Raw genomic sequence first — 249,322 nt, 5'->3', positions numbered from 1 at the left:
AATGACTGTGCTGGGCCAGAGTTTGACACTTGGATATGTGATTTTTGTAAGTAAATTGTGTGATTTCTTCCATCTACCAAAGTAATTTGATCTCTTATAAGGTAAATATTTATAATTGTTATTTTCGTAGAAGACATATTAAGTTTCTATTAGTAGCCCATATTTAAGTACCTGTTCCATATTTAGAATCTATTTTGATATTTTGTTTAATGCTCAAGATAATAATATATAATAATATTAAGAACATATGATTGTTACTTAGCTCTTTAAAAATGTATGTGTGATTATTTTGACCACAATAAATGGTTAATTTTTTAATAGTTTTTTATTTTTGAGGCAAATACAAAATGGTAGCCAATATTTGGTTACTTTCCTCTACTACTCTACAATCACGGTTAGTTCCCGAGTGTTACGGGTATATTACACTGGGACGCCTGAATATTTTAGGAATATATCCTGCTTAATTTATTGAAAGTTAAATTTTGACGTCTGGCTTTTGTTTGATAAAAAAATTACGTTTCAAAGAAGAACTGGGAATCACTCAAAGTGAGCAATAATACGCTCAAGAAAATTATCTATATCACTTTAATCTTAGCTTGTTCCCAGTTCCATTCCGCCCTCCGTCACTATAATTCGGAGCCTCGGTTTAGCTTTCCAACTTTTCTTTTTCAACTTTGAATGGTCTGCAGCCGCTTCAGTTTAAAGGGTTTCATTATATAAAAAAATAAATCGGCATTTTAATCTGAATCTGCTTAAAAGTTCGAAAATTATTTAAGTTGATGATATGAGGGACGATTTATCGGCTTACGATAGCATCTAGTTTTAATACAACACAAGCATGAGAGAATCCCAGTGCGAAATGACCGCAACCCTTTTCTAAAGGCAAAAGATCGTTGCCTACGAATTTGTAGGGATCGCTCAAGAAGATGACGGGCATAAAACCTTCTCATATTTCACTAATCCTTTTGTTATTATTATATTATTACATTTAAATATCGTGTTTATTAATATATATATATATATATATTAATTGCTTTGTGTGTACTTGAAGTAGGTAAAATTACAGAGTAATAACTTAACACATATCTGTAATTTATCCTTAATATGCTTTATTTATGTTTTTCATTAGCAAAAAGCTTCTTGTTGATCAAAATCAGGTGCCGGTCAAATAACAATTAAAATATTACTCTAATACTATACCTATCCTATACTTTTAAGCAGTTCAGTTAATATCTCTTTTTAGACTTCACATGAGTCAATTATTGCACAAAAACATTAAAATAAATACGACTGTACTGTTTCAAAAACCCTGAACATAATTTGAGGCAAATTCTTAACATTTAAGCAGTATTGCTTTTTTTTATTAATTTATATACATATAATCACGTATTTGATTATTACCGTAGACAGAGCCAGTACAATCTCGGAAAGAACGAGAGGCGTCACCTGTACGAATTATTAATGGAATTTAGATTCAAATTGTAACAGTTTTATTATATTTCAAAGAGATATGACAAAGTTATAAGATAAATTATTATAAAGAAACATTTTGAGAAAAGACAGGGAGGCCCTTGTACTTCGCTCGGATAGGGCACCCCCGTGCCCCCAGTTTAAAGAACAAACGTGTAAAATATCACTTACATATTGTCACAACTCAACCCCCAAGCGATCAGCTGTGAATATCATCAGACTAAACAGTTCCTATTTGTTTTGTGTGTTATCAAAATCGTATCCTTATCTAGAGAAGATTCTTTGAAATAGAGAAACAATCTTGGGCTTATGTAAGTAACGGAATTGAATGGAGTGCTCTCCTATCTTTAAACCACAGACAATTTCGAGTTAATTGAAAACAGGAAATCCTGGAAATCAACCGTCGAGTTGCCAGGGCCCGTGTGGAACTCAATTACAAAAATTCTATTTTAGATTAGATTTCGGTTGTAATAATAAAACTTAACAGTCCATGCTGGAATGGACACTGCAATTTGTTAGTGAATACCTGAGACGAAAGATATTAAAATGTTAGACCACTTTTTGTTAAAAAAAGGGTCTAATTGCAATAAAAATCGATTAGATGTTATTTCCTATATATAGATAAATTTGATGATATATTTGCATAGGCAAATATTGATATAATGGCACTTACTATGTTTAACTACGCTAATAGACTATGCTACAGACAGATGTATTGAACAATTAATATGTGCCATAAAGTATCAAAATGGTACAAAAAAGGTATCAAAAGATTAATCGTCCGTCGAGGCTCGACGCTGGGTAATCAAAAAGCAATCAGCTGGCAGATGTTTTACCTGTAACTAGCTCTGTAACACCTTATATATAATACTCTATATTAGGCTTTGGCAATTATCTTTCATCCGATATACCAGCTAACTCCATTCAGTGATTTTAACATGTGTACCCTTTAATTATTATCAATACAATTAAATAATCGTACGTACTAAATTAAACCATTAAATACAGTAGAAATATTCCTAAAAGAACAAATGACTTCTGCCTTATCTCCGATATATAACAATGGTACTCGTATTACTAAATCATAGATCAGAGGTCATAAAAATATGCCAGGCCGACTCAAAAAAGTCATCTACCTTTCAAAACATCGGGGACATCTGCACTCCTTCATCCAATCCCTAATAAAAGTGGATTGCCCTCATAAATTTAGGAAGACGTCCTTATACCGCAGGAGTCTGCGTCCTCCGCAGCAATCAAATTGTGATCAACGCTTCGTGAGGAGAATTTTTATGCGAACCCTACAAAGCCTATGAGATAAACGTGATTCCAGCAAAAAAACTGATCGGGAAAGTTATCCCGATAGGCTGATTGATATTGCCTAAAGATACGCTGAATTGAGTAAGTGGAACAACAATTTTATGTTTAACAGGAAAAAATAATATTTTATTTTGTATTGGTGTATTTCTCCAGATTATTTCGTAAGATAAGAACTAACGATGAGGGTAAATGTCATGGAGAAATTACCACGCTTTGTTGATGAGAGCCGAGATTTCCAGATATTCTTCTTCCTCGAAGTTTTAGTTACGATTTCATCTTTACTATTCTGGAGAGGAGCCATGGATATGCATTTGACCATGAATCCTGGGTTGGATGAATCAGATTTTTATACGAAGCTACTCCCATCTGACCTCTTTAACCTTTGCAGAGATGGATCATGGTTACACATCCAAGTACCTGAACGTGCAGATTCCCTCACGATGTTATCCCTTAAGAGCATCGGTTGGTATTCTTATTGAAATAACTTCGAAAATAGTCATTGGTAGAAGGCCGAGGTGGGATTGGGTGGGGAATCTGTGCCTTTTATGAGCATGACACATTTAATCGAGCTCGTTTCCGATTCCACCACCGTCTGTAATAAATCTAGAAAATTTGTCAGATCTATCCATGAAGAAATATTGCAGCATGTAAGCTTCATAAACTCCATTCAATCAGAATGAAACGAATCGTCGGATTGCGCTAAATTACAATAGTCAAACTGTAGGATGGGACGATTAAAGCGGCGCACAAGAGAACAAAGTGCCGCTTTGATGAGTTGGCTATCGATGTGTGATGCATTCGGTTTGAAATTGGAACATTCGAATATTCTTTTTAATTTCATCCGGGAAAATAGGAATTCTCGTCAAAAAATTGTCTACTACGGTTCTATTTAAAAAGTTGTACGCCTGGTGTATAACTAAACATATGCAATCACGTCTCTTTCCCGAAGAAGTAGGCAGAGTCTACTTCTTCAGACTTCATCTAAAAATTACTTTACCGAAACATTACTGTTAACAGGGATCTGTTTGTTCCTTTTTAGAAGTATATGTACTTAATCTAAGTTTATACAGATATTTTTATATCTTATTCAAAACTTCGTTTTAGCGAACAAAAACATAGTATGAGCCAACTGCTTCTCTTTTGGAGCAGAATGTGATATACATACCAGTAACTTGCTTCATTCTTTAAACCTCAACCAAGCCGTGAACGTGGCCTTCAAGTCTTTCAGAGGTTATAGACCCAGTCTACGTAAGAGATAAATACGTGATATATATTACATGTAAATATAATTAAATATTAAAGTTAATTAAGTTTTACCGATATCGGTGAAAAGAGAAATAGCAAAGATAAACCTTGAAGATGAGATAAAATGATATACATATGGATAAAAAAATCCACTAAACAGATATATAAAGAGATTAGAATTATTTTTATAAAAATCTTGGGCGAGATATCGAAATATTGTTTTTGGGATCGTTTCAGTAATGGGTAAGTAGAAGAAATCTGAATATACCTACATATAAAAAAAAACCTGACTGATATTTCAACGCGCAGCCTTCTGTAGGTTCCTTGTGAGGTCTACAATGCATTTGCTTTTCACCATAGGAAACTTTGCAACTTCTTCTAAAGAACCACTGTAACAAAATGCGTCTCAATGTTGCCAGATCTGAGTTTCTATTTAAATTACATCCACGCCGCAAGTTGAACTCGAGTTTGACCGTGGATGTGAATGGCGAAGTTTCTTGTAACTCACTCTTTAAGAAACCATTCCAATTCGAAAATACTGAGAGTTACTCAGTATAGTAGAACTTAACTTTGAAGTGTAGAGTTTTTCTTTTGAATTTCTTATGAATGTTAGAAAAAGGGGGAAGGTGAAGTGTGCAAGGACACAATTAATGTCTTACATGCAATCCACTTAAACTCAGTATATTGAGAAGATTGTTGAGAACTCATGATATTCTTATTATTAAGATCACATGCCTATTTCTCCTTAAATCTATAACACGCATACAATATATAATCACGTCGTTACTCTTGCGAAGAAGACAGGGTCAATAGCCTTGAAAAAACTATAAGGCCACGTTCAGCTGCATAATTTTTACATGTAAAACACCTTGTATAATCGATCTTAGAATAGTTGTACTTTAACCAACTTTGTTTTATTTTACACTCCGTATAATATTATAAAATTACAAAGAGCGTAGTATAGCGTAGCTTTGATGTTGGAGGTTCGGATTTACACTGCCATGAACAAGTTACTATCGGCATGAAACCGCATCGCAGAAAGTATAAACAGCTTAAACTTTTATAAAGGATTGTTTCATCTTTTCTGTATTTATTATTGGCATATTTTATTCTATAATGTTATGAATATTTATCAAAAAACATGTAAGTACATTCATTCAGGCAACTGGATGTGTCACCATGATCTAATATGGGTTAGGTTAAGTTACCTTTGTGTTCATTTGTACATTTATTCATGTCAGACATAAGTACTTATGTAATGCTACTTTCGTACATGCCAGACAGTAGCTTCGTGTACAAACCTGTCTTACCTAATCTAGGATAATATTAATATTGGAGTTATTTTCAATTGACGCGATTTAGAATGAAATTGACATCGTTAGCAAAAATGCAATAATGTAAGTAGTTTGTCCTGCTGTTTATACTAAAATGCACAACTATAACATAATCTAAGATTTGAAATCTCTTAGAGATTTATCTATCAAAGAGATTTATAGGTCTATTAGATTTTTGTTGACGTCTTTGAAAAAATGATATAATTGAATGAGAGGATTCTAATAATAATCTTTTGACACGGAGAGTACCATACTGTCCCAGTACAAGATGGGCCCGCCTCATAACTCACGGCCGCATTACAAACTGCGAGCGCTTCTAACCAACCCTAGCGATTAATCAAACTTGCTTTTGGTATGTTTTCACTCTTACTGTTATGGAATAAAACGGTATTTAGCAACTGTTCGCGACGCGCTAACTTAAGTTGTGAGTAAAACGAAAAGTCGATATGTTTTCAGGAGGTCGAAGAACCTATTGTGCTTAGAAACACTGATGTGTGGTGGCGAAATGGAAATTATATAATTTTAATCGCATTATTTTATTGGTTATTATTATTATATTAATCAACTAATCGAGCGATATAAACTGAAAAACAATATCATTAATATTTATGTCTATAACATAAGACAGTTCATCATTAGGCAACAAATCCACGTTTGTCAAATAGTTAAGTATCTCAACCGATATAACGTTCTCAAGTCGAACTGAATAAAACTTGAGTGACTTGAGGAGTCTTCAAGCACATCAATATTTTTCCCCTAAATTTATGAACGGTTTGGGCTGCCGACAGTTGTATTACGGAAATGACCGATCCCGAGAAACCCTTAAACTTCTTGATGAGGATCGTGATAAGGACCTCTACCTACCTTCCTATGCGTGCTGTAGTGATGAGTATTATATGTACTGTAATATCAATATCGGCAATGAGTCGCAACAGAAACTATAGATATAGTAAAAATCCCAAAACAAACAATACCTATTTATATAGTATTTTCTCGCATGATTAGTTTTTAGGGTACTTAAGTACACAATTTTAGTTAGCACTTATACTAAGGCAAGTAACTCTTGGAAATTAGAACTCACTATTCGAGATCCCCTAATCCGCTTAAACGATACTCCAATGAGAAAATACGCCTAAAATTAATTAAGTACTTAGATTGACATGGACATTCAAGGGATTCTGTTGGTAAGAGATAAGTACAACTTTGTAGTTAAACGCTTTGGAACTAAGTTTACAAGATCCAACAAAAGTACACTAGGTACCATAAAATAAAAGAATACTTATTTTTTGAAAACTAAATCAAAATTGTCAAAAATTAAGATGACTCAAAAGTAATCAATGAAATTGAAGTAGGAGCATGCAAAGATGTATGCAAGATATTTATAATCCATATTGTGACTCATCAGTGAAATTTAGCGACGACAATGAGTGATTCATGAGATATAAATAATGTGGGCTGGGTTTTTTTATGTAATTGAATACAAACAAAACATGTTATTCGGAACAATCATGTTAATCGGATTTTCTTAAATTTCTAAATGTAGGCCTCCTCTAGTACCGTCCAAAATCACCGGTCTTGGAACTAATTAATAATATAGTACGCAAAGCTAAAGGCACAGAGAGCACTGAATATGACTGCTACATGTTTAATATGTTTACTCCCTAATTTGTATAATTAACATGTATGTTTTAACAAAAATCAACACATAATGTTGATTTTCATTCATTCGTAATCATTGACTCCAAAAGTTCCCTAGCAATCAAATTATTACACACATATAAAAATGTCGTTATTGTTACGTCTTGTAATTATTTAACCAAGGTTAAAATAAACATTACTAACAAACAAATCCAATATGTCATAATATGAAATAATATAAGTGTGGGTAATATCCGCAAACTAATCAATAACCGGCTAGCTGATAAGATATGATACAAGCCACTACCTTTGCTAGTTTTCGCAGTCATACGATAAAAGAGTGTCATAATGTGTTCATGTTTAACCTATCTCATAATCTTGTAAGCCGATACAATGGCAAGTGAAAAATATTTCAATGGAGCGAAAACCAAACATTTCGCTAAACTTCATGAGAGAATACAAAACAAATATAATGAAATGCAGAAAAAACTTGAGAAGTCTAAGTCGGTTGACTCTTTGACAATACTCAGTGATGATCATTTATATCAAGAAAATCTTAAATATGCAAGTACCAATGATCTTAGTGTTAAGGATGTCTTTAATGAGAATGAAAGTAGAAATTATCCTTTAATGCACTCGGTTATAGTCGAAGATATTAATAAACGTGAAATAATATACACCGATATTAACTACGAAGAAGTAAGTGTTCCTGAGTATGAATTAAATGTATCTGAAGTGCATAAATCAGCGACTTCAGAAAATAATGAATATGACCATTTTTCATTTAATGATTGGACAGTAGTAAGTAATGAATCGTAAGTATACTTTTGTTGCATCATGCATTTTCTTATAACGATCAAAATTCAAATTCTTGTGAACTGTAAAAATAATTAAATAATTCGTCTTATAGTACGTCTTTTTTGAAGCATCTAATAATAATTTTGGAGCATGTAATGTTCTTAGGGTTTTTTTGTTTGTCAGATATTTTTCCGAAAACCTTCCGAAGCAAACGATAATACTCGTACAAAAGAAATTTGGAGAGCAATTCAACTTGAAAAATTTTAGTAACATACATATAATCACGTCTATATCTCTTGCGGGGTAGACAGAGCCAACAGTCTTGTAAAGACTGATAGGCCACGTTCAGCTGTTTGGCTTTAAGATAGAATTGAGATTCAAATAGTGACAGGTTGCTAGCCCATCGCCTAAAAAAGAATCCCAAGTATGTAAGCCTCTCCCTTAGTCACCTTTTACGACATCCATGGGAAAGAGATGGAGTGGTCCTATTCTTTTTTGTATTGGTGCCGGGAACCACACGGCAGTTAGTAACATAATTTTGAATAGAAAAGAAAATACAAAATAAACAATAATAAAAGTTTTAATACGATAACGTTAGATAATAAGTAATTTACAATGTTAAGGAAAAAATAATTATGTATTAATATAGAATTATTATCTTCTTAATCAGGCCAAACATTAATTTTCACAGATTAAACGAGCCAGAAAAGAAGTGGGATGAAAGTTCATGCTCACCGCCACCAACACCTAAGATATCTATAAGGGATAAAATTGGTTCGCGAATATCAGCTGTAAGAGAAAAACGCCGCGAGAGTAAGGAGAAGAATTTGAAGAATAAGAAAAAGGAAACGCCTGATACCGGGATAAAAGTGGATAAGGTTGAAAAGGTAATTTTATAATTTTGAACGAGTTTTAAAACCTCACGTCAAATTTATTTACTTGAAGTAATCTGACGTTATGTGTCAAAATACCTATTCCGTAATCCTTGTATTTGGATGTATTTGGATAAAATCCCTGAAATCCTAAATGGTTCGATATACTTTTAATCGAAAAACGGAAAAATATCGGAAAAGGAAGCTTAGAAACAATTTAAGTTGGTACATTAGAATCGGTACTTCGCCTCTGCAGAGCCCTGCATTTGATATTAGTGTTTATATTATTCCCCTCTTTACTGGTATTACATTCTTTATAAATACAGGGAAGCTTAATCAACGACATTTATCGTAAGATTATTAATATGATTTTTAATGTTCAAAGAATGGTATATCAATGTGTATTTCAGTATAGCTTTGATTTCTAACCATCTGGTTAACCTCACTTTACCAATTAGAATTCATACTTGGTCAATGTTCATGTAAGTATTGGTAATTATTAAATTCAAATTATAAGGCAGAATGAATTTCCTTACGAGTAAAAATAGGCAAGTTTTAACAACTAACACAAAGATAGGTTTTAAATATTCTAACGCAAATTTATGCACTCTTATAACGGATATTGTTAAGATCCTTTTGTAATAAAGTTAAAATCTAATGGTTGAATAGTGCGATTTCTTTAAAAGAAACCTAAGTGAAGACCATAAATATTATATGTACTTAACATGCAAACCTTTTTCACTAAGCATTGTAGTAAAAAAATAATGTAATCGAGAAACAACAAAGTCTTTGATCACCAAGGTGAAAAATCTGGGTAAAAAATTCAACATTTTTGTGACCTGAAATCGCCTGGGTGATCAAAATCATTTTCTTTGTTGTGATCACGAAGAGGTTAATACAACTTTAAGCCATCTCCTAAATAGTCTCCTAGTCCTCCATAAAATAAACCTGGCTAATTATTAAATAAATAACCAAGATATCTATAGTTAATTTTCAGTTCCTCCACAAAGTCGGATCTCCGGCTAAAAGACAAGAGGTTTAAGTTGGGCACAGTCACAATTGCTCTCATTGAAGTCACAGGATTGGATGCTGATACAAACGAAGAAAAGCAAAGGAACTTGCAATGCCGTTTCAAGTAAATTAGAGTTTTATTATATTGGATTTATATCGATAGGCGCGAAAGTTCACGATGACGAAGACCAGAATCGAATAATGAAAAGTAATCCCCTACATTCAAACTGAGCTGAGAATTCTACTGACAAATACGAGTATGAGTCCTCTCATACTCGAAGACGAGATACTCCTGTATCTCGTTGCTTTATGACTTTCTGAAAACATTCTTAACAGCTTGATTATTATATTAGAGAATGGTCACAAAATCATTAATTGACTAAAATTTTACTTCCAACCGCCAGTAAGAATATAATTTTAAACGTGTATGAAATTCCTATTTTCCGCGTTCCTGTGATATAAGTAGTCGCACAGTACATAAAAGATACATCCATATTTTTTGCAGATTGGGTTTAGAAAAGTGTAAGTCGAAGGTTATTAAAAATGTAGTATCATCGAGCGCAAAGTGGCAAGAAATTTTCAACCTGAACATATATGACGAAAATAGCAATCTGCTTGAACTGTCTCTGTGTGACACGGAAAGAAAAGATATAACTATTGGCAAGTATGTAATAACTTCATCTTTCGATAATTTTTATTACTTCTACTTTTCCTTGATCACGCACAGACCTTTTTTAATTTAAAAAAACATCATCTCTTCATGGTTTTATTGATAACTAGCGACCCGCCCCGGCTTCGCACGGGTGCAAAATTCGGAAAAAATTATACATAAAAACCTTCCTCTTGAATCACTCTACCTGTTACAAAAAAAACGCATCAAAATCCGTTGCGTAATTTTAAATATTTAAGCATACAGACAAAGAGACTAAAATAGCGACTTTGTTTTATACTATGTAGTGATGTCATAAAAGGCGACTAAGAGATAGGCTTATAAACTTGGGATTCTTTTTTTAGGTCATGGCAACCTGTCGATATTAATCACCTTAAATCTCAATTCTATCATTAAGCCAAACAGCTGAACGTGGCCTTTGGGACTGTTAGCTCTATCTACCACGCAACGGATAAAGCCGTGATTATATGTATGTATGTATGTTGTTTTTAAACTCTTAATTGCACTTAAAAAAACGTTCTACAATGCAGTTATTAGCACCGTTTCTTAGTGGTCATACTGGCATTAAGTACATACTAATATGAGCAGTGAGATCGCTTGTATTGGTGGTCATATTATTTTAATAAACATCCAATATGCATATTTGCTACATACGTATTAATAAAGTATAATTCGCTCAAAGTTTAAAACAATGGTTTTATTTAATCTAACGACGGTTTAAAAAAAAAAGCGGCGCTTACCTACGAGTATTATCATTAAATTTAAAAATATCCCATTTCTTTTTATATATTTCAGACACACTATAGATTTATTAGAGCTACAAAAGGAAAAAACTCATGCCATGAAAATACCCATAGACGGTTCTATGCCAAACGCTGAAATATTTTTACTGCTCACTATTACAGGAAGTTCATATGACGATCTTCTTGTAGACATCGATAATTATAACGAAACTCGAAATAGAGCGGCATCAGAAAGAAGAAATTTTGTAAGTAAAAATCAATAATTTATTATAACTAGCGTTTACCCGCAGATTCGCTCCCGCATATTTAGTGCTACTTACAATAAATCAACAAATTCAGTGTCACCTATAAAAAGCAACGAATAAAGCACAACCTACAAAAGAACACAGGTTTTTTGCAAATCCCACGGGAACTTTAGTTTTTACCTGGATAAAAAGTATGGTATGTCCTTCTCCTGACTCATTTCAAGAAAATTGGTTTAGTAGTTAACGCGTGAAGAGACAACAAACAAATAAACTTACTTTCGTATTTATAATATTAGTTGGGATTGGGATGAGTATCGAATCATAATTTTTTTTAAACACGACTGAGTGAACTGTAAAAGTAAATACATCACTTTTACGTGCCACACCTTTATCTTTGACGTCATCATTTACACACATTATCTCACACATACACATATCACACCTTTATCTCTCAAGAAGCAGATTGAGCTTAAAGATTCCTATTTTTATAGTATTATACTGATTAATATCCCACAATACAAGTCTTATGACTTACTTTGGGCCTAAATCAATCTGTGTGATTTGTGCACTATACATTTATTTATTTATAATTTCAGGTATTTTATAATCTAAATGATTTCAATAAAGTTGGTCGTCTGTCCGTCATAGTTTACGGAGCCCAGGGTTTGGCAGCTTCAGACTGCTACTGCTCATTAAAATTGATCAACGAAACAAGACATACGCACACGGAATACAAAACTAATGATCCTAATTGGATGAAATTATTTACTTTGTAAGTATGTTTGCTATGAATTATGTTGAATACAACATAAGGCTCGTTTCACCTATTCATCCCGAAAGGATCTCTCACTATCTCTAACTGTCAAAGACCACGGTCAGCTGGCTTAATGTTGGAGTTGAGATTCTGATAGTGACAACTTGCTAGGCCTTAATCACTTTCATTAAGAAGAGCAAACAACTCAATCTCTTTACTAGTAAACAAGTAGACAAGGATTTTACTTCGTTCTGATGATTGCCTTTGAAATGCAAATAAAAATGATTTCTTTTCCGTAAATTCGTATTGCTTTTTGTCCGAGTGATGACGGTATCAATTAAATCAAAAAAATCATGAAATAGGTTTCTATCTATTTCATGGAGGACCTTTTTTAAGCCAACAAAAGATTAAAGATTAAAACATACTAATACATAAATATGAAATATTTTTTCAGTGACGTTTCAGATATAACATCAGTGCTGGAAGTGTTTGTTAAAGATGAAAGAAAAGATGATAATGTTGGCCGAGTAGTCATCCCTTTACTCAATATAAATAATGGTGCTAAAGTTTGGTATCCACTTAAAGATGATACATTGAGAGAACGAGCCAAAGGAAATAATCCTAAAATTCTTTTAGAAATGATAATTTCTTGGAATATAGTAAGTTTACATTGTATTTTCTATTCAAATGAAGTATAAATTAATGCCCTTATAGTAAACAGAATCTTGAGTCTTGAGGACTCGTTCGCTAAGCTGAATGATGATGAAATTGAGATTTAGATAAAGAGTATTTGATCTTATAAAAAATATACCCAAGCTTATAAACCTTTCTTTAGATTGAGTTTTACACACATCAAAAAAAAAAAGATGTCTTCTAAATTTAATATTTGGTTTCGAGCATTTCTGATCTCTGCACGTTTTATTTTTTACAGGTTAAAGCTTCTGCCCGCGTGATAAAACCTAAAGAAATTGATTTCCTAGAAACTGAAATGAAATTTGACAGGAAATTATTTTTCAAACATATAGCCAGGGCGAAAGTTGTGGTTTTATGGACAATGAACTTTTTAAAGCAACTTAAGTAAGTTTATTTACGCAGAATTTGATTAGATATTAACCAAGATTTAACATACAGCTAAATAGTATTAGACACATCGAGCCAGACCGATAAACAACTTCAAGAACCCTTAAATTTTCTATAAGACGATTCAACAAAAACAAACTCTCCAAGAGATAATTTTATCTTTACAAAAAAAACATGTTTTAACAAAGAGTTCTTAAATAGAAGCTTCGTGAACCTATCCTTCCATAGTTTTTTTATTAACTTGTGAATTTATTGAAATTTCACAAAATATTTTTTGGGACAAAATTAAAATTCTAGGAATATTGAATTTAATTTGCTCCTAATATTTTCAGAGCGTGCTTTGAATGGGAATCTAGGAAATGGAACAGCATTGGACTGATAGTTTGGTTGTTGTTCATTTGGTTCTTTAGCCCATGGATGGTGCCTTTACTATTTTTGATACCATTCGTTTGGTACAGACCGCCGAGATACTTTATTGTTAACTGTAAGTTCTGTTCGATTTCAATCTCCCAGTAGCATAAATATCATAAAAATTGAGAAAATCTTTTTTTTATTTTAAATTATTTCGTTACAGGGAAGTCTTACCTTATCCATGGTAAATCAGAAACAGAAGAAGTATTAGACAAGGTATTTTACCACCTTTCATGAACTGAACATTATTCTATTTTAACTACCGATTATATATATATTACATCTGTTCTTATTATAATAATTATTGTAGCTTTTGCATGTGATTTTGACAGCGTGGATATTTTTATAAATCCTTTTCTACCAAATGGCTTCAGTATGGGAACTATGCTTGATAGATTTATATGTAAAAATATCTACATTGTACAGAATATCCGAAAGGTCATTAGTTTTATTCCCAGCGCGGGCTAAATTATGACAACACTGTTTTTTTTAAAGTAGAAATATATTTGTGATTCTTTTTAACTTCTATTTAAATTTTTTAGGAGGGAAGAACAACGTTTAGACAAAAAATAAATAATTTACAAGAGTTAATCTACACCGTTCAGAATTTTATAGGCAAACTTGCTTCATTTGGAGAACGTGTTAAAAAGTGAGTACTTATCCATCAACATAGATTAAACTTTTTTGTTCATGTGTTCATAAGTACTAAGTGAGAAAGAGTATAAAAAGTTCCTCAGATAATAATTTTTTTAATAGTCAAAGAAAAAATACTTAAAAACTTTAACGCGGTTGGGGGAGTGTGGTTACTGTGATCCAAAAAGGGGAGGATGTATACTTGAATAACGCCAGGAGAAAGAAGGACACACTATACTTCTTACTACATTATTTCAAGTATACTGTCAAGAATCATTCTTATGTCGTTGAAGTTATATTATCCAAATCTGTTCAATATTTAAGGATGTTTAGTTATATTAAACTGATATATATTTTTTCTATTTGCAGCTTGTGTAACTTCACAGTACCTTATTTGAGTTTGTTATCCATATTTTTTCTAATTGCCATATCAACCTTTGTATACATAATTCCGGTCAGATATATTTTAATGGGATGGGGTAAGTAGAAATCTCATAATACTATGAAATATGAAACCTATTAAATCGTACACCGGTTACCGTAAATTGGAATAATTTGAATAACTTTGAAATCAATAATTGCACGATGATAAGGCATAATACGTTTAACATACATATAATCGCGCCTATATACCTTGCGGGGACGACAGAGCCAACAATCTTGACAAGATTGATAGGCCACGTTCAGCTGTTTGGCTTAATGATAGCATAGAATTCAGATTCAAATAAGGAACAGGTTGCTAGCTCTTCGCCTCGTTTAATCGCCATAAAATAATGATAGCTTAACATACTACGAATTTCTGGATGCGTAACTGGTTCACTAAACCGTGTTTATTATTATTACCTTAAAATCTTAAAATATTTTTTAGATTTTTATTGTACGCCTGGTTAAACCCTATTTAATACAATTTTCATGATATTTTACATCTAATGAAATACATTATTATTATCAATTTCAGCTATCAAAAAGTATGTAAGGAAGATTATCAAACCAGACAGAGTGCCTCACAGTGAAGTGATGGATTTGATCTCCCGAGTGCCAGACGATGAGGATTTGGTAAGAGAAGTCTTATAAATATTAAAAGGGATTCCGAATAAAAACGATTGTTCATAAATTTTATCAATCCGCACAAACGCGCTAAATATAATTAAACATGCGTTCTTCGGCTAAGTAGAAAAAGACACTCTTAGTCTACATATCTTAGTGAACAATAAACCAACAGTAAGATTAGCTCAATGCTGTAGGCTTTGGGTTATAGAGGTCAGAAACAGTCGCTTTTCATATTAAAAGTTAAAACAGCAATGAAAATGATATAATTTACATATAAAATAGTACCGTGTGGTTCCTGGCCCCAATAGAAAAAAGAATATGACCACTCCATCTCTTTCCCATGGATGTCGTAAAAGGCGACTAAGGGATAGACTTAAAAACTGGGAATTCTCCTTTTAGGCCACTAGCAACCTGTCACTACACGAATCTTAATTCATTAAGCCAAACAGCTGAACGTGGCCTGTCTGTCTTTTCAAGACTGATAGTTCGGTCTAACCCGCAAGGGATATAGACGTGATTATATGTTTTAATGAATATTACAACAACATTTACTTTTTTTCCTAAATTCGTATGGATTTGTTACAGAATGATCATGAAATACTGGCAATGGAGGCGACCGACAAAGATCGAAAGGAGCACATAGTACAGAATTGATCACTTTTTTATTAGATATACATAAGTATTTAGTTTTTTACTGTAAATTAGAATTAGCTTGTAGTTATTATCGTGATCTGAAACACTTAAGTAAGCAGCTTTATATACCTACATTAGTTTCTAAGCAATTATTCTTTTAAAATATAAATAAAACATATTTAAGGCAAAATTACACATATTAAGCTAGCCCCAAAGTTAGTTTGATACATGTGTTACTTAAACTTTATTGTACATAGTCGACTTATTCATCTATCTGTGTACTAAATCTCATGAAAATTTGTTCATGCTTACGGTTTATGAAAATTTGTTCATGCTTACGTACGTAAGTTATCGTTTGTATAAATCTAGTAGAAATATTTTTTTTGTACTTATATGTATGTGCTAAGTAGTTTGATGTATGTCGTGTAAACACATATAATGACTTAATCTGAAGTAAATTAGCTCATATTTTACTGATTCGTTCTAACAAAGTATTTTTCCTGTTTTAAGAATGATGAAGAGATTTTCGAAAATTATTTCCTCAGAGAAGTGGAAAGTGAAAAGCAAATAAACTGATGAATTCAGATTGTGAACAATATCTGAAATAAACGGTGCTGTTAATGTTAAATGCATTTTATTGATTTTTTTATTTCTTGTGTTTTTTCGTAGTTAAACACGTACAGTTAGCTCCAGGCATAAATTTTCATATATAAAATAAAAATTGTGCTTTTTAACGATACACCCATAGAACGGATACGACATAATGTTTAAGGCTAAATAGAGATTTCTAGCAGATCCGGAGGCCCTAATGGTTTATACCTATGTATTTTTGAACTTTTACTTGTCAATGCTTATTGAAATAATAAAAAAAATATAAAGGTGCTTTAAAATATAGTATATTGTGCTTATTTCCTGTGCGGAAGGAAGGAACATTCACTTATTTATGTGAAAGATACATTTACACATACAATAACAGTGTTTCATGGTCAAATTTAATTTAAATGGACACGGTAGTAGATAATTTAACGTGGCTACTCTGATAACAAATTATAACATTAATATTTAATCCAGATTTAATTGGCCTCGATAAGTTGACGGAAATTAAATTTGAAATAGCTTTTTACTTTGTCGTAATACCATCATGTTTTTTCACTTCAATAGTAAATAGATCAAGACTTTCGGAAAAAATGTATAAAATAATCATAGTCTTCTACAGAAGTCCCTTCTTGTATTCCGGGAATATTTTCTGCAATTATTTTAGAAGAAAACATATCTTTGAAACTACGTAAGGAAAATGTCAAATATAACATGAATCTTTTGCTGGTACAAAATTCTTCGATTAAACAAAACAAAATTTCAACTTATATCAGGTACATCTTTATTAAAATAATTACCTACTAAAATACATCGGTAATACTTAACGCATCGTATTTTATGTAGGTATTCGAATAATATTGTAGTACAGAGGGAGTAGAAGTCTTTTCACGAAACTTGATAAGGCACTTTTGTTATCTATTCTCTCATTCTATCTTTTTGGTTTTCCATAATGATAGAAAGAGAGATATGATAAGACATATACCTAGTCAACGTTCGTGAATAAGGGAAATGGTCGTGGAATGCTCTTTACGAAACATTTTGAATTTAAAAGTTCCTAATATTTTCCCCTATAGAACAGGGCATTCAATAATGGTAACTATAGAAACTAGATTCACAGATTATTCTTATTTTAATACTATAATATTACGTAATTATTCAATATAATAAAATAATTGCTTAAATTAAAAAATCTTCCATAACAAATTCGTTCGTTTACAATTTCATTTCCAAATGCTTAAATTTTTTATTTGAACATATCGCATAGAATAATTAAAAAAAAAATTCAGTCAGTATACTCTAGTTACCTAGTGTTACAATAATTATCTCACTAAAGTGAAATACACAGGAATATTTTAAATATTTTTTAGATAGGGTTTTCCAAGTAAGTGAATGTATTTAAAATACTCATACTCTTAATAACCTAAGTATTAATAAACCTAAAATACTCCAGCACAATGTCACAGGTAAACCTCAAGAAGTATAAATTAATTAAAAATATAATCACAGGCTAATGATGTAATATTTGTACATTTCGCGTAATGTGTTTAAACTTTAATGTTTTTTCCGAGCCTTTCAAGTTCATTGGCAAAGTAGACCATATCCTTGTGTTCTAAAGCTGAATTTTGGAACACGATGCGGAAGAAATTTGGTAGGTCACCTTGCGGTTGGTACGTGACCATCATACTTCCTTCCTTTATCATTTTTTCTTTTATTTTCGGCGCTACCTTGTCCAGCCTTTCTCTATAGTCTGGTTCATTTTCAAGTCCGCGCAGACAATTTGGAACATACCAGAACATGATATTGGTGCATTCGGGTTCGTTGATAACTAACTTGAATCCCTCGCGTTGTCGGATGTGTTCCAAGAAGAATTTGGCGTTATCGAATAGTGTGTCAATATGTTTTTCAAAGCCTTCCGTCCCTTTGGCTTTCCACATGAACCAGAATTTGAGTACGTCGGCTCGGCGACCGCACTGTATGTGTTTGTCGCCGGTGTCGAGCGAAGTGTCGTAAAATTTGTCTTTCTGGAAGAGGTACTTGGCGTCGGACGAGTGTCCCTGTTTGAGGATGTTCTTGTGTCTAATTAGGAAGGTCGAGCATTGTTGCGGAGCTGCCAAGAGCTTGTGAGGGTTCCACACCACCGAGTCGGCCCTGAAACGTAATTCAATTGTAGAAACAAATTGGTTAATTATTTGACCTTTGGGTTTAGGTTCTTCAAAAAATATTGGATATAAATTTGATAATTTAATATAGCGTCAGTATTCGACCTATAGGTACTTTTTAAAAGAAATTTTTATTATAATACTTTTTTCCTTTTATATAAATATAAGTTCTTATATTTATTTTATATTATTTTATATACATACATTTCTATTCCATTCAAGAGATGCCTGTGTTTCCTCGACATCAGGGCTCCACCTCCCCAAGCCGCGTCCACGTGGAACCACAAATTATACTTCTGACACAAGCCTGCAATGGCGACCAAAGGATCAAAAGCACCATACACAGTCGTCCCCGCCGTAGCCGTGACTAAAAATGGCGTAGCACCATCTTCTATTGCCTCGTTTATTTTAAATTCTAAATCATCCACGTCCATTTTCCCGTTTTTGTCAGTTTTTACTTGAATGCAGTTATCGTCACCGATGCCCATGAAAGCAGCCATTTTTCTGGTGGAATAATGGGCGAGTTCTGATGTAAATAGGACCAGTCTAGGCACTGCATATACACCTTTGGTCTGCAACAAAAATGAATGGAATCAAGCAACCAATACCAACATACAATACAACCAACACCGCTCTTAGTCTTATGTCATAATATTTTTGTTTATTCTTATAAAAATTAAAATTTTATCTTAGATTCTGCATTCACTGTACCATGGTACATTGTACATAAACACTTATATAAAAAAATGTACACACTTATATAAAACAAAATTGGGAAAAACAAATACATATCCTGAATGAATTTGCACCTAAAACCTAAACAAACAAAAACCAAAATAATAAATATAATTAAAAATAAATGCGATCTAAAATTTCGCATTTGGTATAAAGTCAACGAACTAATTGCATTGGACCTTGATGAAAGACCTCGTAGCATTTTAAACCATTAATTGGGTTACAAATTATAACTTGGTAATTGTAGCCGATTCCCGTAATAATTACTGTCACGTAATTCATTGCAAGTTTAATTATTGTGTTGAATAACTAACTGCGTTTTCACAAAGAAATGCATTAGCTCGATTACATTAACAATTAATCTTGGCGTTGATTAATTTTTGGGTTAGGTTCCCCTGATTCGATGGAAGTGTCAAACAGGAGTCGCTTAAAAACCTGGATTAACTCATTCAGGATCGCAGTCAGAAGTGGACCCCGCGCTTCACTACAGAGGGAAAGGACGCGTCTGGGAGTAACGCAAGCACCAAGAGAACGACAATAAAACAAAGCGATATTATATCGAATACCGCATCGTATGTAACCTAGGAGAAATCTCTGGAGGTTGCATGCTCAAGTACCATATAGAGCATAGTAACTTTAACCAGTAATTTCTAATTCGAATAGGAAATTTATTTCTTTACAAATAAAAAGTGTCCACGTACAAAGTTTCTCCTTAGTCTAAGCGCTACTTGTCTTTTTTCTTGGTGTACATAAATATATAAATAAAAATAGGTAAATTAGTAATCTAGCAACAATTTGACCTTAAGTCATATTTATAATTCATCTTATTTAGTTTTTCTTTTTAGGTCAAGGTCAATTCAACTCGGCAAATGACTATAATAAATTTAGATTTAAACGGTAACAAATATGATAATTTTATCATTGAAATCTAAATAGTTGGGGTCACATTTAAAAAAAGAGGTGTGAAACCACAATGAACTTGTATCATCATCATACAACACGACTTACACGTTGTATGTGGTGTCGGATGTGCACTGAAGCGGTGTTAACGTAATAATAAAGTTTTTTTTGCAAAATGCCAAAGAGTCGGGTCATAAGATTCTGCTTTATATGATACTTATCGGATACAAGTAGGCACAAAGAACCTAAGGTACCTGGCTTAGAAACCCCTCCATTTGAACATTTCAATAATCGTCAAACATTTTTGATTTCATATAATGTCAACTTAATTCTTGTTTACTAAGTGCATTGTAAGTGCACTAAGATGTGCAATTTCCGGAAACATAATCCACATTAACTGGGTTCTGAGATATAAAGGTAATTGCATCGGGCTGCAAGGTTTGACCGCGTCAAAAACACGCGATTCGAGTAATGATTGCCGGAACGGGGTTAAGGCGCTCGCACACCGTATTTCCTACTAATACGAGTAATATTTTATCCTTATATATGAATGATGTTTTTCATATACGGTTTTTCCCAAGAAATATATTTGCAATAAATGCGCTAAAAAATGTACACTATGAAAGTTTTTAATTTGACCTATGAACCAAGTTTTTTTTTCTTTTTATTATGATACTTACAAAACGTAACAAATAGAATACGTCTCGAAAATTTTAAATTTATTAAATTTGTATATATATATATATATAAATTTAATTCTATTTTATAAGTTTTGTCCAAAACGCGGCGCCTCTCACATTTCTCTTTTATATTCAACTCGTATCATGAATATTGGTTCATGATACAAAAAATATATTTCTAAGGTTAAAATATTTAACCAAGATTTAAACCGATTCATTAAATAGCTATTTTTTATTTCTATAATTAGAATTGAGATTGAATTGCTCAAGTAATTTAATGACATAATTTTGCACTTTGATAATAATGTAAACACTGACCTTAATTTCAGGATAATAGTAGAACCGAGCGCAGCTAATAGCGTAGCCATTAGCTAGAGAACCGCCTGGGCAAAAAATGCCGTCGCCTTGGCCATCAGGCCAGCCGACTATAGTCCTCATCTCTTTGAGAACATCTTCTTCCATAAGAATGAACACGGGTGCTACTTCATAGGTGTAAACACTAGGGTTAAGTGCGTCCGTCAACCATTGACCAACCAAGCCGTATGGGTCGACCGAAGAAAATAATTGGTTGACGAAGTATGGGTGTCCTGTGTTCACGGAGTATCGTGTAACCTGGAAGTGATAAAGATGTGATTAAATAGATAAAAAATATAGAACATATTAATTGTCAATTATTTCAGATTGCCTTTACTCCATGCAAAATTCACGATAAACATGTTGAGATCTTCTTTGTGGACACCTAAAGTGTTTCACCTTTTTGAACCTTTCAATGAATTATTCTATATTTATCATTTTACATTACGGTACCGCCTTCCTTCCTTGTTTTATTTTAGCAGGTGCGATTAAATTAATATTCTAATAAAACACCGTTACGAACAACGTTCGGCCTTGTAGCAAAATATATTTGACTAAACTTACATCAGCCATTAGTTTCAACAGTTCATCATGAGAAACCGGCTCTCTTCTGGGCTTCAAATCAATAGCAGTTTTGATGTCTTCCGGCGATGCCCATTCCACCACCTTTGAGGACCGCGCCGATCTTCCAAACACAACTCTTTCGACCAACAAGTCCACTGCCCGCCTGATGAAATCCTCATGCTTTTTTCTCTCCGGCAACGTTTTAAAGAGGTCTTTGTCGACTTCTTCGTTGACGGACAAAATAAGGTCTGAATCAGCTGGCATTTGGACTTTTTTATTTAAACTTTTTTTTAAATAAATTTCATTGGCGCTCTCGTCCAGTCACAGCACGCTTGCGCGTGATTTGGCCTACTCCTGTTTGAGTAGCCTTCTTAAATACTCAGTGTTGTGCGTCAATTCACTTTGTAAGGTTACATATAACCGTTCTACTAGCGCAGACGATTAGGCGGCAGATATCTATATAAACAACGTAAATACTGTGTGCAATTGACTATTAAGCAGTTTAATTTACAGTTTAATATTGAGCCTATATTGGAGCCTTCAAACTGATTAAAAATATCTGCCCATTACAAGCGTTGAAATGAAAGATTCCTGGAAAGAGAGAAATACCTAAAATATATATTTTTGTTTAAGTAAGAGAAAAAATAAGATAAACCAAAGTACAAGCAAATAAAAAATATTAGATATCTTAAAAAAACAAATAGGAGAAGAAAGTAAAAACCGCATCTAATACTCATGTATGAAACGTAGCGGAAATCTAGGAGTAGGTACCTACGACAGAAAATAACATGCGAAAATGTAGATTATGCGTTTTGTTATTAGTTCTATCCTTACAAGAACGCTTTATTTTCCCTAAAGATAAAACTCGTAAAAAGGAAGTATTTACTTGTAAATACAAAAAAAATACAGTTTATAAAATTAAATGAAGTATAAAAAACATTGGCGCTGAAACTTAAAGTTACTTTGCTTACACATATTTGTTGTCAATATAATATGCATATATCACCATTATTATGTGTTTTATTTCCTGTTTAACCAGGTCAATTTCCACCGGCATTTCCTTTTAACGCAGGCGCCGGTCTAATACCGAAGGGCAGTTTTTGTTCACCCGCGCTGATTAACGCCCGAGGTCACCTGACCTTTGTTACTTGGTTAATCAACTGCAAACTAAGTGCAAAAAAACTATCCCTACTTAGGATACCTACTTATTTTTCCTGTGTTATACCAAAGGGAACAATTTTCTGGAAGATATTTTATTCATTTTGAAATAAATACCTACCTACTGGACATAACATTACATTTTCCTATATCTTCCTATGAAGGAACCCCGGCCTAGACCAGGAGCATACCTAATTCAGTACTTACATACATACATCACATCTTTATACTTGACGGGCAGACAGAGACAATAGTCTCGAAAAGACACGAGGCCATGATCAGCTGGGTGGTTCAATGATTGTATTGAAATTCAGTTAATAGGTTCCTTGGATAAGAATCCTAAGTTTCAAATCTTTCCTTTGATTAAATCTTACGATCTACGTTTTTCTTCGCTCCTAGACCATGAAAGATGACCAAAATGAAAGTTTCAAAACTAACATAGGTACCTATTTAATTATTTTTATCCTCCAATTTTTGTATCGTAAAAAAAATACTTTTCACACAAACAATGTTAGTCTAAAAATTTTTCCCGTGGTTAGGTCTCAGACAGGTAAAACCTCACGGTAAGTACCTATTTCAGCCAAATCACTTAATTTATGAATGAGTAACAAGAGGAAAATGGTAGGTTAACATATAACTGGAGAAGATTGCCATTACAGTCACTGCATCAGTAGGTATCACATTTTCGTGAACTGAATACCTTAAAATATTTCCTTATTCGTATTACTTTTGAGTGGTCACTGATAGATAAATGATGTGATTGGAGATTGATCGATTCCGACAATCACTCAACCACATTAATATCTATTACACGCCAAAAGAGTAAGTTTACTACACGAAAAAATTATACAAAAGTTAATTAAGGTTGAAATAAAAGGTATTTTATCAAGCCAAATAGCTGAACGTGGCTATTCAGTCTTTTCAAGACTGTTGGCTCTGTCTACCCCGCAAAGGATATAGACGTGAGGAAGGAGAGGCTGTGTGCAATAAAAGGTTCATTCATTTCTTCATATAATAACGTCAATCCCTTGCGGGGTAGAGAGAGCCAGCAGTCTTGATAGACTGAAAGGCCACGTTCAGCTGATAGGCTAAATAATAGAATTGAAATTCAAATAGTGACAGGTTGCTAGCCCATCGCCTAAAAGAAGAATTCCGAGTTTATAAGCCTGTCCCTTAGTTTATGACTAGCAAGAAAATTTTATGTAATTGCACTATACCGCAGGATATCATACCTACTTAGTACTAGGGTCTACATATCGCTTTGTATTTCTGATATTTTTTGGAAGTTCTTTGGTTTGAAAAGTAGGTGAACTAGGTAGACCCTCGTTTTGTATATGCTGAGTCAACTCAACTTAACTTTTATTCATCCTCTCAACATAACCTAAGCTAAGCAATCCCCTTTTTTATCCAAGACCTAGTGGCCATTTATATCCCGTGTATCCTACTAGTCATGAAGACAATTATAAATCATTGCGACAGAAACTTGATACGTGTCCTGGATGTGACGTCATCAGTGTCGTACTAGATGACGTAGGATCATGTCACATGTGCGTGACGCGAGGCGCTGCGTTGTCTTGTGATACGATATTAGGGAGAGGGAAAGTACTAAAAACACTCACAAGTAATAACCAAGACTTTAATCTCGGAGTAGTCACGTAAGAAAGCAAGTGACAGATTTCTTCAAAATTATTAAATACTTAATAATTTAATTGCTTAGGTACGTTTCTTTTAATTTATCACTAATAAAGTCGAAATTGTTTGTAGAAGTTAATTTAGGTATTTTTTACTTTTTTGTTTCTGTTTTTTTTTTTGGGAATCTCACCTTACCATGTTTTGTTACAGTATAACCTATTTTTATGTCTATATATTAAATCCCTATATATTATATATATCCCTATATATCCCAATATATAGGGTAGGGTAATTACTACTTTGACAATTACTTACATCATACCTAGATAGGTATTAAATAATGGATAAATCCGTATCAGAAATTCATGTTTTTACTTGGAATTTCATTATATTTGTTAAAACTCTGTAACCACACTTACTATTAGTATTATCAGCCAATTTTGAAAATGGATTAGTTCCATACTTATTCTTTCAACACTTTGAGGAAGAAAGGCATGAAACAAAACTGCTTAAAGTAAAATAACAGGTTTTCTACTTACTACTTCAAAGCAATATTAATAAAACGTGAGCATTTCTTTCATCAGGTAAACAAATCAAAACAATCGCCGTTTTTTCAATTAACATTGAATTGAACGATTTCTCAATCAAGTCGCCCCTTTATTATTTCCTACATTTATCTCAATGCAATTATGTTGGGAACCATTTAAACACAAATTCATTCACAGATAGGTATTCAATAATTATTAATTCAAATCGTTGAAAAGGTATCAATTTAAATACCTCACTAGGTTTAGTCTAGGTAGGTACCTACCAAGTTGAGATCCAAAAACGCAAAATCGCTTTACTTACTTATTTATCAATATCATTTGGATCACCGCCCATCCCGCCAAAATTAAAACATAGGGAAGTACATGCATTTTTATCCCTTGCTAGGTAGACGTTTTTATCCCTTGCTGGGTAGACAAACTCAACAGTCTTGCAAACACAAATTTTTTTGGATGGAAAATTGAGATTCAATTAGTGGCAGTTTGCTAGCCCATCGACATAAAGAAGAATCCTAAGTTTTTCCTTAGTCGCATTTTACGGCATCAATGGGAGAGAGTTGGATTGGTCCTAATTTAGGGACCTGATAGCACCTGAAATTGAAAGTGTAAATATAATAAATTAAAAAATATTGGCCTTTTGTTCCTCCTATACCAAACGCCAATTTCTTATGTATTGTATCTACGTAATAATTTGCTAAGCGAAGTGATAGAAAGCAAGTGAAATTAATTTAATATTATTAGCCACAAATATCTTATATATATGTGGCGACATCTCTACGCCACACGTCACAACATCCAATCATCGCGAAAAAATTGACGGGATCAGCCAATAGCAGCGAAGAATCTAAATCGCGCTTACAAAGATTTCACGGATTAGAGCATAAATACCTACAACCTTCGACACAACATCGTCGGATCGCGCCACTCCACGCCCGCCCTCCGGACCGTCGCGTGAAGCCCTCACCTCGCTGCCTTGCGGCAGACGTCGTCGCCCAGTGTTGACGCTGCCGCCGATGGGAACTCCCAGAAGACAGAAGAAGAAGAAGATCCAGGCCGCCACGGCCGCTCCACTGACCTGCCTACAGCTGTAGGCAGCGATGAAGCCAACGAAGAGGGTCAAAAACCCTGACCGTTCGCTCCAACTCCGACACAAGGAGTTTGGGAAGACTACACGACCGACATCGTCGGAGCCGCGGTTTCACAGGCATAACACCTAGCCTGGCGGAAGATTTTCCCTTTGGTGGCGGTCGAGTCCGAATCATCGTTCACGCTATATTGGTGACCCCGACGATGTGAAGGTCACATCGTCGGGTCATCATCAACTCCAATCCTCACCATCATCACACCCCCTCACCCTGCAGATTCTCGTGTCACAATGTACCCGTACTCCTTCTCTCCAAAACGGCTTGACTGATTCTTATGAAATTTGTAAAACATCTTATTTTTCTTACCCCTTAAATGGTAAGGGTTGTCCACCTGTAATTTAATTTTTTTAACAAGAAATTACTTTAAAATGATTTATATGGTAAAACAACGTTTGCTGGGACATACATACATATGGTCACGTCTAAATCCCTTGCGCGGTAGACAGAGCCAACAGTCTTGAAAAGACTGAATGGCAGCATTCAGCTATTTGGCCTAATGATAGAATTGAGATTCAAATAGTGACAGGTTGCTAGCCCATCGCCTAAAAAGAATCCCAAGTTGGTAAGCTTATCCCTTAGTCGCCTTTTACGACATCCATGGGAAAGAAATGTAGTAGTCCTATTCTTTTTTGTATTGGTGCCGGGAACCACACGGCACAGCTAGTTAATATATAATTATAGCCCTCGTTTTCATGTTGTCTTCGTCTCGACATTAATGTAAGAAGAAATTTGTCTATGTCACTACATCAATGTCATGAAGCTGCCAATGTCATGGTCTTAAAAAACAAACAACACTGAAAAACTGCTTTAAGCGAATGAAAGTCCGGTTGAAGACATAATAAAGAAGAGAAAGAACTAGTACTTCTACTACTTTAATACGACGTTAAATTCAATGAATGAAAAATAAAAACAAACAACATACTGTCCGGTCACAGATAAGCGTACTACCGCTGCGCCACAGAAGCCATCAAAACTTATAAATGCCTTAATTAATTTATTATATTCATGTAAAATATACTACTGGTTGCTAGTCGAACCTTTGGACCAACCTAAGATAGATAGATTTATATTAAAATCGGTTAAGATATGATAAAACCTGGCGTTGCATCATGTCCAAGTTAGCGCCTTTTCGTCAGAGACAGTTGGCAACAGTGGACAGTGCTGTCTCGCTGCTCATTGCGCTGCTCTGAGCTGAAGTCCTCTCGCTTCAGACTTCACTCTTTAGACCAGTGTTGCCAACTTGGCAACTTTGTAGCTAGAATTGGCAACTTTTTTAAGTCAGGCAGCTACATTAACTTGTAGCTAAACTTTTTAGCTACTTTTTCTGGTTAAACATATCAAATTTTTATATGCTTATAGCAGTAAAAAAAATATTCCCGAAATAAAATACTAGAAGCTAAAAACAACTACCAGAGTAACTCTTAATTCTATCCTCTGTGTAAGACACTCATTAGCGAAAAGGGCCAATGCTGTCACAACAATGTGTTACCCAAAATCGGTACTACAAAAATTCGGTACTAAGTAAAAAATAATATTCAAGATCAAACGCAGGTACCTACCATAGATGAAACCTCCCAACCAAACTGATTAAATAAAAAAATGTGTTTAATTTCGTGAATTAACATCTTAAAATTTATTGAGAAATTTAGCTACTTCTAGCTACTTTTTAAATTGAAAAAAAAATCCCAATCTAGCAACTTTCTGTTATATGTCTAGCTACAAGCCTTAGATGGGAGTTAGCAACACTGCTTTAGACATTTCAAATTATTATCTGTGACTGTGAGACTTCACCTGTCACCATCCAATCCATGTGCTTGTTGTTGCTGTCGGTCGGTTATAGGTATTATTTGTGTTGTCGTATTGTTCAGTTAAAGTAAAAATACATCCTACCTTTGGTAACTACTAAACTGTTAAATTGGAAAACCGAGACGCTTTTACAATGTCTGACGGTTCGGATGGTCAATTTAGCGATTACGAAGAAGATTTATCAGCTAAGGTTAAGTCAGTGCGAGTAAGTTACCCACCTAATTTTTCATAATCATACATTCACATTCATATATTTACTACATAAATGTGAATGAAGATCCTATCTAATTCAGACTTTTTTTATCCTTTAAAATACCACATGGTTCATTATTTTTTATTTTCAACATCATACGTAATTTACCATATTCCAAAGTACCCTCTACCCTCCTTCAGAAAAAAAATATTTCCACCCTGGATTGGTTGCAACGTTTTTTTCATATCATCTCACCTAGATGTTATTAATCCGTTAGCAACCTGTCCCTGTCACTATTTCAATCTCAATTTTAATCATGAAGCCATAGAGCTGTACCTAGCCTTTCAGTGTTATCGACACTGTTGACTATCTACCCCGCCAGGGATATAGACGTAACTACATATATATATCTTAACTGGAGGTAATACAGTACCTCCTACAGTATTTAGCTGTTGAAAATGTTTAATTTTTATTTATTAGAATTCTTAATTTATAGATCTTGAAATAATTATTTAAGTAGGTATGTACTATGCAGTGTAACAGTGCAACAGTGCGGCAGAGAGGAGCAGATTTTCAGATAAAATGAAAGGGTGTGCGAGTTTCTGAGTAAATGAATGATGGCCTGTTTAATCCCAACAGAGTGGGGCTGGGCAGGGTGTACCACAGAATACAGCATCTCAATTCAATTCAATATTATTTATGTTTCTCCACAAAAACATTAGAGGTAGATGCTGTAATTAAGCTCTATATTCTGTGAGCACATACACTATGTAGCTGAGCCAGAAATGAACTGATATCCACTGGTTTACTCTCCTCTGTTACAATGTGCTCACCACTCTCCCCTTCACTATACTCTATAACATTCACTTTTGGTATATTTTACTTGTTAGGCACAAGTCAAATATACTAAAAGTGAACAAAACTTTTTCACCATCTTTGTGAACTCGTGCATCTATTGTCATCTGTATCATGTTATTTGATTTGTACCTAACTGAAGCTCTAGTAATATATTTATATATTTATATTTCAGTTTGGTGACTTGCCATCTTATAGAGAAGAAAAGTTAGCCAACAAAAATGAAGAAAATAGTGATGTTGAGTATGAAGATGAGTATGACATTGATTCAGATGAATACTTTTTCGACTATGATGATGATGGCTTTAGTATACAAAAAAGAGACAGTGCCAATCCTCAACCCCCTTCCAGTAAAATCAACACATACCAACCTTCAGAAAAATTATTCAAGAAATATGTCAACAAGATTAATATTGATAAATATGAACCAAAAGCACAAATTGTTCTTGATCATAGTGAAAGGAAGGCTGAAAATGACAGAATTAAAATTCGGGATAAAGAAGACAGAGCAACTGTGGAACAGGTTTTGGATCCTCGTACAAGGATGATCCTTTTCAAACTTCTTAGTCAAGGGTATATAGAAGAAATTAATGGCAGCATATCAATGGGTAAAGAAGCAAATGTTTTTCGAGCAACTACTAAAGATGGTAGTCTTTGTGCCTTAAAGATTTTCATGACTTCCATTCTTCCGTTCAAAGACCGAGACATATATGTTGATGGAGAGTTTCGTTATAGACATGGGTACTGTAAAAATAATAATTATAAAATGGTCTGTAATTGGGCCCATAAAGAAATGAGGAACCTACAAAGAATGCACAAAGCCGAATTGAGTGTCCCAGAACCCATTGTATTAAGACGACATGTGATATTGATGAGTTTTATAGGGACCGAAGGACAATGTGCTCCTAAGTTAAGAGATATAGATATTCCTCAATCAGTTGCAAGAGTTTTGTACAGAGACTGTGTTATAATGATGTGGAAGATGTTCAACATTTGTAAATTGGTGCATGCTGATTTGTCAGAATTCAATCTGCTATATCACCTTGGTAATCTTGTTGTTATTGATGTGTCGCAGTCGGTTGAACATGACCATCCTCATGCATATGACTTTTTAAAAAGAGATTGTACAAATATATCTAAATTCTTCAGAAAAAAAGGGGTGGCTACATTAACTGTAAGGGAATTGTTTGACTTCATTACGGATATTACAATAACTGAAGATAATATGGAAGATTATCTTGAGAAATTATCAGAAAAAGCATCATTAAGGAACATAAATGACATGTCTGCTCAGGAAATGATTGAGGAAGAAGTGTTTAAGAATATGTATATTCCAAAGAGGCTTAATGAGGTAAGATTCTGGATGCATTTAAAATATATACTATACATACATACATGTATGTATACATAAAATCACGCCTCTTTCCCGGAGGGGTAGGCAGAGACTACATTTTTCCACTTGCCAGGATCTCTACATACTTCTTTCGTGTCATCCACATTCATAACTCTATTCATGACCCTTAACATACTATAGGTATTGCTTATTGAATTGAATTAATTATTACAGACCTGATTATTTTCATGCTGTGAAAAGATTTACCACCCTGACCTGAAAGTTTTTATTTTTAAATATAAGGTCCTTACATATATATCGGGATGTACAGAGTCAATGGTTATGTCTGGCGTAGATAATGAGGAAATAGAAAATATTGTTAATGGTCTTAAAGAAAAGAGTTCGACTGGCTGGGATGGGATATCTACATTAGTGGTAAAATCATGTAAATATGTACTTATTCCTATTTTGAATCACATATTTAATCTAGCACTTGGTTCAGGTGTTTTCCCCAGTGTATTCAAGAAAGCCATTGTTCATCCCATATTCAAGAGCGGCGACAAAAACAATATTTCTAATTATAGACCTATATGTGTTTTATCAATCTTATCCAAAATTTTCGAAAAAATTATTAATAGAAGGCTAATTGACTTTTTAGATAAAAACAACATCCTATCACCAAATCAATACGGTTTCAGACGTGGGAGATCTACAGAGGATGCTATTTTGGAAATGTCGGATACAATTATTAAAAACTTTGATAATAAACTGAAAACTGTTGGTGTATATCTAGATTTTACTAAGGCTTTTGATACTGTAGCTGTACCCATCCTAATTAATAAACTTTAGTGTATGGGTATAAGAGGGGTTGTACTGAACTTGTTTCGAAATTATCTCAATAACCGATCCCAGTATGTCATTATAAACGGAACCACAAGCAGGGAAGAGTCTGTAAATTATGGGGTTCCCCAAGGTAGTGTGCTAGGACCTACCTTATTTCTCATATATGTGAACGATCTCTGCGAAATGTCCTTGCCTAACTGTAAAATTATAACCTATGCTGATGACACTGCATTACTCGTTAATGGCCGTGAATGGAACGATGTAAAAGAGCATGCCGAAACCGCCCTACAAGTTATTTCCTCCTGGTTAAAGTCTAATTATCTAGCACTCAATCTATCCAAAACCAAGTTTATTCCCTTTGCACCCCATGTTCCCTCTCAATCAGCGCTATCCTTCTCAATAATCCTACATACATGCTCTGAGCATCCCAATTTTTTGTCAGATTGTAATTGTACTCCAATCGAGCGTGTCTCCTCTATTAAATATCTAGGTGTAATTATAGATAGTGAAATTAACTGGAAACTGCACATTGATTCTGTCACTTCTCGAATCAGAAAGCTCATGTTTGTCTTTAAAAGACTCAGGTCAATCTCTGATTTCCATACAATGAAAATTGTCTATTATGCCCTTGCTCAGTCTATTCTGTCGTATGGAATTATAGCCTGGGGCAGTTCTGCGAAAACCCACATGTTCAGGCTGGAGAGAGCTCAGAGAGCTCTTCTTAAAGTAATTACGAATAATCCAGTTCGCTTCCCTACAAATGAATTGTATTCATTATGCAGAGTACTTACAGTTCGACAGCTTTACGTTCTACAGACTGTTCTATATAAACATTCACAACTAGCCTATGACCCCACAATCTGTCATAATAAGCGTAGATCAGACAAAGTCTGCCGAATCGAAATACGACGTACTACCTTAGCTGCTCAACATTTTTACTACATTAGCTCTACTTTGTATAATAGAATAAATAAACTACTTAATATATATCCGCTTACATCTTACAAATGCAGGGTTACATGCACTGAATGGCTCGTGCAACTATCTTACGATGATACGGAAAGTCTTATAAAAGTCGGCGAATAACAATAATTTATTTTACGTTAAATATTCTCATGATTGAATATCCTCTAGACGTTTCAAATCGCAATACAGCCTTACATACTTCCTCTCTATACCTACACCAACATAAACACGTTTTCCACACAACACACTAACAAAACACATTTGCACCCAATACATATATTAAACATCAAATCTTTTTTTTTTTCCTTCTCTTTTGTTGTAATAAATGGATTGGGTGCTAAGATTAAGATTAAGGAAACACATTATATAAATGTTTTCTGGAGGTGGGCGTTGAGATCTGCGACACAGTTTCATAACTTCTGCAGATGTCATCGTTATCCTATGTTTACTTAAATTGTACTTGTTTTTGTTTCCAAATAAAATATTTTTCATTTTAATTTTCATTTACATATATATATACAATTGGCGTTTAGTATCGGCGCAACGAAATGTCGTATATTTTTTAATATATATTTATTAAATCAAAGTAAGAATCATTATTATTTATACACTTTTGCCATCACATAGATAGTTCATTGATCCCTTTCCTAAAAAAACCATTTGGACGGGAACCAATAAAATCTTTGACGGCGATTTGAACTGCCCTATAGGATTTGAATTATTCCCTTGGAAGAAGTTATCCAAATTTCGAAAAAAATAATAATCTGTGGAACAAAGTCCGTGGAGTATGGTGGATGTTTTAGACAATCCAATTAAAGCTCCTCTAATATGCTTGCCGTCTGTTGAGCTGTTTGCGTTGTCGTGAAGCAGCGGTGGCGTGAAGCGATTGACCATCCTCGGTTGTTCAGCAGCTAGCTTTTCCATCATAGTTTGCAATTGCTGACAATAGACGTCTGCCGTAATCGTCTGGCCAGATTTGAGAAAACTGTAATGGATGACACCGGCACTAGTCCACCAAACGCTTACAAGTAACTTTTTTTGGGTCAATTTACGCTTGGAGCAGAATTTGGCTGGCTGGCCAGTGGCTAGCCATTGCGATGAGCGTTTCTGATTATCGGTTGAATTAATAATCAGAAACGCAAAACGTTGAATATCATAATGCACTGTGTTTTCTTTTGCGATACGACCGCCATACACATCATTAAACCGTTTACGAAACCGTCATTTGAAAGTGTGTAAATAGCTGTATAAATTTGAATTTGGAATTCCCAACCAAAGGGGAGATAATTGTGATTAAAGTGGCCAGTACAAGAAAACACCAATTACACACGTAAAGACCTTATATTCCTCTGTGTCAGGAAGCAATATTGATACCAAGAAGCCTTCTGTTTTAACAAGTTTTTTTTTTTTAATTAGGTAACCTAAAAAAATTTTTGAACTACTTGATATCCAAAAATACTTTCCATACCCAGGTTATAAATTACGAACGTGACATCAAAAAGGCTAAGGATGGTGAGGCCGATGACCTCATGTACAAGAAGATAGTCGGTTTCAATGAAAAACTTGGAACGGTAGACACGCCAGAAATATTACAAGACAATAGCGTGTCTGACAGCGAGTCTGATAGTGAAGAGGAGGAGGAAAATAAAGAAAGTAAGATTTATATTAGTTACCTTTTATGTATCCTACTACTATTATAAAGGCGAAAGTTTGTATGGATGTATGGATGTTTGTTACTCTTTCACGCAAAAACTACTGAACCGATTACCATGAAATTTGGTATGTAGGTAGCTGAAGACCCAGAATAACACATAGGCTACTTTTTATCCCAGAGTTCCCGCGGGATTGATAGGGTTTCCATGCGGTCGAAGTCGCGGGCGGCCTCTAGTATACTTATAAAAAGATGTCATTGACTAACATATCAATGTATGGGCCAAACCAATTTCCCGAAATTCCCACGCGAATAGATATTAGCGGCATTTTCCGAATAATGCATATAATAAAAACGGAACAACGAGCATAATATAGGATGAAATAAGGTTTATATCTGCTTTTGTAAATAATGATATTTTATTATCCACTATATTGTATAAGTCCTTTTTAAAAGAGTACTTATAAATGTCCATAGTCTTCATTCTATTGCGCCTTTACCTCTAGTCTAGTAAAACGCAAGTTAAATCTTAAGACTGCCCTGTCAGCCGCCACTTCGTCTGCATGGACTGAAAAACATTATAATCCTGCAGTTTGTCCTGCGGGGTTGGCAGGGCAAGCGCCGGCGCCGTTTTTATCGCGCGATAAACTTGTTTCGATTTTCATATGACGTGAAACGGGCCAGCGACAGTTTATCGTATGATGAAAACGTGGTCGCGCGTGCCATTTTAGCCCCGCTGTTTAGTAGCCCTGAGTCCACCTAAATCTTGGATAAATTCAGAGATTCTTAAATTTTTTCTGCTTTCAGCAAGCAAATTTAAAAACAACGCCAGACCTCGCGACGAATCACCAAACAGTAAGAAGGCTAGAAAGAAAGCCGTCAAAGAAGAAAAAGCAGAGAAAAGGAAAACTAAAACTAAGAAACATATTAAAAAGAAGAGGGACAAAGGATTTAATAGGAAATGATTTTTTTAATAATTGGCAAAGAATTTTATGAAATTAATTTTTTTCTGAAAGTAGAACTATATTTCAACGCGCCCTAGTTTTTTTGTGTTTTGTGAAGATTTTCATTCTTTAAATCAATCTTGTGATGCTGAGCATGACGTTATATTCTTGGAAGGTCATTACAATATATATTTTATTACATTATGTATTTTATTAGGTTTTTGCTCAATTTTACTTCTTATTAGTAGTTGTACAGTTACCTAGAGTTGCTCGGAATATGATGTCACGCGGACGACGATACTTATTATATATTTATTATAAAAAATCTTCCCAAAACACTGAAGAAGTTTCTAACAAGATCATTTATATTTTTATTTTAGGAAAAATATAAAAAGCCATAGATTGATAAGGGTGTTACAGTACCCACTATTTTATATCAACTATCAAATATAATAATCATTATTTATATCTATCCTCTATGGTGCTCTATATGGTTTATGTTTTAGACTATATTGTAGAATAAGAAATATAAAACATATTGACATGATAAACGCCAGTAAAGTTGATAAATATATTATTATAATTCATAATGACTATAAATTCGTCCTATATAATTATTAAGATTACATGTGTATGATTAAATAAAACTAGTTTTATATTTTAAAATTTTTATATTTTATTTCCATGCCTTTTATTACAAAAAGTAAAAAAAATCAAGTACGCTAAACAAGTTACATATGACAAAATACTGAAACGATTTTTTAATATTAACTTTCTAAATGTTATGTTTACCATATTTTGATTGTTTTTGTGTTTTTATCTTACACAGCAATTTTTATTTATTTTATAGAAATCGTTTGAGTATTTGGTCGTAAGTCAAGTTTAAAATCATTCCTAAAAACTATCAGAATTATCTAGTAGTTAAAAAATTCCTTCAAAATAGTAGATAGTGTTACTGACTTAATTTAAAGGCCGAATCAAAGGCTTACGTTTTATGTCTAGTGGCACTAACTTAGTTGTTATTTCAATTGACTTGAACAAAGGCAACTTTTGGGTTACAATAGTTTGGTTATATGTAGATCAAAAAATCATACATTAATACGCCAACATCCGCATAAATGTCATTCACCACACCCAATGGGCTATATATTTCTGCCGTCTTGGGTAATTGCAGCGTTCAAGCCTTATGGCTTGAACGCTGCTTTTTTTTATATAAAAAAAAATACTATCAATGAGCTAATAACATCCCAATAGGGGATTGAATATTTAAATTATAACGGAACGAATCTTTGAAGTGCAGTGGATTTCGTCCAGATAAGAGAAAGAGAGTAATGAGTCTGTGACGGTTGTGTGGCGTTTGAATAGTTCGACGAAAATAATTTTCAACATCGAGAGATTAGGCGATTAAAACACTTGTCATCTTTTAAACGATTCGTCGTCAGAAAAGTAGGAGTCCATTCTCTCGATTAATGGCGCAAAGATGAAAAGTTCTGCCGGTTAAACGCCCGAGGACGAAAATTATGTTGTGGAACTGTTCGTAGGCCAAACGACAATCGAAACTCGAGAGAGATACCTATTAGAAAAAGACAGCAATAAAAGCAAAATTTTTCTTCACTGTATTAAAAATGATGACTCGATGGCCTACTACTACTAGGTATATATTTTTGTTTATATCTTTTTTTACGCAACAATCAAGTGACCCAGCACTACAAAATCCCTAACATGTAGGTAGGTAACCTTAAATGTTATAAGTTCAATCAATCCCGCCGTATATCATTCCAAATTAAGTCATTTTGTGATGTTTTGTATCACTATCCTTGTTTTTCTGCTGGCTTTGGTGTGGAATGGCGATATAAAAATAATCATTTGAAATGACTTTTGATTTGACATTGTGATTAAAACTTCGTGTCATTGTATCATCGTGATACTTTTGTATTTATTTTACATTTACAGATCTAATTACAACTTTAAATCTTGCAAAAACATAAGTACAAAAATTTTTCAAAGACAACACGACTAACGTTAAAATCATCTAAAGAACACTAACTTAAATCTACAACTTATGATATAACTACTGCGTTAAATAATAACTTGATTAGGCACTTAAGAATTTTACATACGTTCATATCAAAAAAGTCAGTCGCAAAGTTACTTGAGATTCTTTGGCCGGTATGTATTTGTATTATAAACAATATATAACCTATTATGTTACATTAAGTAAATACAAGTCAAGAACGGAGAAAAGACCGTAAGCACTTTTACTGCATATTTTAAGTAAGTAAGTAAGTAAGTTTTGTAGTTTGAATAATGCCATGAAATTTGGATTATATTATGGCATATCACATTATAGGTACCTACGTACGTAAATTCTTTAAAAACTTTTTATTTGTTAAAAAACAAATAAAACTGAAATTGTCTACCAGAAAATAAAACAGTTACCGTATGCAGCTAATGTTAGCCTCAGGTTCGTAAAAAGTAAATCATTATGACCTATTTCTATCCATTACCTGGGTCTGCTGTGATTGTGTTCTACACTTTTAATACCTATACCTACTTGACAAACATCTACTTAATCTAAATAAATAAATAACCTACATGTCAATAACAACGCTGTAAACTATTTACAAAAAATATTATCACATGCTATTACAAAAGTTTGTACCTGCCTGTAAAAGTCCATATGCAACTTTTAGGACAATTCCTTTGAAATATTATGTACGGTCGCGTTCATAATTGCAGTCATAGTTCGCAAAACTTTATAGCTTACAGTCACCGCTGTCACTCACACATTCACACAAATAACACAATAAACAACAAGCGGTTAAGCGTTGGGTAACGCGCCATCAAGAAGAGGGTAGTGTAAAAAGTCGACCGCGCAGCGGCTGTCGTCCGCTAATCAACACAGCGACACGCCACACAGCGGAGATCCATGGTGGAACAGTACGAAAATAATGGCTTCATACCGACCAGAACATGTGCGGAACAGTTCGACACATCAGTGGTTACTGTTCGTCGAGTTTGCACCGTGAGGGACTATTCCACAGACAGCCAGCAAGAAAGCCGTATTTATCCGAAATAAATAAGCAAAAACATTTAGAATTTGCTTGGCAGTATTTGGATTTTGACTGGAACAAGGCGATATTTACGGAAAAAAAGTTCGTTTACGTCATCGCAACACGGTAGGCTTCATTTATGGCGAAGAAATGCAACTCGGTATGAAGAAAAAAATATTGTGCCAAATATGGAGTCTGGACACATATCTGTAAATATGTGGGGCTGGATGAGTGCTGCTGGACCTGGGGAACAGATGTGGATAGCAGGATGCGCTACAGCTGCTCATTATGTGCAAGTGCTGGAAGAAACCATGTTACCAACTGTGCGGTGTATTTATCCGATTGATGATATGCAATATCATTTGTGCAAGACAACTACCCTGTGTATCGAGTCCATATAGTGCGTGAAAGGTTCTGCCAGTTTATATTAAAACTACTACTTAGATAGTATTTTAAGGACAGCTTCAATATCTTTTCTTTATGAAAACGAATAATTAAGCTGTAACCTTAATAACAGGAGATAGGTAAATTAGTATAATATGCTGTATGTATACCTTTATATAATAATCAATATGTAAACAAAACTATAGGTAAACTGTTTCAATAAAATTTACTAATTTTAATTATTGAATGTTTTATTTTGCTCCCTCTTGTTTAATATTTCTTGCTGATTTCCGTGTTTGAAGACACGGGTATTGTAATTCTTAGATATCAGTTAGTTAGTTAGTCAGTCAGTTACTTAGTTCAAATGGCACCTTGAAACATTAAAAATTATCAGTAACAATATATATTTTTTTTAATAGACAGAAATTCCTTGAATAACTTCGGAATCCGCTAGTAACTAGAACAAGCGAGTGTGAGCAAGCGAGATTATCTAATATATCTTAGATCTCACTTGCACAAACGAAGTAATAAAATTGCTACCCAATAACTTTCAAAGGAACCACTACCTATGTTAGGGTCGTGTGCAGACAAACTTTAAACTTTATTGAAATGACATAAGTCTGGTAGTCGCAGGCTTCCCTCTATAGGCAAATCTTATGCAAATAATGAGAGACGACGATATCTCGATCGACAATTATCGGGCCCAGTTCGGCCATCGTTGATTACCCTCTCTTTCTGTTTTGTTATGTTATATGTCATAGAATAATAAACTGTTTTACTTAGTAATCATTGGTATTAAAGACCGTATTCATTTGAAGGAATATTTATTCTTTTTAAATATGCATGTGTGTGTGTATCTAGTGGAACCACAGTGCACGCTATTTTAACCCGTAAGAATTTTAAAACTATGACTGCAGATATGAACGCGATCGTACCTATAGAGTTTTTCAGGTATCTATGAATGAAATGAATTTAACAAATGAAGACTAAATTAGATCATATAGCGAACATGTCCATACAAATACAACTACATATACCTACAACATAACTAGAGTATGAAAAATGATGTAATGGACTTTTGCAGGTACATACCTATATCACAAATTAAGTTTAAATTCGATCACGTCGCGAACCTCCACCTTAGACCTATAAAGCATAAAGATCTAAAGACGAACATGATACCCAGCATTGTGATGATTTCGAGCCAGACAGAGGTTCTTTCTATGTCGAGGTATTTGAGAAGTACGTCTGGTTTGGCGAAGTGGCAGTAGACGTCGTTGCAATCGAGGGGTTCCCGGCCGAAGCCGAATATGGTGAGAACCATGGCGACGACTCCACACCTGATGAAGGAAGTCTTCATGAGGATGTTCATCATGAGGGGAATGCGGTGAGCGAAGTCGAAGCCGTAGATGGCGAGACCGAGGAATGGCGCGATGGAGGACGGCCCGATGGCGCAACCGTTCTGGAAATTAATGCAAATATTTGAGTATTTTACAAAATGCTTTATTAAAGCTAGTGGCTATTGTCTCTGTCTTCTCTATAAGGTATTATGATAACGTGACTGTTTGTCTATCAAAGGAGGCCTAATAATCCGTGGCCAAATAAAAAAAAATATTTTTAAGAAAATAGGCCTTTGCAGGCACTTTTTCACGTCGTTTTACATTTCATTAAATTAAATTTAAGTTTTCTGATCTAATATCTAAGAGAAATCATTATTTTAAAGTGAAGTAATTCCTTTATGTCACACACCTTTGTTTTAATTGACATGTGAAGGCACTCTCACCGATCCCAACAGTCTTCGAACAAAAGAAATAAAGTACCTACTAAAGGTGATTACTCACTCTCACATTGAAGACGGACCCGATCGCTAGTCCCATTCCTTCGGCGACCAAAGACACCACGTTGCCTATAAGGCAGAATGCGATGAACCGCGCCATACCAAACGGAACTCCGACCATGAAGTACACTATAGTACAGAAGAGTACGTTCAGGGAAACCTGCACTGGGAGCTTGGAGACTGTGAGTGCGGCGTAGTATGGCGTGAGGCTGTACCACCGGTTGAAGTGTTCCTTCTTCACCAGTTTCACTTCTTGAGGGTCTGAAAGTGAGAAAATAAAAAAATCATATTATTATTTATTTGACGGCCCCTGTGGCGCAGCGGTAGTACGCTTGTCTGTGACACCGGAGGTCCCGCGTTCTTTTTTAGGCGATGGATTAGCAACCTGTCACTATTTGAATCTCAATTCTATCATTAAGCCAAATAGCTGAACGTGGCCTTCAGTCTTTGCAAGACTGTTGGCTCTGTCAACCCCGCAAGGGATATAGACGTGATCATATGAATGAATGAAAGTATCGTTGAGTTAGTATCTCGTAACTTACTTCGAGGCTAACTCAATCTGTGTAATTTGTCCCGTATATATTTATATTTAGCCAAAAATGCCGTGTGGTTCCCGGCACCAATAAAAAGAATAGGACCGCTCCATCTCTTTCCCATGGATGTCGTAAAAGGCAACTAATGGATAGGCTTATAAACATGGGTTTCTTCTTTAAGACGATGGGCTAGTAACCTGTCACTATTTGAATTTCAATTCCATTATTAAGCCAAACAGCTGGACGTAGCCTCAGTATGTACATTAATAAAATTCCAAACTCTGCTCTTACTTACAATAGCACCAAGAGGCCTTTTGAAGTACAATTATATATATTTTAGTAGTAGGGAATCTTATGGAAATAGCCTCAAACCTTTTTTTGCTCAATTTAATAACGGACAGATAGACGATTTTTTTTACTACCTTTCAAATTAAACAAATACCTACAACAATTTTTGGTCGTATAAAAAAATTAATATTTAAGTAACAAACGTGATGATTGCACGAAACACGCTCAAGTCCGACTCGCACTTTTTAGTTTTTCATTTTGACGTGAAACGGGACAGCGATAGTTTTTCGCGCGATGAAAACGACGTACTACGTTAAATGTCTCTTTCTCTCTTTTAATATAAAAGTTATACTTATCAAAACAATGGATTAATACTTACAAACAAGCACTGGGACCATAATTTGAGTGTAGGCGAAGAATATGACGAGCCCAACACACAACTTCAAGTGGTTGAACATCTGAGTTCCATCGTTCGCCATGTTGAAGAAGCAGATGCCTATGAGAACACCGCACATGATGTGATGAATCAACTGGATCCACAGACCTGAGAAGTTTATAAATTTCTTAATTAATAATAGGTACCTAATTTCTACTGTTTAAAGTTTCTTATTCATCAATACTTCAAATTTAGAGAGAAATTTGAAGGATAGATATCCTTTATGGGATCTCTCTTCACTATTTTTCAAGGCTCGAAAACGTGTGTAGAAAATGAATACATGAAAAATCCATATAAATATCTTAGGAAGCCTCTTTGAAATCTTGATCGTATTGAGGTCTTGATGGTATGGTGTGCACAAATTGCTAATAACCTTATCAACATCTACAGAAGGAAATGTATATAATCCATTAGGTGGCTAAACAATTAATTTATGACAATAAGTCCCTTGAAAAATTAGTACCTTGCCGATTCCTGAAGATTTGTAACACCATCCTGCACAGCAATATGGAGAACTGTTGGCAGTATGTCGTCGCGTATGACCCTGAGTCTTCTGTTTTATGGATCTTCATCCACGCCAAAGAAGAGTTCCCTTGGGAGATCTGACTCGACGATGAACTGAGAGACCCATTTCCCTGGTATTCCGGTACTTTATAAGTGCAGTTTTCATTTGTCAGCATAATCTCTTTCTCAGCGCTGTCGACTTCAGATTGATAGCAAATTTTGAGGCCCATCGCGCTTGTAACTTGGCTCGTCTCGGCTACAGCCAAGGGGGCGTCCAACTTGGCCGATTTGTACAACTTTCCATTCATCATTTCTTCGCATAGAACATCGATGATTGCTGGGTTTTCAGTCAATTCGATTACTGAAACCAAATATATATAATATTTTTGATATTGTAAATATGTTATTACTACTTTAAGACTTTACTAAATTTGGTTTTTTGTCAATTCGATTTGTGAAACCAAAAAAGATTATGAGTTTTTGATATTGTAAATATTTATGTATACTATTGAGTTGGTTCTGTGGAATATTTTTTTTTTTATGTTATTACTACTAATAATTTTATGTTTAATCTTAAGACTTCGGTTTATTAAAATAGCATTTTTTGTTTATTTTACTTACTAAAATCAGCAGGATTGTGATGTCTGGGGCAGGGTAAACCCACGCTTTGTAAGTACGGGACCATTGCTGCTGTGTCGCCCTGGTATATACAGCGACCATCTGCGATCACATATACCTGGAAAAAAATATACATTTCCGTTTCATATATTGCTAGATAACGTCCGAAGTGCTACCTGCTTATTTTTCTCGTGGGAATTTTCGGGATATCCTGTCTTCGCGCTCCCATGCTCTGTTCAAAGAACAGCTTACAGACCAATTTTCGCTATTTATTCCTATGCCCAGCAGTTTCGGCGGTACATTGTCATGAGTTACTCGATTACACAAGTTTATTTTATATTAATTGTTTGATGATGATTCATAATAAAAATGTAAATAGGTATCGTGCTGAACAGTTGTATTAACAGTGAACTTTGTTGAACAAAATTTAACCAATATCGGTACTCGGTATTTTCAGCAGCAGCATAATTAAATTTGAATTAAAACGACAGTATATGTCCGAATGTGTTGTAAACCAAAAAGAGATCCTAGTTTTCTCATCCATACATATAATCACGTCTTTATCCCTTACGGGGTAGACAGAACCAACAGTCTCACAAAGACGTGAAAGTTCACGTTTCGCTGAATTGAGATTCAAATAGTGACAGTTTGCTAGCCCATCGCCTTAAATAAATTTTCTCAAATAATTACAATTCCTTTCACTAGCAGTAAGCATAGGATCAAAGGCTCGTCGTATTCTATTATACAGGCTTCTTCGTAAGGAAACCTTTCAATGTACTTATGTGGTGCGGTCAAAAGTACTTAGGTTAACACAATTATATTAAAATTCTTGGCCCTAGTCATCAATATTACTCACATTGAAATAACAATTGAATAACGTTCAAGTAAACCACAAGGCGTTATGCAACGGATACTGATTATTTATGCGAAATGTTATCTTCAAACAATGGATCTCTAACACGACACTGTCATGGTGGTCACGACCAGCCTCGCTTTACCTGATTTAATATTGTGTGGAGGGCTTTAATAACTATTGTTTACGTTAATTGGTCAGCTAGGTGAATAGTCTGAGTAATTGTTTAGAAAAACCTTTTATTCGGATAGGAACGAAAATGACTTAGACAGTTTATTGCTAGTTTTACGCTTTACAAACTTATTCCCTTACAAATTTACCACCTCTTTTAGAACTTTTGGAGTTTGAAAAGATTTTTAGTACAATCCTATTCATAGTTACGTAACTCTACGAAGTCAATGTCCAGCGTAAAACCATATCAAGTCATCATTTTCAGCGGATAATAGCTTATTCCGTGTAACCTATTCGTTTCTGTAAACTTCTGCATTCTGTAAAATAGGCCTCATCCGAAAAGGAGCATCTTGAAAATGTCCACAATAATTCTATCTAATATATTAAGTATTCTTTTCTGTAATATATCTTACTGTTCTAATACATACATACATATAATCACGTCTATATCCCTTGCGGGGTAGACAGAGCCAACAGTCTTGTAAAGACTGATAGGCCACCTTCAGCTATTTGGCTTTAAGATAGAATTGAGATTCAAATAGTGACAGGTTGCTAGCCCATCGCCTAAAAGAGGAATCCCAAGTTTATAAGCCTATCCCTTAAGTCGCCTTTTACGACATCCGTGGGAAAGAGATGGAGTGGTCCTATTCTTTTTTGTAATGGTGCCGGGAACCACACGGCACTGTTCTAATACATTAATTTTATGGACTGCATGTCTGAAAATACAAGTTTTTTTTTTAGAAAACCTAGCTTGCGTTTCATTCTTATTTGATCAAGTATCGTTTAGAAAACCAAGCATTGCAAGACTCTCTTACTTGATCGAACAACTCCAAGAGCGACGCGGCCGGCTGGTGTATGGTGCACACCACGGTCCTCCCCTGTCTCGCCAACTGTTTCAGAAGCTTCACACACTGCACCGTCGTGACTGTGTCCAACCCGCTCGTTGGCTCGTCCAGGAAGAAAACTGGTGGATTGTTTAGCAGTTCCAGGGCAATTGACAGCCTGCAATTGGTATTACGACGTTGTTATAAAAGGGAAGAATGAGTCATTGGAATAAACCTGACTTACACCATCTGGAATCGTAGTCCGGGTTCCTCTCCAGAGAGTTGCATGAGGATGAAATCGGGACTAACGCTAGAAATTATGATGATGAAGAAGTCATTTTTCAAAAATAGGCGTCGCGCTTTGGTTTTTGAATAAAAAATACTTGTCAGAGGTTAGTATTTCTATTTAAAACTATGACTATAACTAAGATGCTAGATGATTCTATAGTTCTTGACATATCGACCGGAACTTACATCTCGAGGATGATGATTTTGGGAACACTATAGCAGTATTGTATTATTAAGTACGCACAGATCGTGGCAAGTGAAAAATTGTAGTCTCTGCCTACCCCACCGGGAAAAAGGTGTAATTTTATGTATGTGTAGCAGTATTGCCCTCACCTTTTCTTCTGTCCACCAGACAATCGATCAGTCTTCGTATGCTGATGTTCCAGCAAACCCAGCTCTTGCAGAATCTCCTCTGCGTGACCCTTGGATCCTTTGGGGAGTTTCAATTTCGCGGCCACGTCCATAGCCTCCCGGACAGTCAAAAGAGGTTGCAGCAAGTCTTCCTGAGTTATGTAACATGATGACCTTTGGAACTGATGCTCGTTTCTTGGCTGCCCATTGACTAGTAACTCCCCAGTCACTCCAGCAGATCTGTCAGAAAGATTCATATTGTCATTACTTGCACAAGGAGGTGATTCACTATGTAGCGGGAAGGTAGAGGGAACGATTATTCAGGGTCGACCGCCTCTAAAGGGAAAATCTTCCGCCAGACTAGTGTTGTATTTGGGGAACTGCAGCTCCAACGATTTTGAGTCGAAGGTTATATTTTTATGCTCCAATCCGTAGAAACGCTTCCGCGATTGGATCACAGTTATATGTTACTCAGTAAGTAGGTACCTATAATTAAGGAACTCATTTTCATAAATTATAAAACTTTTTGTAAGCCAGTAGTACTTATGTACTTACGGAGATTTATTTTATTCGAGTATTAGGTGTTAATTATGGGAAAACCGGTCGAGCTTGAGTCTCGTGCTAACAGGAAGGAATACTAATTGTATGGTATTTTATAATTAGGCATATAAACTACATGTTGATGTGAGCGGAATTTTGATTAAATATATGTTTTATGAGGATGCAGTGAAAGAATGATCATTTATTTACATTGTATTAATTACTAGCTGTGCCCGCGACTTCGTCCGCGTGGAATAGTTATTTTTGGCATCATATTTATTTTTGCAAACATCCTCCTCGGCCTTATCAATTATAGCTGCTAATTGTTTGACTTTGACTTGGCGACGACTTGGCCCACATCATTACCCGCGACAGAACGGAGACCGTATAGTGAGATGAGAGGCCTTTGCCCAGTAGTGGGATCTTACAGGCTGATACTTTACTTTACTTTAAAATAGATATATAAATATAAATATCTTACTTAATAGGCGGTCACGCGTATTAGAAAGAACGCTGGTTCGCCGTATTAAATGTTTCGCTGCGAATTGCTTATAACGTCTATATCTCAAAACCTATTCGTCTGATTTATATACTGTAAATGGCATTTTAGTCTACATGAAAAGCTGAAAGTAATAAACGTATTTATTTGGATAAGGATTAATACTGAATTAAAGAAAATTGGTTTCAAAATAACTTATGTTTATAATGAAAAAAATAATCTTAAAAATGAACATAAAAGTGGTTATTGTAAGTAAACCTTAAGAGATAGATATATGCTCTCGCGGACTTTTTTGTGGCAAAAAATGAGTACTTCACATCTTTAGTACATTGTTTTACTATATCTTTGTTGGTTTGCGCAGCGTTCGCGTGGAAAGCTCGCAGATGGCCGACTCATTCAACTTTCACCTGCATTGTTGACGTTTCCCGTAGGAAATCCGGGATAAAATGTAGCCTATAGCCTTCCTCGATAAATAGACTATCTAACAGTGAAAGAATTATTCAAATCGGTTCAGTAGTTTCTGAGATTAGCGCGTTTAAACAAACAAACAAACAAACAAACAAAACAAACTCTTCAGCTTTATAATATTAGTATAGATACCTATAAGTAGCAGTATCATATCAATTTGATTAGGCAATTTAGCCGTTCGTCGCTTTATAATTTGGCAATTTCATTAGGTATATAGTTTGTATTCAAATTTAATGCAAATAAATCATATGTACTAAATTGGCTACAAATGGTTACAGAATACACTATAAGGGCCGTGAGACGGTTTGTATGTTTCTAACTTACCTACATATTAAAACGATATAACATTAATTACAATATCAAACCCATAAAATACCAAAAATATATGTTTTATAATGAAATTAGGAAAGATTGCTTAAAAAATAATAAACGGACCTGTAACCGGAAATGGCGTTGAGCAACGAACTCTTGCCGGCTCCTGACGGTCCCATGATAGCAACCAGTTGCCCTGATGAGAATCTGCCGTCCACACCTTTCACTACATCTCTGCGGGTACCTGAAACAAGAAATAAATCCAAATTAAAAAAAGAATGTGTATGAAGCGAAAGAAGTATGGTATTTTATAAGAAGATGCAGAGATCGTGCCAAGTGGAAAGATGTAGTCTCTGACTACCCTTCCGGGAAAAAGGCGTGATTTTATGTATGTTGTGTGAATGTTAAAAAAATAGCAATTTTATGGTCAACGAGGTAATTTTTTATCGTGTATCATTTGGTTCCGGACATTTAGGGAAAGACAACTCCATGAATGTCGTAAAAGGCGACTAGGAATAGGCACATTCATCTACCAGGCTTTTCACCACGATCTTATAGAACATATAGGAACGTGGTGAAAAGCTGAAGCTGAAACTGCAATGGCTAAAGCTTAGATTGCATCGAATGCATAGAAATTGCAATGATATATTTCATTGCGCGGCGCGATATTCCATTGTTTTAGATGAAGTCTGATTAAGTTTTTTAAAAGGCCATGTAAAAGGTTTTGTGGTATCATTTATTACAGTTTCTTCGTGTTTCTTTTTCTCGTTTTCTTTGTATCTAACGTAGCCCGGCACGCACGCTGTAGAGTTGTAAGTAGTTTTTTTTGCAATTCCAAATCACTTTCGCGGCATATATTTGGCACAATAACCCAATTGACAGTGACAGATGGCAGTTTATTTACAGCCAGCATCAACTGGCACACATGAATGGTCACTGCCAAGGGAGTTCAGTGAACCGACAACGGTATTACGAGGTCAGGCTGCATTATAACTGTTTATACTTTGCATTGCTTACACTTATCGTAATCTATCGTACTATATATACATAAAAATCAAAACATCAATTATTTCAAATTTTTTTTTTTAATTTTCAATCACTCTTAACTAGAATACGCTTAAATATTTGGTACAGATGTTATGCATATTTTTTAAGAATATACTGTCCTATTTCCGAGGTCAATAAAGTTTAATAGTTTTAAATATTTGCCCATAAGGTTAAAATCTTGAAGTTCCATCATAAACTGTATGGAGCACATATAGGTATTGTTTGATTGACCATATTTATTGCATGAACGTTAATATAAAATATACAGTTATATATTCTTTGTATTATAAATTATAACTAACAAACGTGTGATTTATAAAATAGAACTACCTTATTAATCTTTGATAATTACATGGGTACTTACGGTACCCACATAATAAAATTGCAACTTCAGTGAATAATGCTCTCACGTGTTTCTATGAAACTTAATGACAAATTAATTTCCACTCTGAGATAATAAACTTATGATAAAAATCTCCAACAAAGTAGTTTACTACCCATAATGATTCTATATTTATGCAAAATTAAAGGCTTCCGCGAACTATCAAATTTAGCTATATTTATTGTTAGAAATTGATTTGCATTGCCGACTCATTTGATAAAATAATAAAACCTTGCAAATTTTTTAGGCGATTGGTGTAGATAATGAAGGCAAATGACCATAAAATTTTTACCAAATATTTTCACAGCTTAGAAATTAACACTGACCTACTTTCACGTTGTCTTTAATAAAATCTAGTTTTAACAATAGCAATCATGTAATTGATAATGTGAGTAGAATGAGCCAAACTACGCGAAGTAGAATAGTAAGGAATCTGCTAAAAATAATGTAGGTAATTAAATACCATTTTTTCTAGTCAAAATACAGCTACACAGAAAAATAAAACTGGAAAAATATCCAATTATTTTCCCAAAATCATGACAACTAGTTCAGCCAACTCTTTATCAAGTTTGAAATTTAACCATGCTCTTATTGTGTAAGTATAAACTAATCTGGGTTGTGGTACATTTTTGAAACATCAAATGATATTTACGACACATGCATTAACGCACACAATTTTCATTTTAATAATTAGTTTTACATGGAGAATGAAACTATTTGAAAACTTTTGATAAGTAGGTAAGTAGTTGATATTTCTTACTAACTGTAGGTAATTTGATATTCATTAATTCACGTGAGAATAATTAACAATAATATAAATGACGGGCTTCTGTTGTCATCCTGAAGTGTAGGTCGGGCCCGTTTGATGAGTTAACAAATGAGTGTCATTCTCATTAGTTGACAAGAGTACGAATTTAATTCGCCTTAAGGGCGAGTACTATGAACATATAAGTCTTAACAGTTAAGTCCCGAGTACACATCAGAAGCAGCGCAGCTTAAAATCGGGCCCGCACTAAGTTGTAAATTTGTAATACATAACACTGGAGAGTTTGTTGTACTGAGTTCGGAAGAAATGCTTTTGATGTGCTCATAATTTAGCGATTTAATCTTGGTGAACGTGAATCAGCCTTGAAGCTGTCTAACTGCATATTAGGTTCGATTTCGGGTACTTTGCTATTGACAATGATTTGTTTTGTAATTTAACTCTTGTTGTATGTAGTTTGACTACGAAGCACAAAAAAACAATAGTGAATATGACGTTAAGAGTCTTTCGATAACTATAAGTGCCCGTAAGGTACAAATACGTGATACATATGTATACCTACCCACGTTTGCCTGTTCCCAAAAAAAAAAAAATATGCTAATTTATATATATTTTTTTAAATTTGCGACTTGAAATTATTTTAATAACCATAGAAATTAAACACTATCATCCGGGCATAGGTCAATGATTATATAGCAGCTGTATGATTATATGGGTGAGTCAAATAATATACACGTGAGCTAAACGTACTACATTGTTTGTATGACGATGATTTCCAATTTAACTTAAATAAAAAATAAAAGGAGTACGTATGTATAGTAGGATTTCTACCAGTATAAATTAAATTTCATGCCCAGTATTGCCAATATGGAGTAAAACTATAATACTAAGAAGCTTACTAAGCTAAGATCTTTATCGAAAACTATTTTGGTCACCCCCTGGTGTTCTATAAAATTCTTCGTTGAACGAGCTTTATTTTCAAAACCAAATGAATAAGGAATCATCAATCATTATCTTAATTTATATGGCAGTATGATTTTGTAGACTACCAATAATCCAAGCTAAGAATCTAGAGAACTTGGCTTAAACCATCAAGGCAAGCATATAAACATCTCTATATCTCTTGCGGGCTTGACAGTACCAACAGTCTTGTTGTCATTCAGTTGTCATCTGGCGACAGGTTACTAGCCCATCAGCTAGCAAACTCTTACTCTAGCAAACAACATGGTTTCCACTGTTAAAAACTATAAATCGTCTACTAGCTTATCATAGGTTGAAGTAGGTACAATTTGATGGCCATGCCATTCCGCGACCATGAGTGATGCTACCTAATATTGTATCATCAAGGTTATATGTAAGGTTATAACAATCTGTCTCTAAATACATTAATTTTATTACCTTGCCGAAATTATAAATGCTAAGTTCTCGGCAAGTATATTTATTCGTATTATCTTCTTGGCCTAGTTCTAGTATAATACTTTACGGGGTAGACAGAGCCAAAAAGACCATGGAATCGGAATTCAAATAGAGGCAGGTTGCTAGTACATAGCCTAATCCCAATTTTAATTAAATAACAAAGTAAATTTAAATGATACAAACATTTTCGAATAAGACGCCTCTGCATTGCGCTTTCCACCACTTAGGTACTACACGACTAAATACACGCAAGCGGAGCTGCAGCCGGATAATTTAAAATAAAGTCTAGAAAATAAGCCTACTTATAAAAAGACTATATAGTTGACACATAGCTATATAATATGACTAATCAAATACCGATAAAACGTTTGTAATTCTAATACATTCGCAAAGAAGTCATTGTTTTAGCGGAAACGCATATATGTATAACAAATGGTGACAATGGCAGTACTTTGGAGCTTGTTTAAATGCACATAATCTACTTACATGAATATATTTTTAAACACAGGAATATGATTTGATTTATGTTTGTATGCAGTTGACAAAACAGGATAACAAAGCTACAATCTTAAGTTATAGAGATCGAAAATATATGCTAAACTTTTTTAACATTTGAAATTCTCGATTGAACTATTAATCGTGTAGTTTGTAAGTATTAGTTACGTGGTGGGAATTGCACAGTAAAGATGTAAAGTTAGATAATGGTGCGTAAGACCAATTTTGGAGAAATTTAGAAATATATCTGACCAATTATTACGGGTTCAAAACATAACAAAGTATAATTACAAGTAACATGGTAAACCTAAACTTTTCTATGCCAATCTGCCGGAAAACACAGCTAATATTATGGTTATATTGGTCCTTAATAATTTTATTCAGTGCCCTTTGTACGCGAAGTTCCACTCCATTGTAATATGTATTCAAATAAATAATGAATGCCAAGGTTTGTTTAGTTTTCTTCCTAATTTTAACTGACTGGTAAATCAACTTATTGACTGAAGGTTAATTTTCTGAATAGACAATAGCCTGTCACAACAAAAGTAATATTGACACACAGACATACCACGTCTCAATCCCCTCCGGACTCCTGGGTAGACAGAACTAGTCGCGAAAAGACTGAATTGTAATTTAAATATTTTAACAGGTTGCTAGCCCGTCGCCTAAAAGAAGAATCCCAAGCTTATTAACCTTTCCCTTGATTGACTTCAACAATCTGCACGGCGCGCGGCGGCGGGAAAAGCAGCCAGCACACACTATTTTTTTTATTCGAAATTTTTTAGTTTTTTTGTTAAACCAGTTTAAAAAAAAATAGATAATTTATAACTTAAGGTATAAATCGTAGTATGTAAGAAGCTTTACATTTGGCTTTGTAAGCGCTTCCCGAGAAACGTACTAGTGAAATTTCAGCTCAATTTTGTATGTATGTACTTGGTATTGATTAATTAAAATTCAACACTCATTCAGGTATACTGGAAGAGAAATAAATTATTTGTTTTATGACTAAGTAGTGAGAGTAATTTATTATTCTTAGAAGGAAAAATTAAATAAAATTCTGTAAATAAACTGTTAAATATTACCTACACTTTAGATCGGATAATTAATTATCGCGATTCGGTTTGTTAAATTTTTGTAACCAATTTTTTTCTTGAGAATAACGTTACCTTCTTGTTTTACTTTTTAGTATTTTTACTGATATCCACATCCACACTAATAATAAAGAGGAATGATTTGTATTTTTGTATGTTTGTGTGGAATAAACTCAAAAACTACTGGTCCGATTTTGATAAAATTTGGCACAGATATAGAATAGACCTTCAAAAGTGACATAGGCATAAATTTGTTTTTACTCTTTATTTATTTCAAAATATAAAACACAAAAATATGTCCACCCGTGCGAAGCCGGGGCGGGCCGCTAGTTTATAATATTTGTAAAAATTAAAAGTCAATTAAAGTAAACTTTGGATTCTTCTTTCAGGAGATGGGCTTGCAATCTGTTTCTTTCTTATTCTCAATCCTATCATTAAGCCACCCAACAATGTTGTTTGAATTGTTTAAACTAATAACTCTGACCTGTTAAGGATAGCATTTGAAATAAATTCATTATGATTTATAACTTTAAGATTTACGATTGTGGAACAAAACGAGAAATTGAGGAATTATAAACGGAAGTTAAAACAAGTTAACCTATTGAATCGTAAGCAAACTTGACAGGTCATATGTAATCTGTCTAATTGAAACACGGATTCGCGATAAGGATGACTGTGACCCACATTTCTATCAATGCGCAGATCACAGTATCAACATTAATGGCATGATCTCGCAGTTTAGAAGGTTATTTGGTGTCTTGGATCAACTTTACTAGCTTCTTACCGTGGTTTTGTATAAAATCTTAGACAAAAGCGCGTGAATCATAAAACGTTCGTAATATGATTTTTAACCTAATACTTAGAGGAGAAGGTGGTATTGTGGCCCCCTACTTTGTTTTTGAGGCTTTATAAAAAAAGTGAAGTACCTAAAAACTTGAAACATACTTTATAGGGTTCTTTAATCATTTGTTTATGCATATTTAACTATGGAATAAATAAAACTCGCACCAGATAATCAGAAATAATATTTATTCTTAAGTAATCAAATTTGGCATAATGAGATCAAGTGATGGTTATGTGGCACCCTGGGGGGTCATATTAAAAGTATTGCACAATTGAAACCTAACGGCAAAAATCACAAATATAATAGTCGCCTTCTGGACCTGCACAGGCTGTATGAGCCCATAATTCGCAACTCTGACACTGTATCCATTGCTCTCCAGGTCTGTCATTTGAATAGTTGGTTTCGCAGAACACGCAGAGAACATCTGTATTTTCAGGAACTCTATTCAAATGTGAGCTGTCATCACCGGAATCGGTATTTTTTGCTTCACTGTCAGAGCTACTGCTGGATGTAACATCTCTCTGGCGCCGACCAGCTTGGCTAGTGCCTCCTCCACCGCGATCACGCTGACACCATCTCCACGAGGACGTCCTCGTCCTCGTCCACGCGCTCGTCCTCGAGTCTCTGCTAAGCGCAAAGATTCAGTCAGTTGATTTTTGTAAGGCGATAATGTAATTACTTTTGCTGTTGTCGTCTTTCTACCGCGATTAGAAGTCCTAGTCTTGGCCCGAGGTATTGGCTGAATGTCCTCTGGAAGAATCAAACTATTCTGCGGTTCTTGTGGCTCTGTATTTATGCCTGGTGGACATTGGCCAGCATCAAGACTTGTATCATCATTATCAGGCATAGAAGATGTTTGACCACTGCTAGATGCTTCCGCTATAAAATCGACGTCTGTGAATACTTGAGGATTGAAAGTATAGATGCCAGTTGCACGAAAACCATTAACTGCAATTTCTCCCGTCGTACTCCTAATATATGCCCGGCCAAGAAGCTCAGCAATGTCGAAAGGTTTCAGCAATCTTTCAGAATGCAAATGAAACTTCCGAATCTCCTCACTGTAATAGCATTTTACGGCGTCCATGAAGGTTTTGTCCAAAGGTAGGACCTTGTGCGTGTAACTCTATTATTTTTACGTTCCGAGAATGGCTGTAATGGCCGTCAAAGATAAGTAATATAGGAGATTCCACATTTGGGTTTGTTTTATCAATGAAATGCCTGAACCATTCAGTGAACAAATTCGATTGGATCCAACCAGATGGATGGACTTTACCAATCGATCCAGGTGGAGCACCTTTCTTGGTCTTACATGTAATGTGACCCCCGGGACCACAATACAACCAATGTGAGGGGGTCGCATTATAAATATTGATATTATCAAAACAAACATACCTAACATATTTATAAAATGCTTAAATTTCATAATTCCGATGAAATCCCGCAGAAGAATGTTCAATGAATATAACGTGCAAACACAAAAATACAAGTTCAATAGTTTTCAATTTTTACGCAATTAAATTCACAGCAGTTAAAAAGTTTTCTCACAAACGTGTTTCGACTGATTCAAATGACGGATAAACGAAGCGACTTCTGACGGATTTGATGGGTGCTAAATATTGCTGTCACAACCAGCATTTAGTTCCACCAAAAATATGCGATATGGCGTTATTAGAAAGTATTAATATCAATGGGGGCCAAAATACATGCGGGGGCCACAATTGCACCTTTTCCTCTACCTTTTGAATCCCTAATTGCGACAAGATTTTTATAATTGCATTATATTTTTGGGCAATTAATTTTGCCTATAGCAATGTACTAACTATACGGATAAACATCTCAAAAAAGATCCATAAAAAATGAAGTAATATCCGAGCTAGACCACTATTATACTTTTCCGATTCCGAAATGTTACGCTTAGTAGCCACATTAACTAGGAATAAAATCGTAAATTACAAAATATCTGCCTAGAGCCGAGAACAATGTAATGATTCTACGGTCTACTGAATAATTACAGCTATCAGCAGCACTAGGTCATAAAGATCATCTTATTCGGCTCAAATTTGCAAAATAGCAGATTCTTGTTTTAAATTTTATTTCGCCTTCAAAAGTCTTTTGCCCATCCTAGTTTAATGCATTTTCTACAATTAAGTTAATTGTCTAACTCATAAGGGACATTGAAGTAATATGCGAGTGCAAAAACATCACGCCTTTGGTCAACCAAAGATTTCACCCCCATTGCGAAGTATTGATTAGATGCCTTATCGAATTAATCGGACGTGTGAGTTTCCATTCTCTGTACATAAGTAATATTTATTTCAAAATATAGTACGGTAAGAATGCCAGTCTAGTTATATTGAAACTTTTAACATACTCGTATTAATACGTGTATGCGCACAACAAAAATCTATATTGAAATCTCAATGATTACTTTTATTGTACATAAACGTTCGCGAAAACAAGATGGTTGAAACAAATAACTTGTAATTATTCAATATCAATCAATCGTCAATCAAGGATTAACCTTCGATGATGGTTCAAGTTTGCATACTACTGCGTCTGCGTTTGTTCTTTCTAATAAATACACAACAAAGCATTTATGACGGTACCTATCTCATTGATGTGAAATAGACAAACTAGTAAATTATAAATTTAATATTACTTGTACTTTGTACTTGTAATATATCAATCTTACAAACACGTGGGGATGGATTTATGATACACATGGATTTATCTCTTACAGGACGAATACAGGATTAATTTAAATTTTGATTGTGACAGATTGCTTGACTAAAAAGAGAATCTGAATAATAATTATTAAAATTACTGTGTCGTTAACGCAGATCGAAGGCAGATTTCTTTTTCAAATCTTGAAGGCTTCAGGTAAAAAAGCAATCTAAAAACCATAAAATGCGAAAGATATTAAATTAATGATCAGTGTGGACTGAGCAAAAAAAATTTAATTATAGCGGAAATTGGAAAGATCCTGAAAAGCCTCTGCTTGTCCTTCCGCCAAAGAAGCATGTCTATCCACATCTAGGTATATTAATAATAAAGAGAAAAGATTTGTATTTTTGTAACGATTGAACTCAAAAACTACGAGGCTAATCCAGCCTCGTAGTTTATGAGTTTTGTTGTTTTGTTTCACGAATTTTGGCACAGATACATAATAGACCTTCCAACAGTGACATCTACTTTATTCTGGAATTTCCCACGTTAGCAAAACCCCGTGAAAAAGCTAGTATAAAGTAAGTTCGATGAGTCAAATAAAACGACCACAGAATGTGTTGCAAATGAATTACGTGGGTTGCATTGAAAAGCAAAGTCCACTCGCATTGTCCGATAGATAAACTATTGTAAAACAATAACTACGGATTTAAATAGACTGAAAATGTCTGCCTTATCGCAAACTGGAAACCACAGCTGTAACATCGATATTTAATTTTATTGCGGTACTGGCTTTTACACACTGACCACATCGTGATGCAGAAACAAACAGACAGAGTTACTTTCGAGTTAACTATAAAGTTAGGAGTACAATTTACCAACTTCGCCTGTGGGAATGACCGAAATAAAGTTAAAAAATCGCAGTCAAAGGCTAGTACAATATACTTACCTAATATTGTACTAGCATTTGCCCGCGATTTTGTCCGCGTGGTTTCCTTTTCCCCCATAAGTTAAAAAATAAAGCCTTTGTTCTTCCTCAGGGTCAATTATTTTTACAAAATTCATCAAAATCTTTGTATGTATCTATATATCTACATCTTATGACTGTCATGTTGGTTCTGTCTGCCCGGAAATAAAAAAAGACGTCAATAATTTGTGTTAATAAAAAAGGGAACAAGTATATTGTAATTGTTTTCGAAACAACTGAATTACTTTGTTCGGCATTCTCCGCACGATGCCAACAAAAATGACGACAATTTCACGTGTCGAGACTGAAGAGGAATTGGCTTCATAAATCTTCATGGCGTTTAATTTTAGCCGATTGTCGCTTACTTCTGCGTTAATTAAGGAATAAAAGCCACTTTAACGATAATGGTATTGTTCCAATCTGATAGGTCAAAGTTCAATTTATGTTTTCCTTGAAGAAAAGCTCGTTTCTTCAGACATAATATTTTAAAACACAACATAAAATAACACTCAATTTTATTTGTTTGATCTATTTTATGATTATTTCTTGTAATTAAATAGTAAGAACATAATATATGTTCTATCTATTGTTTAGTTATTGACAATTTCCTACTAACACTTAACGAAAATCTATTCAAAAGTGATACAAATAGAATTACTAAAAGTCTTCAATTTCTAAAGCTTGCGGCCTTGACACACGAAGCCCCAATTAGGTACAGCTTGAAATATGGTCAGTTCAGGCCATTAACACAAATTTTATTCACAAACTGATGATTAACGTACGTAAAACTTACATAAGATAATATATTGAGTATAGATGTACATATTTCTATAAATAACCATGAAATTGCCATTTCCTCATAAAAGAACTGGAACCACCAGTTGCGTAGTCATATTAACCGGTTCAAAGTTCCCATTTTTTGCGCCGTTATAATATTAATAATCTGATCCTAAAATATGTACATGTACATACTTATAATACAAGCTATAAATAACCACGGAAAATTTCCTGTTACTAATACTTTTCACAAAAAATGCATAAAAATATTTTAGTATGAATACCCTGATTATAATTACTTCTTATGCGTCATTGTGGTTAACGAATAAAAATACGGTTGAATTAACTCGACTTTGAACTTCCCAATAGCCTTTATGCCCAGGCAAGAGATATGCCTTAGTGAACTAAGACATATCTTTTGCTGCGTCATATGACTTGAAACTTAAACGGGCGCAGAACTAAATCAATCAGTAGAAAGTCTCATTATCTTTTTAGTCGTACATAAACCGCTAACCATCCTATCCCAATTCCAATCCCAACTAGGTCTTGTTATGCGAAAATATTTTATTACATTTTCACAGTTAAAGCTCTGAAACGATTTTGATATAACTTTGTACTTATATTTATTATTATATACTCGTATAGATTTATTTAACATTGTTTACAAAAGTACGCATAATCAAAATGAGTCTAGCTTTATTTTTGTAAGGAACGATCGATTTTAGACTTCCCGAAACGACCGAGCTTGTATGAAGAGAGTTATGAATGTGGATGAAGCAAAAGAAGTATACAAAGTCTTAATAAGGAGTACTGAAAAAATATACATTTCGTAGCACTCCTGTGTCATCATAAAAAATACAAATACGTATTCGTACCAAAATGCAGATTTTTGTGTTAATTGTCTCTGAGCTAGCCTGCGGATAGCCAGATAGACATACCTAGTTATACCATAAAACCTTCGAAATATTAAAATTAAAATAAAAATGGCAAAAATGCAGTGAAAGTTATCCTTTACTGTCACTTAGTTGTGAAAGTTATCTTTCATACAGTCAGTACCTATAACTTCAACCAATTTAATTTGATACTTCTCAACGAAACATACTTGGCTCGATATTTTACCGATAACTACATTAAGATGGTGAGTGTTAATTTATTGTAACGTATTTATTGCATAAAAATTTATTTTTAAATCTTGATGGCGGAATGACAGGAATTAAGATACAGGCCTAAATACAGCCTAGTCATTATATTTTCAACTTCCGTTTAAAATTGTCATTTGACCTGAAGATTCATTTCGGAAAGAAATTTCTTTCCTATAACACGCTATTGTTTGTTTTGATAGGTACTGATGAAAATTGTCTTTTTTAAATGATTTCTTTTTCTTGTCAGTATCAGATCAGTATCAGAGTAGTAATAGATCAGTATCAGAGTTAAATACACGGAACATATTGCGGGCAGAATATCTTCTTCTTAGTCGTGTCACTCTTGACAGAGTGGTCGTGGTCATCATGTAGGTATGTTGGAGGCGGGCGCCAATGTGCGCCCTACGATGTCTCGCCATTTCTCCCTGCTGGAAGTCATCCTGCTGCACTCGTTAAGTGAACCGCCAATCACAGACTTTATTTGGTCGGTCCATCGCATGAATATAGCACATATGATATAAATATATACGAGAGATTACACAGATTGAGTTAGCATCGAAGTAAGTCCGAGACGTTACAAGAAGAATCTCGCATATATCTCAACGATACTATATACTATATTTTATAATTAATACTTATTGAATTAAAAATCTATGACCCAGGCCAATCAGAAAAAGTTAGTTTCTGATCATTGTCCTGGCCGGGACACGAACCCGGGACCTCCTTATCATACGATACTTTTGGTTTATGACCTACTTTACCTTAGAACCATATTTTTATAACGTGAGTGCCGATCGTGACTTCTTCGAGGTGTGCAGATAGGTAGTAACAAAAAATTAATAAGACAGCGTAAACTTGTTTTCAGCTAAAAAAATAAGAACCTGGTCTATTTAGATCGGTTCGATGACATCAAAGCTAGCTTGACGATGCTCTTTGAAAGTGAAATCTGTTTGTTCGCAGAGTTGACACGAATATCTACTAACACACATAGGGACGAGTGAATTTTTTGTCTTGTCATAGCAGAAGAGTAATCTCGACCTTATATGACTTCGACCTATTCTTATCTATAAATTCGAACCGCAGTTAAGAGGGGACCCCAGGTGAATTAAAAAACGATGGAAAATAGCCTGAATGAACAAGGTTCCTCGAGATGTTTGTACTCATCATTAAATCAATTCAGCTAAATTAACCAACATTTATAAAAAAAAATTCATAAGGTATAAGTCAAATTGACTTAGACAACCCACGGAAGTATGTTCTTGGTTTTATTCTTTTCTCGAGATTTGAAGTCAATAGCTGAAAATGCAATGGTATACCAAAATAAAACTGTATCATAAAATTGAAACTAATATATTTCTAATCATATGACTGTAACATAATTTCCATATAGGTACCTATATGGTATTCATTCATTGCATAATAAAAACCATGAGGAAATTGATTCGATTTCCCAAAGCGCTTACAACAATTTTGTTATAAAAACTATGCCGGTCGTTAAGCAACTTTCTGGCTCCGATAAAACATTTCTAATCGTTCAAATTAAACAAATACGTCTGTAGGAATTTTTGGGAAAAAGGTGTGTTTAAAAACCACTTACCCTTTTTTAGGGGACTCTTCACCGTATATTTCAGATTTCGAAACTCCAAATCCATATTTGAATTTGTCTGAAACAAAAAAAAGTCCGTTATGTTATACGTAACTAAAAATCAAAAATCTTTAAATAATGTTTTGGTTCAATGTTTTTTTACCAATTTTTTATTGATAACAAAAACCACAATGATAGGAAACGTTCACTTAGCATTAGACTAACGTAATTAATAACTATACTTCATATAAAACCTGTGATGTACTTGATTATTTAAGAGTACTATTAAATGGTCTTGGACTAAACAATAAACAACAAAAACAAAACAATACTTTGTTATGGCAGTATTATAATTTTTATGCAAGTATTGTAAATAACGTAATTCTAGAAATTCATTAGAAAGAAAAATGTAAAAATAACATTTTTATCACTTGCAATGTGTTGATCCTAACACTAATCGTGAACCTAAGTAAGTTTATTTTATCGTCGTAAAACATTGTAATGACTAAACAGATAGAAACTACAGAGTCGTTAAGAAGCATGTACGGTCAACCGCATATCAACCCTGTAATTAACTACTTATAGTTATAACGCGGTATTAGAGACGAATTTACAGATTGCAGATTTGAAGTAAATGTTGATAGGTTGATGTACTGTTAACTGTACATAAAAAAGTGTAAAATGCTAATTAGGAAGATAAACTTTTATCTTAGTACTATCCGTTCCATTCGCTTCAGGTCAAAGCAGATGATGTAAAATTTGATAGACATAATATAGATAGGAAAATAAAGAAAAATAAAGCAACATACAACATTGACATAATCTTTCTGTAAGTATCGGTACCTGTGGCACGCTTGCCGTAAATCTGAATAATCCCCAAGTTGTTCTGGTACAAAATGCATTTTCATTCTATACTACATTAAAATTATGTACATTAAATTTAAATAAAAAATATAATAAAAACAAAAGCATTTGGTATGCAAATCATTCCTGAGTGGGAAATCCGCATCGTCCATTACGATCGAGACAATTTCCTCTTGCGTCGTGATATTTAAACCAATTATTTCTGCCGAAGAATTACAATTACATGGAAATGATTCCAGCGGGTCGTGTCCGTATATGTAAGAGTTCAAGGCGGTACAACGAACCGTGCACCGATTTAATCGATATTTCGACGATATGATTCTCGATACACTTCCTAGACAAAATGTCCCAGTAAGTTCATGCGTCATACATAAAATCGCGATTCTTTCCTGGGTAGGCGGAGTCTAAATTCATCCAAATTTACCATTCCCTACATGCTATTTTATTTTTTTTTATCTTCTTTACTATGCAGATCCTGGGTTAAGAAAATGTTAAAGTCGAAATCCATACAATTTCATTTGCAAGTCTTTTCTTCTTCGTCAAGTGCTAAGTGGTGTCGTAGTTTTGAAATGATGACCGGACCAATCACAAATTTCGAATTCCAGAACCATGGTTCGATCAGAGTTTCAGGTGGCAATCGGAATCGTGCAATAGCATATTGCACAGCAGACTAACGTAGCTATCAGACATGGTTCTGGTGGACCTAAACCAAATTCGAATCGCAGTTAATTAAAAAGACAGGCACACCAAGCTATTGCAAGGTATTCATGAACAATCTTCTTCCTATAGTCCCGGTTGTATCCTCACCACTCTGGAGAGGAGCCCGGAGTATGCCTTTGCCACCACACGAATTTTAACCGGCACCTTACCGATTCGACCACCGACGCTCTCTAAATTCGCATTCATGAACAATGACAAGATAAAATCTTATCAAGATTTTCCATCGGAACTACATCGGGGTCTCACAATGAAAACACTTTATAGTTCTATGATCAACTAAAAATAGGGAGAGGAGATAAGGCAGATATTAGCTTTATCAAAGATCGTGAATAGCCCCACGGGTCACCAGAGGACGTGAAAACCTGGTCACAGTCACAGGTCGTGTTTCTAAATCTAACCAATTGAGTAACCACGACCTTCGAGTCATTAGGCAAACGCCGTAATTCCTTCACCACGAGGCAGTTACAGTTGGTGACATAATACTAGGCTAGCAAAATAAATAAACCTTATCTCATCCAAAGTTAAAAAAAAACAGACTTCATACTTGGAATTACAAATTCCAAGACAGACGTTGTGTCCCAAAGATATGACTGTACTCGAGGGATTTGCCATAAACTACTACTGTATCGAATATAGAAAATGTAAGCAGATTGTAAATTCTGAAATCTCTCTGTTTTGATTTTATCATCCTCTTTCCTCCTTGCGTTTGTCCCGGCTGCATCATCGCCGTAGAGGAACCACATCTGACTACGATCCAAGATTGACAAATTTTACACAAAGTGACTCTCGTCTCACTTTCGCAAACTTGCAGGCGTACTAAACCAATATTATTAGATCATGGTTACATATCCAGTTGCCCAAATATGAAATTTTGTCCTTACGATTTTTTAACTAATTCATACCCTTATTGACAAGACGACATTCAACACTAACTTGACATGCTGTTATTGCCTACATAATGAAATTCAGATACCACCTCCATGACTGATAGTACAATAGTTACCGTTTCACATTATGCTGTCATATTTCTAAGGTGTTTGTAAATTATATGACTAATTAAACTATCTTTGTTGTTACTAGCACCTCGTGTTGTTTTTTTTTTCTTTTTAAAAAAACCAGTGTGATCCAAGTCTGTCAAGATGAGAACGTGAAAAAGGGAACGACCTCATCATCATCCTTCAGTATTTACAAAATGATTGACGGAACGCCTCTTACAATCACTAAATATTAAATTCGACGCTAAAAACGGACAGCCGAGACATACAAGTACAAAATAAAAACAAACACTGAACATGCATTTTTTAAACTGCATGTTCATTCGTCAGTGGCAAGTGCTGCACCTTTAAAAGTTAATCCGGTTTACCAGCTTTTACTTATGGTCAAGTACTTCCTACTACATACATACCAGCCACTAGACCTATTAAATCCTTCTTAGGGCCAGTGCCTACGCTTAAATTAATGATCTTTCGTGCTTGGATGTCCAACCGCAGTTTATCTTTAACATAAGAATGTAAAGTTTTAATTTTAATCTGGTAACAAGACTAACAAAGAACAACTAGTATGCCAGCTGCTTCTTTTTCCGCGCTTTATTCGCGTTATAACAGGTAATTAAGGGAAAGGGTTTTAAAATAAGGTCCCTTGTTTTAGATGATATGCTAGCTGCCCAGTAGAATATTGTATTTTTTAATTTTCATTCATTCTTGCATTCGATCCTTTCGAAACTTTATCCCGTAAAGAAGGAATGCGTTATATGTACCTACATATATGTGTTAGAATTACCATATAATCAAAAGTGTATAACAAGTTGGTAATTGCTGTGTTAATAGGGGCTCCTGATGTGATGACTCTGAAATTGTAGGTTCAACTTACACGGTAAGCTTAATTTTATGGGTCGTTATCCGGTTTGATTCACCTGATGATTAGATAAAACCAACGATTTAATGCTTTGGAAGGCATTTTAGGCCGTATTCTCGAACTTACATTGATTACTTTAATACCAACAAGGAACTCTCGATAAGAAAGGATCAAGGATGATCTACGAGATAATAACAAGCAGTAGACTGCTTGTTTTTTTAGCAATTAGATTGCTAAACCTATATGTAACCTTATTCTCTGCCATCCCATTGAAGAAGAACATGGAAACAACATTTCTACGGTAATCATGGTCAACTATAAGTATACAGTGGAAATATTTCATCAGTGTCATTTGATGAAATAACTATTTATAATATCTTCCGTCGATTTTGAAATACACAATTTGGGTTGTTTGCAATCGATTATACAACTATTTTAATCAGAGTTCTATCAACTTTTTCTCTATGTCGTATGATAGTTCGCCAAGATAATTTCACTTGCCAGTTCTAAAGTGGGGTAATGTCTCTTTAATTGTTTTAAAGTCTATTAGAAAATATACATTACTGACATAACTAATGCGGATTGCTGGGAGTCGAGGCCGTATGACAAAATTATTTTTTTATCATGGGGCTTATGCACGAAAGTTGTAAGACATTATCTACTATCTCCGCTCTTTCCAAAGTTCTAAAAAGAGAGACAATATAAGACATAATGCCTTATCAACGTTAACGATTGAGGAGATAGATCTCTTTCAAGTTTGCTCTTGAGGGAAAACATCGTGCTGTAATCTGCCCGGTCAGGCAACTGGGTCTGTAACAAAGGTGGGTTGCAATGTTACAGATGTAAGGTTGACTAATTAAAATTGAAAACTAACTAAAAAAAAGAGTTGCTAATTAAAATTATAAACATACAAAGTCACATACGGACGATATAGGACGAGAGATGACTTAACCGTGTTTACGGTTACTCACTCATCTTTATGAGTGCAAATCCAAAAGAGTGCAAAAGAGTGAGTAAAAATTCTAAACTCGACAATCAAGAAAGTCAAATAAATTCCCTATGTATGTTGATATACTATGTAAACATAAAACTAGAGTAATATCTAAGGGATTTAAGATAACAAACCCGACCTGCAACATATAAACAAGTCCAGTTACCATCGACGAATAAAATACAATGAAAGCAGAAATTAACACTTTATATTAACCGTACAATCTTAATAAAATATTAAATCCAGTTACTTTCCAAAATTCTAAATATTACAGCATGTATTAATGTGTTAACATTTAGTCTTAAAGCGACCCGGAACAGATGCCCGTCTTATCTCTACCTATCCATATTTTAATCCGTAGTGCAGCTTATTATTTTTACTTCAATTCAAATAACTTGCTGATAATCGCCAAACGACAAAAACGTAGGTACCGACGGCCCTATTAAGAAAGTTGCACTAATAAGACTTCTGAGACCGCTTCCAATGGGTCAATGTGAAGATCTAAAAGGCCTATGTCCTAAATTGGATTTATTGCTGAAACGAATTTCGACATAAGTAGTTATCGCATCTGTTTCTACTTCTAATTTGTGTCGTAGTGATCGTACGCAGTAAAAGCCAGTACGGATCTTTCTAGAAGACACGCTTTCACAAACTGGGTATCTACTTGTATAGGCCAGTGCCGGTAGAGTCGATGTCTTGCCAAACTGTGTGGCTTGGGAATTACAACAGCTGTATTAATTGAATATCTGTAGCAAACACTCGGAAATATATCGGTATATTAAGTCTTGGTGCTTTGTATGTCAAAGCATCAATTAAGTTTTAGAAGTATATCACTTTAAGTTTTGCACTTACTTCATCCGAAGGTACCCAAAAAATTTATATTGTGATAACAGTATGCCCATTCTTGTACCGCGATTTACAAGCGATTTAATTTTCTATAGACTTCAATTTTTAAACGGTTTTATTTAGCTCACCCCGTTTGTTTTATTAATAGGAGTAGCATTTAAAATTAAGACATTTTTGCGCATTCATTAAACTTTATCAGTTTAGTAATTTAAAGAGTTTTTTATTCAAAAATAAAATAAGGACGTAGATGAAAAATGTAAACAAACAATAAATACTATATTTTACCTCTTATCACTCGCGAAAGACAACGTAAAGGCCTTGACCACGATATCAGCTGAGATCCAAATATACGAAATAAAAAGATTTATAGCAACGTACAGTGTGCGTGATATGAATTTTAGAATAATAATTTATGTTGTTGATTGTTAGATACGATTGCGAGTAGAGCCATAAGTAGATTAACATTTTGAGGCTTCTAAAACCAGAAAGGTGTAAGTGTAACAAGGTGTAAAATTATACGATGAAACCTAAATGTTTACACATTTTAAGGGTACGTGTGAGATAAAATAACAATAAAGTCTCATAAAATTTAAATTTTAGTTATGGGCACATACCTAATAAATTATGTTATCTTTATAAATCTTATGGTCTCATTAATTCATCACAATTCTATACTTTAGCAAAAGCAATTTTCACTTTCAGTAAAAACCGGTTATACGATTTCTATTTATACAGCCGAAAATAAATCATTTATATAATGGAAACATTTACCGCTACATACTGAGTTGATTTTAATTTTATTTGCCGTTGAACAATGTGAAGAAAAGATTTGGCAAAGCTTTTAGGATCGGGTAGGATTGGTCATTTTTGATGACTTATAGAAGAAGTAAACAAATATTTTTGTGATCATGTGAACTAGGCATGATTGGCACCCTACCAGTTTCCAACTATACAGGAAGTATTTTTTTATTCGATTGTTACTTTGTGCGTTCCGTATTTTTTATTGCTACCTATCTACTTATCACGATGAAGATACAGTCAAGAGAAAAAGGCGATGCAAAACTTTTAATAAGAATACAAGACAAAACAAGCAATGAAAATCATACAGCGCGAAATGCAAACATAAATGTCGTTGAAAAATGACGCAAAGTAGGTACCTTAACGTAGGACATAGGCCAATTTTTTCTCCCTATCTATTAAGTATCCCTCAATCTACCTGTTAACGGTATTGTGTGAAATAAGGGGTTTATGAAGGTCAGACTGTCAGACAGAGCGCTGATTCTTTATGAGATGTTATAAGAAAATGATGAATGAATGTGCTTTTGTACTTGACAGTACCTAACCAACCTATCACCTAACTGTCGAGGTCGTTCTTAAGAATCGGGCACACATATACTTACCGTAGTCTCCCAATATATTTACGTTACATTTATAAAATTAGTGATGATATTTGATGACTTGACCTTGCTAACAAGCATAATAGAATTATTTTAAAATTCTACTTACCACATTTTTACGAGTATTTATGCATGAAAGAACTTTCAATTGCCCTCGACTCGAACCGTGTGAAACATAAATTAATATTTTTCCTATTCACGTTATCGCGTTTGGTCAGTGTTTCGTGTGTACAAGCCTTTACACAGCTGTGTTCAACAACATGCCAATCTTCAGAGGTGTCATAATTAAGATTAATATTAAAAAACCCTATTCTTGTTTTCGCCATACTACAATATGGGCGTTGCTATGATAAATTTAGAACCTGTATTGTATAATATATCGCCTTTGAGATGTTTTATAGTTGTGGTCAACATATACTCATCGCAAGTAGTTTTTGGGCAACACGACAAACATTGGGCAATTTTTACTGGTTTCGAGTTCACTTTATTACGAAAACTATCATCAACTATTAGCTTTGAAGTATGATATTATTGATCATGATCGCCCATAACAGATAGAACTAGCAACCATTAAGCTGTGTGTTACACAGGTTCAATTCCTAACACTACTGACTTAATTGCTAAACGATGCTCAGGCGGTGTAACCATTGTGCAATTTGGGTTGCCCTTTGAAGCTTTGAAGCTTGTAGAGGTCAGACGGGAGTCACCACGTCTTTGGAGTACCAGGCCCCTGTGGTACTCCAAAGACGTCAGGACTAACGCTTGTTTAGACACCTATTTCATAAGTAAATGAAAAATGTAAAAAAAACTACTGTTTCCAAAAAAAATTGCTACGGCTATTTCACGGTAGCTAAATAATGTGTGCCTCAACTTAACCTTGCCACAAAAATTACAACCACTGTTGGTACATTTTGAAACCGAGAGTACCTCAATTTGAAACCTTGCTAGTAGTGTTTGCCATGATTAGCAAATGTGAATTGACAAACACAGAGCATTGCAATCTATGGCCTTCTTCATAGCTCTGTGCTGGCAAACTTTAAGATGAGTCAATGCTATCATTACTTATCGAGTAGTAGGTATTTGCGTTCAGCAATGTTTACTCGGATTATTGGTCATTATAATTATTCTAGCTGATACCCGCGACTTCGCCTGCGTGATCTTCATGAAATTATCAACAATTTTAAAAAAATGTTTTTATTGTATGAATGAGTAAGTAAGTATAAAAGACAGATGAGCTTAAATTTGCGTAAATGATCAGAAAAATATAATTTCTCACCATGACATCTTTTTATGAAGTCTTTTTTTAATTCTTGGCAAATCATTTAAGGATCTGCTTAAAATAAACTAATAATAATTTCTGGGTCAAGTTTATTGAGAACTAAATTTAATGTGGTAAAATCAGCAACAAATTTAATAAGAGGTCACCGATAATATTTGAAGAAGACCAGTTTATTTCATTGTCATTAAACATACAAGGACATGATAAAAGTGAATTTATAATGGATTAGGAAGCGGAATGAAATAGCGACGATTATAAAGAATACCTAATATTAAATTTAAATAAATTATAGTAAATTGATAATGTACTATTCATAACTAGCTGTGACCGCAACTTCGTCCGCGGAATAGTTATTTTGGGCATTAATGAAGCCCACAAGGATGAATAATTTTCCCCGTTTTTTTCACATTTTCCATTATTTCTTTGCTCCTTAAAGTTGCAGCGTGATGTTATATAGCCTTAAGCCTTCCTCGATAAATGGTCTATACAACGGAAAAAGATTTTTTCAATTCGAACCAGTAGTTACTGTGATTAGAGCGTTCAAACAAACAAACTCTTCAGATTTATAATAATATCTAGTATAGATAATAAGTTGCTTATGAATTAGTTGACACAAATATTTAAATGCTGTGAATAAAAGACTAAGTACATATTTAAGAACCTATCTCTAACTGTCATTTTAACATTTTTTTAGTTGACAAACAACCGGAAGTCTTGTTTATCCGCCAATTTGTAAAACGATTTAGAGATCCGCCCTCAAACTGCTAAATAATTATGTAAGTAATATAAACAATCAATTTGTAAAATGTGTTAATTGGAAAATAATTTCTATTGATTTCATACGTACTAATATCTCACTAAAACCAGAAGCAATTTGGGGATTTAAATCTTACTAATTCAGGAATCATTTCTGTTGATTTAAATCATAAAGGACATCTATTAACTTTTAACAAATTTGGCGAAGCGAATGAAAATTTTGGAATGAAAACCATATCTACTTATTTAAATTGTCTTTACTTATTAACCTTAGTGATCTTAAATCTTTAAGTGTTGTCCAACGTATGTATGCCATTTTCAATTTCACAAAATGAAAAAGTGTTACGGACGACGACCGAAGCGTAAAGAAACAAAGGACTATTTCGAAATATCGGTCACACTGAGGAAGTCCAGAATCCAACAATATACTCATGCATATGCATTTAAAAGTCACACACAGTCACACCCGGTCAGTGTAGCCAACCCCAATGTAGAAAAGTGTAGAAACTGTAGCAATCGTTTTTTTGAGACAGTGTTTTTAGGGGTGTCCTCGACGAAACGACCTGTTTTTGGTCGCGTATTTCAGTAAATTTTTTGTATTTGGATGGCAATATAGCATGAATTTTTTCCCCCTGGACTGTTAGAGAAGAAAAAACAGTGAGAACCGGCTGCTCGTGTCACTTCCCGTGCAGATTGTATAAGTTTTGGAAATCTTTGTATTCTTTTTTAGGCGATAGACTGTCATTATTAGACAATCAATTTAATCATTAAGCGAAACAGCTGAACGTGGCTTTTCAGTCTTTCGAGGCTGTCGGCTCTGTTTACCAATGACAATAGATATATAAAAAAAACAACATTATACATATGTATGTATATTTGTAGAATGCTAAAATTGGAAACTAAAGACATCGCGAAAACCGTAGATCTAAGTCTAAAACTGAGGAGTTGGCCACACTGCAGCCGGTAATAATCAGCGACAATACTTCGCATTTAGCATGACCTATTTACAATACGCATTGAAATCATTTGCGTCGAAAAATTCTCACATGCCTACGCCTTATTGCGAGCACATAAATATCAAAATGGAATGACGCGTGTCATAAATATTTAAGTGCATTCATATGTAGATCGCACTATCATGTTATTTTACGTTTTATAAAGTGTCAACTAAAATATTTGAATACCCTATATTCCCAGTGATTTCGTTACCTACTTCCCAGTCATTTTAGATACACTATTATACTTTTATACATTTAGTACACTTTCATTAACTTATCAAATTGTAGACTAGATACCTTTTCAGATAGGTAATTACTTGTATGATACTGACAGTAATATTTTCATAGAAGACACTTTATTAAGACTACGACAATCGTCCGTGTGAATAAGCTTAATGAATAAAAATTAAAAATATGAATAATATTTAATCTGAAACTTTCCACCTTTAAACGAACAATAAGATTAATATTCATTACGTTATTATATTGATTGAGAAATTATACTAATACGACGTAATAATTAATCCGAATAATTGTACATATTATAAGTGGTATAAGATGCAGATCTTGAATGACAGGTGCGGTGGTGCAAAGCCTATGTGCGTCATAGGCTTTTGTTTACATAATACTAGGTTTCTTAGATTATTCGGAAAAACAAACGAACAATAATCTTTTCCAAGCGGACCTTAGTCCCTTAAACATAGTGGGGTACAACTGAGAACACGCAAAGATGAGAGAAAGTGTACTTATTTAATTATACACTCTGAAATAACTGACCAAAATAAGCATTAACATGTTTAGTCTGAATCTTAAAGTCTGAATCTTATGTCACTGCACACCTTAGAGTAAAATTTAACGTTTCCATATTTTAATATGCGAATGCTGATCAAACTCCCCTTATCGTATTCCACCAGTCTTATGTAGTAGGTACAAGGTGGTATTGTTTAAAAGAAGAGAAAAAAAATACTTATCAAATTCAATTTAGGATGTCGAAGAAAAAATGGAAAGAGATACTTAAATCGAAAGCATTAGAAAACACACAAACATGTCAAAGGTCTTTTTTTTTGTAAAAAAAAAATCTGTGCCAATTCAACAAAAAGCACAACTTTGTACTCAGGTCAAGTCAATCATTCACGATGATTTCGACGTTGTAATTTAAGGTCGATCTGGTTCTTAGGTTTTCTTTTCGCAGCGCAAAAGATCTTACCGATCTTTGACCTTTGTCTGCCAATCATCGTGTTTTTTAGTCGATCGACAACCTCGATCGATATTAACAGATTTCTCACTTTCTATCAAATTTCTAAAACATAGATTGAATAAATTATCTCTGCTATTCCCTAAAATATATGATAAGAAAAATTTAAACCAATCATTTTAATATGTCAGGAAAATCGAGATTTGATTTTGTTTATCAATGATGTACTTTATTTGTTTATAAATATTACATACAATTGTTTATAATTAATCAGAAAAGTACTAATAATAAATATACCTAATTAAATAATTTAAACTAATATTAATTATTTTATAATAATAAAAAAAAAACTATTCTAAATTACAAGCCAAAAACATTCATTTTAATGCAAACTAGTTTCAGTAAGTAATTAAGTAGTCTTCTGCGCTGCGCTATAACAGTTAACTAGTAATTCATAAAGAAACTAGTTTTGTCTTTAGTAAAGAAGATAAACAAGTAGTACGGGTAATATTATCAAACATTGTTTTTAATACAAGACCCTGACAATGGAACTCTTCAACGGAAGAAACCATTGAAGTTTTTTATATAAAAACAGAGGCTGAGGAAGAGTTTGTGTCTATAGATAAAACTTGACGACCCTCATAAAGCTTAAGTTTTACGTATCGTAGGTCAGGATAAAAATGTTAATGTTCCCGTAATAGTAGATAGTCTAACGGTAAGTAATCACACTTTACATTATAGTACAACACTTTTACTTTAAACGCTACTGAATCAAACTTTATATTATTATGAAGTTCGAACAATTTCTTTTATTATTTAGTAATTTAGTTTATTATTAGATATCTACTATTTATTTATTATGTTTGTGCGAGCTTTTTTTTTAATAGATTTGATGACGATTTTACACAAATAACAAAACTGAGTGCAAAATAAATGAAAACGTTCACATTTTTTAGACCTTTACCCATGAAATGTCTTAGTCGTGACTTCGGAAACGTTAGGGAATAGTATAGTTCGGATAAAATCGCTTCAGACAGTGCAAAGCCTCCCGGCGATTATCACCGCGGAGGCAATGAACTTTCACAAGCACTGCGGTTAACACTGCTCATAAACTTTGCACATTTAAAAACATACGTTAAATAAATAAAAATACGGTTTAAATTTGACTGGACAAGAGTGCTAATTGAAAATGTTGGTACGAATGCGGCAACCAACTAGAAATTCTCTATTGACAGCAAATTTTTAGTTCCATTATTGCGAGTCATTGCGAAACTAAAAAAAGAGTAATTGTTATCTATTGTTTAATAGTCAAACTTAGGGCACATTAAGTTGCTTCCTATTTGTCATCAAATTCTTTAATTTCATTCTTATTTAAGGTAGGTCTTTTACTATTTCGAATATTCAAAACTTTGGTAATGACGAATTGAATTCACCGGGAAAGCCTTGATTTCCAGTGTTATTAATTCTATAAATGCCGAGTAGTTCCCGACACTTTTGAATAGGACCAGTCCATCTTTCCCGTGGATGTCGTTAAAGGCGACTAAGGTTTATTTAAAATATTTAATTTTATTTACGTATAGCTATTGCAACAGCTCAGGAATGCTGCCTGCGTGATGGGACCAAGGGGTCCAAGCTTAAATAATATTTATTTAGTTTGTAGTTTAAGAATTTAACTTTGTTTTAATTAGATAGATTTGTTATTAGTATAGTTAAGAAATTGCAATGATCTTCATTTTGTTAACTTTATGATGATGCGTAACCTTCATATTAAATAATTATTAAGTGATAATTAATAAAAGTTTTGAATTAGTTAAAGTCATTTACCATTGAAGTGAAGATTCAACGTCTTATAATGGATCTTACTTCTATAATTCCTAAAGCATGAAGACAAGAGCTTGTAAATTCTGGGAATATTATTATACACCACTTAAAATAGAATGAAGTCAGTCAAGAAGCCTTTACGCTTGTAGTCTTTTTGATTTTCTTCTACAAAAGGTTCAAGTATTAAAAGTTAAGTTACTAAAAAAATATAATTTTTATTCCATTTCCATGTACTCCTAAAAATATTGTAAGTATTACTTAATAAACACAAACGTCATATGGATATACCTAACCATTAAAAAGTTGTAACACTAATTTGTTTTGAACTTTTACGTCAAATTAATTGCATTTAAATTGAGAAAGAATAATTAATTTGCCTTGTTTTGTATAAATAGAAAATGCAATATTTAATGAGGTCACCTACTTAATTAATATCTACCTGTAATTATGAAATAATGGATTTTAACACGCCTTCGTGATTACTAACGGTTGCCCGCGGCTTGGGCCTAATAGTTCATGTGCTTTTGGTCATCGTAATTATTTTTCGTTTTTTTTTTTAATTTTTCCTTGTGAATCCGGCTATTGGCAGAGATAGTTACATTACGATCAACAGCAGCAGTAACATAGCAGACAAAATGCAGGAAAGCCTATAGCTAGCCGCCTACGCTGCTACGGCCATGTTTTGCTGAAAACGGCAGACTACGTGTGGAACAGATGTCTGGCCATGACCTACCGCCGGGCCCAAGTAGAAGGGGCAGGCCGAAAAAATCATGGCTGGACGTCGCTAAAGATGAATATGCGAGCCGCTTAAAACCCGAGGACGACGAAAACCAGACCAAGTGGAGCGAGAAAAGTCGGAAGACGAACCCCGGGCCCCGATACACTTCTGTGGAGGGTGCAACCGGGAAAACGCATGAGAGAGAGTTACGTTACGATCAACGTGGTTCATTGGTAAATATGTAGCTTCGATCATATATTAGCAAGCCTTTGCGCGTGCAAAGGCTTCGGCCACCTTTATTTTTGTTTAATAGAAACAGAAGCTCTTAAAATACTATTCCAGCCCTTTGCCCTTCACAATACTCTCAACTATGTATGTACGAAATTCTGTGAAAATTGGTCGAGTCAAAAAATCTTCAACAGGTGACAAACAAACGCTCTTTGAAATTTATAAAAGGCTTGAGCATAGCTAGTTCTGGATAAACGCGAAACAAAAAAAAAATACTTACCTACTTATTTCTGTAACTCAGGGCCATTTTGAACCGACCTAAACTTTTTCGAAGATCCTATTTTAAATTTTAATACCTATGTGCGTGCAATACGGAACACAATAAAAGGGTTTATAGCATTCTTATCTGGATGTGATTCATGTAGTATATGGTAGCTATGGTGGAATACAATGAGATCATTATACTTATAGTATGTTAGTAGATGTACTTACTGGTTAACCACATATCAAGGTACCCAGCATGGTAGCCTATGGCGCGGTAATAGAGCCCTATTTGCAGTAATATTGGGCAGGTTGTTATGCTATTGACCGTACATGTTGATTGAAATAAATACGAGGACCTTATTTATATGTTGGTACCTTTTTCCTTATTCGGTTCATAATTTTAGGCAACACTGAAACTAGTTTTAACAGTATTTTTATACTCATTGATGGCTTAGATTGAGGGTTCAATAATTATCCTACTATTAATGTGAATGTAAATTATAAGCCAAATAGCTGAACGTGGCCATTCAGTCTTTTCAAGACTGTTGGCTCTGTCTACCCCGCAAGGGATATAGACGTGACCATATGTATGTATGTATTTACCGAAAATATATAAAATTTTTAAGTAATGTAACATCGTTTATAAACCTGACTTCCCCGATCCAGGATCGTAATCAAAACCCCGGGCTCGCCTCCATAAAGGTGAGAACACAACCGGGATTAACACCAGAAAATAAAAATAAGTCTTATATTTACGCAAACGGCGTCGCAGGCTAGAGATGACTTTATCCTAACCACTTTCTTAATAATAACTTTCATCTAACCAGTTTGTGTGTCAACACGATAAACATTTTAGACCAAACAAGGTGCGAAAATTAATGCGTGACTTTTCGGCGTCATTTGAATATTCACGATAACTTTCTATTCAACAACAATACATGTGTTAATATTTATGTTTAACGTTAAACCTAATGAAACTAGTACCTTATAACTATAATAAAATAGCTGATGGCCTAGCCACGCATCGCTGTGACATACCTACTAAGTATTTTTAAACGGTAAATTTGACGATCGTTAGTATTACACATACACACACACACACACAATCACGTCTATATCCCTTGCGGGGTAGACAGAGCCAACAGTCTTGTAAAGACTGATAGGCCACGTTCAGCTATTTGGCTTTAAGATAGAATTGAGATTCAAATAGTGACAGGTTGCTAGCCCATCGCCTAAAATAGGAATCCCAAGTATTAGTATTTATTATTATAAATGCGAAAGTAAGGTTATTTATCTGTTGGTGGGTTAGGTGGCGATAAATTCATCGTTTTTTTTTTCGGCCCTTTTTGTAGGTGTCGCTTTTTTGTTACATTGCGTAAATTTAATGTAGGTAGTCGCTTTTTACAGATGGCGCTAAATTCACGCGGGCGAAGTTGCGGTTAAAAGCTAGTAAACAATAACCTACCTAATTGAAATAAAAACTGTCTGTGAAATTGGTTCCAAATCGGTCCAGTAGTTTGTTGTTTATCAATGACATACCTGCAGTGCATCGAGTCGAGACACGAGATTTTTGCATATTCTTCTGGGCAAAATTTTAATTTATATATATTAATATATATTAAATATAGGAATTTTAAATTATCATGAAAAAACATTAAAATATAGATACATAATTTCACATAATTTTCTACATTAATATAATATTATGTTAACAATTTATATCTTTTGCTACCCAGTGAATATAGCTCATTAATATCTCAGATCATCAGATACTCGTAAGGATCTCAGATACAGTCATGTAAAAAGCATGTCCCATACAGTTTTTCCTAGCATCTGCCATACTAAAATGCAAATCTAATCCGCATATTTAAAACCGAATGCAGTAAATGTTGACGCAAATGTTCACATTATGCAAGTGATGCGATGCAGAATAATGCATCCTCGCACGGTCATTGCCATTCGAGACGCATCTATGGAGTTTTATTGTCTAGCTGTTGCCTGCAGTTTTGCCTCCTAGGGATTGAAAGAACTTCCTGAGAGTTTCCTCATATAAGGGTATAGTATTTGTTATATTAATAACGGTCTGACGAAACTATCACTACTTTACACTTTTTTCAATGATATTATAAAATAAATAATAAGCAATGCCACTAAATGCAACAGGGATGTAGGGAACAGTTAAAAGCTCTCCTTTTTGAGTGCTCCTAATTGCATCTTCAGCTGCTATATTACTTACGGAGCCTGAGGACCTTAGAAATAAAAATAAAATAAAGTCCTTAGCAATCAAATAAACCTTATCTACTTATACTCTAGTTGAGCCGGTTACACGGTGCAGTTGCAGTACAGTAAAAGACACAGATTTTGCTCTTACTCTTTAATGTGTACTCTTTTATATTCATAATAACAATGAAATAGAAACTCAACAAACACAGATTTCATGCTCAACAATATGTACTTAAACTAAAATACTTAGGTACTTAATTTTGAAAAGAATTTTAAAACATCAATAAAGAAAACTGGACAAATGCGGGTTTACCTCGAAGTTATCTCTTTCAGCTCACCTTTAATATAAAGTACCTATCTACCTAACGAAATAAATGAACCCAATACCCCAAGTAATGTTTACGAGCTTCGCCTAACTACCATATAAGTAAGCGCTTAGAAAAGCGGTTATTATCCAATAGATTTAATTACACAACGCGCAATAAAAATACGTAATAGGCTATGATTTGGTCCATAACAAAATACCTAGATTTTAACAATACACAATAATAAGGTGCCAGCAAAGTAAGTTTCATTAAAAAACTTAAAAAGCTTTTATTTTTTTCCTAAACGAACACTGAAATGATTAAAATATAAATAAACAAGTAAAACTTAATCTTTACTGATATGATATTATGATAAACAAAACTGTTTAATATTTTTATTTATTTTACTTTAATTTTAATCGCATAATTTTTTTTTAGTAAGCTCAATCGATTGAATAATAACATTCTTTTTTTAAATTATTAAATTATCCTACTGAGAAGGTAGATAAAAAAAACAAATAAAACCAATTTTCATTAAGGTTAGAAATGTAACAATAACAATTTCACTTGCATGCACAACACGCTCCCCTTTACAAATCTACTTCCGGTAAACAAAAAAGCTCTTACCTTTCGTTCCGTCTAAAAATAAGTCGCAACAAAAACGCAGCGTTTCATAGACAGTGTTGCACTGCGAACTATTTGTAAAACAGTCACAAAACAACACTAATTAAGGCACTTTAATTTCGGCGTACAAACAGCGTTACATACGAAAAAATTAAAAAAAAATTAAATTTTGAATTTGTTTAGCGCGTTCGAATCGAATGCCGGTTTAGACAGACGATATCGCGCATACGCGCTGTTTGCCGCGCAGTGGAACACTGGCGTTGAACGGCTGATGGACTGCAAGCAAGCTTCGGAACGGTCCCGTCTCGTCAGCTGGCTGTCGTGACGGACTGAATCATCTCGGACATGCGCGCCAGTGAAGCACGCAGGGCGCATGCGCTAGCCTGGAATAGGAGGACAATAAAACCACATGCTAAGAGCAAATGAACTTAAACCTGATGTTTGGGTTCATTTCGTTCCAAAGAGGCTTAGGGTACGGCCACCAGTAGTCAGCCCCGCACCAGTGGTCAGCCTTTTCCGGCTAATATCCTATAAGAATAGCGTTCTATTGCAAATAATCCAATCAGGTCACTTTTGAAAAAGGCCTTGGCTTCTTGTTGGTCAGTTCGGAAGATCAGAATGACGCCACGCGGTTGCAAGAAATAGTATTCGGGTTCCATTTCAACGTTGTCACTTGGCGAGTGAAGAGGCGGCGTGCGCGCCAAAATTTTCTTAGTGGGAGGTGTCCGAGAAGAAGGTGAGTTATTGTGATTTCTTATTAACTTTTATATCATGTCTTATAAAAATATACTCGATGTACATTTTTCACGTCAAAATCAAATAAGTAATATAACAGTTTCTTTATAGTTATTTAAATAATGAGGTGGCTGACTACTGGGTATACGTTTCTTTTACCTTATCCAGTGTTCAGCCACCCCCGGCTGAGTACTGGAATTTACGCATATTTTTAAATTAAAGTCTTATTGGTATCATTTTAAAGTCTGAAATTCACATTTTAATTTAGTATAAACATGCCATTCAACATTTCATCAAAAATCCAGTAGTCGGCCGCCTAACTAGTTTTGTTTAAACCACGGCGGAGTACTGGGAAGGGTGAATCGAGTGTTCAGCCATTCGTAACTCACGCTGCTTAATTTATCGATTTATTTAATAAGCCCTTAAATACTAAGTATTTCCTTAATTTGTTGGTATTGTTTATTTTTTGCAGTTCCATATGTCTCTTTCGAGACCCATATTACAATACCCCGAAGAGAAAGTTACTCAAGCTTTAGACGCTATTAGAAATGGCATGTCTATTAGAGAAGCTAGTAGAAACTATGGGGTTCCTCGAGGCACAATTCAAGATAGACTTCATCTACGATAACAACCCTCCGATGTCAAGAAGTGAACCGACGTATTACCAAAAACCTAAGACTTATTCTGTGATACTCATTCGATCACCGAAAGTATCACCTTTTGTTCGAAAGCATCTCATTATTCCGTCACCTATAAAGAAAACCGCATCTCCTAGAGTAATGAACAGAATTGGAGCAATATCGTCTGAAGAATGGAGGCAATTTGAAATTATGAAAGAGGCTGAGAAACAAAAAAAAAAAGAAACATGCCATTGAAGAAAGAAAGTTACAGAGAAAGAAAAATAAAGAAGAAAAGCAAAAGCAGAAAAATGAAACCAAGAAAAATAAAGCTGTGAATTCTATCATACGTAAAGTGAAAGGACTTAATACAAAAAAGAAAATTGATGACTCTGATCCAGAATTCATTATGAAAAGTATTAAAAAAAGAAAATTAAACGATATGAAAGAAAGAAAAGGAGAAGAAGCAGAGCAGACTAACTGTGATCCAGAGAAAGCTAAACCAAATAAGATTAAAATCCTCAGTGATGTAGTCATAACACCTGGAACTCCTGTGAAAGAAACTAATAAAGAAAATTTAGTTCTGAAAAAAATGGTTAATCGTAGAGAAACCTTTAGAAATGAAGAAGAACTTCAGAATTTTTTAAATAGTGATTTTAATGATGAATAAGTTGATAATGGTTCTTGTGATATTAGAGTACCTACTCAGGCCTTATTATTTAATTAATTTGATTAAGTTCCTACATAATTAAGCTTAAAACAATCGATCTCAGGAGAGGCTGACTACTGGTAGCTACATGGCCGAGTGCTGGCTTGTGCCGGCTGAGTACTGGGGAAAAGTGCCTTATTTTGATAAATATTTTATTTTCCATACTTATTAAGCAAAATTATGTTATTTGTTAATTGCTTATCAAAGTTTAATAAATGATTAAGTATATAAGTACAAAAGGTTTTTTATTACTATTTTCAATAATTTTCTATACATATTTAAATTTACACTTTTCGCTAAAAGGCTGACTACTGGTACCCGTACCCCTTATTCTGAGACTTAATAGCTTACATACACATTGAAGATTCCTCCCAAGGTCTTGTTTTCTATGAGTTCAGGGTAGTTTTATATGAGTAATCTAAGATATGACTATCCATTGGTTTTTAAGTAAGTATTTGGTTTTTGTAATATGCAGTGGGCTACGTTGCGTACTTAGTATATCTTACAATCATCGTTACATATCACAATGGTATAAATATTTTATATGTGTATGACCCAGTGTGCATAACATTGATCATTACTAATTGGCATACACATTGTGTTTACTATCACAAGTGGGTGATACAACACTTAATATAAGGCACAACATAAACAAATATCTCGTCTTTTATCCTTACGGGGAAGTCAAAGACAATAGTAGTCACACTATACACTACTCGTAGATACTCACAGATTACTACACAACATAAAACAAGTAGGTATGAAAAGTCTATAAAACTTTCTCATTATTGACTTTTAACTTATTATTAATAAATTTGATCTGTTTTTTCTCCCCTGATTTTCTTTTTATTTGTTTTTTTAGGACAGAATATTTCATGGTACAAAGAAAATGTTCAAAAAAGTTCTGAAATATAAATTATTAAAATGGCTTTTGACCTTAACTAGTTAGGTACGAACGTTTACTCGAAACTGGACGTAAAACTAAAAGTTGTCTCGGCAATGCTTACCTCTTTTCCGTATTTATGATAAAAGACAATGATTTTTATAAAACGAAACAGAGAGGAGAGTAGGTACATTTATAAATCAGGAATCTACTTTCAAAAAACCTCAATTTCCAAGGTAAAGATTTTTCAATTATTAAATTTTAAAAGCATTCCGGCATGGCTTTTAGTTTGGCATATCTGTAAAACATATGTATAAAAGGCAAAGCAAAGGAGACTGATAAATCTATCAATGCACAACCGAAAAAAAGGAAGGTATTTAAAATTATTCTCTAGAACGGATTTATTCAATGGAGTGAAATAATGAAGAGCTAGCTATTCACGGACGTTGACAAACAAAATCGGACAGATTTTTCAAATCGGACTGGGTTAGTTTCAGTTTTTAAAAGGTTCACGGAAATCAGACGGTTAGCGTTTCATTCAATTAATTACCTGTTTGCCATTGCCGCTTTATATTCCTCCTACAAGTACATAGCGGTCATAGGCCGACCACTGACTCCTCAGGGAGTACGCAGTCGGGACAAAAGGAAGATGATGATGACATGACCGTGTGCCAAGTATGTCGATATTATAAATAAACACCACGAAAATATATTCAGAATTAATTTATCGAAACAACTTCCGGTTACCAAAGTTGTTTGACCATATTTAATGTATGTATGAATTTTCATAGTAATCTGGCTTCTGACTACTTGTCCTAATTTGCTAATCTAATGCTTAGCACTTTTAATGGATTCCAGTTATTTGGTAAACATTTTAAACTTTGGATAAATATTTGAGGCCATGTTTGATCAATCTACAAACCGGTACGCTTGTATACACTTTGATTAGTGTTTATTTGTAATGACTTAAATCACCTCTCGCCGAAAACTAGGCATACGTTAGCAGTATTGAAGCATTTGAATGGCTGTGGGAATCTTTGAATAAAACACGATGTGGAAAATACTCTTTCTAATTCCCAATTCTTAAAATAGGTACTCTATTGGTACCTACCTACTTCATTAGGTAAAAGAAAACTAGATGTTTTAAAATAACACTTCGCATTTTGTAATAAATCGACACTACACTAGTATTGTTCAATAGATAGACATTCGATTCCAGCTTGATTGGTTAGTAAAAACTATCAAGGTCTTGTGGCTCTGAATACAGCTATTGTTCTCCATTGGTTACACAAAATGTTCCCAACTGCCTCGTTAATTAATAGTGGAAACATTATAGGTATTGAGAGTGGAAATAGCTAGTTAAAAATAAAAATGAAACTCGTGACGATTTTTAGAGTAAATACGAGTACGTTTTGAGTTCCTTACTAAAAATCTGAAATTTAAATGATAACCGATTCACATACGATGTTTAAAGATCTACACGCTAAATGTATTAGGTATAGCTCCTGGATTTAAGGGATAAACCGAGCCGTTAAAAGGCTTACCGCTCAATTAATAAAACACAGGGAAAACATCGTGTGTCAACCTGTAGATTAAGACGTTACCTGTACCTAACATACATACATACAATCACATCTTTATCATTTATGGCGAGTAGACAGAGCCAACGGTTTTGCAAAGTCTGAAAAGCCCCGTCCAGCTGTATAGAATTGAGGTTCAAATAGAGGCAGGTTGCTCGCCCATCGCGCCCATAAAAAAAGTGTATGAACTGTGTCACTATAGTCTCATTGGGCAGAATTCCTCTTAAACAGCGTCACGTACCTCAGATAGCAGTTGCTTCAAGTAACCCTGACCTTCCCATTCCCAGTCATAGATAAATTCCTGAACACATTTTAGGCGCTACCGAAAACACGATGACGTGAAGAGAATTTTTCCCATCTTATACATACTCGTCTATATCCCTTGCGGTGTAGACAGTACCAACAGTCTTGAAAAGACTGATAGGCCACTTTCAGCTTTTTCGCTTAAGAAAGAATTGAGATTCTAATAGTGACAGCTTGCTAGCCCATCGCCTAAAAGAAGAATCTCAAGTTTATAAGCCTATCCCTTAGTCGCCTTACGACATCCATGGGAAAGAGATGGAGTGGTCCTATTCTTTTTTCTATTGGTGCCGGGAACCACACGTTTCCATCTTATAACACCCCACAATTGACGTCTGTCGATCGTCGACACGGCGTCGACGTAGCGGTAATGTGCATCATACAGGCAGAAGCACGCTGCGAAGGCGCTAGCAAGATAACGCTCATAAGACGCCAAGTAATAAGGCCCCACTTATCATGATATACAAAGTTCTGCTGGGAACTTACCTTATAAGAAAAAAAATACTTATTAAGACGTCAAGTGTGGAGCCTTATCATGAAATACAAAGTTCTTCTGGGAACTTACCTTGTAAGAAAAAAAATACCTAAGTACTTATGGTCGGCCAGAGATTTCACTTTCTTTGACTAAGTATTAATTCTTAAAATTCGTTGTACACTAGAGTAGTGTCAGTACGCCAGTAACAATTTTCAATCATAAACAATCAGCAACGAACAAGAGTTTTTCAAACTTTTAGCCGCAATGAAACTATTTTAAGTCTATTAATTTTGTGCTGTAGAAGCATACACACTGATTAATCGTAATTAAAAAGGTCATATCAACCCAATGAAAGCTGATGTTCATTAATATTTCATACCTACTATGATCAAATTCTTCTTGGTTCGAATCTTACATCAGTTAATTACGTAGAACCGTCATTATCTTATCCTTACGGTATTCGCGGTTATATCCTCACCTTCCAGGAGAGGAGTTTGCAGTAAACTTTTGACCACGATTTTGGATTGTGTAAGTCAGATTTTAACACTCACGTCTAACCTCTGCTATCTTCGCTGGGAAACCTAACCCAAATTGGTTTATGGTTACTCATCCAAGTACCTACCTGAATGTGCAGGTTTCGTCATAATGATTTCCCTCCCTAATCAAAAAGGCATCAGTTTGAATATCAAGGGTAGTAAAACACAGATGATGTTTTTAAAGATCCACACGTAGCTCTAGTGATTCATAAAAAATGTCACTGTAATCATTATGCACTTTACACCCATGTTTATCTTCAGCAAGAATCTGTTTATTTGTAAATTAATCAAGAGCATTGCTGTTATTAAAATTAAGATAATAATTGTAACAACAGGTCGACACGCATCAGTAAGATGAGCCATTACAAAACGAAAACATTATGAACAAACTTACTTGTGGCAATGTTGTGATGAAAATACCTAGTTTTATTTTGAGAAATCAATACTTCTAAATGTCAAACTATCATATAACAATAAATATTAAACAAATAAGAGCTTCCCGTCTAGTAGCCGTGATACGGTATGTAGTATTTTAGTATTTTTGAGGCTTTGGATATCTCGTAAGGATAAAGACGTGATGTTGGGGTACCGTCATGTTACGTTACCTATGTAACGGGTTAAAGAAATTAAAAAAAAAAAACAAATACTTAGTATTTTTTTAATTAAAGCTAAAGAAAATAAAACACTCCGAATTCAACACGTCGTATGACGGATATTATGTACCTTACTCGTAAAGTCCCACGGCAATTAACGCAGACTTAAACTTAAGAATCTGTTAAAAAATGCATTTCCATACGGCACGACGTAAACGGTAGTTTTCAATGACTAAAGGAAATACAACATCACTCATTCATAATTTTTGATATCAAGCTGGTATCTATTAACATGGATATTCTAGTTCCTGCAAATCTCAGCTCAAAACCCTTTAGCCGGCTAAGTCCATATTTCCATACCGATATTATAAATAGATAAATGGAGATGTTTTCTTTAATCTTATCTTGACCAATCGTTATAAATTTAGCTTACACATAATGAAAAGTTATATATCAAGGACTTGCAGTAGGTACATATTTACCCCTACGTTAACAAAGCCGCAGGAAAAATGTAAGTAAAACATTTCCATTTGTATTAAAGTTGATCCAAAATAACATCCAATCTCCAATTTGATAATAGCACTTTGTTTCGTGGAAAATGTGAATCATAGGTGGACGATGACAAAACAGTGATGCCTAACCGATATTAATATTCATAAGCTAGTTAAATTTTCTAGTGTTTTAAGTACCGTTCTTGTTACAAGTTCTATACAAGACATGAACAAAACTTTCAAATCAAATATTAATTTGTTAGTTTGCTTCTTGAAATGACATTTTGAGGATCGAACTTAGGACAATCTGAACACAAAAACACAACAATACATTAAATAATCATTTTTTTCTGTCAGAGAATTAAACCAGTCTAAATTGATCTCAGGGATCAAATTTATCTTCCTCCTAGCATTAGTAAGGACTAATGCTTGTTACATTCTCAGTCCTCTGGAGAGGAGCCCGGACTAGTTTATGATTCTGGATCGGGCAAGTCAGGTTTCTACACAAAGCGACTCCCGTTTGACATCTGCAGCATTTGCAGGGGAACCTATGTAAGTCTTTACCATATTAGAAATAAAATAGCGATGCTCTTCCATGAGAACTTAGTAATATAACTACAAAGTATGGAGCAGTCGTGTAAAAACTAAAATTTATGATGTCCCAATAATTATTACCATGCTCAGTGACATCAATGCTAACGCGCGCAGAAAATTATCAGTAGCTTTCGATTCCCCGATGTCACTGCTTCCTATAGAATTAATTTGCCTTCATGGACGATTTATTCTTTTTATTCGACGGTACGACCAGGTACTGGTAATTTAGACTTTTGTCTTATAACCAAAATGGCGTTGCTTCAAACTCGGCAAACAAACTTTTTCTAACCAACAAAAAGCCAAATTTTTCTTAAAAAAAAATTATATGTAAAGTTAGGCCCACACAAAAAAAAATTGTATGAAAATAAGTCATTTGTTTTTTAAAGCCAGAACAAAATTTAATTTTTTTGCAAAATTTGATTCCACTGTATATCTTTGCACTCATCAGTAAGATAAAGTAAGTATTAGACAATTTTTATTACTTCCACCGTCCTATTATCTAAAACACAAACAATCTACAAGTCTGAATTATTGTACGCATTGTTGCTATCAACGCCTTAGAATTTGTACCATGCAATATTTTTAAGGCGCTTTCTCGCGACAATAAGCGGAAATGTAAAGGGGTAACCCCTGATATTATGTTGCCAAAACAGTCTGAGCAAAAATAACGGTGCTTCTTATATTGCGGATCGCGTACTAATGAGAAACAGGCTCCGTAGAATTTCATGAATGAAGCTAACAATAAAGGTCATTTAATTAAGTAAGTAAAATATGTGCCCCAACTTAAAAAAAATCTAAACAATGCAAGGTTTCCGGGCTTTTTAACCCCCAAAAAAAGAGGGGTGTTATAAGTTTGACGTGTCTGTCTGTCTGTGGCATCATAGCATCATAGCATAAAGGTGATTTCCGTCCGAGTGTTCTTAGACATGTTTGATCAAAATCGATTAAGCCGTTTCAAAGTATCAATGTCGGCGAATATACTCGAGTGAAAGCGCACTGATAGAGAATATTGATGATTTAATCGAGTGTTCTTAGCTTGTGCAAAAAAAATTATTTCGGTTTTTTATTTTATTGCCCAAATGTTAGGCCTAACTAGCAACCATACTAACAAGGGACTAGGCCATGTGGGAAATATATATTTTTTAAACCTTTCCCAGGACGTTACCCGACAAGAGAAGTCTAATGGCAGAAATTAACTTCAATGTAAAGGTCTTTATAAATTTGGCAAACGCATTTTATTCAATCTGTTCAGGAATTTTTCACGAAGGTTAGATCAATGTTAGATATGCTACAAATTTGGTCAAAAAGATATAACCGGATTCTTAAATTTCATTAACGAACTGTTTACATCATTATATGAAAATTGATAATAGTAAGTATATCGTGGTACCAATTGCCATATTGCATGAGGTCGAATCCCGCGGAGCAAGGGAAAATTACTTACTTTCATTTAGATAACATTCCATGGATGCGAGTGATTCCTCGTGTTCATTTTATCAATGTTTCCCGTTGACACTTCCTTATTTCTTTGAAAATACACTTTACTACATCACTTTACAAAAAAAACATTCAATGTCTGAAAGGCTACGTTCAATGATGGAATTGAGATTCAAACAGTGATAGGTTGCTAAACCCATCGCCTAAAAGATTTCCCAGTTAAATTGCTTATTTCTTGATTGACTTTAACAATCTAACTATCGCTACCATGCGCCTTTGTTTCTGATTTTATTCTTTAAAACTTCGCAAATGATTTAGCATTCAAATTTTACTGTTATTTAGGCAACACGTTTTCGCGAAAGTTTTTACATACAAAACAGTCTTCTTAGAATAAATAACATACGAAGTTGAGCCGGGTTGCTAGTATATAATAAATAATTTTAATTAGAAATCGTTGTGCAACTTTGTAATACGAATATTACATTTGAACGTGTTGACCAGACACACGTGAATAATGATAATGACGAGGTGAGTTCACCCAGAATGAAATCTTGAGAAATGCAGCCATCGTAGAATAGAATAGAATAGATTTATTTTCAAAATTGGATACAAGGTATCACTTATTGACGTCACATAAATAAATGAATACCATGGTAACATTTCTTATTACGTAGATACGTTTTTAACTAATTAAGTAAATATTTTTTGTAAAATATTAATTTACTAACAAACGATTCGAACAAATAAATTTACATATTATGTATTTATGGAAGTAAAATAATTTGCTTTTTATCAATGCTCGCTGAAAAATCAACATAAAGCCGTCTGCAGACTGATGAATGACCAAAACAAACTCCGCAATTGTGTCACAGTTACCCTAAGCGAGCCATTCGCAACCCAAATGTCTGTTTGTCCGCACTTTTTATAGAGCAGTTCATACAGATAAGCTGCCCGATAGTATCGCCCTGGTTATTAATAACATGTTTACACTTTTTAGAATGAGATCCTCATTCAAGTTTGTGCGCGTACGAAGCCGCCCGCTGAATATCCACATTATACAAAACATAATTAAGTTTGCAAACTTCTTATAATTCTGTCAAAGCCGTCGAAAGTTTTATTATAATTTGGAATAAACAAGGAGGGTATAAAATCGTAGGAATCTCGGTTTCTGGAGCATTACGTTCAAGTGTGTCGCTGTGGTAGCCATTGAAAGGGGTAAGAACATTAGCATATTTTTTTTAAACTTGCCAATTTAATACTTTGTACTATAATTGCACTAGTCTAAATCTACAGATTTTTCTTAATGGGATAACAAACCAATTATTCATCATTACACCAATTCAACAAAATTATGTTATCGTCCTGTGGCCCTGTTTACCTTGTTAAAAATTAAAACGTTTCAAAGATTTAGGTACCTTTATGTGAGAGCAGGTATACCGCTTTCCATATTTATCTTACGGTGTGCCTAACAAATAAATTTTCAGTCAATGTGATTACCACAGCCACCGTCATAACACGTAGCTCACCACAGTTGAAAATGCCCTCTCATGGTTTGCCACAAATGCATTACATTTGTCATGATCAATTTTGGTTCTACTGGGAACTAATTCACAAACGTTGAAAGGCAATAAGTCTTATTTTCTCTTTATTTGTAGATTTTAGGCTAACTAGACTGTTAGAGAAAGAGGGATAAACATTTCAAATTTCATGAATAAGGGGCTTGTCTAAGTCTTGGTTCATCGTGATTCTTCTATCTGGGGTTTGTTGACCCAATCCATCAAATTCACAAAACTGACTAATGTTCATAATTCAGCTGCCCAGAAAAGACTGCTATAGACCGGAGCATTTCCCGAAATCACCGCAGTGACAATAATGAACGGTATTTTTCTTCTCTCTTCAATTTTCTACAGGAAGATTTTATGTCCTATGTAATAAAATTAAAAAGGGCATTAGTTTATGTTACGTCTACTAACCCTGGCAACGCGTGTGAATCATAAAATGGCCCATTACAGATACACGTGAATTCGTGTTTTATGTTGCAGATAACATATCAAAATGAACAGCAAGGTTTACATTATCGTACTGGTGGTTTATAGCGTCGCGGTGTCATCACACATACTAACAAACAACTATGTGGGATTCTCCAAAACTGTCTGCAAGAGGGCACTAGCACAAGCCGTGTTTCATTTGTGTAATGGAGGCTTCTACGGAGATTCTTCTGGTAAGTTTTGAAATCAGTGTATGATTTCGTTATAAATTCACCCATGTTTTCCGCATGGACCAACTGATGTGCACAATTTTCACCAGCATATGGTCCACTGTTATTTATATGCATATGGTACATTGCAAAGGATCATAATACAGCATCGAAAATATAAAGTCATCCAACCAATTGTCAATTTCTCCTTAATGATTTTCTCTTAAACTGAGTAATAACTTAACTGAATAATTAACTTTAAACTTTGTTCAGCTGTTTGACATATTACGGGATTGTATTGTAATTATAAAGCACGACTTCGATGAAACAACAAATTTTGCAATCTATCAACGTCGTCCCAAACATTGTAACTTCATAAATTACCAATCGCTGTAAGGCGCTTGTTACACTGCACCGTGCACACAAACAGCCTGGACTTACGGTACTGATAATGCGGTTTTTGTTTCTTCATATCAAAACACACCCCAGACATATATAATTTTGCCAGATAACTTTGCCATTCAACCAATCCAAAATTATACCTAAGTGGGTGCGTGCATATATCTGTTAACAAATTTGGTAAAATATTCTTCGTTTACCGTGCATGTGATTTTGTGTGTGTTAAAAATAATGCTAAACATCAACGATATACGGTACAGTGTGATATCGGCCTATTTTGTTTTCCTCTAAATCAATTCACCCACTGCAGGAAACAAAGTTCTAAAAGATGAATTTTTTACAGAGATGTCCTACGACAGCGATGATGCATTGATGCCCCCGGCGTTCCTTGATCTCATAGACCAATGTTGCATAAGACCGTGCCCATTGGTCGAACTGATGTCATTATGCTAAAGAGGATACTAACATAATTTTAATTACGGGTATTAGTTTTGCCTAATTAGATTTTATTGTGACGACGGGTTATTGGCTTTATATTTTTAGTTTAAGTTTAAAATTTTATAATTTAAATTAATTAAAAATTGTTTAGTACAACAGTGTATTTTTTTTTATTACAAGATATAATATTCTGAAAAAATAACATACATAATGATGCAATAGTCTCAAAAAGGCGAAGCCACGTTCAGCTGAAGATTTCAAATGAAGATTCAAATATTGATAGGTTGCTAGCCCATCACCTAAAAGAGAAAATACAAATTAATTAGCTGACTTTGATTGACTTTTATGATCTGCACGTAAAAACAAACACTATGTATTTTTTCTAAATTTCCGTTCCCGCGGGAATTTCGGCAAATCCACACTTAGTCTCCCCTAGACCACATAAGTCCGTAAATTAACGTAAGTAAATTAACCGTGTGGTTCCCGGCACCAATACAAAAAAGAATAGGACCACTCCATCTCTTTCCCATGGATGTCGTAAAAGGCGACTAAGGGATAGGCTTACAAACTTGGGATTCTTTTTTAGGCGATGGGCTAGCAACCTGTCACTAGTTGAATCTCAATTCTATCGTTAAGCCAAATAGCTGAACGTGGCCATTCAGTCTTTTCAAGACTGTTGGCTCTGTCTACCCCGCAAGGGATATAGACGTGACGGTATGTATGTATGTATGTATGTGTAGACCACATAAGGCACCTACATGCAAAATTTCAAGTTTCTAGACCAAGCGGTTTGGCTGTGAGTTGATTTGATATGTCACTCAATCAGTACCCTCTTTTTATTTAGAATTTCTTAAACCGCTGTGTGGCTTATACTTTGTACTGAAATACGCATTAAGATATCTTGTTTTCGAGCAATTATCAACATCAGCATTTGTTTACATGGTATTATACACCTTATTATCTCAGGAAAACCTCGTGTTCGAACCTATGGCCTATTGACATTTACTACACGAGACCTTGAATAGATAACTAAATAGGGACTGCTGATCGGTTGTAAGTTCGGCAAGTATTGGTAAACATATTGTACGAACAATTCAGCGTGATTTTACCTGGGAGAACTGTTATACAGGTTGGCTTTTAAGCATTCTTTTTATAATCACTTTAGAACATGAATCACACATTAAATTTAAAAATTATTTCTATAAAAAGCGTACAGCTCGTTCAATTTGCATGGGATGATAATATTCTTTTTTTTTATTTAATCGGTTGCTTAAAGTTCACTTGCAGAGAAAAATAGGTTTCCGTTTTTTTTTTTTCAAATACAATCATAAAAAATAATAAAGCGCATTTTTATTCTGAGCACTAACCGTCAACTACATACCTAAATGTCCATTGTACAAAATTTTCCTTTCTTTTTTCTTTTTACTAAGCCAAAATTTTTTTGTTAAACAAACTACGGACACAGACTTACCAAAATTAAAAACTTAGAAGTCTCCCAGAAGATTTTATCTTCGAACACATGGATTTAAAAATGATAATCAACAATTTGAGTGAACTTACTTTATTGATTACACTATAACAAGCCTTCCATTTCCTTCATGAACTGCATGTACGCGTCGTCTTTGCTCGGGGCTTGTTTCGGTATGTCTGCTGCCCTGTGTACAGTGGTCTTCAAGCCTGGTTTCGCTTTCTTGTCTTCCCGCTTGACTCGTAAAGCGGACGGGACGAAGCGAGTGACGTCAGCGGATAGATTCCTGATTTGGGGCTTGGCGCTGATAGTTGCACCTGTAATAATATTTATTTTTGTTTTACCAATAGTTATAACTGAGCCTTAGTGAAAATACATGTGGCGACATCTTTACCAAATCTTCTTTTTTATTGTTATATTGTTATTATTACTTGTAGCAAAAACAAAATAACAATAAAAATTTGGATTGTATATACACCTACGACTCAAACATTGAGGGAACCGCGGTTCCCAAGACAGAACAACCTAGCCTTGTGGAATATCTTCCCTTTGGTAGCGGTCGGGTCTATAATCGTTCCCTTCCCTGTTTTTGGGATTCTGTTTTTGCAGCCAAGTATACTAGCCATCTTCAAATTGTTAGTTCTCGCAACATTTTTATCAACAATCGTAATCGTAATCAACCTTGACTAGAATTCTAAATTCGAATACCTAAAACTTCCATAGAGGTCATAGTTGGTGTGCCTTTTATTGGGTAAAATTAAATTTCATTCATAAAATTAGAAACTAGCCAAATAACAATGTTTAAGTGCAGATAATAAAAAATAGGTCTTTGACCACAGTTAGATAGCCTTTCCTGTTTTTGTTAAACTGAACTCTTTCAAGTTTATCTTTATCAAATGTTTGGCTTTTTATAGTTTTGATTACAAACATTATGAAAGGTAAAGAAAATATTTAGAGTCGGCACAGCGCATCAAATCTCTTGTACCTATTACTTTCTTTTAGACCTCGGTCACAATACTTATTTAAATTGTGACTATATGGACATTTGCGCCCTATTCTTGTTCTATAAGCCGTGGCACCGCAGACAAAACCGCAAGATGTAGCAATGGCTCCGACGGTCCAACACCCAGCGACCGCCGACAACATAGACAGATGTGGTAATGGCTTACGCGGGAATGATCATTGTAGGGGCGTAGTAGTACGCTCATTTAGAAGAATCATACCATTACTACTTGGAAGGCTCCGAGGAGGTGGGTAGATCTACCTAAGCTGTTGCTATGTCTATGATTTCATACATAAAAATATAGCTAACCTAGCGCTCCATTCTTCTCCGATACAAATTGTGTCGCCGTAGACAAAACAGATAGGCAGCGGTTTCTGGCGGTGGTGGGCGATTGTAACGACCGCAGTAACAACAGTGGGGCTTCGGGGGATAGGCGGATGTAACCTTAATCTGTTACTATTTTAATAAAATTTTACACTTGAAAATACATACCTTGCACCCCATCCTTCTTCGATATAAGCTGTGGCGCGGCGGACAGCACAGACAACTGTGGCAGTGGTTTCGGCGGTGGCGGGGGCTGTAGCGGCCGTAGCAACCGCGGGGGGGCTCCGGGGGGCGGGCCGGGGGGGCGGAGCAGCGCGCGCGGGGGCAGCCCCGGCGGGGGGCCCGGGGGGCCGGGGGGACGCGGCGGCAGCCCCGGGGGAGGGCCCAGTGGCGCGCGTAGTGGTGGACGGAGCCCTGGAAAGATAGTATAGTATTAAAACACGAATGCTTTTGGTTAGAGTACAATCAACAGGACATAAACATATACAAATTCACTGCAGAATCGCTTCTTTTATCTCGTGAAAGAGTTATTGGCAAAGTCTTGTATAATTTCCCTGATGTTGACTGAACTAACTCTTTTAGATTAATAAAAAAAAAACAAATGATTTAACTATAATTCACAATAATCAAGAAACTCATCGAAACAAAACTACGAGTATAATGCGGCCGGTGGCTACATCTATCGACCATTGTTTGTGCTTTGAAGCTGTCAGAATAACATAGAGTATTGTTCTTGACTATGATAGAGTATTACATCTTCTACAATGAGCTCCCTAAAATGTAATTACCCGGTACTATGAGCTATGATAAAGATACCCTATATTACCATTAGATGGCATCGTCTTCATCTCGAGTCCGGACGATATTAAAACTGTCACTAGCAATCTAGTTGCGACGTTTTACGCATCTTCTACTATGATAAAATGACCTAGTAGTATGACCTAAGTATAACTAAGTCACGATAAAGTTACCTGGTATTAGAGGCGGGGGCATCGCCCTCATCTCAAGTCCGGGCGGTTCCAACAAATCGAGTTGCGGCGGCTGTGGCTGGGGCGGCTCGCCGTCGCTGTCCGAGTCGCTGTCTCGAGACGATACTCCGTTGCGTTTTAGGGCGCTCAGTCTAGACAAAATAAATACAATAGTATAGTTGTTTAGTGTAGTATAGTAGTAGTAGTGGTAGTAGTAGTATTGTAAATACATACTATTGTGAATTATATCGTAATTATATGTCGTATAAAAGTCTGTTACATGCTTACTTGACTGATATGTAGAAATTTGTGTTTCTGATGCTTTTAACAACAAACGTTTTCATAATTAATTTTGACAGCTTGACAACGTTGCCGAAAACAGCGTATCATGCAAGATCATAGAAGAGACATCATTCTTCAAGATTCAAGTATTTAGTGTCATGACAATACAAATATTTTTTATTACAAAAACTTACCTAGCATTCAAATCAGCAGCTCTGTCCCTTTCTCTCTTCTTATGCACCTCTTCCATCTCTTTCATAAAATCATCTATGTTCTGCCCAGAAAGCGCCAACATCCTTTGCTGTAGCGAAGTAGGTTTTGGAGCTGGTGCAGCCACGGGTACCACTGGCGGAGTGACAGGACGCTCGGGCGGTTCAATTTCTTCTCCATCATAATTTGGCACGTGCGGTACTACTGCCGGTATGATCGGATTGGGCACAGGTACGTCCATGTGACAGGATGTCTGTAAAAAAATATATAAAACGGTATATAAAAACCCTTCAGGTGTGATAAGTATACTGATCCTTTATAAACGGACGTGTAAGAATTGTTACGAGGTGTTACTATTTATTAAGAACTTAGTATCTAGTGTTGTAACTTGATTGATATCTTTCCGATCAGCCCAAAAGTTCAGTGAAGCAAAATTTACTCGGTTAAAATTATTGTCTCAATGTTTTAATAAATTTCTCATATTTTACACACCAAAGCTTAACACGCCTCATTTTGAGATTCTAACGTGCGGCGTTTATTCCAAGGATTTTTTTACTATTCAAAAATTTTGAAATTGGCTTTTTTGATTTCACCTTACAAATACCCACCATGCATTCACCAGGCGGTCCTTCATCGGGCATATCCAAGAACCTTAACTGCTTCTTCTCTTTGACTGGTTCTTTGATCTTCGCAACGCTCTCGAGCTTGGTGGCCTCCAGGAGGATGTTCACGAAGTCTGGCGGGGGCCCGGGGGGCACGCCCGGCGGGTCCACGCCTGCTGGCCGACATTCCTGTATAATACATAGAATAATAGAATAGAATAGATTTATTTTCAAAATTGTATACAAGGTATCACTTATCGACGTCACATAACTTAAATCTAATTATAACTACTACCGCTTCCAAAGCGCATGTGTAGAAGAAGCGGCGGAACAAACTACACTGCAGCATTTTCATCGGACGTCAATTTACAAAAATAGATCTCTTAAATCCAAATCGTGGGCGAATGCATATTGTCTACATTAAAAAAACATGAATGAATGTAGAACTAATAATAATATAATAAAAAAATAATAGTTTAAAAAAAACTAAAAAACTACGCTTTTATTGCTAATCAAACTAAAAAATAGAAAATAAAAATTAATGACAAAGGAATTCAGTAGTAGCAAGTCGAACAATCAGTTATAGTCAGTTGTAGTAGTAATTACCTCGGATTAAAATTATAACAAAATTAAATTTATTAACAAAACAATTTAAATCTGAGTAAAAAGCGTGGGGTGCCTGATGTAGTAAATATTAAAATCATTCTATTAGCATATATTTATGACAAGAGAGTTATGAAAATGAAGTAAAATGCACCCCACGCTTTTTACTCCGATTTAAATTGTTTTGTTAATAACTTTAATTTTGTTATAATTTTAATCCGAGGTAATTACTACTACAACTGACTATAACTGATTGTTCGACTTGCTACTACTGAATTCCTTTGTCATTAATTTTTATTTTCTATTTTTTAGTTTGATTAGCAATAAAAGCGTAGTTTTTTAGTTTTTTTTAAACTATTATTTATTTTCTATTTTTTAGTTCGATTAGCAATAAAAAGTGCAGTTTTTTAGTTTTTTTATACAATTATTTTTTGGAAGTTAACACTTCTAGTATAACTATCTTACTAGAAAAGACTTTCGCAACCATGCGCCCATCGCCGGCGGTTTTCACAACTAACTTTCTTAAAGTTATATGTGGCCTGATTGGATTAAATCTCATAATATTCTCATCATTATGATTCTTTTTTAGGTGATGGGCTAGCAACCTGTCACTATTTGAATCTCAATTCTATCTTAAAGCCAAATAGCTGAAGGTGGCCTATCAGTCTTTACAAGACTGTTGGCTCTGTCTACCCCGCAAGGGATATAGACGTGATTATATGTATGTATGTATGTATGATGATTGTTAAACCCAGTTGAAAAGAATTTTATAGTGATAAATCACTGTTAATAATATTTTTGACTATCCAGCAAACATAATAATTTTCGATTGTGGCCTTGTCAGGAATCAAACCACAAGATTAAGAGGCAGATTGATACAGGAACAAAAATATTTCAAACATACCTCCACTGCCTTTACAACCAGGAACGCAACAATGTTTATCTGAAGACATCGTGGCACTTTCGTTGTAAAACTGTCTTTCACAAAAACAAACACAAACTTGGGACTCCTATCTCAAATAATCAGGTACTTTTTACAGGAGTCCTATCTAAAAAATATCTGCACAACACAGTGAACACAGTCAGAGTCCAATCTCAGATGATAAAATCACACGAATATCCGGAACAAAGCTCGACTCAACGGAAGATTCCAAACTACAAATAACGACAAGTTATCAGCACAAAACAAAGTGCAAATAGGTAAATACACAGGCACCGGTATAAACAAACAGAAAGAAAGTTTACAGGTTTACTAATCGAATTCAAAACAAACTTACTTACTGCAAAAATTATTTGACATAAAATAAACTGTCACTCATTTCTTAAACGAGTATTACAGTGTTGCTATTATAAATAGGCAAAAGATACCTAATGTTAATTCAAGAATTGCATTAATATGTTAAATACGTATTAAATATCGCAAAGTTCTGTAGGTAGTAACTTTATTCTTGTATTGTTGTAAATTTAGTTGTTCAATTTTCATTTATTACTTTTGTTTTATTACTTATATATTTTTTATTGTTTTAAAATATTCTACTAATTCTACTATTGTTTCTAATGGTAATTCTAAATGGAGCGATGCGATGAAATAAAAAAGCCTCAGGTTAATAGTAACATTATATGGAAATATATTACATCTCTTTTTGGACTCCTTATACGTCAGAACTTCTTGGTTTCTTGTATGGAGATTACTGGCACTGGTGCTATCTCTGTCTCTCTTACTCTCATACGAAGGATCTAAAAATGAATTTATTAATCCTGGCAGTTTTAATAAGGATAATGAGAAACTCTTATCAAAATATTGCATTGTCATCGGTCCTTGATACGTGTGCAAAGTTTCAAGTTTATCAGACGTTTAGAAATCAGTGAAAATTAAGCTCAAAGGTTCCGTTACATACATACATACATACATACATACATACCTACATACATACATACATACATACAACCCAAGCTAATAAAAGCGTAGTAAAAATATCTACTTAACCCAATGGTTGAATATTTATCATTTTATAGTGCATTTCTTATAAAGTTTGTTTTATATACAGTTTTAATGTGGATGAATTACGTAGGCATATTATTATTTTTATTTATAAGTACATTGTTGTTGATAAAATTTGCAATACACGCTGAGTTGCTATGATAAGAAAAATTGTACATAACACCTGTATTGTACTTATCAAATAATCATTGTCGGCAAATAAATGTTTGAATCTCTGAATCTATTTAAATTTAGCCCGCCATAATCCCTTACATATAAATGAACTATACTTATAATATTTTAACAATACCTGAAAAATATGTAAAAGTGAAACAGTTAACGTTCTAAAAGAACACAATGGATTTTAGCTGGATTTTTTGCATTTTTTAGAGTGAAGTCACTTTTTAAGAATGCAAAATACCGTAAAAAGGTTTATTAAACCTGCCAACCTGCACAGACGACACTGCGACACTGTTTATCGCGCAAAAAAATGTCGCTTTCCCGTTTCATGTCATAATAAAATCGAAACGAAGTTTTGCCGAACATGTGAATGTATTTTCTAAATGTCGTACAAAAACAGATGAAGGAAACGCAACCACAAAAAACGAATATGTACTCACCTTAGGGTAGTGTTTCAATATAGGCTTCGGAGTTGGCTGAGTTATGTCCATTGGAAGGGGTATTTGTGATGGCAAATTGCCGTAAAGCACATTTTCTGGAACCTAAAAAATTATTTATAATGTAATGACTAATACGTAATAGTTTCTCGTATTAAGGCGAGAGATATAATCGTATAAAACTGCACATAGGCAACTGGTTACCATAATGGATAATATAGTATTTTATATTAGTTTAATTAAGGTTACCCAAGGTTAGGTTAGGTTGTTAGAAGGATTATGAAGTTCAAACGGCAATCGCTTTGAGTTATTTTGCTTGACCTGACTTTCCTTAAGTATATGAGACAATAGAAGAACGATAATTTTATAGTTGTACATAGTGAGACACGGCTTATGTCGCACTAGCTTTTGCGCAGGGCTTCGCTTCCGTGGGGGATTCCAGAAAAAAGTGTAGGCCACTTTTGTCATGAAGGTGAGTTTATTCCTTTCAAACATGAAAATACAAATCTTTTCTCTATATTAATAGTTTGAATAAAGACTTTCTTACTGTGGATGTAATAAAATACTCACTTGTATAGTCGGCAAAGGGATATCATCAACTTGTACCGACTGGGCGTGTTTCACTGACTCGTAGTAAGAGATCAGATGCGCCCTCCGTTTCTCATACTCCATCTCTTGCCGCTTCAGCTCCACCCACTTCTCTGGTTCGTCTTTGTCCTGAAATAAAAAATAATGTAAGAGTTTACACAATTAATAAAATAAATTATTGATTGCAATAAACGTATGAAACGTAACTTGTAAGAAACACATCTAGTAATTTAGTTTCGAAAATTTGATCAAATTACTTTTAACATTTAGCTTTTAACTATTTGAGTAAAGGCAGAAATCTCTTAAATAATTGTTTTTCTATATTGATTTTAGAAACCACACGTATTATTACCCGTAAACATCTCTTATCTCATGTACGGGCCACGTAAAATAATTATACCAGTTTGAACATAAAGGCTAGCTGCAAAGTAAGTTCGAGACTGCGCTATGGCTACTAATTTCTACGTTACATCCTTAGTATATTTTATAAATACTTAAATAGATAAACATCAACGACGTGCCAATCGGAAAAGATTCGTTGATCGTTTATCTTATAACCTGACCGGAAATCGAACCCGCTTCAGTGTGACTTAGATGCAGAAACATATACATATCCCTCGCGGGGTAGACAAAGCCAAGTTTTAAAAAGACTAAAAGGCCACGTACAGCTGTTTGGCTAACTGATGTTATTGAGATTCAAACAGTGACAGATTACGAGCCCATCGCCTACAAGAATACCAAGCTAATTTAGCTCCTCCCTTAGTCGCCTTTTACGACATCCATGGGAAAGACTTGGAGTGGTCCTATTCTTAAGTAACCACACGGCACGGTAGAAAGTAGGTAACAACTAGTAAACAATGGAATCGTTATCATTATCATAAACATTTTTGTTCAGCTTTACCATGCGACGTAGTGGTGTAGCACGAAATCTTATCACACCTCGCTATGATCCATCGCCCGCTTGACATGCCATCATCGTAATCATTCAGAAAGCTGGCAATCACCACCATCAGAATGACTAAACAGTTTTGACGTCTTTGATAAAGTTTGTCAAAATAAAATCATATACATTCTCAAAGATTGTAATAATTAATCTAGGACTAATTATAACTTGAAGCAGTTGGCACACGCTATGTTTTTTTCCTTTGCTACAAGACCAACGTGGAAGCCAGCCGTGTGGTTCCCAGCACCAATATAAAAAAGAATAGTACCACTCCATGGCTTTCCCATGAATGTTGTAAAAGGCCACTATGGAATAGGCTTATAAACTTCGGATTCTTCTTTTAGGCGACGGGCTAGCAACCTGTCATTATTTGAATCTCAATTCTATCATTTTTAAGGATTTCTGGCTCTGTCTACCCCGCAAGGGTTGTAGACTTAATTATATAAATGAACATTATCTCAGGTCCTGACCATGTGCATTATGTATTTGATTTTATAAACTTGTTTGTTTTGAGTCCAATGGTCTGGATTTAAACTTACTGTAGCACATTGCCATAAAACTGTTTATTTTATATACTTAATGCATACTTACCAAAACATTAAACTGAATGATACTTACATACATTTTGAGAACTCTATCAAATGTTTCTCTAAGTTTTTTTCTTTTTTCTTTTAAAACTTTTTCATTGAGCGGCGATGGTTGCAGCACATTATATTCTAAAAACCAAAATCGAAAAGTTTGCATCTTATTTAAATAAAAATTTAAATAAGATTAGGGTTGCCATCCGTCCGGGTTTCCCCGAATTTGTCCTAGTTTAGAGGGCATCCGGGGAGCGTCCGGGGAAGGTTTTATTTTTAGAATTAAAATATTAATAAATAAAAAAAAAATAATAAATAAAAAAACCTTGCTGTAGGTCTAATCTTTAAAAATGTTCTGATTTGTTGTTTAATATTCAAATGTCTTTTATTGCATTGTATATGTTTAAAAGATCTTGTTAACATGTCCGGCTTTCGGACTCTAAAATCCGGGGTTTTCACGCGTCTTGTCCGGTTTTCCAAATTTTAGAGATGGGAACCCTAAATAAGATGCATGTCATTTCTGTTTGCAGAAGATATAGAAATTTAAAAACAGCACTATTAAATTCAGAATAATAAAAGACTGTAGTTGCAGTAAGGAATCTAACATGCAAATGATAGTAAAGCTATGTTACTCAGCACAGCAATTATAATTTATACAAACGCAACCAGAATTTATGAACAGAAGAAAAATAATTAATGGTAGCTATAATTGAAGTAAGGTAGACAACAAAACACTTACCCATTTCATCAATTTTTTGTAGTTCCTCAAGTATCTGTGTGGGATCTTTCATTTTGAGTACCGCCGCCCGAACCATTTGCCTTTGCCTTTTATTTTTCTTCAATTCTTTCTTTCTGGCTTCTTTTCCTGTAAAACAAAAGTAAATATTGTAAGTAAAAATTAAACTTAATACTCTAAGTAAAAATTAAAGTCAATAGTTATTTTAAAAAAATATACTTAAATAATGATAAAAAATTATTTAAGTATATTTTTTTATTCACAACGTTATAATTAAGTCATGCTCTGTCTAGAGGTGTACAGACACCACATATTTCTACTTGCCTAACCGACTTGGGGCTTCCTCCAGACAAGTACCATTAAAACTCTGAATGAAGCAAAATGCTTTATGCAAGTTACCTTGGTTTTTGTATGTAACCATGCACATAAAGATCAACTAAAGTAAATAAATAAATACGGGATAAATCATACATATTAGGTAAGTCTTGAAGTGCAAACATGAAGTGCAAATACAAATTTCAAGATTTGTATTAGGGATGCTGTGGATACTAACTCAATGATAATAATACATTTTATAGTAAATTCTTAAGTAGATAAATTTGCAATACCCAGTCCTAAAAGTAAAAATCTTTTTCCAGACCTGAACGGGGATCAAACCTCAGAGCTATTGGAACTTTTTTCAAAGGAAAGAATCAGACATCTGAGCCAAACAGGTCATCAAGAGTACCAGATACATTTTTAAGACATATGGCTACAAATCACAATCATCATTACTTTTCAACAGTCATCACCATCTCACTTATTAGCTCTGACCCAACGAAAAAGCAACCATTCAAACATACTACCATATAATCATTGCTCCATGCCTCATGGGCTAGATAGAGCCAACAATCTTAAACAGACTCAAAGGCCACATTCAACTGAATGGCTGAATGTAGAATTGGAACATAGTTGCAAGCCCATCGCCTCAAGGATGAATTCTAAGTTTATGAGCTTTTTCCATGGTTGACTTTTGCAATCTGTACAGGAAGCTGGCACACACTTTTTTTGTTACAACACCAGCATGGAAGCTTGCAATTTATAAACGTCGAGAATCATATGGCTGTCTAAATATAGAACCATTATAAGAAATCCATGGAATGTAGATTGCCAAGTAGCTTGGTTTGTTATTCATTTCACAACATTGTGCAATATCAAAAATATTTCATAACATATTATGATAATACAAAGTACCCAACATATGTTATACATAATCCAAAGTATTATTTTAAACTCCAGAATCATTGATCAAAAGTTGTATAAGTTGTTATAAGTTAAAATTAAAAATTACATTTATTTACTTTATTGTTTTATGTACACAAAAACATACAGGAGCATTAATTAAAAAATCCTACATTCTTGAAATAAGTGAACTCTTGCTATCCCTTTTCACCGTACAGGTATTGCCTCCATTCGCCATTATGGCTGTTAGGCTCTGGAATTCACTTCCTAAGTCCATCAGGACATCCCTAAGTCGTTCTACTTTCAAATAGGGTTTACGGGTTTTTCTTGAGTCCTGAGGGTATTTAATACCTATAAGCCTTTTCACTCATTTCGGTAATCTCTGCACCCATTTATTTATGTATATTGTATATCTATTGTAGTTTTTATGTATGTAAATTATAATTATTTTATTTTATATTTTGTGTAGAAAATATATTTATTTAGTTTAACCCCACATAAAGTTCCCTGTCTGACCCAATTGTTGACTGGTAGATAATGCTTTCAGCATTAAGTCTGCCAATTGTGCTATACATTTCACTCCTTCAGTGCAACAAAGTCACAAGTAGCTAAAATTGTAAAAACAAACTAAGTATACCAAATTGTTTTTTAATCATACCTTTACTTGGGGCAACAAAAACATCCGCAAAAGAAAACAATTTAATTGCAAAGATGTTAAACCTACTATAAATAGTAATCCAGAAATAATCTAATACATGAGAAAAAAAAATTAAGTCTTCTCTCCTGTAAAATTTAAAAAAGTTGTTGTGACTTTGTTGCACTGAAGGTGCAATTTGTATTTTGTGCAATAAAGTTTAAATAAATAAATAAATAATATAGAACAGTATAAAGGTGCTACTATCTCTCTTTGGTTAAATAGAAACTGAAGGAATTATATTCATTGCACTTTTATTTACTTATAAAATATTAATTGGTGATTGCAAAAAAATACAGTATGTATAGTAAAATTTCATTTTAAATATTATTCCCCAATATCCAACTTATGAAGTATATGGGTGTTTATTTTATAAGGAGTATATTTCTATAATCTTATGTTATGTGTTTAAATTATTGTATGTATGTAAGTGGAACCTTTTATTCATATTTTTATTTCTTTTACAGATATCGCACCACCCGTACATCCCTCTCAGTTTGGTACAAAGGTTCAACTGGCAGAGATGCCTTGTGACATTATGTTCACATATTGTACATTTTACGAGAATAAAGTTTAAATATATATCCATCCTCACCACTCTGGACCAAAGGCCCAGTTGAAGTCGCACTAACCCTACTGGTCTATCTATGCACATATTGATTAAGTCAGGTTTACAGTGTTGTTCACTCCAAAAAGACAAAGATGCTTCTGTCTGAGGATCCTTTGTTTGCCAGTAAAATGAAATCCTGTTTTTGACCAAACATTATCAACTAAAGTGTATTTTTTTTATACATGCTGAAATTCTCCAATATAATATGTATAATACAATGTGATTTTCTTTTTAATTCAAAAGAGAAGTGTCTTATTGGTCGATTTCAAACTGTATAGCAGTTGGCTATGTCTAGCAAGGGATATAAACGTGATTATTTATGTAATGTTCGGTTCACTAGCTGCGAGATCAAATTACCTGTTTGGAAGGATGATTGTGCGTGTATTTTTAAATTGTTTTCTACATGAAAATTGTCCATTGTTTTTTAATTACAGACAAATTGGTAAAATTTAATATAGCAAATATATCAACAATATTTACTTACTAGCTTGATCCGTGGGGTTCATATATTTACCACTTTTAGTGGTATTAATAGATCGGCGACCCATCTTTATAGTTTTTTCTTTCTAGTTCTTCATATATAAGAGAAAATCTTGTGTGTTTCGATTAATTCCCAATAACCACTTCACATACTACCACAACGCCAAGGAAATGTTCTTGCTTGCTTGATAGACAGATAGACATTTCAAATTGACAATTTCTTCTTGTGACATTGACAGATATAGTGTTGTAGATTCTATGAATCGTATCTGAATCACTTAAATCGGAATCGGAAGGTTAGTGATAAGTAATAGTTCAAATTCAAATTCAAACTTTTATTTGCATAATATGAGTACAACAAAATATTTATAAATGTAATATATGTACCTAGTAAAAAAAAAAGATATTACAAGCAAAGGTATTTCTGTTAATTAACGATTCACCACTGAACTGATATCGATAAAATTTGTAACAAAGTAGTAATACTTTGATATAAGTTGAAAAAAGAAAAATTTTGGACATCAAAGCGTAAGAGTCTTAATTTAATTATTTATTGTATCCATGATCGTAGGAAAGTTCTTACAAAGTAAATACAAAACATGGAACGCTGGTAGACCACTACAATCATAACATATGATACAATTTACTAATTAATATTTTTTTTATATTATCAAATTTACTTATTAATATTTTTTAAATAATAATAATAAAAAGCATATCTACAAAATTAATAAGTCAGATTTTGATAACTAAAAAGATAATTTGTAACTAGGTTTTACACTTATTTATTTAGATTTTAAGGTAGTGATAATATCACAGGACAAGCATCACTGAATGATTTCTTCAGATTGTATACCGTCCATTTTTATAACTTCGTGTCTCTTCAAACCATGACATTGGCAGAATCACCGAAAGTCCGGTGGAAGCCATAATATAGAAAAGAAAGAAAGAAAGAAAGAAAGAATGATTTCTTCTTCGACCTTGTTTAAAAACTTCGTGTTCTTATTCTATTTAATACTAGAAGGTTTGTAGTTTATTAAATATTTTTAGATACAATACAAATGAACTAGAATCGTAAATAAATATTAATAAGTCATATTAATAATTTTGTTGAGAGTCGGTGGTCAAATCGGTAATGTGCGCGATTAAAATGCGTGATGCGCATAAAGGCACGGTTTGAATCCCACCTCGGCCATGTACCAATGACTATTTTCGAAGTTTATGTACATTAGTTTGAATACTAAAGCTGTTACGGTGACAGAAAACATCGTGAGAAAACCTACAAATTCAGGCAATTGATCCTATACGGGTTAGGTTTACCTGCAAAGGTTGCGGAGGTCAGATGGAAGTCGCTTCATGTAAAAACCTGACTCACCCAATCCAGGATCCATGTTCAAAGGCATACCCTAGGACTCACTTCTGAGTGATTCGAATGCAACCAGGACTAAAGCCAGGAGTAAGATTAATAATATCCTTTCATTCAACATATCAGATCTACATTTGTCGTTTGTAGGATCTACCTACCTACGTGGTAAATTAGTCTCAAAAAAAAAACATATCAAATACATATTTGTATTATCAATGTATGTATCAAATACATATTGATTAAAAAATTGTTAAATACAAAAGTATTGATAAAAATATTTGGTACTCGTATGACTCTTGCAAATTATTCCTACATATAACATTGACAAATGTTTTGAATTTCATCACATTCACATTCATATTCATATTTTAAATATACCTACCAACTTTCCGAACTCTCGTGGTATACTAGGAATTGAATCTCGAATTCTCGATTTGCTCCATCGTTACTATTATAATCATAATCTTTAATTTTAGATAATTTTAGATACTCACGGTCGATTGACATTTATCTTTGCATCACTACGAACAATCTTTTTTTATTACTGACTGTCGCACATGGATTAGGCTAAGATCAAAAACCATGCTGCCTCGTCTTGTAAGTATACGCACAAAACTCTGCATAAAATCCATTCATATAGTCACATCTATATACCTTGAGGGATTAACAGAGCCAACAGTCTCAAAAATACTGAAAGGTTACGTTAGCTTTATAAAAATTTAATCTCATTTATCCAGCGACTCGCACTAACTTCGCTCGTAGCATTTATTTATATAAACCTTCCTCTTAAATCAATCAATTAATTTAAAAAAATGCTTGTAAATCCGTTGTGTAATTCCGAAAATTAGCGTGTACAAACAGATTTTTTTTTCAAATTCATGCTCGGTATATTATATAGGTACTAATATTATATAGCTGAAGTTTGTTTGTTTGTTTGAACGCGCTAATCTCGGGAACTACTGGTTGGAATTGAAAAATTATTTTTGTGTTGAATAGATCATTTATCGAGGAAGGCTATATAACATCGCGCTACAACTAATTAGGAGCGAAGAAATAATGGAAAATGTGAAAAAAAACGGGGCAAATTATTCAATTTTGAGGACTTCAGTGATGCCCAAAATAACTATTCCACGCGGACGAAGTCTCAAGCACAGCTAGTTTTAAATATACTTAATGTACCTACAGACAATATTTTACTGTCTTGTCAAATGTACATATTGTTGATAATAAGCGTCTGTTTAAAAGAGGAAACTGACTGACTGTGCTCCGTTGTACTCATAGTCAAAACACAGAGGTACCTCTGACTAGGTTTTAAATTTGGCTTAGGTGGCCTAGGGATGCATTAAGAAAGAATTTTCCAAAATCCTACGAAAAGATAATTTATGGTGTTTATAGTTTTAAATGTGCGTACACCTACTGTGTGATAAAAACAAAAAAAAATTTTTCGGAATCTGGAACAGCTGATGTAGAACCTATAGGAAATATCGAAAAAACGTCTTAACATAAGTCGTTCAACCTGACGAGCATTTTCTGTTACCGAAAAAAATGGAAGATCTGGATCATGAGATGTGGAAGCCAAAGGGACCAGCTAGTCTGTAATATGTACGGAAATTACGTCTTACGAAAAGTTCTTCAACCTGATGATAGTTTTTGAGTTTATTCGTTACAAACAAAAGTATGAATCTCTTTTTCTCTGCATAATGATAGTACGGATTATTAAATAGTTGCTGTCGTCAACTGTATGTGCACTAGGGCTTCGCTGCCGTGAGAATTTTGGGCTATAAAGTATTTTTCGTTAATCCAATTTATGTCCTACGTAATGCCAAATTTCGTAGAAATTTATTTTGGGGAATTTGGTTAAATTTAATTACCTTAAAGTGCCGTGTGGTTCCTGGCACCAGCACAAAAGAGAATAGGACCACTCCATCTCTTTCCTATGGATGTCGTGAAAGGCGACTAAGGGATAGGCTTACAAACTTGGGATTGTGTCTTTAAGCGATGGGCTAGCAACCTGTCACTATTTGAATCTCAATTCTATCATTAAGCCAAATAGCTGAGCGTAGCCTTTCACTCTTTTCAAGACTGTTGGCTCTGTCTACCCCACCAGGGATATAGACGTGACCATATGTATGTAAGTATGTATGTAATTACCTTAACCTTCGTATTTCCAATAACACGCAAACGGAGTTGCTGGTTACTGCCAGCACGAAATAAGACAGTAAAAAGTGTCTGTACAGTAATGTATGTATTTTTAATTTTTCTCACAATTTCTTTTATCTGTATCAATAAAGACACACTACAATCTATTGTAGTTTAATGAAGCAATGTAATTAATACCAGTATGTAATAATGGTTAGCTAGGTAAGTATTTAAAATAGTCACGTGAATAGGGTACTACTTATAGAATTAACTGTAAGTCTATCAAAGATATGTATAATTGTAGTTTGTACAGGTTACTGGAAAAGCAACCTATCCGCGGAGGGAGTCGCGGGCATCAGCTAGTTGATACATAAGATTAATTGGGTAGTTAGGTTATTATACTATAGGTATTAACCTAGGTGGGTGAGCGTCGGTGGTCGAAACGATAAGGTCCGGTCAAAATGCATGTGGCGCAAAAAGGCACAGGTTCGAATCCCGCCTCCAGAGTGGTGAAGATGCAACTGGCACTTAAGCCAAAAGGAAGAACTTAGGTATCCAATTAAGGTTATTTCTATGTAGAAGGACAGACAAAATTAAAACAATACTTAGTAGGTAGGTAGGTAGTAGGTAGCTTTGTATTATTTTTAAAATGGCACTAAACCGTCCTAGCGTCAGTCTGAATTACACTTGGTCGATGTCTTAAATTAGATATCTTCCATAAACTTTTCTACGATTTTACATTTATAGGTATAAGTAATACCTAAGTAATATACGGAACCCTATTAATAGATCTACGGTAGTACACACATACATATAGTCATATCTATATCCCATGCGGGGTAGACAGTCCCAACAGTCTTTAAATATTTACAATATTTATTCAACGAACACCATACAAAAAAAACAAACAAAAATACAAGTAAGCACAGGAGTTCCTGAAATGGTACCTCCTCAGCCACTCCTCCTCCTCAGGTGTGCCACTCATTCAAGGGACACAAAGAAATGATGGAATTGAGATTCAAATAGTGATCGGTTGCCACCCCATCGCCTACAAGGAATCTCAAGTTTATAAGAATATTCCTGAGTCGCCTTTTACGACATCCATGGGCAAAATATGTAATAGTTCTAGTGCCGGAAACCACACGGCGCGGTAGAAAGTAGTAACCAACGACGTCCGACTTGCATAGCATTGGAGCAATGGGTAGGTAGATATAGTACCTACCTAACCTAACCCACCGCTACCTACGTACAAATGCATGTGGATTTTTATGGACATTCGCAGCGTGACTCACAGACCGACCATAGCGCTTCTTACATTCACTACTCGAAAGGAATGTTAAAAGAGACTTTAAGATCGTAGGTATAAATTTAAGCTTTTGTTATTTCTGCTGCTTAATGGTTGGTAGTGGCGTAGGCTAGGTTTGGTGTTAAATAGATCCTACCCATAGATAGTTAGCCATACGTATATTTACGCGAGACAGCGCTAGTATGCGCGCCATCCCGTAAACACGTACTACGCTACACCCACACAAATATAATTTTACGAGACGGCCACTACTCACTCGTTTCATTCATCTACCGAACTAGACCTCTCTTTCTATCCCATTCACACAAATTGAATGAGCGTATGTAAGAGTGCGACAGAAAATTCCCACTACGTAATGGCGTTTGTTGAACCGATTCGCAGCGGCGCGTCGTCTCGTCGGTCGAAGTCTCGTACTCGCTCCCTCGCTCGCGCAGTGTTGGAGCGCGCGTCCGAGGCGTTCGACTTTCGAGTGGCGACGTGACGTACGCCAGCATACCGTGTATGTCTTCATTATTGATGCAAAAGTTCCACGATGGTAGATCATAACGAGAAATTGTTAAAAGTGTTACAGAAGAAAAGTGGAAATAATATTTGTGCAGATTGTGGAAGCGATGGTACGTTTAAAACTTGTGATTCCTTCTAATTTAGTCGCAATGTTTTCCTTGTGAAGCGTGGTATTTCCATGGGGTGAATAGGCGGGGGGCGTAAGTGTCCATGCTTTGGAGTTCAGTGACCTTCGTAAAATGCATTCAATGAAAACAAATTATCGACTATCCGAGCTTGCGAGGATGATTCAAGAATACATTTAACATAATACGTCAACCTATTTTGTTCCGGTTGTGATAGTCTCTTCTACCTACTTACGCTACATTAATTTGAAAATTGATTTTGTGCAACCAATAGCAGAAGAGTAGGACGACGATGATAATGTTTTGTTTATAAGTGTTTGTTGTTGCACGATTTGTGACGTGGTACCTTCTTACTATCATAAATATTATGAATGGTTGGATTGGATACTTGTTTGGTATTACTAACTAGTTGACGTCCTGTTCTTTACAAATGATATACGACTGCAGAGCTCTCACTTCCTTGTTTCTCGCATTGCTGCGTCATACTGAGTAGCCTACGCTAAATATCAGTATAGTTGTTTGTTTACCTATTTGCACTGCATTGCTCCATTGATTTTCCCCCTACTAGCTTTGCTGTTGTAAGTTACCTTCACGTTACCATGCTACCCTACATAATCTACGTCGTACATATTACGCAGTCAACGCAGAAGGTACCTACTAGTGTGCGTGCAATCGTGCAACGCAATGCACAATGTAAACATCACGTTTTACTGGTGAAACGGTAATATTGCATAAGGCATTGGTTCGGTATTAGATTAAGCATAACAAACCACTCAAAATAAGTAATACTTATTAAAAAACGATCAGTTGGGGAAATACCATTCGCTTGGTGAGAGTGTCATAACTGACCATGCTCGCTACGACGGTACAAAGAAACTACCTGGGTTGGGTAGGCAGGTAGGTACCTATCTACTTACGAGTAATGAATTATTGTGAAATTGGTAAAAATATGAAGTGAAAAAATATGTAGGTACACGTTGCACACGCATTTACTTGCATCAGGGTTTTTGAATTTAAATCTTTGTGATAAGTCTCTAGGTTTCAAATATTTTGATAGGTTGATAGGTACCTACTCGCTATTGAAATGTATTGTTATATACAATAAATTGTATTTTCCATGAAACGTGTCGTTCGTATTTTTTAAATTTTCGAATATTCCCCGAAAATGGATCCCTGACTTGTGCGAAGTTGATGATTTATTTGATTTACAATTGCAACTCGACATCGCTTTGTCTTCTTTCTTTACAATCACAACACAATGTGTGGCTGTTCTGTACGGAATCAGTATGGCATTCATTAGGCGCCTTAGGGCTCGTGCAGTGTGCCGCCGACTTCGTTTCTACGACCTCGGTCGTACGTACCGACGTGACAGACATCAAACTATCAAAAACCAGTGCATTACGGTCGACCAATGATCAGAGAATAAATGTCAGTGTTGCCAGCCGTATGATTCAAAGGCTGTCAAACACCTAGCTATTCTAGCGGTTCGCCGCGAACACTTTTGGTTTATATTGCGAAATTTAGAAATTCTATTGAAAGATTAATAAATATAAATTGACTAGCTGTTGCCAGCGGCTACGCCAACCAACCTTTCGACTAACGGGTTCGAAAGATTTACAAATATAGTATTTTCACTTTGGTATTACAAATATATATGTTTGTGAAGTCACCAAGCTAAACTGTAATATATATTACTAAAGTTGTAACAAACCATATGCTATTTGTTACAACCGCTGAGTAACGGTTGCGCCATGGTTGCGCCCAATAATACCTACTAGTCGTTTGCTAGTATTGTTGGGTGCTTAATAATAATACCTCGCAAACACTTAAATTTTTTATAAAATTGTAATTGTGTCAAAAAATACATACACAAGTTTGTACAAGGTGCCTTAAATCGCTAAATCGGCAACACTGGCGGTCGCTCAGACTGGTCGTCGGTCGCGGGCGCACTGCACTGCGCCGTTATTACACACGTTTAAGCCAGTCGGCAAGAGTCGATACGACCGAAAGCCCTTAGCATCCACCACTAGCATTGCCTCAGGCTATTCCGTTCCCGCCAAAATAATAAAAATGCAATGGCTGTTTAAATTCTCGATAACAATTTTAAAAATTTATTTTTACAACAAAGTGCTTATATACATACATACATACATATGATCACGTCTATATCCCTTGCGGGGTAGACAAAGCCAACAGTCTTGAAAAGACTGAATGGCCAAGTTCAGCTATTTGGCTTAATGATAGAACCGAGATTCAAATAGTGACAGGTGCTTATATTTGTGCCAGTAATGCCAAAATCATTCGAGAAATATTTAATTATTTTCATTAAATTGTACCTGCTACAAAACGATTAAAAATAGGTCGTAAATGCCCCAGACAGACCATTCAAACTCAGACAGATCTCAGCCTTGTGAGCGTGACCTAATTCACATTTGAGATCACGTTTTACGAACTCTACCGCACACATACAAACATTCGTTCTTAAAACGCTTACAGGTTCTTCCACTGTTATTCCGTGCAAGACATGAATAACCAAAGTTTAAACGCCTTTGATCATATTTCGCATGATAAAAAAAAATACATACGAAAATAAATTCGGGATTGGTGGCAAGCAAAAATAAGCTTTTTTATTGTTACAAATGAAGAATTTTTTGCTTTGCCAAGGCTTTGCTCTTTTAATCATTTAATTTCCAAAGAATATTGTCTTACTAACATCGTTTTTGGATTACAAAATGCCTTTATCCTATTTATTTTATTGCATGCTCGACAACATACAAGAAAGTAATAGAATACAAAAAATTTAGAAAGCTGTAAAATATTGAAACCAAGTTAATTGTTACGTATAGTAAGTACATTTACTCTACTCCCCATTTCACTGATATGAACACAATAACAATAGTTTTTAAAGCTGCATTTTGAGTAGGTAACTGGGTCTTTTGAATTAAATTATTGGCAGGAGTGGTATTAACATTATTCTCCGCCCTCTCATTGCCTCATCAGTGTATTGTGTTTTAAAGTATCCCATGGGAATAAAGACAGATGCGTTTCTCAATAGACTTTGTCACCTGCTCTGCTTTGTACAAATTTCGAGATCATTGGGTTTCGAAATAGTTACATTTTCAAATGTGGCGAGTCAACTTTCGTGAATCATTTGGAGGCTAGAAAAGAATGACGTCACTGATTTTAGATGCTATGAACCATGAACCATCTTCATCCAAAATTGTTTTGAGGAGTTGAGTTCAAACTCAACCTTAGAATAACAAAGAAAGAAAACTTGAGGATTTCAAAGACCGAAACAAAATGGAGAAAAGAATGTTAGAAGGAGGCCATTGGTGCAACTAGGAACACGCGAAAATGTGATAGTTACAAAAGTAAAGATTAAAATTTTAAATTTATCTAATATTGATGACTTACATATTTAAAGTAAGTAAGGGATCTTTCTAAAATCAGATGCTGTGTGTTACGAGATGTCCTCGAAGTGCAATCAAAACATTGTTATTACTCAGGTATAGGCATTGAGCCAGTAGTTTGTATTAGGTATCAAAACATACAAACAAATGGCTTACGTTTAGTCTGCGTAGCGTTGCGCAGCTTGAATTTCTCTTCGGCATCTAGCCATCTAGGATATTCGGTCTACGACTTCTATTACATGTCGATAGTACATAATTATAATATTATAAGAATATACTCAATAGGATATAGGTTGATCATTTAATAATTTAATACATAAAGATAATTGTAAATACATCAACCCACAGTTTACGTTTTCTTTAACTGTTAACTTTTGTGTTAATAATTTGTTAAATAAGTGTAAAAACAAAATTATATAAATCCCAACTAATATTTTAATGCGAAAGTAAGTTTGTTTATTTGTTACCTCTTCTCGCGTTATCTATTGAACCCATCTTGAAGTTTCGCATATATATGTATATGTCACCGGAAAATAATAATAACCGCAAATTTATAATTTAATTCTCGTTTTCAAAATTTTTTTGTTTTAGTAGTTGTAAAACTTAAATTATAAAACACCAAAACAAAAAATTGTCTCAAGTGTATTATTTGCCAATTGTCACTTGTTGTACTACAAACCTGCTCTAATTAACATGCCAATCAAAGTGTTATTATTTTAATAGACTTTTTCGGCATAATTTACTACGTTTAGTAGTTAGGTATGACACGAAAGCAGTTCGGAAAACCTTATGCATTATAGAAAAACAACCGTATAAAAAAACCGTATGTTTTGTGAAAATTGCTCACTCAATATTATCCAGATACAGGTATTGATTTACGTCATGTTATTTGGACACCTGGGTTTGACATTGGCAATGTTATGTTCGTAATTGAAAACGAAATGATCCAACAGCACCATGAAAACAGCAAATATATTTTAAAGTAAACATGCGTCGCGGGAACTTCTATTTTAAGTCGACCAAAGCGGAGTCCTACCTACACTTTTAGTAGTGGGGACAGTGGAATCGCAGCACACAATAAATTGTGGTGTGTAATGGAACCACTGCCCTCTATGTTGTTCTCCGACTCCGGAATTTATACTCGTATTGACGATGTTTAAATGACTTACGATCTTCAATGATTAATTACTCTAGTATCGCACTGACGTTGGCGTGAGCTACCTTGGAACGACTTGTGGAAAGTTATTCCGCTTGCTGTTTCGATCAAAATAACAACAGGAATCAACAGGAAAATGGACAAAGTGTGTTTTTCATAATTGACACATTAAAATAACAGCTTATCGCTGCGGCCATTTAGTCATAAAATGACATATTTTGTCCCGAAGACATTCGGTGAGGGCCAACATTTTTTTGTAATTTTGTATTAGAATAGTCCATCCAGCATACTTGTATTATCTACGTCAATGAACGCAATTCATTCATATCGTAGTCATAGACACGCACGCACACAGATTAGACTAGGTACGTATATCGCGCGCGTTAACGTACGCGCCATATTATCAAAGTGTGCTGTTTAACAAAAAAAATTGTAACTAGGTAGGTATCAATAACAAGATCATTTGCCAGACAAACTGAAATAAATCTTGACAGTTCGCATCGGAACAACATTTAAACGGTTGAACCGATTTTTATTGGTCATTTGCTAATAAACCCTTTAAAATTAACTAAACACTCAAACTCAAGCAAACACAGATTAAAGTATTAATTATTATGATTCGTTTATAATATGTACATATTAATTCGGAATATTATAATATAAGAAGCTAGACGAGGTAAGTACTGGTAATTATACTTAGTGGTCTGGTGGTAATTTCTCTGTATTATGGTAATGGTAATGGTTATCACCATCAATCAATAAGCACAAGGCTTTTTCATCTCATTTGATAACTTTACAACTGTGCAGAAAAATACGTGCGTTCCCGGACGGCGACATAAATTTAATGCTTAGTTTTAAATACTTACGTATTTTTTTTGTTTTATATTATTTCGATCATTATGATATCGAACCATAATTCTGAATAACATTACCTAAGATAAATTTCGATAGTACCTAACCGTTATGTTTCGTACGTACAACACCATCATGGGAAAAACAGTAAATTTGATAAATCTATTGCATGAAGGCGATAAGTGATAGACTTATGATAATTAAAGTGTTTGTCACAAACAAAGTTGTTACTCGAGTATCGTTTTATTGATATTTACGAATAACAAATTATTGTTTAATTACCTAACAAAAAACAACGATAAGTCTGTAGATAGTGTAGATAGCTGCCCTTACTGGAATAACGTCATTTTTACAGGATTCGTGTAGAAATGGACTGTCATTACATATTTACACGTAACAACAACATGCCTATAATAATCCAAAATGCGCTAGGTTCCCTAAGTTTGCGGTGATCGGGCAGAAGTCGCTTTGTCTAAAAGCCTGACTTAACCTATCCAGGATCATGGTCAAAAGGCGCACCTGGACTCCTCTCCTGAGAGGTGAGAATGTAACCGGGGTTAACGCCAGTAGGAAAAATATTCATGCAACTGCGCCCGGGTAAAATCGAAGCTCTTATTATATTTCTTCTACCCATGGATATCTGGACGTGTCTGTTGGTCAGTCACTAAGTACGCGAGAACCAATATACCTATAGGACTATAGGTATATTGACCTATAGCCTATAGGTATATTGACTCGTTCGAGAACTTGAAATCTTTGGACCTTCCGTTAGAAACGCGAGATCACCTGATTCATCAATGATCAGATAAGTATATTAATTTACTTTTGTAATCATTGATCAGTTAGGTGACCACACGTTTTTTTGTTATTGACCCAAAGCATGCCACCACTAACATGCGCAAGTACTGGTTCCTAAAAGAGTTTACTCATGTTATCGCCAAAGGGCATAATTAAGAAAGCGATGATACTTTGTTTGTTTATTTTATCGATCACCCATAATGACTCAATGTGGAAATTTGTTTGATTGCTAACTGATGTTATAACGGTGAGGAAAAACATTGTGAGGAAATCTGCACATTCAAATAACAGGATGTATTTCAAAGGACTACGATGACGGACGTGTAAAAACCTGACTTACCCAATGCAGGGTCGTAGGCGCAACCTGGGTTCCTGCCCAAAGCGGTGAGGACGCAACCAGGATAAATGCCCGGATAATGACTCGATACCTTACCTTGACTTAAAAATATATAATTATATGCTCCTTATATCATATTCTTTCTCTTTTAATCTCCAGACCCAGACTGGGCGTCATATAACCTCGGAATATTCATCTGTATGCGATGTGCCAGCATACACCGAGGGATGGGTGCCCACATCAGCAAGGTTAAGCACCTGAACCTTGATAGATGGGAGGATTCGCAGGTGAAGAGGATGGAAGAGGTGGGGAACCTTGTGGCTAAGAACAAGTATGAAGAGAGGGTGCCACCTTGCTACAGAAGACCGAATAAATATGATCCACAGTTAGTATTATAATCATTTTTCTGTTTACGTGCAGTTACTGTAAGTAGCTCAGCTTAGTTTACAGCGAGTTAAAAAAAGATGTTTTTTACCTGTGGATATCGTAAGATGCGATTAGAGGTCACTTACTAGTATAATTTTGCAACAACCAGCTTAAGCTTCAGAGGATAACATCGAGACTTTGAGAACATGCTATTATGAGAGAGAAAAATGAAAAGTTGTTCAGTTGTTCTGTAAATATTAATGAGTAAGTAATCGTTTTTAGAAAGTAATTAATAACAATATTTTAAAAGGATTTTCTTAAATTTCTATTCCGTCAAAAATTCAAGAAAATCCCAACCGGGTGGTATTCTACCACAAAGAGGATAATTATTATTATCCTTGTATTGGAAGCAAAACAAAATTACATGCTATATCTTACCTACTTCGTAATAAAACTAATATGTATAATGCTACAATGATAATTACTAGAAGTATTTATATACTCTTTAGTAGTTGAGGTATGTAGTACAGAATTGTGCTCATAAAAATGGTAAATCCCTTTAAGTGTAAAATTTAAAAAAGCAAGAATACCCCAAATTATTTTTTTTAATATATCTACACTAATATTATAAAGCTGAAGAGTTTGTTTGTTTGTCTCAGGAAGTACTGGTTCGGATTGAAAAATTATATTTGTGTTGAATAGACCATTTATCGAGGAAGGCTTTAGGCTATATAACATCACGCTGCAACTATAAGGAACGAAGAAATAATGGAAAATGTGAAAAAACGGGGGAAATTATTCACCCTTGGGCTTCAATGATGCCCAAAATAACTATTCTACACGGACGAATTCGCGAGCACAGCTACTTTTTTTATTTATTTTTTATATATATTGGTAATGTTCTCATAATTTAAAAAAATGAACGATTTGTATCGTAGGGCTTGCATTCAAAGAAACCACTACTGTATGTACTGCGATAGTGATTTGTTTGTTTGTTTGTAATATTGTTACTGTACCGAAATTTACACTATACAACACAATAGTACACAGTTATAAAATAAATAATTTGTTTATTGTCATACGTAGACTTTGCACATAATAATAAATTGATTGATAATTTTGATTGTATACTTACGAAATTGACCATTAAACCCGGTAGTTTCAATTTTCTTTTCGAATAACATTCAAACATACCTACATACAATCACGTCCTTATCTCTTACTGGGAAGCTAGAGCCAACAGTCTTGAAAAGACTGAAAGGCCACGTTCAGCTGTATAGCTTTTGGAAATAAGATACTTTATCATGTTAAAAAAAAAAGTTGAAATAAACTGGTTAACTTTCTATTCAAACATTTTTTTATTGATTATGGTATTTATTTCAACTTTTAGAATTCGCCCAAAAATATTATTGTGAAGTTTTGGTTTGATTTTGTACTACAAAAGAACCCTTTCGCATGTTTTACGTACTGTTACTGATAGATTCGATGTATTGATTACAGAGTGCTCATCGAACAATGGATTCGTGCAAAATATGAGCGCGAAGAATTCTGCCATCCAGAGCGCCAGAGTTACCTTTCTGGTACCATGGAGGGCTTCCTCATGAAACGAGGCAAGGAAGACAGTCGTTATCAGCTCAGGAAATTTGTACTAAGTGAAACTGAGGACACCTTGAAGTAAGATATTCGCAATCTAATAAATTCATTTTCGTTATTACGCTGCTCAATGAAAATCTATTTTACAAGTAATAGTTGACAAAAATAGTACTTTATTGAAACTTTATTGAACCCTAAAGCTACAGCAGAATAACAACTGAGTGCAATAATATCTACAATTCGATTTTCTTAAAATTCATAAATTACTCATATCCGTATAAATGCATTAACGTTACAATTATTATTCTTGTGAAATAGAAGTTTTAGCGATGCAGAGTACTCAGTTAACTCTCGTTCCCATAACATTCTTCCATTCATGAACCATTCAATACTCTTTGCCATTTGCTATCGTGCTTATGTTTATGCTTTGTTATTTTTTATGAATTTTGCTTGCTTTTTCTTTCGAAAATATTGAATGTTGCTCAAGCGGAGAAATTGATTTTATTCGGAGTTAAAAATATTCCTAGAATAATTTGAAAAGAACTAATACGGTTATTACTTCTAAAACAGAGAAGCTTGTAATAGGTAGTTTCTATCAGACTTATTTCATTAATTTATCCAAGAAGATTTTTACTGTTAGTTATCAAGAAAACAAACATAAAATTGAGTGTCATTTGGGAGTAAGGTCCATGTCAACATAAGGACATAAAATTTAAATCTAATGTTATAACCTTTGAAAAACATTAAATTTCCATATTACTCAATCATTACCTAGATCAAATAGTATTATCAAATTTAAAACTATGATAAGATATATACCTACTTAGTCATCGTTCAAAAACCTTATTTGCTTCTAGCGTGGAAAACAAGATGACGAAATAAGTTATCGCTTGACGTAAATGTTAGGCAGTATTTACTAGGTTTCGTCATTTTAGTAAAATGTCAGTGTGTGATAGTGTCACTAGGGAAAATCGAATGCGAAGCCAAAAACAAATATTTGGACTAGGTATACGCTGATTGACGCTGATAGGAGGTAGATACGATTTTGTAGGTGGGTTAGTGCTTCGTAGGACAACAATGGCGATGGCGTGACGACACACGAAAACTTCCACGCCTTTGCGTACGTCGAAACCTAAACAAACATTGACGTAGATAGTAGGTATACAGGTGTTAATGAACTCTGCCTCAGTAATAAATAACATGTTTGCATTTCTATTAGATACCTACCTACCTACATTTAGTAAATTTGCGTGTAAACTAATTGTAATTTTGATGCTGAATTGTGAAATCCTATTTTGGGACGTTGTTAAAATAAAAAATCTAATATTGTTTGCTCACGATGTCAAAGTCCAAACATAAATTTGCCTTAAAAATCGGTAGGCCGATCTAACGAAATACCTACTTACCTATCTATTGCTAATTTTAAATAAATGACGTCATACCTACCGCGTAGCATAAGCAAATCCAATTCCATAATCAAATTAAAATAATATTTCACGTTTTAGATTTTATTCATTACTTAAATCAAATTATTAAATGCAGATGTAAAAACTGGATTTATAAACAAAGCTACTGTCAAAACAGGAAAATAGCACCATTGTTCCCTGACGGTCTTTTGCTTACTGTTATTGTGTGAATGCAACAAATTGTTAATTAAAATTTAGCCATAAACATATCCGGACTGGTTCTTAGGTACCATCACGCGTCAGACGGCTGCGGCCGTGCCGCCAGTTGTCTCGATCGATTATTCGACCGACTTCGGATCAAAAAAATCGGTCGATGGAGGTAAGAACGGACGATGCGTTATTTATGGATATGAACGGTTTTGTATGAGCGCGATAATAGCATGAGGAAAAATTACAAGTCACTCTCGGGCCTCTATATTATTTATACAATTATTATGCTATGGAACATCTATGTTGTCACTTCGTCACATTTCATTACATTCCATTTTCATTTACCTATTTTTATTGCTTACTAATATTATCAAGCGCTCCACTCTGTGTTTCTAACACTTTTAGATTTTAAGATTTTAAAAACAATTTCCAGCTAGGTTTACTTAATGTTTTATTAAATAAGTACCTATTTGGAAAATGTTTATAAAATGTACTTATAGTATGTATTTCTGCATGTTATATATTAAGTTTCTATATGATTTAAGTTCAGTTTAATTACACGAATTGGCCAAGTGGATATCGTAAAAGCTGCGCGCAACACAGGCTTTCGTAGTTGCCCATCAGAAAAATAAATTATGCTTAGGTCCACTAATGATTGCGACATTTTACGTAAATTTAATGGTTTTTTATAATTTCCCTTAATTAAGACACGGCGACTTTTTATAACAACTTAAAAGAATAAATACATTTATAAATTTCATATAAAAGATTACAATTGTGTAACTAGGTTATAATATAACACCTGGGTTTTAACCCGAATATGAACTGTGGAAACAGAAGCAATTAAAATAATTTTTAAGATAAGAAATATTATGCAGTTTGCTCTACTTTACTAATTAAGACAATTACATATTGACAGATTGTAGGGGAATTAATACATTTTAAATTTGAAACACGACTTAGTCACACTAGTTTGGGAAATTAGTGTGAAAAGTGTGCGTTCTGAATGTTACTTTTTGTATGACGAGAAGTCCATTAACAGCAGCACTTAATTGAGATTTAAATGTATGCATATACGAGTATGCATCGACTGTTTGACAATAGGGCAATATTATTTGCTAACAATGCGTGTTTTGTATTTTGTTATTATATCGTAATTATTTTATTATGCCATAAAATATCGTGAATAACTGCAGATGTAAAGTGGGCAATAATAAAGTATTGCTCAAACTAAATCGTCATGACTAGCATGCATGACGGTCTTTCAAGGTAAAGTTGATCGTAAAATCGTACTTATTTAGATACTGTATCTGGTACCAACCAATATTATTGCTAGTACTTCAAGGCATACAGTTATTACACTAAATTCGTTGCATATCATTTATTTACTATAAGAAAAGAGAACAAATTATAAAATCACAAAAAATATATTGTGAACTCTGCTATGGCAGAATCTTGAAAAGGCTCTTTGAAAAGGTAAGACTCTTGACGGTTTCAGAGTAAGGAAAAAGATTTATGTAAAAAAATTTAGAAAATTAGTTATTAGGAACACGATTCCTGTACTATATGCGCATTATTGTAATTACGAGTAATTCTATAAAAAAGCATGTATTTAAAAGGGTGGGAAGAGTTATGAGAATTTTATTGTCATGTCTTTTGAATTATGTAAAGTGTGTCTGGTTCTTACAGCATTATTGTATTCTCATACCTATATAAAAATGAATCTACAGCTGTTCTTGTCGTGAACACCGCATTTGCGAGATCTATGAAAGAAATTCGATCATACAGCCTTACAGCTGAACGTGGTCTTTCAGCCTTTTCAAGACTGTTGGATCTGTCTACCCCGTAAGGGATATAGAAGCTACTTAATATATACGTAATCGAAAAAATACGTATCAGACATTTGTTTCTAATTTGGTAAAAATATTATAATGCTGTAAGAATTACAGTAGATAGAAGAAAGATGGACAAAATATTGCGTGTTGTGATCACGGGGCTGCACCATGCACATATGTTACATGCAGTATTTTAAAATCGGATGGGAAAAGGGAAATGTATTGTCCTGTTGAGAAAAGTTGATTAGATTTTGTTTTAATAAACGGAGCACTTCGGGAAAAGGTGTCACCACAAAAATTTACCTATACTATCATTAAGTGACTAATAAATCTTGTCTACCTTTCACAGGTACCACGTACGAGAGAATAGGGAACCAAAAGGGGTTCTCAAGTTGTCAGAACTGAACGTATGTTTTGCTCCTCCAAAGATCGGACATATGAACTCCTTGCAATTGACCTTTATGAAGGATGGCTCCACCAGGCATATATATGTGTATCATGACGATTCAGAAGTCATAAATAATTGGTAAGGTTAAAAATTGTATTTAAATTAGTGTAAAAGTGATTTGGTCCAAAAAAAGCGCAATTGTGAACTTTGTTTATAAGATGTATTTAAAATTGGTGTGAACATTGTTAATACCAATTGTAAAAATAGCTGAGAACTAAGATTGATGCAATATTTATTTATCCTATTAATTAACTTAATAATGTTTCATCAAAATCAGTAAAGGCTTGAATTTTATAAATGACTGTCGTGGCAGTCACTGACCGTTTAAATTTACATAAATGTATTGATGATTGATATTGATTGCATGAGATTTAGAATACCATCCATTGACGTCAATCATTTATTTCTTAATCATACCTCATATCATATACTTACCACCGCTTTCAAAGCGTGAATTTGTAACATAAATGTTATGTCAGTAGCCACCTTGGGGGATGCCCCAAGGTGGCCGATGGGCCATCTTGTTTTCAGAGTTTTCAGTATACCTAACATTATTATTATAATTTTAGGAATATGTATTATTATATTTATAATTTATGTAGATAATTTTTTATTTTTTACATTTCATTTACAGAGTACCCTCGCCTATAAAAAAGTATATTATACATACTTAATTGTCTACTTCAAAACGTTTTTTCCTTGTCAGGTACACAGCAATTCGTTGCGCTCAGCTGCACCTCTTGCAAGTGGCATTTCCTTCCATACCCCAGTCAGAACTCGTCGAACGCCTTCCAAAAGACTTTGCCCGCGAAGGGTTTCTGTGGAAGACAGGACCTAGGCCCTCAGATGTCCATCGGAGGCGATGGTTCACTTTAGATAATAGGAAGCTTATGTACCACGATGAACCGCTTGATGCGTATCCGAAAGGCGAAATATTTGTTGGTAAGTGATACGTATTTTTATTTTACATCAATTTATCTTTTTTTCTCCCGTTGAAAGCTTTTGGAATTAGTCGTGGTTGCGTTTTCATCTCCCTAGAGTGGAGCTCGAGGTACGGCATTGACCACGAGGTCAGGAGTCAGGTTTTTACACGAAGCATCTGTCTCGTCCGCAACTTCTGCCATGAAAGAGGTTCATACAAACATTTCAGAAGTAGGTAGATATATTGTGTGCATTGAAAAGTATAAAAAGCCTTAAAATCTTTAAAATTTCTTTTTCTATTTAAAGTTCTGACTACTCTTGATTATTCATGAAAATTGTAGCTTTAAATATATTCCGACCATTCAAAATCTCATATTAAAATCAAAAATTCCAGGACACGAGTCAAACGGCTATTACATCAAAGTATCAAACACTGGCAATGGCTGCAAGGACGCGAGGTTTCCTTTCCAGCTGGTCACCCCCGAGCGGACGTATTGTCTCGCTGCGAAAACGCACGAAGACAGGGCGGGATGGCTAGCTGTCATACAGCAAACCATACAAAGACCACTCACACCTCAGGATTCCACAAGTGAGTAACGTACCCGTTTGTGCAAAGTAACTAGTGAAAGGCAGTGTTTCTTTTCATCCTTTAGAGTACGTGGGCGACCGATCGGAGTTCAGTGTTTTTAACCGAAACTGTTCAAAAAAAAGGACGTTCACAATGCCACAGTATTGTTTGTTAATTGTTAAGAAAACCACAAAACTTGCACTTTGACCAATGGACCAACAGACGAGTGCGGGCGGAGCCGATGTGGTAAAAATATATTTTTTTCAAACGAGGGATCTAGCTAGATCGAACTTTTGTCTGCGTGTGCACCTATATTTCAAATAAAACGAAATTAGTTACATCCGTTGTAAAAACGTAACTTTATATACAAATGGTGCACATTTAACCCGCCAGTACTCGCGCTTCATTTTGGGACACTAACAGTCGCGTCCGGGTCGATAAGACCCATATATTATTTAGATGATTTAAATCACAAGACATATATTTTTAATGAAGTAATGTATTTGTTACAAATTTAACAATAAAACAAGTAATGTAATTTGACATTTTAATTTCTTTTACTGGAACAATCAACTTTATCTATAATAATAAAAATGTGCTAGAAAAAAGTTACTTTTAACATTTCACTTCAAAAAACTTAGATAATTATTTATTTTTATTAATAATTAACAACTATAATTATGTTTTCATTATAGTATCTGAGTATCTTCGTATAAAAAAAAAACTAATAAACAATAAGACAATCTTAGTTTTATAAGAATCAGCCTCAAAATCTATCACAAAAAAGTCCTATAAAGTTATCAATCTTAGAATTAAACAAATTTTTTGGTATGTTTTTTAGACTCTAATTAATCTTTTTGTTTGCAATTTTCACACACAAACATTGTATGATCTCGGCAAATAAATGCCTGACAGTAATGGCACTGAGTCTTGGTCTTCTTATCCTTTTTAGGGGGACAGAGCGAACATCGACCACGAACATTACTTACCCCTGATGGTAGAGATCTTTCTGTGATATGCATAGGTAAAGTAGTGATAGAAGACCTTTTTTGAATTTGTGACATCACCAAACTCAAAGCTAAATCTTTGAGAAAGGTGTTTGGGCATGTTTAGCCTCATTGATCGGACCAGGACGCTCTCTGATAATGTTGAGGCTTCGCGTCCGTACTGATCTGGGAGGTTCTTCAATATTCCATTAACAACTCCATTTTTAGAGAGGTAGTGTCCTTGACAAATGTAGCTCAATGGTACATCATTTAGATCAGTTCTTCTTTGAAATAAATTATCTGATGTAGGTACTGGATTTGAAGATACAAACTCAGTAGATACCTCTTCCGAAGTTTGACAAGAATTAGAATCATGTTCGTCCATTTCTAAGTAATCTTCGATTTCCGAACATTCTTCCCCTTCGATTTCATCTTTATACAATAATTTTTCAATAGTCGCGGCATCTAATCGCATACGAGACATTCTGTATACAATAATAATAATGATTTATATTTTTAATTGTAATAAAAATCACTTACATGAACCGTCGCGTAAGGGTCTAAATGACCCATACTCACTTGACACGTCCGTCCGATTCAAACGCCGTAGGCGAAATGGCCGAGGTGTGGGGTACGAGTTCACTATGAAGTCACTTGAAGGTACCTAGCGCGGCAAACTTAAACTAATAATATTATAGAAATTACGGATCAAATTCTGTAGCTCTGGGTCTTTTCGACCCATGCGCGACTACTGGCGGGTTAATAGGATAAACGGTAACTCGGTCAATAGCACTGTGACTGCATTGAAAACGAACAAGAAAGATATGATAATATTTTGAACAAAATTTGAATAACAAAATCTAATTCACAAAATGGTTTCGGTCATTGGCCTCATTTCTTTTCAGTAGCTCTACTCTCAATAACAATGGTATTGAACTTCAATTTATGGAAAAAAGGAACTCACTACGTCACATTTTTGATGTCTTAGTATATTGTTACACTATGACATAACAAATGACGATAGACGTAACATGACGAATGACGATAGAATTTGCGTAACCATCTAATAGATCACTGCCCTTGATACTTATTATAGAGTATCGTTGTAAAATATTTCCATTCATAAAAAAAATTAAGGATCCTTTATGATTGTCCATTATGATTCTTTGTGGTTTTATAACCATCTAATAGATCACTGCCCTTGATGCTAATTAATTATGAAGAATCGTTGTAAAATTCAAACATACTTTATTTTTAAAGGTCCTTATTATTTCGTTATTTATTTTTTATACTTTATTTACATGTATAACATCATCCTCAAATGATAATGCATTAAAAATGTAGGAAGTATAGTTGCAAAGTTAGTTATCAATTATAAAATACACGCGTCTACGAAATGCATTTTTTTATTAGAGATTTGTGAAAACCCCTATATGCTAATGTTACTTGTAAAGGTCAATTGTAACTATGTGCAAATTTCATCAAAATCAGTTCATTAGTTTTGGAAACCAAAGTACAAAATTTTGTAGATTGTTTATGGGTATCTTTATTAACCAAAAAAATTATTTCTTTTCAGTTGAGGCGACACTCGTTCGAAAAAGAACGACATCAAATTCCATCAATATATTCTCAGGGAGGTAGTCACCCCGCACTACCGCTTAGCGTAAGACCGTATTATAAGCAATTTAATCCTAGGGTTAACATTTTATAGCGTTGATCGCTTATAGCTTTGTATAATAGATTCGCGACGCAAATGATTAGAAACGATATTCGATGATCGTAATTTGTTTATCCCATCGATATAAACACACAAATAGGCAAGTGCGTGGCGGATATTAATAATATCTAACATTTTAGTATGATTTCTGTGTTTAAATTAATTTTATGCGTTTTGAGAATGGTTTTTTAAACAATATTCATTGAATCATTTCATACATATTGTAGATTTTAATTTATAAATACAGGAAGGACTGAATTTAATGTTGTGACCTGGCCATGCGCACAATATACTTTTAATGTACCTGTAGCAAATATATGAATATCAATCCAAATATATTAATTTTATAAGTTATACGCATTAAGCTCATCTCATTAAATCAATTTGTCAATGGTAATCAACTTGATATCGACATGCATTTTCAACACTTTAAAACTCGCGTATTTCGCATTTTTTAATGATAAAACTATAAACATGAACATATTTTTAATCGTTTTTGTGTGTGGCGGATAGGAACTTTTGTCGATATGTGACTTTATAATACTTTGTTAGGAAAAAGTTTAAGGTTAAACTTTCTAATAAAATAACTTGAATCTTACAAGCTTAGAAAGCTAAATTTCTGATAAATTTTAACAGGCAGGAAATAAAAAATAATTGCTATGTTGCAAATGCTCGTCACAATATAAAGATGTCACACTTAAAGTCACAGATTAATGATTGTAAAAACGTATTTTTATGATTTTGTCATTGTATAACCATAGTCGTATACACAAAAATTAATAAATATATTGTAAAAGACATTTTACAGGGACTGTATTATATCGTAATAAATATGTACTTGGCGGAACCGTTAATACATTATAAATGTTATCTTACCTGTAGTAGTTAAAATATATGTAAGTAAGTACATATAAAAAAGTTATGAACCTTTCTTAGACCACATTGTATTGCAATTCCTCAATTAGGAGTATTATTATATTAATGTTTCATTTTATTGTACTTCTTTATAATATTTTATTGTGGTATGCCAGGTATAATAAATAATAAAATTAACTTGTCAAGTTTCCTGTGTAAATACAAAATAGTACCTACAGAATTATTATGTATAATTAATTTTTATTATTATTTATTCAGACTGTCCTGCAAGTGTAAGAATAATCACTTTTCACACCACTTTGTTTCGTTTAATTAGTATACAAACATAAAATAATATTAGAAACATTTTCATTATGTTTTTTACAGAAGTAAACAATTATAACACTAGATGTAGTTAAAGGTATGATTTCTTTGATTTGTCAATATTCTAATGAAACACGAATATCTCCTCCAATAATGGACGTTCTATGATAATTTACCGTTACAGACAACTCTTAAATAAAAAAAAATTCTGAGGTCAATTTATAGTAAAAAAATATGCTACCTACCCATATCTTACTTAAATTTTGTAATAATTGTGAGAATTAAAAAAACAGAAAAAAAAGATTATCAATTAGTGTGTCTTAGAGCAGTCTTGTCTGACAAAAATGTAGGTAAGGCTGAGAGCTAAGTTGCCGGGCTAGGAAATAATTATATTGTGTAAGCTAAGTGTCTAGTTGAATATGTACCCCGTTTGCTCATTATTTATTTGTAAAGGTATGATTTATTTATTCAGCTTCGGTTTTATCGTTGTTGAAACGCCAAATAGTTACGTATGGTTTGAAAGTCTTCAAATTAATATTAGGTTCAAATAAAATCGAATTTACAATTTAATATTCAATAAAAAGAATGATTTGATGTTTTTCTGTAAATAATTAAAAAACCGTACGCATCATGAATATAAAACAAAAAAAAATTATTTACTACTATTGACTGAAAATATATTGGTATTCATTAATCAACTTTGCATTAATATTGAGCACTTTAATAATTATATTTTATTCAGCAGGTCATTAGTAAATTTTTACACGCGCAATAAACTTTTAAACTGTATTATCTGAATGGTCGGTTGATTTAGTTTAATTTTAATGCAATAAGGTAGTGTGCACTATCACAATATATAATTAATACTCTGGAATTCGGGCTTTAATCATAAATGTACGATTTTAGTAAATTGTATACAACATGCGTAAAAATGTTTATATTAATAAAATAATATCTAATTATAAACGACACCCATCACAATATTTAGTAGAAAATATTGACTGATTTCGCATCGGTTTTATTGAATAAGTCTTAGTTAAATAAATAGTAAGTACATATTAACAATATTGTAGAGGATAATAGGCAAAAGTACCATTAAATATAGAGGCCAATATATTGGAACAATGTAAGAATGCTATACCTGCATCATAATGGATGTTATTATTCTGTCTCGAGCAATAATACGCTGTCTTACATATTGTAATTTTTTTTATAAACTAATTCGCAAGCAAAGCAATAATTCTTAGTGACAAGTAGTATCAACGATATTTTTGTAGAAATTTTGGGAAGAACATTTTGTAAGTTATCATGCAATACAATATATCTTAGTTAAGATCTATAGTTGAACACTTTGAGGGGTCAATTTTTATGTATGAGTGAGGTACATTTCACCCAAATTTGATAAAAACATACGTTTTATTGTCTTTAGTGAAATAACAAGTCTAGAGAGAAATAAAATCACGTTACACATACCTAATATCTGTAGCAATCGAATAGCGGTATGATATTTGCGTCTATAAAGTATAAAGAAATACACAACAGTTCAATCGAATAGATATCTAGCTAACTTAAAAAAATAAGTATATTTCATATTATGATAGTCTTACATGTAAAAGCTAGGAAGCTACCAAAAATATGGTAGAGTAGTAATATTTTATAATTATAATTTCTATTATAATTAAATTTGATACAGAAAATAAATGCTTGATAAGTATTAGGTTAAGGTGCATGAATATAATTCATTTAGTGGAAAAAGTATTTAATAGCTTAGTGTGTTAGGGCTGATAGAAAGGAGTATACATAATATTATTTAACGCCCCGGTTACCATTCGTTTATTGACTAAACTCGCTCATCATTTGCTGATCTGAATACTTGATAAAAAAATTACGAGACTAGGCCAATTAGGTTCAATATTAAATTAAATACATATAAAAACTATAAATTTTAAAAAAGGTGTACAGACTGAAAATTCTCAATTTTGTATTTCCCTTATCTGATCCAACATAGATAAGTAAAGATGCTGATATTTTTTTTCTGAAACAATCTCACATAAGTAACTTTCTTTTTTATAATAAGCGGCCTTAATTTTATTTGCGCAACGCAGACATTGCAAGTTGATTTTCGATCACATACCTAGTTAGACTTGAAACTTTATATCAGCAAATGTATACAGTTTATGGAAATTATATAAATAACTTAGGCACTAAATCCCAACCTTAGTTATGAGCGGAATGTCACAGACACAGCTACATATGTGTAGAGTTTTTGATGATTCGACCAGGAAAATGGGTCAGCTACAAAATATTGAAATATGTATTTATTTTATTATTCTTTGTATGTCAGGAAAACTCTGTCCGATCCGCAAGTAGATTTTCAGTAATATGAAAAAACAAATGTGGTCGGTAACTTACATGGCCATAACAAGTGCCGATTTTTTTTACCTAAAATAGGTTTACTATTCATGTAAATCACCCAAGATGCATTGGCCTGAGGCTGATGTTTATACCTACAAAAGTTATCAAAAGTCGTCCTACTATCGTGTGGCGGTAAGCAACGTTTACCGAAATTGTGCTAAGATGCAGTATTTTTAGTTAAATTTACTTCGCGTACAGCGGATACGGCGGCGATTTAACGACAAACAACAGGGTAGCCACATTGAAAACAATCTAAATAGGTATAATGAATATTTTGTGGTTTAGAAATTTTTTGTAAAAAATGTGCTCTTATTTGACTCTTAACGAATTCACATACGATATAAGAGTGTCAAAATTATAGTGAAGTTGATGACCTTTCTCTTCTTCACTGTAATAAATAGTTTACTATACATATTAATGTTATTAACAAAATTAAATCTAGTTCCAAGATTATCTGAAAGTGATTAGTTATGTATCGCTTAAGAACTGAGGTAGGTTGTATTTTAACTTATGGTCTTATATTTTTAATAATCTCCATAAATATAATAAATAATTATTTTCAATAATGTTGTCCAGCCGTACATTATGATTTGTAGCTTATAATGCTTTTTATTCTACTAAAATTAGAGTAATTCCATGTTTTATACAAAAAGTAAGTTTTGTAGATCTTTGTTTAACCAAATTTTACTGCCACTGGTATGCTATGCCCGTTTAGTTAAGGTATTTTTGTAAATTTATTTTATTATTATGACAAATTATGTGATGGACAGTCGCACCTTGCTTTAGTTATAAATACTTAAGTTAATGTAAATTATTTATAGAAAAATTACCAAAACATGCCTCGCTTAAGTTTTACATTACGATTTGTTGTAAATAATCTAAACAATATTTATAACGAGCTGTAGCATAATACATAAAATTATTATTCTTATAAAATAAATAAAGTTTTCACCGGCTAATCTACTGTTTCAGTTTTTCCTCTTATAAATCAATGGACTTCAAATAAACGGGCGGTAATAACTAGACGGTTAAAAAAAATCCTTCGATTTGATGCGATTGACCGGTTAAATGTAAACCGACTAATAATTTTTTCAAGGAATGATTCGGAGTTGACTCCATAACCACTTGTGAAAATGGGAACTTGGATAAATTGTGGGAACTCTTAAAATTTTTGGCAGTGATTGTATTATTAATAATATATTATTTCTAAAACTAAACAGACATTTACTGTCTACTACTATCTGGGAGTGTCGAATCCACACTAATACAGAGAAAAGACTTGTATTTTTTATGCTTGTAACGAATAAACTCAAAAACTCACGTTTTCCTCATGGACCAAATGATATGCATCACTAGTGCCATTAGGATTTTTTTAAATTAATTATTCCCGTAGACACAACTACATACTTTAAACTAAAGAACCGATTTTGATGACAGTACACAGATAGATAGACCTCAAGGAATGACATAGGAATAAAATACCTACTGTTTTTCTGAACATTCCCACGAGTCCAAAGCCCCGCAAAAGCTAGTCAAAAATAGATTGGAATTGATTAATTTTTTTTACTTGTTCTTATATTGTTTTTTAAAAAGTTGAACGTGGCCTTGCAGACTTTATGAGATTATTTGGGTCTGTCTACCTCGTAAGGGACAAAAACCAAATAAGATATACATATGTATATATGTTAACTTTACCAATAAGGTACACTGTCAATTTATACGTACTGAATTAACTAAAAAACATTTTCCTATATAATTATCCAGCTACGCAGATTTTGTTTTGTTTCCGGTAGAAATGTTTTCTGTTTCTCCGACGGCGAGCAATTTGTTTGTTTTGTCAGGTTGGCGGCGGCTGATGTGAAGACCACTTTGTAACGTATTATGTTACCCACTTTGTACTATTTACTAATCTTTCAAATAGATTTCCGACTCTGAAATAGGTTAGGTATTAAGGGGAGTAAAATAATAAGCAAATAAGTTTGTTTTTTTTTATTATAATCTTTGGTTTGTTGTAATTTTGCTTTGATATCCAATATAAGTACTGACTCGTATAAATACATCAACTGGTGGATGTTAGAAGATCCATAATAAATAATTAAAACAAAAATAAAACTATCCTTTGGTGGGGATCGATCGAACGAATGCATTTTCCCAGACATGGGACCCAGCTAGATCTTTTTTACCCCCTTTTGCACCTATATTTCAAATTGAATGACGTCGTTACAGCGTTTACAAGAACGCCAGTACAGTATGTATATTTAAGTACAGTATATATGCAAATATGGTTTATTTAATTATTATAGAAAAAAAAATATTTAAGGGTCAAGATAATATATTTTACGCCCTCCCGAAAGAAGTTATCGATATGACGGATAATTTCCACTAATTACCTAACTTAAAGAATGCTTATAATTTGACACATAGTTTCATTTTTTATAAATTTTGTCTAATTTCTCATATTATAATAATTTTCGTTATACCCATACTCGCAGTATTGCACTTGGCCACATGATTCCTTCGTCAGGTCCTCATAGCACCTCTCTTCATATTCGTTTTCACAATAGTCTTGGGTGTAATTCTCATTGCAAGCCCCGTTCGGGACGTTACAAGGCCTTTGTTGAGTTTCCATTCGGCTGCTTTCATTACCTTGATTCACGTTCCACCTCTGAGAAATGGAACAGCTGATGCTGCCACCGTGTTGGAAGGCGAAAGGCCAAGCCTGGAAGTTAAGTTATTAAAGTTACCAATTTTTCTGTCAATTGTTAATTGAAGTAATACTAACACAATTGAATTTAAATAAAATTATCGTTATTTATCAACTGATTTTACTTCCAACTTAGTAAGTGGGTATACTACTTATTTATAAATAAAACAGGTTTTTATTAATAAATAGTATAATGCAACGCGAAAGTTTAAAATCAGTTAGGTATAGGTAGATGCTATAATCTTTGCCCTGGAACATTTTTTGGGCCTGGGGTCCGTCTTTTTTTATCTTTATCAATAGTTCTATCATCAGCTTTTATCGTTAACAATAATTCAAATTTTTTTTAACTTTTGTCCATTTTGTATGACTACCGGGTTGTGTAGATATTTACAACCTCTTCACCTCCTACCATGTGTTAGTCCATTTACTGTTTGTCATTATTCCAAAAGTGTTTGAGACCCCCCAACCAGTTCAGTATCAAGTGTGAATATGCTCATTTATTGCGTACTATACAGCTTGACCGCACTTTTTATATCCATGCAAGTAAACACTTTTGCCCTTTTGGGCACCACATGTAGAGGTCGATCCTGTGAGACAATTTATGTTTAGTTCAGGGACGTGGTGGATTAAAATACCGTCATTTTTATCTAGGGCTAAGTAAGGTAAACATTTAGGAAATTAAAGGACATTCAAAATATAAAGGACTCGCGCCGGTGCAACCAAATTCTATATTTATGAATAAAAATCATTCCTACTTTATTTCCAAAGTAATGAATGTTTTGTACCATATACCTCAAAACAATTGAGTATCTACCTAACCTATGTAGTTTGAAGCAAAGACAAAGGATGAAGAAAAACAATAAACGCGTTAACGTCCGGGTATAAACTTTATTTATAATCCGAACAGCTGCAAACTTTTGGTCAGCTCGCGATGAAGTTTGTTGACATAACCTTTTTGTTTCTATCTCTCCAGTTTATTCCACTGTTTATGTTTTAAGAAAGGATTCCAAGAGACTCTTATTTTTTTACAACAGCGTTTGTTTAAAAAATGGCCACGGACTTTGAGGACACCCACGATGTTGTCAATGCAAAAGTTAGATCAATAATTTAAGATATAAAGAAAAAGGAGACTAACTTACTAAGTTATCGAATTCCGGGCAAAAGCTTTGATGTAGGTTTGTTATAAGTATCAAAGTTTCAAGGCGTCCAAGTATTAATTCAAAGCTTTTTTCAATTTTTTCTGCCAACAATCCAAGCGATTGCATAGACAACGGGACGGGATTATGCAAAATTTATTTGACTTTCTATGCAAACGTTGTTGATACATAATATAACTTAGTTTCAACATTTCTTCAAAGATGGTTTAATCCCCCTATCAATCAAAAGCTGTGGGCCTTCGTGGAACGTGGCACAATCCATCGACGACAGATTTTAGCAAATGCCTGTGATTCATTGCGGCCGGGACTCGTGCCTCTATCCCGAAGAATTAACGGGATGACAAGTGTGACAGGGGGATAAATTGTGAACAATTAGACGGCGATGTTGCGGGACATGTGGGCGGTGCGTTTTTAAACCCGCGTGTTAAGCACTGAGTGACGTCTAATAGCTTCGTGCTGTGATTAATATGTTGTTTGTGGAAGATCTGTTAATTAATCGCTTAGCAAAATAATTTAAGATTTTTTTTACGTTGTATAGGATTCGGGTGCCTAATATTATATACTAGCTGTGCCGGCGATTTCGTCCGCGTGGAATAGTTATTTTGGGCATCATTGAAGCCCTCAAGGATGAATAATTTCTCCGATTTTTTTCACATTTTCCATTATTTCTTCGCTCCTTATAGATGCAGCGTGATGTTATATAGCCAAAACCTTCCTCAATGAATGGAATATTCAACGCAAAAAGAATTTTTCAATTCGAACCAGCAGTTCCAGAGATTAGCGCGTTCAAACATACAAACTCTTCAGCTTAATAATATTAGTATAGATTTTTTTTTCTGTTTTTCTTTTTCTTATGGTGCAATAAAGAGTCTATCTATCTATCTATTATAGAAACAGTAAAAGTAGTCACAATAAATGGATAACTGCACTGCACCATAGTCACCAATTCAATATAACCGTTTCATCTTGTTATACAGTTTTACAACTCCGTGGAAAACTACATATTTACCTATTCACATTGCAGACAGGCCCACGAAACACTATTTCTTATAACTCAGTAGTGTTAAATTATTATTTTCGATTACTATATCTAATTAATGATGAGATGATTGTCATCAAACTATTTACCAAGCTAAGTGGATGCGGCGGCGTGTGCGCAGATCTCGGTTCGTGCAGCAACGCCCGCAGGTGTGCTATGTAGGAGGCTGCCAGCCGCAGCGTGTCCAGTTTGGACAGCTTGGTGTCTGCTGGGACCCACGGTAAGGTTGTCTTCAATCTAAAGAACGAGAACAAGTAGATAGCCTTTTATCTTTCATTGAAAGTTCGATGTTGAGAGAAGGTAAGGTTAATTGGCCCAAGGTAGATAGGTAAGTGTCTCCTGCTAAGATGTTCCAACCTGTAGAACAAGTCTCACTCATTGTCATTTCAAGGAAGTAAATTATATTGATGCAAGCTGGTTAAGGTTCCCCTGCATCTGCAAGTTTGATACTTCACCAAAGGATGCATATAGATAAATATCTAGACCAGCTTTTCAGCTTTAGATTCAATATGGATAAGGTTCTCCTGTAAAGGTGGCGGAGATTTACGGGAAGTCACTTCGTGTAAAATCCCAATCCAGGTTCATGGTCAAACCGCGTAGCCCGTGCTCCTCTCCACATAGATCAGGGTTAAACCAGAATTAATACTAGCTGAGGAAGTTAGCTCGAATATGTTCTCTAGGTCTTCACGAACCTGCAGAATGCCTTAGAAAGAACACGCATTCTGGCCCTTTCTCGTGCGTTCGCCGCGTTTCTGTGTTGGGGCTCCTGTGTACTTCGACCTGCAACGAAAATTTCTATTTTTTTAGCAAATTACATAACCCCCACAATAGTGTAGTGTATACGAGTGTATCAATCAACCAAATCTCTTTCATCTTTGCGTGTTCATGGTTTCACCTTCCGTTGCTATCGAGGGAGTTAGGTCTGTTTAAGTAAGTAATTAATCCATACCAATATCGGAAATGCACGGAATCCGTCATTTTATACAATTCCTAGGAAATTAATAAAAGTAATGCTTCCTGTGAACAAAATGCGAATCATCTAAGCTAAGAGCAGTTCCACCTACAAATCTAACGTGTGTTGAAATACAGATTTACTTTCGGAGGATAACGAAGTAAGTACTTATCCATGGAAACATTTTTCTATTGTGATTTCTATTTAATAGTGACTATGCTTCTAGTGCTAACGTTTGTTGCGCTAAGTCCTATATGGATGTTTCCCAACTTTTCATACAAAATCTGCTAAAGAGATATCAGAAAAACACGTAGTTAAAAGTTTACGCGAGCCAAACCGCAAACGGAAATAAGTAATATATGTAAATATACCTACTTATTTATTTTGAAGAGGTAAAAATCTTTTAATTTTTCGTAGCATAACTGTAGCGCGCTCGTAGCAAATCGTAGCTTACATTTTTAACGGAGGTAATTTATCAAATTGAACGATTAATTGTCCTGTACCGAAATTATAATTTTGTTTTGAATTTTTCCATTGTTGTATGCAATTCCATTAAATAAGTAAGATTTTAAATTGAAGTTGTTAGAATTAAGGTTCGTTAAAGATAAGAGGCCTTGTGAAAGTGAAAAGTGAAAAGATCTGGAGGAGGCCTTTGTGTCAAAGAGACACGCAGATGGAGACTGTGTTTTTTTATTATTACAGTTGTATATGTATTTGTAAATCTGTAAATTAGTAATAAAGGCTTTTGAATTGACAGGAAAAGGGCAAAAATATGACAATGGAGCAAATATCTTAATAATTCTTTGGAATCCATACATCTAAAACAAAACGATGCATTATTGCTCGTAAGCTACGTTTCCGCGTTAATCAAAGCCGTCGGAATTTCCAATCATAAAAAATATTACAATTATTAAATTTTTGAAATTGCTTCACTTAATTGCCAGTGACTGCTTAGTGAAGTTTGAAGCACACTCGAAATATGTAAAAATAACAATGTTTTTTACTTACACCATTTTTTTACTTACCAGAACTAGATTGAGAGTCATCAAAGAAGTAGTCATCGTCATCAGCTTCATCCGACAGTTTTTCGACAGGGGGAGATCTATTGGCGCGTTTCCTCGGCATTTTGTTGTCACACACATTTAATTAAAAAATATATCACATCACTGGTTGTTAAGACATTCTTCAGATTTACTTTTAATTTATTACGATTTTCTAATTTTAAAAATACCTAGATTGTAATTTTGAATTCTGCGCACATATTTTTATTTCAAATGTGTTATCTGAACTACAGGATTGGTGTCGTATGAAATGCGCTGGCGCAAGGCGGCGTAGGTAGTAGATCGTTGGGCGGCGCTTTTCGATGCCCCTCCCTACAATCCAGGATTATCCCAAAATCCCAAAATGACTAGCGTACAGATGGATATGTCACCCATCCTTATCCATTTCACTTTTTATAGTCAACCTACTACATGCTACTAATTGGTAAATTCGTTTGCTATCTTACCTGTATTTACAAATAAATTATTTTGATTGATTTGATTTTGATTTTGATTGATTGATCTTATTTGTTTGCTAACTCAAATAATTGCTATATAGAAATTTAGTTTTGGGAAATAAATAAAAAAATATTGTCAGGTTGGTAAGTGCTATATATGCTTGAAATCCTTAAGTCTAAACTGGACGGTTTGGTAAGGCCATCTTGGTCTACCATGCTGTAAACCACATGTTGCATATTTTCTGTAATTACCACTAATTTGTACTTATATTGTACCTAACTTTGGTCTCGAAAATATGTACATTAAAAAAGTCATGATTATTATTGATTAAGTATCACAAAGAAACAGTAACACACAGTAAGTCAGATCCTAAATTTAGTTAGCATAGACAAGACACATTGGTAAAATTTTGGTGAGTTAATAAATAGTAAACTAAGTAATTATGAGAATAGAGATAACCAACCTAGCTATAAAATGTAAATTATTGTGAGAAATAATTTTGTGCAACCAAAACCGTGAAGCAATTAGCGCTGTCAAAGAAAAAATTAAACAAAAAGTGACAGGGTGCCGCACACTTCCGCGACACTCAATACTTTCTGTGACGACTTCGTCTTTCCCTACACGTGCTACGAAACGAACCCTCTCATGTTTAAAATAAACGGTAATTATTTTCAGAAATTATTATTTTTATATTAAAATATAAATTCCACCATCTCGCAAAATATGGCCTTTCTTGAATAAACTCTTCACGTCATAATTTTTATGACATATAGGGGGAAGTCCCGCAGTGCCGAACACCTAAGCTTAGAGGGCATTAAAAAAAATACGAATTGATTTCTATTAATTTATTTCACATTATTGGGTACACAACAATCGTAGACATGTAAATAAATTAACAGAATACAAATTCTTAGTGAAAATTATAGCTAATCATGGGCATTAATTTTTGGTTCATCATTCTGTGGCACCTAGTACCGAACATACCTAAAAATGGTCCTTATGACCTAACACTTTTAGTAAAGGTTACACCTGTCACAAATATACATGTCAGAGCACTCTGGAATATCAGCGCATGCCTCTTGAGCCCATTCTTTACACGAGTTGCACTGATTCTGGAACTTTGCTAAAAGAAGGCTGAGGTGAGAGACTTGTGTTTTTCTTGCAACCGACATTAATGGGCTTTCTGGTAAAATATCCACAACAGGCGCTTGTTCCAGTAAATTTTGAGGAATACTAGGGGCATGTCTATCAATCACTTCCTCAAAATCTGCACGTGAAGAACTGGATGGATAGGCTAGATTTTCATAACGTTCTTCCATTGGAATATTCGTAATTTCGCTTGGCAAATAATCCAAATCACTGAAAATATTTTCGTCAAAAATGCTGTTGCTATGTCATAATGTGCTACCTTTTTAAAAGCCTCTGAAACAAGTCCAGCAATATCGAATTCAGTAATTCTAGCCCCTGAATAAGCTCTTATCCACATCCCACATTGTTCATTATAGGCATTCTTAAAGGGTTTCATGAACGACCTGTCCAAAGGCTGGAGTTTTGAATGATGAACGACCTTTTTTCGCCCTCACCATTATTAATATATAAGATTATCTGAAACCATAAAATGAAATTTTTAACATCAATGAAAATAAAATAATTGCAGAAAAATAATTGTTCGGTCATAGGGGAAAATACACTGTTCGGTACTAGGGGCTCATAGAAAAAAATGAATATGAGAATTAACTCAAACGTACTTATTTAATATTAGTTTTAAGTACTAAAATTGCATTAATACTTACCAAAGACAACTTAAACTCTAATAGGAATGTCTCCACTCGTAAATCTTGTAAGAACCGGTATTTTCTTATGTACATGATACGTCACGTTCCCGCGCAAAATGAATGCATCTCTTCTCACGGCCGCTCTGAGCATAACTGACTGCTGCAGCGCCGCCCGCGGCTTATCTAGCTTTGTCTCTTGCTTTCTCACCACAAATGACCGCTTTCGTTTGCTTATTTTTAAAGGTACCGCATTCGTTCGGTACTACCTGCCGTTCGGCGCTAGGGGACTTCCCCCTATACTCAGGTATCCCGGTTGTGTCCTGGAGGGGTCCCGGAAGCCTGCGGGCTTCTCTTCATAGGAGTAGAAGGACGAGAAGGCTTAGTATTGTGTTCCGGTTTTACAAATCGTAATAATATTATATCTATGGTTGTGATATATCGTTCAATTTATATATCGATATATTTATATAAGTCATACATACATACTGAAAGACCACGTTCAGCTGTTTGGCTTAAAGATAGAATTGAGATTCAAATAGTGACCGGTTGCTAGCCCATCGCCTAAAAGAAGAATCCTAAGTATATAAGCTAATCCCTTAGTCGCCTTTTACCATGGAAAAGAGATGGAGTAGTCCTATTATTTTTTCAATTAGTGTCGGGAATCACACGGTCCTATATAGTCCTCCGCTCAAATTATGGCTTTTCAATAAGTATCGAAGTATGTAGGTATGGCTTCTTCAGTAGAATTAAATTATATATATGTATAGTTATAATGCAGAATCATTGCATTGCCTGATATAAAATTGGGGTTCTTCAGATTGGCCTACCTAGAACTGGAGGGCTTCTTACAGCCACTTCGTAACAATAAGTAAATTGTATTTGTATACGTCCGAAAATCACGGAGTTACTGAAACGTGGGATAAGTATCTAGGTATACAAAATGTCGACCCAATTTTTGAAGTATTTACATATAAGAATCAGACTCTGAACTAAGAGATGATAGGATAAAAAGTGGACGCTATTCTATTCAAAACTACTGACAATTCTACTGGTCTTTGGTCCATTTATTTTAATGTTTATCTTCGCTTATTAGTCAGCCCTAATTATGGAGGTGATCGAGTACAACGACTGGAAGTTGGACGGATTGCTGTTGCCACTGTAAATAGGATTTACATAGGGCTGTCAAATTTAGACGCCTACACATTTGCATCTAAACTCTGTAAACCTCTATCCATATCTAATAAAATGTCAAAGTGTGTGACTGTCTTATCAACGCACAGCCCCAATTGCTGGGTCTGGAGACTTGAAATTTGGCATATAAACTCGGACTCAAAAATATTTATTGATTAACTGTGTAGACACGTGGATGCATAGAAATACATTTAATTATAACAACAGTTTGCCCTATTAGGAATGCAATATTATTTTATTTATGAAAATAATACGGACTGTTGTGAAAACAATTAATTTTAAACAAAACATATTTGGTAGGTTTTATCTAACTATATTAATCAATGTTCAAGTAAATGGCTGTTTAAACATTTAAGAAAATGGCTTCTTTATCTCTAAGGATTCACTAGGAGAGATTTCCTGAAATTACCCAGGGAAAGTTAACGGCAGTTTTGAGGACGCGAGGTACATTTCTCAGATTACAGAACGCTCAAAGTCAAAATATACTTATGGTTACCTAGTTTTGTATACGAGATCAGCTACGTGAGTACAGTACTTTTTATGACCTTACCTTTATCAAACTGAAATCCATAAGTAATCAGCAATACATGTATGTATGAAATATCTTTATTGCATAGAACTTTACACAGTAACAAAATAATATAGTTTTATTTTAAAGAGAAGCAGCCCTACTCCATCCAGGTGGCAGATATCAAAGCATTGAATTTAACGCCCGACGAACACATTCGTTTTAAGCGCCATCCAGTATTACTTACGGTGAAGTCGAATGTTTTCTAAATAAATATTATTCTTTGTTCCACTTACATGAATTTATAGATACTACTAGATACCATTTATAACCTACATGCAGCTATATCTACAAACGAACAAGCTGGAATACTTTGGTTACTTACATGTAAAGAGGAGCCACAAGTACGGAGTTCTTCAAACCATCATGCAATGCAAAATTGAAGGAATGAGCAGCGATCTCAAGAGTGCAGGTGGCCTTGATGATCAGCAACTTTCATAAGAAGAGGACACCATAAGAGGAAGAACCTCTTGCGGGGTAGACAGAGCCATCACTCTTAAAAAGACTGAAAGGCCACGTTCAGCTGTATGGCTTTATGATAAAATTGAGATTCAAATAGTGACAGGTTGCTAGCTCGTCCCCTTTATGAGGAATCCCAAGTTTATAAGCCTATCCCTTAGTCGCCTTTTACGACATCCATGGCCACACTTGGAACTGAAGAATTAGTGTAAATATTCTGTTTGGACAGCCGTACAGCTCGCGAAGTTTTGTTTTCACATTTTTCTTACTGATGTTGAATTTATGTTCCATCATTTGCTTCCTGGCATATATAAAACTAGAAGACTCCCGCAACTTCGTTTGCGTGGAATCAATCTATGTATTATTATGGTTCTTCAACTACCTACATACCAAAGTTCATCGTAATCGGTTCAGTAGTATTTGCGTGAAAGAGCAACAAATATCCATACATAAATACCCACAAACTTCCGTATTTAGGTACGTGATTTATTATATACTAGCTTTACGCCCGCGGCTTCGCCCACGTGTAATTCGGTTATATATAGCGTTTTTTAATGATCTCGACAGGGCTTTTTCTTCCACAGGCTGAAATCTTGTTACAACTGGAATTAAATATAGCCTGTGTTACTCAGGGATGATGTAGCTTTCTAATGGTGAATGTTTGAAATCGATTCAGTAGTTTCGGAGTTTATCGATTACATGTGTAAACAAACAAACATATAAAAAAATAGATTGTTCCTCTTTATAATATTAGTATACATACAAATCTATATAGAAAAAGTAAAGCGAGACAAAATCATTGTCTCAAAAGAAAAAAAAAACAGGATTTATAGGACGAAGAGGCCTTACAGGATTTCCTTGTAAACAATATTTTTAGTTTTTTTATTATTTACCAGTATGAACAGGTTAGAGGGAGAGCTGACACAACTCGTGATAGTTAATAGAAAATAAAATTCGGGTGTTTTATTTATGCATACCGATTACGCCGAGATTTATGGACCGATTTACGTGATTCTTTTTTTGTTCGGTAGAGTATACTTTCAAGTTGGTCCCGTTGTTACCTAGTCAGGATCTGATGATGGTATTCCAGGGAAATCAAGGGCAAACCTCAAATTTACAGGCAATTACGTTTTTGACAATTTCATAGATCTGTTTAAGTATTTGCGTCTGATAGTCATCATCCCATGTGAATGAGCTGATGATGGAAGGTACAACTTCTCAACGGTTAGGAGTTGAAAGAAAATTCTTACGAAGTTATACGTACATGTGAGGCTATTAGGTTGACCTGATAATAAAAAGTAAATCTCATTAACGTTAAGAATTTAGGTGAAAATGGATGCGGACAAATTTCGTAGCTGTTTGTATGGGTAGTGTTAACACAAAATAGGGATTTAAAGGCGTGATGTTATTAATGTTATGCATGTATGTACATAATTATGTATGTTAAAGAGACGACTGAAAGTTGTCATACAAAGTCTTTTTTTTTAAGGATGGGAAATCATCAAATGACCTCTCCCGCTCTGGGTGGAACGGAAGGGAGTGTCAGACTTTTACTGACTAAAACCCACCTCGTTCCTTCAGTTGCCCTTTGCGTTCCGGGGCCACGGTATCTCGTTAGAACTTTCCCGCAGTCCCGGCTCAGTTTATCCCGTTTCCCCCCCTTGGGGGTTGAATTTCCAAAAATCCTTTCTTAGTGCTCCCCTACATATCCCAAGGAACCTACATTCCAAATTTCAGCTGTCTACGACCAGTAGTTTCGACTGTGCGTTGTCTGTCAGTCAGTCACTCAGTAACGGAAGAGTTTTATATATATAGATTACTAGCTTTACGCCCGCGGCTTCGCCCACGTGTAATTCGGTTATATATAGCGTTTTTTAATGATCTCGACAGGGCTTTTTCTTCCACAGGCTGAAATCTTGTTACAACTGGAATTAAATATAGCCTGTGTTACTCAGGGATGATGTAGCTTTCTAATGGTGAATGTTTGAAATCGATTCAGTAGTTTCGGAGTTTATCGATTACATGTGTAAACAAACAAACATATAAAAAAATAGATTGTTCCTCTTTATAATATTAGTATACATACAAATCTATATAGAAAAAGTAAAGCGAGACAAAATCATTGTCTCAAAAGAAAAAAAAAACAGGATTTATAGGACGAAGAGGCCTTACAGGATTTCCTTGTAAACAATATTTTTAGTTTTTTTATTATTTACCAGTATGAACAGGTTAGAGGGAGAGCTGACACAACTCGTGATAGTTAATAGAAAATAAAATTCGGGTGTTTTATTTATGCATACCGATTACGCCGAGATTTATGGACCGATTTACGTGATTCTTTTTTTGTTCGGTAGAGTATACTTTCAAGTTGGTCCCGTTGTTACCTAGTCAGGATCTGATGATGGTATTCCAGGGAAATCAAGGGCAAACCTCAAATTTACAGGCAATTACGTTTTTGACAATTTCATAGATCTGTTTAAGTATTTGCGTCTGATAGTCATCATCCCATGTGAATGAGCTGATGATGGAAGGTACAACTTCTCAACGGTTAGGAGTTGAAAGAAAATTCTTACGAAGTTATACGTACATGTGAGGCTATTAGGTTGACCTGATAATAAAAAGTAAATCTCATTAACGTTAAGAATTTAGGTGAAAATGGATGCGGACAAATTTCGTAGCTGTTTGTATGGGTAGTGTTAACACAAAATAGGGATTTAAAGGCGTGATGTTATTAATGTTATGCATGTATGTACATAATTATGTATGTTAAAGAGACGACTGAAAGTTGTCATACAAAGTCTTTTTTTTTAAGGATGGGAAATCATCAAATGACCTCTCCCGCTCTGGGTGGAACGGAAGGGAGTGTCAGACTTTTACTGACTAAAACCCACCTCGTTCCTTCAGTTGCCCTTTGCGTTCCGGGGCCACGGTATCTCGTTAGAACTTTCCCGCAGTCCCGGCTCAGTTTATCCCGTTTCCCCCCCTTGGGGGTTGAATTTCCAAAAATCCTTTCTTAGTGCTCCCCTACATATCCCAAGGAACCTACATTCCAAATTTCAGCTGTCTACGACCAGTAGTTTCGACTGTGCGTTGTCTGTCAGTCAGTCACTCAGTAACGGAAGAGTTTTATATATATAGATAATAAATCTATAATGCATGTTGCTACCGTCAATGTCAAATATTTAACTTCAATGTCACGCGCAGCGAATCCGAATTGTTAATTTTGTAGGTACTTAATCTGTCACTTTTTATCTTCGTATCGTTTCATTGAATTTATTTTGATCTTTGATAATTTTAAAGCTGAGGTTTTGTTTGTAATCCGTAAATATAAATTAACCGGCGTTATTATCATTTGGTGATAAAATCTCAATAGAATTGTTGCTTTCTTCATGCAGTAAAAGGTTGATAATATGCTACCAGGCATTGGCGTCTTCGGTACAGGCGCTATAGCTAAAGTCCTGGTCCCATTTCTTAGAGAAAAAGGGTTCTCAGTTGAAGCGATATGGGGAGTCACCCTGCAAGAAGCCGAAACAGCAGCCAAGGAGCTAGAGATCCCATTTTTTACCAACAAAATAGATGATGTTCTTCTAAAGAAAAATGTCAATCTTGTGTTTATAGTATGCGCCCCAAATTTGCATGCTCAAATATCTGTGAAGGCTCTGGGCATAGGAAAACATGTCGTTTGTGATAAGCCGGCTGGTCTTTGCCAGGCTGAAGCCCTGAAAATGGTTCGGGCAGCACAGTATTACCCTACTCTAATCTCTATAATAAATCATTCACTTAGATTCTTGCCAGCATTTAGTCACATGAGAAAGAGTATTCAAGAAGGATACCTGGGTGATCCAGAGGAATTGACTTTGATAGATGTGAGAGTACAAATGGGGCCTTTGTTAGGTGACAGTTACAACTGGTTATGTGATGACACAATGGGAGGAGGTTCTCTAACTTTAGTCGGGAGTCATGTAATTGATTTAGTTACCTTTCTCACAGGCCAAAAAGTTGTCAAAGTCCATGGTGTATTGAGGACTTTTGTGGATGAAACACCTAAAGTGTCAGGTATAAGAAAGATTACTGCACCAGATTTTTGTACATTTCAATTACAAATGGACAAGGGTTTATTGGTGACAACCACCGTAAACAACCATTTACCAGGCCCTTGTTTCAATCAAGAGATTTATGTTTGCAGCAAAAAAGGTTACTTGGTGGTGCGAGGAGGAGACTTGCATGGGAAACTGCACAAGATTAATACAAAAAATATTACTGAAGATGAAGGAAAGAGGCCTCATGATAAGGAAGAAGTGATTTATGTTGATGTTGAAGATTTAAGTTGTGCTTCTAGTGTAGTTCCAAAACCATATATAAAAGGTCTTTGTAAAATGATTAGCGCCTTGAAAGAGGCATTTTTGCCAGTCAAAGAACAAATGGATTGGGTGAAAGAGCCAGTGAGGGCTGCGGCAACATTTGAAGACGGGCAGAGAGTCCAGGCTACTATGGAGGCTCTACGGCAATCAAATGAAGATGGCTGTTGGACTACAGTACACCTGTTGACGGAGCCACCTGACCCAAACCCAGCTTTATCTGCTGCCGTGAGACGCACCGCCATATCATTGCAATAGTTTAGTTAATTAACCATTTAAAGAAATGCCATGAGTTGTGTACCTTAATTTTTTAAGTAATCCTGATTTAGACTGAATAATAAAATGAAAGTCAGTATTGTACTATTTGTATCTTGTAATGTAGTATTTTGTATTGTAATTTTTCAATGTTTTTAATAATTTATAATGCACAATCTCTGTTTATTATAATTATTATTATTTTATTGGTTTTGCACCTTGCTTTTGTGTTAATTTATTTTTCTTATTATAAATCAGCTTTTTTCATGATGTATAAAAAAAAATAACTAGTAACTAGGTATTTCTGAAGACTATAAAAAGCATACTTTGTGTAAAATTCTTGATGTGTCCTTTGTGCAACCAAAAGTATGATCCGAGAAATAGTTTAGGGTGTGCCTCAAAATGTGTTAAGAGGAATACCAACTTCAATATAAATCCTAAGTAACACAGGCTTTAATTAATTTTTTTTATTGATAATTGTACCTAATATATATTTTTTATAATACATCCCATAAATAAAAGGTGTCATTGATGTATTTTCAGAAAGTTATTAAGGGAATATAAGACTACCTACTTTGTTCAAGTCAATCATCATAATAATGTTTCAACTACCTACTATCAAAGTATCTTTCTATGCAAGTTCTTACTGATGACAAGGCAAGCCTGATAAGAGATAAGAATGTGACTAGTTGTTGTGTGATATAATTGGAGCACAACATTTATTACTAACACAGTACTTACCTACTAATTGAAATGCCTATAAAAGGTCCTTTCTGATGTAAAATTTTGTAATGGCGATCTACTTACCATCATCCAAGTGTCAGGCCAATTTAAAGGCCTCTGTACCTTCCAGTTAAGCTTTTCACAAACTGCTTGAGTTTTGTTCTCTTTCTCTTCTAGAGACCCCTTATGGAACAAATTTCAAAGTCCATAAATTAGCCTATATCTTTTCAAAGTTTGTAAATAGGCAAACACAAGGGGGAAGTTCGGACACTCATTGTGAATTTTATAATAGATTCAGAGCAAGCAGAATACTTAAGTATATATAATTGCTGACTGCATAGTACTATAACCCTACTTGCCAGTCATTACAAGAAATCTAAGTTCGGATATGAATACAAGTACCTGTGATTTTTAAATATAATTTAAATCACTACATACTTAATAGCCAATAAATAAATAATTGCAGTATGCATTCGGTTATTTCATTATCTTCAAAGTTTCTTATGATTTTAGAGGTTATGTCAATGTGGGTGAGTGATAGGTTAGTATGTTTCTCACCATGTTTATCAATAAGGGTATATACAAGTGATTTACTGGCGATATGATCTGAAATTACCACATCTTAAGTTTCGTATAGCTGTGCATCTAACCCAAGTATTAGTGTGGCAATAGGATAGGTAACTGGGAAAATAATACACAAATTTTAAATAACAATGTTATAATAAGAAATGCAACAGATAACGCGATGCCCCAGCATCCAATTATTACACAATCACATCATGTTCATTCACTACAACTTCTAGTAACTAAAATCAGAATCATCCAAGTTAAAACTATTCAGTAATGTTATGTTCAGTTGTCGATCTTGGCCAAAATGTCAGATTCTCTGAACAGATGGTATTCCTTCTCATCGTTGTCCAACGATACTTTGGTGCCGCCGTATTCTGGTAGAAGAACCTTGTCTCCAACTTTGACTAGAACTGGGATGAATTCGCCATTTTCTTTTCTGGATCCTGGTCCTACAGCAACTACTTCTCCATGCAATACCTTCGACTGTGCTTTCTCTGGAATGACGATGCCACCAGCAGTCTTGGTTACAGCTTCTGCTCTTTTGATCAAGACGCGATCCAAAAGGGGAATAAGTCTTTTCATAGCTCCAGACATTTCGATTACTTAGTTCTTCACAAAATAGATGTTCAATAAAAAACAGTTGAAGCTGGGTTTTCAGTCAGTTTATCGGTTTATCTAGAATATTCGGACTTCTTCGGACACCGGCGAATGAACTTTCGTTTCACGCACGTTTGATTGACTTGACTGACGTTTCTTTCATCAGAAATTCATTTTCATCGAATTTCCACCATGCGTTTACAGTGTTGCCATTGCTTAAAAATTTTCATTTATTTAAATAATACTTATAAAGAAATTATTATAAGTAGGTAATTTTATTAATTTAAGTGTTTTTCTCACATTTACTTATTAAATAAGTAAACACATATTTAATAAATAAATTATACAATACATTAAAAATGTATACACATGTGCGCCATCTATTGTCGAATAGTGAAGTACTTCACGAAGCATATATACTTAGTTTTTAATGTAAATAATATTCGATAGAGAGCACTACAGATGATGTAAACTTCTATCTCTCATCTCCGAAAGATGGCGATAAATTGCAATTTTCTATGCCTATTTGATTGATTGATTCATTTCATCACAACTTTTCATGCCTATATATAATATGTCAGTACTGGCATAGAAAAGGATTGACCACCATAGAAAAGGATTGGTGATGGTATAAAAAATAAATACCTCTGGCAGATTGATGTATCGAAAGTGGAAGGTAAATGTTTTTTTCAAGGTCCTATGATTTTGCTATGTGTGATTCTTAAGTTTTCTCTAAAGTTTTTTTTTGATTATTGTTTTCTAGGGCCTACGGGCTAATCATTGCAAACACAGAACAATCATTTACTGTACTTAAACCAACTCAAAACAACTATAGTATGTTAAATATATAAAGGACACCATGCAACTTTGATTTTAAATCTTAATTTAGAAAAAATAAAAGAAATAAGACACTAAATTATTTCCCAAAATATTTCTCGTACAATTCTTCAAACAACCGCATTCTTTCTTTGAGAGGCTCGCTTTTCATCTTTAGGTCTTGATCTATCACCAGGTACTTAACGTTGGAGTACTCAACCGGCTCCCAGTGCGTGGTGATGACTTCATTCACCTCCGTAGTTGGTTTTCTAAAACAAAAAAAAAAGAATTTTATTTTCTTATATTATGTCACGATTTAATCAAGTCTTTTAACCTTTACAGGATAGCCAGGGCCAACAGTAAAAAGGCTTGAAAAGGCTGCACCACGTGCCGTTCTTAATGATTGAATTAATATTCAAATATTGATATAAACCCATCGCCTTAAAGAAGATTCCCAAGTTTATTTTTCTTTCCCTTGATTAATTTTTACAATCTGCACGGGAAGAGAAGCAGCTGGCACACACTTTGTTTTTCTTCGCTACCAGACCAGCATGGAACCTTAAGTTAATTAATTCTTCAAAAATTGTGACCATTGTCATCAGAAGACCTACTATGAGCCGACCTTTTACAAAATTAACCTTACTCCAGGCAGTTCAATTGTAATTCAGACTTGGCGTTAACTGAACGTCTAACGTCCATAACGATATTTTCATTACGTTCTTTTTGACAGACACTGCACAGTTGCCTGCACGATGGTACCGATGTCAAAGAGCGGATGGATATGACGAACTAATTAAGCTATAACTACTTATACACTCTACCAGAACAGCCAGGGTGAGGTAAAGGTCGAAAAAACTACTTCCAAGCCTTTTAAGTTTGAAAAAGGCGTCAGGCAAGGTTGTATATTATCCCCTGTTCTATTTAATATCTACGGAGAGTATATCATCAGACGGACTCTGGAAAACTGGGAAGGTGGTGTCACGATCGGCGGCACCAGAATCACAAACCTCCGGTACGCTGATGACACAACCTTGTTGGCAGCTAACGAGGCCGAGATGATGAGCCTCCTTACTAAAATGCAAAAGATCAGCATGGACTTGGGCCTCAAAATCAACCACTCTAAAACCAAAGTCATGGTAGTTGACCGCGCCAACTCACTCCATCTGACTGGTGCTCTGGGTCTGGAAACGGTGGATAATTTCATCTACTTGGGTGCTAATATTAGTAACACAGGCTCATGTGAAAAAGAGATCAGGAGACGCATTGGCATGGCCAAAAATGCAATGTCTCAACTGGAAAGAATCTGGAAGGATCGCAACATATCTCGGAAGACGAAGATCTCGCTAGTGACCACTTTAGTATTTAGCATCTTTAGCTATGGCTCCGAAACATGGACTATAAAACAAGCAGATCGTAACCGCATTAATGCTTTCGAGATGTGGTGCTGGAGAAAGATGCTCCAGATTCCATGGACTGCATTTCGCACAAACAGGTCTATTCTTCGTGAACTCAACATCCAAACTAGGCTTTCCACCATCTGTTTACGAAGAATCCTGGAATTTTTTGGCCACATAGCCCGCAAAGATGGTGACAATTTGGAACAGCTGATGATCACCGGCAAGGTAGAGGGGAAACGATCAAGGGGACGTAGCCCACTTAGATGGACTGACCAAATACGTTCGACTCTGGATAAGGACCTACATGAGGCGCTCCACACCGCTAAGGACCGGGCAGGGTGGAGAGACGTAGTGCGCTCTAAACTGACTTGTCTCCGGGGAGTTCACGACCCTCAGTAATGAGGTTTACGACGCAAGAAGAAGACTTATACGTTTTCGATATCTTACCCATATTTGATGAAATTGGTAAAGAATGCGAGTAGCCTTTGACGAGTTACTTCATCGTCCCGCGACGGCTGAATGCCAGCAAGTTGCTCAGCGTACTTCACAATGTATCCCCAGTCGTCCCCATGATAAGTACCTTTATAAGTAGGGGTCTTTAGCAACTTAGTCATAGCCAAATTGCCTTCATAAGCAAATTCATATAAATATACAGATTTATTATATTTAGACATCAATTTAGCTGATAGATAAATTCCAGCAGAAAAGTCAAAATCTGAGAAAAAGTCTATAGCAAATGAATCGGGCTCGGAACTTGCGTTTAGTGACAAATAAACTGATTTAAATTTGGCGTTATATTCGGCGGCCGTGAGTTCGTTCATTGGAAAATATGTTTTCAAAAGATCCCCGAAATTCTTGTCAGTCACTATAGTTTTCAATGTTTTTGGAGCAACGCCTGCTATAACGGCACCCTCACGCGAGCAGAAGGAGGCCATATATGGCACATTAGCGAAGTCGCCTCGCTTGAGCAGTTCATATTCTGATTCTTCTAAAAACGCTTGCCATCCGTTTGGTTTCTCTATACACGGACAGAATCCGAACAGAAAACCATCAAGCTTCTCTTCGGTAGCAAATACTTCTTCTGCTGTAGTAATCAAATCTTCGATAGGCATTCCTTTTAAGTATTGTACCATCGCAGCATCGTCTGAAAAGTTTTTGCCCTTCAAATGAGAAATTTTACGACTCATTTTTTTCACTATATTATTTTGAGACCACGGTGACATTGATGAACCAGATTGAGCAATTGCTTTATGGAAAAGCCCTCTAGACATTGGTGAAACCATTTGATATTCCACCGATGCAGCCCCGGCGCTTATTCCATAAATAGTTACGTCATTGGGGTTACCACCAAATTTATTTATATTTTTTTTAACCCACTTGAGTGCAAGACATTGATCTTTTAATCCCATATTTCCTGATGCTTCTTTAAGGTCCAGACTCAAGAATCCTAGAACTCCAAGTCTATAATTTAAAGATACAACGACTATGCCCCTTTCTACGAAATTTCCGTGTAAATTGACCTGATCATGATCTGTTCCATTTCCTTGAGCGAAACCTCCTCCATGTATATATACCATAACCGGTCGTGGAGATGAAACCTTGGAAGGAAGTTCAGGAGTATACACGTTCAAATACAAGCAGTCCTCGTTCCCAGTTATTTTTCTCGAACCAGTGAAAGTATCCATTTGTATACAAGTGTTGCACGGTTTGGTAGCATCTCGTATTCCTTCCCATGACTATGGTGGTAAGGGGTCCTGAAAACAATGTGATTGTGAAGTTGTTTCTTTTTCTAAAGTAGCAAATGCAATAGACATGAAGAGGCGAAATGCTTACAGAAAATCTCAATTGGTCAATTGGGGGCTTTGCGTAAGGAATACCTCTGAACATGAACGTATTATCATCACATTGAATACCTTCCAATTTACCATTATCAATCTGGATAATTGGTCCCATTGCTGTATTTTGTATTATTATAACTCAAATCACAACACACATTGGCAAATGACTAACGCTAAAATAAACAAAACAACCATTTATAGGATACACCGATAACATCACATAGATAAAGTTTCATATCATCACGACAGGTTGATTTTAATAAGTATCCAGGGGCTAGCATAGAATTATTTAACGAATACCCACAAATGTCGTAAAAGATAAATAAGGGAGGAGGTCTTACTACTCAAATATGAAAAGGAAGACTTTAGTGATACGTGAATGGTACTAAGTACGATTTTTATTTTAGGTCAGAATGCCTTTTATCGGGGTTCCTCAAAAATTCCTCGTAAATAAACAAAAAGAAAATAAATTTATTTAATTAACAATTATGCATAATATATACTAATCATTGCTTAGTTAAATATTGGCTTTTGTTTAAATATTATAAAAAACAAAATTTTTTGGAAAAATTAAATCATCACCATGAGTAAATAAAAAAAAATTGGATTCATCATGACTCAATCGAATAGATGTTTTTTTATCAGCATGTTTGTTGTAAACCTTGATGATAAAAATCATGGTCTGCTGCTACCTTTATAAATGAGCACGAAGTGTGTATATTTATTTTAATGTTTTGTTGGTAGCTTGTGACGGCTATATCTTGGTAAAATGGGTCCAATCATAGAGATAAATCAAGGGAAATTAGAGGGAATCCAGGGTGACAACGAGTTTATATTCAGGGGTATCCCCTACGCTAAACCTCCGATTGGTCGATTGAGATTCTCAGTAAGTTGTTTACATTATACTTATAATGTAAGTAAATAAACAAGATATACTAGTAAGTTAAGTATCAATATTAAAAAAAGCAATCTTAGTGTCTATAAATAATATGTTTATTGACTTGATGCTAATGAAATAGCTTGGAATCGGTGCAACCTTTTAGTTTCTAAAAACATTGAGTTTTATTTATAGTTACGAAAAATTTATGTGAAATCAAAGTTTTACAAAGGCGTTGGGATGTGATAACCCCATCGCCCCCTGGGTCATCTTCCCGGTGCAATAAGACCTAAGCTAGCGAGCTACTGGGGAGTAGTTTACCCAAATTTGCAATAAACACTCTCTTATACGAGACTAGTCGCAGACTTAAACTTGTTTTATTAATACAATGAATCTTTTCAGGATCCTTTACCACCAGAACCATGGGTAGGAATAAGAGATGCCACCAAACCGTGCAACATTTGTTCGCAGTTGGGTATGTTGGCGACTGAAAAAAAGGTCACTGGAAATGAGGATTGTTTATATCTTAACATATGTACTCCTGAGCTTCCATCTGCAAGCTCGTCACCAAGACCTGTTTTAGTATTCATTCATGGAGGAGGGTTTATTTATGGCAATGGAACAGATTATGAGGAAATAAACCTTCATGGTAGTTTTATAGAAAGAGGCTTCGTTGTAGTAACCCTGAACTATAGACTTGGAGTGTTAGGATTCTTAAGTTTGGATCTGAAAGAAGCTCCAGGAAACATGGGGTTAAAAGATCAATGTCTTGCACTCAAGTGGGTTCAAAACAACATAAGTAGGTTTGGCGGTAACCCCAACGATGTGACCATTTACGGGATAAGTGCGGGAGCAGCCTCGGTGGAATATCAGGTGCTTTCACCAATGTCTCGAGGGCTTTTTCATAAAGCGATTGCGCAGTCCGGTTCATCAATTTCACCATGGGCACACACCAATATCGTGAAAAAAATGAGTCGTAAAATTACAGCATTAAAAGGGAAAAAAATATCGAACGATCTTGAGATGTTAAAGTTCCTTAGAGAAATGCCAATCGAAGATTTACTGAAAACTGTTGATAAACTAGTGATAGATGAGGAGACGCCTGGTGGTGTTTTCTTTGGGTTTTGTCCATGCATAGAGAAACCAAATGGTTGGCAGGCGTTCTTAGAGGAATCACAGTACGAACTACTCAAAAGAGGTGATTTTGCAAAAGTACCATACCTGACCTCCTTTTGCACTCGAGAGGGTATGATTGTTGCAAAATTAGGTCCACAAAATTTACAAAAGTTGGAGAATAATAAGAATTTTGGTGAATTTTTGAAAGCATATTTTCCAATGGATGACGTCACGGCTGCTAAATACGACGAAAGGTTCAAAAAAGTTTACTTATCACTAGACAGATTTTCGGAGCCTGATGAATTTGCTATTGAATTTTTCTCTGATTTTGACTTTTTTGCGGGAATTTATCAAGCTGCGAAGTTGATGTCTAAGCATAATCCGCGCGTGTATTTCTATGAGTTTGCATACGATGGCAATTTGGCTATGGTAAAGAAAGCCTTAGCCCTGGAAGGCTACAAAGGTACTTGTCACGGAGACGATTGGGGATACATCGTTAAGAGTACTGAGCAGTTTAAGGATATAAAATCCTCTAAAGCAGACATCATAGCTTCACAGAGACTGTTGTCGTTCTACACTAATTTTATTAAACACGGGTAAGATTTTTCTCTTGTTTAGAACATGAATGTATTGGCCTAGTCTTCCCTAAAAGGTGATCTACATACGTGTAAGTTTAAAATCGATAATTAATTTTATAATATTATCAATATTATGGCAATAGATAATGATGATGATAATGAGTTTATCTATCGATTTATTATATTTCATCATGATCACATCATGAATCACCTAGTGGCTTCTAATGATAAAAAAATGAGAAAAGCATTTATTCAGTCAAGGCACAAGATAAAGATAAAAACTGTAGGATTTTAAAACCAAAGCTACCCTGGATTGTTTTCCCGTCTGTGTTGGAGGTAGAATTTTATGTACGTATTTAGCTTCCACAGTATCTTATTGAAATTATTGTTTTATTACAGAAAACCGATTACTGCACTAGATGATGTTATAACCACGCACTGGGAACCGGTCACAGCGTCTAACATGAACTACCTTCTGCTAAACGAAGACATGAAGATGGAAAATCATCCGTATCCCGAAAGAATGGCACTCTTCGAAGAAATATACGAAAAGTATTACGGGAAATAATTATACGTACTTATATTTGTTCCTATTGTTTTCCTATGTCTAAGTTTATAGAAATAACTAATCTTTATAGACGTTCTATGTTGGTGAGATAAGAAAGAATTAATCCGTTACAGTTTCATTAACTCCTTGTAATTTATCGTAGTTTTTAATGATATGTATTTATAATATTCATATCATGTTTAACGTAATTTTTATCATATTTACGAGTATAATAATTTCATTCTTCAAGTCTCTTCGAGATTATTGTCTCGGAAACGTGATAAATCTACTGAACGCGCCGCTTTATTTTACTGTTCCTATCCCTTTTCATTCCGCACAATACGATAGTGACAGCATATGTGGTTTCTTCGGAGCTCGACAACACTCGACGGCTTACGAATGGAGCCATAGAACATTTCAATTCAAATTTGAAAATTAGTGATTGAAGAAAAAATATGGCCGCAAATTGACCGCTCCGCTCATATAATAAAAATAGAAAAAGTGCGCATCTTTGAAACAAGAAGAACCCTGGCCAGGGCCCAAGAAGCCAATATACGAGAAATTAAGGTACGTGTTGTGCACTCCCGCTTCCCGCTTCTTCCTTTCACAATATTCTCTTTACCAAAAATCCAGCGACCTACATAATTGTTTTCCGCTATTCCATTTTGTGGTCCATTACGAGCCGCATACTTAAAACCCGCTTCAAACCCGCTTCATGCGTATTGTTATTGACGAGATTTGTTTAAAACCGCGATTTTCTGTAGAAAATCATAACCGCATTGCGCCGACATTCGGCCGGCTTCTGTGTAGAATCTACCTACACAATTAAATAAAAACGTCCGCTCACAGTACTCTTACACCGCTCACCGCTTATTTTGAATAAGATTTTGGTATTAAGTGTTTTATTTCGTAAAATACCTCTATCCGCCATCTTTTACCATGGAATCTAAACTCAAGTTGTTACAAGAGAAAAATAAGGTTCGCTTTGAACGTCTTACTAAATTATACGAGGTAGGCAAACATTTGTCTCCATCTACTACCGAATTGCGCTCGATTGAGACTTTTATGTCCGATAGTCAAACTGTAGACATATTGCGTAATGATTTCATGCAAACTTTGGATGAAATTAACCTATTACACATGGAATTAGATCCCAAATTCCAACCAAGTTATAAGTCACTTTCATCATTTGAAGATATTTATGCTCGTGTTGTAAGGTTCCGTGTAAATCTAAAAGGTAAATCCGTTTCTTCGAGTGCAGTTCCGCAAACAACGAATAAGGCTCCCTTCAAACTAGCTCCGCTTAATATTCCTAGCTTTGACGGAAAAATTGAAAATTGGCCCGTTTTCTATGAATCTTTTAAAGCTAATATACATTGTAATCCAGATTTAACAGATTCTCATAGAATTCAATATTTAGTTGGAAGGCTCACCGGAAATGCATTAAAAATTATAGCAGGCGTGATTCCTTCTGGCGAAAACTATAAGTCCATTTGGGACAGTTTGACAAAGAAATATCAGGATAAGAGAGCCCTAGGTTCGTATTATGTTTCCACGTTACTTAATATTAAAGCCGCTTCAAATAACTCTGTCGCGTTGAATAATTTCATAGATACATTTGACGCTGCCGCCGCTGCACTAAATCAATTAAAAATAGAAGATACTTTTGATTTCATTTTATTTAATTTAGCATTCCGCAAATTAGATTCAAGTACCGCTCAGGCGTTTGAAATGACTGCTAGAGATAAAATGATTCCGAGTTATTCAGATTTAGTTGAATTCATTAAAAGTCAAGTAAAAATATTAGATCGCACTGCTAATAATAATAATTCATTTAACCGCACTACTCAAAATAACAATACTACTATTAATAATTCAAACCGCTCCCGCCATACAGTCCATTCGTTCGTAACTCGCAATAATAATAATATCGACAACCGCTCTGTATGTTCGATGTGTAATACGTCTGAACACTTTCAGCTTTATACTTGCCCCGCATTCAAATCTTTGTCACCGAAAAATCGCCTTGAATTTATTAAATCGAAAGTAGGGTGTGTAAACTGCCTTAGCTTGACACATTCCGTGTCAAAATGTAATTCGAAGTATAAATGTAGACAATGTGGTAAAAGTCATCATTCTTTGTTGCATTTAGATTCATCCTCAAATAAAAACTCACCTTCTGCGTCATTTCGAGATTCGTTCACCAAGGCAATCATACAAGACAGCGCTGTTTCGGCTGAAACTGGTACAGAGAATTGCGCCTCCACCTCCGCGGCATCAATGCCCGTTATTAGCAAAGATCGCGAGCACGTATCGCTCTGCGCTCGCTCACCTGACCTAACGAATGTTCTTCCCTGTACCACGTTAACTTGTCATAACCGTACTGAAGTGGTTCTTTCTACCGCCAGTATTTACGCGTATAATAATGAAAAGAATATAAAAGAAACTGTTCGATGTCTTATTGATAATGCTTCACAGAACAATTTGATTACTCTAAACTGTTGCAAAAAACTTAATTTGAAAATTATTCCGCTGTCAAATTCGACTTTAAAGGGTGTTGGTTTGACTTCCCGGCCGGTTATAGGGTACGCTCATTTTACTATTTCTGCAAAAAATAATAAACATACTTTTAACTTAACCGCATTAGTCATAGATTGTATTACCGATCGTCTTCCTATAGATTATATTGACACATCTATTGTTAGGCATCTGGTAAACATACCGCTTGCAGATCCATTCTGGCATATTCCTGGTGAAATCGAAATTGTCCTAGGAGCAAAGTTATTCCCATTCTTACTTCTTAGTGGAAAAGTCATTGCACCGCCAGCTCCGCCCGCTATTGAAACTGTTTTCGGATTTGTTTTCATGGGTGACGCCGCTGCTAATACCGCTTCGTCAGTCATTGGCGATATAACCGCAATTCCGTCTTCATCTACCGCTTCATTTCTTACTTGTTTTGAAAAAGGTATAGAAGCCTCTCTTTCTAAATTCTGGGAATTAGAGGAAGTTCCTGTGAATAAATTTCTTAGTCGTACTGATGAAGAATGTGAACAAATATACTCTTCTACAGTCTCTCGCAACTCATCTGGTCGCTATTGCACCGTGTTACCATTTGCTAAGGATCCCAGTAGCTTAGGGAACTCGTACACTGTTGCTCATCGCCGTTTATTGGCACTGGAACGCAGACTTAGCGACACAGATTTACGTGTGAGCTATAACGCCGCTATCATGGATTACATAAATAACAAATACTTAGATCCAGTGTTACCATCGGACGAGTCTGATGGAGGTTATATAATTCCTCACCACCCAGTTGTCAGATTGGACAAACAGACTACTAAAGTCAGGGTTGTTTTGGACGCAAGTGCTCAATGTCATAATGGTGTATCTCTCAATGATATTTTACACACTGGACCCAATCTTCAAGCTGATTTATTTTTATTATTACTTAATTTTCGTTTATTTCCAGTAGCTTTAACTGCAGATATAAGGCAGATGTATCTTCAGATACTTGTAACTGAGGAACATCAAAAATATCAAAAAATACTCTTTCGATTTGACCCTTCTGAACCGATTCGTATGTTCAAGTTCAACAGAGTGACGTTTGGACTTAGGTCGAGCCCATTTGTTGCAATGCGCACAGTACGTCAACTTTGTAATGATGAACGTTCTAATTTTCCTGTAGCAGCAGCTATAGCTGAAAAGGAGCTCTACATGGATGATTTAGCTAGTTCAATTTTAAATGAATCAGATGCTGTCGAAGCTTCCACGCAGTTGATTAAAATGTTTAAATCAGGTGGTTTTGATTTAGTTAAATGGTCGAGTAACTCTAAAATGGTACTTGATAATATTCCGCTACCGCTAAGACTTTCACAACAAGTAGAATTTGATAAATCCGCTTCTCTTAAAATATTAGGGCTGGAATGGCAGCCGGAGAGTGACACATTTGTTTTTAAAATAAATAACGATGATCGCTCTTGTACCAAACGTTCTATACTTTCTTCAATCGCCCGCTTATGGGACGTGTTAGGTTTTGCCGCGCCTGTAATTGTTTATGCTAAACTTCTAATTAAAGAACTTTGGCTTCAGAAGGTTGGATGGGATGAAGCACCTCCGACAAATATATCCGCTATGTTTATTAAATTTAGAGAACAATTGCCACTTCTTGCTAATTTAAAAATTCCCCGCCATCTGGCTGTAGCTCAGGGTTCTAGGGTTAATATAGTTGCTTTCGCTGACGCTAGTATGAAAGCGTATGGCTGTGTTGTTTTCTTACATGTTACCGATCCTACTGGTAACATATGTGTCCGCTTGGTTTGTGCAAAGTCAAAGGTTGCGCCAGTCAAAGTAGTTTCACTTGCCCGCTTGGAGCTCTGTGCTGCCGTCATAATGTCTAAACTAACCAAATTGGTCTACGATACTTATTCAGCGCGCACGCCTATAGATAATGTTTATGCTTTTTCAGACTCAAAAATAGCTCTTTCGTGGATTCATTCATCTCCACATCGGTGGAATATTTTTGTCAGCAATCGTGTTGCCAAATGTCACGAGAATCTAGAGCCTAAAAACTTCTTCCACGTCGCCGGAGTTCAGAATCCCGCAGACTGTCTGTCGAGAGGTTTATTACCTGAACAATTACTTACGCACAAATTATGGTGGAACGGTCCTGAATGGTTAATTACGCCTGTACTTCAGTGGCCGATAGAATCTTTTCAGCCTGAAAAATGTGAAGACTTGCCAGAATTTAACAGTAAAACGCTTGTCGCAACCGCTTCTCGTGGTATAGAATTGTCTCCTCTTTGTTCTTTATCGTGCAAAGTTTCTTCATGGAATAAACTGTTAAGAATAATTGTATATATTTTACGCTTTGTAAGATTATTGCCCCGCTCTAAAAGGTTAGAGACCTCTCATATAATTACCGCTGAAAACTATTTGCTTCGATCAGTTCAAATCGCTCATTTTACACATGTCATAAAAGATTTGAAAAAGGGTAATATTCCTTCTGCCCCGCTTAATAAATTAGACTTATTTATATCGGAAGATAAATTAATCAGAATAGGAGGTCGATTAGCTAATTCAAACTTACCATTCGAAGCGAAACATCCTATTTTACTTCCTAAACATGATAATGTTACTTACTTGATTATAGACTATTTTCACCGCGTACATTGTCATACTGGTGCCGCTCTTCTTAGCTCTTTGATTCGCCAAAAATATTGGATAATATCATCTCGATCTGTTATACGGCAACGAGTACATAATTGTAATTTTTGTTTTAAAAATTCTCCTTCGCATCCAACTCCTAAGATGGCGAATTTACCCGCATTTCGTGTTCAAGAGACAGAGGCTTTCGTTCATACTGGCGTGGATTACGCTGGGCCTATTAACATCACTATTTGTAGACGTCGTGGTCAGCGAAGTCAAAAGGCATATATTTGCCTATTTATTTGTTTAGTGACGAAAGCAGTTCATATTGAACTTGCCTCAGATTTATCTTCTATTACATTTCTTTCTGCGTTTAAGAGATTTATATCCCGTAGGGGTCCAGTTTCTCATTTATATTCCGATAATGGAACTAATTTCGTTGGCGCTAAGTCTCATTTGAATGAGCTTTATAATTTTTTACTTTCTTCAGATTATAATGATTTACTCTCAAGCGAGCTTGTAAATCGCCGCATAGAATGGCATATGTCTCCTCCCCGCGCTCCGCATTTTGGAGGAATTTGGGAGTCAAATATAAAAAGTCTGAAGACTCATTTGTACCGCATTATTGGCAATCAACTACTTACATATGAAGAGCTTTTAACAGTATTAACACAGATTGAAACAATAATGAATTCACGACCACTCTGCGTATTACAGGAAGAACCGCATCTTGAGTCTTTAACTCCCGCGCACTTTATTATGGCTTCTCCACTACAGTACTTGCCACTTACACCTGTTTCTTCTACGCCGCTAGTTACACGTAAATCGCTTCTCGATCAAATGATTCGCTCATATTGGAAAAGATGGCATTTAGAGTACTTGAATAATTTACAGGTTCGTCAGAAATGGTTGAAAGATGTAACGAACGTCAAAATTGGTACTGTAGTGTTGATACATGAAGATAATGTTCCCCCATTACGATGGCCATTGGGAATCATTGAAAAGACTTATCCAGGTGCAGACGGTACTGTGAGAGTAGCGTTAGTTAAAACTCAAAATGGTTTTCTTAAAAGACCAATCGTTAAATTAAGTCCATTGCCGTCGCAATAACAATACCGCATTTTCTTAATAATTTCTTATTTTATGAATGTTATTATATTATTTTTTCCGCTTTAGTTAATATTAAAATCCACTACTATTTACGCTACTCTATGAGTGATTTCCTTTTATTTTTCTTTTGAGAAAGCGATGTTTCTCAAGGCGCCGGAGGATGAACGCGCCGCTTTATTTTACTGTTCCTATCCCTTTTCATTCCGCACAATACGATAGTGACAGCATATGTGGTTTCTTCGGAGCTCGACAACACTCGACGGCTTACGAATGGAGCCATAGAACATTTCAATTCAAATTTGAAAATTAGTGATTGAAGAAAAAATATGGCCGCAAATTGACCGCTCCGCTCATATAATAAAAATAGAAAAAGTGCGCATCTTTGAAACAAGAAGAACCCTGGCCAGGGCCCAAGAAGCCAATATACGAGAAATTAAGGTACGTGTTGTGCACTCCCGCTTCCCGCTTCTTCCTTTCACAATATTCTCTTTACCAAAAATCCAGCGACCTACATAATTGTTTTCCGCTATTCCATCTACTGTATGTTAGTATACAGTTTGTAATTATTGATGTCTAGCTGGAAATCTAATATGAATGTGAGCAATATATTTTTATAATACGCTTCGTTTGTTACTAACCATACTCGTATTTTATGAAGGGGACAGAAATTTAAAAAAAGATGTAAATAAAAGTTGAAACACTCCACGAAATAATGAATATAAGCCTAATACATACTCATGCATTATGTATCAGAATACAATGACAACATACTTTATTTACTTTACTTATTTTTTTACACTAACAGTACTTATTTATTTACATTTACTTTATTTATTTACACTCCAGCACTCCAAAAATGACTGAATATTTAAATTGGTAGGTAAATTTAAGTTTTTTGAAGATCTGGATGCTAACTGCATAGACTAGGATTTATTGCAGAGGAGTAAACCCAGCGATTTATACAAAGTAGCTGAAGAAGATAAAAATTGTAAAGTCTTGTTCAAGTTAGAGGCAGGCAGTCCAGAGTCGTTTTTATAAGCATTTGCCCTCTAAAGTCCTCATAAATCTAAGGCTTTTAATTCCGAAGTGATTGCACGCCGCGTGTGGGTGTAGTGTAGGGACAATGATTTCTGTGCGCGCGCGCAGGTGTGCCTGAGACTGGACGGCGCCGGCGCACATTCCTGCGCTGGTCACGGCGCCGCGTACTTGATGACTGGACACGCAAAGGCGGAAGACTTTAGAGACAAATAATATTGAGAGTTCTATGCTTTGAAACTTACAAAATAAAATAAATTATGTAGTTAAGAGATACCCTTATAATAATAGTTGTACCGATAAGATTATATAATATTATTGATTGACGGCCTCTGTGGCGCAGCGGTAGTACGCTTATCTGTGACACCGGAGGTCCTGGGTTCGAATCCCGGCCAGGACATGATGAGAAAAGAACTTTTTTCTGATTGGCCTGGGTCTTTGATGTTTATCTATATACATAAGTATTCATTATAAAATACTTAAGTATCGTTGAGTTAGTATCTCGTAGGACAAGTCTCGAACTTACATCGAGGAGGAGGCTAACTCAATCTGTGTAATTTGTCCCGTATATATTTATTTATATTAAAGTTCATATGACTATGAGAAAGTTGAGACCTGGATTAATTAAGATATCAGAATATGATACAAGAAGATTTAATGGCCCTTATGTTACTAATCGAACTGGTTATGTCGCAAACTGTCAAGGGTGAAGAAGACAATAAAATGTTAGTCTAAATTGTGTCGTGATTTGCTGTTTGCTTCAGTATTTTTACCAATAATATTTAAAATCGACTTGTTTTGTTAATTATTCGATAATCGATACATATCATTTTAATAAATATAAGGCAACATTCCAATAATTGCACAACACGAACATGTAAACATTTGTTACCAAATCATCCAATCATGAAGCGTCGCGCCATTTTAGATCAGCCAATAAGATTCCAACCTGTTGTATTTTTTATTTTAACCATTAAGCTTCACTTGTCAAATGGAATCAACAAATCAGGGAAGCTAATTTTGAATTTTTAGTCTATGGTAGTCCTTACATGATTGGAGATTGACCTTACCAATCGAAGACATTTAAACGTTTTTCGACATTTCGTATGAAACAAGTGGGGATGACAGTTTTCTTTTTGGCATAAAATTTTTAGAAGTTTGTCTTGATTGATCCTCCAAGAAACAAACACGAATGCTCGAGACGAGAGCCGTTGTAATTATTATTATAAGTGCTAAGAGTTATTTGTTGAAATTGAGACTCAATAAACCAGTATATAGTCAAGAAGAGGTATTATTTACAAAACTTCAGAAGTACGGAAGCGAGTCCAGACAGCCCACAGGAAATTATAAGGTACGTTAATAAATCCTCTTACCGTGGCCAAGACACCTTTAGCCGTCACCTTGGTGACTGATTTAATGAGTCTGTTAAATCAGCGGTATGAAAATCCATCCTGTGTACATTGCACGAGGTACACGCACCCTTTTCCTTCCCAACCTCCAGTCTGGGGTCTTAGGTCTCATGGCGTCAGACTTTCCTTGCTCATTTATTATTAAATACACCTATACTTACGCAGGGTAGGGTATTTAAGGCATAGGACATGAACAAACCACACACGACACTGCGTAATTCAGCATTTTGAATACCTACTACTTACCTACGTTTAATTTCATAGTGTGTTCATTCTGTTAACGTGATTAAAGTAAAACGAAATTATAAAGGATAAAGATGTCCTGTTATTAGTGTAAAAGACTACCTACCTAGCTAGTTTCAAAATAATTATAATTAATTGAATAATTTTGATTAGAATATCTGAGATTTCAGCGTCATGCTAAATGTTTTTTTTATTCTCTTGTTAATACCCAGTTACGAATGTATGAAGATAATTAAGTTTCAAATTATTTATTTATTGAATCGAAAATGTAGCGAACGCGTAGGTAAATAGGCAAATTACCCCGGCCGCGTTGCTATGATACGCGGCTGAGCCGTACCTCGACTCCCGCGCGCCGCTCCGCAGCGCTCCGCGACTCGCGCGATGAATAAACTTCGAATTTGCGTTTGTTGCGCATACAGCTAGGTACATATCTACGTCTACCATAGGACTTTTTAGATAATTTATTGTGTTTTAATTCCGTATCAAACTTTCATAATGCACGCAGTTATACACAAATAAAAAGTGAAATAAAAAAAAATATAATGATATTGCTATGTAGGCACTATAGGTAATAACGAAACTATTTTCGAGAATTTGGTATTTTTGATTCATTTAATTTGTGCTCATAGGTACCCAAGATGTCTACACAGATTTTAATTTATAAATATAGAAGTGTACCTAAGTTCTTACTTCATACATGAGGTAGATAGTATCAATTGTAGTTAATCAGCCATGTGAGCTGACCATAGGCCATGTGTGCCTCTAGATACTGTAGTCAATCAGCCATGTGAGTTGACCATAGGCCATGTGTGCCTCTAGATACTGTAGTCAATCAGCCATGTGAGCTGACCATAGGCCATGTGTGCCTCTAGATACTGTAGTCAATCAGCCATGTGAGCTGACTCAGGCCATGTGTGCCTTGCGATAGAGTAGCTAATCAGCCATGTGAGCTGACTCAGGCCATGTGTGCCTTGCGATAGCGTAGCTAATCAGCCATGTGAGCTGACTCAGGCCATGTGTGCCTTGTGATAGAGTAGCTAATCAGCCATGTGAGCTGACTCAGGCCATGTGTGCCTTGCGATAGCGTAGCTAATCAGCCATGTGAGCTGACTCAGGCCATGTGTGCCTTGCGATAGAGTAGCTAATCAGCCATGTGAGCTGACTCAGGCCATGTGTGCCTTGCGATAGCGTAGCTAATCACCCATGTGAGCTGACTCAGGCCATGTGTGCCTTGCGATAGAGTAGCTAATCAGCCATGTGAGCTGACTCAGGCCATGTGTGCCTTGCGATAGCGTAGCTAATCAGCCATGTGAGCTGACTCAGGCCATGTGTGCCTTGCGATAGCGTAGCTAATCAGCCATGTGAGCTGACTCAGGCCATGTGTGCCTTGCGATAGCGTAGCTAATCAGCCATGTGAGCTGACTCAGGCCATGTGTGCCTTGCGATACAGTAGCTAATCAGCCATGTGAGCTGACTCAGGCCATGTGTGCCTTGCGATAGCGTAGCTAATCAGCCATGTGAGCTGACTCAGGCCATGTGTGCCTTGCGATAGAGTAGCTAATCAGCCATGTGAGCTGACTCAGGCCATGTGTGCCTTGCGATAGAGTAGTTATTCAGCCATGTGAGCTGACTCAGGCCAAGTGTGCCTTGCGATAGAGTAGTTATTCAGCCATGTGAGCTGACTCGGGCCATGTGCGCCTTGCGATAGATTAGCTAATCAGCCATGTGAGCTGACTCAGGCCATGTGTGCCTTGCGTTATAGGAGTTAATCAATCATGCGAGCTGACTTCATGCCATGTGTGCCTTGCGATAGAGTAGCTATTCAGCCATGTGAGCTGAACATGGGCCGTTTGCTTTTCACGTTAAGGTATAAGGTATGATCATCGGCCACGTGTGCCTCGGAATGGACATATTATCTTATGGTAGAATTAATGGCAGGAAAAGACTGTTTTGAATATAAGAGTTATATGAATGTTTCTTCAAAAATAACAAAAAAACCTATATGTTTTATGTATGTAATAGATAATTCGTTCCACAAAAGTAGTAAAGGTTCTCATAATATAATGAAGGGTTCCTCCTTAGCTGTTAATAATTATGGAATATTACAGCCTTTATCTTTTTATTTTGAGGTAATGGAGCGGAGGAAACATCAGAAAAAAAAAAGGAAAGGTCCTGCATGTTCACTTTTGCAACACAATAAGCGAGCAAATACTAGTATGAAATCTATAACCTCAATGGATAGGTGGGAGATTGAAGATGTGAGTCAAAATTCGCCACCAATTACCCTTAATAACCAGTCGACGATGGAGGAATCTGACAGTGCATTCTTCCCCGAAGATGTTATGAAGTTGCTTATTAACTTCCAGAAGAAAAAGGCACATTCTAGTAATCTTCATAACAATCAGCTAAATAACGTTATACCGGAGTTTGATCCATAAAATAAAATGCAGTCTGTGAATAGTTGGTTAAATAAAGTTAATGAATGTACCGTCATATATGAATGGAACGAGAAGCAAACCATACATTTTGTTTTACAAAAACTTGCTGGCCAGGCAAAAAAAAAAAATGGTACGAATCACTTCAGACAGTTGTATAGGAATGGCAGTTCAAAATTAAAAAGGCTTTTCTCAATGAGCAAAATTATGGTCGGCTACTCGAAGAAATGTTAGCACGTACTACTAGGATAAGCGAGAGTTTTTTGCGATTATTTTTATGACAAGCTTAGTCTTATAAATCGATGTAATATCGTAGGAAAGAATGCAGTAGATTGCGTTATACACGGAATTACAGACAAGTCTATTAGAAATAGTGCACAAGCTTTGAATTGTAAGGAACCAGAAGACTTACTGGGTTTTCTCAACTCCCAAACAAACATCCGAGATACCCTACATTAAAAGGCGCGAAATACTTGATTTAGGTGACCGAGACAACAACAATCAGTCTACTTTAGATAAGAAAAAAAAAATTATTTGTTTTAATTGCCGTACAGAAGGTCATACATTTCAAAAATGTACAAAACCCTTAATTAAATGTCAAAAATGTAACAGAGTCGGCCATAACGATTCGACTTGCCGAATAAATCCATGAATGTAGTCTGATGCGAGACTCTGATGCAAATAAGTTATCTTTAGCTTGAATAAACACTGAACTTCCCCTTATAAAAGGATTTGGCAACTTGACGGTAGTTCCCAAATACAAAAGTTTATATACATAGTTAAAGCTGGACGACATAGGTCACCCGGGAATAACAAAAACAGTTGAGAAAGTCCAAAGTCAATTCTGGTTTCCTAAACTACGCCATTTAGTACAAAAGTATGTGAAATCATGTATTGAATGTGCATACGATAAAGACGAGGCGTGTCATAAGAAAACTGACCACTTATTTCCAATTGAAAAGGTCAGCAAACCATTTCATACAATACATATAGACCATCTTGGCCCATTCACCAAAAAAAAAAAAAAAAGGTTCTACTTATGTGCTCACGATTGTAGACAGATTTACAAAATACTTGTTTGTAAAACCGGTAAAAAACTCAAAGCACAATAAACGTGCTAGAAAATCTGTTTAATGATTTTGGATTACCATGTCGCATTATACATCGACTGCCTTTGAAAATTTTTGTAAAGCACACTGAATCAAACATGTACTTAACACAGTCGCGAGTCCCAGAGCAAACGGTCAAGTAGAACGTTTTAATCAAACTATCTTGTGTGCAATGGCTAAACATAATACAAACAAGAACGAACGCGACTGGGACACGTGTCTGGGTAAGATTCAGAGGGGCATCAACAACATTGTACACGCTGCAACACGTACCTCTGCAGCAGAAGCTCTATTTGGCACACAGTTTCGAGATAACTTAACAAAAAAAACTCAAACATAAGACAGGACCAAGAAAAGCAAAAGATACGATATGATAAAAATAGAGTTCCTGCGGCAGTTTTTAAGACAGGAGATATTGTAAAAATTACGAGAACAAATTTTTATAATCAAGGTAACAGTACAAAACTTATGTCAAAATTCATTGGCCCTTATAAAATTATGAAAACATTAGGTAACGATAGATATAGAGTTTCAAATATACCCGGTTTTAGCAAAAATAACAGGAAGTTTGAGTGTTGTAGCAGCTGACCGCATAAGGCCATGGGTTCAATCGGAATCTATGGACAGTGACACAAGTAGTACCATCGAATCCACAGATGAAAGCGATGATAATGTTCCATTATCAGAACTGCAGCAACGCATCAAACTATAATTAACGATTATTAATCAACCGTTTTATTTTTGTTTTTAATTTTATAAAATGAAGAAAATAATAATTTCTAGGTATGCTAACAAGTACGAGTGTCGTGATTATTTTTCTAAAACTTACTTTTATTTTTCTTTTGTCTTATATAATTTTCTGTTATTTCTATTAATTACTGTTATAAACATGTTTGTTTTCCGCTAATTGAAACAATAATCAATAATTATTGATTATTGTTATAGTGCACCAGGAGGTTGCACTGAGTAGGACGGCCGAGTGTCGTGATTTGCTGTTTGCTTCAGTATTTTTACCAATAATATTTAAAATCGACTTGTTTTGTTAATTATTCGATAATCGATACATATCATTTTAATAAATATAAGGCAACATTCCAATAATTGCACAACACGAACATGTAAACATTTGTTACCAAATCATCCAATCATGAAGCGTCGCGCCATTTTAGATCAGCCAATAAGATTCCAACCTGTTGTATTTTTTATTTTAACCATTAAGCTTCACTTGTCAAATGGAATCAACAAATCAGGGAAGCTAATTTTGAATTTTTAGTCTATGGTAGTCCTTACATGATTGGAGATTGACCTTACCAATCGAAGACATTTAAACGTTTTTCGACATTTCGTATGAAACAAGTGGGGATGACAGTTTTCTTTTTGGCATAAAATTTTTAGAAGTTTGTCTTGATTGATCCTCCAAGAAACAAACACGAATGCTCGAGACGAGAGCCGTTGTAATTATTATTATAAGTGCTAAGAGTTATTTGTTGAAATTGAGACTCAATAAACCAGTATATAGTCAAGAAGAGGTATTATTTACAAAAATTGCAACATATTTATCGAACAAAAACACAACCGGGGTAAACGTTAGGATAAATAAATATTAAAGAATGACAAATATTCAAAATAAATCGATATGAATTTTTAAAATCCGGCACCAAATTTGTACTACGTGGCATTCAATTTATCAATTGAACGTGGGACAAATCTAATTTACGCCATGAATAAAGGATTCTTTAAAACGAATTCTATGGACGATAAAAAGTTTTTGTAAGCGAGGAAAAACATATAATAAAAAGATCGGCAGTAGGTTCACACGCCCGACTGAGATCCAAATTTTGCAAACAACTCACGTGTGTTTCATATAGGGTGACCACGATTTACGACAAAGAACGTTTGTCGAACTGAAACAGATATCTGTGGAAACATAATTAATAGATTACCTTTGTACATTAGTTTTTGCGCGGGGCTTCACTGAAATTCTAGAAGAAACGTAGCCTTTGTCACTCCCGAAGGTTTATTCTGTATCTGTGGCAAATTTCGTGAAAATCAGTCCAGAAGTTTTTGAGTGTATTCATTACAAACATACAAAGATACATAAGTATCTGTTCTATATATTAATAGTATGGATGTGGATTAGAAAAATCAAGTTCTCTAGATAAAATCTAGAGGTATCGATCCAAATTTAAAATCTCTAAACCTATTTCAATCAGTCAGTCAGTTTCCTCAGTTAGATAAGAGCTAAAACATATGTTTTAGAATAAGACTTAAATTAGGTGATATACAAATAAAGCGGCAATCTTTTGCTGGCACCCTCGCCTTAACATTTTCATAAATTACAATTGAATACTTTTCTGCAATGTCGCTTTGGAAGGGGCAGAAAACTAATTTTTAAGTTATTTGTTTGACTTTAACCAATGTTGTGAAACTAAAAAATATGACAATTATTAAGTGATGTTTGAAATGTCTCAAAATACCGAAAAAAAATAGAAAAAATAATAATTTGAATTTGAATTCGAAGGACAGGAAGCAATCGAAAGAAAAATAAAAAGTATGAACATTATTTAAAAAAAAGTTAATTTCACGTGTTCATGAATGAAATAATTTTAAAATCAGTCGCTTTTCATGGTGACAATACATCAAAAGTTGCGATAATAGCCTTACGCGGATGTTCAAAGCGTACAAAATAACACAACAAACAGAGCACGACTATGGAGCCTAACCAACCACGACACAGGTGCACAATTAGGGCAAATTTTAAACTCTAAGTGCTAGCAATTAGATCTATAATGCATTGTAATTAAGTGCAGCAAGGATTATGGCGAAACATATTTCACGTTGGGCGAGTTGATGAGCGAGTGATTTTTGATTGGAGATCAAGTCTTTATTTCTTCGGCATTTAGATTTTATCGTTACATGCAATAATCATACATGCATAAATGTAATTTAATGACACTTAAATTGTGTATTAGTAGTAATGGGTACCGCATTGTAAAAACTGCAGTGTTACGATTCTGAATGTCTTATAAAATTAAATCATAGCAACCGATTCTCCAAATGGCGACGTTGTAGATTAAAGAAAGAGTTGTGGAAAAATAAGTTATCATAATAACGTGCGTAATAAAAGGAGAAGTATAAACTGGAAAATGGGTATGAGGGTGTGAGGTCAATAATTGTCCTGCTGTTGCTATCTTTGGCTTCTGACTTGGCAGTGGATGCAGCGTCATATTGGGCTTAATATAAGAATAAAGCCATTGGCACTATAGAGTAATAATAGGAGAGAGATGAGTTATCAGATCATTCGCCCAATATGGACTGTGCTTTTATGATTGCGGCCGGTTCTCACGGCGGGCACAGGTGCGCATCCGGTTATCTCACGGCACTGTCTTACAGTGAGATTTTAGTTAGCGGTCTAATAAGGAGTAAATACCGACATACCTTCTAAGGCTACGTTTTTCAGTGAAGAAATATTTGACTAGTAATTTTGTGACATTTTTATATTTAAATACTTAATTGATTTATTCAATTTAAAATTATACTAATAAACGTCAAGGTAATTGAACATACCTGTTCCTAACGAATTACAGGTAGATACTTAGACTTACTTGCCTTTGTTTTTTGGCTGGGTAGAAGAAGAACTGTCCAGTTTCCACATTTTCCTGACTTAGTCTAGGTTGGTCAGTGCCTACTAAAGAAAATAGCACTCACAATCGGTGCCGAGCCGATTGTAATTAGTTTCACGCTTTTATCTTTTTTTGAGTAAAAAAAAAAAACAAATGTCTTATATGCTACGTTTGTCTGGATGGCTTGGGATTGTGATTAAGAAATAGACCACTCTCGCTGGTTCTCACACATGTTTTTATGTGTGAAATAAAAATATTGTTATGAAGGTAACCCTAGGCGCATCACACACAATATCTCACCACAAACACGTGAAAAAACACAAAACCGACACAGGTGTTCGTCCGGTGCGGAGACTGCGCATACGCACGAATAGTTACTGCATCTCATTTTTCTATTACTAAGTTTTAACCACAGTTCTGTCCGCGTGAAAATTACCCTATGTTATTTCTTATACTTCATGCTGTATGTAAGTATAATGTGATGGAGATAAATCCAGTGGTTTCATTGTGAAGCGGTAACATTACAAATTTGATGAGGCCTGCTCTTTAATTACATGATTAATAAATAAAGTTATTTTTATTAAACAAATCATTGGCGTTTATTTAACATCGAACAAAGAAGAAATATGACGTTTTACAAGCTTCCACTTATATAAAACTGAATAAAAACACTATCTAGTTACGCTAGTACAGACGGTACTTGCATTTTCAAGAATACATGTAGTATATTCTCTATTCTGATTGAATTACGTAACTTGTTTATTTGATCCGTAGCAAGCTCGCCGCCGGCGATACCAGAATCAGATAATCTGTGTGTCACACAAATGCATAGTCGAAGTCCAAAGTCTGCGCAGTTACGTCGTTTAGCGTGGTGAGTGAGCACGCTCGTGCCGTAGTAACGTTAGTTTTATTTTATTATCATTAAACTTAGCTATTTTATATTATCTATTCCTTTTAATTACATAATTTTTAATTCTGTTTCTTATAACGTGCTTGGTGTAGGTTCTGAATCTTTAGTTTGTATCAATGTATAAAATTATAAACAAAATATTATTTCCTTCCTGGCACCCGCGACTTTGTTCGCGTGGTATTCATGGAATTAGACGATGGGTTCGACATGGCGGAAACCAATCAAAATGGATTAAAGCCTATACAGTACACAGGTTAATAGTTACATGACAAAACAAAGAAGTATCAAAATTAGTTTAGTGGTTTCAGAAGGCGGATCCTGGGCCCCGTAACACTTCTGTGGAGGGTGCAACCGGGAACACGCAGAGATGTGAGAGTATTGTACGCCCTCAATAAATTGATAAATATATTTTATGTACACAAACAATTTATTTTGAGGGTAAATTAAAGTCTGGGGCTATTTGGTAGTTAACACATGCTTAAGCCACTTTCATAAATTTGTCCTTTACAAAATCAAAATTCTTTCCTAGATCAGTTTTCACCATGACGGACGCATGACGTTTAACACTATTTTAAATTTGTATACTAGCTGTCCCGGCAAACGTTGTGTTGCCATATAAATAATTTTTAAGTAATTTCTAGTTAAAAAAAATATTAAGGGTGGACAACCCTTATCACTAAGGGGTAGAAAAATAGATGTGGCCGATTCTCAGACCTACTCAATATGCTCACAAAATTATTTTATGAGAATTGGCCAAGCCGTTTTGGAGAAGTACGGGAACGAACATTGTAACACGAGAATTTAATATATAAGATTTATTCTACGATAATTACTTTTTTTTCAAAGGCAAATGTATTTTTAAGGTTTGCGGTAAGAATGATGTCGGGCCCCATTGTAGAAATAGAACAAGGGAAGCTACAAGGGAAGAATTGCGGCTCATTTTCTTTATTCAAAGGGATTCCATATGCAAAGCCTCCAGTTGGAGAGTTGAGGTTTTCGGTAAGTAATCTCTCTCTTTTTTTTCTCTTAATATTCTCTTCGTATTTTGATTGTACAGTAAGACTTTTAAGATCGGATTCGTTCAAGGCAGCATGTGATACTTTATAAACCAGCATGTGAACGGCAAAGTACTTACAGTCGGCTCAATTTATATGTGTGTAAAAATCCAATCAGTATTTTATTTCTAGGCTCCCGTTTCACCAGAATCGTGGGATGGTGTGAAAGATGCTACAAAGAATTGCAATATATGTGCTCAATTTGACTCGCTTACCGGTACTGTCGTAGGAAGCGAAGATTGTCTGTATCTGAATGTCAGCACTCCAAAACTACCTCCTGGAGAACTTCTGCCCGTCATGTTCTTCCTTCATGGAGGAGGATTTGTTTTTGGTAATGGAACTGATGAATCTAGACATGGAGCTGATTATCTGATTGAAAAAAATGTAGTAGTTGTCACAATAAACTATCGATTGGGACCCTTTGGCTTTCTATGTCTTGATAGAAAAGAAGCTACTGGTAATATGGGACTGCGTGATCAAGTTCAAGCCCTCAAATGGGTGAAGAAAAACATAAATTGATTTGGGGGAGATCCCAACAATGTTACCATTTTTGGTATTAGTGCTGGTGGATCGTCAGTTGAATATTTAATGATATCTCCTTTAGCTAAAGGCTTATTTCACAAAGCTATTGCCCAGTCAGGCTCTACCCTGCTGCCTTGGGCTCAAAATTTTAAAGTGAAAGAACTAACCAGAAAGCTACCGGTTGAAAAGGGAAAAGAAATAAAAGATGATGATGAATTGCTACGGTATCTATTGCAAATGTCAACTGAGGATTTAACTAAGACTTTTATTTCGGTATTGTCGAAAGAAAAACATCAAGGTGGCATTACTTTTGGTTTTGTACCAACGATAGAAAAACCGGGTGATTGGGAAGCCTTTTTAGATAAATCACCATACGATATTATAAGAGCGGGAAACTTTGAAAAAATTCCTTTCATTACTGGATTCTGTACGCGGGAAGGTCTTCTCATTGATACTATAGCACACCGTGCTGTTCTTGAGAAAATTGTCAAAGAAAATAATTTCGTGGATTTTATTGTTGAGGTTTTCGGAATAGACGGATCTAAAATAAAAGAAATTTCTGAGCGATTGAAAAATGTATACTTAGAAAGGAATCAAACCGATGAACCCGACGGCTTTGCGATTGATTTTTTCTCCGATGTTGATTTTATTGGTGGAATATATACTTCTGCATCATGGATGACAAAATACAACCCATCGGTTTATTTATATGAGTTCGCTTATGATGGCGGTTTAAATTATCTAAAAAAGAAACTAAATATAGTTCGAAGAGGAGCGTGTCACGGGGATGACGGTGGTTACATCTTAAAATCGGCCATCCTTGATTCTGTGACTGTTACCGAAACCGATAAACTGGTAAAAGAAAGGATGCTAGAGATGTGGACTAACTTTGCTAAATATGGGTAAATTTAATTTTATATTATTTTCTGTTTATGGATTTCTCAATTTGTAAGTTAGATGTAAAATAAATGATAACTTAAAAGTTAAAAAAATGGCTAAATGAAAAAACTATCTTTCGATCCCCAGCTGTCTCAGTAGCTCAGCGCTTTGCTTTGCTTTAGAATTTATTATGAAAAAGATGGCATAAGTAGGTACATACGTTCGTTTTAATTTCATTCTTTAATGATTTCAGCGTTCCGACTAAAACTATAAACGATGTGATTTCTACTAACTGGGAACCAATAGGAACAAAAATGAAGTATTTGGTAATAGATGACAAGTTATATATGAAGCAAGAACCTTATCCCGAAAGAACAAGTTTATTCAAGATGCTATACGATACATTCTACAGCAAGAAGCAAAATTAATTAATTACGCCCGAGATTTCAAGAATCATGAATTATTTGAATTATACTGACATAAAAACCAATATTTTATATTTTTGTAACGACATAATGAGTGTATTTTGTCTGATTTTTTTTAAATAATAAGATTACGTTGTTTTTTTTTAACTTAAATTTTATTCGTCTGTGACAATAAATAAATTATAATTACGGATTTATAATATCCTTGTAGTTTTATCCATTATAAATAAACAATGTATAGACGTGGCCTTCAAAGTCTTTTCAAGACTGTTGGCTCTATCTACCCCGCAATAGATATAGACGTGACCAGGTATATGAATCAATGTATATATGTATTAGAATAGTAAATAAGTACACATTTTTTAACGTTCGAAATCAAACACAAAACCTTTGTGCTCGTGTCCGACTTGCACTTGTTCGTTTTTAATAATAAATTCATTAATTGCATATATTTATATCTTGGTTTAATTATAGACGATGGTATTTTCCAATTATATCTCTAAAGATGCCAATTTTATGAGGTTCATAGTCCGATTCGACGTGCAACTCAGTGTCGATGTTGAGGCGAGAGTACTCGTCTGTATAAACAGGCCAGTTGACTGGTACCACGTCTTGACCCGGAGTAGGATTTCTAAAAAATATAGAAACAAATCCATTATAAGATAAAAATATTTTAGACTTGTCATTTAATGAAGAATATAGCAATTGGTTTATGTTACATCATTGACAACGCGAATGGGGCTGGTTGGGTAGATCTTTTTTCTAGGCAAGAGATCGTAGCAGAGCGTAGGCAAATCCTGTTACTAGTTAATCTCTCATATTTATTAACCTGACATTTAACGGCAAATGGTAAAAAGAATTAGTACTAAAAAGCCGTTTGTTTGAAATTGAAATAGGAAGAAGCTTCAAATTTGTTATTCAACTCGCTGCTTTTATCCAACATATAAAATAGAAATATACCCAGCTTTCGCAAATTCAGTTATCATTGTTGTCATTCTATATCGTACTTCAATATCCTGTTTACTGTCCGATTTAACTTTGTCGTGGCGGAAGACATATGTAAAGTCATCTCCGTGCAGAGCCCCATCCTTCATTAATCCATACAATGTTTTGAACATATTCAAATGTCCACCGTAAGAAAATGTATACAAATATGCTGGAACTTTATGCTGTACTGTTAACTTGTTTGCTATCACAATACCAGCAGCAAAATCATAGTCAGTAAAGAAATCTTCGGCAAATTTATCATCTAAATCACTCGGTTTGATATTTTGTAAGTATGCTTCGCGAAATTGTTTGTTGTACTTTTCATCATCATCTGAATCCACATTGTACGACCAATGGTTTGTAAATTTTTGCCTTTCAATCAGGTTCCTCATAGAAATAGGCTTTATCATACTCATCAACGAACATTCTCTATTACAAAAACCTCTTATTACAGGCACTTTGCTGAATTTTCCTTCTTCAAATAATTTGTATGGATTTGAGGTCAAAATCCAATCATTATTACCAAAATCTTTTTCAATGCTTGGTACGAACCCAAAAAATACTCTGTTTGTTACGCTTGTTTCAACAATTTGGAAACTTGCGCCCACTAATTTTGCTTCCGGAATCTTCATAAGAAAATCACAAATTGCTCTTCTATCTTGGGCTGAACCTTGGTAAACTGAGCTAATTTAACAGTGAGTGCTACGATGTCGTAATTTATAGCCCAATGGTTAAAAACAGATCCTGACCTTAAAATAGCTTTGTGAAAAAGTCCTTTTGCTAGGGGCGATAAGATAAGGTATTCCACTGATGCTGATCCAGCACTAATTCCCATTATAGTAATATCATTTTTATTTCCGGCGAAATTTGAAATATTATTTTTTACCCATTCCAGGGCTTTCACTTGATCCTTAAGGCCCATATTGCCTGCTGCTTCTGGAATATCCAAGGACATGAAGCCAAAAACGTTTAATCTGTAATTTATTGTCACTATCACAACATTTTGTTCCACGAGATGGTCAGGTCCATTTTCACCCTTAATCGTGCCATTACCATGAATGAACCCACCACCATGTATATGGACTATAACAGGCAATAGATTCGAATTTGACGAAGGCAACTTAGGTGTGAATACATTCAAATACAGACAATCTTCACTGCCGGTTATTTGTCCAGTAACGAAGTCAACTTGCGTTGCAATATTTTCCACAGGAGCGGTTGTGGCATCTCTTTCGTAATCCCATTTTTCTGGAGGTTGAGGACTCTGTGATAGATACAGATGTTAAAAGAGTTGTTTACAATTAATACATAAACAATGAAACATTTTTAAAACTTGTGTAGATTCGTAAGAAACTTTTACCCAACGTACATACATACATACATAAAATCACGCCTCTTTCTCGGAGGGGTAGGCAGAGACTACCTCAACGTAAGTCATCAGAATTAGCCAACAGTCAACGGTAACTTCTTCAGACACACGGATATCCTTTCCCTTAAAAATCTAGATAAGATATCCATATTAAAATAAACATATTTATTTTAATTAATTACCTTAAATCTTAACTCTCCAATGGGTGGTTTGGCGTAAGGAATTCCTAAAAATTCATAATATTGAAATCCACTCTCAGTCTTGGATATCCCTCCTTTGAGCACACCTTGATCAACTGTCACAGTTGTCATTGTATTTCAAAATGATTATTTTATTAATTAAATTTTATTTGCAAGTCTATCGATTAGAATGATAAAAATATCAATGGACGGTTAATCAGTGTACGTGAAAGATATAAAATATATATAGTAGATATCATATCTCTCTTGTCAATTACATTTAACGCATATGTTGAAAACTACATTAAAAAAACTTAAAAGTAAATAAACTACAGAAATCGAAACAATAGTCCTATTTTACTACGATTTCTGTGATATAAATAAAATAAACAAATAAAATTTCTATGGAGTGATCAGCAGGCCACGCTCATCATCATTATAATAATATATACCTACTTTTTGTTTATTTGCACAAAGGACAGTACGTGAAAACTCATATATGTATTGTCTGTACTCTTAGCCCAGTATTCTGTGTTTTGAACTTGGTCTGACCGACCCTTAAGGTCTGACCATACGAGTAGAAATCGGAAATATATATTTCGAAATTCCTACCAAAGCACCACGTACAATAATAGCGTACCACGGACAATAAAGTTTAATGTTTTGGTGCGGGACGCAGACGCCTAACCGAAGCAAGTATAGTACATACCTACCTTCTATTGCTCGTGTAACCTTTCTGATCGAGCAATGCGCTAATAACATTATGGACCACGACACCACTCGCCGAGTGGGCGGCATGAGTTCAAAAAGTATAGATAGTGCTACTTGTAGGCTTAAATCAAATGATCGTCTTGTCAAGTATCTAAGTTGATTAATTTATTCCTATTAGTATTAGGATGTCTTGTCAAGTAAGAACTTAAAGTTACATATTATCTTTTTGGCTGTTCGAGGTCAAGGCATTGAGCGTCAAGGAGAAAAAAACCTTTGCATCTAAGTACTTCTTGGAATTGTTAATGATGACTTTAAAAGTCGTTATTAGTTTTTTTTACAATCAATACCTAATTATTTTATTATATTTGAATGTAAAATCAGTTTGGTACCTACTTTTACGTCTAACCTGAATTTTTAATCGACTGACACCCGCGGTTAAATCTGGCTATTTTTGATGCTCTCGAAGTCGTGGCTACTAATTAACTTATCTTGTAACGTATTTTTAATCAAAATTGTTACTTGCTATAATCATCTTAAATCTGTGAGAGAAAACTCATGTGTATGTGTGAGGTGTAGAGTGTAGATAGTGCCTTTAATATTAATTTTTATAATAATAAGCATTTCAAATTTAAGAAGTTAATATAGTACAGTTAACTTTGTCAGTATGTTCATAGCTGTTTTTTGCTTATTAAAACAATATATTTCGTTAAGATCCTTCATTAAATGGCTGCAGACATAATTTCAATTGTAACATCTATGAGATTGTAAGCGCAACACTTGGCTTACACAGAGTAGAGCAGCCTAGCGTCGGCGCCAGCGAGTCGCGGTGTCAAATACTCAGGTGCATCCGAACCTGCCCACGACTGCATACAGCATGCTCTGTTCTCTTTACAGATTTTACTTTGTGAAAAAAGTTTGTTTTTTCTTGTTATAAAATTTGATTCATAAAGTACACATAAAGCTTCATACCATTTACCATCTTATAGCAGTATTACTGATAGCTATGATATTTTACCAACAGTTATTTTAAAGTCTTTAGTAAAACCATATTTAATAAAAAACAAAAGAACGTTGTTGCTTAGTTTCTACTTTTTAAGCATTTTGAAACAAAGTCTACTATTTGACCTATTTCCAAAACCAGGTTTTAAAAAAATGCTCCAAAAACAAGCTAGTTGTACTCAAGGGTATATGTGTGCTACATAACCTTATATTTATAAACCCCAGCTTACATTTATTGTGGACAAATTATACTAAAACATGGCTACGAACGGGCCCCACTACCGCCTATTTTGTGAGATACAACGAAGAATCCTCCCACCATGCTATGCTATGGTCTTTGGTCATGTCTGAATGTATCAGTCCTCTGAAGACTTAAAAGATATAATATTAGAAGCTACACTGTCACAACATTCTTACGCGTTCCTTGTCCTGTAGTACAAATAAGACATCCAACAGCGTGTTGTCCCATCGATGATCGTCGCAGAAGAAAGATAGCCATTGCAGTACACGACAGATCGCCTTTTAACAAGGGAGAGGATTGTCAGTGTTGCCAGGCTCAACTAAATATTACCAACACTAAAGATAAGACTCCTAGGTGTAAAGATATAATTACGTCTTTATCCCTTACGGAGAAGGTTAATGGTAACAATTAGAAAAATCAATTATAAGAAAAAATATTTACCGGTACACATGCTGTACATACAATCGTCCCGGGATCCTTTCACGGTACTGCGCGTGATTTGATTCCCACAGAGTGCCGACTGTATCTTTCTTTGTCTAATGTCGAATTGTATCGTATCGCTATCCTTCTCACACTACCACGTCCAGTGTGTAGGCTGTTGTTGCACAAAGGACAATAAATTATCTTTCAGTTCAATTAGTTTAAAATATCCACAATGGTCACAAGCATCGACTGCTTTTTGGAACATTGAAAGAAAATAAATAGGATTAGGCTGCGATAGGTTACGATGCTAAGAATACAAACAAAATTTTACAAAGAGAGGAGTTATAATTTTGGCCATATGGTATTTTATAAAACTCTGACAATAATAAAGGAATTTGAAACACAAAAAAAAAAACAACAATTCTATAAAAAAGGTGAGGTTTTAGCATTTTTATCAAAACGCACGCCCCAGGTTCAAGTTTTGACATGAACTGATTTTGATATAAGAACTTACTACAAAGATGAAATACGCCATGCCAAGATTTGGAAAAGTTTTTGGGCGTTTGCCTATACAAACATCATATAATTACGTCTATATCCCTTGCGGGGTAGACAGAGCCAATAGTCTTTAACTTTCTTTGGCTTTATGATGGAATTGAGATTTAAATAGTGACAGGTTGCTAGCCCACCGCCTAAAAGAAGAATCCCAAGTTTATAACCCTATCCCTTAGTCGCCTTTTACAACTTCCATGGGAACGAGATGGAGTGGTCCTATTCTTTTTTTTATTGGTGCCGGGAACCACACGGCACGGCACACGGCATGTACAAATATCTGACGCAGTAATTACGAATATATACTTTTCACCTTATTAGGTCTACTACTACTACTAGGTTATTCACAGCAGTACTCTTGATTTACTCCGCAGGCCTACACATACTTTGTCTAGAATTTCAATAGGTGAACAAACAGGTGTGAGAAGACTACATAACTACAAATACTATGAGTAGACGTTGACAGTTATAAAATGCAATTCAATAAAGTATCATAACCTTTTACCACCAATTTCGAACAGCACCCCAATTATCAATCGTTCGACATTTGGCGCACTCGCACACTTGCCTCCACCAAATAAAGTAATGTAGCGCATTGTTCACAATTGTACCCATATTTGTTAACAATGGACCAGTCGCATTGACATCTGGTAGGTCTTCAACTAATAGCTCCTGAGCTATAAAAGATGTTATCGTATGTTATGACTTATATTCCCATTTTTAGGGTTCAATTTTCGTTTGCGTGGTAGCAATAGAGATAACAGTCATTAGAAGTTAGAGATTAGTCTTTATATTGATATGCGATACGGTTTATTTTAAGTCAACAGGATCCTTTTAAAATTGCAAGCTAAATATCACCGAATTGCCACTCGTGACATAATCACGCGCAGCCGAGGGGAGGCTATTTGCACTTTTTGTGTGTTTTGCCAGTTGGCGCAAACATAATGTAATTTGTTGACATGCATGCGACTTTATTGAGATGTAGTATTTGGTGGACGTATTACATAGATAGGTACGGAATTCAATATTTCAAATAGCTTATTTCCAATGGTTAAAATCATTGATTGTTAAGCTATTCCTAATGTAATGGCAGGAATAGAAAGAAGACATATTGACGACGAAGTATTTAGAGCTGGCTGCAGAGCATTGAACATCACCGACTGGTAGCGAGTCTATGAGTCTTTTACAGGCTTCACTTTGTGCGCTGGAGCCTGGAACAGCTCATCATCGAACGACAAGGCACCTATTTGTGGATGTCGATACTTTTAATATTTTTTTAAATCTTTTAATTTTTTTGATGTTCTTAAATCTAGAATTTCCACTTCTCTTTCCGTTCCTCTTTACATAAAATTTAAAGATTTTCTAGGCAAGAGTGAATATTAAAAATAGTGAATATTAAAGCTTGCATGCATCATTTGAGACCACATCTGGCTTATAAACGTGAAGATTAATTTCAAACGCACTCAAATGCAGATATGGAAACATTTAGGTGAAAGGTCAGGTCAAAAGTACCCTTTACCGACGAACTTGCATGAAACAAAAAAAAATGGTCGTGGCAAAGAGACACATGTAGTGTTCCAGGAAAGAGGGGTAATCAGGATCATATTATACGTATGATGTATTTGGAAATAAACAATAAAAAATATACCTAGCCATAGGTAGAAAAACGCCATAGGTAAAAAAGACGTAAATCTGCAAATCTTATCTTTTTTTATTTAACATGTCTAACGTGTAACAAGTGCGATTATAAATAACGTCATACCTACTTGCTACAAGTACTGGTTGATAAATACTTAAATTAAACGAGTATGTTTACAACGGTCACTTATCAATTGCTTGTATCCACGCTGTGAGTGACAAAGCCATATATAACTAGTAACCATGCATCATCTGCTAATATTGTTAGGCTGTTTGCTAGTCGGGCAAGTTCACTCGTAGAACAAGCACATAGATCGAAACGACCTTCGCTAGACAGATGAGTTTATAAAACTTTTCCTTCCTGACTACAAGAATTGCTTTAAGTGTGAATTATTTCGCTATGGCACCAGTGGATGGAATAGACAATGAGATTAAATCATCAGCCTTGGAACTCATCGGTAATACACCGATCGTTGCTCTCGACCGCATACATCCAGGACCAGGCCGAATCTTAGCTAAATGCGAGTTCATGAACCCTGGCGCTTCTGTAAAATGTCGATCATCATTACACATGATACGAAAAGCAAAAGAATTCGGCGAGCTGCAGCCAGGACAACCGGTCGTCGAAATAACCTCAGGCAATCAGGGATGCGGCCTTGCTGTAGTGTGTTCGGTGTTGGGACATCCACTTACAGTCACTATGTCCAAGGGTAACAGTGTACAACGAGCTTTACATATGGAAGCTCTTGGTGCTAAGTGTGTCAGAGTACCACAGGTAGAAGGGACATATGGCAAAGTGACTAATGCAGATGTTCAAGCCCTTGAAGAAGTTTGTACAAAGATTGTTGAGGATACCAAAGCATTTTATGTGAACCAGTTTAGCAATAAGGGAAATTCCGAAGCTCACTATATGACTACTGGACCTGAGATATGGAGGCAGACCGGACAACATGTTGACGTATTCCTAGCATGTGTTGGAACAGCGGGTACGTTCGCTGGAACTACAAAATATTTGAAAGAGAAAAATCCTAAATTGTTATCTTTTGTTGTGGAGCCTGCTGGTTCAGAACCTATTAAAGGTGAACCGATAAAGAAACCTTTACATTTACTTCAAGGTTCTGGATATGGGTGGATTCCAGACTTATTCAATTATGATGACATGGATGGGACTGTCAGTATAACAGATGAAGAAGCAGTTAAATATATGGAACTAATTGGCAAGAAGGAAGGTTTATACGTGGGGTATACGAGCGGCGCTAATGTTGCTGCAGCGGTTAAGCTTCTGGAGTCTGGTCGGGTCCCTAAGGACTCTTGGATAGTAACCACGCTTAGTGATACTGGCCTCAAATATACACCAGTGCCAGAAGAATTGACAAAGTAATTCAGCAGTGAGATCATGTTAACTATCTATTCCTCCGATTGTTATCAATTAACAGATTTACAAGTTACTCCTATTATGTATTTGTACGCCTTGGTTACATGATAGTAAGTGATATGGTTTTTTAAAGTTAAATACATAAAAGCATAATTATATTGAATGTACTTCTTTTCTTTATTAATGTTGTTGTTACTATGACATGTCGGCATGAACTTTACTTGCAAAAAAAATCAAACATAAAAAAAACGATGTAAAAATCAAATAAACACGGGACAAATAATGAACAAATTTAAATATGCTAGACAAAGACTTCTGGCCGTAATTTCTTACCGGCACCAATAGAAAAAAGAATAGGACCACGCCAAACAGCTGAACGTGGCCGATCAGTCTCTCAAGAATGTCGGCTCTGTCTACCCCGCAAGGGATATACACGTGATTATATGTATATGTATATATATATATATCAAAATTGTGCCGTGTGGTTCCCGGCACCAATAAAAGAATAGGACCACTCCGTCTCGTTCCCATGGATATCGTAAACTCGACTAAGGGATAGGCTAATCTCAATTATTTCATTTAACCAAATAGCTCAATGTGGCCTATCAGTCTTTTCAAGATTGTTGGCTCTGTTTACCCTGCATAAGATATAGACGTGATTATATGTATGTATCAAATTAATCTGATTTGTTTGACTTTAGCCATGTTCAGTCAACTTAACAACGTAATGATTATTTAAAAACTTCGTAATCATTTCACAGCTTCGAAAATTTTCGTCATATCACCTCATGAACTGAGTCGAGGTGAGGTGAGGAATGTAGCAGTTCAATTTAATAAAAATGTCCACGAACTGGAGACGAACGAGTAATTACAAGCGCAGGTGTGATTGCATGCCGCGCCGTAATAGCTTTATGGTAGTTAAAATATTTCTTACACCATTAAATTAGAAGCCGTAATGAAATGACTGTCGTCCCATTTAGTGGAATAACAAAAATAACATGAGCACAGAATTAACTAAATGAAAATGGTCTACAATCAACTTGGGGCGAAAGTACATTTTTGTATGTTTGTAACACAATAACTTATGAACCGTTGGTTTGATTTAGATTTCATTGACAGATCCTACATACATTTTGAATTTAAATGTATGTAGGATCTGTCAATGGAATTTAAGTTAAAATAAGAGTTGGCTTAGTAAACTGGACATAAATGAAGAATGATGAATCCAGGCTCAATGATTATGATAATGAGGCGTTTTCTGAGACGCCATCATGTGAAATATGCAATACATTATCTTACCAATTACATTTGTAAACAGTAATTCCTAGTGTCAGTTTCCATCATTACATTCTAACTACGTCTGTGTATGTATTATAGGATTGCCAAGAAGTCAATGCAAGAATGACATTTTATGACATAAAATATTTATATTACAGAAATAAGTATAGCTGTTAAGGTTCGATTCGGTTAAGGAAAAGCATGATTCACAGGTTTAAATACTGCTGTTAACGCGAATACTGAACAATTATACAACTGAATGATCCATGATCTAAAATGAGTTTGTGCTCCTTTCCAGAATTGCGAGGACGCAACCAGGTCTAAAATCAGGTTATTCTGAATAGTTTTTCCTCAAAATAGTCAGGTTTATTTCCCATACTTTCTATAGTTTGTGAGAAAGTCGCGTGCACGGGCGACAAATTATGTGTCACAGGGCAGGTGAAAAACGGCAACACTATCGTCGTATAAAATATTAATTTATTTAACACTAAGTTTGAATTACTGTTTCAGTCTGGTCTGGAGTCTGGTCGACATGTTGAGATACTTATTTATTTTTCAGGTGTTATTTTACAAGTGACGGGCAATTTCTAAATCATGTTGATTGTTTATTTATATGTACCTATAGGATAATAACAGTCATATTTAATCTATACTTATATTATAAAGCTGAAGAGTTTGTTTGTTTGTTTGAACGCGCTAACCTCAGGAACTTCTGGTTCAAATTGAAAAATTATTTTGCGTTGAATAGATCATTTATTGAGGAAGGCTTTAGGTTATATAAAATCACACACACATCACACTATAAGGAGCAAAGAAATAATGGAAAATGCGAAAAAAACGGGGAAAATTATTCATCCTTGGGGGCTTCAATGATGCCCATAATAACTATTCCACGCGGACGAAGTCGGGGGCACAGGTAGTGATAGACAAGTAGACCCATGCCGCTACATATCATGGTCCTTCCAAAGGGTCCTACTCGATTCTAGTAGAGAATAAGGTCTGAAAAGTCGCGATAAGCTAAAAAAAGCCTACTAGTGAAAAGTCATTTAAAACTTAAAGTGCATTAGAATGACCTTTGGTAATTACATTCATTGGTCCTCATCGACGCTCAAAAATGTACAATCAATGAGTCGATCAAGAATCATATCATTATCTGCTTAGTAACGAACCAACCACTCTATTTGATAATTTTTACTTATGATAGGGTTTTTCGGAAACTTTGCTCCTGTAGTCCTTAGAAGTCAAAAAATCTGCAGATTTGTCAAATTGCAAGGCAAGGACAATTTATTCACACTAAGCTTCTTAATATTATCAAATAATAATTTAGACTCCTATTTACCTACCAAATTTTAGTATCCTAATGTTTGTGTTTCTTTTATTTGCATTCTAATTTTTTCTACATCCCGCCTCTTCCTGGATGAATAGGCAGATAATACATATTTCAACTTGCCACCATCCCTATTTAAAATATTTACGTCGCTAAGGCACATGGTGTAATATAATTGAAGCCTCAGGCAGCATTTACTAATAAACATCCGTACATTAGCGGCGCATTGCAATCGGCGACAATATCAAATGCCTGAAGACATTTACACAATACAAGGAAAGTACAGAAAAGGCCTATTTAAGATCTCTGAAATCGTCATAATCGTGGTGACCTTTAAATATGTCAATTCCACTATTTCAAAATATATTATTATGTGTATTTTTGTTTTTGGTCCAATTAATACCTGCTAACGACATTTAGTACCTATTGTATAAGGCGTCCTAGTTGCAAAGGTTTAATAGTTGTAGTATATAATAAATGTTTGTCCCGATTGCCTTCTCACCTCATAAGAGAGGAGCTTGGTACCTACGTCATGTCCACCATCCTGCATTGCGTATGTCAGGTTCTAACATGAAGCGACTCTCTATCTGAAATTGTTAAGAGAAGATAGTAGTAATTTGATCACAGAGTACTGTTTGTTTGTCTATGGAATAGTCGCTGTTCCCTCCATGTTTTGTTCCATTACGCAAGGCTCGGCAGCTGCGCCCGCGTCCACTATCACAGATTTATGAACAGCTGCTTGCTACCAGTGCGAGGAAGAAATTCTCATTGGTCTCGTTGATCTCATTGCCCATGAAAAATATCCTCTTTTTTCTTCGAACGTAGGTGCTCAAGTATCGAAAATGCCTCTTTACCTCCTACTGATGATTTATATAAACCTACCTGTTCGAAGTAAATGTTGCAAGAAAATCCTTTAATAATAAGTAGAGCAATGTCACGTTATTAAATTTCAGTAAGACGTGGAAAAAATAATTTATGGTCTTTTTCGCCAAAAATTCCCACTCTCTCTCTTATTATAGCTGATTCCCGTTTACCTTCTCTTCATTTACTTCAACACCAGCGATCCCTTAGAGACTTTTAAAAGATTTGGCAAAGTTTGTATACATGAGCTGATAAACGGATAGAGAGTCTGCCTGATACGAACTAGCAGCAAGTACTACTAACTACTAAGTGCAAATTATTATTTTGTGCTCGTCGTGAGATTATGTGCATTTTGGGTTCACTAGTATTCAATGCTTTTGATATACTTACCTAAGTCGCCTATTACAACATTCAAAGAGAAAAGGTAAGGGTTAACGAGTATGTGTCGCAAACCATAAGGCCATCTTTTAGGTCCATCCATCAGAAAGGCAAGAATATTATGAAAATGTAGAAAGTATTTCACATTTTTGTTTTTACAAATATTTTTGTGACCCGAGAGAAAGAAGGTCCACTGCCTACCAATGCCTCCACTTAGCTACTTTTTTAATTCTTACATGATACTCGTATTAAACATCAACATAACATCGTACTAAATACACCGTATCAAAAATCTGAGAATTAGAAGTCAAACAAGTATAGTAGATTAGACGATAAGTTGAGTAAACAGGGATCCTGGCACAGGTGGTTGTAATCACGACGAGGAATGCGGAGGCGCAGGTGACAGGACGAGCCAGGGTACTCCACGCTCGCGGCTCTAACGCTCAAATCACGTCTATTAACCGCAGGACTATGACCGCACATAGAAATGAGAATGGGTAGAAGGTACTTACGTACGTTGTAAGGTACCTACAAGAAGGTACCTACATCGTCATCTTGTACGTATAAAAATGAATCAGGTATTATATACCATGAATCCGGAAATATGAAAATGTGACTGCATTTTTGTACGATTTAACTTCAGAATTACAACTAAACAATTACCTACAAAAATACTCGTATGTACTTACATAAGTGATCTACAAGTTTTAAAATTATTGACTTTTAATTAAAACTTAGGTAACTATGGAAATATACAAGCCGAGTGTACCTAAATGGAAACGTTTGACGGGAAAGGCCAAGTTTTTTTTCTCCTTCACAAGTTTTTAACTCGAGAAAACCAAACGTAAAACGATTTTGTTTTAAATATGACTTCTAACCGTTTTCTTAGATCTATGAACAGAGTAATGGAGTAATTCTAGACGAGTACGTATAAGGTATGGTAAGTAACAAGATTAAAAAGGCCGCGACAGGTGGCAGCTGTTAGAAAAGCGTTAGATGGTACATAGCCTTCGCCATAAAGGTGTTCTGGCGGGAAATAGAACGAGTGTATTATATCGATTCTTTAATATAGTTATATATATCGATTGATGGGCTGGCTGCACCGGTTGCGCTGGTGTCCTGTTGTTAAGTATTGGCGAACTATTTAAATCTATTGATATGAGGCTCTTGACTTACGGAAGAACAGGTCGTTGTTCTTACTCTCTATGGTTTGTTATTTATACGTGATATAAATAGAATGGTGGACATTTTAAAGGTAATCGATTCGTTTATTTGATTCTGGCTGGTATTTTTGTCAACAGTATATAAATGTAACAACATCTGATGGAGTTATAGAGAGTTTTGTTATTTTCCATAAAGGATTAGAGTAATGGGTAGTATATTCATAACAAGTTTTCTCTCCGAACAAAACTTGTCTTTACTTACTATATAGAGACTTTTGGATAACAGGCTGTATTTGGAGAGCTATCAAGGTAAAAATAAATCCTTTCAGAAAAAAGAACATAATTTCATTTGTGACTATTGACCACTTTTTCTAAGTTATTACCATGTTTACTATTGTTTTAAGCGTTGAAGCTTTTGTTGTCATTCTCTTTCTTCCATTCCACAAGAGCTCTTGAAATAAGTCGAACAATACAAAGTGAATGTGGGATCCGACTTCCGTTATCTCAAGTAAATAGATAAAGGTGCACCTGCCCGCCAGTGTATAATAATTACGGTATTGGTTCTAACACGATTCTAATAGGAACTCGGAGTAATGCCCGCGACGTGGTCACCTGCCGACGCCGTCCAATCACGTATTAGCTTTGATTCGTAAAGTTTGCATTCTTATTGAAATAATTTATTATTTGCAACACGGTGCAGGGTTTTGATTCATTGAATTGAAGCCAGTGAAAGACGGAATAATTCTTATAAGAATCTACTGATACTCGGAATATTTACGTCCCTGCTTGACTTTCGTGTACTCGCAAACTTCAAGTCTTATTTGATACCAAATAGATTTTTTATTATGATCCATTGATCGGAATGTGGACTAACACTTTTTTCGAGATCATTAGCTCTGTCGTCCTCGTAAGAGATAAAGACGTGATAGTATGTAGATTTTTAAAAATATTTTCCATAGCAAGTTTATAAGTTGGATTAGGTTAAAACTTGTGTAAACATAATTCCGTCCTACTCATTTCAAAATCTCTGGGGCATTTTGTATTAGGAATGTATTTGAGCGTAAATATTTTTTAAATCAATCTACCAATATGTTAAGTATCACGGTACGTCATCCTGGTTTTAGTGAACTTAAGGTTTCCGAAGCTAAAAAATTCATGATGAGACAAAGAAGTAAAACTTCGCGCTTTTATTTGTCACATTTCTCACCCTGTCTTTGAATCTTAATAGTGTTAGTCGATAGTCGATAAGTTTAACGACGCAGGAAGCTCCCGTCATTATGATGCAAAAACTAGTAAAATCGGTACTGTTGGTGCAGGTGCGCTCATTAGACGCAGAAAATCTGCGCCGCCGCCACCTGCGCAGGAAAATGTCCATTTTCTCGTGAGCTGCGACTGTGTGCAATAAATACTGTAAAATATGTAATTGCTATTCGAGTATGCATTTTCAGAAAAGGTGTCGTCTTAAAAAAAATCGATTTCGAACGCGCAAAATCGTGTATTATTGATACATATCCTTATATTGTCGTATGTATGTACTTACATATACAATCTTAAAGTACTAAAATATTTTGTGTTGGTAATTGCGTGTAATTTAACTTTAAGTACCTGAAAAATTCTTAAAATATTGTGTTAGACTGATCCCTTAGAATCGATCTTATGATCCATGTAGAAGTACTTAAGTATATTGACCAATTTATTTCTGCGGTAAGTATTGCCTTAAATTTAACTTGACCCGAATTCCACTTTGTTAAATCTATACTAATATTATAAAGCTGAAGAGTTTGTTTTGTTTGTTTGTTTGTTTGTTTGTTTAAACGCGCAAACCAACAAAGAAATAGTAAAACAATGTACTAAAGATGTGAAGTACTCATTTTTTGCCACAAAAAAGTCCGCGAGAGCATATATCTATCTCTTAAGGTTTACTTACAATAACCACTTTTATGTTCATTTTTTAAGATTATTTTTTCATTATAAACATAAGTTATTTTGAAACCAAGTTTCTTTAATTCAGTATTAATCCTTATCCAAATAAATATGTTTATTACTTTCGGCTTTTCATGTAGACTAAAATTGCCATTCAGACGAATAGGTTTTGAGATATAGTCGTTATAAGCAATTTGCAGCGAAATATTTAATACGGCGAACCAGCGTTCTTTCTAATACGCGTGACCGCCTGACCGTCCCCCCGACTTCCACGCGGACGAAGTCGCGGGCACAGCTAGTTATCTAATGGAGATGATATTATGTTTGTATGAATGGCCATGTTCAGCTGTATGGCTTTATAATAGAATTATTTTATGTTTTGTTTCTATGAACTATCTTCGTGAATTTAAAATCTGTAATAAAGATTTTTCTTTCTATATTCAGTGATCGTGATCATATTTGAGAGCTCACCTCAGGGAACAGACCTCGGTCAAATGCAGGATGATGTAAGATTAAGTTATCTGGTAAAAACAGAGTGTACATGTAAGGACGGCCACCTGTGCACACGGGCGGTTCCCATACTGTTTCGTCAATATTGACACAGATTACACCGATTCGTGGATGCGGCCGTATCTCACGTTCACGGGAAGTTTCTGTTTGTCTGTTTGTCTGGTGATTTTGGATTGACACGATAATTAATGGTCATCGATAGATTCTTTTATCTTTTTGATTTCAAAGCCATAAAATAGGAGGTTTTTTGACGCAATTTATAGAATAAAAATATTATAGTAACTTCTCTTTGTTTCTTTCTTATGGTGTGAAAATATTCAGATAATTTTAGTATATTATTGCCTGCCTGATCCCATTTGGTTAATTGAGGTGTATTCATAAACCTACTCATCTTTATAACTACATGAATTCTTACGTTAAAGTATTTCTTTTCGTTTCAACCGGAAACCACACTCCTGGATTGAGTATCCATATGTCGTAAAACATCGATTACGACTTCCTCGCTCGTTTGCCAAAATGCTTTCATCTATTTCTCTTTCTGAGATATAATGCCAAGGAATGTCTGAAAATAATAAAACTAAATAACAAGCATACTAATAAGCACGCGTATTTCATTTTCTTTTGTAGTGCCGTGTGGTCCCCGACACTTTAAAATACTACACACATACTACTCTGTCAAGAAAGTAGCAGGAAAAGATCAATAATACACAAACTGTTTGTTATTCATCCAAATTTATTTTATCACCTTCAAAATATGCTCCTTTAGAAACGATACACTTACGCCAACGAATAATCCAATCATCAAAACATTTTTTAAACGCTGTTTCCGGAATTGAGGTCAGTTCTCGCCGCGAATTCTCTTTTATGTCTTCTACCGATTGAAAATGGGTGCCACGAAGTGGTAATTTGAGTTTAGGAAAAAGAAAAAAGTCGGCTGGAGCCATATCTGGTGAATATGGTGGTTGCTCGATGGTATTTGTTGAGTGTTTGGTTAAAAATTCGTTCACAATGATGGCCTTGTGCGAAGGTGCATTATCATGGTGCAAAATCCAAGAATTTTCTTTCCACAAATCTGGCCTTTTTCGTCGGATTTGCTCTCTTAAACGCCGCATAACACTCAAATAATATTCCTTATTTACCGTTTGACCTTCCGGCAAGAATTCCGAGTGCACAACACCGCGATAGTCAAAGAAAACAGTCAACATGACTTTGACTTTTGAACGACTTTGGCGTGGTTTTTTCGGTTTCGGTTCAGTTGGAAGGCGCCACTCCGAAGCTTGTTGACTAGTTTGCATGTCAAACTCGTAAACCCACGTCTCGTCACCAGTAACAATGCGTTTCATGAATGTTGGGTCGGAATTGACTCGTTCTAGCATGTCCTCAGCGACTCTCATGCGATTGAGTTTTTGAAAAAAATTCAGGTCTTTTGGGACTAGCCGAGCGGCAACATGTTTCATACCCAAATTATTAGTTAAAATGGTACGGATCGACTCGTGAGATACAGAAAGTTCGGTGGCTATCTCTCTCAAAGTTGAATGAGGATTTTCAGTCACTATTTCCTTCACTTTTGCGATGTTAACTTCAGTTGCAGACGTTGATGGCCTACCAGAGCGAGGCAAATCTTCCATCACACCTCGACCGCTTTTGAACGCTTTGTACCACTCATAAGCACGAGTTTTTGATAAAGTCGATTCACCGTAAGCCTTCTGTAACATTTTCAGTGACTCCGAACACGATATTCCATTGGCAATGCAAAATTTAAGACAAACTCTTTGTTCGATGTTTTTATCCATTATGAAATTAGCAATACACACTAGATATGATATAACTAAAAATAGCACTGTATTTAATGTAAACAACAGATGCAACTCAAACTCCGCGCCAAAATGGAAAACAGTTGTGCCAATCTAACAACAACAAAAAAAACTAAAATTTGAATTTGGAACCATAAATAAATAATCCATTCCCGATACTTTCTTGACAGAGAGTATACACCATATTTCCCATGTTGTAAAAGGCAATTAAGGGAGAGGCTAATAAACTTGCATTCTTCTTGTAGGCGATGGGCTAGCAACTTAGCACTATTCGAATGCCAATGCCATTACTGTGTCATACTCTTTTAGTCTTTTCTAGACTGATGGCTCTGTCTACCTCACAAAGGATAAAGACATGATTATAATATTGCGTTTTATTTTTACTAAACCTTCTCGAGACGCCAATCTCACGTCTGCTAATATTTGAGCAAACAACGGCAGATCTCCGCAAATAAGGATGGCCATTTAATGTGTTGTTGGTCAAACAAGGGGCTAAATCAATATGTGACGAAGCTGAAAATATAAAAATAAAATTGGTGGTAAAATATTCTTGACTAAAGTACTATGAAAAATCAAATACTGTTTAGGCCCATTTTTATTTTCTTTCACATTTTTTATCATTAATCAAAATATTTTTTTTTAATACTCGGCAAATAAATTCCTGTAATATAAATATCAGTGTTATATATATCGTGTTCTTCATATTATTAAAGTGATAATAATAATAAGTAGTTCCTTTGTTTTGTTGCCACCAGAATCCCTGGGTCACCGGTGGTCATTTTAATGGTTTCAAACGTTCAAAATTACCGGTTGTGATGATTGTAAAATCCTTATTTTTATTTATTTGAATCGTAAACTGAAATGTCTATAATTTTGCGTCGAATGCCGCAAAAACGAAGTTGGCGGCAAATCTTTTAGTTCCAAATCTTAGTAATAGTCGAAGATCACAATCCATGATATAGACTCTCAAATATTTAAATCTTCTCTAGAATATTTTGTTTAATATTTTTTATAATCTTTATTTTCGCTGCTTTCTTTTTCTACGAATGTCTAGATTGTAAGCTTTGAATAATACAGAATAATCAAATAGAGTTTATTTTTTGTTAACCAGCTGTCGCTTCGGCAGGGTTTCTGATTCACTCCACACTCATTCCTACGAGTATAATATATGTAGAATGTCTCGTATATATTTATTTATGTCTTATTTATTATCTATAATTTAATGGTTAACTTATTGTGCTTGATTTATTCAAGACATGCAATTCTCAGAAATTATTCTCTGATATCCCGGACTTAAAACTAACGACTTTCAAAGCGGCTTCGCGATTTCGCAACAACCTATTAAGGATATGTCCAATATAGAATGAGTAAAAAATACATGTTCTATCCTGCAGTCGCACCTGCTGCCAATGATTAAAGAAATCCTAAGAAATCTGATCGTTAGATGGGCGTTGCTTGAGTTTTTTACACCGACTCGTTTGGCATTTTTGGTAAACTGTGCCAAAGTATTTGTTGTCTGGACCGCTCTAGGCGAGAGTCGGGATAAAAAATATAAAATTGGCCCTTAAATTGGTTGAACAGTCAGTTTGTTATTCTAATTATTTGAGTATTTCTTCAATCGGTCAGGAAGTCCAGATTGTGAAGTTTTTCAATGGAGTATTTACAACTTGTTATATCAGTAATTAAAATTAGGTATAACTTATTTATTTTAGTCCGCAAATTTCACGGTAGATAACGAAAGTACCTTTGATTTTTACATGACAGAAACTATTGGAAACAATACTATGCTGTGCCAAATAAAAAATAAATAAAAATAACTAATTTGTTTTTGCTTAATTTATGATGTAACTGTTCTCTTCAAAAAATTGTAGAATAATATAGTTTTAAATAATTTTAATTCATACTTTACAGTCTGTACCAACCCTAAATCAGCACTGACTGGGCACCCAAAATTAAAATTGCGATGTAATGAGTTATTTCTAATTGATCTTGCAGCTGGACACCTTCTGAGAAAGAACGCGTCAATAATGGATTTCCTTCGTTAATTGAATAAAGGTAATTAGCGTCTCGAAAGCCTTCCTGAGCAGTAATTTAGGCAATAAAGTCAGCAAGACGAAGATGCCTGTACAATTTTAATTAATCTTTTTAAATTTTTGACCACACACGAAACCTGGTATTTGGTTAAAAGAAATTTCTATAAAACACTCTATAAATCTGCTACCTTTGGATGTGTCAAGAGGCGGCTTAATGAACTAATGAACTATGTAGTTCGCACCTTAAGCAACAATCATGATCACGGGAACCAAACGGAACGGTGAACGGGCGGACGGATCTGAAGCGTGATGCATGATGACGATTCACATATGAAATCAACTCAGAATAATCTGTACAGAGAACAAATTGACGTCCTAATAATAATGACTTCAGCATTTCAAATTCACGAGATATATCTTTATTTGGACACTAAGCGGCAGGTGTGCGCTCCACTTAATCGGAAATGCGAAATAAGGTTTCGCTTTTTGGCGCTTAGGTGAACTTTTTTACTATTTGCACCCTGATTTGGGTTAAGTCATTTTGGAATGTTGCCTGGAGCGAATATCAGCGGCTTGTTGATTTCAAAGGGTTATTTATAGACTTGTTTTTGGGTCATATACATTTTGGCTTGGAAAGTAATTAGTGGTTGAAATATTCAGCAATAAAGTTTGGTACGAGTATTTTAAAAAGGTTACAAAACGGGTATTATTAATTTAGAGCAAAGATAAGTATTAATTTTAAAGTGATTTTCGCGGTTTTATTCACATGGTTTTTTGCTGGAGCCGTGCAGCAGCCAACACAAAAACTTCAACGTACAACACCTATAGTAGGTAAGTATTTAATGATTTCATTGCATAAGAAACTAAATGTTTTTGTTCAAGTATGTAATGACCAGTTTTTTTTTTTAATTTTGAAACATCCTTACAATCACGTTTATATTCCTTGCATGATAGACAGAGCCAGCAATCTTGAAAAGACTGATAGGCCACGTTCAGATGTTTGGTTTAATAAAAGAATTTGAATAGTTGCTAGACCATCGCCTAAAAGAAAAATTCCAAGTCTATAAGCCTATGCCATACACACATATACGACATTCATGGGAAAGAGATGGAGTGGTCCTATTCTTTTTATATTGATGCCGGGAACCACACGGCGCTTTTTTTATCTCAGGAACTACTGGTCCGAATTGAAAAATTATTTTTGCGTCGAATAGACCATTTATCGAGGAAGGCTTGACATTGCAATTATTAAGAGCGAAGAAATAATGGAAAATGTGAAAAAGGAACGGGGAAAAGTATTCATCTTTGAGGGCTTCAATGATGCCCATAATAACTTTTCCACGCGGACGAAGTCGCGGGCACAGCTAGTAAAATATAAAATTGTATAACAGGTTACATCTTTACGAATAATATTAGATATTATTATCAAATGGATGGATATGATAACATTACATAGATAAGAAAATGTTTGGGTTTACTGATTTTCGTTAGGTATGTTAAAAATAATAAAAATTGGTAGTTTATGCTTATGTTAATATTTCTAAATAAAAACTTGATGTTTCAAAATTTTGATTTATTAATCTTCTGGTTGTCGCACTATTGTGTATACTTATTATTGTACATTGCACAAAAATATATTCTTATACATACATAAACACGTCTATATCTTATATCTTGCGGGGTAGACAGAACCAACAGCCATCAAGACTTAAAAATCACGTTTATCTGCTTGGCTTAATAATATTCTTATCATTAATTTAATATATGAAAAACACAACAAAAGTTTAAATTAATGGGTTAATTCTTCTGGTACAGGTGTATACTTCAATCCGGTATCGTTTAAAGTAGTTACTATCCAAGAATCCTTGGGCACACGACCAGACTCCAGGAGTTTCATTGCTGCAGCAACATTAGCACCACTCGTGTATCCGACGTAAAGTCCTTCCTTCTCACCGATAAGTTGTTTATATTTAACTGCTTCTTCGTCTGTTACGCTCACAGTCCCATCAATGAAGTCAAATTTAAATAAATTTGGAACACATCCATACCCAGAACCTTGTAGCAGATGCAATGGCTTTGTAATTGGTTCACCTTTGATTGGCTCAGAACCAGCAGGCTCCACTACAAATGATAACAATTTGGGATTTTTCTCTTTCAAATATTTCGAAGTTCCAGCGAACGTACCGGCTGTTCCAACGGTTGCCAAGAACACATCAACATGTTGTCCCGTTTGTTTCCAAATCTCAGGGCCAGTAGTCAAATAGTGAGACTCAGAATTCCCTTCATTGTTAAACTGGTTCACGTAAAATGCTTTAGTTTCCTCGACAATCTTTAAACCAACTTCCTCAACGGCCTGGACATCTGCCAGAGTAACGTTTCCGTATGTCCCTTCTACTTGCGGTACTCTGATGCACTTTGCACCTAGAGCTTCCATATGAATAGCTCGCTGCACACTGTTACCCTTGGACATAGTCAATGTGAGTGGATGTCCCAGTACTGAACACACAACAGCAAGGCCGCATCCCTGATTACCCGACGTTACTTCAATGACTGGTTGTCCTGGCTTCAGCTCGCCGGATTCCTTCGCCTTCCGTATCATGTGCAGTGATGAACGACATTTGATCGAGGCGCCAGGATTCATGAACTCACATTTAGCAAGAATGCGGCCGGGCCCTGGGTAGATGCGGTCGAGAGCGACAATGGGTGTATTGCCGATGAGGTCCAAGGCTGATGATTTAATCTCATTGTCTACTCCGTCCACTGGTGCCATGATTCTTCTTTTATTGCTGCGTATGTACGCCGTATAAAAAACACACTGACGCTTTGTGGCCCTCGGCGTTCGTATAAATAATTGGCTAGTGAGGGTCGACTAGTTGAGAGTGCACACCGCACGAGTGTCGTGTGTTTTCTCGATAAGTAAACTGACTAACAAATTGATCATACTTGTTTGTTGTTAATTTAAATACTCGTCAAGTAACAATGGCGATCTGTTAATGAACGAATAAAAATGACAATTATTTAATGAAGGTTACTGATAATAATTCAGTTTTCCTTGATCATACTTAACTGGACATTTAAATGAGTTATTAATCAGAGATAAACACATGCTTAAGTGATGTTAATAATTCTAATCGCAAATCTTCTAAAATATCGTTTACATTGGATAAAAAGGCTCATTTGGAATGGAGGTGAAATATTTTGAGACATTTAAGACACTTTCCAAATAGTAAGGTTAAGGTGTCAGATAAAATATTAAACAACTATCGTTAAAGAGTTACCTTGACCCTAAGTCGCATTATTGGATCACTATGACAAGCTGCGCTACGCCTCTGGCTTGTCGATATACTCTATTAGAGTTGAGTAAGAAGCTAATAAAAAAAAAATAACGCCTGCTATTGTTAGCAGTCTTGACTTGCCACCTCACGACTGTCTACGTATTAACAAAAATAGATTTGATTCACCAATTGACATCTATCCTCTGTTACATCGTATAGAACTAGTTGTTCGTCGCGAAATATGACTTCACATTTTTTTTCATAATTATGAAAGTCACTTGTTTCACAAACTTAAAAATTCTATAAACAGATCCTACATACCTTTTACATTTCATCAAAATCAAACCTCAAGTAGATTTGTAGATTTATGTCAGAAGAAACATTCAGTTAATATTCTTTTCGTAAAGTTTTGTCAGTTCAGACATTTCCCTAAATTAGGAGGAAGGACGCGGCGATTTGAAATGCATGACCGACCATTACGTGCAAAAACTGGTATGTATCGTGGTAGTAAATATGATTTAAGATTTATTTTCGTAAAATTACATCACATCGAGCGTTATCTTCTTATAGCATGGTTTTTACTGTGTATTTGTTCCTTATCTGCATGTCAACGATCCATCAGATAGTACTGAAACGATAAAATTGGTCGAATATTTGTTTTATCTTAAAAAGGTAACAGTGATCACTTATTTCACCACATAAAGAAAATATTTTTATACGAGTACTTAATTCAAGACTTATTTTATTTAAAGTTATTTAGTCTTGTTACGATTTCTATGGAGTAAATGTAGGTAAACATTGAAAATTTCACAATTTTATGATTTTCACAATTATATTTTAAGATACTGGGACCGCTATATTTGGCTGTATCTTTGTGAAAGGTATTATGATATCTCCTTATTACTTATATTTAGATTTATTTTAGTTTTATTTAGATGGTTTGTACATTTTAATATTTATTCTTTTTGTTAATCAATGTATAGTTTATCTATTTTAGTTGCTAAACACAAACTTTGTGGAATTCTATTCGAAATCCCTGTGTTCGACCGCGGTCGGAATGCAGTCCAACTGCATAGATTCGCAAATGATTTATTCAATAGCTTAGTCTATGTGGCCCACGTAAAGTGTACGCCACAACACTGATTATTATAAACATATAAATTGTATAATTTATAAGAGATTGAATTGTGCCGTGTGGTTCCCGGCACTATTACAAAAAAGAATAGGACCACTCCATCTCTTTCCCATGGATGTCGTAAAAGGCGACTAAGGGATAGGCTTATAAACTTAGGATTCCTCTTTTAGGCGATGGGCTAGCAACCTGTCACTATTTGAATCTCGGTTCTATCATTAAGCCAAATAGCTGAACGTGGCCATTCAGTCTTTTCAAGACTGTTGGCTCTGTCTACCCCGCAAGGGATATAGACGTGACCATATGTATGTATGTATGTAGATTGAATTGAACATTATTATCAGACAAAATGAACTTTGTTAGTGTAGGCACTTAAAGTGATATCATGGATGAGACAGATAAAACTCATCACAATTGAAAACAAATTATCTAATAAAAATATTTTTACAAAGTAAACCATTGATGTTTGATTTATAGTACATATGGTGTTTGAACCCGAGTAAATCGAAACGTTCCCGCGGGAATTTCGGAAAATCTTCTCTGAGTGAACGCTTTAATCACATAAGGAACTTATATGTCGAATTTAAAATCTCTAGCCCCAGTGGTTTGGGCTGTGCGTTGTCTGTCAGTCATTCAGTAACGGAAGAGTTTTATACACATACAAATATCTACTCGTACCTATAGATTTGAATAGTTTTGTCTCAACTAATAAGAATCATAAAATAGATACTTAAACAAAATTTCTTAAGTGCTCCGTAAAGGTCTTCCAATATAAGTGAAATTATCTACAAAACTGATATTTAGTTGTAGTTCAAATATTTCAAATTTATTTTACTATAATTTTAAATTAACAGTCATTTTATAAGAGACTTAGTTTCAACGGTACACTACACGTTTATGGTACACTCTGTGAAAAATCAGTAAGTATACTTACAATAAAATAATAAACGCCTAGAGTTAACTTGACAGCAAACACATATCTGTGTATTATTTTAGTAAAACATTTTGCATGTTTTGTACGTAAAAACATACAGTCACGTCTAAATCCCCTGCGGGGTAGACAGAGCTAACAGTCTTGAAAAACTGAAAGGCTATATTCAGCTGTATGCCTTAATGATATAATAGTGAAAGGTTACTAGTCCATCGCCTAATAGAAGAATCCCAAGTTTATTAGCCTTTCCTTAATCGCCTTTTATGACATCCATGGAAAGATGAGTGGTGGAAACGTGCCGGAACCCACACGGAACAACCAGCATGGATTTTTTGTAACGCATTGTATTATGGCCAAACTACATATATAATTGTTAAAACAGTACCTAAGTAGTAGAGATTTTTGGTGTTGCAAGGGTGGCTTACATAATTGAAAAATATATATTTTCTTTTTTTATTCTTTTAGGCAATGGACTAGCAACTTCTAACAATTTATTTTTAGATTCGTACATACGAAGAAGTTAATAAAATAATATTAAAAAATAATTTTAAATGCAATAATAATATGGCTATATTTAATTTTACCTGCAATTAAGTGAGGTTCGATTTGTTTACCTGCAACAAAGAGAAGGAAGAAGATATTATTGTGTTAAAAAGATGTCTTTAAAAAAATCGCTGTCATAGATAGAACTGCTTTCTGCAGGTATTTTTCAAATATACATTGTTTACTATAATGATGTCTTGATGGATTCATTCATTTGTTTTTGCCTGTTTAAAATTTTAAAATAACTTAAACCGGGATGCATACCTACATACATATCGTGCCAAAATCCCATGAGGGGAGAGAGTCAAGAGTCTTAAAAATATTAAACCACGTTCAAATAGGTTAATGATGAAATTGAAATTCAAATAGTGACAGGCTGCTAGCCCATCACCTACTCGAATAATTCCGAGTTTATTATAATTTGCCTTAGACGCCATTCACGAAATCCATTAGAAAGATCCTATTCTAAAGTTCCGGGAACCACACGGCAATCGAAAAATATGTTTATCTTAGCTATTATCTACCTACATGAATATATTGGCGCGTCGGTCAACTCAGGCAAATTAATAAATGTATACCATAACTGAGTGGAGAGTTGTGAGCGAGAGCGGTAGCCGTGGCGACGACCAGGCGCCCGAACACCTGCGTCTGCGCATCTAACCATATACACACAAATAACAACTTTATCACCACCCCAGACAGATCAAAACAGATTGGAGAACACAAATTCCCTCATTACGAATCACGGATGTAACAAACAAACTATTCAAAACTGTGTATTACCTTTACAGCAGAGTTAGCCTTTATGTGGTGGATGACTGCACGGATTCCTCCGTTAAGTTATGGTCACTTTTTACTCGAGAGTCAAAGTAAAAATTCGTTAAATAATCAAAGATTATTTTGTTGTTATTTATACTGGCAGAAAATTTGTTTATTTACCACATTAAAGTAAAAAGTTAATGCTCTACGTAGAGACGTAGAGTAGAGGCTCTAGGCTTCTAGACTACCTTTTTAATTCAGACCAATGTGTTCTAGCCCCTGCACCCGTGGACAGTAGGCAGGAGTCGAATGTAAGACACCAATGAAGATTGTTATTACCCATCTTATTAAAAAAAAATATTTTTAGAAAATACTTATGTTAGTTCACAATGACACTAATAGATGGCGTTAGCAGTAACAACGCAACTTTCACAATTATTTATTTGGATATTTGACTGCTTCAAACGTTTATTATATTTTTTAAATTAAATTAAAAGTATTTAGAAAATGACTTTTGTTTATTTTCTTGAATGTCATGTTGTATTTTTAAGAATTTTCTCTGCAAATTTCGAAAACATCTAAATCGCGGTATTAGAATTTTTTTATCTAGAAGCTATATAACCGCTATTTCGAGTAACTTGATGGGGTTCCAACCAGTTCAACTTTCGGGGTTACAAACAGAGCCTTTATGGCTCACTTACCCTGTGGAAAGTCCCCGGAGATGGGTCGGAGAGCGTCGTATCGTAAAAGATACAGGCTGGGTCGACATTACAGGGGAGGATTACCCGAGTAGTGTTTAACCCGTAGCGTTGCTCAGAGCGAAGGTAATGTTAGAAGGGCTTGTTAGCCTAACCAAATGGGGCTTACTCGGTTTGGGACTTCTCTTTTGTTTCTTTTCGTATTGCAGAAAATACAAATAATTATTATAAGATGATAATGAATAAAAGATACAGGAAAAGGCGGTATTTCAGAGGATGTTACCAGAGTAGAGCTTGACCAGTAGCGTTGCTCAAACCGAATGTATTACTGGAAGAGCTGTTAGCTTAACCAAATGGGGTTTACTTGCTTGGTTTAGTTTTTCATTCTTTTGTGTTGCATCGTTTGGTTCTATTTTAGAAGAAATAAATTGGCATCGAAAAAGGATTCTCAGAACTTCCAACCCAACCTTATCAGGGCTCTCTAGGTCCGAAATTGTCCCCAAAAAGAGTTTTAAAGTTTAGAAACAAAAACCTGCGAAGTAGCTCAAAGAAGAGATATGTAATATTGGAAGAATTAGCTTGGATTCTATATATATATTTTTGTTTCCAATTAAACGCATTACAATCGGCACTATCATAAAATTTTAAACACAACAACATATTTTAACTTATTTTTGGATTGACATGCCATATAAAAAAAATTTTTTTTGGTAAATATAACAAAAATATATTTATTTATAGCGACTATACAGTATTTAACCGTAAACATATTTTTTGTTTGTCATACCTTTATGTTACTATATGTAAGTGTTCTATCAACTGAAATAATATTATAATGAATATGATATTATTTAAGAATTCCAATTTAAGATGCATTAAAACAACTTAAATTACTGCCCCCAGAGAGATTTGAACTCTCGACCCCTGGTTTACAAGACCAGTGCTCTAACCCCTGAGCTATTTCAGTCCATTCAGCTACTGTATTATTTTACCTGATGATTATTGTGCAAACAGAAATAAATGATCAGTTTAACAGTGCCCCACGGTACCTAAGTATATTTCGGTTAAAAAAGTTTGCATTTATGTATATTGTTTCCAAAGGAGATCCTGACTCCCCGCAAGGGTTATAGACGTTATTATATTTATGGATGTATCCTGACTTATGTTTTTTTACAAATGTCTCTCTTTTTAGCGCCCAGTTATGTATGGAATAAATTTTAATATAATATATAATCATTTATTAAAATTACAAGTAATGAAAGCCGTAAACAAGGTAGGTCTTCAGATCCATTAAAGAAGAGCTTCTTCTACACATGCGCTTTGGAAGCGGTAGTAGTTATAATAAGATTTAAATGATGTGACGTTAATAAGTGATACCTTGTATTCAATTTTGAAAATAAATCTATTCTATTCTATTCTAAAAGAGAAAAAACAGTGTGAAAGTTGCATTAAAAATGTGCTTTTAACTTTTTACGATGTTGACTGTTCTTACGCGTTGATGTCTTTTGTACTCATACAATTTAATAAGCGATGGTTACTCATTTTCTGATACAAAAGGGAGTATTTGTTTTCATTTAAGTGAAACCAGCTTGATTCTTGGTTATCATCAAAACAATATACCTACCTTCATTTTAAAATCACCTCAATAACATTTGACGAGTACAATAAACAAACTTTTAACTTTTCTGAACAAGTTTCGTCTTTACTTTTATTTACCACAATTTTTTTATCTGTTTACAATTTCAACATCTACTAGTCTTTTTGTTATTTTGATTGCTCTTTCTTGTCTAAGGATGACTTTAGCGATGGTCCAGCGGTCTCCAAGCTGTGAAGCATAGCAGTGAAGTATCCAACCAAGGAACACACAAAGATGAGAGATATCTAGAGATAACCAATACTTAGACACGTCCGACCGTGAGGAAATTAGGCAATTCGTTTGTCGGCACTTTAGATCAGAGATGATTGTGTTCACCCAAAGATATATCTCAGAACAAATCATAACGCACAATAACGCGGAGCTATCAAAAGTAGAAAGTTGGACACTTGATAAAACACTGCGATACATTTCAATTTGAAGTGAAAGGCTTGAAATTTGTCCGTACTCGGACTTTACCAGCACGTATACAAACAATAAAACGTAGTGGAGAGTATGGAAATCGCTTTCTCTGTTAATCTGTACAGAGATGGTTTTTAATCATTTTGGGCTACCTCGTATTTTAACATTTTGTGCTGTTATGAAAAATTTAATAAAAAAAACAGTTTTGTAGAATAGAATATATAACAAATACAGTGTAATTTTAAGACGAAGCTACTCCCGTCTGACTTTCGAATATTTGCAGGAGATCCTAACCCATATAAATAAATTACCGGATAAATCACACACATTAAGGTCGCCTCAAAGTTACTTAAAGTCTTCGGATACCAACTTACCTATAATAATTTACATAAAAGTTCCTTCGTTCAGAGGCAAAAAAACAACCACTGCAGCACTTTCAGTTATGTCTCTCAGGTTTGTCAGTTTTTTCAGGAGGTCCACTTAACTAAGCTTCTGCAGTAGACAAGTCAGTTGATTTTAAGATACCTTTACGCTAATACTGTATTGGTAAACAAAATAACGGTAATTCCATAACAGTGACTACACATCACATGGGCAGGAGTGACCGTAATACCGCAGCCCGATATTTACCAGCCTACGTAATGAGCTGATAATAAGTACCGGTAAAGTTCGTTATTGTACATTTTTATAGTGTCTCAGTAACAGGGGTGACTCTTCTTCCTAAGAATGTTTTTCATCTTTAATTCCATAGGTAGGCAATGTTTGTAACTTTTTTTGTTTGTTGGGGGTTATTCGAAAATACAGAATCGATCCAAATTGTATTACTACGAATTTAAATAAAACAATCTCCTTTAACCACGACCCTGAAGTGGTCAAGTCAGAGTTTAAATTATGGGTAGGTGGGGTATCGAAAAACCTTAGGCTAAAACAATGTCTTGTAGCCAACGTTAACGGTGGAAGGAAACCACTAGTAACTACCAAGTAAGTACTGTAACATTTAATATAAATATTTAAACAGCGTTTATGAATATTCCACTAGCAATTTTGGTAGCCCTGCACGCCCGCTGTGATTTAATTGGCGGACGCATACGCGAACTTTTGAGACCGTAATCACATAACTGTAACAGAATATACAGTGTGACCTGTCCGTCCGGGCGTAACTGAGAAGCTGAGTAATATTAAGTTAAAGAATTATATTATGACACGTATTGTATAGGTCAATGATAGGACACGATTGTATGCTGGCAAAAAAATATGCACTGTCTTCTTTTGTGATTGGGAACGCAAATTTAGATACGTTTCCAGGTTAATAAAACAAAAACCTTCGAAATCCCTACATATTATATGCCTAATCCATGTTGCTATACTGTCAAATAAAATTAATAAGACAGTACGTATAGATTTAGATTGTGCGTTGATATTGATATATGAGTTCGTCAGTTTCCTCTTTACATATAAATAAAGTTATATACGACAAAAAAATTAAAAAAAAATATGAAGAAATCATCCTATAGCTGTATCAATACACGGCATCGCAACGCAATCACTGATCTACTTACTCGGAACTCCGCTCGGTTACATTTTGGAAGCATTAAAATCGGTAATTCCCGCAACCGGTTAGCTGGCATCGCAATAACGATAATGGCTTCACTTAAACTGGAAGCTAAAATATCTAGTTGTGTTGATAATGTTATCCCATTGAAATGATAAGTTCAAGACGATCATAGCTTTCAAAGTAATAATCTGAAATGGGTTATAATTGTAAGTTTTTTATTAACCCTATGAATGAAATATCTATGTTTATTCTCACCATAACGGTTGCTTTTTCAGCCGGTCTACGCGGCTGTAGATTTTACATGTTACTTAATAAGACTATTTATATTTTTGTTGCCACTTTTCTACTTCACAAGCCTTTTACAAGGTATAAAGGAATAAAAAATTTAAAAAAATGGATTTATACTATTAAACGAATTTTCAACTATATAACTATTATACTATTTCTATAATCACATACATACATAAAGTCATGTCTATATTCCTTGCAGGTTAGACAGAGCCAACAGTAACAATATACCTACACGCCTCGAAAAATTCTTGTTATATGAGTACGTTACCTTACCTTCATTTTGCGTCTGCAGCAAAAGTAACGCAGCACAAAACTTAATATTTTACTTAGATATATAAACGTTAATACAGTAAATTGTCAAGTGTTAAATCCATCGGTCATAGCCATTAAAATAACTTATCTTTGACAGGAAGTGTTCGCTTAATAAGGAAGTACTTCGTAAAGTGGCGTTTATTCCGATGTAACAACTCGGGAATTAGGGAAATTATTCGTTATATTATAATTTTATAAGTCTTCTAACCAGCGGAAATTACTTATTAAGGATTTAATGTTTAACAAGACTTTTTCCGGGGCTTTGCTTCCATACGTACGTCTAGAAATCAAAGTTTATGTTACATTGAAAAGTCTAGTCCACCACTCACCAAATTTCATCTAAGTCGGTGTTTAACTTAAAAGAGTCATTCAGTTGACTTCAAGCACTATGTTACTACCGCTTTATACTACCGCTAGACTACCGCTTCTAAAAAGCATGTGTAGCAGCTGGAACTAACTACACTGCAGCATTTTCATCAACGAGATTGATTTAAACTTGGAACTTTTATAGAGCAAGGTGGCCCATATGTATTCTGTCAAAAAACCTAAGATCCGACTTGACCATAAGCCACAACCTGATATGTCGGCCATATGTCCGGCGATGCGTCTGTCAGGGCAGCGGAGCGGCGCGCGCGCACCGACGTGTCCGCGGTGGCGTAAGCGGGTTCGATTACAGGCACAGTTACCTACCAAAATGACTGTGTAGTTTATATTCTGCCGGGCCGTGTGGTTCCCGGCACCAATACAAAAAAGAAGAGGACCACTCCATCTCTTTCCCATGGATGTCGTAAAAGGCGACTAAGAGATAGGCTTACAAACTTGGGATTCTTTTTTAGGCGATGGGCTAGCAACCTGTCACTATTTTAATCTCAATTCTATCTTAAAGCTAAATAGCTGAACGTGGCCTATCTTCTTTACAAAACTGTCGGCTCTGTCTACGATATAGACGTGTTTATATGTATGTATGTAGTTTATATTCTAGTAGCCGCCCGCGGCCTCGCCCGTGGTTCAAACATAACCTATAATATCTGCAGTTAATGTGAGTACTCTTTGAACGGTGAAAGAAGATATTTCCTAACGGGCTAACCATAGCAAATAACAGAACAAACAAACAATCAAAGTTACAGACTTTACTTCTTTATAATATTAGTATAGAATATGAGACCATTATAAAAACGCATAAATGTAATAACGATAAAAAAACTTATTACATAAACTTAAAAACAATAATTAAATTGCATAAATTACCATTGCCCATAGAGCTGTGTTCATCCGTAGAGGCGAGAAAAATAATAAAGTGTTTAGATTTTAGCATTCACTATTGCTTCCCTTTCATTGGGGGAGTATCTTCTATTATCTTCCATTCCGTTATAAAAATGTCAGTTTGGAAAGCAACAAAGCGCACACTTAAGCATTATCTTTTTATAATAAAGATAATCATAATCGGTAACGTTTCATTTATTTAGTTATTTCCGTCTTTTGTACAAATCGACGACGTCATGGAGAAAGGTCAGGTAGGTAAGGTTTAAACCTGCGAATTCTGCGAAATCGGGACCAGTGAAATGAGATAGTCTACCGTCCTGGAATGAGGCATGATTATATGTACTTACACACACACACATACATACATATGGTCACGTCTACATCTCTTGTGCGGTAGACAGAGCCAACAGTCTTAAAAATGATAGGCCACGTTCAGCTATTGGCTTAATAATAGGATTGAGATTCAAATAGTGACAGTGGTTGCTAGCCCATAGCCTTAAAAAAAGAATCCCAAGTTTGTAAGCCTACAAACAACCCTGGAACCCCTTTAGAGAACCACACGACACCAATACATTTTGTACAAACATCATATATTATCTTCACGAGACCAACTGTACTGACCGCCTGACGCCGTATCCACTTACATGCTCTCTCCGTCATTCGCGGTGTATCGGAGCGCTAATTTTACGAGACGACGCAAAGATTACACGCCCTTTGTTCTTGGTCTGCCGCTAGATGCACGTGCGATACACTCGTTAATAAAAAGAGGCTGACAGCGAGGGCTGATATATTTTTGTATTCTACAAAAAGAAATATAAAGTGCCTTATAGTTCTCAACACTTTAAAATATGACCACTATCGCGTCGTAAAAGGCTTCTCTAAGAATAGGCACATGTGTCTAGTGCAAGATTCCATGCTGATTTTTTCGAAAAAAAAAATCAATGTTTATGCCAGCTGTAAAAGGGAATGGCTAAAACTTGGGATTCTTCTTTAAGGCGACTCCTCCACCACTGCACTACGGACTTCACACCTTGACTTTAAGAAGATTTGGTGTATTTTCCACAATATTTAGTTCTTTGAATAGTTGGAGAAGGAAAGATCTTATAAGATTCCACTTCAGTTACCTTTTGTTAAATTTACGAGAAACTCGTTAATAAACTTATTCGCCATGAGGTTCCCGGCACCATTGAAAAAAAGGATAGGACCACTCTATCTCTTTCTCCATGGATGTCGTAAAAGGCGCCTAAGTGGCAGGCTTATAAGCTTGGAATTCTTCTAATAGACGATGGGCTAGCAACCTGTCATTATATGAATCTCGATTCTATCATTAGGCCAAACAGCTGATCGTGGCCTGTCAGCCTTTCAAAATTGCTGGCTCTGTCTACCCCGCAAGACATATAGACGTGATTATATGGATAGATGGATAGAACTAATTCGAATCGAATCGTTCGAAACAACGCGTTTTAATCAAAAATCTCGGAAAGATGATGATTATAGAAATATATGCAAATAACCAAAATCATTTTAAATTACAAATTCGAAGAAAGACCAAGGAATTGGTACACCCCTGCAACTTTTATCTGGGACCCCTGCCAGCAACGACCGATAAAACTGCTTTCTGTATGCAAATGCACACGGCTGATATCCAATAAATTTTCGGTACTTGATTGCAAACGGTGTAAATGCAAAGCGATTTATTAGCTTAATTAATGAAATCGAATGTTGGCTCAGAACATTGATCATGATAAAGATTCGCAGATCAAGACGAAACTCAAAGACCAGCCGTATCAATCGGAGATATCGTAAACTGCCCTCGATTTACGGTTCACAATTAAATTTAGCACTTGCCTCGATGCATTTTACTTTTAATTTCAAAATTTTGGAAGGATGTAGGACGAAGAAAAAGTATGTCACATTCTTCCTCAGAGTCAACTCCATCTCTGTACCAAATTTCATTTCAAATTGGGTTAATCGGTTTAAGTGTGAAAGCGTAACAGACAGACGTACTTTCGCATTTATATAATTTCTAGGGAAGTGAGGATTAATATTGATATGAACAATTCTCACCTATTACACGGAATAGATTTCACGCTCAAATAACTCTTCCAGTCCGCCATTCACACGGCTACACCCCCGTTACTACAATTATGTCATGGGACTGATTTTATGGTAATCGTGAATAGGGCGAATTCATTATTGATTTGACTTTGTAATCACGGCAGGGACACGTTTCCTTGATTGCAGCCATCATTATTGTGGGAATTCGTTAAATGATTTGCGTGCGTAGCTAGTTAAAAAAACGTATATTTTACAGAAAAAAAAATATTATGTTGTGTAATGTGATATGTGCAATGTAGGTATATATGTATGCATTATAAAAGTATCTCTTAATACATTATTTTTTTAATTCGGTGTGGCATTGCCGCCTGCGCCAACAATAACAGAAACTGGCTCGATAAAACTCCGATTACCTGTATCTACCTACATCAGGTCTGAATTCGTCAGGTTCTGCATTAACGGCACTTTAATCGAGCAACAGGTTAGTCCTGCGCGGGCGTGAGAATGCCAGGTCGCGGGATATTCTCAGATGACGTCACCAACGCACCTGCACTCGACAAAAGGACAAACTCGTTGACATCCGTCCGGAGTAAAGAACGGAACACACCACGGTCTGATTTGCACAAATGTAGAACTGAAGCAGTATGCTAGGATACCTTGGAGTAATGGAAACTAGATACTTAGATACTATTTTATAAGAGAAAACATTAAAAGCAGTCTAACTAGTTCAGTAGATGCCCCTATTTGCTGATTTTATCATTCTTAATCGTATATAAGGAATTTCAAGGCAAGATTGTATAGGAATTATTTGAGCTAGCGTGCACTTCCTTAGACCTCATTAGGCCCATTGAGACAGAAGTACTCAAATTACTATTACAAAAACCAAAGAAATTTTAAACAACGAGAACTGTTAAAAACAACATTAAAAAATTAAGTTCAACTTATAAAATCAAGGATATTTATCTGAAATTATGATTTCAATCGTGTGTATCAGATCCTTAAATGTATTCAAGTTGGAACAAGTCTCGCCTCAAGGTTTTCCAAGTGGTCTTATACTCAAAATCATCGTATAAAGACTACAGCAAACGTTACAACAGGTCTTTCTGACAAGTGGTTTGTGATTGTAATTTAAAACAAGCCTTTTACGGATGGTAGTTTTATTCAATTTGTGCATGATGTCGCCCATTTTTGTGAAATGGGACGCAAGGACTGACAAGAGCCGTTCTCATTGCCAAACTTGAGAGACAAATCGATAAAAAGGTTTTTACTTATGATGGTTTTTAAGGTTTAAATTATCTATCAAAGCCAAACGTTCAAATCAAGTATACAAGCGTCAATTTTGTACACCATATTGGTTTATATCAAAAATAAATAACAAAAGTTTGATCAACTTAAAAGAAATGTAAACCTGTAATACAAAATTAAAACCATGATTACATTTCAAGCAAAACAATTGTATTGATCTGAAAACTATTAATCTTCAATTAAGAAATTCCACACGGCTTCACAATTGAGGAGAAAAAGGCAACGCTGAACTATTTCCCTTGAAAATTGGTTTTAACTGATCGATATTTTTAATTCACTCATTTTTAACGTCAAGTGTAATCTGACATTGTAACAGATAGAAGATACTGCTTAAGATAAACATGATGATAATGTAATTAATTTATAATTGAATCATCAAGAACGGCTTGATGGAGCGCCTGCCTCAAAGAAGCAAAAAGTGGGGAAAGATATGAGCTGAATCAGAGTACCTAGTAATTACGTCGTGATAAGCGAAACCTTTATCTAGTCGTATCTGGACGGCTGTCAAGTAAAGAAGGTCTATATATAGTTAATCTAATGCTTGGAATCTGCTACTGGAAATAATTGCTTGCAAAGAAATTATACTAAGCTTAGTTTCATCTTTTATCCTATTACGACTTCTCTCGCTTCTAATGTTGTAATTAACAAAATTATTTTTAACTATAATATACATAAACTGAAACGTACTCGCAAAACACATCTGAAATTTAACAACATAGACTATAACATGTATTCATTGCAGAACTCGATCTTATAACATGTTTGGCTGAGAAAGAAGCAAAACCGTGAAAAAAGCTTGTAAATTTAAAGCTTGGATGGGCCAGATCCATAAATTTGACTGACCAAAACAAAGCTCTATAATATGCTACCAGTATCACATCCCATTGAATCACACCGCTCCATTGATTACCCGATCAAAACAAAAAGTGAGTCTATCGACCGCAGGTCTATTCTTATGAGGTTGCTTTTTTAGCTCGTCAGTCGAGAGTCAAACGAGATGTGCCGTGGGAATCGCGCGCAGGTGTAAGCAAACCAGGTTGATACCTGTATGGAAACTCACAGATTGAACAACTGTGCACAAGAAATCGAAGGAAATTACGAAGACATGACACGACATACTTACATGGCAAATAATTTTTTTACTCAACATTCAAACATTTAATACTTACTTCAGTTTCTTAAAGGTTATGCAGTTGACGTCATAAATGTTTTGCGTTTCGTACACCTTACCTGCATAAAATCACGCAGCATTCATTCGTTCCCGAATAAACTATGTAGTGTCAACACTTTCTAAATATATTGGTAAATTTAAGGTAAAGGTGATACATATTTTAATTATGTATTCATAAATACATATATTCCATTTCATGAATAAAATCAAGATTACTAACGTGCAGTAAAACCATTCATCAATCATTGCCTGAACATTTCTTTGGCTACCAACGCAGTACTATAAATATCACCAATACATTACAACAACAAATTGCTTTGCACATCAATAAACGGAAAAACTCATCTTCTCAGTCTCGTTAAATTATAATATCCTGAGCAAATACTAAAAAATACCGCGAGCTAACAAAAAGTTACCGTACCACACTAAAGACTCGCACCCACTCGCTTTTCAGGCTGTAGATTTGTAGTACGTGCATAAATATTGCTGTGTCAAGGTAGATAACAATGATACCAATGGTATTTGTATCATAATATAAGCTATTTACATGCAAATATTAAAAATAAAAAAAGAAACTAAAAATGAAGTAATTTTGAAATTAAACTTAATTTAATTGAATATGTTTCTCCGAGCAGACAGTCCATCACACTATTTTTGTCTGCCCTCTAACCAAACCACGGCCAAAGGGGCGGTTTCAAACAATTTACTTACGAAGCGATAAGCCATGCGATAAGGTAAGAACTAGAAAGTGGAGAAACGTTTGGTGCAACATCGTTACAAGCTTTGTGTTATGATAAGCCTTTGTACACAACCATTCCCTTCTACATTATGCACGGTGTTGCCCACACAAACAGTTTAGTGGTCAGTAGGTTATTTTCTTTTTCTTATCTATAGGTTACAGGGTGCGATACCTAATGTGTGGGAACCGTGAACAGGTGCGACTCAGGAAATCAGCTTCTGTGTTGGTTTGCTTATTTTATAGACCATATTCTTATTTCATTTGGCCATTATTGAGCACATCTAGCCAGGCTTTACGTGTAGTATCTCCGAGGCAGTACAGCTCAATAAATCATCACAGGTATTAAAACTAATAATTATTTGTAAGTCAGAATATGAAGAGTCATAAAAACACCTTAAACTAAATTGAGTATATAACTAGCCTTATAATACCTATGTCTAAAATTATACCTACGTGTATTTGTTAACTAATTTTGAAAGGTCTTCTCATTCTCTCAAAAATGTATTTTGTTATATTTTTTTCTAATAAATAAGATAAAATAAAATAAGAAAAAAAAGATCAACTAACTACGTGATACTTTCAGACTTACTGAAGCATACTTTGCTTTGTGGTAAGTTGATTTATCACAAGACAGAGTGATACCGTTCAATCATCGCTTAAAAAAGAGGCCAATATTTTTTTTCTAACTGCTACGCGGTATCTAGTGGTATAATAAATCTGAGGCGTTATCGGCTTGTTAGAAGCTCTCAGAAATATAGTTTCATATAAGGGGGCTGAAGCTTTTGCTGAAATTACAAAGTTACAATGAAGTAAGCATTCCCTTGCCCACAAAAACTACTCAGACATATGAAAATGTATAATCGGTGTTAAAGTAACTAATGTTGTTTCAGGAACTTGGCTTAATATAAATAAAGGAGATGGCGCCTAAGCACCCGCATAATAGACATTGCGTAAGTATGTTCAACATTAAAACAAACCTAACCTAACAACTGTAATGTTTCCACAACAAAAAAGTTTGATTACATTTAATTCAAGGAAAGTAGAATATTCCCATAATTGTCATAAGAAACTATTCCAAAACAGAAGAAATCGTGGGAATAAAAAGCAGGTGTGTGCAGAAAATAATAGGCTTCTTTAACATATTACTGTACAAGTCATTAAATTGTTTGTTTTTAAGGGTTAAACTTCGGAAATACTAAACCGATCATAGAAATTCTTTCACATAAATCCATAAGCACAACCGTGACTGGCCACTATTCTATTTAAACTGGTCATTGTTTCGGTCATGTCTGCCCTGAAGAGCACTTCAGAGCTTGTCAGGAGAAAACTTTTTATAAGGTACGTGATGGTGCTCAACCGTAGAATACTAATACCGTATAATACAATAGAAAAAAATGTCAGTCGAAGTCCATCAAACGAAGCGCAACTTCAGCTTCCACATTTTCTGGAAATAGCTACAAAAGCGACATTTCGTTATAATCTACTGCAAAAGCACCACCTATAGTTTTGAGCTGAACGTGTCTATATTCTTCCCCAGAAATTTCCGCATAATTTCAATTAGATTGGTTCAGTAGACAACGCGTGTAGTAGTCAACAAACAAACAAATAAACTTATAATATTTAGTTGGGATAATCTAAAAGCACAATAATAACATTTAAGACACAGGTAAAACGAAGGCGGCCACACACGAGCGCCACCAATCGCTTTTTGCTTATAATTATCCGCACCCGAAAATAACGAGGATACAGAATGTCATGATTTCAATAAAGTTATGAGAGAAAGTTCAATCAACAGATTTATTGGTCTGTCACTACAGACAATATTCTTTCTTTTTCTAGTTGAAAGTTTCAGAATGAAAAATTGTGGCGTTAGCAGCACTCCTATTGGAACTTGTAGAGAGTACTCGTATCTACTGTGAAGTAATATTATGTTTCTCCACGCCAATGATTTAAAAGGGTGTCTCTACGCTTAATAATTTAATGTTTTATTATTTATTCTCGTTTAGTATTAATAAAAATACCCTCAGGCAATAGCAGTGAAGAGTCTTTGGCGACACCTCAAACGTCACACGCCACCAGCCAATCGCAGCGCTTAGGCTAAATCAGAGTTTCTTCTGATTAGAGCATTAATACCAACTTCATCTTCAACATCCTCGGAGCCGCGGTTCTTCAAGCATAATTAACCTAGCCTGGTGGAAGATCTTACCTTTGTGGCGGTTGAGCCTGAATAATCGCATCCGCTACACACCATAACGGTGCCTGAGAAATAAATGATGTTAAGAATAATATACATTTTCATTACACGTTTTGCAAAATGTAAGTATGTATTTATTCTTAGACCACAATAGAGTATTCTTCTGAATAACTTTTATTTGTCACAACTATTAATACAGAACAAACGATTTTCACGCGCGTGGGCGATCCTATTTCCCTACGTTGGTGTTTGTACTGAAAACACATTTACCGATTTCAGGGGTTTACCTCCTACTGATCTTAGGGTTTCGTTCCAACTAGGTACCGGTTTTCTTATTGATATTTTTTTTCTCAATAATTATAAAGTTTAGAAACTTGATGTTTCTAAAAACAATTATCTCGCACTCTCCTTTTATACGTATTATCTAAACTGGAGATTTTTACTTATACATACTAACATATTTAGAGAACTTTGAGAAACTTTGGTACAAATCTTTTTTTTTGACATAGTTTTAAAAAAAACGCAAAGTTTCAAAGAAAGTAATTCTACGATACAATTATAACAAAATACGGCAGATATTAATTAACAAGTTATGTTATACTTCTTGAATAACTACGTGGAACTAATTCGATGATTGACTTGGGAATTCATCACTTTGGCTTCTGATCTTGTGATCTAGCATTAACGCACTGAAAACAGTTGTTGCGCACCGACTGTGTGTAAACCTTTAAACGTTGATTTAGTTTTATTGCCGCAGTAAACATTTACGATTAACATATTGGAACAGTTGTAATTCCGTCGCATCTATTGATTTTACGTCGAAACTTGAAAAGTTAACATACCTACATACATATACACATACATACATATGGTCACGTCTATATCCCTTGCGGGGTAGACAGAGCCAACAGTCTTGAAAAGACTGAATGGCCACGTTCAGCTATTTGACTTATTGATAGAATTGAGATTCAAATAGTGACAGGGTGCTAGCCCATCGCCTAAAAAAGAATCCTAAGTTTGTAAGCATATCCCTTAGTTTGTAAGGATATCCTTGAACTAACGGTGGAAAATATACCTTTTCCGGAACCGACGAATCGCCAGGAGAAAAATAACAAAGATGTAAAAAAAAAACTTTTTCCGAAAAAATATAAATTTCCGTAGCAAGTACAGCTGTATTTACATACCAGTTTATTGTCATTGTTTTACCAAGGCGCTTATGATTATCACTCATCATTCGTTATTTACTCTCATGTCCATACAAAAAGTAAAAGTCTTAGTCACGTCAATGTTTGTTATTGACACCTTTGGCCATTAGTTCAGTTCAGTAATAACTCCGCTTACAATCAACACTCGTGGGAACCGAGCCCGTGCCAATTGATTTAAACTGTCCGTAATTTGTAAGGGAACAAGTGGCTTCAATTGACACGTGAAGGATGCGTTGAGTGGTTACCTTTTTAACTTAAAAGTATTTGAAATGTAAACGAAAATGTGCTATGGGACTTTGGTTGATGCTTATTCTAATTCATCTGAACGCTACATGGGGAAATAAACTTTTATGATGGCGTCGATTTACCTTTTAGTCTATACTCTATTTACCTGGTAAGTACATATGTTTAATTACGCCAATGAATAAACTTAATGGAACAGATATGCATGGTATAAAATTATTGAAGTAGCATATAATATACATACTCGTATATCGTCTTCTTATATATAGAAGACAATAAAACAAAAAAGCTATTTAGTATGTAGTTAATAAAAGCCGTTCTTCTCGTTCTATGCATGGTTTAAAAGCTATAATGTTATTAAGATAAATATTAATAATAATTACACAGCTTTCCACACATTTCGTTCGCCAGTTGCGCCGTAGTCTAACAACTATAGAGTCACAAAAATAATAACAATACAGATTGCGCAGATGTGGCGCCCGACAGCTGGCCAGTCACGCATTGTGTTATGATTGGCCCTAAATGACTGGTGACATCGGCACACCTTAACATTTCGACATTATTTGATCCTAATTAATCTTTAATTAATCAGTTTATGTTGGATGTCAATATAAAGGATATTACAGTTCATGTAATTACCAATACTTAGGAATATGACCACTCCTTTTCTTATTGATAAGCAAATAATGAACTAAGCACTTTCATCTTGTACAGCGACCATGATCTCTTGACATTAGCTGAAGACAACACTTTATATTTCTTTTTATATGAACCTACTGAACATTAATAGGAAATTACTATAGTAAAAACGCAAATCTCCCATAGGGACTTTGGTTGATATTCTTATTCATCATAACGCTACATGAGGAACTAATAAGAAGAACTGGATTTTTGTTTCACAACTCCATGCACATGTAAACGGAGTATTTTTTTGGTCGGTACTCGTAACTAAATTTTATAAGGGAAATTTTTGTAACATACTCAACAGGATCTTTTTAAGTCAGCGAACCTTTGATGGATAGTTCATGAGTCAAGAATACATTTAAACTAATTTAGTTTTTTTGAGTCCGCTATATAAAAATATATTCAAATTTCATGATAACAAAATCCTGTAAGACACTTACCTATCAAATCAATAGTAATAACGTATTTTAGCATCTGTCACACAGCCGCTGCCGTTCCCCTGGATGTGGGGTGAGATTCACCAGGTGAAGGTACATATGTTGCCACGTGGGGCTTCAGGGCAGGGGAACCCCTCTACAGGTGCTATGAATGAACTATTGTTGGCCGCTCCATTGACAAATGTTTGACATTTGGCGCGCAATTTTGGCGGGATAATAACAAAAGGGTTGTTTGCGAACATTATGTGGGGATTTTGTTAAGTAGAGAGACCTGTTTGCTCGGAAGTTTGTATTGGGTATCATCACGCAATGGATATTACAGTATAAGTGAACTGATCTTGTCATAATATTACAACCAAAGAAATCGGAAAAATAAATATTGTATTGATATCAGGTAATATCAAAAATCGGTTCAACCGATAAAGAGCTTGTACTTTTATATATCTGTTTATAAACTCTTCACGCTTAAGCACTCTTTAAAATTTGCATACTTACACATAAACAGGAGTAGTAAGTATAACAAACTTTTACGCTGGAAATAAACACAATCAAATTAGCACTACTATCCAAGTATGAAAATAAAATTACTTTAACACGATACTTTAAATACGATATTTCGCATTTAAATTATACTTTACCCGTCCTTCCCCTAACACAATAAAATGTTCCCATGATTAAGAATCTTGAAGACCCCAACAGGTGTCCTGAGGGAAGGTCAAGAAATTCCCAGTGCAATGGGCCACTGATCACACTCGCACCTCGATTCGCTGGCGCCCGACCATGGAAGGCCATTAGAGAACCCATTCAGATGGTTCTTTCCTTCACAGCATAAAAATGAATATTTATAAGTAGGTATCCACTACGGCAGCTTTATCCCACGTCTCCGTACTCGCAAAATCTCGTTTTTATTCCCGTTCCTGTGGAAGTTACGGGAATTAGGCGGATTTTATATTTTGTTTTGTAACCACTAGTTTCAGCTGTGCGCTCACAAATTAACTTTTAATGCACACTGTTAGATAACATAAATAGGTGCATTAAAAAGACTTGTATAATTCCAGATCAAGCAGTTCTGTCATGTTTTTGTAGGAAATTAATTATAAATAGCAAATTTTGAGATAGTCTCAAACCGCTTTCGATTACAATTAGTGGGTTCCTATTCCTTGACTATGACAACATTAAATGGCAAATCGTGAGTTTATGGCGCAGTAGATAGGGCCTTAGGACCCTCATTAGTTGTCGTACGGCAGCGCCGCACCCGTACGTGACGTTTATATCAACCAATCGACGCTCAATTTCAGCAAACGACATCCAATTACGCGAGGCGTCCCAGTATGCGCCAATTAGGTGTCGTTGCGCGCGCACCTGGTTCACGATTCTTATGGTCACGCGCGAATTTTGATTGTAAATTACATTAGAACAATTACATAAGTTTTATCAATTTGAAAATTCTTAGTTTTTGCGACCTCTTTTATGTGGTATTAAATACTTATTGAGTTTCGTGTTACTTACGAAATCTAGCTTCAGCCAATAGTTCTTTTTGCGTGGTTCTTTTTTATATCGACGTAAAAATTGTCAGTGTCCTTCCCGCGCGTTACATTCTTCTTCTCCCCGGCGATAGTCCCGCATACATCCTCACCTATCTGGAGAGATGCCCGTCGTGCGCCTTTGACCATCCTGGATAAGAACTCCCCCTAAGACAAATTATATAAATACGTTACTTGTTTAATTTCATTTTAATTGACGGCTAAACATCACTTTGATAATAGCAAGCACAAGAATTCCATTGTTCTCTTGCCAAGAACACTTACGTGGTCGATTCAAGTCCAGTAGTTTAGCTGTAACCCACACAGGATACTGGTAACAGCTTCCTCATTAGGGACGACTAATCGCAGTTTCCGCCGCAGTCGACCGTCGCTGACGCACTTTGTGCATTATGATCATAAAATACAAAGACCATAGGGCTAATACTTTCATCGTATCCCTTACGAGGTGGACAACAAGCAAATTTTATGAAGACTGACCTTCAGTACCTGTTCAAGTAATCTACCGTATGGACTACGACTATACTTTGCCGGTACTTTGGTTCTAAAGAAATTACAAAAATCCAGTTTATTTATACATACAATATAAAATAACAAGGAGTTTTTATTTTATATGGACTTGATAGTTTATGCCACGATTCACTTGAAATAAACAAAACCTGAAGCACAAGGTTTAAGGCGACCACTTGAAAAAAAATTTATTGGTATGAATGGCAAACTTTTATTAGTGAAACCGTTTGCATCGACAGTTAGTAAAAACGACCACGATCAAATGATTGCCCGTGTGAAGCCACCGTGAATCCTGTGATTCGCTTTTTCTACTCTCACCGGTCATTCACAAAAAACTAGCAGAGTGTGACCGAAGGTATGAATAACAAGGCGCGCCAAGGAATCACGGTGTGTACACTCCCTACGGTAAGTCTTAATCACGGTCTGTAAGCACCCTTGTGTCTTGCCATGCCACTGTCTGGAGACGTTGGACGCAGGAACTCGAAAATGTTATCTGTCCTTCCATATCCTTACTAAATACAATTGCCAATGCAAACGTCTATCCATTTGTAAGGCTTTCACGGCCATTAACCATTTTTAATATGATTTGGATGGAAGGTAGTTTCGGAGGGCTCATTTTTCATGTCCTTACTCGCGGGTTGCAATTAGTACCTACTGTCAACTACAATAAGTCTATCGAAATACAACGCCACTCAAGATAAACATACCCAATATTAAAATATATTTTTTTCTTTTGACTTTAATCTAAGCTTCTTCGCAGCTAAATTACATATATTTTTTTTAACTTCGATCACATCCATATACAAAAAATAAATACTTTAATAATCTTACGGAGTAAGACAGAACTAACCAATAGTCTCGCAGAGACTCACCGCGATCAACTGTATGGCTTACCGATGGAATTGAAATTCAAATAGTGACAGGTTGCTTTAGGCCATCGCCCACAAGCATTATCCCAAGTTTATTAGCCCATCCTTTAGTCGTTTTCTTCGACATCCAATGGCAAAAAAATGGAGTGGTCCTATTCAAAGATGCCTTGAACCACACGGCACTCAATAAATGTTAATTGGTTAAAAAATCAGTTACAAGTTAAATAAAGCTTGTAAAAATGATCTGCGGAACTGCGGTCACTGGCCACAACGTTAAGAAATACGGCAAAAAGCATACAGCACCCTTCTTGGTCATGGTCATGGGTTGGAACTCTGATTGCTCCTCCGTTCCGCTGATGGGCATCGGAGGAAGACACCGTGACAGCACCTGTGCTGTATCAAGATGCTTTATTCGACTTTAATAGCAGTGGGTGAAATAATAGGTGGTAACCGCTTCCGTTGTCTGACTATATTTGCTTTGTGGCAAATCACTATTAAAGAAACAAAAATATATTTTTAACAACTTAAGGAAGTACCTACCACTCCATCTCTTCGCCTTGAATGTCGTAAAAGGTTCCTCACTAGTGCAGCTTTTACAATGCTCCAAATTGGTTTGGTCGCTTCCTGTATAAATCTAACTTAACCAATTCAAAATCACCCCAGGCCCTTCTTTGAAGAGGTGAGGTGATGTAATCCCCAGGAAGAAGAGAAAATAATTTTAACAATAAACCCCTACATTACGCCACAGACAATAGTTCAGAGAACAAACAATTTCAATTCATTAAAAAATATTTAATGTGATACCTTTATTACATGAAATAAATAAATAAATACACTGCACAGATTTACATATAATAAAAAATAATGTCGGTAAAAAAAAACATAGCAATTTCAATGCGGGAATCACTCTCACACAATTTTAAGGTATGGAGGTTGGGTCTGCTGCTTCCGAATTTGCGCCTCCACTTCCCTTATAACCCTCAATTGAAGATACTTCAAGAATAACTTCTTTAGCATGTTAAATAAAAGGAATACCATAAACACCAATAAAAGTACAGTCAGCACCAGAACAACGGTGTGACACCACGAGGCACAGTCCATGACTTCCAAGTGAGCGTGTCCAATGTTACTTCCCATGTTATACAACTCAAATGTAAGCCTTCACAAATATAACTAAAACAATTATTTTTGCAAGCAAAGTTATTGCAACATTCGATGTTTTATCGCATAATGCCTGTGTTTCATTACGATATTACAGATCAATATTAATTGCATGATCGATGATCGTGGAACAAGACATAAGAATAAAATATGAGGTTTAGAGAATAAAACGTTTGTTAAAATTTTTATTCTCCTTTTTGCGTTTCCCCAGCTGCATACCCGTTTTTTCTAGCTATTAGGGATACTTTGGATGCTTACATATGTACATCGATAACAAGAAATAAATATGAGTTTCAATTCTACTATGCCAAAACTACTCAACAGGAAATATTTCACAAATCGCTATGTAAACGTAGCTATGTAGCATATTAATTTATAATCAACAGTCTTTATCAATGATTCCGACAGCTTTACGTAGCAAAAATTAAACAAAGTGAAATGTAAGGTAAAATTAACAATGTGAATAACAGGAAATAAAACAACAGGCGGAAGAATATTCAATACCTATTTCCCCAAATATTTTGGTGGAGGGTGTATCCTAAGAATCCTAATAAACAAAGATTAGAAAGAGATTGTGTATACCTACACTTTTGGTTATTATTATGCTTCAGTCGCGTCTACAATCCACAACCACGGGAATCTTCTATGTAACTTTTGCGTGTTCCAGTACTACCTGTGTTTCAGGCGCCGAATGACGATTTGCGTCATCTCTTCATTTAATTTACAGAAAACTAGTGATCTAATACTACCATGCCTGTAACCACACTACAAATTGAAAAATAATATCAAAATCCGTGAAAGACTAAAATATTATCGGGTTGCAAGGTCCACTCGAAACCAGTTTCGCGATTTGGTCAGGTTCGGGAATGCAATAAGAAAAAATATCTGAAAGCGCGGCTGTAGCTGGTAAACAAAGGCTTTGTTGCCTTCCAAGTATCGGTGTAGTGTTGCCAGCTTCTATAACTAATCGGATGGTTTGTTTAGCGAAATCTGATTAGTTTGGTATGCCTTTGGCGCGCCGGCCCCACGAATGCGGTGTAGGTTAGCCAATGCGACAACGAAGAATTTAATTAGTGTAGTTAATGTGCGAAACGATTTTCAAGTATCAAATAAACATTTAAGAGATAATACGTATTAACAGATGAATAACTTCTGTCTTTTTCTTGACCCAAACTTGTTATTCCAATCTCTATAAGGCAAACTCCAAGCGCCTGGCATAAAGAAAACAAATTAGTATAAATCGAAACAATCTGTGGCCATTGTGGGCCAAGCCAAGTCTTTACGTCTAACCAGATAAACAAATGAACAAAGAAATATAGAAATATCGGTTTGGAACTAATATCTTTCAAATAAGAAATGTATTATTTTTTTTAAATCACTAGACCCAAATAGTTTGAGCTGTAAGTTGTTTGTCTGTCAGTCAGCAGTCATTCATTAACAAATCCATTGGCTGTGTCTATTCCGTATGGGATAAAGATGCGAAAACATGAATTTATATCTTTCAAATGAAGTCTTCGCGTCTTGTCTAGACATTTAAATTATATGGTTCCCGTTCCATAATACGGTGTAGAGTGCAGGAATCTAAGTACTTCTGACATGAACTATGCCTAGCACGCACGCCCCAGATGGGCATGTTTGTATTACACTAGCAATGATCAAAACGCGTGATACACAATTAAGACTAATCGTGTCGCAAACAGCTGTTATGTCGCAGTAATCAGAGATGAATGGGGAACGACTGGCGAGTGGAGTCGACCCGTTTAGGAATTCCGCTTTTATTCCATGAGAACAATTAACTAGGTATTTCGATTTTGAAAAAAAACATATGTAGGTGCGTCACGTCTCGTCACGACTGTTTATCGAGAGGTTAAAAGGAAAGTCAACATATTTCCACTAGCCACAATCGCTGCATACTTCTTTCGCTTTAATCATTATTTTTTTTCAAGCAAGCTGACAAGTGAAACTAGATTACATATTATGACAAAACAGTAGCTTGTACGTACACCCACTTAATTTAAAGATTTAACAGTTCTAGTCTTAAATTAACTTTGTCCACATATCGGGTTGGTTTTTAGAAAGACTTTTCAAATTGTTTTAATCAACTTCGATTTCTTGCCATCATTGTAGGCTTATATATAGGCTGTTATGGTGTTGTAATAAGCACTATACACAAACCAAAGAAAATTTCCAATAAATGGTCACGTGCTTACTGGTCCGAACCCTCGGTGCGCAAGCGCAGACGATCTCGGTGGCGCCTCGCGGGTTATCGCGGGTCACAGCTGCGCGGATCAATGGACAGCTGCCTTTATGCCTATTGGAAACTAACCGCGTTCCATTGATAAACTACTGATTCAGTGATACAGCGTAGCTACTAGTTGCTGCCAAATAGAAATTCTGTCAAAAATTACTTTAATACATACCAGATCAAAATCATAACCGTCATTTTTGCTTGGCCGTAGTCGGGTATAAACATGCTTTTGGGTAAGCTCACTTTGAATGATTTTTTGAAAGATGTAGGAAAAGGAAAGAAATAATAGTGGGTTTTTTAAATTACATACAAATAGTGAGATTCTCGTATATCTTCATTATTCTTTTTTAATTTCTTTCTATTAGCTGTTTTCACAGCTTATCAAGCAGCAAATCTACTCTTCTAGAAAAAAAATTTAATATGGTAATCGCCACACTAGAAGTCAGTCATTCGAGATTACCATGGAATATACAATGAAGGAAACGAGATTTCTTTAATAACTGTACTTGTATTAATTACTCGTACGACAAGTTTCAATTTACTAAACATACGTGCGGTTTTACTAGTTGACTTTAGAAGTGCAAAATATAGAGATAAAAGAAGATATGCAGGTTATTCTAAACTTGTGTGTGTTCATTCTTTCCCACTAACTTTCGCCTGTAAATCCGCGTGAAAAATCTATCCCTGTGTCTTTCTGCTACTTCACTACAAGTATGCAAAATTTCACCGAGATCGGTTCAGTGGTTTTGCCGTGAAAGACGAACAATACACTTTAAAACCTCACGTTATAATAATATGGATAAGGGTATTAATTTTACTTAATATTTTGTAATAAAGTAAAGTAAAAAGTAAAGTAAACAATTGATGTCGAATCGAGGAGAGAAATATTGCTTACCTACTAATAACAATAAACACATACTAGGAATTTATTACGTTAATTTTGCATAAACAAAGTTACACTAAAACTGTTGGTAAGCAGGTCATGTTCAGGTCATGTCGATGATCAAAGTCATTCGAGATTACCATGGAATATACAATGAAGGAAACGAGATTTCTTTAATAACTGTACTTGTATTAATTACTCGTACGACAAGTTTCAATTTACTAAACATACTTACATTACGTGCATTATTCATATTAGAATCATTTTTGGGTCAACCACAGGTTGACCCATTTCTACAAAAAGAGAAACGAAATGTTTGGCAAACGATATCACAAAAAAAGTGATGCTATTTTTTTCAGTATTTTAATGAGACAGTTTTCATTCCTAGAATGATGACTGCTAACGGTGTCAAAGCTCGGACGTCACTAAAAACAAATTGTTTTTGTTTACTGGAACTATCTGCACGTGTTCGCACCGACCGGACACTTGGTATTTGTCTCAAACTCATTAATATTTATCATACAGCCACGTCTAATATGGTCCATCGAACTTAACTACTTAAATGTACCTTATGTAGCTGTGATAAGGATGACAGACAGGCATTGTTTGCGGACCTACACATATGCCTGCCAGTATCTTTGACACCTATGAAATATTTATAGAAAGGTCATTAAGTCAATGCTTGCCCTTACGTGACATCAATTATAACTGAGATGTGCCCAACAACAATATCTAAGTATATTTTCAATCTAAACAATTTTAAGAAAGAAGAACTTATTAACAGCTTTTACAAGTTCAGGAAATTTTTTTTTAAAACGATGCGCTAATTTATAGGAATACTCAATCTATTTCGTAAGTTGTATATTGATTGGATAGAAGACAACTAAAATAACTTTGAATTATGTTTTATTTTTAAGTTACATGTTTAGAGTGCATTAAATATTGAATGTCTCTCAGTTGAATAAGAATCTCAACTAACCTACTTAAATATATCAACCATTCATTATGCTCTATCGAAGAAAATTAAGCTAATTAATGACAGAAATAGCTTTTGCCCGAGGCTTCGCTGCCGTAGGAATATAAAAAGACTTTCATTCCTTAGTGGACACTTATGTTACCATATAGTTATTTCCTGGTTAATCAGCTTACATTTCAGAAAGGTTTACGGAAAGATATCAATTTCATTTTATGAATAAAAATTTAAAATACCGAGCGAACCCTTATTTAGCTAAGTGAATGAGTAAATGAGGTAAATATGTGTGAATTGGTATTATTATATCTCGTAATAATTTTTCAAAATCTTTTAAAATAGTTCTTCTGTATGCTAATTCGTATAGAAACGAAATCTAGGCAAGTGCGAAAAATATTCGCATACCAAGCATTGACGTCAACCAGCAAGTTCGCAGAGCCTGTATTATCATCTATAATTATGTAAAGTGTCTATCCATTTATAAATATGGCCTCAAAATACCGCAGGAATACGGCGTAATCAATTTCAATCATCTATGCAAAAAATATCTGATTTACACTAAGCAAAAAAGGATTTTGATTAATGTGTCACTTTTTTTTAATTACCCATTTATGAAGATTGAATTTTTTTTTAAATTAAAATACTTGTATTTGACACTACTCAAATATTTGTAAAAATTTATAAAAAGTTTTGTTAACACCAAAACATAAATTTTCACAATGTCAAAGGTTAAATATTTAACAACGTTCAAAACACGAATAACATACCTTGATAGTTGAATTCGGTAATAAAAATTAATTCAATTGCATAAACAACTAAAGTATTTTAACACGTGCAATGTGCGATAAAGTATAATTATGACGAAAATTAAAAACATTGGAAAACAGGTCCGCCGTACATTTACATCTCCCGCGACCTTGCCAAGTAACTGTTAAGATATCGGAATAACCCGGCGCTATTATGTAAATCAGTGATTTTAGACGAATATCGACAGCTGTTCCGTTGCTAAGGCATTTTGTTTATCAATAAATTAATTGCATATCTTATAAATTAATTGCATAACTCGTAAACGGCTCCGGTCGGCAGTAATTGCCATCTCTATTATATTGCAAGCAACTGACTTCAGAATGTGTTTTCTCATTATCATTTTTTATTATTATTTTTTGGATTTATGCACAATAGCAATAAGTATAACGTTTTTATTTAAGTATAACGTACCTAAGAAGTCTTTCGTAGCCTATACACGAGCAGTTTTAGTTCCTTTGTAAAGGAAAAATCGCTGCTGAATTATGATAGAAAGTTGTGTTACTGTATTGTGTTGTAGGCTAGTTTAATGGGCATCTATTAGTAAAAATCCAGACGACTATGTCTGACAAAAAAATCAATTAACACACGATCCTCCGGATTAGAATTCATGTCATGAATAATGTAAATGGTAATAATAAGGTGACCATAATGAGGTAACCTCACGACTCGGCCTTGCAGCTGACAGCTGGCGCCGGCCTATTGACGTCATACACGGAACTACTTTTGAGAACTCATTTTTCCAAAGGTGGAAAAAAATAATCTCAGATCGCATATTTTTGAACTGACATCGACAAATCTGATTGCAATCTTAGAGACGCACGTAGTCGTTCCGAAGTATTCCGTTACAGATTTTTATGAATTTAATTTTTGTTTAACGCTAATATACGAGTAAAGTAAAAATGTCTCTTGCCCTGCTGTCATTGCATCCACCCCTGTGCTTCAGACTATAGATTCCGATATTTCTCTTTCAATTTTCTCTGGTCATTGGCATACACAATTTACGATCCATTCGTTCATATACCTATGGCGACATCAAAAGCTAGGATTTAATCAGTTATATGTATATATAAATAGGTAGGTCTATTACTTAACATTGTACTATTAGACCTTCGATGTTATATAAAATATAATAATTTAAATTAAAATGTATTTTTGAATTGATTCCAAAAAATATATTATGTTTAATAAAAATATTATGCAAACAAAATCAATATAATGTTATGATAGTTATGAAACCAAATTATATGCATTGAGATCACAACATAAAAAATACCATTTATAACATAGCATTTTAATATTTCCGATTACAATAAAGCACCTACTAAATTATTAAGATAGCATCTGATGAGACCTTTGCATTAAATTATCCGATCCTCAGAAGTAATAAAATATTATTTCACTTTAATTCTACAACCTTTATCTGCCTTGCCTCATACTTAGCTTGCAGGTAATTGGCTATGTAAAGTTTTTCAAACCGACGTACGAGTATTTTCTATTTTGCATCGAAACTATAATTGTATTTGAAAACGACTTTTTACCTTTGTCAGTGATTTATTAGGTTTTCATTGATAAAAATATATTTTAGATTTAGTTGCGTAACATATAAACAAGTATATAATATTCTGAGCAGGTCATTGCATTTTGTTTAGTTTTGTGTTTACTACTATTAAATATATACTCATCAACTTGCAAACAATCTGTAGAAAATAAATAAATAAAAACCTTCTTCTTTTACAAAAAAAAAGGATAAGTTAAAAATAGGTTTACTTAGCCAATTGGTATAAAAATAATGCATGCGTTTAATGAAGTTTAAAGATTTCCAAATTGATACAATGGCACTTTCAGCCGAACGCGCGGTAAACACCTGCGCATGATATCTAGATCCAAATAGAAATGCATGTTTACGCATTCTTGCTGACATGAAAGCCGTAATATTTCGAACATGTAACTTTTATCAAGATATTTCACCACTAGAGGGTTAAAAACTTATTGGGTCAGACAGACACTTGGAACGAAGATTTTGGGCTTTTCTCAGGATTCAAAAATGTAAAGGAATTAGACAAAATCAGAGACATTTTCAATTATCTGTTTTAATTTGTGCATAAATTTCAGTTAAACTGTACGTGACCGCATTGTTTATTGCTATTAGCGCCTCTGAATTTCTAAAAATGGAATTTATAGATGTTGATATTGTTATCTACGTTTTATCTGTCAAAATATTGAACTCAAATTAGTTGATTAGTTTTGACTCATTCGAAGCAACAAAAAGTAAACCCTACTCATGGAACGAGAAGTGATAATGTTTTCCCAAATGTTTAAGTGGCCACGTTTTAAAAGTGTCAACAATTTGTTTGACATGTGTCGGGGCTACAGCTCGTAAACTGGGAAATTTATGGCGAAATATATTGAATTTTAAACGGCTTGCAGTTGGCAAGAACAATATACAAACTTTAAAGATCTTTTGTCGCTTATTTGACAATCGAATTATTATACTCTTGCGCAGCGGATATAAAATGTTCAAAGTCCTTCTGTTTTCAACCCCTGACGGAAAAATTATTACTAAATTCAAAGTAAGGTACCTTAAAATTGAGTTTTTTTTTATTATTTCTTACTTTTTATACGAAACATAAATTTATGTCAGGGTTTGTTTTATTCTTAATTTTACTGCCTGGGACAAAGACATGATAACAGCAATTAATCCTGGACACATATGTAGTTTCGCAATGCTTGTATCCAATTTGTATAATGTGAATAATAAAATATGGAAAATTACTACTTTTGCTAATTAACAATGAAAACACTGTTTTTATAAATGAGCGCCAATTTTATATGGTTTTTTTACAGTTTATGTATTGGCTCAAATAAACATCACCAAAATAGTTAGAACCACGAAAAACTAATTTAAAACAAGCGACATAATATTACTAAAGCTTTAACAGATTTTAACGTTTTCACATAAAATCGACCTCAATGCGCGGCGAGACGAATGCCACAACAAAGAGTTATTTGACGAATTCTCATAAAGATTTTACTCATATTTTAACATTCACACAAACAATCGGTCGTGTCCTAGTATTGAGAGGAGACCTCGTAATTAGAAGAGTTGTAAAACAGCCATCAAATCAACTCAGGAGGAGTCGTTGTTAAGTTTGAACCTATTTAACACTGAAACTTGTGGAAACCTTATTTGAAGGAGTTATAGTTGAAATTGGCTTGTAGTTAGTTATTGCATAAAGTATGTAAAATCCGAGTGCCCCATAAATTATGCTGTGTATGACAGAGCACGTTTGTTGCTGGCTTTTTAACGATCGGAAACAAGAACAGTGATTAACTAACGTGAGGTCAGGTGTTTGAAGTGATGGCTACGGTAACCCAGCCTTTTCAATTCACATGACTAGCACTAGTACGTAACTTAGGATCGTAAACTTACATACAATATGTTTTTATTAAAAACCACAACATTCGGTTAAACACAAATTCATACGCCCGTAGAGCTGTGGCGTGGGACGGTATAATTCTTTTTGTAAGGAATACTTAAGTCCTACTGGGACTTATGTATTCCTTACAAAAAGAATTATATTGTTTATTTAATTATATGTGTATGTGATGTGAACTTGTCACAATTATAAACAATATAATTCAAGGTAAATAAACTGCCTACTTTCATTATAACGCAAAATCGTTAAGTGAAAGTAGGGCCCAAAATTGTAATTGTTCAAAAGTTTATCCAAAATGATATCAATTGCATAAGTAAGTACTTAACTAATTGAATTACTAAAGGCTCAACGCGGGCCTTTAAGACTTTGAGCACGGTTTATCGCAAGTTTACTTTGTTAAAATAAATAAAGTAGAAAAGAATAGGACCACTCCATCTCGTTCCCATGGATGTCGTAAAAGACGACTAAGGGATAGGCTTATAAACTTGGTATTCTTCTTTTAGGCAATGGGCTAGCAACCCGTCACTATTTAAATCTCAATTCTATCATTAAGCCAAACAGCTGAACGTGGCCTATCAGTCTTTTCAAGACTGTTGGCTCTGTCTACCCCGTAAGGGATAAAGACGTGATCATATATATGTATGTATGTTATATATCATGAATGCATATTCAGAATCAATCAAGTTCTAAATCGGTCACTTTTATTCATGACGTGACATGAACCAAATTGTTGGAATGCAGCGTCACCTGGACACGTGCGTTGTTGTCACGAGCTCGAGGCCCGTGGTCCTCACGAATCTGAGCTATCACGATTTTTGTCGGAACCAATCGTAAATTAACGTGCAGCTTACCTCACTTAGTAACTATACTTAGCTACCTACCCTCTTTGCACTCGTATCCAAAGGAAATTTATGACATTACCATAATTAAGTTCTTAAGCTACACTTCTATTTTTTGTGGGATGCAGTGGAAATTCAAAATGAGAATAATAATTCTCAAAATTGAATTACAATAAAAATAAAGGTGCAAATAATCGATTTAGCTGCGTCCCATGTCTGTGAAAATAGGTTACTCCCATATTTTAATATAAGATAATTTTCCCATACAAAATGATTGCCAGGCCCAGTAATTGAGATTTAACTGATCTCATTTGTAACACTTAACAAAAAACACCGAGCTTTGGTCACCCAGATACTATCGATAGTTAGCCACTGAAAAGCATCAGTGCATCAAAAATTTCCATTTGAATTCTATATTCTTTAGCTTAATTCAACATCGCCTTAATCCTAAATATGTTACCCGCCCTAACATAAGATACTTTAGGAAAAACAACTAATTGGGGTTATAAAGTTTCTGACAAGCATATACAAAGCAGATTCCTTGATATTTATGTTCCAATTTCAATTTTCAGTAGGTATGTATTTATTAAAATTAAGTAAGTATAATTTGAAACAAGCTTACAGGCAGGTATTTTTCTAGTTAGAATTTGTATCGACTACCTTAATTACAAAAAATTACTCGGACGCTTTCTGCTGTAAAAAATTTTGTGTCTTTGCTCGTGGGATAGAGAAACACTACATAATTCCATTTGCCACAATCCCTGCATAGTTGCATACTGAAACACAGTTCTTAGTTTAGGTTGATGAGACTGTAATAAAAAAAACATGCATGCATCAGTATTCTGTTTAAATCAGGAGCTTTCATTGCGTGTTTACTAACACTGAAGATTGCAGTCGGCGCCTGCGCACGCGCGCCACCATTGACAGCTACAGTAACCAGCCACGCACTAAGATGTTACATCTATAGATGTATAATCTATAGTATCATAAAGGGAAATGATTTGTATTTTTATTTTTAGTAAATTATGTCAAAAACTTCCGGACTTATTTTAACTTCAGGAGTAACAAAAATATTTTCTGGGAATTCCCAAGAAGCAACGCCCCAGGTTATACTCGTGATATTCGTTAAAAATGAGTAAAGACATAATATAAGACACTTATGTAATACTTATACATATATCTTCTTTCTAGGACCCTGTGTCAATTTAAATGTTACTTAAACATGAAAACTTGCATTACTACGAGTATTATATTTATCTGCATACTGTCTCTTGTAGTGACTGCCCAAAGTATTTTATAAGTCAAAACCAAAACATACACACAACACACACAACTTAAGTAATATATCCTAACGAAACTTTAGTATTAAAATCTGTTCGAACAAATTAGTGAAGAACGCATCTACATCCATAAAATATCTATGCACACGCACTATTTATATTTCGTTCTTGCCTTCTAATGACGATTCCCACGTGTCCGTTTAACGCAAACATAACATAAATCAAAATTAAAAACTAAGTGTCAAGATACACTTTAATGAGACCACGGCATAAAGTGGTTTTAATTTTTATAGGTAAAATATAAGCAAAATTAAAAATGAGTTTTTTGTAAAGCACATTAATAGATGTCAGAAACATGAGTTGATGAGTGATAGGCTTATATACGAGTACTTGGGATTCTTCTTTTAGACGATGAGCTGGCAACCTGTCACTATTTGAATCTCAATTCAATCATTAAGCTAAACAGCTTAACTTGGCCTATCAGTCTTTACATGGCTCTGTCTACCCCGTAAGGGATATAGACGTGATTATACTATATATACTCGTTATCCACCTCATCCTAGGCTACCTATATCGCCGTACCGTTCCTGAATAAAATACATCTACCCGAAACGAATCTTAAATTAGACATCCCATAAATATTTAATACAGTGGAACATGAATAGTTGATGATAAAAGTGCTTGTATTATCCCTAAACAGACGCGCAGGTGGGCTCCGAATGATAATGCTATTCATCACCTAAACACACAACACTCACAAAAACTGAGGGAGTATTCAACCAGATTTATTCAAAATTGTTTTCATACATTTTATTTTAAATTATACCGTATTATTAATATTTTTATTTGTGAAATGAACTTCAATTTATTTATACCATATCATTTTGTACATTTCAGTTCTAACAACTACAATAGTTACTGGCTTAAAATGGTTACAACATGAACTTCTTAGGACTTTGGAATTTATTTTACTTCCTATTTTCACAAAATTATGGAAAATTTGGGAAAAGACAATTAAGCCATTAATAAAAACTTTAGGCCGAGCTGAAACATAACTAATATTATATCTAATATTTTTAATAATTACAAAAAACTATTCCAAATTATAGACTTTCGTTAATATCTGAAGGCTTTATTAGCTAAACAACAAATTGATCAGTCATCATATCAACTTGAGGTGAGTCCCTGTCCTCACGTCTCTGGAGAGAAGCCCAAAGTGCACCTTCGACCACGATCCTGCTTTCGGTAAGTAAGGTTTTTTCTCTAAGAATCTCTCTTTTACAGAACTAAAATCAGATTTGACCGTGGTAACACATCCAAAAGCTTGTATTTTACAATATTCTCCCTCACTGTTAGAGAGCATAGTTAGCAATCAAATGAATAAAAAAATTCCTTGGAGTACATGCGCGATAGGATTTAAACCTTTTTATTAAATTATTTCGGTAGTAAGTTCTCAGTTTCTAACTTTATTTTAATAGTTGGTAAGTAATAATGCTTCATTTAATTCTGACCAAATCAGTTGTCACCGGCGTTCCACAAAGAGATGGCTATCAGTTTCTGCGTGCGCTATCTGAAATTCGACGTCCGTTGACTGCGCTACGTGACGCAGATGTCAAAGATTGCAAACTGCTGATGATGTAATACTTACGTCTGTACTTACAATGTGTTAAACAAATGTATACTTTTATACTAATATTGCAAGGGGAAAGTTTTTATTTTTATTCTTAATGAACCCAAAAACTACAGGTTTTAATATAGAGACTGACTTTCTGAATAACACATAAGTTCACTCAAAAAATAAAAACAGAATTATCAAAAGTACTAACGTCAGATCTTATATTAGATCAATATTAGATCGTCAGAATTTTATAGATTACAAATTAAGCTTACTTTTTTAAGCATCCACAACATATCAGTAAAATATAAACATATTATATTAAAAACATCCTGTAAAAACGTTCTCGATCTCTGATATCTCAGATGACGCAACTAAATTTTTCTATCATAAAAAATTTTGAAATCCTTGTAATAAATACCAAGTCAATTAATTAATTTAGTTCCTGTATTGGAGACCCTTTCTTTTGCTTGTAGTGCTCTATCTAGTGGACTCCTTCCTCTCATCTTGTCTAATACACCCTCTGCCATTAATCCTCGGGTCCTAGGATCCGCTTTCCTATTTTTCTCTTTTCGCTTCTTCCGGTCTACCGTGTCTTTTTACTCATATGTAAATTAATTACATACTTATAATAATTGGCAAACCTTTTTAGACTTATTCTAAAAGCGTTTTCTACCAGTCAAGCATTGCTTCTGTACTTTGCACATATCTCGAGCTGCCACTGTGATGACTCAAAGCATGCTATAAAAACGATATGATAAGGGCTCAATCAAAGGAGTCTTCATCAGCCATGTGTTGGGTCTGCCGAGCACGTGTCGCGAACAGCCGTCGGCGGGCAAGGATGACAACGGTGCCGTTGTGCTGACATTAGCAGATGTATAAGTGTGATCATCTGCGGACCTCTACTCTGGGGCACGTAGATTTTGCTTTGGAAAATCTATCAAATTCCAATTTAGTTGTTTAAATATTTAAAAGTAATTTTAGCGTTTGGATCACGGTTCCGGTTCAAATCTCATGTTCTTTTCAAAGACTCAATAGAAGGAGTTTTTATCAGGATGCCATGTTGAGCACGAATCGTGATGCCGTCGGCAGGCGAAATTGACAACGGTGATCGTATGCAGTGTCCGAATTAACATATATACGCAAAACTATGCCTCTTTTCCGGAGGGAAAGGCATTTATTTTACTTCATCTACATTCATAACCCTTGCCATGCAAGCTCGTCGATTTCGACTGCTTTTGTCCTAACCTTTTGCCAGTTTTCGCTCACTCTACGATTCCCATTCACAGTATCCTTGGTGTTACTAATCTCTTTTCCCATCGTATTATTATATCAGGCTATATACTTTGAAAATAATAGTAGAAAAGAAATGTAAAAAACTATTAAAAGTATTCTTGTATAAAAGTATAAGTAAAATTATTCATAGGAATCAATTAAGAGCATATTATTTGAATGGCCATAAAACTTTATCGATATTAGTCCCGAGGTGCGCCAGTAAATTGAAAACCGCAATAATATAAATAACAACTTAATGTTTGCACTGGCGAGCCAACCCGTAGTATTTATTAATAGCGGGTATAACCTGTGCGTATCTCGCCGCCCAAGATTTATTCTATAATGGCTCTAACTATCAATTAATGTCTTGTTCACACGTATAACGAATCTTAGAGGTAATACCGAAATATTTCATACCATGTCGTGTGCCATTGCTGCATGTGTTTCTGTAGCAGTATTCTCTGACTAGCCTTCTAGGAAAAAGGCGCTTATGCCGTAAAAGTTTGGGTATATGTATTACGATTCCATTATTTCCTTATTACTAACCATTGGAAAATCAGTTTCTATTTATTGTAAGAAATATTCTTTAACCTAATAATAGGCATCCGTTTTCATCAACAGTCATACATTAACAATCATCCTCAACTAAATAAACCAAAATCAAAAAAGATCGTGTGTAAAAATCGACATCGCGTCGGTTCGCAAACAAAAAGAAAAATGTTGAAACTGCTAGTAATTCGCTATATCTGAACAGACCTTTCGCAAATCCTAACGCTCATATGCAAACGGGACACGTGAGCGGCGTCCGGCGGATGCTTATGGTAATACGCCATTATTTTTAGCGAAGCCTTAAACATGCGATTAATATTCACAACGAATTTGTATATAGGTACTATCATATACGTACGATGTCGCAGGATTGACAGACAGAATGGAACTGTGGATTGTTATTACACACACCTTTAGAATACAATTAGTAAGCTGGAGCTTTTTAAAATTTGCGGGTTTGACAATTTGTTTTCATATCTTCTGTTGATGATTTTTTATCTAAACAGGAGAGCAGGAGTAGGATTTTCATTTACACTCTCTGTTTTATTTTCTATGCAAATAAAAAATATTTACACATAGGTATATCACGTCTATTTTGCCTTGCGGGATAAAAAGAGCTATTAGTCACGAATCATAAGATCAGCGTTTACATTAATGGCTATATGATGGAATGAAAGTCAAGAGGAAGAGACTGACGCCTAAGAGAGAAATCTTTATTTCATAAGCCTCTAATAATTGAGTTTTACAATCTGTGTAATAAGAGAAGAAGATAGCAGACCCAATAAAATCAAATGTGATATAATTATATTATTAAAAAAACTACAGGAAGGAACGCACGTATACTCGTACACAAACAATGCAGTTAATATTCAGACGAAATAATCAGTACAGCTAAAGTATCTATAAAACGTACATTGCCTACTCAGTAGTTATTTTCGTGGAAATACGAAATTTTTTCCAAGCGGGACGCCGCCCGGTTAGTAGATGTGATACTTCCCGGCCTGTCTGTCTGTCACACTCGTCTCCAGACATTTTGAGGTGAACTAAAAAAATATGATTGTTCATTTCATCAGTCTATTTTTATTAGGTAGCTAGTTGACATGTTTGTTTCATCAAATTATTAGGAGAAGGTTTTGAAAATGATGTAGTATAATAAACAAATTTAACTTTGCATGTGTTTCAGTGTTAATGATTTATTAAACATGCATAGATAAAATCACGCCTTTTTCCCAGAGGGGTAGACAGAGACTACATTTTTTCACTTGTCATGATCCCTGCATACTTCTTTCGCTAAATATAACAATAGTCTCTTAATACAAGATTGTCAGGTTCATTATTTATAATAATGAGATTATAATATATATATTTTTTTATACTTTGTACTTCTCTAATATTTGTTATGTAAGTACAATAAAGTATTTACAAACACACAAAGAAGCAATGAGTAAAGCAATAAATTTTCCTAACTACGATATTCATCAGCTGCACGCCATAATATTGAATTCAATATTTCTGGAAGACATCTTTGAAGGTACCGCCACCATGTGCTTTGCAGATTCAACGCACCAATTGCCCAAAATACTGTGGCACATATGGACGTGAGAACTCCAACATTTGGCACCAAAAGAAATGAGCAATGTATTTTTACGATAGTCAGTTGGGGAAATAACTGGACTGCAATTAAAGTATTAAAGGGCATTTTAGAGTTGGCATCTGGCCTCCAGAAATAAAGAAAACAATTGGCGGTTATCTCATTTGTAAGTCCGTCGTTAAACACGTGTATTTGTAAAAGATTGCCGTGAGAACGTAAATGTAAGGCCGTCCAGAAGATTTTTCTTGGAGAGAATCGTACTATTGATTATTCATAATTCTATAAAAGCAGTTTCCCGAGGCACTATACTATTCTATTTTCGGTATCTATAAACCGCGGTGTGCGAAGTGAGGGAAATCACTTTACTTACTCAAATTTCAGCTTTGGTGTTTCAGCGAATTCCTTTCATTAATAAGTGACTGTTAAAAATTAGATACCTAATGTTTGAAAGGAATTTTCTTAATTGCATTTACATTTGATAATTAAAGTAAAGATGCAGACCAAAAAAATGTATATAATCATAACACACGAAACTATTTAATATTTAGGTATTGTAAATCTATATTTCCAATAGCAGGACTAAAGATTTTTTATCTATTTTTGGTGAATTTCTAATTATTACAAAAGATATTTGTTATAATGCATTAAAATCTTACCTACTCGTACATTATTTTCAAAGTTTCATTTTAGGCTTATCTTCGTAAGTTTATCTTGAGTTAGAAATTCGGGAAGTCTTCATTAAATACTTAATCGCATACGCGACGCATACGCGTCAAATTTAAAAGTTGAGGATTCGAGGCTGTGTATGTATTATTCGAAATAGTCTCGGACATTTTTTTAATAATCAAATATTTTTGATGCATCGAACACACGTGGATGCAGCTGCATCAAAATACAACCGCGTGTGTAACCAGCCTTATACGTACCGCGACTATTACGCATGCGCTAATGCGCTTTTGTTGAGTTTCTTTTGAAAAATCCTTTATAAATATACTAAAGAATTCACCAGATTCCAGGCAATATTATTTAAGTAAGAATGTTTACAAATTTTTACTTTGATTTCTACAAGTTACTTTTTCAACTTAATAAAGAATAGGATTTATTCAGTGTCTGTGTTACCTGCACATTCAGGAAACTCGGTTAACCCGCAGAGGTTACGTTGGTCAGACGTGAGCCGCTTCGTAAAAAAGTGACTTACCCAATCAAGAATCATAGTCAAAGGCGCATCCCGGGCTCTTATCCGGAGAGTGTGTCTGTAAAGGGAACTTACACCAGGAGAAAGCAGTTAAGAAGTTTTCTATAGAAATGTATCTTAGTTACAATGGCTTTGAAAGTTTTCCCGAAGAAAAATCTCGATAGACGCAAACTTTAATAATACTGCATATTCTCTTCCAAAACAATTAAATATGCAACAGTATAACAAATATACTTACTATTAAAAGTACTTATACATATAATCACTTCTTTTTTCCTCGCGGGGTGAACGAGTCGGCAGTCTTGAAAAGACGATGGAATTGAGATTCTTACAGTGACAGGATGGTAACGCATCGCCTAAAAAAACCATCGCAAGTACGATCGTATTAAATACAATCAAAGTGCCATGTTTCCAGTATGCTTTTTGTCAGATAACTATATCTAGCTACCTTCTGTTTTGTTAATGCTGTGTAATCAGAGAAGTGGAAAATCTCTCATTACATAGATAAGGGAATCATGCCATCTGTTCATATTGCCTACGCACCTGAGTTTGTTATATACTAGTACTAGCTGTTGCCCGCGACTTCGTCCGCGTAAAGTTCGAGTTGAATCTTAATCATACAGTCAGATACAGACAGACAGACAAAAATAGCAAAAAAAAATCTCTATCCGTTTCAGTCAAAATATTAAATGTACAGACAAAATATTTTTACCGTTTTATTATATGTAGTATTTACGTGATTCTTTTTTTGTTCGGTAGAGTATACTTTCAAGTTGGTCCCGTTGTTACCTAGTCAGGATCTGATGATGGTATTCCAGGGAAATCAAGGGCAAACCTCAAATTTACAGGCAATTACGTTTTTGACAATTTCATAGATCTGTTTAAGTATTTGCGTCTGATAGTCATCATCCCATGTGAATGAGCTGATGATGGAAGGTACAACTCCTCAACGGTTAGGAGTTGAAAGAAAATTCTTACGAAGTTATACGTACATGTGCGGCTATTAGGTTGACCTGATAATAAAAAGTAAATCTCATTAACGTTAAGAATTTAGGTGAAAATGGATGCGGACAAATTTCGTCTCTTCACTTGTTTCCTTTTAGCTGTTTGTATGGGTAGTGTTAACACAAAATAGGGATTTAAAGGCGTGATGTTATTAATGTTATGCATGTATGTACATAATTATGTATGTTATTATGTATGTTAAAGAGACGACTGAAAGTTGTCATACAAAGTCTTTTTTTTTTAAGGATGGGAAATCATCAAATGACCTCTCCCGCTCTGGGTGGAACGGAAGGGAGTGTCAGACTTTTACTGACTAAAACCCACCTCGTTCCTTCAGTTGCCCTTTGCGTTCCGAGGCCACGGTATCTCGTTAGAACTTTCCCGCAGCCCCGGCTCAGTTTATCCCTTTTCCCCCCCTTGGGGGTTGACATTTCAAAAATCCCTTCTTAGTGCTCACTTATGTTACTAAAGGAACCTCTGTTCAAAATCTCAGACTCCTATACCGAGCGGTTTCGGCTGTGCGTTAATAAATCAGTCACCCAATCGCACCCCCTAAATCACGATTGGAGGGTAGTTTGAAAAAACTTATAATGTCAAACATATTTACTTGCCTATGTACGTGTTCATGCCAAGTTTCAAGTTTATAAACCCAAGGAATAAGATTTTTCATAGAAACGTTTTTACCCCTTTTCCCCCCCTTGGGGGTAGAATTTCCAAAAATCCTTTCTTAGTGCTCCCCTACATATCCCAAAGAACCTACATTCCAAATTTCAGCTGTCTACGACCAGTAGTTTCGACTGTGCGTTGTCTGTCAGTCAGTCACTCAGTAACGGAAGAGTTTTATATATATAGATTACTGTGATGGATTTATTTAGATTAAGTATGTTAATCTTGCAGCTATAAATGAAAGATAACGTTAACCATACGAGTGGATAATTTTAATGAAAAACAAATTGATTTTTAAATAACGGTCCCTTATTAAAATTTTCATAGCGTGATGTAATATTTCTAGCACCTTGTAAGAAACCCCATTCCATACATACGTATAGTAACATCTATGTAGGTACTTTGCGGGGTAGACAGAGCCAAAAAACTTGAAAATACTGATAGGCCATGTTCAGCTGTTTTGCCTAATGATAGAATTGAGATTTAAATAGTGACAGGTTGCAAGACCATCGCCTAAAAGAAGAATCCCAATAATTTAAAACTATCCCTTAGTCGCCTTTTGCGACATGCATGGCAAAGTGATGGAGTTATTCTTTTCTTTTTCTACTGATGCCGGGAACCACACGGCACTTTATTTTTATATTCGCTTTCATATCGATACATAAATAAATATATACGGGACAAATTACACTGATTGAGTTAGCTTCGAAGTAAGTTCGAGACTTGTGTTACGAGATACTAACTCAACGATACTATATTTTATTATAAATACTTATATAGATAAACATCCAAGACCCAGGCCAATCGGAGAAAGTTCGTTTCTCATCATGCCCTGGCCGGGATTTGAACCCGGGACCCCCGATGTCACAGACAAGCGCACTACCGCTGCGCCACAGAGGCCGTCGAATGCTGTTACCTACTCTTCATTATATCAATTTCAAGTAGGTTGTTTTTGTTTTTACATTTCCTTTGGCCGTAACATCCTTTTCTCAAAGGAATTCAGGCCAGTTTTGAATTTCTATAACTAACACAAGAAACCTGAATTTTATTATTATTTATTGAACTATTTAGTAAGTACTTGGGCTGTAAGGAACCAGTTACCAAGAGCTGGTCGTAATATCTCTCTTGGATGGTGATAAATCTTCGTAAATCACTAATAAAAGTAAGGTGTAATAAATATGAGCTTTTTCTATGTAAAAGAATTAGAGGTAAGAAGTTGTCTGTGCCATCACTCTCTCCTTTATCAAAGTCAATGCGGTTATTTTATATTAATTCAGGGTCCTCTCGTGACAGAATACAGCCTATAGGAAATCACATTTTCTATTATTTTATTTGAAATTATTTCATATAACTATTGAATTATAAGATTGACTTTTGATTGAATATTTATAATTTCTTTTCTGTATATACTATGCCTAATACGCATTATTTTATGAACAGGTAAGACAATAATAGAACAGTGAGCAATCTTATCACTTAATATCATATGCTATGCGCCCTAATGAATAGGTAGATGACGAAGGTTCTTTTAGTACAATGTAGATAACTCGAAGACTGAACACCTGCATGTACTGACATAAATTAGGAGTTCTAAGGTATCTGCTCATACACAAGCATTGTGATAAGATAATGAGAAAAAAACTAAACCGATTCTATAACAATAATTTACAAACGTTTCGAAAAAGATATTATTCATATGGAGGTAATAACTAAATGACCATGGCCATCTGGGTCTATACATAATACAATAGAAAATATGCAGGTGTGTCATGGACCACATCTGTACACCAGATAAGAACTTTTGAAATGTGGGAAATAAGCAGACACCAGTTTTTTTTTCAATCAGCCTCATTACAGCAATCAGCCCAGTGTTGCAAACTATGGCTAACGGCGCTAAATCTGGCGGTATTTTTGCCATGTTTGCTCTCTTTTTTAATATTATTGATATTCAAAGATTTGAAGCAGTATCGATGTCAATGGTAAAAACATAAATTAAGATCTTTAAAGAAGCGAATTTCATAAATTGTGTACAGAATATGACGAACGTCGGTTTTATTCTTCGCCTAATTATTTAATAGACTTTAGTGCTTATTATTGGTAACCTAGCGCTTTTTAAGGTCTTTTTTTCGGTCGACAGTTGGCAACAGTGACAGCGACAACTACCGTCCAATCTGCCGCACAGATTTGCAACCATATGCGCTGCTTCCTCTCACGTGCGCTGGGGCCCTGCGCCTGCGCCGCACATGGCCCGATAACGGCTGTTTTATTAAATGTTTTACAACTAGCTTTCTAAAGAAAGGTGATCGCCAAATGTGCGGCATCCGACGTAGTTACAGCGCTGTAAAATCATTTCCCGAAGTTATTGTGTTATTGCTATGGTAGTAAAATACGATTTGATGGCCTACTAGGAATGAGAAATGTTGGCTATAAATATTAACATATTGCTTCCTATGAAAGAAATAATTTATTTATTGTTTGATGACTAACGACATCTAAATTGTAAATAAAGTGAATACGGGTAAAAAGTACAATTACCTTTTGTTATCAGATTAATTGGCCTTTTTATTGCTGTCGCTGATTTAAATAATCAATAATTACATACATATAATCACGTTTTTATCCGGGGTAGACAGAGCCGACAGTCTTGAAATCACTGATAGGCCATGTTCAGCTGTTTAGCTTAAGCCATTAATGATAGAATTAATCAATCCATTTTAGACACGAATGCTCTCGACATAAAATTAATCCACTTCACCTGATGAATTTAAAGTTCGTTTTATTATATACTTTCCAGCTATATCTTACAGAGGAAAAAAGTTTAAATACAATTCATAGCGCTGAAAATAGTCCAAAAATAATAAAGGTTTGACATGGATAAATGAGAACGCAGACCGACAGACACCCTGGGCAGTGGGCAACTGGTGGAACTACCAATCATGTCTCGAGGAATGCTGACAGTTATAGCTCGACAGATTATTAGAGCCACGACACTCATTTTTCATTGTCTCATTATCAGAAGAAGGCATCGGAAACGGATTGTTCGCTATTGTTTTCATCATTGTTAAACGCGAATCATCTTATTAATAAAACAAGGTTTTAACAACTTTGTTTTTAACACTATGGCAAATTTTCGGTTAAAAAATGAAAATATTGAAAAGTAAAAGTTCCTGACATAAGTCGCACATGAATATTATACCTAGTGTATAAATTAAATGTTATTAATCAACCTATGATAATAGACTGCATAAAAACTTTAAAAGTATATATACAAAACATAAGGATTCAAAATAAGACGTAGATAAATGATCATTACAGTGCCTACGTCTCGTCGCAGGGACATGACTCCTCGATCAATTCATTCACAAAGCAACACAAAGTATAACACTAATCCGGTTTGCTCATATTAAATTATGCAAGTAATAAAATCCTATTCTGTCTTGGCGACAAAGCTGTCCCTCTCATGCACGCAATTTCTCAAAACATTGTCGCGTCATTTTTCATTGCATCAATCAGAGACCGCTTGTGTGGACGCAGATTTGCTTTCAGGGGTGGCACTTTAAATATCCGTACTAAATTATATAGAGATATATATAAACGATCTCTTATACCAAAATAAGTAATACCTATTGATTTTGATAATATTTGGTACAGAGACAGACAAAGTTTTTTTATTTTAATGATGAAATATGTAAGCATAAAAATGTGGTTACATATCACGTATGCGGTATCGCCATACAAAATATGTCGCGATTATAGACGTCATAATATTTCAATTGAGACATTGTGTGAGAATGTATTTATTTCTGGATGTTTGTTATTCGTTAGTCCTTCAGACTCTAAGCATGTGAACCGAATTGGCTGAAATACTATATATATTATCTCGATTCTCATGAGTTGATGCCTAAAAAAACAACGCGTTATTTTATTATTAAAACTTTCTTTTTTTGGCAAGGGTCAACGTCTTTTCAGTTTCTTTTCTTGCTTGTAAAAATATACAGCGCAAAATAAATATTACCGGGTATTTGATATGAGTATACAATTATTTTTGTTTATGTTAACATGCCATTGTATTCGAAGAACTCCCATAATATTATATAAATAGGTATTCCTTATATAAAGATTCCTATAACTGAATAGTAAATGTCGTAAAATTAGGTCTTATCCGAACAAAAAATCAGACAGGGCATCCTTGATGACCGTCACAGGGCTGTCTCATCAACTGTTAAATAGAGTGTGAGCCAATGAATATTTTTATTGACGCGTCCGACGAGTTTACTTTAGTCTCTGCGCAACTTGAAAGTACTCTAATAAACACCAGTCACGTAATTTGAACTGTACTGGTTTGTAATACAGCTAATTTTCGCCAACTTTTTCTTCACTTCTCAATGTAAACACATTAATGGACTTAAACATCTATCACAATAGAGTATAAAATCGTTTGTACTGCAGACGTCAATGTAACTCAAGCTAAGTCATCAAAGTAATGTGCGCGAACAAGAGATCGCCGAGATAAGTTCCTTTCTTGTCCGTTTCTTATGCAAATATTGACACAATGTTACTATCATTAATCAAGCGAAATGGCAGGGGCCTGACAAAAAGCTGAATGTGCCCAGATGCACGCTGTATGCGCCAGCGTGGTATCAATCAAGGATATTTTATAGTGTAGCTTTGTTTATCAGTTATATCGCGATGACTTTTAGGACGTAAGACGATATGGCGAAATGTGTCGGCTCTCGGCAGGCCTGCAAACAAAGTTCTTTATTTGTATTCATGGTGTCCTATAATGAATGTATAAGTTAAAATATATGTGACAAAAACTGCTCCCGCTGATGGGTCGCAGATTAACTTGCGTAAGTACAGATTCATTCCAAATTTTTATTTAAAAAAAATAAAAAAATAAAAATTTAATTAATTTTATGATATATTTTCATTACATAGTTTATAGTTTTACTATAAAAATAAGTAAATAAGCACATCTTTGTATATCGTCACATGGGCGGGCCGCCCTCGCGAGTGGGCGCCAAATGTTCGCGCCACAAGACACGTGCGCTCGCGCACCGATATAGTTTGCTCTAGGGCTACCGGTACTGTAGGTATAAATTTTAATTATTAAGTTTGAGATTTTGTCTGATAAAAAACTATCAAGTACTATTCACAATTTAATATTTTCATCTTCGCTCCCACAATACAGTAAAGCGTATTTCCGATAAATTTTCAATTTTTGAATTCGAAGTTTGAACTAACTAAATTTTTTTTTTGATGATTTTCTTCATGTTCAGAAAATAATTGTCTGTTGCCCTACTAACACAGGCTTACATTGAATATTTTATATTTTATACTGCCATAACAGTCGATTTTCGGCTTTCTTTCTAGTCACTAAGCTTCTTTGAAAGCCACAACAAGAAAGGGTATGATTCTATTTTATCCCGTAGAGAAAAATTTTTTTTTAATGATTTTTGAATGATTGTGGAAATGTCATTTTCGTATCCTCATTTCAAAAGCTTACTTGAGGAATAGATTGTAGATTGTAAATGAAGCAACACAAATATGCAGGACAAATGGAAAAATGTAGTCTCTGCTTACCTTTTCGGGAAATATATCTTGTTATTGGAAGTAAGTTTTATAGAGTTTTACCTTGCACAACCCTGTTGTGTGACAACAATAGAGCTTTGTCTCTGAGGAGCCACGCCGGCATGTGCCGAACATCTGATGAACGCTAATTACGGCTATATACGAACCATAGAAATCGGAATAAGACTATACTTACGCGCCTGCGTCTCTGCCCACGTAAAAGGAGAAATCCCGCTTATTACCGTTCCCGCAGGAATTTTCAAAAATCCTCTCGTAATGTAAGCTTAGATCACGCAATGAACCTACCAAAATTCAAATCTCTAGACTCAGCGGCTTCGGCCGTGTGTATACATATGTGTGATATGATTTCCCAGAAATGAATATGTTTTCTTCTTCAGTAGGTTTTCATCCTACGCTGAATGTAGGCTTTAGCAACACATACTGCTGGATCTTTAACTTCCCTTATCCATCGCCTTCCAGCAACCATAACTATAATATAATAAATAGGTATGTATGGGAATTATTTTTAAAATCTAATAAATATCGATGTAAGCTCAAAGACATTACTTTGTTACTATTGAGTTCAGGATCGGTTCTCATACTTACAAAATTTTTTGTTTGGGTTTATCCAAATAACTTATCAAAGAAATTCGTTGCATTCGTCAATGCGGACTGTAAGATTTGCGGTAATCAAGGTCCCGCCCAACTGTAAGCAGGAGGTCCCGGTAATAAAATGTGTTAGTTTATTAGGGATATAGGGAGCTTGCATATTAGGAACAGCTGTAAAGGCGAGTGTACACACAGTTGCGCGCGCAGCTGCGGTGGTGTGAAAAGCGCCGAGCAGCGATTCACATACTGCGGGGATTTCGGTAGGGAGAGTTAGCGGCTGGCAGGCACCTTGACTAAACAAATGTTAGCAGCCCTAGTCTATGACGCTGATCTTAAAAAAATGTTAGCACTGAGTAGAAGCACCGGTCGGCATATACGGCTCAAACTCATCCGACGGTTAGCAATCATGACAATCTATAAATATCAACAAAAATAATTTTCAGAAATACAAATTTCTATTGATTTAGTTTGAACGTCGTCATATTATAGAGACTCATCAGTCTCTATATAATTGGCTTATTGTTTTGCCAACACGCTGTTTGAAAGCTGGAATATTTAAAAGTCTGTTTGTTTATGAACTAACATAATGCGCCCTTCGAGAATTTCGGGATAGAAAATATTAAATGTTATTTCAGGTTTTATTCTACCCGTGTATTAAATGTGATCAAAATCCTCAGATTTCGCGTAAAATAGTAAAAAACACACATCCAGGCACCCTTACAAACTTTGGCATTAGTAGGATCTATATAGAGACATGGTTTATGATTGTAAAGTTAACCCTAAACCGACGAGATTACATTATACATCATAAGAGTTGAAAGTGTGGATGAAGCGAGAAAAGTATGGATCGTAGCAAGATAAAGTCTCTGCCTACACCTCTGAAAAATGCCTAAGCACGTCACGATGAAAGATGATCTGCCTTCTCAATCGTCGGCATCCCAAAATACCATCGATATAACGTCAAGCAGCCAACAATAGCAAACAAAGTAACCCCAAACAGAAGTCGAATACACAAATAAACCAATAGACGCACAATGGCAACGCATCTGCAATTAGGGTCAAATAGTCGACGAAAGTTTAAAAAGGTCGCATAAAAAAACGCCTATTGTGAGCGATAACTGGAGGTTCCGTATAAATTTGTGACTTTTAAAAGTATCTACCAATTACTTTATAACTTACTATCAACGATTGTTTGAAACCTAAAATACTAAGAAGTTACGGCTTTATTTTAAATTCCAACTATAGTATAGTATCAGGAATCATATATCACCTGATAAATGAATACAAAAAGTATTTTTCAAATTAAATGGGATTTTCAGGTTTCAAAATACTTTTCTGAGTAATGGTTGTTTTGTTCCAGCGTCATGTAAGCTCAAAATTAAGGTTCACAACTTAAGAAGAAAGACACATTATGTTTCAAATAATAAGCAATGATTTCTGATCACGTATTCCACAGGCTGCAAAGCGGTAAAGACGATTTCGTGACTTCAAAAGTAACTCCATACGTAACGTTCCGTTATTTCGGTACTGAACACTACAATTCATAATGCCCTCAGCAAAAGTGAATCAAGATAGCGCCCCGTAGCGTATAACCCCGTATGCACCTGGTACGAGTAACAGTACTTGACGATTCAATAATACTTTCCACACTTCATTGGTTGGTGAATGGCCCAATCTTTTGAATAACATCGCGATTTTTTTTTATTAAAAATTTGTTCTCGTACGTTGATGTGATACCGATCTCGGCTCGATCGTTTTATTGAGCAAAATGGCCATTGGTATGTGGGTATTATTTCCAAAGTCATTAAACAAAACATTGTGCGGATACGGTAAATATTACTTGAAATAACTTGAGGTTATCAAAATCGATCAGTTCCTAATTATATGTTTACTCTTCAATGAAAATGTAAATTATTTAGTGAAGTAACATCCAAATAGGACAAGCAATTAACCAGGTACGTTTAAAAAAATAAATTTAAAATTTAAAGATAGAAAGAGAGAAGAAAGAACCTCTGACACAAATTCTTATTGACTATCTTCGTTCGTTCGTTCGTTCTATTGCAATAGAAGAAGCTATAATGTCCATTTTAATCCAGCATGTCCATCGATTTGATAATAAATATTATCACAGTTCCTACCCCTCTTTATCTCTTCACGAATCATAATCCAATGTTCATATCAGCGACAACGAATGAGCACAACGAATCCGCATAAATGATCCTAGAGTTCTTTTATCAGGGCCGAGTTAAGTGCCTTTACAATAGGAGCTGCTCCCACGCCGTGTCACAACACCCCATATGACAAAACCAGTATCTTTAGACCCGCCACACCCCTCGCAGCTGTTCAATAATTGAGACAAGTAGACGCAAATATTGGTTTTATTGAAGTTCAGATAAGAATGGTTTTGATTTCGCGGGGTGACGTCAGAGCCCTCAGTGATCCAATCCGTTCTGATCCCGCGTTCATTATAACAGCGATTGTGGGAAAATCGACACAGTTTTTGTTATAAATCTGTGGGAGTTTCGCTTTGACATCACAATACTAACGCTTTGTTTGATTGCTATACAGTGTGTTTGCATAATGACTAGCTGGGATGTGACAATAACATTTTGATGTGATGTGATTTTTTCAGTTAAGATGAGGATAAAAACTAAGTAAGAAAAATAGAAACCCTTAACATATGTATTCAAACTAGTTCATATGTTAACGTAGTCTACATATAAATTTTAGCCTTTGCCCGCTCGTGTGAATTAGCCCTCTATATTCGTACTCCAATTAAGTATAATGTAAGCATAATTTCATAAAGATTGGTTCAATCAACAGAAACACACTTTCAATTGTTTAATATTAAGTATGGATTTATTACATATGGTTATTACTTATTTCACCATTACGTTTAATATTAATTAAAATTACACGCTTTTTATCATCTATATCATGTATCCTGCATTTACACATCATGCGTCTAAAATCCATCCGAATAAGATATATGATATTAAACATGTCTTTTGTACTTTTTTACACACACAAAGTAACAAAAGATGTAATGTAATAATGTAAAAATCTCCCTGTAGGGCACTGTAAATGCATTTCCTAAAGGAGTCACGTGACCAACACGCGGCCACCCCCACCACCGTTCATTAATAATATTGCTAGTATTTGTCCTCGGCACGCACACGTGGCCAGACGCCTGCATTATTAAATGCCTTTTACGCTTATTGCGAATTAAAACCCCTTCCAATACTGTATATTAATCTAACCAGGGCCCTTAAACGAGCTATGCATCCAGCTATTACTAAAATGAACATCGTAATATTGCTTTACTTCAGAAAGGCGTTGTCCGTATCGATTAAAGTAATAGATGGTTGACAGATTAATAAGATCTTTTACTTAAGTTCTATCTTAGCGATATGATCATTATAACGTTAACGACGTGTTTATAGGAACCGGTAAGAGAAAAAAACATTCGGGCCGTGAATACAACTTATATTTATATTGTTTATAGTTTAGATAACTTATACTTATTATGTCGCTGATATGAACAGTGGATAAACAATGACCTTATTAGTCCACGAAAACAACGCAAAAACCATATAGATAACATTTAATTAGGTGATAAGTGAAACGTAAAAAGGATAATATGTTTCTAGAGTATTTTACTTAACTTTGAACAAAATGTAACAGCTACGCCATAGATATTGATAAGTAGGATTTTTTTTTTCTTAAATCAAAGCGGTCACGTAACCTGCGATCGCGCGTCCAATTTATTTTCCAAATTAGTGCTAGCCCATTACGGCATCATTACCCCGTGACCCCAGAGGTAACATCATGCTCTCACGGGTCTGAGCGGTTCACATGGTCACTCCCACGGCACCTCAACCAAAAGTATGCACCGATTTTCTTTAGGAATCCGATCGCGTCACGATCAGTGAATTTCGTGATAATGATTTTATTTGATACGTTGACGGATCAAACTAATCTTTTTCGATGGAACCTGATGGTGCTTGATTCTGAAGACGAATACATTAAAGCTACGTTAGGAACCCTACACTTTTTAGGAACAAAGAGAAAAAGAGAAGACTCTTTCTGACCAGTAATAATAAATGGATGAGTGAGTAGCCCGTCAAAACCCAGAATTAGCTTACCCTGGATAAAGTAATTTTTCACTTAATCTAAATCTGCAACTCCTCTATACTTGAAGCTAAATGTCGTACAATAAGATAAAGGGACTACTATCTACTTAAAATAAAAGGCTTTTACGTTTCACCACAAACGTGCGTGACCAAATCCCTTCTTAATGTCAATCATTACGGGCCTAAACATCAATAATTGCGCTCAAATCGCGTGTGTCTGTAAAGACTGCACCCCGTAGGGATGCGCGCGCGCCGCAATCATAATTATCCCTCGACCTGTGACCTCTCTCCCACGCCGGCCGCTTCACACGAGAACGCCCGCTTCCCATCGG

The 249,322-nt window shown here is 34.9% G+C and overlaps 14 protein-coding genes, 2 long non-coding RNA genes, 1 other non-coding gene and 2 pseudogenes across 19 annotated transcripts; 8 read left to right on the top strand and 11 right to left on the bottom strand.

Annotated features, from left to right (window-relative positions):
- The first annotated feature begins 7,332 nt into the window (after positions 1-7,332).
- LOC106135149 (multiple C2 and transmembrane domain-containing protein) lies at positions 7,333-16,532 on the top strand. The gene is made up of 14 exons (XM_013335369.2): positions 7,333-7,819; positions 8,494-8,689; positions 9,661-9,809; positions 10,191-10,349; positions 11,151-11,343; positions 11,940-12,115; positions 12,552-12,756; positions 13,029-13,174; positions 13,510-13,661; positions 13,752-13,804; positions 14,131-14,237; positions 14,591-14,700; positions 15,180-15,277; positions 15,857-16,532. Exons 1-14 carry the CDS (start codon positions 7,398-7,400, stop codon positions 15,923-15,925), a joined length of 2,235 nt encoding a protein of 744 aa, XP_013190823.1. The 5' UTR covers positions 7,333-7,397; the 3' UTR covers positions 15,926-16,532.
- A 1,288-nt stretch (positions 16,533-17,820) lies between these two features.
- Positions 17,821-22,157, bottom strand: LOC106134996 (cysteine sulfinic acid decarboxylase). The gene is made up of 4 exons (XM_013335156.2): positions 21,894-22,157; positions 21,294-21,587; positions 18,865-19,232; positions 17,821-18,649 (listed from the first exon to the last, which is right to left on the bottom strand). The coding sequence occupies exons 1-4, from the start codon at positions 22,155-22,157 to the stop codon at positions 18,046-18,048; spliced, it is 1,530 nt and encodes a 509-aa protein (XP_013190610.1). The 3' UTR covers positions 17,821-18,045.
- Positions 22,158-28,170: 6,013 nt separating this feature from the next.
- LOC106135169 (serine/threonine-protein kinase RIO1) lies at positions 28,171-35,630 on the top strand. The gene is made up of 4 exons (XM_013335397.2): positions 28,171-28,384; positions 29,403-30,578; positions 33,842-34,022; positions 34,828-35,630. The coding sequence occupies exons 1-4, from the start codon at positions 28,313-28,315 to the stop codon at positions 34,983-34,985; spliced, it is 1,587 nt and encodes a 528-aa protein (XP_013190851.1). The 5' UTR covers positions 28,171-28,312; the 3' UTR covers positions 34,986-35,630.
- Positions 35,631-35,656: 26 nt separating this feature from the next.
- On the bottom strand, positions 35,657-77,511 carry LOC106135090 (ATP-binding cassette sub-family G member 1). The gene is made up of 10 exons (XM_013335285.2): positions 77,183-77,511; positions 60,109-60,175; positions 47,047-47,167; positions 45,087-45,344; positions 44,457-44,643; positions 42,621-42,735; positions 41,959-42,360; positions 41,439-41,603; positions 40,243-40,499; positions 35,657-39,863 (listed from the first exon to the last, which is right to left on the bottom strand). The coding sequence occupies exons 2-10, from the start codon at positions 60,161-60,163 to the stop codon at positions 39,522-39,524; spliced, it is 1,902 nt and encodes a 633-aa protein (XP_013190739.1). The 5' UTR covers positions 60,164-60,175; positions 77,183-77,511; the 3' UTR covers positions 35,657-39,521.
- Positions 77,512-89,317: 11,806 nt separating this feature from the next.
- Positions 89,318-103,268, bottom strand: LOC106134913 (WW domain-binding protein 11). Its single transcript, XM_060946409.1, has 11 exons — positions 103,076-103,268; positions 100,070-100,195; positions 99,371-99,468; positions 97,792-97,938; positions 97,225-97,326; positions 94,027-94,209; positions 93,403-93,671; positions 92,930-93,078; positions 92,127-92,372; positions 90,724-90,948; positions 89,318-89,462 (listed from the first exon to the last, which is right to left on the bottom strand). The coding sequence occupies exons 1-10, from the start codon at positions 103,137-103,139 to the stop codon at positions 90,737-90,739; spliced, it is 1,596 nt and encodes a 531-aa protein (XP_060802392.1). The 5' UTR covers positions 103,140-103,268; the 3' UTR covers positions 89,318-89,462; positions 90,724-90,736.
- Positions 103,269-108,309: 5,041 nt separating this feature from the next.
- LOC106135142 (arf-GAP with dual PH domain-containing protein 1) lies at positions 108,310-129,657 on the top strand. Its single transcript, XM_013335358.2, has 7 exons — positions 108,310-108,496; positions 115,224-115,449; positions 116,931-117,104; positions 120,824-121,000; positions 121,629-121,864; positions 122,238-122,432; positions 124,974-129,657. The coding sequence occupies exons 1-7, from the start codon at positions 108,415-108,417 to the stop codon at positions 125,036-125,038; spliced, it is 1,155 nt and encodes a 384-aa protein (XP_013190812.1). The 5' UTR covers positions 108,310-108,414; the 3' UTR covers positions 125,039-129,657.
- Positions 129,658-130,695: 1,038 nt separating this feature from the next.
- On the bottom strand, positions 130,696-135,874 carry LOC106134978 (neurogenin-1). The gene is made up of 4 exons (XM_013335131.2): positions 135,586-135,874; positions 134,301-134,388; positions 133,698-133,845; positions 130,696-131,427 (listed from the first exon to the last, which is right to left on the bottom strand). The coding sequence occupies exons 1-4, from the start codon at positions 135,683-135,685 to the stop codon at positions 131,155-131,157; spliced, it is 609 nt and encodes a 202-aa protein (XP_013190585.1). The 5' UTR covers positions 135,686-135,874; the 3' UTR covers positions 130,696-131,154.
- Positions 135,875-137,485: 1,611 nt separating this feature from the next.
- Positions 137,486-138,350, bottom strand: LOC132902255 (uncharacterized). Its single transcript, XR_009657069.1, has 2 exons — positions 137,853-138,350; positions 137,486-137,664 (listed from the first exon to the last, which is right to left on the bottom strand). It is a non-coding gene; the product is annotated as an uncharacterized LOC132902255 (long non-coding RNA).
- Positions 138,351-143,292: 4,942 nt separating this feature from the next.
- LOC106134948 (glucose-fructose oxidoreductase domain-containing protein 1) lies at positions 143,293-145,201 on the top strand. Its single transcript, XM_013335100.2, has one exon. The coding sequence runs from the start codon at positions 143,463-143,465 to the stop codon at positions 144,666-144,668; it is 1,206 nt and encodes a 401-aa protein (XP_013190554.1). The 5' UTR covers positions 143,293-143,462; the 3' UTR covers positions 144,669-145,201.
- Positions 145,202-146,089: 888 nt separating this feature from the next.
- Positions 146,090-146,789, bottom strand: LOC106135021 (10 kDa heat shock protein, mitochondrial). The gene has a single exon (XM_013335181.2). It carries the CDS (start codon positions 146,550-146,552, stop codon positions 146,241-146,243), a length of 312 nt encoding a protein of 103 aa, XP_013190635.1. The 5' UTR covers positions 146,553-146,789; the 3' UTR covers positions 146,090-146,240.
- A 543-nt stretch (positions 146,790-147,332) lies between these two features.
- On the bottom strand, positions 147,333-150,769 carry LOC106135019 (esterase E4). 3 transcript variants are annotated; one of them, XM_013335178.2, is made up of 3 exons: positions 150,602-150,769; positions 149,216-150,522; positions 147,333-147,640 (listed from the first exon to the last, which is right to left on the bottom strand). In XM_013335178.2, the coding sequence occupies exons 2-3, from the start codon at positions 150,451-150,453 to the stop codon at positions 147,472-147,474; spliced, it is 1,407 nt and encodes a 468-aa protein (XP_013190632.1). In that variant the 5' UTR covers positions 150,454-150,522; positions 150,602-150,769; the 3' UTR covers positions 147,333-147,471. The 3 variants fall into 3 exon arrangements, with proteins under 3 accessions (XP_013190632.1, XP_013190633.1, XP_013190634.1); XM_013335179.2 differs by having other exon boundaries at positions 150,682-150,769; XM_013335180.2 differs by having other exon boundaries at positions 150,694-150,769.
- Positions 150,770-151,325: 556 nt separating this feature from the next.
- Positions 151,326-153,766, top strand: LOC106135017 (esterase FE4-like). Its single transcript, XM_013335177.2, has 3 exons — positions 151,326-151,492; positions 151,886-153,195; positions 153,577-153,766. Exons 1-3 carry the CDS (start codon positions 151,376-151,378, stop codon positions 153,743-153,745), a joined length of 1,596 nt encoding a protein of 531 aa, XP_013190631.1. The 5' UTR covers positions 151,326-151,375; the 3' UTR covers positions 153,746-153,766.
- A 1,747-nt stretch (positions 153,767-155,513) lies between these two features.
- Positions 155,514-166,175, top strand: LOC132902227 (uncharacterized). The gene is made up of 2 exons (XM_060946459.1): positions 155,514-162,365; positions 164,796-166,175. The coding sequence occupies exon 1, from the start codon at positions 155,678-155,680 to the stop codon at positions 159,977-159,979; it is 4,302 nt and encodes a 1,433-aa protein (XP_060802442.1). The 5' UTR covers positions 155,514-155,677; the 3' UTR covers positions 159,980-162,365; positions 164,796-166,175.
- Positions 166,176-170,607: 4,432 nt separating this feature from the next.
- LOC106135016 (juvenile hormone esterase-like) lies at positions 170,608-173,652 on the top strand (annotated as a pseudogene).
- A 360-nt stretch (positions 173,653-174,012) lies between these two features.
- On the bottom strand, positions 174,013-176,380 carry LOC106135018 (juvenile hormone esterase-like; annotated as a pseudogene).
- A 1,716-nt stretch (positions 176,381-178,096) lies between these two features.
- On the bottom strand, positions 178,097-179,724 carry LOC132902228 (uncharacterized). The gene is made up of 3 exons (XR_009657061.1): positions 179,584-179,724; positions 178,552-178,705; positions 178,097-178,388 (listed from the first exon to the last, which is right to left on the bottom strand). It is a non-coding gene; the product is annotated as an uncharacterized LOC132902228 (long non-coding RNA).
- A 1,165-nt stretch (positions 179,725-180,889) lies between these two features.
- Positions 180,890-182,261, top strand: LOC106134967 (cysteine synthase A-like). Its single transcript, XM_013335122.2, has one exon. It carries the CDS (start codon positions 181,124-181,126, stop codon positions 182,102-182,104), a length of 981 nt encoding a protein of 326 aa, XP_013190576.1. The 5' UTR covers positions 180,890-181,123; the 3' UTR covers positions 182,105-182,261.
- Positions 182,262-194,941: 12,680 nt separating this feature from the next.
- LOC106134960 (cysteine synthase A-like) lies at positions 194,942-196,320 on the bottom strand. Its single transcript, XM_013335114.2, has one exon. The coding sequence runs from the start codon at positions 196,153-196,155 to the stop codon at positions 195,175-195,177; it is 981 nt and encodes a 326-aa protein (XP_013190568.1). The 5' UTR covers positions 196,156-196,320; the 3' UTR covers positions 194,942-195,174.
- Positions 196,321-201,617: 5,297 nt separating this feature from the next.
- Positions 201,618-201,687, bottom strand: Trnat-ugu (transfer RNA threonine (anticodon UGU)). The gene has a single exon. It is a non-coding gene; the product is annotated as a tRNA-Thr (tRNA).
- Between the last annotated feature and the right edge of the window lie 47,635 nt (positions 201,688-249,322).

This window comes from Amyelois transitella, chromosome 11 (assembly GCF_032362555.1).
Source record: "Amyelois transitella isolate CPQ chromosome 11, ilAmyTran1.1, whole genome shotgun sequence".
NCBI lineage: Eukaryota > Metazoa > Arthropoda > Insecta > Lepidoptera > Pyralidae > Amyelois > Amyelois transitella.
This window is presented reverse-complemented; position numbering and strand designations above follow the sequence as displayed.

Excerpts from the sequence above, each read along its gene's own strand:
- LOC106135149 (XM_013335369.2), top strand. The coding sequence starts at position 7,398 with ATGGCAAGTGAAAAATATTTCAATGGAGCGAAAACCAAACATTTCGCT. Across the intron at positions 10,350-11,150 it reads AAAGATATAACTATTGGCAA|ACACACTATAGATTTATTAG; the intron begins GTATGTAATAAC and ends TATATATTTCAG. Across the intron at positions 14,238-14,590 it reads TTTGGAGAACGTGTTAAAAA|CTTGTGTAACTTCACAGTAC; the intron begins GTGAGTACTTAT and ends TTCTATTTGCAG.
- LOC106134960 (XM_013335114.2), bottom strand. The coding sequence starts at position 196,155 with ATGGCACCAGTGGACGGAGTAGACAATGAGATTAAATCATCAGCCTTG.
- LOC106134967 (XM_013335122.2), top strand. The coding sequence starts at position 181,124 with ATGGCACCAGTGGATGGAATAGACAATGAGATTAAATCATCAGCCTTG.
- LOC132902227 (XM_060946459.1), top strand. The coding sequence starts at position 155,678 with ATGTGTAATACGTCTGAACACTTTCAGCTTTATACTTGCCCCGCATTC.
- LOC106134996 (XM_013335156.2), bottom strand. The coding sequence starts at position 22,157 with ATGCCAGCTGATTCAGACCTTATTTTGTCCGTCAACGAAGAAGTCGAC. Across the intron at positions 19,233-21,293 it reads ACTATTATCCTGAAATTAAG|ACCAAAGGTGTATATGCAGT; the intron begins GTCAGTGTTTAC and ends TTTTTGTTGCAG. Across the intron at positions 18,650-18,864 it reads CTCTTGAATGGAATAGAAAT|GGCCGACTCGGTGGTGTGGA; the intron begins GTATGTATATAA and ends ATTACGTTTCAG.
- LOC106135142 (XM_013335358.2), top strand. The coding sequence starts at position 108,415 with ATGGTAGATCATAACGAGAAATTGTTAAAAGTGTTACAGAAGAAAAGT. Across the intron at positions 117,105-120,823 it reads GAAACTGAGGACACCTTGAA|GTACCACGTACGAGAGAATA; the intron begins GTAAGATATTCG and ends TACCTTTCACAG. Across the intron at positions 121,865-122,237 it reads GAAAGGCGAAATATTTGTTG|GACACGAGTCAAACGGCTAT; the intron begins GTAAGTGATACG and ends CAAAAATTCCAG.
- LOC106135090 (XM_013335285.2), bottom strand. The coding sequence starts at position 60,163 with ATGGATTTGGAGTTTCGAAATCTGAAATATACGGTGAAGAGTCCCCTA. Across the intron at positions 47,168-60,108 it reads GAAGAGTCCCCTAAAAAAGG|GTACCCGCAGAGATGTAGTG; the intron begins GTAAGTGGTTTT and ends TTCTTGTTTCAG. Across the intron at positions 41,604-41,958 it reads AATCTTCAGGAATCGGCAAG|GTCTGTGGATCCAGTTGATT; the intron begins GTACTAATTTTT and ends TAAACTTCTCAG.
- LOC106135019 (XM_013335178.2), bottom strand. The coding sequence starts at position 150,453 with ATGGATACTTTCACTGGTTCGAGAAAAATAACTGGGAACGAGGACTGC. Across the intron at positions 147,641-149,215 it reads ACCAATTTCATCAAATATGG|AAAACCAACTACGGAGGTGA; the intron begins GTAAGATATCGA and ends TTTTTGTTTTAG.
- LOC106135169 (XM_013335397.2), top strand. The coding sequence starts at position 28,313 with ATGTCTGACGGTTCGGATGGTCAATTTAGCGATTACGAAGAAGATTTA. Across the intron at positions 30,579-33,841 it reads TTCCAAAGAGGCTTAATGAG|GTTATAAATTACGAACGTGA; the intron begins GTAAGATTCTGG and ends TTCCATACCCAG. Across the intron at positions 34,023-34,827 it reads GGAGGAGGAAAATAAAGAAA|CAAGCAAATTTAAAAACAAC; the intron begins GTAAGATTTATA and ends TTCTGCTTTCAG.
- LOC106135021 (XM_013335181.2), bottom strand. The coding sequence starts at position 146,552 with ATGTCTGGAGCTATGAAAAGACTTATTCCCCTTTTGGATCGCGTCTTG.
- LOC106134948 (XM_013335100.2), top strand. The coding sequence starts at position 143,463 with ATGCTACCAGGCATTGGCGTCTTCGGTACAGGCGCTATAGCTAAAGTC.
- LOC106134913 (XM_060946409.1), bottom strand. The coding sequence starts at position 103,139 with ATGGGTCGCCGATCTATTAATACCACTAAAAGTGGTAAATATATGAAC. Across the intron at positions 94,210-97,224 it reads TATTGAAACACTACCCTAAG|GAATGTCGGCCAGCAGGCGT; the intron begins GTGAGTACATAT and ends TGTATTATACAG. Across the intron at positions 90,949-92,126 it reads GAAGAAGGATGGGGTGCAAG|GTGCAACTATCAGCGCCAAG; the intron begins GTATGTATTTTC and ends ATATTATTACAG.
- LOC106135017 (XM_013335177.2), top strand. The coding sequence starts at position 151,376 with ATGGGTCCAATCATAGAGATAAATCAAGGGAAATTAGAGGGAATCCAG. Across the intron at positions 151,493-151,885 it reads TTGGTCGATTGAGATTCTCA|GATCCTTTACCACCAGAACC; the intron begins GTAAGTTGTTTA and ends GAATCTTTTCAG. Across the intron at positions 153,196-153,576 it reads ACTAATTTTATTAAACACGG|AAAACCGATTACTGCACTAG; the intron begins GTAAGATTTTTC and ends GTTTTATTACAG.
- LOC106134978 (XM_013335131.2), bottom strand. The coding sequence starts at position 135,685 with ATGCCGAGGAAACGCGCCAATAGATCTCCCCCTGTCGAAAAACTGTCG. Across the intron at positions 134,389-135,585 it reads TGACTCTCAATCTAGTTCTG|GTCGAAGTACACAGGAGCCC; the intron begins GTAAGTAAAAAA and ends TTTTCGTTGCAG. Across the intron at positions 131,428-133,697 it reads CGCCGCATCCACTTAGCTTG|GCTTGGCCTTTCGCCTTCCA; the intron begins GTAAATAGTTTG and ends CTTAACTTCCAG.